Source organism: Gymnoscopelus microlampas, assembly GCF_963454915.1.
Source record: "Gymnoscopelus microlampas genome assembly, chromosome: 5".
Lineage (NCBI taxonomy): Eukaryota > Metazoa > Chordata > Actinopteri > Myctophiformes > Myctophidae > Gymnoscopelus > Gymnoscopelus microlampas.
Window position 1 is genome coordinate 24,216,159 of NC_139942.1, and position 215,941 is coordinate 24,432,099.

The window sequence follows — 215,941 nt, forward strand, 5'->3', positions numbered from 1 at the left end:
AAGGTACCAAAAGTAAAAAGTACTCAGTCTCAAACTCATTGTGCAGAAATGTCCCATTTTCAAATGTTCAAAATGTGTAATAAATCGTTTGAAAATAGCAGATCTACAAGCTCACATTGCAAAGCAACACATTGGACATTGTGAGCTTGTTGATCAGATCTTTTCAAATAGTCGAAGTATATTTAGGCCTGAAGGTGAATGTATGTTTTGTATTGATAATCAAAATCTACAAAGTAACTAGTAACTAAAGTTTTCAAATAATTGTAGAGGAGTAAAAGTATAATATTTGCCTCTGAGATTTAGTGGAGTAGAAGTAAAAGTACTGAACATTGGAAATACTCCAGTAAAGTAAAAAATACCTCAAAATTGTAAATGAGTTACTTTCTACCACCGCCAAGTTAAAAGCTTTTATGAAAAAGTGAATGTTCCACACACTGCAATTTGTGTCAATATCCAAAACTCTGCGCAATAAACTTCAGACCCAGTGTGTCATCTTGAGGCCGTACAAACAACGGTCACCAGACATGTCGACCCAAGACAGGTCGACCAGCCGCGATTTTGAGACAGCTCGACCCAGATCGACCGGGTCTGGTTGTCTGAAGTAGTAGCTCTGTGTAACCCCTAGAGGGTAGTAGAGTACAAGGTACAAGGTGACGGTGAGGGAGGTCCTGAGTATATTTATAGTATATTTAAGAGTAAATATTGTAAGCATGCTCCCCCAGTTGCATACTTTGTTTTAAGAAGTGTTATAGTATATTTAAGAGTAAATATTGTAAGCCTGTTTTGTCCTCCTCTCCTCTAAAATCATTTGAAAGTAGCAGATCTACACTAGTTGCCATCATTAAACACAACACAAGAGGTGAAATGAATTAAAGTAACTGTTCTTTTATTTGACAAAACAGGGCAGTGTGAAACAATTTCAATGATTGAAAAAAAGGTCAAAAATAGTAGTATATACAAAACAATGTGAAATAAAATGTATATTACAAAAAGGCTGAGTCTTTGTGCACTATTTCAGTCATACTATCAAAACAATTTCAATGATTGAAAAAAAGGTCAAAAATATTACAAAAAGGCTGAGTCTGATCGAATGTGCACTATTTCAGTCATACTATCAAACTATCAAAAATAGTTATATACAAAAAATGGGGGAATAAAAAAGAGAAAGGAGACCAGGCTAGACCTCGCTGTCCGCTCTTGCCAGTCCGACCCCGTGTGGCATCGTGTTCACCTCAGCAACAGCTGCCAGCAGCTGGGTGATGTCCAACTCCTTCATTGCATAGGCATCCCATAGTTTCACCAGTTTGCCCTGTGTGTCCTTAGTTTTCTTTCGCTGGTAGCGTGCCACCATATCCATTGTGACGAGACGTTGTAGGTGTGAGATTGTACCAGCTTCTTTGTACAACAACGACACAAGCAGGTACAGATTCAAGCTTGGCCGCTGTGCTGCGTTGTTGAGTCTGTAGTGCCATCCCTCCACATCGTTGTTGGTTCGGATGGCTTGTCGGTAAACGCACCACTGCTGTGGTTTCCACTGGCCATTCATCCAGGTGTCACGGATGTAGTCCACAAGAGGTTCTAGCCGTTCTGTCGACGTCGATGTGTGGCGATTGAATGCGTCTACTATCTCACCGGCCGGGATGTAGGGCAAAGCAAACAATTGCCATGTTTACACCACACTGTCCAGAGATTGTGTGGCATAGCAGCAGACATGCTGTGCTTTTAAAGACGATTTCAGGAGACATTTGCATACCATTAATTGACCATTAGGTGAGAGGTGTGAGGTGTGAATCTATGTGTGTATCAAAGGTGCTGATGAAATGGGCCATTGGGGATGGATGATGGTGCTGATGATGATGGCTGATAGCCTTAGGAATGTGATTGATGTTGTTGATGGCCAGTGTCTCTGTGTTTCTACATATTCACCTTGTAAACAAAATGTAAGTAAGATGAAATATGCAATAGAAATTAAATCCCAATTACTCCCAATTACTCAGTGTGAGTACTCAGTACGAAATGAAGTTGCTTTTTGGATATCTCACACAACACTATTTCAGAACAGGATTTACTTTGCAGGATTTATTCATTTGATTATGGATTTTTAGAACGAAAGAACCGTCCCACAAAGATTATTTTGGAGAGTGCTGGCAATGGCAGTGCTGGCATGACAACATATTTAAAGCATTTGATTTTGGAGCACCACACACTATTTAAGCATTTGTATCCACACAGAAATGTAATACTGAAGCATCACTTTATGATCCATTATCCATCTGCTATAAGGAAAATTGGCCCATTACTACATATGTGGTGTATGAGGTTTGAAGCTAAACACAAGATGTTTAAAGATTATTTTAAAAAATTCAAAAACATAACAAAATCACTGGCTAAAAAGCATCAGATGACCATTGCTCATCACTGGGAAACCTCCATTCTCAACCACAATGAGTATGGGCCAATCAAACCTTTTTCCCTCAGTTGTGAAAATGTGGTTAACAATTCTAATCTTGAAATGATCTTGTCAAAAGAGGTTTTCTCAACCACTTGGGTTAAAGTAGATGGTGTTGAGTATAAAGCTGGACTTGTTGTTTGCAGTGCAATAGAAGAAGACATGCTAGTCTTTTGTCAAATAAGTGACATACTTTTAGTAGAGGACCACATTTTGTTTTTTTCAAGCAAGCTATTTACAGAGAAGTTTGATGAGCATCATCATGCATTCAGAGTATCAAAAAGTGAGGCAAGGTGTATAATTAAACTGTCTGAACTTAAAATGTATACACCATTTGATGTTCAGAGCTCATACAGTGTTTCAGATGAAAGTTTGTATGTTATACCTTCATTCATAATGTTGGAATGAATGACAGAAAAACTGACTGGACTGGGATATTATTGCCAAAATAAATGTTTTAAACTGTTTTAAAGTGTTATTTGTCTAATCCCTTTAGTGTTTAACTCTGGTATAAAGAGTAAAACATTTAACAACACCCCACTTTTTGCTGTGTACAAATAATATAGTGTATTCAAAGCACAGCATACAATCAATAAAGGCATTACCATTATAACTATAACTTTTCTTATATATCAGACTTTTATACTTCATGTGATTATTCACAAAACCCCTAGGAGAGGTCTTACTCTGCTATGGGGATGGATGGATGATGGTGCTGATGATGATGGCTGATAGCCTTAGGAATGTGATTGATGTTGTTGATGGCCAGTGTCTCTGTGTTTCTACATATTCACCTTGTAAACAAAATGTAAGTAAGATGAAATATGCAATAGAAATTAAATCCCAATTACTCAGTGTGAGTACTCAGTACGAAATGAAGTTGCTTTTTGGATATCTCACACAACACTATTTCAGAACAGGATTTACTTTGCAGGATTTATTCATTTGATTATGGATTTTTAGAACGAAAGAACCGTCCCACAAAGATTATTTTGGAGAGTGCTGGCAATGGCATTGGTTTGAATTCTATTCAGACATTGTGTCTTGTGAAAAACATCCCACTGTTGTTTGGTGACATTACTCCTGCAGGGAACAAAAACTGGAATTTGTTACTGTTGCTACCTCAAATAATGAACATAGTGTTTTCACCTTCTCTCACTCTAGGCATGACAACATATTTAAAGCATTTGATTTTGGAGCACCACACACTATTTAAGCATTGTATCCACACAGAAATGTAATACTGAAGCATCACTTTATGATCCATTATCCATCTGCTATAAGGAAAACAAGGACACGGTCATATGCTGTGTAGCATACATATTCACCTTGTAAACAAAATGTAAGTAAGATGAAATATGCAATATAAATGAAATCCCAATTATAATATTTGCATCTCATATACGACAACACTGACATCAGTCTGCTAATGTGTAGACTGAACGTCACTTTATGATGTTCTGTAAACGGCCTCTGGGTGGCTCCCTTTAGCTTCCATTAGCCTCCATTAGCTTTGTAACGAGTGCAACAAAAACACCAACAGTCCCACACCAATACAGTCTTGAAGCTAAAGCATTCATAGAAACGTATTATAACATGGCAACTTTGCACTTTACCTGAAAAGGGGAGAATAAAGTGAGTGCAAGAATAATTGTCAGACAACACAGATTGAGGATCGCCAGGCTGAACCAATTGATAATAGACACACTGTAAGGATTTAGAGCTGAGGTAAGGAGGTGTCTAATGGCTGTGCTTGAAAGCCTTATCACATCAAGAAGACAATAGGGCTTGAGGTAAGGAGGTGTCTATCTCAATGGCTGTGCTTGCTTGAAAGCCTTGACAGACAAATAATAATTCTACATATTATTATTATTATGTCTCTTTCCCTCTCTCTCTCTCTCTCTCTCTCTCTCTCTCTCTCTCTCTCTCTCTGTCTGTCTGTCTGTCTGTGTCTGTCTGTGTCTGTCTGTCTGTGTCTGTCTGTGTCTGTCTGTCTGTGTCTGTCTATGTGTCTGTCTGTGTGTCTGTCTCTGTCTGTGTCTCTCTCTCTCTCTCTCTCTCTCTCTCTCTCTCTCTCTCTCTCTCTCGGTCCGGGTCGAATTTGGGTCGAGTTGTCGGGTCCAAGCGGGTCGACAGCGGGTCGACCGGTCCGGGTCGACCTGTCTTGGGTCGACAGGTCTGGTGACCCAAACAACAACAGGAGTTGACCTAAACTAAAGTACTTTCCAATTTGAGGATGGCCAACAGCAACATGACAGCCACAATAAACCACAATACCCAAAAGCAAGTTTAAAGCATATAAAGCACAGTAAAAGCATAACATCTTAGAACTCCATTAGTACCTGTTGTACCTCTTTTCATGTCTGTCTGGCATACATAAATAAAATAGTCGATGCATCTTCTCACCACCTCAAGCTTAATACAGACAAAACTTCTCTTCTTCTCTGGAAAGTCTTTCCCTTTGCAGAAAGGGCCTTAGAACTGTGTTGCCAGTAGGGCTACTTTGGTGTGCATCACGCCCCATTTGGACCCCTGGTGGTCCCCAGACCTGATGTTGAGAACCAGTGTCCTAATGGCCCATCCTGTATCTCTCATGTCTTCTTCCTCCTCTACCTATATTTCATCTTTCTCCTCTTCTTGGTTATTGCTCCTCAAAATGGCCTGCAGCACAGCAGCTATATAATGTAAATTGTTGCTTTGATTGTAACGTACCGACCTCACAGACACATTCCTTGTGTACAGTATGTTCAAACATACCCAATGCAGGACTGGATTTTCCTCATCTGTACCATTGTGTGGATAAGCACAGTCAACACAACTTTACAATCTATCTCCATCTCTTCCTTTGATAAACCCTCTCAACTGAATTCCTTCCATCAAAATGACAGAAGAGTGAATCTTGTTGCCTTTGGTTTCCTTCAATATTTAACATTCTTCAGTCCTTCAGGTGTCAAAGGGTGTAGTAGCTGATAGTGACATCAATCCTGACCTTCATATATTTCTGATTCAAAGTCTCGTTTGAAAACCCCACATTAGCGTGTTCATTTCATTGGTAACATGCATATAGTCTAATCCACTAGTATACTATTTCACTCCCATATCCAGGTCTGCATAAAAGCAGTACGGTTAACGGTTGTTTTGTCATCAGGCAAACCTCAAGCCTGACATTTCTAAATCTCAGACAGACATTTTTCTACACTTGTTATCGTCAATCTCTTCAGTTATTGGAATGGAGAGCTTTTCATAGCTTATATTTCACACTAAAGCCAAAGAGAAGATAATAAAGACATGAAGCTTGATATATGATTATTATTTGTATATTATATATTATTTATTACACAACCTATAACAAACTTAATGACTTACTTAACTACAACTGTTATGGTTTACTTTAAAGAAAATATACTGTACTGAATGTACACAATAAAATATTAAACCATATTCAATGTGCAAAACAAAAGATGAAAAAATACTTTATGTACAAAATAATAACAAGATTAAACACAAATATATTATTGTATAATATAAAACATAATGCACAAAATAAAACATGAAACCATAGTCAATATACAATATGACACTATTATTTACAGAACTGTTACAGTTTTCTTCAAACAAAAAGCATACCGTACTTTTTGTACAAAATAACGACTATTTACAATGGTTGAAGTTTATCTAAAACAAAAGAAAGTTGAAAGTAATACTGTAAGATAATACTACTCAAAGCTTGACAGCTTGACAGCTTGTCTAAGACAAGGACCCATCTCGCAGTGGTGTCCGATATGAACAAAAGTACTCAAGTAAATGTCGATAGTTACTGTCCATCAATGCCTAACCTCGGTCCCAGTCTCACTCATCTGCGAAAAGAAGAGCCTGGTCACGACCTAAAGCAGCGAGTGTCTAGGAAGTCCTGAGTGGACATAATTTCCGTTTCCCCCGGAAATTATATTTTTTGACCAATCAGAACACTCGTTTCATTCACGGAGAATCGTTAACAGATTTGTAAAGCATCAACGTAATTTCCTTGGGCGGTACTTCCGCCAAATTCAATCATTTCCGGTTGTGTATAAATACATTGGGCTATATTTTTTATTATTAACAAAACGTTAAATTAAATCTATCACTATGGTGAGATAGTTTAAAGTGTTTATAAACGAAATTCAATCTGATATTTTTCTTAAAGTGACACAACCTTAAATGTTATTGTATTTTGTCAGACACACAGAAGTTGTACTGTCTGTGTGTTTGCAAACTAACTAAAACGAACCAAACATAGTGAGAAAAAGTCCTTGTCAAAATCCAATATTTATTCTGAGTTTTTTGAGTCTCTCATCCCGACCCTAATAACTACCTCATATTACAAAAATAAATAAAACTAACACTAAAACTAATACAAACTGAAATAAAAGTATTCTATTAATAATAATAATGATTATTATTATTATTATTATTTATTATAAGTACTTAACTAAACAAATGAAAAATTAAAACTCCGAGGAGGAACGTGTTTATATAAAGTTATAATGAATTACGTCAACCTCCGGCGGAATGGGCGTGCCAGAGCATACTAGTTGGACGTTAAGTTTGGGGACCAATCAGAAGGCGTGTTTACATACTGTACGAATCCAGCGCTGGCCAATGGCGTTGCAGGAAGCGGCCTCATGCAGCAGGTGCATTAAGTACCAGTTCAGCGTAGATGTTAATGCTCTTCAGATACGCTGTGGGTCAGTCGCATCAGCATCAGCTCCGAGGAAACACAACACTGAGAGGAAGTTACTGTTTGTTTTCATCAACGGTTTCGTTTTCTCGTTTAACTTTCAACAGTTTCTGCAGTTTAAACTTGTGTTCAACCTTTTCTTCTGTTTTTGGAAGCCAACGTCGTCGTCAAGTTTAACTGTAAGTTCATTTTCTTCAAAATGCCACCTTAACGGAATTGTGGAACATGACATGTTGATGTTTATCGATTGCAAAATGTTTGGTTGTACCGTGAAGTGAGTTAATTTACATTTTCAGAAGCTAACTGAACTCATTGTGTAACATTTCAACGGCTCGGTTTCTTTTAGCCTCATAGATAGCTAGTGTTTACGTTTGAAAAAAATGATAGCATGTTGTCGTTATAAATCACTCAAGTCACCCTGTTGCTTGTCAAATAGAACTTTTATGGTGATGTTGGGTGAGTTTTGGTGAAAGCTAGCTTGTGTTTTCATCCTGATGACGTTGAGTTTTTGTGATTTTCAAAGCGTTCGTAACGGAGCTATAGTGGGAGTATTAGAGATATGTTGGTATGTGGTTTATGATAAAAATTTCAAACACCACATTGATGTTTTAAACTCAAATTGACTTGAGTTTTCTTGTTTCCCCACTTGCTTGTGGGCAGTTGGTGATGGTGTGTGTTTTTATATCAGCTGGATTATGGTGACAATGTTTATAGATGTTTATAGTCTATAAATTATAGATGATTGGCTCACTGTAGTGGATCATTTGAATCCCCTCTACCTAGACCTGAAACATGACTGTCATGATACCATGACAGATATGGTGCCATGTCCCCCCGGTTTATAGCGGTGTTCGATTTTTTTACACTGCCAACTCTCACAAACGTTCAGATTTCAAATATAAAGTGCTTACCCCCGAGCCACGGATGTTACAAGGCGATCCGGACCGCGATAAGTACCCGTATCTCCCGTATTGTTCAATAAAAAGCATTTTAATCCCATTGCCGGCCATTTTTTTCATTTTTTTCTTTTTTTGTAATGTATCAGAGTGCAATACACCTCCCAACCATTAGTGTCACATGGTTGAAAGTATCGGAGAAAATTTGGAGAAAATGGCCGGCGATCGGATTAAAATACTTTTTATTGAACAATACGGGAGATACGGGTACTTATCGCGGTCCAGATCGCCTTGTAACATCCATGGCTCGGTTGACGCTTGTACAAGCGTCATGTGAACCATGGCTACCTCTACCATGCTGCTCTAAGATTTAGTACAATGAGGCCAGGACCCCTCATTGTACTTTGTATGCTCTAGGTCAGGGGTCTTCAACGTTTTCAAGCCAAGGACCCCTTAGCTGAGAGAGATGAAGCAGGACCCCCACTTCATATTGTATACAATTGTGTTGCTGATTAAACTTTTTTTTATAGATGGCCAGTGGTGGAAGAAATACTCAGTCACATTTGTTACTTAAGTAAAAGACTAAAAGTATCAATACTGTAATGTTGAAACCAGAAATACTCTGTTACAAGTAAAAATCTGGTAAATAATCAAAATGTACTTACATTTAAAAGTATTGGCAAAAATATGTACTTAAAGTACCAAAAGTAAAAGCACTCATAATGCAGAATGTCCCATTTTACAAGCTTTAAAATGTATAAAAATCATTTGAAAATAGACGATCTAGAAACTCACTGTATTGAAAATTGGAAATACTCCAGTAAAGTAAAAAATACCTCAAAGTTGTATTTGAGTACATGCACTTAGTTACTTTCCAGTTTCCACCACTGTAGATGGCTTCATAGACTTGTCTGACAGCACTATTGGCTGTGTCAATTCATGTTTTGTTTGTTTGATTGATTGTGTACACATTATGTTTTCTATTGTTGGATTCCTGTGTGCATTTTCAGAAATGTAATATTTTAAACCCTCAATATTTAATCAACTTGACCGTTGGCTCTGTACTTGATCTGCTCTTTTCCCCACTACACCAACTCTCCGAAAATAGCTGATCTACAAGCTCACACCGCCCCGCAGCGCAAGGGGTTGTGAGCTTGTAGATCGGCTGTTTTTTCTGGTATTGTTCCCCACCACACAAATATTTGGTGGACCCCCTAGGGGTCCCGGACCCCCCGTTGAAGACCCCTGCTCTAGTTCTTTGGTCATCTTTAGCTTCACGTAGGGTACAGCATTGGTACATGTTCATTTACAATGCTGTATCCTTGGAAACCCCTCTCATAGCCTATTTCAGATCTTTAAGTGATGTGATGCATTGTGAGCTTGTAGATTTGCTATTTTCTATTTGAAATATCCCTTCCTAGAAATGTATCAGGGTCCAAGTACAATATATGAAATCTAGTGGAGTGAAGGTATACAAGAATATAGATAGTGAAGTAAAGTACAGATACAAAGGCCTGGTTGGGCTCTACATTGCCCATGTGTGCTTTAGTGACTCCTCCCACTAGAGTGGAGTTAGGTAGTCAGCATGGAAGTGTGTTTTATGGACTTCTGTCTGTTTGTCAGTTTTAAGCTGAAGTGTGTTTTATGGACTTCTGTCTGTTTGTCAGTTTTAAGCATGCGCCTCTTTGGCAGTGCATACTTGCTAAAGAGACTTTGTCTCAATGTATTTTTACTGGTTAAATAAATGATATATAAGGGGAACTGCATTCATTCATTCATTCATTGTATGGTGAAATTAGTTAAAAGGCTATCTACAACAATCTCATTGTGGCTCATTTAACTTGGCCATCACTTTGTTTTGTTCATTTGAATACAGTGATGGAATCCCGCTGTTTCTAAATCTGTCAAATGAATCACAAGGTTGCTTGCTAAGCTTGTAGATGTATTCTTTTTTGGCAATACAGTAGATACCGCTGTACTGCGGGGTATAAAGTATTCTTGTGCCTCAAGTGCAACCAGGGCCCTTGTCATGAAAAGGTTTGAGAACCACTGCTTTAATCTTCTACTCCTCTACAGTACATCTCAGAGGAAAATAATATTGTTGTATTGTTTACTCCACTGCAATTATTTTACAGCTTTAGTTACTAGTTGCTTTGCAGATTTAGATTATTAATACAATAATTAACTACTTAAGCCCTATTTTATACTTTGTCTATTTGTCAAAAAGGTTTGACACATTTTGAGTGATTTTCTTCTGAAACAGGCCATTCATAATTACTACCAAAGTACTTTTTACTTTGGTACTCTAAGTATATTTTGATGATTACAAATACAGAAACATAATTAAAATGAAAGGCCATGTTATCTGCTTTCAAATAAGATCCTCATTGTGTTTTTATAATTTTGTGTGAGCTATGTATTAATTTTCTCTCTCTCTCTCTCTGTCTCTGTCTCTCTCTCTCCACAGTGCAGCAGGGAGGAGGACAAGGAGAGGACACAAATAGACCAGTACTGGTAAACGCACACACACATACAGTACACACATACACACACACACACACACACAGAAGGAATAACGTGTGAGAGAGTGGAGAGGTTTCAGAGTACAGCCATGCTGTGTCGCGCAGACCGGTGGTCCGAGGTGGTGACGACTGCCACCCGGGCCAAGGACATGGACAACGCCTCCTTCTCCTCCTTCAACGTGGACGACGGCCTGACCAGCCTGCAGTGGCCGGTCAGGCCACTGCCCTGTGACTTCTCCGTCCCTGATGCCAACGGCAGAGGGTCCCAGCCAGGCCCCGGCCACCACCGCCAGCCACCTCCTGTCTTCAGCTGCCGCCAGCCGGTGAGTTCTCCTGAGGTGCCTTTGTCCCCTCTGGCCGCGGACCCCGCACCCATCAGGACCACGCCGGCGGCCTGCATCCGGACGCAGCAGAGCCTCCCTGGCATCGTTCCCCACGGCGCCCCTGGCAAGAGACCGCCGTACACGTTCCCCATGATGATCTGCATGGCTATGCAAGCCAGCGGGAAGAGCAACATCCCGGTCTCCTGCATCTACCAGTGGTTTGAGGACAACTTCTCCTACTTCCGCCACCACGCCAATCCTGACTCCTGGAAGAGCAGCATCCGGCACAACCTGTCCACCATTAAGAAGTTCATCAATGTCTCTCGGCCGGAAGACAACACAGGTAAGGGAGGCTTCTGGACGGTCGACCCGCAGTATGCCGAGTGCATCCTTGTCAAGGCTTTCAGCAAGTGGATGACCTCCGTCCAGATTGACCCGACACTGCAGAGACCACCCATGTGGAGCCCACCCCTGCAGAGCCCTCCACTGCAGAGCCCTCCGCTGCAGAGCCCACCCCTGCCCGTGTCGCAGCAGCTGAACAGGGGCCTTGATGAAGCCACCAGCGTGGAACAGAACCAGCCAGCCAAGGAGATCGGCAGGCTCAAGAGGAAGAAGCGTCCAGACTGTACAGCTAGCGTGGCCAAAGTCCCCCGTCGATCCAGCTCCCTGCGGCTTCATGCTGAAGAACGGAAAGAGTTGGACGGCCTCCTCGACTGGATCTTGAGCAGGGAGCTCAGTCCGGACACCCCACTCCCTCCTAGCCAGCAGCATCAGGGTCCAGAGCTCTGCAGTGTTGCTACCTCCGCTGTCTCCTGTGCGCCTCCTTCCCCTCCTAGCTGTGCCTCGGGTTGGCTCCCACAGAGTCCATTCGTTCACCATCAGCTCCTTGGTTCGGGCTTGAGCGGGGAGCTGAGTCTACTCCTTGGTTCGGCCTTGAGGAGTCTTGACAGCGGGGAGCCGCTGAGCAGTACCAGCCCCATAGAGGACGACCAGACGGTCAACTTCGACTGGGGTTTGGACTCGGACTTCCTCGATCCGGCCTTGAGCGGGGACCTGAGTCTGTACAGCGGCGAGCCGCTGAACAGCACCAGCCCCGTAGAGGACGACTTGGACTTCCTCGACTCGGCCTTGAGCGAGGAGGTGGTGGTGAACGTTGACTGGGGCGCCTTCTTTGAGTCAGCTTTGAGCGGGGAGCGTGGGGACAGTGTGGACAGCGCGGAGCCGCTGTGCTGAGCCCCAGGTAAGTGGATGTTGGAGAGGATTGGACCTAACCATGGAACAAAGACCATATACAAGGAAGGTATATATACAAGGTATATATGGGGCCGTCCGAGATCCCCATACAATTGAAGGACCTGAGACTAACGGTCTAGCAAGAGCGTGGTGATGTCAGGAGAGTGACAATGCACCCCTCCGAGGAGAGGAGAGAAGATGAGAGAGGAGAGGAGATGAGTGGAGACGAGAGGAGGAGAGCAGAGAGGAGAGGAGAAGAGAACAGGAGAGGAGAGAAGAGAACAGAGGAGAGGAGAGGAGGACCGAAAACGAGAGGAGGAGAGGACAGAAATTAATCTCCACAACTGAATACTTGAGCTCTCAGCTGAAGCATGAGAGCTATATTGATTTTTTATTACTTTGTATTTCTTGTTAAGTGAGGTTAGATTAACTTTATAAACCTCACCTGCACATCCAACACAATATTATGCTGCTGTTGTTTTTTTTAAATGTGCAAATACATAATAATAAACTCTGGTTGAGATGAATTGATTGCAGCAAGCACAGGAGTAAGGAGTCCCTTCTGACTGGTCACAGAGGTCCCCCCAGATGAGCTGGGTTAGTTGAGCCCTACTCCTAACCGCTCCTGGTGCGTGTGGACGTGTTTCTAGGAAGGATGGACGGACGGACGGACGGACGGACGGACGGACGGACGACTGTAGCATGAAGGCAGCTGCATTACCGTACCAGTGAGCCTGGCTCTTCAAGTGAATGCACTTTGTAATGCTGGGTCCCAGGTTTGTATCCCCCACTGGTAAGTCACTTTGTAAACCTGTTTTTGAAAAGTTTATTTACATGATAAAATGCAAAAAAAACAAAAAAAGGAGAAAAACAACAAACAAACAAAATAAATATATATATGCACTGTATCTGTATCTTGTCTGTCTGTCTCATCTATCTATGGAGCGTCTGGGTGTGGTAGAGGTAAAACAGAGGAATTGATTGCAGCAAGCACAGGAGTAAGGAGTCCCTTCTGACTGGTCACAGAGGTCCCCCCAGCTGAGCTGGGTTAGTTGAGCCCTACTCCTAACCGCTCCTGGTGCGTGTGGACGTGTTTCTAGGAAGGATGGACGGACGGACGACTGTAGCTAGCCTGGTAAACCCTCCCTCCGGAAATCTCATTTCCATTTGATTTCAGAAAGGAGTCTGGTCTGAAACGCCTTTCTCCAATAATCGCTCTGCTCGCCGAGCCGACGAGCCTATCAGCGTCGTCGCTTATTGTTCTGTGATTGACAGCGACAGTTGGCCAATCAGGTGGCGAGTTCGAGTGAGCCCGAATGAACCCGAGTGCAGCCTGAGAGCCGCCGACAAAAGACGAACGGCAGCCATTGTTGTTTGTGCGAGTGCCTTCACTTCTTACTTTCAGTTTTATAACGCTTTCAAACTTCTTTTTTGAGGCACGGAATTTACTTATAAGATATCGTTTGGATAGAATTTAGTTGTTTAACTTCATATATGTGGTCAATTAATCATGACAGAGCCTATTTAAAAATATAAATTTAGAGAACCGGCAGGGGCGGGGAGTGACACGCATGTATCCCAATAAGGCAACCTATTTTCGGCATGGCCGTCCCAAAAGTCCCGTTGCGTCACATAGTCTGGAGCTCGTCAAAATGAACTGCTCATTGGCTGAAGGGGAAAAACGATCATTGGTTGAAGGGGTTGTCAGTCAACGGTATTACTCCCGCCCAACTCCAGCCCACAGCGATTATTGCAGAAAGGCGTTTCAGACCAGACTCCTTTCTGAAATCAAATGGAAATGAGATTTCCGGAGGGAGGGTTTACCAGGCTAGACTGTAGCATGAAGGCAGCTGCTTTCATTACCTTACCAGTGAGCCTGGCTCTTCAAGTGAATGCACTTTGTAATGCTGGGTCCCAGGTTTGTATCCCCCACTGGTAAGTCACTTTGTAAACCTGTTTTTGAAACGTTTATTTACATGATAAAATGCAAAAACAAAAACTAAAAAGGAGAAAAAAACAAAAAAAATATATACTGTATCTGTATCTTGTCTGTCTGTCTGTCTGTCTGTCTGTCTGTCTGTCTAATCTATCTATCTATGGAGCGTCTGGGTGTGGTAGAGGTAAAACACTCACACCACACAGGTAGCTGGGTTCAATACCCAGCAGCAGCAGTGCCTCCAGCTTGGCTGACCGCTTGGCTGACCGCTCCAACAAACACAATTGGCTACAGTGTTTGCAGGTGGGAAGCTGGATGGATCAAGTGATCATGTTCTTTTTGCTGCACTGCAGAAGCTGCTGATGCACATCAAGGTTGTTTTAGTTCTGAATTTAGTTTTGACTTCCATGTTTTCAATTTAGTTGTTTGTAGTTTGTTTTTAAAGTGGCTTTGCTAGTTAAGTTTAGTTTTTAGTTTTGGAAAAGGCTTAGTTCTTAGTTTAGTTTTTTTTTATTAAATGTAGTGTTAGGTTTAGTTCTTTATTGTAATATGGGGTATTTGTCAGGGGTGAGATTCAGAAAGGTCATAAAAGGTATTGTGTAATAAAAACAACATTTTTAAAGATGTATTCACAGTTGAAACTGGTACAGTACTAGTCTTACAGTATGTAAGACTAAAAGTAAGGATATTTTCTTTTGTGTTTGTTTTAATTAGTCTTAGTAAGGATATACAGTTTCAATTAGTTGTATTTTATACTTTGTTTCACTTAACTAAAATGTTTTTTTCAATTACATTTTTTGCTATTTTGCTAATTTTAGTTAGCTATAATAACATTGATGCACATAGCAGTTTATAGCAGCAACAGGGACTGCAGGACACTTGGGGACAGTTGGGAATTGGCAATGACTAAATTGGGTCTCCTCCCATGATTGTCACCTTGTTGCGGTGGGGGAGCTTGTGTTATCCCAGTGACCCAGAGAGCTCTCCTGGCAGGTCCAACCATGCCAGACAGCTCAAAGGGTAGGGGTCAGACTAAGGACAATCCCTTGTCCTCCATATTGGGGGTTGGGAATGAGGTTAACAACCTCGTCCCTTAAAACAAACATGTTACAGAAATCATCACAAGAAACCAAAGCACTCCTGAGGACGTCCAAGGAGACACCAGCCACAACAACACCTGTGCAAGGTAGTAGCAGTAGTGGAATATTTTATACTAAAATGTAGTAATACCACAATATTTTTTACAAGTGAAAGGCTTGTATTTTTAACAAACAGGTTTGTAAGCTATGAGCCACTGGCATCAAAGCAGCTTGCAGAGGTGCTTGCACTGAAGGTCATGGCCAACCTTCTAAAGATCAGTTTTATTGGTCAAGTTTGTATATTTCTATATCTGACTGCATGCCTGCTTTCTTTCTTGATTTTCTCAGTATACTGTACTGCTGTTTATATAGTGCTATTCTCTGTGTCATGCAGGAGCTGGTTGCCACATTCATCTGGCTTGAAGACTATTGTCGTTGGTCCACCCCGCTCTTCCCTGATACCCTGGTCTAACTTCCATGCTGGCCACCAGGGGGTGCTCTGTTCACTGTAGTGTGCATATCATCAACATAAGGAAGGTAGGGGTGGCTGGCTGAACATAATAATTGTGTTAATCAGTATTAATCATAAATTAACATATAATCACTGGTATATTGGTCTGATTGGGCTATAATGTTGAAATATAACGGCAAGATAATTGTTTTTTCCCTTCGCCTTTCCCACAATCCCCCTGCACATACAAATTTCATTCTGTATGATATTGTTGAATGTATAAAATGTTAAGTTTTATGTAACCGTACTCAAATATGGGCCGTAAATATTGCAGTTACTAACATTTACCAAACTCTGTGAGTGTGAGTGTTCAGGTATGGCAGTATTATACTGGTTCTCCAGGATAATTACCCTGTGGGGTTCCATCTCCTTCAACCTGGCTGTGTTCACCAACCTTATCATCGCCGCCTTCTACTCATACAACTCTGGACAAGGTAACTATACTAGTAGTAGTGCTGTTACTACTGTTATTGCTGCTACTTAACAGTAATAATAACCCATTACCAATAATCACCTATTCTCTGTTTTGGACTGTTCTTTTTCATTATAGAAACTAAAGGGAATTTCCTGTTTTCAAGAGCTCTACCATGATAATATATTCTCTAGCTTTACATTTCTGTCAAACAAATATACCCTGCCAAGTTCATATTTGTTTAGTTATTTTCAGTTACGACACTATGTATAGATAGATAGCTTTATTGTCATTCAACAATACATGCGTAATTGAATGAAATTCTGTTCCACTTACAATAATCTAAAACAAGGTGGTGTTTGTGGTTAGTTTGTAGACTAAACTACATTACCCATCAAGCATCTGGGAGCAGGTAGTAACGGTAATGTAATGTGTTGTTTCCAGTGAGTTCGGTGGGGAACAATGGGAAGTTCATCCTGGGATACAAGGCCATGCTGATGAGAGTGGAGCTGCTCTACCATCTAGCCTACGTCCCGACCTCCACCCTGGGACTGTGTGTCCCTAAGCTGTTCTGAAGCATACTGGTATGCATACACACACACACACACACACACACACACACACACACACACACACACACACACACACACACACACACACACACACACACACTCACAGAAAGTGTGAAAATCAATGTCAAAACTGTTGTTCCATAACTGTTGGATCAGGGTAATCAAGTGATATCTCAATTCAAACATGTACAAGAAATGCTAAACATGGTCTCTTTCTCCCTCCCTATTTCTCTATATCTCTCTCTCTTTCTTAAGGGTTGCTCCATCCTGCTGACCGCTCTGTTAGCTCTCATCCTGGTCTATGTTCTCCATACTGGGCTTCCTGTGTCTAAACAACGACTTCATCTTGGAGGTCGATACCCTGCCTCAGATAGCACCGGGGGAACTCCTGGCCCTAAAGCCCAATACATACTCCATCCGAACAGAACTTCGTTTCGGACAGGGTAGGTTATAACTACAGATCGACGTCATTCAGGACTCGTGATGTTGTCTCTCTGATCTGCCTACCTCCATGACGGATTGCCCTCAGCATGTCGGAACCACATCCAGGTATTAAATCCATTCTGCTGGCTTGGATTCAGTCGCTGGAGATGCAAGCTGCTACAGCTGCGATTCATTGATCAGATTAGTGACTGGGCGGGGTCTGGCGTTCAGAACACAGAACAGTGAATGGACATTTGTCTCTCAGGATTTTTTTATTTATTTTTTGGACAGACCATCCGAAAAAGGTTCTGACATCGTATGGATTATTTTTAAGCATTTATTGGCATTAACCCCTAAACCTGTCTGTGTCACTCCCCTTTGACCTTTAACTCTTAAAAAGAGCAGACCAAGTAAATGAAAAAAGTTGAATCTGAAACCTGCTTCATCTCTCTCTCAGCTAGGGGGTCCTTGGCCTGAAAACGTTGAAGACCCCTGCTTTAAGTGATATTATTTTGTTAGTATATATGTTGCAAATAGCCCTATTTTCCCCCTAGTAATCATTGCTAGACCAGTGTTTGTTAAGTAACAGGGGTCTTCTTGTCTCTCCAGCTCTTTAGTAAACAGAAAATACATTTTCAGGTGAGGATATTAATTTCCTCCAATCAGGAGAGAGAACTCGTACAGGATACAGATTAAATAAATGGAAATAATGAAACAAAACAAAAGCTGACAAAATTGGAACTAGATCAAATTGAAGCTGATAAATGGGTTCTCTCTCCTGATTGGATGAAATTGGCAACCCATCTGAATTTATTTTCCTTCTGTTTACTAAAAGATGGAGGGACAGGGAGACAGAATATAGAGCTTTTTTTTTTAAAAGGCGGGGAAAGATCACTTACAGCAGCTTTGATGTAAACTTCCTTTACCATGGAGATAACTAAGTCTATTTCAAGTCTATTTTCAAGTCTATTATAAGCTGTTTTTGTTGGTTACCTTCTTTGCCTGTTTCTACCTAATGGTGGTCTATACACTATGCACACTTGATCAGCCCAGGAGTAGAAGGCCAGGTTGGATGTTGAATTATCCTTATACTGTCTTTTATATTATATTGTTACTGTTTTTGTTACTAGTGTTACTACTTTTATGTACTTGATCTCTACCCATACCTGTATCTTTGTTTCATCCTAATTACTAACTATAACCCTAACTTTAACATTTAAAGCCTCACTATGTAATTGTTTTGGCCAATCTATTTGGTAGAGTATGTTAATGACATATACAATGTAACTTATACAAATGGGGTGGTTGTATTTTGTCTCCCTGCTTTTCTATTGAGACATTGATATTGTGTCAAAGGTCATGTCTCATCTAGACACAGGACCTGACACAAATTCTGACTTGACGGTCAAGATTCAATTTATTCCCAGAGCAAGTAGACCGGCTCTATTAGATCAATGGTAGAAATTTCAGCACTTTCGCAGGAAACCGGGTTCAGATCCAGAGTAGAAGAGGAAAGTTACATGGTGCTGCTTTTAATGCAACTCTAAATGGGGTTATTATACGAGTCAGATGAATGTAGCTGATGTGTAATGTGTCAAACTGAAGGTTTGAACTATGATTCAATTATAGACATTTTCAAGTGCAAGCACCTTCGTCTCATGCTGTGTAGACTGCTGTAAACATTATTTGATTTGCTAACTTTGCTGTTGTAATCTCAATTTTGAAATGACTCAATAATTTGTGCATGACGTCATGTTTGCATTTATCTGCCTGTAATGCTGCCTACTATGCTTCTTTGAATAAAAACCATACATTGATAGTAGTTTCATATTGTATTTTATTCACATTTATTTTTCTTGTATTAAATTGGCAATAGCTATTTCAACACTGGTTTGATTAGCAATAATCTCTGTAGATAGTTTGTTGGTGTCGGGAGCCTGTTTGTTAGTGTGGAGATGACCATAGTTTCTGAGTTGGGGACGTAGTATGGCCTTGGGAGTCCCCTCCTCACTCCCACTGTTTACGCCTAAAACAATAAATAAATGTTGACCTTTTCCTTTATGACACCTACAGTGGTGTTTCAAAGTTTGTGAACCCATTAGAATGTTCTATATTTCTTCATAAATAGTTCTACAGTAGACAAAGAGAACCCAATAAACTAAAGTGTATTTGAGGGAAATTATCCAATTGTACGTGAATGTAAAATGTCAAAACAATGTGAACTTCATAGAGTTCATTTGAAGGTGTTTTCATTCACGCAAATAAACCCAGTTACGGTTGATAATTCCTCACATTACAATAGGGCTCAAAATGGAGCATAAGGACCCTCAGGGTTCCTTGAGGGGGTTCCAAATGAACCCTTGCAGGTGAGTGTACAAATGGAACCAATGCTATTTGCTTCCCTTTGTACATTCTGAGAGTAATGGGGGTTTGATATCTTTACTGATCATACACCTGGGCCCTATTCCACGAAAGGTGAATTAGAGCTAAAGCCTGGCTTTAACACCTATCCTGGCTTAATTTAGCCAGGATTAGGGATGAATCGGTTCCATGAAAGCTGAATAATCTTGAAGATTAGTTTAGCCAGTTCACCCTGGCTAAATTTAGCCATGACTCGATTCCACAAAAGAGAATTGAAGCAAGTCTACCTTAGTTACCATGGCAATTTAGCTGTGAAGTTAGCCTGGTCAGGAGCAGGCTAACAGCCAAGTTTACTTAATCCAGTGCCTTTGTTCTGACAATAAGCCCACTTGTAAAGTGCATGAGCCAAATGCCTTTAATTAATTTGGTGGAATGACCCATCACGTTCATGTAATTTCAATGTACAAAGGTCAGTGTGCTTGGTTAGCTCTGTTGGAAGAGCTCTTGACTTCAGTCCACAAGGTCATGGGATCGAATCCCAGCATAGGATTCTTGGCAATTGAGCAATCTGGCTCCTACGGGTCTATTATTTTTTCGCCTTTATCATAAAGGTTGCTGGACAATATATAGAGGATGAAATGCATAATGTATTAAATAATATAAAGGTAATATCAAATACATTGTAGAAAATGAGAGACATGACGCTTTATTCATGGGGTACCAGGAGTGCCAGGGGTGGGGGTCTGGGCCATCACCTGTACTCACCTGGCATAAAAGGGGCTCTGAGAGCAGCTTGAGCCTCTGTTCCATGAGCTGCTGCAGTGCTGCTGTTTTGGGCTCCATTATTGGTCAAGTTCAAGGATTCTGCTATCGACTTTCATGGTCTTTTACAGGAATACGTGAAGCCTGGCTTCATTATCCTGGCTCGACACAGCCTGGCTTGACAAGGTCTAACTCGACAAAGTCGCTCCTTTTCAGCCTGGCTTGGCGTTCATGGAACGGAATAAAACAGGCTATACGGACCCGACTTTGTCAAGCCTGGATTTGACTTAAGGCCAGGCTTATTTAATTCACCTTTCGTGGAATAGGGCCCTGATCCACCATAATCAAAAGGATAACGGACAAAAGCTTACAGCCTGTTTCCATTGCGGTCCTTAGTATGAGGTGTGTATGAAGTCATGTAGTGTGGTATAAAGTGCAGCATGTGTCCATTTTTTTCAAATAAATCAGTGCTATTGAACACCCTTTACGTCTTTGTGTGGGTTTTACAAATAATGAACCAATAAAAAGTATTAAAAAGCGCTTCTGACTAAACATCCTAACACTCCATTGGATCCTCAAACTGTCGTTCAAACCACCTAACTCCAATTTGTGGAGATAGTTGTTTTGTCCTTAATTGATTAGAATGACCTATCTCCACATTAATGGTCAAAAACCTCCTAACTCCACTTGAGCTGTATTTGGGTAAAATGGTGATACTATATAAGGACACATTCAAGTACTGACAATGAATAAAGTCACCATAGCAACTATGATGAGGCAGTATTGTGTTGTTCTAAAAAACGTTTTTTCCCCATTTCCTAATAAAATTAGATTTTGGACATAGCTGGTTTCTGCCCCACAGCAGAGTAATGTTTATTTTAATAATAATCTTGTTATTTAAAATTACAAAAAAATACGTAAAAGTTAAGTTAGTAGCTTAAGCCATATTATAAATCTCTGAACTTTTAAAGGAGTACAATTCTAAAACTAATAAACATTTCAAAGATTCCTTTTCAGGTAAACATGTCCACAGTAAGATGAACATTTTAAAGTATGATTGAATGAATGAATCAGGTTTATTTGTCATTGGTCACAGATTTATTTGTCATTGGTCACAGATTGAGGTTACTAGGCGTAAGTATGTAGTTGTAAGCCTGCCTTTAAATGTCCATTGCTGCATTGACAATGCATTGGGCGGCATGGGCGCTTAAAGTTAAATATCTCCAAAACTATACAAATGATTTCAAATTTCAAAGAAAAAAATCTCAAGCATGCATGTCCACGGTAAGGCAGGGCTGCCAACATTGGACTGTCAGAATCCAGGAGATTGGTTGGGGGCTTGGCTAGTGGGGGGTCTGGGGGTCCTCACTACCGAAAAAATCACTAAGTGTGGAGGCCAAAATCGTCCCCCCAAAAACCTGAGTATTTTTCAGGCAATTTAGAGTTGATTGGTAGTACTTTGTAGTGACTTTTTTGGTCCCTAACATTCATCGAGCTCTGGACTTGGTACATTTTTTTTTCACCATTGTGTCACTACCGAAACGAAAGTTTGTCACTACCGAAATGAAAGTTAAATCCGAAAAAATCACTAAGTGTGGAGGCCAAAATCGTCCCCCCAAAAACCTCTTAGGAGTATGTTTCAGGCAATTTAGAGTTGATTGGTAGTACTTTGTAGTGACTTTTTTTTGGGTCCCTAACATTCATCGAGCTCTGGACTTAGTAAAACATTTTTTCACCATTGTGTCACTACCGAAACGAAAGTTTGTCACTACCGAAACGAAAGTTAAATCCGAAAAAATCACTGAGTGTGGAGGCCAAAATCGTCCCCCCAAAAACCTGTTAGGAGTACGTTTCAGGCAATTTAGAGTTGATTGATAGTACTTTGTAGTGACTTTTTTTTTTGGTCCCTAAAATTCATCGAGCTCTGGACTTAGTAAAAAAAAATCACCATTGTGTCACTACCGAAACGAAAGTTTGTCACTACCGAAACGAAAGTTAAATCCGAAAAAATCACTAAGTGTGGAGGCCAAAACCCCCCCCCAAAAAAACACTTAGGAGTACGTTTCAGTTAATTTAGAGTTGATTGGTAGTACTTTGTAGTTACTTTTTTTTTTGGTCCTGAACATTCATCAAGCTCTGGACTTAGTACATTTTTTTTTTCACCATTGTGTCACTACCGAAACGAAAGTTTGTCACTACCGAAACGAAAGTTAAATCCGAAAAAATCACTAAGTGTGGAGGCCAAAATCGTCCCCCCAAAAACCTGTTAGGAGTACGTTTCAGGCAATTTAGAGTAGATTGGTAGTACTTTGTAGTGACTTTTTTTTTTGGTCCCTAAAATTCATCGAGCTCTGGACTTAGTAAAAAAAAATCACCATTGTGTCACTACCGAAACGAAAGTTTGTCACTACCGAAACGAAAGTTAAATCCGAAAAAATCACCAAGTGTGGAGGCCAAAATCGTCCCCCCAAAAACCTGTTAGGAGCACGTTTCAGGCAATTTAGAGTTGATTGGTAATTTTCGTTTCGGTAAAATGTATTTTACCGAAACGAAAGTTAAATCCGAAAAAATCACTAAGTGTGGAGTGTTAGTGATTTTTTCGGATTTAACTTTCGTTTCGGTAGTGACAAACTTTCGTTTCGGTAGTGTAACAATGGTGAAAAAATAAATGTATTTGTGTCGTTTGTTGTTCAAGTCAAAGCACCAGGAAGGCTGTATTTCTTCGCCAACAGTTAGCTCAATGGGTTGAGACGCAGTATTCATGATCCAGAGGCCATGAGTTCAAATCCCACTGGCGTCTTTACTGTGATGCTTCCCTTTGCAGACTAACTTCTAGAAAAACAAGTTAAAACCACCAGGAAACCTGTAACTCTCAGCCAACAGCTTAGCTCAACTGGTAGAGCGTCTGTCCAATGACTTGACTTGAGTGAGTTCGATTCCCACTCGAGTCAAGTGTCCCCGGTAACTTGGGGCAATGGATGAATTGACTGATATCCTTAGTGATGCTTCCCTTTGCAGACTAACTTCTAGAAAAACAAGTTAAAACCACCAGGAAACCTGTAACTCTCAGCCAACAGCTTAGCTCAACTGTGAATGGAGTTTCTAGGTGAAAGTGTTTTTTTGAGGTCCCAAAACCTTCCATCCGCCTCCATTATAAATCTCTGAACTTTTAAAGGAGTACAATTCTAAAACTATTAAACATTTCAAAGATTCCTTTTCAGGCAAACATGTCCATATTAGGATGAACATTTTAAAGTTTGAATGGGGTTTCCATTCTATATATGACATTTTGAAACATTACAGTCAGTTCACCTTCTTTTGGGTCTTGAGTCGAACCAATTACTCCCGCGGAGACATCAAATTTCTCTTTTGGGCCTTGAGTCCCAAGACTCAAGGCCCAAAAGAGAAATTTGATGTCTCCGCGGGAGTAATTGGTTCGACTCAAGACTCTTTTGGGTCTTGAGTCTTGGTAAAGAAAAAAAAAGTACTCCAATTGGATTTGAACCGGGAACCTTCTGGATTCAAGTCCTGTATCTGAACCACTGCACCACAGAGGTCCTTACCTGTTCTGTTGACTTAGCCTGGCAAAGTGTGTACCCTTTTCCCTTTAAATATCCATTGCCATTGACAATGCATTAGGCGCTTAAAGTTAAATATTTCAAAAACTACAAATCATTTCAAAGTAAAACATCTCAAGGATGCATGTCCACAGCAAGGGGGAATTCTTGAACTGTGAATGGAGTTTCTAGGTGAAAGTGTTTTTTTGAGGTCCCAAAACCTTCCATCCGCCTCCATTCTAAATCTCTGAACTTTTAAAGGAGTACAATTCTAAAACTATGCAACATTTCAAAGATTCCTTTTCAGGCAAACATGTCCACAGTAAGATGAACATTTTAAAGTATGAATGAGGCTACTAGGCGTAAGTATGTGGTTGTAAGCCTGCCTTTAAATATCCATTGCCGCATCGACAATGCATTAGGCGCTTAAAGTTAAATATTTCAAAAACTACACATCATTTCAAAGTAAAACATCTCAAGGATGCATGTCCACAGTAAGGGGGGATTTTTGAACTGTGAATGGAGTTTCTAGGTGAAAGTGTTTTTTTGAGGTCCCAAAACCTTCCATCCGCCTCCATTATAAATCTCTGAACTTTTAAAGGAGTACAATTCTAAAACTATGCAACATTTCAAAGATTCCCTTTCAGGCAAACATGTCCACAGTGAGATGAACCTTTTAAAGTATGAATGAGGCTACTAGGTATAAGTATGTGGTTGTAAGCCTGCCTTTAAATATCCATTGCCGCATCGACAATGCATAGGGCGCTTAAAGTTAAATATCTCCAAAACTACAAATGATTAAAAAAAAAAAAATCTCAAGCATGCATGTCCACAGTAAGGTGGATTTTTTGAACTGTGAATGGAGTTTCTAGGTGAAAGTGTTTTTTTGAGGTCCCAAAACCTTCCATCCGCCTCCATTATAAATCTCTGAACTTTTAAAGGAGTACAATTCTAAAACTATTAAACATTTCAAAGATTCCTTTTCAGGCAAACATGTCCATATTAGGATGAACATTTTAAAGTTTGAATGGGGTTTCCATTCTATATATGACATTTTGAAACATTACAGTCAGTTCACCTTCTTTTGGGTCTTGAGTCGAACCAATTACTCCCGCGGAGACATCAAATTTCTCTTTTGGGCCTTGAGTCCCAAGACTCAAGGCCCAAAAGAGAAATTTGATGTCTCCACGGGAGTAATTGGTTCGACTCGAGACTCTTTTGGGTCTTGAGTCTTGGTAAAGAAAAAAAAAGTACTGCAGTTGGATTTGAACCGGGAACCTTCTGGTTGCAAGCCCTGTATCTGAACCACTGCACCACAGAGGTCCTTACCTGTTCTGTTGACTTAGCCTGGCAAAGTTTGTACCCTTTTCCCTTTAAATATCCATTGCCATTGACAATGCATTAGGCGCTTAAAGTTAAATATTTCAAAAACTACAAATCATTTCAAAGTAAAACATCTCAAGGATGCATGTCCACAGCAAGGGGGAATTCTTGAACTGTGAATGGAGTTTCTAGGTGAAAGTGTTTTTTTGAGGTCCCAAAACCTTCCATCCGCCTCCATTCTAAATCTCTGAACTTTTAAAGGAGTACAATTCTAAAACTATGCAACATTTCAAAGATTCCTTTTCAGGCAAACATGTCCACAGTAAGATGAACATTTTAAAGTATGAATGAGGCTACTAGGCGTAAGTATGTGGTTGTAAGCCTGCCTTTAAATATCCATTGCCGCATCGACAATGCATTAGGCGCTTAAAGTTAAATATTTCAAAAACTACACATCATTTCAAAGTAAAACATCTCAAGGATGCATGTCCACAGTAAGGGGGAATTTTTGAACTGTGAATGGAGTTTCTAGGTGAAAGTGTTTTTTTGAGGTCCCAAAACCTTCCATCAGCCTCCATTATAAATCTCTGAACTTTTAAAGGAGTACAATTCTAAAACTATGCAACATTTCAAAGATTCCCTTTCAGGCAAACATGTCCACAGTGAGATGAACCTTTTAAAGTATGAATGAGGCTACTAGGCATAAGTATGTGGTTGTAAGCCTGCCTTTAAATATCCATTGCCGCATCGACAATGCATAGGGCGCTTAAAGTTAAATATCTCCAAAACTACAAATGATTTAAAAAAAAAAAATCTCAAGCATGCATGTCCACAGTAAGGTGGATTTTTTGAACTGTGAATGGAGTTTCTAGGTGAAAGTGTTTTTTTGAGGTCCCAAAACCTTCCATCTGCCTCCATTATAAATCTCTGAACTTTTAAAGGAGTACAATTCTAAAACTATTAAACATTTCAAAGATTCCTTTTCAGGCAAACATGTCCATATTAGGATGAACATTTTAAAGTTTGAATGGGGTTTCCATTCTATATATGACATTTTGAAACATTACAGTCAGTTCACCTTCTTTTGGGTCTTGAGTCGAACCAATTACTCCCGCGGAGACATCAAATTTCTCTTTTGGGCCTTGAGTCTTGGGACTCAAGGCCCAAAAGAGAAATTTGATGTCTCCGTGGGAGTAATTGGTTCGACTCAAGACTCTTTTGGGTCTTGAGTCTTGGTAAAGAAAAAAAAAGTACTCCAGTTGGATTTGAACCGGGAACCTTCTGGTTGCAAGCCCTGTATCTGAACCACTGCACCACAGAGGTCCTTACCTGTTCTGTTGACTTAGCCTGGCAAAGTTTGTACCCTTTTCCCTTTAAATATCCATTGCCATTGACAATGCATTAGGCGCTTAAAGTTAAATATTTCAAAAACTACAAATCATTTCAAAGTAAAACATCTCAAGGATGCATGTCCACAGCAAGGGGGAATTCTTGAACTGTGAATGGAGTTTCTAGGTGAAAGTGTTTTTTTGAGGTCCCAAAACCTTCCATCCGCCTCCATTCTAAATCTCTGAACTTTTAAAGGAGTACAATTCTAAAACTATGCAACATTTCAAAGATTCCTTTTCAGGCAAACATGTCCACAGTAAGATGAACATTTTAAAGTATGAATGAGGCTACTAGGCGTAAGTATGTGGTTGTAAGCCTGCCTTTAAATATCCATTGCCGCATCGACAATACATTAGGCGCTTAAAGTTAAATATTTCAAAAACTACACATCATTTCAAAGTAAAACATCTCAAGGATGCATGTCCACAGTAAGGGGGAATTTTTGAACTGTGAATGGAGTTTCTAGGTGAAAGTGTTTTTTTGAGGTCCCAAAACCTTCCATCCGCCTCCATTATAAATCTCTGAACTTTTAAAGGAGTACAATTCTAAAACTATGCAACATTTCAAAGATTCCCTTTCAGGCAAACATGTCCACAGTGAGATGAACCTTTTAAAGTATGAATGAGGCTACTAGGCATAAGTATGTGGTTGTAAGCCTGCCTTTAAATATCCATTGCCGCATCGACAATGCATAGGGCGCTTAAAGTTAAATATCTCCAAAACAACAAATGATTAAAAAAAAAAAAATCTCAAGCATGCATGTCCACAGTAAGGTGGAATTTTTGAACTGTGAATGGAGTTTCTAGGTGAAAGTGTTTTTTTGAGGTCCCAAAACTTTCCATCCGCCTCCATTAAAAATCTCTGAACTTTTAAAGGAGTACAATTCTAAAACTATTACACATTTCAAAGATTCCTTTTCAGGCAAACATGTCCATATTAGGATGAACATTTTAAAGTTTGAATGGGGTTTCCATTCTATATATGACATTTTGAAACATTACAGTCAGTTCACCTTCTTTTGGGTCTTGAGTCGAACCAATTACTCCCGCGGAGACATCAAATTTCTCTTTTGGGCCTTGAGTCTTGGAGGCCCAAAAGAGAAATTTGATGTCTCCGCGGGAGTAATTGGTTCGACTCAAGACTCTTTTGGGTCTTGAGTCTTGGGACTCAAGACTCAAATCCTGGAAATGGCAAATCAGCATGTGTGGGATTTGAAGGTGCAAGAGTCAGGTAAAAGTTGGAAAAATGTTTAAGTTGGATTTGAACTGGGAACCTTCCAGTTGTAAGCCCTGTATCTTAACCACTGCACCACAGCGATTCTTACTGACTTTGTCCACTTGCGTGTTCTTCACTAAAAGATTAGATAAAGGTGCAGGAGTCAGGTAAAAGTTTAAAAAATGTCCTTGTTGGATTTGAAGCAGCAACCTTCTGGTTATAAGCCCTGTATCTCAATAACTGCACCACTGTAATTCATCCTAATTCTGTTCACTTGCACGTTCTTAATTGAAAGGTTAGATAAAGGTGAAACAGCCACGTAAAAGTTGGAAAATATTCCTTGTTGGATTTGAACTCAGAACATTATGTGTACAAGGCCTGTATCCTATCCACTGCTCCACCATGGTTCATAGTTCCTCTGGTCTCTTGCAGGATTTTCACTGAAAGATTAGATACAGACCACAAGAGTCAGATAAAAGTTGGGAAATGTCCTGGTTGAATTTGAACCGGGAAGGCGGGAACCTTCTGGTTGCAAGCCCTGTATCTAAACCACTGCACCACAGAGGTTCTTATCATTCTGTTAACTTGCGTGGTATTCACTAAAAGATTAGATAAAGGTGAAAGCGCCAGGTAAAAGTTGAAAAGATGTCCTTGCTGGTTTTGAACTCAGGACCTTCTGTGTGGAAGGCCTGTATTTTAACCACAGCTCCACCATGGTTCATTTTTTCTCTGGTCTCTTGTACGCTCTTCACTGAAAGATTAGATACAGACCACAAGAGTCAGATAAAAGTTGGAAAGATGTCCTTGTTGGATTTGAACCAGGAACCTTCTGGGTGTAAGCCCTGTATCTAAACCACTGCACCACAGAGATTCTGATGTAATCTGTTAACTTGTGTGGTATTCACTACAATATTAGATAAAGGTAAAAGCCCCAGGTAAAAGTTTAAATGTCCATTGCCGCATTGACAATGCATTGGGCGCTTAAAGTTAAATATCTCCCGAACTACAAATGATTTAAAAGAAAAACATCTCAAACATGCATGTCCACAGTAAGGTGGAATTTTTGAACTGTGAATGGAGTTTTTGAACTGTGAATGGGGGGTTAAGTTACCCTGTGAAAACGTATTTTTTTAATGAAATTTGTATATTTTACTTCCCGCTGTCATGGCAATTAATGAAGTATTAGTTTTTTTTGCATTGAAACCTATTTTATTGAATTCCTTGACCCCAAAAATGTACACTTTGACACCAATATTATTATTATAGCTCTAACAGAAGCAAAGATATGGGGTCTGGAGTAATAGTGGTTAATTGTCGGCGGCCATTTAAAAAAAAACGCCTATTAAAAAAATAGAAGGGTGATCTAACTTGTCTCTTTGGATAATTATTTTCCTATGGCCTTAAGGTACTTCCATACCAAAGGGGACCTTTGTATCATGACTTGAAGTCAAATGTTGCTTAGCACCTCCACTACCAGGCTGGGGTTAAAAATCATAGAACTATCTATCTATCTATCTATCTATCTATCTATCTATCTATCTATCTATCTATCTATCTATCCATCTATCTATCTATCTAACAAGACCCTCAGGGTCATACTCGTGCAAATGTACCCTTACGGCTGGAGTTAAATTAACATTCAAGATTTTATTTACCGTGTAGTCTGCTAAGTTCACTGAACTCGGTTTATTTACTAATACTCTATAATATAACAACATATTCACAGTGTAATAACAATACTATACTCTATGGTATAAGAAAACAATCATAATCAATACAATATTTTCTGATGGGGGTCTTTGGCAAAATACATGTTAATTCTGAGTTTGAGAACCATTGTCACAAATAGATAAGATAAAGTTAAAAACATAGTTCTACATGATATTCCTATGCATATACTGTTTAGGCCTATTAAACCATTAATGAGTTAAATCAGTATAATTTCCCAGACCATGTGCACACTAAGCAGCAGATGTATCCACGGGGGATTCAGTTACTGACGATGAATCATACAAATTGTTGTAAAAGGAAATGCTGGATTCACTTCCATGCTGCGTACCCTGGAAGAGAACAGAACATCTTATCGTCTTATTTCAAGGCAGGCTTGAGCGCACATGTTGGTGTTTGAAATCTATATACTTACATCTATTTTACAGTCATAAAGATCAAATACAGCGTTCTGGACAACTGCCTCATCTGTCATGGATTGATGCTGGTTGCTGACAGGGAGTAGACAAAGGTTAAGTTAGCAAATCCCATATAGTACCGTACTGTATGTCACAGATCATTTCACTGTAGTATTATTACAGTATGTACATTATGTATGTGATCCTCATCATTACGATCAAATTTAATATAATAATTGTCATCGTCGGCGTCATCAAAATTACATACGTGTTGAAGCACCTCCTGTAGACAGAAAGGACAAGAATACAGCCAAGTCCAGCCAGCAGACCGAGACCAACCACTAGTCCTATGACCAAGGCATCTGCAGACACAAACACACACACAAAATACACACGAACACTCAACTACTAGGCAGTGGTACTCTGAGTCTGCCCTACATACTCCCAGGGGTCCTTGAGGGGGTTCCAGGGGGTACCCCCTCAAGGATTTGAATTAAAGGTAGGCTAAGTGATTCACTTTGGTTAAAATAAGTGTTAAATAGCTCTATATTCTGATAGTACTCATTGCTATAGAGTGTTTGTTCAGTAAAAAGAGTCTCCCATGTCTCTCCAGCTCTTTATTAAACAGAAAATGCATTTTCAGTGCTCTCTCCTGATTGGCTTAAATTTGAAAATGTACTATATTCTGTTTACTAAGAGTTGGAGAGACCCCTGTGACCGAACAAACGCTTTGTAGCAATGATTACTATCAGAATATAGTACTTTAACCTTTTTAACAAAAAAAAACCCCAAAAATATCACCCTACCTTTAATATAAACGTTTTATAACCACTGATGTAAGACATAAGTGGTTATGATATGGAGGGTATAGCGTTTACCATCATTATGTGGTGGGTCAATAGGGGGCGGTGGTGAGTAACATGAGTCAGGTAGGATAGCGATATCATCCAAAGCCACTTTCCAACCACCATCCATCCCCCTCTGATATACAAACACCAACTGTGAGAAGAAAAACAGAGTCATTCAGATTGTCATTCAGAACTGTTCAAATTATAATCAATATCACAGGAAGAAGAAATGACGATGGAAAGGAATATTATATTTAGCCTATTTTATGTCCAGACAATTAAAAGGACGAGTTTCTACAAGAATCTTCCAAAAGACACATGACTTTTAAAGGTATTGATGTAGAGCAACAGTGATGGGAAAGTAGACTTTCCTATTAAGGGTGCTCCACAGTAACAGCCTCAGTGTTAATCTATCCATTTGTACACTCTCCGAGTTAAATTAAAGCTACTAGACCATACCCGGTCGACGCATCCGTGGGGGGATATGCGCACATGATCTGGCAACCCGGGAGGCAGTTCGTCCCATAGCTGGGCAGCCCCGTAACCATGGCGACAGTGTTTTACACAAAAACGCTAATAAGAAGCTGAGATTTGATGAAATCGAAAAACGGGCTTCACAGTTAAGTTCAGATGGTAATGGTCAATGGCTGTGTGCAAAATCAGAGCAATTGCTCCAGCCAGTGAGGAGAACCGGGTAGCTTCACCACTACAGAGGTTACTAGAATTATAGTAGGACTAGACCATACCCGGTCGGCGCAGCGCATCCGTGGGGGGATATGCGCACATGATCTGGCAACCCGGGAGGCAGTTCGTCCCATAGCTGGGCAGCCCCGTAACCATGGCGACATTGTTTGACACATAAACGCTAATAAGAAGCTGAGATTTGATGAAATTGAAAAACGGGCTTCACAGTTGCGTTCAGATGGTAATAGTCAATGGCTGTGTGCAAAGAGCAATTGCTCCAGCCACTGAGGAGAACCGGGTAGCTTCACCTACTCACTCACCACTACAAACGGACGGACGGACAGAGGTTACTAGAATTATAGTAGGATAATCCTGAACTTTAATGTATAAAACAGGTAATTTAACCAATCTGTAGTGTATGGTACAGTATGTTAATACAATATAACTAGTGCATCTACAGTGAGTTGGGGGTAGTCTCCATACTAAGGGAAGAGTAGGCCACTCTTCCTTTGAGAAATTGAGACCCTGGTGTCAGGGAGGACGCCTACTGGTTGATGAGTAGTACCGCCGGAAGCTAACAAGCACAATCATCTCCCTTGACCAAGCTGGGATTGTATCTTGAATGAGAGGTACAAATGTGGTCTCTCATGCGGCAGAGCAGACTAGGGTTCAAATCCCAGGCAGGACATAAAAGTTACAGAATGCAGCTTTAACACTGAGGATTTTGCTGTGTACTGATCGTCATAATACTAAGATCATTATTACCCAGAATGGTTGGTCATGGTCAACAGACACATTGGCCCTCTGCCACCTGCTTCCCTTGTCCCCAGTTTCTGTCCATTTCAACATGGCTTTCCCATCTCCTCCCCCAGTCAGTGTTTTTCTGGGGAACAGGACATATCGTAGGTTTATATTTAACCACATGAACCCTAGCGTTCATATTCTGGCGTCATGCCATGACAGGAGAACATTCCGCGGAAATAGTCGAACATTTGGCCGATCTACAAGCTCACACGAGGTGTGAGCTTGTAGATCGGGACCAACCAGGTGCGTTTCTAGGCATAGGCAACCTAGGCATACTGAGAAGATATTCTCAGTATAGTAGAATTATATTTACATGATACTGACATAATACAGACTGAAAAAAAGGGTTGCACACTTGCTTTTGTATTGTGATTGTAATAACAACAAAAAATGTATTCTTTTCGGTTGGTGATCTCGCCTAGGGTGCCGGGATGCCGGGAAACGACACTGGGACCAAGTATAGACCCCTATGGGACCCCAGTCAATGAAGTATATACTATATAAGGTTTAAGAGGTTAAAAACATTTTTTTGTTATTGGCATACTGTAAACCTATTCATGATTGATATTAAATTTATACTTCAATATCAATCATGAATATAGGGTCTATGTTTTAGAGTCTAAAACATCACATGAAAATCACCACGCATCTCAGTAATATTTTGTTACTTAGTTCCTTAGTCCATAGTGCCATAATTCATAAGTATGTCCCATGTGCATGTATATGCGTGGGACTTGAGGGCACAATGGATGCACTTTGGACCCATATGTCAAAAAGCCTGCAGTGTGCTCCTATAAGCTTCTTCTGTGATAATAATGTCCAATGATGACCAGATGGTGGCAGCAGAGCTTGTCAATCTGTGCTAATGTATTAATGCTAAAGGCTTGGCATTACAATAATTACCTGTCAAATACATAGACTTTGAGAGTCCCCACATGAGAGCCATACATGTGGTACCAGAATGCGAGACAGTGCCCTCTTGTGGCAGGCTGGAATTGGTCACTGATCAAAAAGGACTGGTCTCCCGACTGGCCCAGTGAGTTGTCCACATGTAGATAATAGCCTATGGACAGCATGGCATAAAAAAAAGAAATAAAACTAAATGACACATACAGAACAAAAGATTGGGAAAGTACATTACATGGAGCTACTGCAATCCAGGTAAAATCAACCCTAAAGAAACAAAATGCCTGGGCCTGCTGCTAATGGGGGTTGCATTGTGGGAAAGTTAAGAGATATACGACTGAAATAAGAGGCATGAAGTACAAACAGTTAATATTAGAATTATTTTATACAACTCAGCCACATCTAATCCTCAGTGCTAATTCATTCATTTGTAACACTGAGGAGTTTACTGTGTAGACCAGTGTCATAGAGCAACTGGCTATAAATTGGGATTCATTTTGCATTGACCACAGTACACTAAAGTATCTTTAACAAAACTCTGCATCTGAGCTGGTCTTTGTCTGCCACCTTCTCTGAAATTCCCAGGACTCACTTTTGAGACCTGAAGAAAATGAGTTGAGAAATGCGGGTATAGTCACCCTGTTCTGAGTTGGTGGTATGGTCAACGGCAGGCCCCGCGTTGAGCCTTGCGTCGAGCCCCCTGCCCCTCAGCCAGTCTCCCTGGTCCACACGTCCACCCACGTTGCTCCAACCACACAGGCTGCCCTCAAAGTCACAGAACCCAGGAGAGGGGCACGGGCTGTCAGACACCCGCACGTCATCGAACGCCACGTCGCCCTCCTGGGTCATCACCAGGGTAGAACCAGCTCTCACGCCTTCCACAACAATCTAACCAGATAGGCGGGGGGATGGAAGGGTGGGCGGACAGACAGACAGACAGACAGACAGACAGACAGACAAACGGATAGATGGAAAATTAAGGTTTTGGAAATATAAGATTTTATAAGAAAATATAAGATCTTTATATACATGTTTTCTTGTCGGTTTTTCATTCCTTTAATTCATGAAAGGAATTCACAGATAAAAAAATAAATAAAGTTTTACTGTTAAGTAGAAACTACTGTAAAAAATGATTTATCCATTTTTAAAAACAGACATTATGCATAAAACCTCTTTTAACCAGACATCATTGTTTGCTCAGAAGTGGCTTTAAACTAGCCTGGTAAACCCCCCTCCCTCTGTAAATCTCATTTGTATTTGATTTGAAACAAATGTGTGTCGCAAGCTTCTTCCATTTGACGGTGTCAGGTTAGCTTTGAACTAACAAATGAACAAACCATATAGGACTTACCCTGTAAGGCTTCACATGTTGCACCAGGGAAGCCTGGGCAAACCTCCACAGCCGTCCCTGGTCTCCTGACTGGGAGAAGAGCAGGGCCTTCTGCCCGTCCTCATTCTGCTGGTACACATTCAGGGTACCCATTCCTCTGCCATACATGTGGTACCACAGCTGCACACACGTTCCTTTACCTTAAATTAAGACCGGGAAAGCATCTGTGTCGTTTTAAGATTTCTTTGGCTATTCAAAAATAACAGATATACATTTTCATGTCAAGGACCCCCAAAATGATATGTATTTTGCCACAGACCCCCATCTGGAAATATTTAGTTCCAGTGACCCCCCCCCCCCCCAGTAGCAAAGATTTTAGTTAAAGAAAAAAGAAAATATATATATAATATTTGCAAAAACCAATGAAGATTTTTTTTATTTTTGCAGATCTACAAGCGCATAGCGTGGCACTCAATGCCACGCTCAAAAGTATAAAATAATAATAATTATAGCTAAAATGTAACATGACACAGAATGCGTTCCCGGATTGAATGGGTTAAGGGACCCGGGTGGGAAATCACTGTTCAACTAAAGGGTGTTTTGAATCAACTACAAATTTAAGTCAACATTGCCATTACCTGCGGGGTACAGTGGGGATGCCATTCTGGCTGTCTGGCCAGCCAGGTCGGCGACAGAGGAAGTCACATAGTAGTAATAGCCAGTGGGTGTGTGGGTGGTGTGGTCGCTGTCTGGTCCTGTGTTAGGGTTGGGGGTGGGCCCAGAATGTCTGATCCAGTCTGAGTTATCATCAGTCTGCTGCTGCCAATTACAGCTCCCTTCCTCGAAATCACACACATCTAGAGGATAACGTTTAGTCATTTGTAAAATCTTTATGTATACATACAGAGATTTTTTTTGTTTTTCTTATTCAGTAGAATGCTGCCGTTGCCTTGAAAATATCAGTTTCTCTGACCAGAATATGTGACCATTGCCTAGGCTGTGGGATGTTCTACACTACACAGACCAGACTCAGTACCTGAAGCAGGACAAGGCCCTGTGGTGAATGTGATGTCATCTAGAGCTATGTCCCCCGCCTCTCCTCCCACCGAAGCCTCCAGAATCACTTGGTGAACTTGCTGTGAGGACACATGTCTCTGGGCCTGTCGCCACTCATCCCCCTGACTGCCTGACCGTTGCCACACCTACAGTACAGGAAGGACAGTCCACAATGAGGATGTGATACTGACAACCTAATCAACAACACACTCCTGAATGTAGGATATGATTAATGTTATTTTGCAACAACAGTTTCACAATCATGCAATTATAACGGTTTGAAATGGCTCTATATATTTCGTAATCAACTCATAGTTGTTGCTGTTATGACTACCGTTCGGGGAAGTAAGCTGTGCAATCTCCACGGGTCAGTCCAAGGTCACTATTAAAAATGTAGGCCTCATCAATCTCTATCAAAATTCCCATCTCTAACTTGAGCTTTTCTATTTGTTCATTCAGCATATTTAACAGAATGGAAGCTACTATGAGATTCATGATGCATAGCCAGCTGTACATCTGATTGCATTAACAATAAAAATGTACTATGGTCTTGCATTATACATCTGTAAACTGTAAATATCTGTAAATCAATATATAGCCAACATAAGAATTGTCTCTTGTCATTAGTAACTCATGAGTATTTTTTTATTACGTAAGAGTAAGGGTAAATGTATTGTTTCAAATAAAAAAATCACATCATAAAAACTTAAGAAGCATTTGACACTTATCTTTCATGTTTTTTTTGCTTTTACTTTGAAACTGAACAGAGTGTCTTTTACCAGTATTTTTGTCATGTTATTAGGCGTTTGTAGAACCATCTTCAGAGATCCCACTGTCGCTCCAAACATGTGGTACCAAAACGAGAAACAGTATCCCTTTTCTCCAGCAGGGGGAAGCAGTGATGACTTAATCTGGGCCACATTCCCCTTCACACTTGGGAGGGAACTCTCAATGTACAGATACTGGCCTGTCAAACAACACAAACAGAACTAGCCAATAGGAAATACTGGACTTTATGGCTAAAAACAATTGCTGAGTTATTACATAATTGAATCACTTTAAATTCCAATTTAAGCAAGACAAGACATGATAGGTACAAAAACAATAGACCGTTTTCTGTGTAGCTTAGTCAAAATTCATTAATCACCCACATAATATCCAGGGAGAATGCTAATCTAAAATATCCTAGCTCACGGTTTTCAACGTTTTTCAGGCCAAGGACCCCATATGCTGAGAGAAACACGAAGCAGGCACCCAATTGTATAAAATGATGTTGCAATTTAAAAAGTGTTTTTCCCCTTCCTGTGACCCATGGCCTTGCTTAACTGACCAGTGCCAGTGGTGTGGTCTCCTGCAGGCCCCGTATTGGGAGTCTCAGTGGGACCAGACCTTCTTTGCCAGTCAATCTCAGCCTCAGTTCCTTGGACCCAGCTACACAGATCCTCCTCAAAGGAACAGCCATAGACAGACAGAGCTGAGGACAGAAAGAGGAACTTCACAGTTAACGGTCCAACCATCATTTCTGCTTGTGTTTTACAATAGTGTAAGGTGCAGGGCATTACTGTGGCAACCCATTGTACATCGGTAAATACAGGTACGGTATGAAGTGCATGAAATAAAAATAAAGTCCGCACACTGGCAAACTAAGGTCCAGCGTTTATTGGCCGATTCTACGTTTCGATAACACACAGATCTTCATCAGGAACCTTTCTTGAAATTCCTGTATCGGGGTCAGCTGCGAGAACGCCTACTGCCTCGTTTGTGTGCAATGCACTCTTACTCTGTGAGCTACCCCGCCATTTGCAATTTTTTAAAATAAATATTTACCTGGTGGTTGGAAGGAAGTTTCACAGTCTAAGAAAGAGATGTCATCCACAGCGACAGCACGATCTCCAGCAGTGCAACCCCATGGACATGTTAGATCTTTGCTAATGAACAATATCTGAAGAAAATATAAACATTCACATTAATACACATTAGAGGTGTACTTCATGTCAAAATGTAAGTTTCTCTCTTTACTTTTACTTGTCTGTAATATTGTTCAGGCCAATTGATTATGTTTTGCAACACTTGTTCTCATCATGAGGTACATAGACAGTAAAGGAATTCTGGACCAAATGATAGACACTATTGGACCAAAATTATTAATAGCAATAAAAAAAGTTTAGATAAAAATGGGGGATCAAATGGGGGTCCGTGGCCTAATACGTATCAAACTGGTGGTCCTTGTAATTAAAAAGGTTCAGAATGAGATGATTGATAGTTTGGAACCAAATGGACCCTACAAGTCCGTAAATGAACACTGATAATTTTACAGTGTAGAGTGGGGTCCCAGAGGGAAAAGGAAAACATATCAAATAGGGGTCCGTGGCCTAATGCATATCAAACTGGAGGTCCTTGAATTGAAAAAGGTCGAGAAGCACTGCACTGCAATACACTACAACAACCCATTAAAACTGAGAAAGCCGGTCATTTTAGATGATAGCGTGTCACTTTGTGCCACGCTGCGAGCTTGTACATCTGCTTTAAAAAAAAATCTTGAAAGTGTTTGAAAAATGTTGAATAATTTTGAATTGCGAAAAGGTTTGAGAACTACCGCAGGCATTAAGAATCCGCCTCAGGTCTTCCTGGGTTAAAGTGGAGCTCACACATAAACACACACCTTGTAAGGCTGCTGCTGCTGGCCCAGAGGCAGACATGCCGCGCTCCACTGTGAGGCTGTGTTGTGACTGCGTGACCACAGCATTGCTTCACCTCCGTCCGCTTGCTGCATAATCACTCTGAATGACCTGCCGCTCTCCCCACTCATGTGGAAGTGAAACCTGGCAGGAGGAAAAAAGGGAAGGAAGGGGGGGGGAGAGAGAGAGAGAGAGAGAGAGAGAGAGAGAGAGAGAGAGAGAGAGAGAGAGAGAGAGAGAGAGAGAGAGAGAGAGAGAGAGAGAGAGAGAGAGAGAGAGAGAGAGAAAGAGTTTAGCAAAAACATTGAGCAATTTGTCCAGTAACAGCTTTGTGCTTCATATCAAAACAATATTTAGGGTTAGGGTAGTATCTCCATATTTCAAAGAATGTTAATTTGTTAATTAATGCCCTACTGTATCGTACAAGAGTGTTGCACAAAAGCAGAAGAAATAGCCGATCTACAAGCTCACAACGTGTAGCGTGTGAGCTTGTCGGTCTGCTATTTTTGCTATTATTGAAAGATTTGGAAAGTTAAAGTTAAAAGTGGTTATTAAGTCTGTCTGTGGGTTTTGTCAAATTAACCAATGAAAAGTATATTTAAAAAAAAACTAAATTGGACACAGGTTCCCTTTTTTTGGACGTGCGAGGCATCTGCCCAACAGTGACGACGGTATGATCATCATTATGGAGGCATGAAAGCGGAGCTAGCCGCAGAAATGGAAGCGGCACACGAGTGTTAATGTTGGGCATGTCACTCACACTATCTGGCAGTAGGGGGACGATGGCGGGAGGGAGGGGCTCTGGAGACGGGCCTCCTCGCTCTGCATCACTTCTCCACTGGAAGTCACCCCCATGTAGTATCCTGTGGATCAGGGAGATTAGTGTTAGTGTTAGTGTGTGTGTGTGTGTGGGAGTCCTGAGTACTGATTAACCCATTAAGACCTGAGGCCGATTCTACAAAATATCAAAACAGTTTCCTGAAAAAAACGTATGTTGCTATATCAGTGATTCTCAAACTTTCTCATGTCAAGGACCCCCAGAATGATATGTATTTGGCCGCCGATCCTCATCTCAAAACATTTTGTACCAGGGACCCCCAGAAGCAAAGATTTCAGTTAAAAATGTTTCCTTTCAAAAAATATATACATATTCAAACATTTGCAAAAATCTTCACGATTTTTCAAAAATAGCAGATCTACAAGCTCATAGTGTGGCACGAAGCTTGTATATCTGCTATTTTTGAATAGCCAAAGTATAAAATAATGGTTAAAGGTGGTTAAAATGGTTGCAATAGCCTTGCGGCCCACAGGTTGTGAATCCCTGCTCTAAGGGGTTACAGGTCACCTGTGTCCGTAGTGTGGTCAGTGGGGGGGCGGGTGTCATTAGTGGCCCTCTGTCTCTGCCACCTGCTGGCCCCCTTACTGGTGTCATTCCACTGGCACTGACCATTCTCAAATGTGCAGGGGCCTGAAAACAAACAAACAAACCCAAACAACCCCAGATACATAGCATATTAATGGAAATTCGCAAATTGATATTGTTTGGAAAATATATTTAAAGTCATATTCCAAATTCAGATATTCACTGTTTGAGAATGTGTCCATTTGTTTTTGTTTTGTTATTCTTTATCAAGATATATCACCATGCTACTTTGTCTTCAGTACATAGATTTGCCATCACAGTATATTACAACATGCAACAAGTTTACCACGGATGTCCATATCCTGTGTCAATGTGTTATAGCTGTAATAAAGTGAACACAATGCAGAAGCCAGCTCTCACCACAGGTATCCTCATCCTCCCCTAGGGGGCAGTCTATGTGATAGTCACACTGCAATGTGGCCAAGATACACACCCCTGACTGCCAGCAGAAAAACTCATTGTCCTACAAAAAGAAATAGAAAAAATAAAGACAAAGGATGACAAGTCAAAATAAATGCACTTTTTGCCTCGTTAGTTGCCACTGTAGCCGGAGTAGCCTGGCATTTATATGCCAGCTTGCAAATGATGAAATAGTATACTTGGGGCTTCAACCTGAGTGTGCATGTTTTCTCTCGTTTGGTGGATTTTGGTTTATGCACAAAGTAAAGTCTGTAGTTAACATACAATATACCTAAGTCATTGACCTTGGTCAATGATTGCACCCGTTAATAATCTCAATTGTGACTTTTGAAGCTGTTAATGTGCTTTTTAAAATGTTGATTATTTTCCCTGTGTGATAAAAAAAAATCATAAAAAGTGTTGATTTCACAAATCGTGTTAATATCATATAAGCCTTTTTTTTAATACAAAGCTTATTTTCGTTATTTATCCAAAACCCAACGCAAAAAAATCTGTTGAAAATCTGCAGAGGGAAACTGCAGATTTTGGAGAAACCTCCGGGTTGGTGTACAAAAAAGACGTCATAACCATTTCAAAAACTCACCTCGCAGGGTTTGGTGGGAGGAGTGGAGGCTGTGGGCGGTGCAGTGGAGATGGGTGGAGCAGTAGTAGTTGGCAGGGTAGGGAGCTGGCTGTTGTTGGGGTCAAGTACACATGCTTTGGAGAAAGAGATGTCATCCACAGCAACTAACCCTCTTGTGCCGTTTCCTTGCTGATAGCCGAAGACAATCTGGGGAGCAGACATACTATAAAAACATGTGGGTAATTTTCTGTCATGCAAGTGAACTGATGAATCATACTAGAAACAAGCCACGGCCATGAATGTCGTACAGTTTTATTGCTACAGTTGAGCTACACATGCAAATTGACACAGAGTACACTCACATTCACAGCAATGACCTATGTACTTTTAGGAGGGAGTAAAGATTGAACCATGTCCTTAATTTAACCCAATAGGTTTACTGGGTTCATCTGAGATCTGAAGGCTTCAGGTATTACACAACACATTGTGTTCATCACCAGTTTGGCTAGTATTCCAAAATGGCCCAAAAAATCTGTGTCACTATAGTTGATTTAATCTATTTTATGAGCCATTTCATATTACAGTAAAACTAAAACTAATTGCTTTAATTACAAACGGTATGAGTACCATATGATTTAAAAAATGGTGTCATATATTCTTAAATGTGATGATGCAATGGAAGCAAACAAGACAGGGTTACGGGTCCATTTGGTTCCATTTTGTATACTTTCAGAGTTATGGGGGGTCTTTGACCTAATTAAAAAAAAAGGTTTGAGAACCGCTGCTTTACTGAAGGAGAGGTTCACTGACCTTGCTATTGGTGGTGGATGTGAGGGTGACCTCTGCCCTCTGCCAACTGTAGTTGTGTGATTGACCTTTGAGCCACAGCACTGTGTCCTCACTGCCAGACAGATATGTCCTGGAACGCACAGCAAGCGTTCCTATCACATCATCCAGACTGTAGAAATAGAATCTAACCTACACATGGACAGACAACAGTAAGAATTATGTGCTTTTGGTTTTATTTTTTCAGCAGTGAAGGACAGGAAATGAGACCATAGAGGAGCAATCATCAGTATTAATATCAACACTGTAAGTGATGTCATTGTGTAATCTAAATGAAGATTAAAAGTGAATCTTATTCTGTTGTTATAATACAATAATACATAGACTATATATACAATAGAACATATAAAGTAAAAAGGCATAGTATATTATACTATAGGTACATCTGGTGAGGCTAAGTGGGAAAATATGCAATTCTCTCATGTATTCCCATTCAATGGAACCATATGGGGCCCATGTGGCCGAAATATTCAGTATTCAAAGTATTCAAAGCATTTGGTGCTGGCTATGTACTACTTCTCCTTGTTTGCCCTAGCCAGAGGTTGTAGAGGTCATAACTCTCCACTATCAACAAGCTGTAATACATTGTTAAGCCTGATGCTTACAAGCACAAAGAGAGAGATTTAGCAGTACTCAAAATACATAGATAATATGTCAATCTGTACTTACAGTACAGTTGGTGCTAGGTAGTAAGGTGCCAGAGAGTATCTCAGACGTCTGACCTTTCTCAGTCAGGGCAGCCCCAGGGATGATAAAATGACCTGAAAAATAACAATGCACATGTTCATGTCAAATGTAGAGTACCCTGCAAGCTTTTGAAATTTTCATTTAATTCTTTCATTTAATCAACTAAGAAGAAACTGTAGTGGACGCCACGGCAGCATGCATGCTGGGGAGTGATGTAAGATGTCAACAGACAGAGTCGACACAATACAGCAGAATTCCTTACCTGCGGCAGTGTTGAGAGTGTGATCTCTGGGAGGTCCGCGGCCAGGCGGCCAGGCGGTCTCCCCATTCTCATGTGTCCAATGCATCCCGAGGATGTCCACCTCACTCCTGTTCCAGGAACAAAGGCCCTCCTCAAAGCTACAGCGATCCCTCACACCATGTTGGTCTGTGTTATAGCACAAAAGGAAACAAATGCGGAGAGTAGTAGAGACTGTTGGCCGGCTAGAAACAGGTACAGGATAATGACTGTGGTCTCGTCGCTGCTCTCAGATGTCTCCAACTGTCTCGTCTCCAGATATAGTCGGAGTTTCAGGAATTTAGGAAAACAGGCAAACTGTTACAATGATGGTGAATGCATTGTTTGAAAGTAGCAAGAACTGGTTCCATGGGAATGGCTTTCATGAAACAATAAAATGCCACGAAAAGATGGAATAAAATGTAAAACATGAAAAGCAACACAGTGGGAGTTACAGGTTAATCTGATTATGACAAACAAAAACTGAACTTGAACTACGGTAGGCTACAATGTGTGAGACGCTATAGCCGACATTTAGCATTTCAACCATTACAGCTGTTACAACTTACCACAGCTGATCTCATCTGATTCATCGCCACAGTCATCACTGAAGTCACACACACGGCTGTGCTCCACACACACTGTGTTGTTGCAGGTAAACATGCCCTCTGGGCATCGTGGTTGGGGCTCTGGAAAGAACCACATGACAGAATGTACCGTAGAAGAGTAGCCCTGCCTGATGCCCAGAAGCCTAATATCTCTCCCGATTCCAGATGGTCACATTGGGGGTTCTTCCGGGATGGGGTTTCCCAGGGGGTGAATTTTAGTGGTCGCATTAGTATTAGAATTGTGACTATTATTAGAAGCATTAAGGGTGAAAGCTGATCTACAAGCTGAGCTTGTAAATCTGCTATTTTCTGTGTGCAGTACCTAGTATAAATCAAGTACAAACTAGGTGCTGGTATTATTGTGTGTTTTTTTGCCAACCTGGTAGGGTGCAGTTGGAGAAGTCCACGTCATCAATGGCGATGAAGGTTCGAGTGGCTTCAAATGCGATGGTGAAGTCGTCTGGCGTCCGACCCACTGAGACCTCGCCATGACGCCATGAGTCTCCCTGGTCTCCTGACAGCCACCACAGCAGAGTGTCTCTGGAGCCCTGCTTCAGAAACACCTTCAGTTCACCTTGTACGCCTGTGACGACAAACAGCTGGTTCATGAGATCACAGGCAGGAAGTAAATACATGGATTGGATGGATTGACATACAGACTTGGATGCATAGAGTGCACAAACACACCCACACCCACACCCACACAGACACACGCACACACACATGCATTTAAACACACCTCCATACATATGATAGTAGAAATGCAGTGTGCAGGTGGAGCTGGCCTGTTGCATTGTGGGACTGTTCAGGGAAGCAGCACCGCCCCCGGGTCCACTGTCTTCCACCACTGCCATGTACCAGCCTGGACCAATCAGAGAAGGACACACACATGTGAAAAAGGCACAAGGCCACAGCTACAGTGCTGCCAGCCCATTGTAGAGAGGATGTGAATTTGTATTTTTCTTTAAAAGCATTTTTAGCATTTCAAAACAGGGCATAGTGCATAAAGCCTAATGAATATCCTGATTTATACTGAAAACATCTACAAGTTCACAATGTGTCACGATGTGACAGGTTGTATGCTTGTAGATCGGTTATCAGGGGCTCAACACAATTGTACAACAAGGTATAAATGAATCATCAGTGTATATATTTGAAGCAGTGCCGTGCTGGAAAACTTCATGTTGTGATCGGCAAAATCATACAGGCTAAAGAAATATATAGTCTGTTGAAAACTCTATAAGAAATGAAAAATAGATAAAAAATAGGGCGTGGTCTTACCAAGCTCAGTGCCCAGTGTGTGATCTAGAGATGGTCCTGCATTGTCAGTAGCATTCCTGCCTCTCAGCCACTTGAACTGGCCAGCACTCATGTCTTCCCATCCACATGTGTCATTCTCAAAGGAACAGCCGGTGAATGCTCCACTTGTTTCATTAACTATCGGGTGGAAATATTGGAAGGTAGAGTTTAACCAAATGAACCCTAGTGTCCCTGCTCTGGGGGTGAACATACTGTATGGCGAAAATAGATGATCTACAAGCTCTAAAAAAACATGACTGAAAGCTGTACCTGGACAAAGGCCTGATGTAACAGCAATGTCATCAATAGCAACATATCCACTGTTTGTGGAGTCTGCCTCAATCAACACCTGGACATGTGGCAATTAATAACCCATATGAATTATATGCTTTAATAAAGTCAAGTCAGAAGCTTCGATTGTGATAAACAATATATACTATAATTGTACAGTACATATAAAAGGGATATTTTTACATAACTATCAGCACACCTGGAAGAATGGTGTCTTCACAATGGACTCAGAAAACCGGGTCCAACTTGGTCCACTCCTGTTGGTCTGGAATAGCAGCTCCTCCTCGCTTGGCCCTGATCGTACGTACACACGTAATGTTGCTGACTCACTGAAAAGAAACAAAGTTCTTATGAGATATGTGCAAAGACTGCAAAAATGATTTTCCGGTTGTTAACCGCTTATGCCCTATTTTATAATTTGGTGTACTATGGTGTCGCACTGCGAAAATAGGTGATCTGCCGTGACGCGTTGTGAAGCAAGAGGCCTTTGTGTCCTTGTGTAACTGTTTAGCTAAAAGAAAATGCAATGCACACATTCATTTTTCGTATTAGTTGAGGCCTATTGTCTTATTGTCAAACGGGTGCTATTAGAAAATGATATTCTAGCAATTGATGCACAACTATGCAAACTTTGTAAAAAATAAATTGTCATTGGTCTAAAAGAAATAAGCTTACCATAGCATACAGTAAATGACTGCCTCTGTGTGTCATAATATTCCCAGCACAATGTGATGTGCAAGTGATTCACTCGTTTGACACCATGCACTTCCAGAGGAAGTGGGGAAACTGGCTCAAAAGTGCATCCTCTGTAATTTCATGACCATTCAAGTTTGTCTTTGGAACACCAGATAATGGACTCAAAGATCACTCATTCTACACTGCACTCACAAGTAAAATGTGCAAACATGTGACTTATGTATGTGCAGTATAAATTCCAGGAATCTCTGTATGTCTGGCTCTTTGTGTTTTATCCTTTTGACAGATAATGTGCAAAAGATATGCAAATGCATTCTGAATCGGTCCAAAATCAGCACTGCGCTAGTATAAGCAATACTGTGTATTTTTTAACCAATGTATTGCCAGCTTGCACATGTAATCCTCCACCATATCTTTAATAGTAGCTCTGGCTCTGACCTGTTGTCTGTGTGGTACCACAGGATGAGGCAGGAGGATGTGTCCTTCACTTGGATCCATTCTGAGACCACCTGAGCCCCACTGCTCTGGCCCTGGACAAGGGAGGGGCTAAGCAAGAACTTACCTAAAAGAAGATATAGGGGGAAATTGTAGACATGAAAATGGCAGCCAAAGTTATGAATCATCTTAGGTAATAATTGAGGAATGATGGCTTTATAAATGACTGATCTCAACGTACTGTTTAAATCTACAGAAAAAGTAACAGTAAATAAAACAGAGTTCTACTAAAAGGTACAGTACAGTATACTGTACCTTTCAGATGAACTGAGTACACATAACTTAAACAAAAGAGATCTGGATGACATAGTAATACTTGTGGTCCTTTGCATTTGTGTTTGTACAAAGTATTTGAAAATCTCAAGCAAAAGTAAACATCATGATCAATGCACAACCTGGACAGGGTGAGTTGGCAGTTGATAGCCTAATGTCCAGTGAGGCAGAATCACAAGGAAAGTTAATTTTGAGCCCTCAACAACCCTACATACCCTCAGGAGTCTGGGTGGTATGGTCTATAGATGGACCCTGGAAGCGTCCGTCTGCCTGTACCCAGTCATGTCCGTCTTGCTGGGGTACATTGGTCCAGGTGCACTGTCCCGTCTCAAAGTCACAGCTGCCCAGGGGACTGCAGGCCCCATTCTTCATAGAGACATCGTCCAACTGCACTGTGGAATTGGAGTCCAGAGTATGCGCAGCTTTGAACACCACCTGATGAACGTAAATGACTGATTTAATAATAATAATAATGGATTTTATTTATAATGCACTTTACAATTCTCAAAGTGCTAATTTATTGTGCTTACTTCTCCTGTGAAATACCTGGTGCTACATTTTAGCTGACTGAATATACAAATTCACAAGGAAATGTGTTAGCCGAAAAAAGGAGGAAATCAGTTACTGTAGCTTACACGGAACTTGATGGGGGATGACACAGTGAGCTCTGCCACCTCCCATCCTGTAGAAGGCAGTCCAGAGCTCTGCCACAGAGCTGCTTCCTGGTCGCTACTCCTCAGCAGGTGGACAGAGAGGATATCATTGGGGCCTGCCGGCAGCCAGTACCTGCACGCACGTACGCACGCACGCACGCACGCACGCGCACACACACACACACACACACACACACACACACACACACACACACACACACACACACACACACACACACATATTTGAAATATTAGTATCTATTTATGTCCACATAAACTGAAGTACAAGAATGCCTTGTACAAAGGTACATATTTTTGAATCTTAAAACAATGTTATTAGTGTGCTTCACAATTATGTTAAATGTGTGAGTTAGCTGTGATTTTGTGCAACATGTGCTTAACATTTGGCCTATCTCCAAGATATTAGGTGCCCCCTTAAAGGGGGCCCAGACCCCAGGTTGTAAAATAGATGTAAGGTATACTGAGCGGTTCAGTGGACTCACCAGAAGCGTATACACATGGCTTCCGTTGGACCAAGTTCCGCTGTGAGTAGCTGAGCCACCAGACTCTGTGATGCAGTCAAGTAGAAACCTACAGGAAAAAAGGTTAAATTACTCATGTTTTAAATGAAACACATAATGATTATACGTTACAGAAAACACAGGTCACAATCACCATGTTCTGTTCCATAGGTGTGGTCCATGCGGTCTTTTGTTCCTCTCAGGCGATTCCAGCGACCCAAATGAGAGTGATCGCTCTCAAAGTCACACAAGTCAGACTCGAAGTCACACACCTCTAGAGGGACGGAAAAAATAAGTGGGTGTTGAAAAACATATGTAATGTATATAATTTAAATACAATAAATGAAGTGCTCTTAAATCTGAAATGATTTCATGAAATCATGTTCTAGCTCTGGGTGCGTCAGAGTGTTGCTGTCTTACTTTGATCACTGCAGACTCCCTCCGTTACTTTTACATCGTCGAGGGCTATGAATCCTCGGCTACTGATGTTCCTATGTCCTCTGAACATAATCTGTAGTTACAATAAACTTAATTTTAACACATTTTACCAAGACACGGCATGACATCATACAGAATAGGAGACATAAAGTTGAGGGCAGTTGGGACTTAGCTTAAGTGTCTTGCTCATGGACACCGACACTTACATGTGTGCGTATGCGTGTGTGCATGTGTGTGCGTGTGCATGTGTGCATCGTATTTGAAACCTTACCTCCACCATATTGCTCATGCTGATGGTCACCTGGGCATTCATCCATTCAGAATCTTGGCTCCCTTGACGATTCCACACCAGCCCTTCAGCGAATGATTTCTAAAACAAAGTATTCCATTATGGCTCTGAGCTCTCAAGTCAAGAGAATTGGATGTAATGGCAGTAGTATTTAGGTCTACATACGTTTCGAACCAGCAGATCCAGACTGGATATGGATGGTCCCAGCATGTAATACCAGAATCCAACACAGATAGTTGATGTGTGAGCTTTGATAGGGACATAAATGACTGCGCTCTCACCATCCTGAGATCCAGAGCCATTCAACAGCAAGTAGGACCCTTGTTAAAAGTAATGAACAGGAAAGAGCAGAACTAGACAATGACTGTAATCCAAAACACATAGCAACATTTTGATCACTTGACCACATTAAGACCAACACGCCCATGGGCACACAGATGGGTGCAATTGTGTGTCGAGTGTAAACTAACAATGACGCTTGCGCTGCGATTAACACCACTTTGCACCGTTTTGCGCTTGATTGACAGACATAGTCTAAACAGAAAATGTTCTGCTACAGTAGACCATCAGTCTTTGGCCTGGATCTACATCTTATTCAATCTAAGAGCCCTATTTCGAGGAATCAGGGAAACAACATGAAGCACTGTAAATGGAGAAGGGTGGAGTACCCACAAAAAAGTGGTGAGGTGGGTTTGTTTAGGCTGAATATGTGGGAGCTGCAGAGTCATGAACAACAAATCTAATTATGTAAATTATCTTGGGAGGAAATAACAAATGCATTTTATACATCTGAAACTGGTCCTCTGAAGAGTTTCTCAAACCGATTTCATAATCTTCAAATAAACATGTTTTCAACATACTCTGTGCATCACGGCACACAAATGTTTTGTTGGATATAAGCATTTTACCCATTGTCATGTGTGGGTTAGAATGCATACTGTAATAACTAGAATGCTAGAATAATATGTTGTTTTCCAGCTTGAGGGATTCATAAGAAACAGGCAAACATAACATAATAATGTACAAAGCAGGTGTGATTGTAGAGACGTTTAACTCGCCGCCTCCACCAACTAAAGTGTGCCAAAAATAGCAATGGGTGAGCTATAACCCAGTGAGTAGACCTGATCAGACGATGCAAATCCTGGTCCTACAGTACGCTGCTGATTTGCAAACAATACTCCCTCCTTTATACCTCTCGTCTGCACAGTAAGCCTCCCTAAAATACCAAACACGCACACGCACCCAAAGTGGATACTAGCAATGTCCATAGTAGTTAGTACCTTGGTCGTTTAACATAGTGTGATCATACAGAGGTCCATCCCATGGTTGGTCCACCTGAAGCCCACTAAGGAGGTCCCAGTCCATATTATCATCAGTGGTCTCCTGGACCCAGTTACACAGACCTGACTTACAAGGAAGAAAAAAGGTAAAAGGTTAAAAGAAGGAACACTCTGGAATACTGAAATGTAATTTACTATTTACGACACATATTACTTTATTTCATTTACATAACATTGTGACTGCCATGTGTACAGTGCCTACCTATTGGATTGTTATTATCTCTGCTAGGCTGGAGGCAAGGGACGTTCATTATGTTTTTGCGCCTGTGTGTGTGTGTGTGTGTGTGTGTGTGTGTGTGTGTGTGTGTGTGTGTGTGTGTGTGTGTGTGTGTGTGTGTGTGTGTGTGTGTGTGTGTGTGTGTGTGTGTGTGTGTTTGGGTGCGTGTGTGTGTGTGTGTGTGTGTGTGTGTGTGTGTGTGTGTGTGTGTGTGTGTTTGGGTGCGTGCGTGTGTGTGTGTGTGCGTGTGTGTACGCGCATCCTATTTGAAACGTTACCGTTACAAGTTTTACATACACACAGATGTCTATAATAGATGTTTATGACCTAGCAGTAAGAACCTTGCGCGCAGTACCTTCACAATAACTGTTTTTTCCTTGTTATTCTAGATAAGTTTACTATTATTATTATTATTATTATTCATGCTGCAACAATGTCTGAGGAACCCGAACAAAATAATTTGTTTATGTACCCGTAGGCTACACAAGCCGTAACAATAAAGAAGACATTGAACCTTGAACCTTAAGAAATTCTACAGTATATCCTCCTGGCGGAGGTATGTGCTCCTTGGAGTGCCCCTTTCTAGTTCTAACAGTGTTTGTTAGTGTTTGTGCTGTGCTTAAAGCTGTTATTTTATCTTAATCTCATATAATGTTAAGTCTGTGAGTTTATTTGGTTGGATTATACTGTGTGTTGTGTTTCACCTTGCTCAAAGGTACAGTCCATCAAAGAGGCAGAGGGGGTGGTGATGGTGGGGCTTGTAGGATTTGGGGTGGTAGTTGGGACAGGGTCAGTACAACCCGTGTTCTTCATGATGTAGATGTCATCTAGGGCAAGGGATCCGTCCGTCGTGCTTGTACACTTGGCTTCCAAAATGATCTGCCACAGAGTACAATGTAAAAGCTGAACTGATCTGCTCACCCTCAGCACAAGCTAAGCACATTTAGTGAGTCAAATACTGTAGCTCTTTCCGACTAGGCGACTACAAGAACCAATGTGAGCCGTGCTGTGTCGTGTTTCACGTTTCACAGGTTCTGAATTTGTTTCCACACTGTATGGCTCAGTGTCAGATAAGGTTCTCAGAACATAAATTTGGGCCTGCTGTGGTCAGATAATAAGTAAATAACCGATCTACAATTTTGTTTATGGAGGTTTCTGGGTTACCTTTTGTAGTCAAAAAGAGCCAAAAGATTCCGAAATGAAACATATATAAGTTGTCTGACCTGATGCTGCCCTGACGCGTTGTAATCCACCCTGGCTCTGTGCCATGTCCTGTTCTGGTACCCATGTGTACTCCACACAGAACGCAGTCCAGAGGTCTCATTCACAAACACTGTCAGAATAATGTCTGATGGGCCTGGAACAAAAAACACTACTATAAATCGTATACAATCACTAGCCAAATAAAAAGTCCCAAATAATTTATGGAATGGTAAAGTCTTTTCATTCATTCCTGCCAAATAGGGGCATACAGTTTGTACTCATTCTGGAAGACACTGATGATTATTTTCTTCATTCTTAAAATTACGTAGAAAAATAATTGTTTGTTTGTTGTTATTTGTATATAATGTGCATTATAAGAAGTGTACATGACATTAGTACAGAACAACCCGGATCCCTCACATTGGAGGTATCGTGTTGGTGTTATTATTATGTATCATTATTTAATACGTTTTACTATATGAACTACATTATTATGTCTGTCACTGACGTCTAGGTGAATGAAAGACAATAATTTAATATTTTTTGACTGGACATTCTGCTTTTCTGAAAAGCACTGCCGTGCGGGAAAGAACTGTGTTTGTCAGATTGGGCCATGAATTGGCTCTATGCACAGCAGCCATATTGGAAAGAAATTGGGCCTCTACCTTACTTCCTTCACAGGTGTTACCAATGATACTAATGAAGGCTCTGTTCCATTTAGTATAGCAAACTCTTTCATTTCAAGGACCCCCATAACTCTGAGGGAGTACAAATGGAACCAAATGGACCCTTACGGGTCCATTTGGTTCCATTTGTACACTCTCAGAGTTATACACCTTTTAAGGTGCCATTTGGAACCCCCTCAAGGAACCATGAGGGTCCCTGGACCACACTTTGAGAACCACTGGTGTAGCAGAGTGTTTCCAGTGAGCCAACATGCACAATATCAGCACCATGACTCTGTTTGACCAGAATGGAACAGAGCCTTCATTAGTATCATTGGTAACACCAGAATAAGAGGCCCAATTTCTCTCCAAAATGGCTGCTGTGCATAGAGCCTATTGTTATCCTACTCACCATTTAACCACCCTTCTGCACGGTGCCAGAGCTCCAGGCATGCATGGTCTACTGCTCCCATCAACTCGCTCTCCAGGTGGGCAACCTGCACTTTGTCAGAGTCAGGGGCCAAGAAGATCACAAAGTGCCCTGTAAAGAAAAAAAATACATTATTTTTTAAGTTTCACTGAGCTTACACATTCTTTACTTACTTACTTGATTTATTCCTTATTCTCTTTTTGATGTGTTTGGGATTGGTTCTGACCAGGCTGCAATCATGCTGTCTTGAAATTGAAGCCAATGAGGAAGTCGATTTAACTGGCCAAGGTTGCCAGGTCTGCTTATTATAAGCGACTTTGGGCTTGTTTCCCTGTAAAGTCGCTTGTAAATAGGGATGTTCCCAGCGTTTTTTTTTCACTGACGTGCAGTGGTGTAAAGTGACTAAGTACATTTACTCAAGTACTGTACTTAAGTACAATTTTGAGGTACTTCTACTTTACTGGAGTGTTTCCAATTGTCGATTGTCTTTTACTTCTACTCCACTACATCTCATAGGCAAATATTGTACTTTTACTCCACTACAATTATTTGAACTTTTAGTTACTAGTTACTTTGCAGATATAAATCATTACATTACAAAACCTACATTAACCACTTTAGCCCTATTTTATACCTACCTAGGCTATTTGAAAATAGCCGATCTACAAGCTCACAACGCGTCGCATCGCGACGCGTTGTGAGCTTGTAGATCAAAGCTTGTAGATCAAAAATTGTAGTACTTTTAATTTTGGTACTTTGAGTACATTTTGATACCAATACTTTAGTACTTTTACTCAAGTACATTTTGAATTCCGGACTCAGAGTACATCTACATTGCAGTATTGATGGTGTAAACCGGAATCGGGTCGCAGGGGTAACAGTTCCAGCAGAGAGCTGAGAGCCACTTCCTCCTGGGGGATCCCAAGGCGTTTCAAGGCCAGTGTGGAGATATAATCCCCCCATCTGGTCCTTGCTCTGCCAGGGGGTCTTTTTTTTACAGTTTATGGTACTGACCCCCTTCCCTAAACCCTTGGCTACATTAGCTAGAAGTAGCGACTGAATGAACTCTAGCGTCTCTATTCTGGAGCAAACATTGAAAGATTATAGGCTTAGCGACCTACCTAATGAAGAGTCGGTGGTGTGGTCCCTGTTGGGAATAAAGGTACCAGAACTGGTCGCTGACAACCAATCCCAGGCCATGCCTGACTCTTCTGAAAGACTGTTCACCCAGCCGCAGTAGTCCATCTCAAAGTCACAAAACCCTGTAAAGTATCACATACAGCACATAGGAATATACATACTAGTGCATACGCACATGCGTGTAAATACACAAACACAAATGTATCTACACTTCTACCATCCACACAAGCACAGACATCCGGTATGTGTTATGGTTTCTCATCTCCAGGTCAGTCTGTTTCCATACTAGTGACTGACCTGTGGGGGGACAGACACCATTCAGGACAGTGAGGTCATCAATGGCGATATCTCCTTTTGACCCATCACCTGCAACAGCCTCAAAAATCACCTGTCAATCAGAAAGACCTTTATAAGAATGAACGTTGTGCTACTAAATATAAAAATACATCTGTGTCTAATGACACTAGCTAGGGGGACTATATTTTCAAACCCCCAAACCGGGACCTTTAAGTGTACCGCACATTGTGCACATACCATTGGCTTTTCGTCAGTATTGGGGACACTGGATCACAATGAAAACTTTTTGTGTTATCCTTTTAGCATAACCTGTACTGGTAACAAACCTGCTAATAAAGTATTCATAAAGTACCCCAGCTAGCACCATTGACCTCTATCATTATGTATCCATACCTGGTAGGGGGCGTCAACACTGAAAACTGTCACTCTGCCATGCCTCCAGTGTTTCCCCTGATCCCCACTTCTGGTCCACAAACGTTCAGGCGTCCTGTGGAGCCGGAGGGTCTGAAGGTAGATGTTGAGTTCCCCCACCCTATTTCCCTCCATGTGGTACCAGAACATCCAGCATTCCCCACTAGCAGGGGTGGGCTCCATCGTTGCTGTCATCATACCCCCTTTGGAGCCCATTGGGTGACGCCACAACTGGGCACTCAGGTAGAAACCTATAGAGGTAGAACAGAGTAATTCTTTACGTTTTGTGTTATATCTGTGGCGTGGCCTACGGCTCCTCTCTGGGTTCTTAACATTATACGCTCTCTCTGTACAGTGCCAGATGGTGATCTTGGCTGTTTGGTTACATCAACCTCCGACGTTCTTTGACATAATTTGTCTTGTCTGACCAATCACACAAGATGTTCGCTTAGCGGCTGTTGGGCTGTTTATAAAATCATTGATGTGCAAGAACAGATGAACTGAATGTTGGCAAGGCACTGCAGAAGTCTTTATGACATCATTTGATTCTTATTGACCTGCCAAAGACAAACATTTAGGCTAAGAGAGCAACTGTGTGTGTTCCCACAGACAAAATGTACCTTCATAATTCATTGAATAAAAACAATAAAACCTCCACACCTTGCTCCGTGCCCAGAGTGTGATCTGTGGCTGGGCCCGAGGAGTTGACCATCTCGGCCCCTCTTGTGCGGTTCCAGCTGAACTCTGTGGTGGGGTGGGCCTGCAGACCACAGAGGGAGCCCTGGAAGGTGCACTCTCTCTCAGCTGGACAAGAGCCACTGAACACCACTATGTCGTCTATAGCTATGCTCCCCTGCTCACCACCTGCCACCGCTTCAAAAATGAACTGGGAAATGCAGAGATTAAGTAGTAGTAATATTATTAATAATATCAATAATAATAATAATAAGTTATTCTTTTCATTTGTAACTTTATGCCTAACCCCTTATGCCTAAACTTTTTTTGGACATTTTTCACTATTTTGAAAAACATTTTAAAATAGTCGACCAACAAGTTTACAATGTGTCTATTGGCTATTTTCACTATTTTTAGATTTTTAATTTTATTTTAAAGCTCCCTGGGGGATGGTTCAATAGTAGTTTCTGCACTCACGCTGGCCATATGATCTAACAAAGCAACATCTGAAACCTTATTAGAGTGAGGGCTGGCAAGCCTGGCATATAACATCAAGTCTAGAGACCTTTGTGATGAGTGGGACCATTAACATCTTCAATGAAGTTAAAAGAATGAGGTTAAAATCTAAGGCAGCAGACATGAATAGTATAATGATTTGATTTCTAAGGCATATAAGTCACTGCTGTTCTGAGAATACTTGAATGAGCTTGTGTTTAGTTTAGGTTTTTGCACTAGAACACATATCATTGAGACTTTACTATTCATCACAAAACTGGGTGATTTGTTCACAAATGAAAAAGTATAGCATTTAAAATACATATTTTATATCATATACTGTATACTGCTACACCAACATCACCCAATAGCCTGGGCTGGTGAAAATAAGAAACGTTAGATCAATTAGATTCAATTAGGGGAGCAAAGTCACACTAATACAGCCATGCCTCAGTAATCATTAAAAACTCTATCTCATTTGAGATAATAAAATCTCGGCAGATGATTTATTTGCCAGGAACCTGGCATTTAAAAGGCCAAAGCTAACAGAGCTTTTGGAACTATCAATATGAGTTGCAGACTGGCAGGGAATCTGAAGTTTTATGTCCAACCGGGATTCAAAACGAAGGCCACATCGGCCGAAACGTTGTTCGTTTTGACCGCTTTATTCATTAAATACTGCTGGGAGGATTAAGACGGTGTGCGGACCCTTTCCTTTTGTTCAACCGGGATTCAAACCCAGGTCCCCTGTGCGAGTGCCAAAACTTCTATTTTTGAGCTATAACAGCTTTTGACCATTCAATACCTCTTGTTAACCAGTAGTGGTCTTACACAATCACAGGATCTAAATATGTCAATAGAAGAGCAGGTAGACCAACTACAACCACTGCAATTGTGTTACTAATATTGTATTATAGACTCTATTTGTCCTTATTAAATAAGCAAACAAATGAATAAATAATGAAGTTATACTAAGCCTACTATACTGTAAATAGGGAGAAGAATACCTGTATTGGTGTGTCACTGGTGAATGTAAGATCAGCAAAACGCCATTTATTCCCCTGTGTCCCACTCCTCATCCATACAATTGTTTCTGGTTCACCCGCACGTTTTGTGATGAATTTCAAAGCACCTGGAAATGTTTAGAATGAGCTATGGTAACCATAAAGCATAAGTCATTGTTTATAAATACAAACTGTGGCTCTAATTACTTATTATCAATTGGATAAACCAAAGCCACGCGCGTGCGCACACACACACACGCACACGCACACACACACACACACACACACACACACACACACACACACACACACACACACACACACACACACACACACACACATACACACACACACACACACACACACACACACCAGCCATTTCTAAACCTGTCTAAACACCTATGGAAAAACATTTTTCATGGACCGCTTAATAGCTAATCATAGCTTTTATCCCCATGGTTTTGCAGTTTTCTTTTGTCTTTGCGTAATGATTTTGGTTATATTTTTTCATTTATGCTGTGATTGTTTTTTATTATGTTTTTGTTGTAGCACATCAGAGCTTTTGCTTTTTATGAAGTGTGTGTTCTAAAATAAAATGGCTTACTTACCAATGCTGCTGCCAAATATGTGGTACCAGAAGCTAACGCATATTTCACCAGGATACTGAGGTTGACTCATGAGTCTGGCTATTGATGAGGGATCTGGGCTTGTCTCTGCAGCTATGAACATATAGTAACCTATGGAAATAGTAGCAGAATTTTGGCACACTAACAAAAATGAATTCATGTTATATGGATTATGCATATCGTTGCATATTGAATGTGATACCTTTAACACTTTGAGTAACTCCAGTTATATACTTAAATAAATACATTACATTTCTTTTTATAGAGAAAATATCTTCTATGTTGTACTGTCTTTGAGAGCATACAGTAGATATACGGTACTACGTGTAAATATGTAGATATTTAGTTTGTTTTGATTGATCTCTCTCCCTCTCTTCCCCTTGCCCCCCTTCTTCTTCTACCCTTTCTCTTATGGAAATAACAAAAACGATGGAGCTTGTACAAAAACGTTGATTCTGAGACCTAACCTGGATGCCTCAGGGTTTTATGTTTATCCTGCTACATCTGAGAAGCTTGCATCTCACATTAAATGTTGAGACATTTTAAAAGCAAGTCTGCAAGCCCATGTCAAGTCTTTTTTATTATTATTATATTTTAACCAATCAATTCACCCAAATTGGAAAGTCACAAGTACTGTATCAATTCACGGCTCTGGAGAATACTCACCATTACCCGCCTCGGTGCTGTGGTCAGTATCTGGCCCATTAAAATCCTCTTTGCTTCTTTTCCACATAAGGCTGGCTGTGAAGTCATGGTACCATGAACAAGTGTTCTCAGTAAAGTTACAAGAGAGTTGGTCCGATCCTGCAGGGATATCCCCTTCCTCACAGTTCTCAAACCTGATGTCATCCAGCATGACGTCCTTCACTGCAAAGAATGGACGCTCAAATGAAAACTCCAGCTGTGGAGAGAGAAGTAAGTATTACACACAGTAATATCAGTTAGGTCCTTGCAGACTGCTGTAGTGTTACTACTGTATTTAACTGTGTACAGTTTCTGGAGATGGTGCTCAGAATTTAAACTTCAACTTAAATTGTACTCAGAGCAGTTGCTAGAATGTTAGAAGCTGCTAAATATGAGTCGATGAGTTGAAGCCTCCTCCAGAGTATACTTTTATCTGTGTTACTATGTACTGCAGGCAGTTCACTTCACATTATGTATCCTAAAGATTTGGTCGCTAACCTTGTAGCCTCCAGGCTGATTGCCAATGAAGGCTGTGGCATTTTCCCATCCGTTCGTTTTGATTTTGTCAATCTCCAGCAGTTCTTCACTAGAACCTCTAACCATGTTTAAAGTAAATCTTGATGGTGACAGTAAGGACTTCTCGTCATGGATATGGTACCAGAAGCTGAAAAATATCAACAATCAGACCAGAACAATGGATAACTACAAACAACTGTAGATTTCTATTCCAAAATAGTATTGATTTATATTATTTACATTGTATTATATTGCATGCATATCCATTCAGTATGTCCACAGACTCCACAATATACTCTACATTATGCTATTGTTTTATCAACCAAGAGCTTAAGTTACAATTTTTCATTTGTAAAATAGTTTAGGGTTTTATCTTCTACCTGATTTGGCATCCAAGAGCTCCTGTTTTGTTTACAAGATGAACCAAAGTGGCTTTTGAACGATCGCCTTCTCCTTTGCCATCTACATACATAACATGACCTGTGCAAACACACAAAGGCAGAATGATGAGATTAGCAAGCAGTCATCAAAAGCTATGGATCTGATAAAAGCTGGGCAATGTCAAATAAACATTCTTTACATCATTAACATCACTTATCTGTATTTATTTATTTGCCTTTGACTGACGCTCATGCATATTAAGAGCAATTTGCATATAATGCAACTGTAAATAAAGGTACCAGTTCCTACATTAAATCACAAGGAGCAAAAGTAATTTCCAGAATCCAGACAATATTCCTGAGAGCCTATAGTGATGGTCATGTGAAAGAGCAACAAATCACCAGGAGGAGTAGTAGGGAGATTTAACAGCAAAAAATAGAGCATTTTACAGTACAGGAGGAATTAATAAAACATTAAGGTAGCATTATTGACCCCATGGTGATAATGTGGTATGGTCGTGTCCTGGTGTAGTGGTGATGTTAGCCAACTCCAGTCTCCAGCGATAGTTCTTGCTGTCCTTGCTAGTGTCGTTCCAACCACAGGAGTGATGCTCAAAGTCACACGACCCTGGACCAAGTAGAACAACGACAGTACAGTAACAATATTGAGCTACCCAGTCTTTGTATCGTATTTAGAAATGCATTATACCAATATAATATTTTGCTGGTATCTAAAATAAATGCACTTGGCAAGTACTGTACACCAACAGCAGAATGTGTAATAATATTGATTATAAGGGTCTGATCCTCTATTAGTAACTAGACTGGACCAATTCAATGAACTGGGCAAAACAGAAGATGTGACTTGGTCGCAAGTTTTGTAGAACAACTGACGTACCACAAAATTCCTCATTGGAACCATCTTCACAGTCCTCCTTGAAATCACAGATGACATCATCGGAAAAACACGCCTTAGAGGAACCCTGGAGCTCTCCATGAGGGCAAGAGGTAGCAGCTAGCAAAAGTACTGTCAAGAGAGTCCATAACAACATAATGTTAAATAATGCATTGCCCATTAAATACTTAAAATGTGTTGCAACAACAATAATAATAGTAACAAAATAAATAAATAATAATAATAATGATAATTATGATAAAATAATGATAAAATATATTATTATTATTAGCTAAGCTTCTCAGGTGTTTACGATTTAAAATTTACAATTTGGCATTTAGTAGATGCTCTTAATCCAGAGCGACTTACAGTAAGCAAGGACAACACAAGATAATACATCAAATGCATAGAAATAGTAATCTAATAATAAAGTAATACATAAGTAAACAAAGCATCTAAACTATATATAAGTAAACTAAGAACCTATTGTCAGCCTACATTGAAACTATACACACTATAGGATACCAGGTCAACAAAAACCATGGCATCTGTCTACATAACATGCTAAGTTACATTTTAGCCTTTGCATAAGCCTGCAAGGTTGTCAAGGCTAGGGCAAGTGCTACTATACTGTAGATAGGTGTTGTTTACGTAAGCCTGGAGGGCAAACGTCCTTTGGTATTTATAGGCCAAAGTATACATCTCTCTGTAGGTTAAAACAAACAAACATGTGAGACTGGATATTTGAGATTTACATTAATTTGCGTTGAATCAGGAAAAATCTTCATCAGCCCCCAACTGCAAAACATCTGACATTTGAGAAACCCACAAAGGATGGTATGACATACAGCTTCTAGTTTCAGTACACCACAGACCCTACTGACATCCTAGTATTGTCATACTATACGTATATGAGAGCATTTAACACAAAATATATGTGGAATTCAGCCTCAAAGCCCACTTACCGAGCAGAAGGACAGATTGCTGCTTCATGTCTGGTACAACATGAGAACAGTACAAGAAGTGTAAGGGAAAGGCTTGCGTCCTCACGACAGATTCCTGATTAACATTTTTGTGCATGTGCCATCGCAAACACTTATCACAATGATTGAGCTGGCACAGTTCCTTATCAACAAACCTGTGCTTAAAGTTCACCTCTCCTTTTCCTCCCACATCTTTATGGTCATAGCTGCAGTCCTGTGCATTCTTCAGTCTTTGGTAAAGCCCTGTCCGGAAATACAGCACTTTAGGAGGATCATATAGATCTTACGTGCTAAATCAGAATGGTTTTCTCCTGTTATTATTGTATCCAGTTTTTGTTTTCTCCCCACATGGTCCTATGTTCTGTGGTGTGGTGGCAGGTATACTGTAATGTATGGGCGTGTGTGAAAAATAGGAATAATATAAATAAGTCATGTCCATTCACAAATCTGGTCAGATGTATTATATTGTAACAAATATGTGACCCCAACTGTCTTTCTATTTTCATTACATTTTGTAATTTATAATGTAATCAGATTTCATGTTCATTTGATACACATTTAACGGATGATGTAATTTTGACCTGATTTGACCTTGTCATTTTCACACAACACAAACAACAAAAAGATTGTACAGTAAATGGGTCCAAGTATATTTTCTTAATAGGAAATAACGTTGGACCCAAGCTGTGCCTTATAGCAATGCAATTCCTCTGATGAGGTCTATACAATCGCCACACACAACTCTCAATTGTGACTGGGCTGGCCGAGGGGTGGTCATTATTTTCAGATAACCACACGCCTTTATTGCAGCTTAATCATTGTTCTAAATTAATACGCATAATAAAGATTGAACTGTGCTAATAAGCTATCATTATATAGGCCTGCAAGCTTACATAAGACTCGACAAGCTTATTAAGAAGAGGTGTAGTGAAATGAAAAATATGTTTGAAAGTGCTTCACTGGCCGTCTCTCTCTCACTTGTAAACAAACACTAGCCGTGTTGTGCACGGCTGAAGTGATTGAGATTCCAACGTCCGATAGCCTGAAGGGATGGGACCTTCTGATTGGTTTAGAGTCGGTTGACACAACGTTTCAGACTGAACCTTCAATGATGAAGGTTCAGTCTGATGGCAGAATTAAAATACATCTGGGGGGGTCTCTCTCGATAGCTGGTGTTTATAAAGCATTTACAAGTTTGTGCTGTGCCTTGTGCAGCCGATAGTTGTATTGGCCTACAAGTCACATCACTGTTCATAGCAATTATACTGTAGTATTAAGATCAAGAGAATTGTGGCTTCAACCCAGTTCAGACCGATGTAGTGTTATTTAGAACTTCATTCATCCTCCAACAAATTGGCTGGTAATTTAGCCAATTTGACCTTTATCAGTCATATTATATACTTGTCATATGTCTTATTATATACTTCATAATTCGCAGGTGTTATCAGCAGTGACATTTAATTTAAGCCTGGAACACACTGGATGTGTCTGTGTCGCAGAACGTCTAGTTTTTCCTTTCTGTACACTAACCCTAACTAACCCTTAACGGCCGGGTCAAAGCAACCACACCGCCCATGTATGTACTCAGTGGCAATCTAGAGATTCAAGATAAGATAGACCTTTATTGATCCCTGTGTGGAAAGGCAGGTGTTGTACTAGCAACAGCAGTACAAATGAAACAGGTACAGGTAAGAGTAGAGAGAAGAATAAAACAAAAAACTAAAGATGAAATAGAATGTACATATTTTGTGGGCTTTTCTGTCTTTATTGATAGGCCACTGTGAAGAGAGACAGGAAACAGAGAGAGAGAGAGAGAGAGAGAGAGAGTTTAAGAGTGACATGCAGTAAAGGTCCACCGGGCTCAGGAATCGAACCGATTGAAATAACTTTTGAAATTCCCTTTTAAATATGTATTCATGTATTCATTATTAACCTACAATGTATATACACTTTTTTTCTCTTCATACTTGCATAACGGGGATATTTTATAATGTTGCCCTGTTATCTGTACAGTACAAATAATTATCCATTTACGTTGCTGCTGTAAATTCAGTTCATTCATAAATCCATCAGCCACTGTGTGTATTCCAAACTTAACGTTCATATCCTGCGTGGTTGAACTGCTTCTCATTTAATATCCATCCCCAAATTATTGCTTGTGTTTGGCGAGAATTATTTTTGTTCCTTATTCAGCAGCCAGGTTGCTCATTCATATTATCACTATACTATCCGAAGACTCAATTGGGAAAGGCAGGTTTCAGAATGTTCACCACTAAGCTTTCTACATGCCATATTAGGGCATTGGCTTTCCCAATTGGCCATCCCAACCAATTAGTAAAGCTTTGTGTAGTGTTTGTGCCACTGTATCTTTATAAGTGGTAGTCCACAATGGAACTACATTCTTAAGGGAATTGCTAGTAGAATCCACTTTTAGCCGCGGTGGTGCTGTTATGTGGAATGTTGCGCTGGGTGGTCCATCTGAAAGCGGGACCAAAGAGATTCCGTCATGCTGCTGTGGCAGTGGGGCACAGGGTGTACTCCTTTGGAGGGTACTGTGGCAGGGAGACCTACATGTACAACATGGGTCAGATTGATGTACACGTTTTCAACACAGTGTCTTTGCGCTGGATGGAGTTGCCCCCAGTGACAAAGGGAGAACATCCCCTTGAGGTTCCCTACATGCGCTGGGGCCACACCGCTGTGTTGCTAGAAGATATCTTCATCTGGGGTGGTTTTACATACACAAGGAAGTACTGCAGCGTTCTTTATGCATTTGATGTCGACACCCATAGATGGTTCACGCCAAAGACCTCTGGGACTGTTCCAGGGGCGAGGTGCGGCCACTCAGCCTGTGTCTTGGGGAAGGCCATGTATGTCTTTGGAGGATTCAACTGGCAGACTAGATGCACTAATGACATCCACAAGTTGGACACCACCACAATGCTCTGGTCTTTAATTAACACCAGAGGCACTCCGGCACCTGGTTCATCATGTCACTCTGCTACCATCATAGGGACAAAGATGTTTGTATTTGGGGGCCAAGGGGACCAGTTTGACTACAACAACAACATCAGTGTGTTTGACACAGAGAACAGCTCCTGGATGATCACACCTTATGTACAGGCTCTTCCAGAAGGACGCAGGGGTCATTCAGCCTTTGCCTTCAATGGAGAGCTGTACATATTTGGTGGCCACAAATTTCTCCTGGACTGGACCTTCAATGATCTGTGGAAATTCAACCCAGAGACACTCTACTGGAAGAAGGTTGAGCCCAAGGGAAAAGGCCTGTGTTCATGGATGTTTTGGATGTGCTGTTGTTGCATGATTGGAGATCGCATCATCCTCTTTGGAGAATATACTCAACCTCCAGATGTGCAGGTGTACATATTAGACCTAAGTCCTAGTCTGAAGACATTGTGCAAACTAGCAGTTATGCAGTACGGTCTGGAGCAGTCAGGACTACCACATGACATCAGGTGGGAACTGACAGCCATGACTACCTACAGCAACAGAATAAATAGCGGTCCACCAATTGATGACAGCAGAAGAGAACAAGTTCCAGGCAATGGAACAGAAGAAAGAGAAAGGAGAGGAGGAACGATATCCACCAGGAACTAAGCAGCATCATACAGGAGAAAGAGACTACCAACTGAACTGCTACAGGACAGACAGTGCAGCAAAGGAGAAGATCTCTGAGAATTGAAAGTTCTACATGCAGTTGATCTCCATCAGGAATGAAAGAGATTCTTTAGGCAAAGGAAACAGATGTTTGTAAAGGTAACTGGGAGTGGGAGAGGAAAATGACTGCAAAGGTGGAGACCTTTGTGTTTTTTTTTTCATGTGTTTTTTATTTGCTACTCATGTTTGAAATAATAAAGTGATAGAACTGCATATATGTGATCAGAATTATTCAATTCAATCTTTATTTCAGACTCAGGGTCCATAAAAATAAATAAATATATATATATATATATATATATATATATATATATTATTAATTAGGCGTTTCAGTTGTGTCTAAGCAAACATTCACAATTCACAAGCTCAACAAAAGTAGCAGCTGTATGAGGCACTGAAACACTGAAGCAGCAGCTTCAGTGTTCAGTGTTTCAGTATGAAGCACTGACACATAGTAGCAGAAGTAGCCTACTGTACTATATGCAATAGATGATTGACTGCTCAGCTGTTTCTTGGTACGGTGTGTGTCATTTTAATTCGTATGTCAGGCACCCAAGGGCTAGAAAAATGTTGAAAGTTGATTATAGGTGTGACATTGCCATTTGGAGTCTGTTGTTTTTGTCAATGAGGACCCATACTGTTAGTACCAATACCAAAGCCCAAAGTTTAGTGTATAGTGTGGTTTTAGAATGGTCTGGTATTGTGTGGTGGACTAGACAGTGTGCAGCTACAGTTGATGTCGTTGGGTTTGTGTCAGTGGGGTAATCAAATTCAGATTTGCTTCGAGTTAGGGGTTGGAGGGAGGAGTTCTAGTTAATGATGTCCACGACTGTTTCATTACTGAGAGTGTCGACTACTACTTGACTAGTTGATTATTTTGTGAAACCCTGTATGAACGCAGATATCAGAATGAGGCATTGCTGGTTTAATGCAATGTTTATTTTTTTTACCACTTAAACCCCCATCATCCGATTCCGTATTGTGGGAAAATAGCAGATCGACAAGCCCACAACACGCGTTGTGAGCTCAACGTGCCTCTATTATTTCTACAGTTATTATATTATCTTGGACAAAACATTGGTCAGGAATAAAGGAGACACATATGAGACTGTAAACTCATGCAAAGGATAAGTCTGGGGCACACTTCTACATTTTGCGGTGACTTCAGGAGCACTAATGTTTGTTTCAACAGAAGTGGTATTTTAAAAAGAGTTATTTTCAGCGAAAGCTTTCCCCACAATAACAGAAAACGGAAAAGAAACTTGCATAGAGCCCTGAAGGACTCTGCTCAACCAAACCATTAGGATTGTTGAGCAACCACGGAGGTTGTGGGTTCGAATCCACCATGGTGCAAACCGGCTTTGTCGGGCATCTACACAAACACAATTGGCCCATGTTTGGGGGAGGGTAGCCGGGCGGGGAGGGTGATATTTGTCACTGCATGTACTCCCACAGGGTGGGGCGGCACCTGTCAGCGGGGAGTGTTGGACGGGTGGGGGCTCCTCACTGGCAGGTGAGTCAGAAGGATACAACAGTGACACCACAGAAATGTGTGTGGGGAGGAATTAATTGGCATAACGATTAAATTGGGGAGAAAAAGGGGGTAAAATAATTGGCTACTCTAAATTTAGTCAAAAAGAAATGCTTGAGGGGGCAGGGCTAAACAGATTTGTGCAATGGCCACAGCTAGCACTGGTGTAAAGCCACCAAGGATGCGTGTGCTGACAGTGCTAAGAGGAGTCGGCTGACCTCAGAAGGGCAGACGTTTCAGTTTCCAGCTTGAACCTCATAACTCATTTTAAAATACCACTTCTGCTGAAACAAACAATAGTGCTTCTTGAGTGACCACAAAAATGTAGAAGTGTGCCTCACTTATGATCTATCTTTGCATGAGTTTACAGTCTGATACGTGTCTCCTTTATTCCAGACAAATGTTCTGTCCAAGATAATAGTAATAATAATAGGCTTTGTGGTATTAATACCGTTTCTCAGGGAAAAATATTGCACTAAAATGTCCTTGCATTTTCGGTCAATTGATTATTGGTTGATATGAGTATCTGTTTTCCTTTGATATTGTGTACTAGTGTCTGTGGTGTCTTGTTGTTTGTTATATGTTGGTATGTGTGTGTGTGTCTTGAAAAAATTAAATAAAAACATTTGAATAATAATAATAATAGGCTAATATAGCACCGGTCTAGTAATACTACTATTGCTACTGCTACTGCTGCCGCTGCTGCTGCTTCGGCGGCTGCTGCTACTACTACTACTACTACTAATAATAATAATAATAATAATAATAAGTATGAAGTATCAGATCATGCAAAGCAGTTATTTCTCCCGTTGCTTGAATTAAAGCCATAGTGACAATGTGCCAAACAGAACTAAAAGTAGAGGTGAGTCGGAGAGGAATAAAACACACACACACACGCACGCACACGAACGCACGCATACGCATACGCACATGCACACCAGAAGACGTCACCCGGTTGAAAGGGCATTGCAAAGGAATTCTACTAACTTGAACTTCATTAAGCATTATGTGACTGAGTGGTCTTTCATCCATACATAAACAACCAATAATTTGAGACACATTGATACAGTAGGTGACCAAGGTTGATCCGTTTGTTGGCTCTGCCTCTGGCCTCTTTTTCCTGCTGAGTCATGTTTGGGGATGTTGTGACGTGACAGGATGTGTCACATTTATTATAAGTTTCCCTCTTCCTGGAGATTGTGCTCACATCCTATACTCTGCTGGCAATGCATGGATGATATTGTTTGATGACAGACATATGAGGAACAATGCTAATTATGAGGGGAACTGTTGCAGTTGTTGTGATCTTCATCCAAGCTTTCCAGGGTTTGGCTGCAGATGGTACAGTATACCATTGACCTTTTTTGTGTGATATGCAATAGTCTACTGCAAGGGTTCTCAACCTTTTGTAACTCAAGGTGTGTCAAGATGGTCAGGGCTAAATGTAATACTGGCATATTAAAATGCAAAGGGAAATTCATCTGCATTATTTAAAAAGGCATTGTATAAACTCCCAAGATTGTATTGATTGGTTGAATACTTTATGAACAGTTTGCAAAGAGTAAAACAGTACAGCAAGTACAACAATGCAAGTAATGCTAAAATGATAACACAAAAATGCGTTGATGGCCATTGTGGTCCTATGTATTCAATTCATAATCAAGACATACAAGAAACATACTGTACAAGACATACAATACAATACAAATCATCATCAATACCAGGAGCAATAAAAGGTATATACGGAAAATGTACAATGTTTTTCAGTATAGTTAGAACTGTGTCTGTTTTTGGAATGTTTCCAGTGTGAAAATAGGAAGTGGGTCTTTACAGCACAGTTGGTGACAGGCCTGCAAATCACTATTGTGAAATTAATGATAATTATTCGCTACTATGACAGAAATTTGTCTGCAAAATCAAAATGTGTAAAAACAAAACGTGAATGTTTCAATGAAGAAATCTATCTATATATTTTAGTTAATAGTTTAAACTATTAAGGAAGCATCTCCACGGCCCACTGGGAGGTGTTCAGAGGACTACCAGTGGGCCGCGGACTACCAGTTGAAAATTAATGGTACACGCATGCAGATTATGAGAGAGCCTGCTGCTGGTGTATATAAAAATATATATATTTTTTAGTTAGCAAGGTCCAGATGTACAGCAGGGGTCTTCAACGGGGGGTCCGGGACCCCTCGGCGGTCCTCAGAGTTATTACAGGGGCCGGCCGCAAAATCTTTGTGTGAGTGTGATAACATTAGTAGAAAATAGCCGATCTACAAGCTCACAGTAGATCGGCTATTTTCGTCAAAGAGGGAAGTGTAGAGGGGGGAAAGTAGTTAAATGAAAATAAACAAAACAAAAACATACATTTACACAACGCTGATGATAGTCAATGAAGCTGTCTATTAAATCTATAAAAAGTTGAATCTGCAACACAACTTTATACAATGTGTAGTGGTGTGGGTCCCTGCTTCATCTCTCTCTCAGTTAAGGGGTCCTTGGCCTGGAGTAACGTTGAAGACCCCTGATGTACAGTATTAGATAAGGGCACGTCTCCCCACTGACTGCTTCATCTACTCTTTCCCCACAGATTCGAAATTTGTACTTGTAAACAACCTGGGTCTTTGTCTGGTGAGGAACAGTTATCGTTGTATCGAAGTGCGCTGGACAACCAACGACCGCCTTTTTGTTCCTGGCGTCAGGAAGTGTCTGGGAGTCCAGGGGAAGACTTTGGGCAGTGAAGTGAGCCTTTATGATTGTGATGAAACTAGTGACCTCCAGAAGTGGGAGTGCAAGAATGGAACACTGCTCGCCCTGCAACACCAAGGTCTTTACGTAAACCTCACAGGATATGGATCAGGAGTTCTCTCCAAAGTGGTCGGTCCCAATACCCACCTCACAATTCAAGGACAAAGCGAGGGTGCTTGCTCAAGAACAAACAGAGGTATGGTATTCAATCTGGACGAAGAGGTGTCAATTTCAGGGTTGTCCAAAGTCTGTGCTCTGGTCCTATCAGGGTTACAGTTGAATTTCTAATAAATATTGCCAAAGAAGACTGAGATTTTCAGTAGTAGTTGCAGATTTTGGGGGCTTAAATGGTTGAAGATATAGGGTAACATTGGAACAGCTGATTTGCTTGTTGTGGAGTTGTTTTCCAGGCAAAAATAATAATATTCCAAAAATGACTTTTATAAAATGTTCTCTAAAAGTACATTTCCAAATCTTCTGTGTTGAAAGTTATACAATTGAGTAGCCTAAATTATCACTCTAATAGCATTATTAGTGTATTTCCAAATATTCATTTTCATAGTTTAACCCTTTTACTGGTTTAACCATGTATTAGTACATTTTAATTGACATTTCTTAGTTTCCTGTGATTATTGCCTGAACAACACAATTAATTTGCCCGAGGAAGACCGTTTTGGGTTAATAATAGTGATTGCAAATAATGCTATTTTGATAGTGTTGCTGACAAGTGGAAGGATCACCTCTATTTCAAAACTGCTCCTGTGATATTTTTGGCTGAGAGTCAGTTTCCACAAATAAGCATTCTAGACACCAACTGTAATTGTTTTGCAGTGGTACTTGCCTTTGAATTCAACATAAAACGTGTTCATTACAAATCTTTGAGTGAATCATGATCAGTCAAAAGGATAGCATAATGGAAAACGATATCAGCTTTTTCATGTCAAGGACCCCCAAATTAACATGTATTTGGCCACAGACCCCCATTTGAAAATATGTTGTGCCAGCTAAGCCCCCAGAAGAGAATATATGTGTTAAAAAAAACGATCTAAATTATTAAAAACACTCCAAAGATTAACGCTGTGAGCATTCACGCTGAGGGTCCCCTGGTGTACTGTATGTACAGTACTGAAAATAAATGTATGAGTTAGTCGGAACTCGGAATATACTGTTTTGAAATTGTGCCCTTGATTCACCAGATCACCAGATCAATATATTTTATTCTCACTCCGTCATCTTTTCTCCCCCTTTTAGAACTTTTCACTATTGAGGGAAATGCCTTTGGCAGGCCTTGCATGTTTCCTTTCTTCTACAAAGACAAGTGGTTTGAAGACTGCACTGTGTTTGACTCCTCTGTGAAGCGCCTATGGTGTGCTGTTGAAACAAAATATGACCATGAACTCTGGGGCTACTGTCCATCCACGTGTGAGTATTATCATTGTGCAGAAACTGAATAATTTCTACAGAAATACTAAAGTCCATATAATTTATAATATAAATAATAAGGTTATTTGCAGATAAGTAATCCATCTACTTGTGAAGCAACATTCCAGTCTCTTTATTGTTAAGCAGTTTGAACTCTGTCTTGCAGCACACATACAGCACACTGTTCATGATCCAAGACATCGGGTTACAGTTCAGAATAACTAACTTGTACTCTTTTTTACTTCTTATACTTAAAGCCTTAAAGTACAGTATGGATCAATTGCAGGTAGAAGTTTATGATGATTTTTCCTATTCCTGTACTGGTGTTTCTCAGCCACAGATCACTGGAAGAAACACCCTGTAACTGGAGTGTACTACCAGATCAACAGGCAATCAGTTCTGAGCTGGTTTCAGGCTCAAACCAGCTGCAAGCAGCAGGGAGCCTCCCTCCTCAGTATCACGGACCCCCATGAGCAGGCTTATGTCACAGGTATAGTGCCACCCTGTGGTGAATGTGAAATACACTGCATTGCAGACTTATTATTTTGTTTACTTTTTAAACACAAATACATTTGCATTTATTTAACTAACACGTTATGTTGCCACGTCATGGGGGGGGGGGGGGGGATATTGTTTTATATTGTTACAAATATAAAAGTACTGCATGGAGGCTGTATGTGCACAACCAATTTGGCATGAATTGGTCTTGTGGTTTGCACTCAGACAGACAAACAAACTGACAGGCAGACCAATATGTGGAGCTGCTGATATGCCTGTAGCACAGTGGTTCTCAAACGTTTACATTTCAATGTCTCCCCTTAAAGAGGAACTCTGACAGTGTACAGAGTACAGATGGAACCATTTGGTTCCATTTTTACAATGTCAGAGTTACAAGGGTTAGGGAGTTACTTGTAAGGGTCCATTTAGACCCCCCTAAAGGAACCCAGAGAGTCCCTGGAATCCACTTTGAGAACCACTGCTGTAGCACACTCTGTTGCTACTGAGGGTTCCTCTCAGCTACATGGATGGACAGACAACTGGATGCAGGTTAAATTAACATTCATTGGCCTCCCACAGACACCCAGTTCAAAATGAACATAAATACTTTCAGTGCTAACATAAAGGCTGTGCTGGGAACATTGCCTGCCGAATCCAAACCAAACTGACTAACTAACCAACTGAACCAAATGTGGATTTGGTTCAGTTGGTTAGTTGTTGGTTAGTTGCCCAGCCACACCTGTCACTCTGTAGGTCCACACCTGTCACTCAATACACATTGGCACTGCTCCCATGAACCACTCCCCCCTTATCCACCCACAGCAGAGCTCAAATAACACACCACTACGACAATGACATGCTGGAAACATAGGTTTTAATACTTATACTCCCTCTCTCTCTCTCTCTCTCTCTCTCTCTCTCTCACACACACACACACACACACACACACACACACACACACACACACACACACACACACACACACACACACACACACACACACACACACACACACACACACACACACACACACACACACACACACACACACACACACACACACACACACACACACACACAAACATAGCATTGTTAGGGTCAGAGCATTATATTCTCTGGACTGGACTGAACCTAAACCCAGACCATGGCTGGGGATGGGCAGATGGGAAGCCATTCCGCTATCTACAGTGGGATTCTGGTAAGTGTTCCTTCCTGTATATTAACCATTATTTACCTAAGGAAAGCTGTGTCTGAACATGGATACTCAGGAGAGCTGCACCACCAAGGTTCTGATTTTGTGTTTTAGTGCACATGAGCAGGGCTTTTGCATCACTGTGGATGTGTTAATGTTACAAATCCTATCTCCTTCCTGGCAACTGTTGTAGTTACGATAGTAAGTCTCAAGTATTACAAAGTATGTCTCAAGTCAGTCCCAATATAATGAGTCGAGGTCTAGTCAAGTCATATGTTTTACAATATTTCTTTCTGAAAATGCCCACAGCACAGTTATGAATCACTCCACGCAGCTGGAGTACAAGCACATTGAAGATATCTCTTTTGCTACCGTCTGCATGGAGGCTTCTCCTTTCTCTTAGTGCTGCATTTTAAACAATTGATGATGCCACCCTCACTGACCACCTTAAATACATCTTCATACAAATAAAGAGTATTATTATTAAAGATTATCAATCAAATCTAACCATAAATGCAAGTCAATCCAAGCCTCATTAATAATCTAATGTCTAAATGATGTCAAGTCCAAAGCCAGGAAAGTTGAGGCTCAAGTTGACTTTTGTCACTCAACTCAAGTCCTCACCACTGGGATAGAGCCACAACAATGATTGAATAAGTTCCCAGTCAATCTCTAAATAGTGATTATATTTACAATGTTCAATGAAGGTACTGTACATCTTTAAACCCTGAAATAAATGATGTTTTTTGTCTTGTTTCAGATAATCCACTTCCTGATCCAGGACACACCTGTGCAATGATAGATTCCGGAGTGCAGTCCAACTGGAAAAGTGCTGTCTGCAGCAAGAAGCTGGGATACATCTGTCAAAAAGGAGGATCCTTGCCACCGCCTATTGAAGGTACGGAAAATAAGAAAAGAAAACTACACAATTCTATGCTGTTTTGCTGTAATGGCTTCTACTGTATGAAACATATGTTATATTTATTATAATTAATTTGCTTATTTGTTTTTGCTTAAGTTTATTACTACTTTATTATCAGTTGAGACAGGTCACTGTTCAAGCCCCTGGATTCCCTACAACGGTCAATGCTTCCATCTTATGCGTGAAAAGAAAACTTGGTCCGATGCTCAGACTGAGTGCCGCAAAGAAGGAGGGGACCTGGCCAGTGTTCATAACATAGAGGACCACAGCTTCGTCATCTCTCAACTTGGATATGGTACATGAAGATCTCAGGCACCAACAAGCATAGAGCGTCTATTTATTATAGTGGTTAATGTGTGTGTGTGTGTGTGTGTGTGTGTGTGTGTGTGTGTGTGTGTGTGTGTGTGTGTCTGTGTGTGTGTGTGTGTGTGTGTGTGTGTGTGTGTGTGTGTGTGTGTGTGTGTGTGTGTGTGTGTGTGTGTGTCTGTGTGTGTGTGTGTGTGTGTGTGTGTGGGGGGGGGCGGGGGGCATCCAATAAGCCTGATGCTTCACATTTTTCAGTAAAAAATATTATACTGTCCAGTATTACTCATCATAGTATAAATGAGGCTTACTCTGCAATGTATAAATGAGTCTTAAAAAGAAAGCTATTTACCCCACTGTCTCCATGTGTGCAGCCAGCAGTGACGAGCTGTGGATCGGTCTGAATGACAAGAAGACTGAGAGACTATTTGACTGGACCGACCACTCCACTGTCACATACACCAGCTGGGAGTTTGGGGAGCCGAACACCTCTGGTGACACAGAGGACTGTGTTCTAATGAGGGGAGAGGTAATGTGTCATATACATTTTAAAAACATATACATCAATACAACTGCTACAGTGATCCATTATCCTTTCTTCTAGTGCCACCATTAGGGCAAACATTTCCTCTAGCATCATCTGTAGGCCTAACTTTCCACTTGCAGAAAATATATCTCAATCTCTAATGGGTGAACTTCCCTGGAGGAAGATCTCTAACCCTAAAGATATTAGATCTAATGATAATAATAATCTAATGGTGAACCCTATTGATTGTGATGACCCCATGGCCTTTCCTAGCGCCACCCTTTGGGTGGTGACACCCCTTTAGGAGCTGCTGCTAGCGTGGGATCCTTTTGTTCGTGAGACATGAAAATCAGACATACTGTACTGTAATAGGACATACAGTATACGTGTATTGAGTAATGCAGTGGTTCTCAAACTTTTTCATGTCAAGGACCCCCAAATTAATATTCATTTGTCCGCGGACCCCATCAGAATATATGTTGTGTTATTAAAACGTTTCAGAAATAATAAAAATATGTAAAGATTTGCAGATCTGCAGATCTGCTATTTTCAAATAACCAATGATCGTTTCAAAGTGGTTAAACTGATTTTGATGATATACAAACAGATTTTGCTGGGGACCCCATGGAACTCCTTCAAGGACCCCTGGGGGGTCCCCGGACGCCACTTTGAGAACCCCTGGTATAATGTGCTCACTGTGTTCAGTTATTCTCTTAGGATGGAACAAAAACAACTGCTCGAGATCTTTTGTTGTACTGTATCATCACTATAACCTTATAACGTTTGTACTGTGCAGAAGGGGAATTGGGCAGACCGCTCATGTGAGGAGAAACATGGGTTCTTCTGTAGGAAACCAAGTGCTACCAAACCCACCCAAGATGAAGTGGAGCTGAATGTAGGCTGCAAGCCTGTGAGTGAAGTTCAAATAACTACACAAAGATTCTCTCTGTCGCACGCATGTGCGCACACACACACGTCACACACACGCGCGCACCCACACACACACACACACACACACACACAAACACACACACACACACACACACACACACACACACGTTGCTGTCGGGCAAAAAACAGCTAACTCCATTTTTGAGCTTTTTCTTCTAACTATATAAATGGCGACCGACTTCCGTACCCTCGGTGGCGACACCCCACAGCTCTGTTATCGAATAAACAACGCACCGCCAGACCACATGTCGCCAACTGACTCGCCACGGCGCCCGCACTGAATTTACGCCTCGCGTAGGGGACATCTCACTGCTCACTACACCTTTTCCACCGCGCAACATAATTAATTCTACTCACCAAATGTCTGACAAAACGGAAGGGGAGCCAGCTTCGTACCGTTTACCGTGCGCACGACCTAATCACCACAACAGCAGGCAGCCGGTGCGGGGGCTTTTTCATTTTTTTCTCAAAAAATGTTTTGGTCACCATTTTCTCCAGGAACCATTTCTGGTGTAACGCCGGCAGCATGCGCTGGGTTGCCAGGTTTGCACAGCCAGCGCCAGAAACAAGCAACCACCTTCATGAAAAAAAAAAAAACACCGAAATGGTCCGCAATGTTCCAGGGGTGTCCCCGCGCGTCCCAACACTCCACAGGGGGTCAGTGGACCAGCAGGGGGTCCGCGGACCCCCTGTGGACCCCCTGAAACATAACAAATATAATTTCTTCACATTTTTTCCTTTTTCAAAAAAACTTTTCCACAGTTTTACTCCGGCGATTTGGGTCCCCCAATCTACACACGGCCACGCTGGGCCCCGTGCGCGGCTGGGGTTGAGGGGGGCGTAGCCCCCCGAAACTCTAGTTTTTCATAAATCAGTGCTATTGAACACCCTTTATGTCTGTGTGTTGGTTAAAAAATATTTAACCAATGAAAAGTATTAAAAAGTGCTTCTGACAAAACCAGCTAACACCATTGGGTCCTCAAACTTTCTGCTAAACCAGCTAACTCCACCAAAGGGGGGTGGAGTTAGCTGGTTTTGCTGACTCCAGGCTCCACCCCGTTTTGACCTCCAACCTCATTGTGAGCTTGGAGGTCCATTCAGCTGTTCTTATCAATGATGAACAAAACCTCCTAACTCAACTTTTTGTTTAGTTTTTTTCATTTCCTAAAAAATGTACATTTTGGAGTTTCTGCCTGACAGCAGAGCTATAGTTGCCTAGTACAGTCTATAATACAGTATGTGCCTGCATTACAGGGTTGGAAAAGGCATGGTTCCTACTGCTACTTGGTGGGTTCTGTGACAAAGACCTTTGATGAAGCCAAAGCCGAATGCAAGAGCTCAGACTCATACATGGTGGATGTTTCAAATGGGTGAGAACATTTTTTCACTTTAACGTGTGATCAACCACAGGAAATCACAGGTCTTACTATGATTTACAAGCTGCTTTGAACTTTTGAGGAATTATTTAAAATGTCATCATTGTGAATGCACTTCTATTACCTTCACATGTTGAGGAAAGATGATTGAGTGAAAGCTAAAGATCCTGTTGATTTGTCTACATATTTCTAGAGTGGATAATGCATTCCTTGTCAGCTTGGTGGGGATGAGACCAGAGAAGTATTTCTGGCTGGGTCTCTCAAACCAGAAAAATATCGATTATTTTGAGTGGAGCAACAAAGCCACTGTGAGATTTACTCACTGGAATGCACTGATGCCAGGTACTGTATGGAGAAAGAATATTTCCATAACTTTTAATTGAATTCTAAAATGCTGTAAATTTGAAAATAAAATGAATGAAATATTTAATTGCTCATCATTGCCTTTTAAATGTAATTTCATTTAACTGCATTGTGTCTTTATCAGTGTAATAATATATAATAATAATAAACATAATAATAATAGTAATAAATATATTTTTTAAATTTCATTTATTTTAGGCCACCAGCAGGGTTGTGTTGCCATGCTGACTGGGATTTTTGCCGGGCTCTGGGACATCCTGCCTTGCAATAATAAAGAGAAGTACATCTGCAAACATCTGGCAGAAGGGGGGGTCTTAACCCCGCCCCCACCAACTCAGGCCGTACCCAGCTGCACTGAGGGCTGGAAACCTGTGGCCACCAGACCATTCTGCTACAAGGTATATAACTACAAGAAGTAAGGGGCCGTGTCCACCGAGGCGTTTTTTTTCCCCAGTTGAAGACACCAGGCACTCGCCTAGTGTAAAAACTCCCCAAGTTGAAAATATCTCAGCTCTCGGCAAGCAGATAAAACTGCCACACATGAATGCGAGAGCGCAGAACAACACGCTCGCTCAGTGCCTCCTCATCACACTGCTGATGTTTCCAAAAACACCGCCGCTCCCATTGTAAACAAAAACGTCTCGGTGGACACAGCTCCTAAAAGGCTACTTTCACACGTATGAACACACACTTTAATTGCTGCTAATTTGTCCAGGGCTTCCTCAAAAAAGACATATTGTAATCTCAGTTAGACTAACCTTGTTAAATTAAGGTCTAATTATAATTTAAACAATACTAATGAATAACAGTGTGGCTTCCTTGTGTCATCGAAACAGTTTTAAGTTACTAAGTGTGCAATTTGTGAAGAGAGCACCAATGTGGTGCTAATGTGCTAATGTGAGCTTAGCAGCAAGGGGATGAGCTGTGATTGGCATAACAGCGTCCGCTGATCTAAATGTCTGAGTTGTGATTGGTGTAGCAGTCAGTGTCAGCTGAGTTGTATCCACAAGTTTCCGAGGGAATTGTGGGCGTCACTTCCTGTCGATTTGATCAAATCGACAGGAAGTGATGCCCACAATGCCTTAGGAAACTTGTGGATAGCGTTAGAATGAGTTCTCCTTCTAAAGCTATGGACCAGAGCTAGTGGTTTGCTATGATTGGTTTACTTTTGTGGGGATTATGATTGGTGTATAGCTGCATCAGCTGAACTCTGTAGTTACAGTAGCTGTGATTGGGCTTTCTCACTGCAGATCCAGAGCATAGTACTGGATCCTGACAGTGCTTTCCTCTTGTGCCTACTCATCTATTCTTCACTGCCTCAGTCTAAACGGTTAAATAAAGAAGAAAATAGACAGTAGAACTCTGGAGTCATTAGGTTCCCAGTTTGATCCCAGTTCCTCTGAATATGACATAATGAGCTACATATATGCCGCCATATGAATATGGCAAATTGAGACTGATTAACTGTCATACGTCCCTTTGTTTTGTGTCCCAGTTCTTTACAGGACCACGTTCTGGTGAGAAGACCTGGTATGACGCCAAAGACTACTGTAGGGCCATCGGAGGAGATCTACTCAGCCTCCACAGTAGTTCAGACTTAGGAATGGGACGGTAAGATCGGGAACAGAGCTTCAAACAATGTTTTAAATATGGTGTATTTCAGCCCATCAGATATTTATATTGAAGTGAAGTAAGTTGACAACTTATTTTTGATTTGTCTTATTTTAATTACTACAGCCACGGGAAAGCCTGGATTGGCCTCAATGCTCCCGACGAAACCACTGGTTATGTTTGGAGTGATGGGTCCCCGGTGAGTTGTATGCAAATTCCACATTTAACTCACGTTGGAGATAATTGCAGAGCCTCGATTTAAGTCTCAAGTCATAAATCATCTTGATCATTATCCTATATTACAATTGGGATGTTTCGCGCATGCATTGGCATGTTTTGCGCATGCGTGGTGTCTGTACCGTGGTGTGTGTGTGTGTGTGTGTGTGTGTGTGTGTGTGTGTGTGTGTGTGTGTGTGTGTGTGTGTGTGTGTGTGTGTGTGTGAGAGAGAGAGAAGACACTGGAATCCTGATTGACAGCACTAGTATGCACAACAGTAATGTGCAGTAATACTTTCACATTGGAAAACTTTGCTTTGCCTCCAAAATTTTTACAAAATAGACCTTAGCAAACCATCTAACTGTGGCGTTTGTTTTTCATCACAGGTAAATTTCTTAAGTTGGGGAAGTGGAGAGCCCAACAATCTAAATAATGTGGAAACTTGTGTTGAATTCAAAAAAGCGAGTGAATGGGATGAAGAAGGATCTTGGAATGACGTGCACTGTGAGAGTTTCAATGACTGGCTGTGCCAGATACGTGCAGGTAAGGTCATGTGGGCTGAATCCATGTCAGTTCTGTCTGTCAATCACAGTTTCATAGTGTGTGTCCAGGTTGTGTGTGGAGCCAAACACTTTCCCACTAAAGCAGGGTCCAGGGTTTCATTCCTGGCAGCCTCTGGCTTAGCCAGAAGCTCCAACAAACCAAATTAACCCTTTTCACAGCGCCCATTTTGACAGTTCAGACACAACTGAAGGTATAACATGAATTGTGGGTGTGTTTAAATGTTAGTTGTTTCTGTGTATCAGCATTACATTACAGGAGCTGTCCATGCTGGCCCATGAAACACAACCACTTGTGTACAGCAGTCAAAATGTCTGCTGTGACTAGAGTATATTAGCAGATGTTTGTGGAAAGGAAGCTACGAGGGGATTTTGTCCTTGTCGCTTCACTAGCAACTCCTACTGGAGAAGATAACCTGAGCCCCTGCACATTATACACGCTCCTGGTGAAACCCCTCACTGTCAGGTGAAAAGCTGGTGACTCCATGTGTATCAGGGGCCGCACATGGTAGTCTACTACACCCTCCACAGACCAACTGTGGAGGTTGGCAGTGACAGGGAACACAGTACACAGCAGGGGAGAATTTACTAAATTGGAGAGAATAAAAAATTATGAAAGTTGTTCAGAACAAAAACTCACAGGTCAAGCGTTGTACTGTGTCATGTACTGTACAGGACACAGGGGTTAGTTTTACCCAGTTCCTAAAAGTCACGAAGCGTTCATGTTTTCATATATTCTTACATTATACTACTTTGACATTTTCTTATAATACAGTTAACCCTTTTCTAAATCTAGTATCCATTACAACTGATCCCACAGTGTCTGCTAAGACAAAACACCATTGACTCATGCTAACCATATTGGTTTGTAGCTAGAAAATAGTGAGAGCCATAGAACTCTGGCTTTTATGGATAACATCTGCAGGGTTGTGAATGTAGGTAAGTTTTGTCCTCGTAAACATGAGAGAACCAAGTGACATCACCATTGATTATATTGGCCTCTTGTCTGTGTCTTCACAGGAGTCACTCCAAAGCCACCCCCCAGTGACCCTGCCAAAGGTAAGTCTCTATTACAGATGTTGATGATCTGATAATATCCTGATAATATCCATTCATATACCATGAAAATTAGCCTAATGCAGGTGTAAGACCATTGTGTTTTTATTGTGTTATAGGTATAATACATAGTTTTCTATGCATTTTGGGTGTTTTGGGGGTTTTGACCCCCAGGATAGGTGTCCCTTATTTTAATCGCTGGGGGTTGGCAACCCTAACCTTGCCATACCTTAGCTTTTGCTGAACTGACGCCACTGGTTTTAATCATCTGCAATGCCTCTGTCTTCGCTGAGCGTCCATATGAGCATTGGCTCTGTGCATATAGTCCCAGGTTTCCAGAAGGTGGCATACTTGTTTTCTGTTCTGGTTCAGTTTCCCATAGCTTTGTTTGATTGGCTTAGCAGCAGATTTAAACGGGAAACACCTATGAAGGTGTCACATATGTTTCCTGTTCAAATCTGCTGCCGAGTCAACAGGGCCGGATTAGCACTATGTGGTGCCCCAGGGCGACCTCAAGTTGAAGTGCCCCCCCCCCCCCCCCCCCTGCTCCCTGGGGCGGAGATATGGCTTGAGGCTCGAGGTCGGCCGCTCGCAAAGCGCGTGGGCGCCGAAATCGTGCACTCGCGCGAAAACTCTTTTTTTGGGCGGATTTTGTCAGTTTCTTTTCGGTTTTTGGTTACTTTATTTCGGTTTTAGGGTTAGGGTTAGGGTATGTTAGGGTTATGTTATTTCATTCTTATTTAAAAAATGGCCTATGGGTAATCCGGCCCTGCGAGTCAATCACAAGAAGCTATGGGAAACTGAATTGGAACAGGAAACGGGCATGCCACCTTCTGGAAACCTTGGACTAGTCAGGGAGCCTGTTGGCCTATCAACAGAGCCTAATGGCCATGTTCGCGGGAGGGAAGCTGAGGGAGGGCAAACTTTGTTGCTGCACCAGCTACTCCTACGGGTTGGCATGGCGAATTTCAGCGGGGGTGTTCAGCGGTGAGGAGTAGGTTGTTTCCCCACACGCGCAGGTAGGGCTTCCTCACTGAAGCAGTGAGAAGACTAGACAGACGTCTGTGGGGAATTCAGGACTTGTCATAATGACTAAATTGGGAGAAAAGGGGAAGACATTACTGGCACACACAAAAATCTAAAAACTAAAATACACATAAAATTCATGTGTATCTTTTTTGTATTTGTATTACATTTTTTATCCCACGATTTTGTAACCCTTTTTTCACCCGGTGCCAATTTTCTAAGTGATCCTGGGCGCTACACTCCCCCCAATGCCTAGGGAGCCTGCAGGGCCAAGCTCATGCCTCCTTCAATGCATGAGAGCCAACTGACCTTCTTGTCACCCGACAGGGGGGAGTTTCCCCGGTAGGACGTAGCGCGTGGAAGGAACACTTTATTCCAACCAGTTCCCTTCCCCTCCATCAGGCGCCCTACCCTCCCAGTGAATGCCCAGAGGAACACTATATTGAACACTGGCTACAGTCTGCTTGATATTGATGTTTTAAAGTGGCATTTTATTTTTCAAACCCTTTGCAGAGTACAATGAAACTGTGGATGGCTGGCTTGTGTGGCGAGGCAATCAATATTACATTAATTTGGACTCGATGGCTAGGGAAGATGCCCGTCATTACTGTCAAAAGAACCATGGGGACTTGGTCATCATCAACAGTGAAGCTGAAAGTGTCTTTCTGTGGAAACAGGTTGGCACTAAAATTCATAGTTTATTCGACAATCGTGACATTAACATTTAGAATGCAGTCTGCAATGCAGTTCTAAAGTACTGCAGATCTCAAAGCGCGTGTGTGTGTGTGTGTGTGTGTGTGTGTGTGTGTGTGTGTGTGTGTGTGCGCGCGCGCGCGCGTGCGTTGTTTGCTGTATGTTTGTGTGTGTCTATGTTTGCTTGTCTACAGGTATCTAGGCGTTACGGACAATATTATATAGGAATGACAGCGGATCTTGATGGCTCATATGAGTAAGTATGTTACAGTATGTGTTACAGTACGTTATTATGATACATACTGCCTCCAAAGCTGCAACAGTAATCAAAACAAGACTGTTGCATTGAGTGTAAATATCAGACTAACCTACAGACGTGATGGTGTTGTTCTCTAAGGTGGCTGGATGGATCTCCAGTAGTGTTTCTCAGGTGGGGTGAAAATCAACCAGATTTTCTTAACAGTGATGAGAACTGTGTTGCCATGAACCACTATAATGGTGAGGACATTCAGCATGCCCCCTGAGGGTATACCTGCATATTATACATTTAACCACATGCATCCCTATGCTGGGCATGTCATAAAACCTTGCAGACATTGAGTGAAAATGGCAGATCTACAAGCTCATTGTGAGCTTGTAGATTGGCTATTTTTCACAAAGAGATATGGTGTACCACTGTAGAGGTAAAAAAGAATAGAGGAGGTGTATAGACCCCTGGGTAGTATAAAGGGTTTAAGTTGTTAACAATGATATGGTGACAAAAATACTGGAGATACGTACATGTGTCCAATTTGCCTATAGCTGCATATTTTACGTTGATCAATTCTTAATAATGTAATGTCCTTTACCGCACATTGTATTTAAAATGAGTTTGCTGTATAGTGTATACAAATGAAACTTTTATTTTCAATGTATTCACAGGGTTCTGGAGTGATTACAACTGCGGTGTAGAACACAAGTCCATTTGTAAACGCAGTGCCTCACCCCCTGTCAACACAACTGTAGCTCCCACTGTGGCTCCTAAAGGTGGCTGTCCATCTAAGTGGACCAAATTTGGCTCAAAGGTCAGAGGTCATTGTTAACCTTCTGACTTGTTGAAAGGTTGTATATTCAGTATGTAAAGTGCCATGTATGTGCACTCCACCACTTTTAAACGTGCAATTCTCATGTGTGTGTGATGTTTTGTTTGTTAGATTTGGAAGTCTTTAACTGCTCCTTAGAGTGTAAAGACATCTCAATGAATATCTCTTTGGGATCATGCTACTGTGTAAGGTTATTGGGTAGCCCGTTTGCCCGTTAAGTTTAAAGTTAACGTACTCTATTATTAATTATGTATTAATTATGTTTTTTATTGTTTGTATACTGGCTGCCATGTGTGCCACATTTCCATTGTATGTACAATTTAATGAATAAAGTTTTCTTTATCTTTATCTTAATTTCATACCCATAGTGTTACCAAATTGTTCAAAATCGGAAGGACACATGGGCTGAGGCAAGGACACAGTGTAAAAAGGGAGGAAATTTAGTCTCCATTTTGTCAAGGCCTGAGCAAGGTATGTCCTTTTCTTAAAAATATCCATGCACACAATACAATATAAATATAGCATGCATTAATATCTTGCAGACATGTTGCACAATGAAATCAAAGGTTTTCAAAAATAATTCAGAGATTATAGGATTTGGCTTTTATCCCTTTATTTAACCTGTCTGTAGGAAATGCACCCATTTTAAAAGAGGTTTCTGTATGTGTTATTGATGTTTGTTAAGAATACTAGCATTCTAAACATCCTCTTTACTTTAGTAGGCTACCATGACACTTAGTGGTCCGGTGATCCATACAGTATGACTGTCCATCCATAACAGAACAGTGATGAATTTCCCTTTATTTAATGTTTGTTCCCTGCAACATATTTTTTTTTGTTTTAGTTTTTTAAAATAAAGTTTTGCATAAATGTTTTAAGTGTTTTGATATTGACATAAAGCTTCTCCAAAGAACCATTGGAAAAGGACTTTAGGTTGGGTGTGTTTTTACCCACAGTATAAAACATGTTGCATGCATGTGAGTGTGAGACTATCTATCCTAAGAATTGTACACATTTTTCAGCCTTTCTGGTCATCCAAATGGCAACAGCAGCGGCTCCAGACCTTTGGATTGGTTTGAATAGTCTAAGAGGTGATGAATTTTACTGGACTGATGGGCGACCAAGGAAATATTCAAACAGGGGCTCGTCTGTAAGTAGAGTATTGAGATCTATTCTAACCACTTGAAACCTAGTGTCCCTATTCTGGGCATGTCATAATAGGCGCAAGCTCACAACACGATGCATTGTGAGCTTGTAGATCAGTTATTTTCTGCAAAGATATTTCGTGTAGGAAAAAGGATTGATTGAATACGTTATTGATGCTTTTTAAAGGCACGGGCAGTACAATGGGTTAAAAACACGCCAAATGGTCCATTAAACATTCAACAACACTCAAACAACCTGGACAAAACAACAGTGCAATAAAAACAACTACGCAACAATATAGAAAATCATCCAGATTCAAGATAAGGGGAAGGAGGATAGACCCCCTGGGGGACCCTGGCCAACAAAGTATACTGAGTTCTAGCTATTAAGACCTTTAATTGAGTGCAACTATGCTGACTACAAATACATTTCTAAAAGACTTGAAATAACATAGTAAGGTGCACATAAAATAACATAAAATCATGTTGATGTTTTTTCATTAAGCTTTCTTAATGCTGTTGCTTATTTAGGAATTTCTATGACATTCTTATTCTTGATTTTAGGTGACCAAACGACCAATACATCATTTTCTTCGTAGATTCAGTGAGGTACAGTAACATGTTCTAATATTGTTATATAATGAATTATTATCATGACCAATGGTAGTGTAATGCAATACAGTATTTAAACATAATGAATAAATCTCACAAACTCCTAAATCCTACTGACATACTGTAAAGCTAATAGTTTACTCTATGGACAAGAGGTTTGATGATGCACCTTGTAATGTACAATGGCTATTTGAACTGTCTTTGCACATTAATCCCATTTCCTTAATGTCCTGTCCAGGATCAGTGCGCTGTTTTGAACAGCAATGCTAGCCAGGGGTTTGGGAAATGGATATTAAAGTCCTGCAATGACACTAATGGATATGTCTGCATGAGAAATGTTGGTGAGCTCAATTGTTGACCCAATTTATTCTTCACCGCATGACCATTTCACAGCATTTTGCAGTTGAACATCAGTTATTTTAGTCAACAACGCTGTTATGCAATTAAGCATGAATTAAACCTTCTGTGTCATACTTGATATGGTTCAGAAATATTAATTTATTTATCTGGAATAATTGATAGTCTGCTCAAGTATATCTCACATTGAGGCATTGCCTCTATTATGTTCACCAAAAACAAAGCGCTATTTTTTGGGTGGTTGTCCTGTATTAACTGATTCTATCCATAACTGTTTGTTCTGTTATTGAATTGAGCATTTCATTTAAAAAAAAAAAGCATTACTGTAATATACAGTATGATTCTATGGTAGGCTAAAACACAAATGTGTGTATTCTATTGCATTCTATTGAAAATGTTAAACTATTTATTTTCATTCAACTCTGAAGTAGCACTTAATCTGAATGACTTTAACTCCTAGAGATGAAGGATTCTATACATCTCAGGAATAGAAATAAGAAAGTACTGTGTGAAAGTACATAACGATTTTACTTTTACGTTTATTACCCACAGACCAAGGTCTCCCAGTTGTTCCAGAACCAGAGACTAACAACTATGTCACACTGTATAATGACTCTATAAAAGTTCTGACTCAGAATGTGACCTGGGATCAGGCTAAGAAGCTTTGTGAGGCTGATGGTGCTGCTCAACTGGCTAGCATTCGGAATACCTGGTCACAAGCCTACGTGGAACTGCAAGCTCTGAATCTCAACACACCTTTATGGATTGGTCTCAATACAATGGAGGTACAGCACATGGTTTATACAAGCTGAATATAACCCAGCTGAACAACTTTAATAGTCATCCAGAATGGTACACACTGAATAATTCTGGGTAGAGTTGCGCCATTGCAACTTTTTCCAGTCATTTTGATCATTGACGTATTCATACAGTATTTGTCAGTCCATTTTGCTGTTATATGGGGGTAATTAATTAAGTGTATGCATGCGTGTGTGTGTTACGGCCACTACACTTAGCTCGAACGCCAGTGACCATAACATAATAACAGGACAAAAATCAAGTCTCAATTGCAATAACATTTATTTTACATTCAGATAAACAAGTTCAATGATGTTTATTCTTGAGTAAACAGAATGATACCAGGAGGGTAGCAATAGAAATTAACCTACACCAAAGACCTAAATAAATGTCCTAACCAAACAAAATGGGCTGGCCAAACTAAAAAGTGGGGAGTCTGGTGAGCCAGGCAATATGTGCCCGTCGTCTCACCAGACTGCCATAAACTACCAAAACATACAAAAAACTAAACTAACCAGAAACCGAAAATCATATCAAACAATACTTACAACCAGCCCGTTGGAAATGAAACAAAGAACTACAAATAAACAAATGCAAGGGATCAAATGCACAGGTGTGCTCTGCTGGGGAGATAATGGGAACTGGCAACAGCTCCTCTTATAGCCTACGCCCTAATCACACATGAAGCACAGCTGGGAAGAGGGAGGGTCAGCCAGAGCACTCCCAGGTGAGTGACAGGTGACTGGAGCGTGTCAGTCACCCTGACCGGATGCATTAAGTGGAGACCATTTTCGCCTAAGCAGGTTGTCATTCAGAAAATACCCCTTTGACATGGTTTCCACCTCCTCCTCAGTGACAGCACGCTCAACCAGCTCTGTCAACTCCACATCATGTCTCTGCTCCGCAATGAGCTTTTCTTTGGACAGGGCCACGTCTCCCGTCTCAACGGACAGGGACCTCTGTCTCACAAGGGGTACGGACCTGCATCCCTCATCCCACTCTACAAACAAGGACGAATGACATACAATAGATGTCATTTTGACTGGAGAGCTAGGACATGGCTTCTGTGTTCATGATCTGAGAAAGATCCTGGAGGAAAGACACAGAAGTAGTGCTGTCAAAGTTAGCGCATTATTGACACATTAACGCATGAGCGAATTAACCGCGAGGTGTGAATGAGCTGCACGCAAAGTTGTGTCCTCTCTCTCTCTCTCTAGTTACTCTAGTTACTATTTACTTTTCAGATATAAATTATGATATTATGAAACATACATTAGCCCTATTTTATACATAGGCTATTTGAAAATAGCCGATCTACAAGCTCACAAGGCGTCGAATCGCCTTGTGAGCTTGTAGATCTGCGACGCGTGAGCTTGTAGATCTGCTATTTTCAAACATTTTTATACTTTTGATTTTGGTTCTTTAAGCAAATTCTGATACCAATACTTTTGTACTTTTACCCAAGTACATTTTTAATTCCAAACTTTTACTTGTAACAGAGTAGCCTACTTCTGCATTGGAGTAGTGATACTTTTACTTAAGTAAAACGTTTGAGTACTTTTTCCACGTATAACTCTCGGTTAGACACCGTTGTACTGGAGAAGTATAACTCTCGGTTAGACACCGTTGTATTGGAGAAGTATCACTCGGTTAGACACCGTTGTACTGGAGAAGTATAACTCTCGGTTTGACACCATTGTACTGGAGAAGTATAACTCTCGGTTAGACACCGTTGTACTGGAGAAGTATAACTCTCGGTTAGACACCGTTGTACTGGAGAAGTATAACTCTTGGTTAGACACCGTTGTACTGGAGAAGTATAACTCTCGGTTAGACACTGTTGTATTGGAGAAGTTGTGTGGGGACTCTGACACGTTGAGACACGTTGTAGCAGCAGCACAACCCCCCCCCCCCACACACACACACACACACCCACACACACACAATTTTCAGACCAGAGAGGGGGCGTCTCCCTGCATGAATCCAAGTTGCAGCAACCAATCAGCGCGTTCCAGACCCTTTTTTAGCAAATCCACCCCCTTTTTCCCATAAACAGAGAGTTCCTTACCAAACCCAGCCCCTTTTTCACCTAAGCCGCCGCCTCTCAATAAATAGATTCAGAGGTTAACTCCCCCTTTTCGCCAGATGGCTGACATCTGCGTATAGGACTGGAGCTACTCTCCAGTCAAAAAGCTCTCACTCAGGTCAATCTCATCATTATAGCTTGCCAGCTTCTCTACAGAACGGGTGACAGGAGGCAATAACTGTTGGAACAGTCACATTTACATCATGTTCAAATTTTCTGCTCACATCAAAATCAGATTGAGGAGGAGGAGCCTGACCAAGTTCCAATTCATGCAATTGAACAGCTTTCTTAGTCTCCTCCTCAAGATCGACTATCACAAGCCTAGCATTAGCTCTAACTCTCTCAAGATCAGTATTCACTTTCATCTCTTCCAACTCAAGACACATCATTTCAATCTCTATCTCTTTTAGCCGAATGAGATCCTTCACAGACTGCTCAACCACAGACTTATGTAGATTAGCCTTAAATGTTTGCTCTTCCAACTCAAGACGCTTCATTTCAATGTCTAACTCCATTAGCTGAATGAGTGTGTGAGGATCTTGCACAAACTCCATGATTCAAACAAATGAAATGCCCAGCCTTAACAGCCCACCTACACAACTTAAGAATCCAGCAAAACAAAAATACTGCAACATACGATAACTTACGATAACCCAACTAAATTAGGTTACCACTCAACACCGAAACAGTACACTTTACTTTAAGTAGACACTTGCAAAACAAACTAATGGGACGCCACTCAAACTATAGAGCCCTACCGCCAATAGGACTCCACTAGTTATCAATTTAAGCAAATGCCCACTTACTACACAAACATAAGGTTTTTCATAAGTCCCCAAATTCAATTATGGGCTCCCAACCTTCTGTTTGTGACCGAAATACATTTTGTGACGAGCCCCCAATTATGTTACGGCCACTACACAACACCAGTGACCATAACATAATAACAGGACAAAAATCAGGTCTCAATTGCAATAACATTTATTTTACATTCAGATAAACAAGTTCAATGATGTTTATTCTTGAGTAAACAGAATACATATACCAGGAGGGTAGCAATATAAATTAACCTACACCAAAGACCTAAATAAATGTCCTAACCAAACAAAAGTAGTAATGGGCTGGCCAAACTAAAAAGTGGAGAGTCTGGTGAGCCAGGCAATATGTGCCCGTCGTCTCACCAGACTGCCATAAACTACCAAAACATACAAAAAACTAAACTAACCAGAAACCGAAAATCATATCAAACAATACTTACAACCAGCCCATTGGAAATGAAACAAAGAACTACAAATGCAAGGGATCAAATGCACAGGTGTGCTCTGCTGGGGAGATAATGGGAGCTGCAACAGCTCCTCTTATAGCCTACGCCCTAATCACACATGAAGCACAGCTGAGAAAAAGGAGGGGCAGCCAGAGCACTCCCAGGTGAGTGACAGGTGTCAGACCAGACACATAAGCAAAGGAAGACTATAGACTGAGGTGTGAATATGTGCTAGCACATAACAGTATGTATGTATGTATGCGTATGTATGTATGTACTGTATGTATGTATGTTTAGATCCTTTTTTAATGAGCCATCCCTGCTTTCAGACTGGGGGCTACTTCAGGTTCATTGATGGTTGGCACCTGATCATAACCTTCTGGGCACGAAACGAGCCAAGCAGTGGCCAACCCTGTGTGTATGTGGATGTGGATGGAAAATGGAAGACTGCTTTGTGCAATCAAACCATGAATAGTGTTTGTATGAAGACCACAGGTATTATTTAAACTCAATAACAATGCCCTTTAACACCAGAATAAAGAGATAGGTGGAAGTGTTGCATGTGTCAGGCTTGTACAGTAAATAATATAATAAAATAGTCCCCATATATCATGTACACACTGGTTCATGTGGTATAAGTTACTTTCATGTTAACATTCTAATACTGGGTCAGTGTCAAATATGTTACATTTGTAAATTGTTTTCGTTTTACACAAATCAGTGTTGCCATTCCGAACAATGAATTCTGTAACTTGAATTTGTTCATCATTATCGCTCACACCTACAGACGTGCCACCGACTGTGTCAGACGTGCAATACCCAGGTGGTTGCCCTGACCATACCATCAAAATCCAGCATAGTTACATGACTTCAGATTCAGATGAGAATGTTGCCTGGGTGCCATTTAGGGATCATTGCTACCTCTTCATGACGGCTGAAATTGAATGGCCAGATGCAGCTTCAAGCTGTGTTAGATTAGGTAAGACTGCCCTCTCTCTCTCTCTCTCTCTCTCTCTCTCTCTCTTTCTCTGTTTCTCTATCTCTCTCTCTCTCTTTCTCTCTCTCACACATACACGCACGCACGCACGCACGCACGCACGCACGCACGCACGCACACACACACACACACACACACTGTATGCATCTGCATATACTGTACATATGCATAAATGTAATATCTCTGCTGTCCGGCAGAAACCAGCTAACTCCAAAATGTTAATTTTTCAGGAAATGACTAAAACAAAACAAAAAGTTGAGTTCGGAGGTTTTGTTCATCATTGATAAGAACAGCTAAATGGACCTCCCCTTTTGTGGAGTTAGCTGGTTTAGCAGAAAGTTTGAGGATCCAATGGAGTTAGCTGGTTTTGTCAGAAGCACTTTTTAATACTTTTCATTGGTTCAATATTGTTTTTTTTACCAACACACAGAGTAAAGGGTGTTTAATAGCACTGATTTATGGAAAAAATGCAAAAGCGTCAAAATGGAGTTAGCTGGTTTCTGCCGGACAGCAACGATATATTGTATTAACAACCGTCCTTTTGTGTCACAAAGGTGGGGTTCTAGCCAGCATTGGAGATCCAGATGAGCAGAGCTTTATTAAAAACAAGGTGGAAATGCTTAAAGACAGCCACAGTGCTTTCTGGATAGGCCTGTACAAAACTCACAAAGGTACAGTTGCAGTCTTCTTTATCATAACAAAGACATTTGGCTCTATGCTTTGGCTTGGAACTTTCTGTTGCCAAGATAATGAGTTATAATGAGTTTGTGATTAGTCAAATTCCATTTTGGTTAATTTATTTAGGCTTTTGAGTAGCCATAGCCTGTTGTTTCCTTTTCTATGTTCCATTGGTCATAATGGATGAATTGATGTATAGGCTGTGTGATATTGTTTGTTTTGTGTTTACTAGACTGTCATACAGTAAGAAAGGGTAGTCTATCCAAATTCAGGACACAACACAAAAGCAAATAAAGTAAATTGCACCATAGCATTGATAAAGAATATATGTATTCATATTTATAATAATATCTATTTAGTTACATAAAGAAATGCATCAGCATAACTAACCCTCTTTATGTATATTGTTCAGCAAGTGCATTTACATTTTTCTTGCTCAGTTCATTTATTTGTTCAGGCATCATGGTAGAGAAAACCAGTATTCATGGTTGTTTTGTTGAATTATGAAACGAGAAAACATACAGTACATCCTCTTTCTATGTAGGGACGTGGTTGTGGCTGGATAAGACACCCATGGACTACGTGAACTGGGGTCATTTTGAACCAGATGATGACACTTATGGAACAATTCATTCTGAGGATGGCACGTGGAAGACTGGACGCCGCTGGCATGATAGGTCCTATATCTGCGAAACGCCCAAAGGTGAGACCAACATTCCACTATTAAGCCTGAGTTATACTTGGTTGCTTGGTTGGCTCATGTTGCCACATTGAAAATAGCTGATCTACAAGCTCACTACACATCGCAGCGCGAAGATTTGTGAGCTATCCATTTTCGGTGTGCGGCAAATGCCGGCAATGTTATGCAACTAAGTATAAATCAGGCTATACTTTGCTGGAGCAAAGACTTTGTGATTAGATTCCTTATCAATGATTGGATATATGATTATTTTCCATTCTCCTCTGCCAGAGATCACAGAACAGTTGCCAACAGTTGGTAAGATTCATTTATTTATCATAGTATATGTACTATTTCTCAGTAAAATCTTTATATTGTTGTTACATTCCTGAACATTAGTTTTGACTGATTATTTTTGTTCCTTTGATTCTGTAGCTGCTCATAAACAAGAGGGAGCTCATCAACGTCATCGTGTCCACTCAGCTTTGGTAGTGGTGCTGGTATTAACGGTGCTCTCAGTCGTAACGGTCACTGCTTTCCTCCTCTATAAGAAGTCTGGCCGTCCCTTGCCTACCTTTGACAATCCACTCTACTTCAACCGTGAGCGCTCCCAGCCTGACGTGATAGACACCAACAAGCTGATAGAGAAGGCAGAGGTGGAGAACCCAGAGCCTATTATAACTCTATGATTGGCAAACTAGTCGTGGTGTACGGCCAATCGTTTTTGCATGTGGAAGTAATTTCTGTGGCAGGTGACATTTTACAAACTCAGGGAAAAGGACATTTCACCATGTTTGATGTTTATTTACATAATTTCACCTGCAATATAAAGAAATATATTGTATGCTGTTCATTGTTTTTAAAAACAATTTGTAAATATGTTTGACACTGGTTAATGAAGAATGAACCTTGTACTTAACATGAATGTTTTCACTGAGCAATATTAACATAAAAGTGACCTGCATGTACAGTAAATGTTAATGATGGTCTTGTTAACTCATAAACTCCCAGAAATGACCTTTTTTTTTATTTTTTATTATCCCACGATTTTGTAACCCTTTTTTCACCCGGTGCCAAATTTTCCAAGTGATCCTGGGCGCTATCAGCCTAGGGAACCCAGGGCCGAGCTCATGCCTCCTTCAATGCATGAGAGCCAACTGACCTTCACCTGACGGGGGAGTTTCCCTGGTAGGACGTAGCGTGTGGAAGGAACACGTTATTCCAACCAGTTCCTTTCCAGAAATGTAATTCTGAATGTCTCCGAAACGTATTCAAGTAAATTCAAATAATCTAGAGTACTAGCACATACCCGGGGACGCAGGCATCTAAACTATTTGCAGATATGAGATTTGGAACCCGTGGCAAAAATTCGAATAAACAGCTTAAATTTGGGAAAAGTACAAAATCTGCTTTAATCCATTTCAGATCCATATATCAACCTACTGAGGAGATAAAGGCGTAAGACTGCATACTGTACTGCAATGTCCCCATCTGCCGATTTTGACATTGTAGCATGCTGAATGCTACTGTGGGTTGTGGCTGACACAGATTATGAGACCTTTGTCATCAAACATGCTTTACTGACTACCATATGAACATGTTGATGGAGGCCAGTGTTTCTCAACCTTTTTTCATATCCAATATCCATGTCCCTTACGCCCCCCCCCCCCCACTGCAGCAGCAGCTAGCACAACAATGTTCTATGTCTTATACACTTTCATCTAGAAACTTCATTTAAACTGTAATTTGTTCAGTGTTATGTATCATGTCATGTAAAATGTCAGTATCATGGTCAGTATCATGGAACAGAAGCTGTTTTGTTGTTGTTGTTTGTTCTGTTTTTGTTGTTAGTATACTAGTGTCACATAGTATTTTCTTGACATAGATTTTACAAAAAATGAATTTCTAAATATTTAAGTCCTATCCCCTAAGCAATAAGGGATAGGACTAGATACGTTTTTAAAGGGATACTAGGTAACTTCTGTAGATCAGATCTGTATTGTACACACACTCCCCCCTCCTCCCCTTTCTGGTATCAAAGTGATTGCTGTCTTTGATGCATTCTTTGATTAGAGAGAGCACTAACGAGGTTGACACATTTATGGCCCTATCAATTAACTCAATGCACAACCCTTTGAAGTTCAGAAGGATCAATTAAGAGCTCCGGCCGAGCCTCCCCCCTCTCCCCCCACAGACTTTTCAGTCCCTGCAAGGGATGAATGTCAATTTAAACAGTGGAATGTCAACATAAACAGTGGAACAAAACCTTTTTTTTTCAATTTAGGCTCAAAGTTACCTAGTCTCCCTTTAACTTCATCCTATGCCCTTTTCGAAGACCCAACATGTATTTGTTTTCATATTTTTATATTTCTTATTTTAAGTGTATTATGTTTATTTTATGTATTTCTTTTTGTCTTTTAACAGTGTTCGAAATAAACAATCAATCAATCAATCAAAAAAAAAAAGATCAGTATCATGTCCAGTATTATGGTCAGTTTCATGTCAGTATCATGTCAATATCATGTCAGTATCATGGTCAGTATCATTACAAAACAGTTTTTCTCTCAACTGAAATGGAGAAACAATGCTCTACCTGGATCCAGGGTATTTCCAAATATCATTTTTGCATTGGAAAAGACAAATATAATATAGTTAAAAATGTGAGCATATTCTGATCTATACATTTGTTGCTGCATTAATATAGATGTTTTATTCTATGCTTGTTTATTCATTCCATAGAAATGTTGAGACCCATCCTTGTGATTTATCCCAAAACCACAGGGAGGTGCTAATGATGCTAAATACAACAGACTTGCCATAGATCCTTTTAAATTACCCCATTTGACATAATCCCATTCCATTGATTCATTCAATATTTATATATATATTTTTGGTCACACATGAGAATACATATACTGTATCAATAGCCACATATCTGAACTTATGTACAGTTGGAGATATGGTGTCCAGCTTAGTAGCTATGGTCTTATTCAGAGTCAGTAAGGATGGATTTATTTTGTAGGGTTATAGATCTGGTCTAGAACAATTTAATTAGAGGCTGGACAGCCCTGCCTTGTGCCGTTTGTTATTGTAAAATATGGTGAACATCAAGTTCAGTAACATAAATACGTATATTTTTTGCCATACCCAGGTTTTTATACAAATATAAAAAAGAGGCTGTGACTGGAGACATGTTTTCGCCCCTGCCCGTTCGTCCGTTCGTGTGTGTGTCTGTGTCTGTGTGTCTGTCTGTGAGCAGCTAATCTCCGACACCGTTGGGCCAATTGGCATGAAACTTTGCACGCACCAAATTTTTCACATCGGCCTGTTACTGTATACTGTAGCACCACCAGAAGGCCGATTTTTGCACAGTTTTTGACAGTGGTGCTGTAGGCACCATCGTCAGCACCATAGTCAGCACCATAGTTAGCTAAATAGCTACATACTGTAGCTGACTATATAGCTGACTATGTAGCTGACTAAGTAGACTGACTATGGTGCTTTTCTAGTTGAAAATATTTCAACTAGGTGAGCAGATAAAAACACCAAACGTGCGACAGTGCAGAATAGACACTCACTCAGCACCTCAGCATGCTGCTGCCATTTCCAGCACAGTGTAATTATCTGGCACTCATTAAAAACAATTCAAACAACATACAGGGGAAAACGCTTTGGTAGACACATGGCCTTACTGAAGCTACAATGAATAAGCTGACGTCAGGGTTTATTGGGTAAACATAGCACGCCCGTTATGTGGTTACTTTCTGAGAACTGACTTGCTCCCACTGCCTTATCCGTCAGATATGTCTCTGCCAAAACCAAAGAAGAGGAGAGGAAGTGAAACAAGAGGATATACTGTAGAAATTAAAGCTATGATTGTCTGTTAACACACAGGATGTGACTGTCGTCTTTCATGGCTACACCCAGGATGGACAAGTGTTCTCAGAATCTCTGTATTACTCTGAACCAGTAATCAGTTACTCACACACCAAAGTGCAAATTTTGACTTGACTAGAAGGTCCTAGAAGGCCCTGGTGTGTGCAGCTGTCACCTTCTCCTGGCTCCCGTTGTGCTCTTAACCTGTCAGCTTAATTCTCTCAGTATAGCCTGTTCATAGTTATCATGAATGGTAAATGGTGCATTTATATAGTGCCTTTACACAAGGCACTTTACAATGATTCTGCATTACATTCACCCATTCACACACACATTCACACAGTAATACAGAAATACAGAATTGGGAACCCTCCGGTTCCCCACAGAATATGGATCCTGGGGTTTAAGTGGTTAAGGTCTTGTCTGGCCCTCTGAAATTGAGGAACTTTCTGAACTTGTTTGGCCATAGAAATGTGGAAGTGTCTCACGGACAATTAAAGACAAATGCTTATGTGGATTTATTCCTGAGAAAGGTTCTTTCCCAGATAATAGTAGTAGACTAGTAGTAATCATCTTTATATCACATCTTTCAAAGCAGGGTTATTTCTACAAGAATACATTTGAGTGATAGCATGCCTAACATAATTGAATTTGGACAGGAATAAAACAGCAAACATGGGATTAGATTTTCTGCATAACAAAAATAAATGTTTGAAACATCTTAATTTGTCAACACAACTCTTGCACAAAACATGTTCTACACAGAATCCCTTCTGAGATTCTGAATTTCTTTGGAAGCGATTGTAGTGTTAGACCACACAACAAATTCAGCATTGTCTTGCCGTTCTGACCACCATATTGCACAATACCTCCCCCAGTTGAGATGTCATTGAGAGAAGACATTTCAAAGAAATTCAACAAAAAAATAATAGAATTGTGATTCTTATGTGGTGCTAAACATTTACCTAAAAGAATCAGATGTGTAAAGATAATTATACATTTGTAATACATGGAGGATAGTCAATTTGCATGGTGTGACAATTGTCAGATAACTTCTTTGATACTTGATTCTTTGGCCTCAACACTGTTCACAATTAATATGCATAATAATAAAAATGGTCTTAACAATACATTCTTTAAACTGACATTAGCTACAAGCTATTCTTAAAAAAATTAAATGGATTTCAATATAACTTCCAACCTTGTAGGAACATAAAGGTTGAGTTTGTAAATACACTGAGAATCTGCTCCAATTTCAGAGTGCTCTGGTTTCAATATCATAGAGTGCTCTGATAACAGTTCATATGCAAATGGTCATAGTAGATATTTGTTAACTAAAGAAGAAAAAGAAAAGAAAGGCAAGGCCTGTATATTTGTATAGCACTTTTCAACACAAGGCAATTCAAAGTGCTTTACTCAAAACACTAAGAATCAAGACATCAAAATATAGACATACGAAAAACGGTAAAACATTATCAATTGAAGTTGAGCGTTGAAATGTTCCCAAAAACAATGACTTAAGTTTTGTCTTGGTTAAATTGAATCAAATATAGCACATCCAATCTCTGTATTTACTCAGTGTTAGAATTGGATCATAGTCTGTTGATATGTTTATGTACATTTTAATCGTCGGCATAACTAGTTTGGCTATCTTGTACCTACCTTGTACCTTGTAACTAGTGAACTAGTTTAGGCATAGTTATAGTTATATAGAAAAGAAAAAGAAAAGACAAGAAAAGGTGAGGTTTCTGTTTTTCTCTTGAAACAAAGGGAACCATATTTAATTTTCCCTGAATGCAAATGTCTCAGAATCTCAGAAGGAAGTATACACGTTTGGAAAGTAAGGTTCTGTGAATGTCTATAGTACAAAAAGGAGAACAACCAACACCCGTCTGGAACTGTTACCAGAAGGATATGTGTTTTGGTATTATGTCTGTAAGACCTATGTTCCAGTAGATCCTCTTTATATTACGTGCATTGTGCATACACATGATTCTGCAATAATTTCATGTCCATGTACACGTAGTAATGAGAGCTTGCCATCTTTCACCTTCTGTAAGGTTTACACATTGCTAACTGACTAATCAAGTCGATATGTAATTTTGTACCCCACAATCAAATACCTTTTGTAGATGTACAGTCTAACAGCAGACATTGTGTGCCAAACAAGGAGCAGTTTACTTTCTACATCTCTCATTAAGTTTATGCCTGGCATCAAATGGTTTGCAGATTAATAAGCAATAGGTCACAGGACGCAGGAGAGATAATGTGTGTGTGTGTGTGTGTGTGTGTGTGTGTGTGTGTGTGTGTGTGTGTGTGTGTGTGTGTGTGTGTGTGTGTGTGTGTGTGTGTGTGTGTGTGTGTGTGTGTGTGTGTGCGTGCGTGCGTGCGTGCGTGCGTGCGTGCGTGCGTGCGTGCGTGCGTGCGTGCGTGCGTGCGTGCGTGTGTGTGTGTGTAGCTACTAGCTTGTCCTGGGACCCCCGGAACAGTGGAACACTAACAGAAGGGACATACAGTATGCACAGTAAGCTAAATTATGAGGTTTACAAATCCAACCTTAACTAAGGATATGATATTGCTCATCTGAAGGTTTTTTCTTTTGTGTCAAGAATCAATAGAAGAGGGTTTATTTGTCAGTGTCCCTATCTGCCGTCCCCACCCTTGTAAACTGGACAACCTGTATAGGAGATCCATTGCTCAGCAAATCATTGTGGAGAGGTGCAGCAAAAGGTTTGGGTAATTCATGAATATTATGCTCAACAGTAGCCACATGTGTCGGCTGCATCAACTTTTGAGTTATGGAGAAATGGGTGGGTCTTACTCTTGAATTATGCAACAACACTTATTCATTGAATAAAAAACATAATGTGACGTGAATGTGTCACTGCTATTAAGGTTCCCCCTTTTGGCCCCTGCTCACATCCTACAAGTCCTCTGCTGGCAATGCATGGGTGATGCTGTTTCATGACAGACCTATGAGAACAATGCTAATTATGAAGGGAACTGTTGCAGCTGTTGTGATTTTTATCCAAGTTTTCCAGTGTTTGGCTTCAGATGGTACAGTATACTATTGACCTTTTTGTGTGATATGTATTTACTGTCAATAGTACTGTATGTTGTGTATTGATTCTTGATTATTGTGTTACGCCGTACCGATGCATGTAAGAATTATATGTGGAAAATTGTGTTGCCTAATGGAACACCCACTATCAGAAATATATATATATATATATATATTTTGAGACACTTGAAAAGGTTCTTGAAGTTACTTCTATGAACATGTATTATTGTTTAGGATGAAAACATTTCAATTCCTTTGAGTGGACTGTAATTAAAATGTAGTTGAATATCAAGCATTGTAGTACAGTAAGAGCCTTCATCCCTTGACAAGGTCAAGTGTACAGTATTAGATACTTGAACCACTCTTTCCCCACAGATTCATGGTTTACACCTAAGAGCAAGTTGGGTTTTTGTTTGGCGAGGAGCATATCCCGGAGTTGCTATGGAGTGCGCTGGACAACCAACAACCGCCTCTTGGTACCTACCCTTAGGAAGTGTCTTGGAGCCCAGGGGAAGACTTTGGGCAGTGAAGTGAGCCTTTATGATTGTGATGAAAATAGTGACCTCCAGAAGTGGGAGTGCAAGAATCAAACTCTACTCGCCCTCCAACACCAAGATCTTTACATAAACCTCACAGAACATGGATCAGGAGTTCTAACCAAAGTAACTGGTCCCAATAGCCACTTCACAATTGGTGGTCTAAGCACGGGTGCTTGCTCAAAAACATTCAGAGGTATAGTATTTAACATTCATTTTAGTAGTCTTTTGACTCTTTTGTGGTAACACTTCTTGTAGCTCCGTTGTCCGAAGTACCAGTCAAAAACAAATGCTGCAGTGTCCTAGCTTGAGGATATTGTATTTCAGAAATTGTATTTATTAACTGTAAAATACATAAATAAATATATTTCAGGTAAGTTTAGATTTCTATGTGATCGGGAGCAGACACTCTGTGTGTGTTTAATAGTGTTAAGAGAAGAATGGAATTGTTACTGTGAAAAACATACTAGTGAAATACCTTTTTTTGAATTGAAAAGGTTACACAGTATGACTTTAATTGGAACTGCTAATGAACTTGTTTATCACACATTTTTGAGTGAATCATGATTAGTGACAGCAAAAAAATTACGGCAAAATTGTCTCCTTTCTAGAATTTGCAATTTGCAAGTGTGGTGTGTTCTCTTACAAATATGATCAGCAAAGAAGTCAGTGGTATACAATACAGGACATAAATGTACGAGAAAGGATCTATCTTAAGATAATGTTCTGAAACACACTTTGTGCTCTCGATTGCCTCCTATTCTCTACACATTTCAGCAGATCAATACATTTTATTCTCACACAACTATCTTTTCTCCCCCATTTAGAATATTTCACAATTGAGGGAAATGCCTTTGGCAGGCCTTGCATGTTTCCCTTCTTCTACAAGGACACATGGTTTTCAGACTGCACTGTGCATGACTCCCCTTCGAAGCGCCCATGGTGTGCAGTTGAAACAAGATTTGATCATAATCTCTGGGGCTACTGTCCATCCACGTGTGAGTGTTATCATCGGTTACTATGTTATTGACAGTACTTAATTTTCGCAAATAAATAATCCATCTACTTGTGAGGAAACCTCTGATATTTACAGTCTGTGCATGGTCACTCAGTTGAACTCTTATCTATTATGTTTATGTACTGTAGCACACTGCTCCAATCCAAGACATGTCAAGAGTTTAATTTCAGAATTACAAAAACTTCTACTCTTTTTACTCCTTATACTTAAAGCCTTAAAGCACAGTATGAGCTATTTCAGGTAGAAGTTTGTGATGATTTTTCCTATTCCTGCACTGGCGTTTCTCAGCCACAGATGACTGGAAGAAGCACCCTGTAACTGGAGTATACTACCAGATCAACAAGCAATCAGCTCTGAGCTGGTTTCAGGCTCAAACCAGCTGCAAGCAGCAGGGCGCCTCCCTCCTCAGTATCACCGACCCCCATGAGCAGGCTTATGTCACAGGTATACCAGTGGTTATCAAACTTTTTCATGTCAAGGAACCCCAAAATGATGTATTTGTAATTTGAGAAGCAAAGATTTGAGTAAAAAATGTTTGCTTTAAAAAAAAATATATATATATATTTTTAATAGCAGATCTACAAGCTCATAGCATGGCACACAGTGATGCGCTCTGAGCTTGTATATCTGCTATTTTCTTTGACCAGTATAAAAAATGGTTAAAGCGGTTAAAATGATTTATATTCTGTCCTTTCTCTTCTCTCACCCCCCCCCCCCCCCCCCCCACACACACACACACACACACACACACACACACAAACGCACGCACACACGTGCACACACACACACACACACACACACACACACACACACACACACACACACACACACACACACACACACACACACACACACACACACACACACACACACACACACACACACACACACACACACACACAGCATTGTTAGGGTCAGAGCATTATATTCTCTGGACTGGACTGAACCTAAACCCAGACCATGGCTGGGGATGGGAAGATGGGAAGCCATTCCGCTATCTACAGTGGTATTCTGGTAAGTGTTCCTTCCTGTATATTAACCATTATTTACCTGAGGAAAGCTGTCTGAACATGGATACTCTTTTACACTGAGAACAGGAGGTTCAAGCTAACCACGGTTTTGATTTGAGTGTTTTAGTGCAATCGAGCTGGGCCTTTAATGCAAGTTTTTTTTTTACCCTTTTTTATTTTTTTCCCATTTTGAAATACAAGACATACAGTAACACACAAGGAACGCAGTACAGAAAACAGAAAACATAATCTACCGGCTGCACGTGCAACCGGTAGATGCACGGCATTGCACGCGCAGTAGCATTTTAAATGCAGATGTGTTACTATCCCAGATTTGACCACCAGGCGACGGCCGCTTCACTGTTCTACCGTGGTTCTGGGGGCTTGATTATTGTCTCCGCCAGGCCGAAAGGCATGGCGAGAGAGTATGTTTTACCCCCTGTCCGTCCGTCCGTCCGTCCGTCCGTCCGTGTGTCCGTCATTCTGTCTGTGTACAGCTAATCTCCGGCACAGTTGGCTTGCTCGCAGTGAAACTGTGCACACACACTCCCTGGATGCCACAGCAGAACCTCTGCCCCACATTTTTCACATGGGCGTTTTATAGCGCCATCAGGAGGCCGATTTGTGCAAAACATATTTTTTGACAGTAATCCAACAGATTTTGTCCAAAAATCCCGCAAATCGGTACATAGTATCTTTATAGTCATTAAACGAAACGGGTCTTTCACATTTTTCATATTCCATCCTGATTGGCTAAAAATGTCTTTCAAAGTTTGTAGGAGTGCTCCGTTTTGAACAAAATGCCTGAAATCATGAACACAGCATGCAATTTCCTTGAAATTTTCCACGCACAAAACTTTGTAAGCGCACTCCCTAGAGGTCAAGGAAAAACCTTTGCCCTGCATTTTTCACATCTGCCTTTTATAGCGCCACCAGGTGGCCGACTTATGTAAAACACATTTTTTTATATTACTCCTTCCGATTTTATCCAAATTTCACGCACATCGGTACACATGATCTCTATAGTCATGTGATCAAGACGGATGTGTTTGATTTTTCATATTCCATCCTGATTGGCTAAGATTGACATCTAAAGTTTGCAGTAGTGGCTTGTTTTGAACAAAATGCCGCAAATCATGAATGCAGCGTCCGATTGCGGTCAAACTTTGCACGCACATTCTCACTATGTTGAGGAGCAAATGTCACCCCTTTAACATTGGCCTGTTATAGCGCCACCAGCAGGTCTAATTTAGCAAAACACATTTGCCACAAAATGCCTCAAATCATGAATGCAGTGTCTGATTGCCGTGCAAGGCCTAAGAAGAAATGGCACCCTTTTCACAATGGCCTATTATAGCGCACCAGGAGGCCACAATAACCTACCTGACCTGGCGGAGACCTGTGCTCCGAGGAGCACTTTTTCTAGTTTCAGATAGGTTAGTGTAGAGAGACAGGAAACCAAGGCCAGAGAGAGAGGAGAGCCAAGACCAATGTTAAATCGAGTTAACTTGTATCTACTGTAAGTCACTCAGTCCTCAGTTTCAGATTCAACTTTGTTACAGGTATAAAGGGTGGGTGAAATTTTCTGTTCAAGCTTAAAGAATAGAGAAGAAAAGACAAAGTAAAACAAGTAAAATATGTCAAATATTACTAATATAATATGACAAAATAAAAATAACAAATATAGCTGCAAGCAGCGATAATATGGGGCCAGGAGAGAGAAAGAGAAATGATAATTCCTTTAACAGGTCAGTTCATGAAAGTCCTTGCGGTCTTGTTTCCAATGAGTGCCTGTGAGCAATTAGGGGTTAAGAGTCTTGCTCAGGGACAAATTTCATTTCATCGACACATTTGCTGACCTGGCCTGGAATCGTACCTGGGGCAAGCAGAGTCTCTGGCTCCCTAGGCGGGCTCACTAACCACTCAGCTATGGCCACCCCTCAGAGAGAGAGAGAGAGAGAGAGAGAGAGAGAGAGAGAGAGAGAGAGAGAGAGAGAGAGAGAGAGAGAGAGAGAGAGAGAGAGAGAGAGAGAGAGAGAGAGAGAGAGAGAGAGAGAGAGAGAGAGAGAGAGAGAGAGAGAGAGAGAGAGAGAGAGAGAGAGAGAGAGATACGGAATAGATTGAAGAGACATAGAGAGAGACAAATGGAATAGATTGAAGAGACAGAGACATGGAAACGGAATAGATTGAAGAGAAAGACATGGAAATGGAATAGATTGAAGAGAGAGAGAGAGCGCCATGGAAACGGAATAGATTGAGTCATGTTTTTTGCATTTCAACTTAAATGAGTCTGCATCAAGTGAGGCTTGAACCGGCAACCTTACGGTCATGAAGCACTCTTAGGTAGCTGCAACACTACCTATAGTGCTATATCTTTGTCCAGGCTGATATTGTCTGTTGAGGATCACAAACTCTTGCCTTCTGTCATGACCCAAGCCCCTGTTTCACTAACACTAAGATCACTCGTTCACAAACCATTTACCAATGAAGAAATTGTACATCTCCTCAGAACCAAAATTAGTGAAAGTAGCCGATCTACAAGCTCACAAACCATTAAAAGTTGTCAGATTGTACATTGGCTATTTTCACAATGAAGTATGTTATACATTGAAAAAAGATACTCTCATTGCTATCTGAAAAGTTGTGAGATTGTAGATCAGCTGTATGTAAAAAACACTCAATTAAGTATTTCATGTTATCTTTAACAATTGCAGATGTATTCATTGATAGTCATGTTGTGTGAAATGCAACTTAGATGAAGTCTGCACCAAGTGAGGCTTGAACTGGTGACCTTCAGGTTGTGGGGCACACATTTAAGCGAGAAGCCACCAACAGACAAGAACCTGTGAAAAAGGAGATCACACAGATCATACAGTTTCACGCAAATAGCTGAAAAATCCTGGGTTTAAGTGTTTTTCAAACTGCTCAAGATTGCGGACAATCTAAGGGCGGTGCTTACTGGTCAACGTGATAGATGTGTTCCTCATTAGTCAAGGCACATGTGTAAGCAGGTCTAATGGCTGTCGGCCAAACGAGGCATGACTTTTGCCTGTTTAAAGTTTCAATTTTCAAAAAATTGCTATAGCGCCCCCGTTTGACCAATTGGAGTAAGATTGGTTTCAGTGATATTTGGAATGGCCCTTTACATTTCTGCAAAGTTTCAAAGAATGGTAAGTCTGCATGTATGTGTTAGGGGCAGATGAATAATTGTCATAAAACTGCAATATTCATTGGCTCATTAAAGCTTCATTTTTTCACTTATGGAAGATATTTTGCAAACGTTTTTTGGTATAGGTCCAAAGTTCATGTGTAAAAAGTTTCGTGCAGATTACTCAAAAATCCCAGGAGGAGATAGGTTTTAACTGTTTTTCATATAATTCAAAATGGTGGGAGATCTAAAGGTCAGAGGTCAAAAGTGAGAGTGTGAAAGTTGTTCAGCATGAGGAGACGCATGTGTGCATCGAAGTTTCATGGCTGTAGGTGAAACAGGGCATGAGTTGTACCTGTTCAAAGTTGTCATTTTCAACTGAGTGCTATAGCGCCACCTTTTGACGAAAGATTGTGAGATTTATTTTTTGATCGTTTTTCATGACCATCTATCATATGGCCGAGTTTCATAAAAAGCGACTGCACGGTTCAGCCAGAACTGCCAAAAGTGGCAGAAGAAGAAGAAGAAGAAGAAGAAGAAGAAGAAGAAGAAATGGAATAATGCGAATAACAATATGGGTCCATGCTGGAAGCCTGGCCCCATAATAAAATGATAATGATATTGAATTTTTGCACGTTTCATACACTAGATTTTCAGGCCGTTATGCGGCCTGAAAATCCAGCCCAATATTGCGCCAATCAGTCACAGAGTTATTGCCAATTGAACACTGCTGTTGTGCCCCATACTGTATGTGTGCAATCTACATTAGCTTGTTTTGGTGTGACTATTTTCGTGGCAGACCCGTGAACAGCGTTTGTGCCAAGTGTGGTGAGGATTGGGCCATGTCAGGGGCCCCCGAGGGCCCCTGACATGGCCCCTGGTGTGACTATTCTCATGGCCAACCCGCTGAACAGTGTTTGTGTCAAGTTTGGTGCGAATTGGAGCAACAGTGTGCCTATTGCCCCCGGCACCCAGGGACATCTGCATGGCAGGGCCCCTGGGGGCTATTTTGATGGCAGACCCCTAAACAGTGTTTGAGGCAAGTTTGATGCAGATCGGAGCAACGGTGCACTTGTGGCACCCATGGGCCAAGTGTGGTTAAAATAGCTTTAAAAAATGGCAGAAATGCTATTAGTGCAATTGGAGAAACATTGCAGCAGGTAAAACATCAGCAGAATAGAATATAGCTCTTATGCAGGCCAGAGATCACTTACAGTAGCAGCAGATAGATATCAAACATGTCGGTATGTACACAATAGACAGTGCCAGTGTGGCGGCAGCAAAGCACAATCACAGTTTTATATACAAAAATAATAAATAACAATGATAATTACTGTACATGAGTGTGTCAGGGCAGCATAGGGCTCATTACTTGTTCAACACCCTGATGGTTGCCAGGGGGAAACTACTCCAACGTCAGGTGGAATATGGCTTTTGATACATATATGTATCACTTGCCTCGCTGTGCCCGCAGCAGTGGCGTGGACAGCTTGTGGCTGCCTGGGGCGGTGAGTGTCCCTGACACTCGGCTCAGCCTCGGTTACACACCACTTTTCATATAATCCACGAGGGAGTGAAGCATACCTCTGATGAGGCAATGTTTTTGTAAATCTGTGGAAGACAACTGTATGGGCCTTTCTGAACTGTGTGGGTGCAAAGATACAAAACGTTTGTATCGTTTTTGTTTCAGAGAATCCACTTCCTGATCCAGGACACAGCTGTGCATTGATAGACTCTGGAGTGCAGTCCAACTGGAAAAGTGCTGTCTGCAGCAAGAAGCTGGGGTACATCTGTCAAAAAGGAGGATCCTTGCCACCGCCTACTGCAGGTACAGAAGAAGATTCTACATCATTCTATTCTTCTTTGCTGTAATTGATTGTATTTGTAATTATTGTATCTATCTATTTACTACATTTCTGATCAGTTGAGACAGGTCACTGTTCAAGCCCTTGGACTCCCTACAACGGTCAATGCTTCTATCTTCTGCGTGAAAAGAAAACTTGGTCCGATGCTCAGACTGAGTGCCGCAAAGAAGGAGGGGACCTGGCTAGTGTTCATAACATAGAGGACCACAGCTTCGTCATCTCTCAACTTGGATACGGTACATGTCTTGTCTATTTTTTTTTTACAGATCGTGAATATGTGGATCTGTGTTTGTTGGGATTTTTTTTTTTTATTGTTATGGGTAACAATAATAATAATAATAATAATAATAATAATAATAATAATAATAATAATAATAATAATAATAATAATAATAATAATAATAATAATACTATTCATATAGCACCTTTACAAAAAAAAGTATAGAATTAGACAGAAGTAGTAAAACAGCATGAAAGGTATTAAAAAAGAGAACAGCATCACCGTCATTATTTAAATGTATAAATGAGTTTAACAAACACCTGGCACTCTTCCCACTGTCTCGCTATTGTTGTATTGTTTATTGGATCTTGTTTAGTCGATACACTTATTTGTTTTAGCTCATGCTCATTTGATTTTGCTATTTTGTCTCATCTGTTTAAGGAAATAGGTAGCTGATATATTGCACTTTTACCTTAGCGCTAGGTATACTCTTGGTTGCTTGTTTTTGCAGAAAATGCACTAAAGACTTCTGGTGATTAGTAGTTTTTGTTCCCTACCTATGTTGAATACACTTATTGTAAGTCGCTTTGGATAAAAGCGTCTGCTAAATGATACAGTCATGTAATGTAATGTAATGTCTCCATGTGTGCAGCCAGCAGTGACGAGCTGTGGATCGGTCTGAACGACAAGAAGACTGAGAATCTATTTGACTGGACCGACCACTCCACTGTCACATACACCAGCTGGGAGTTTGGGGAGCCGAACACCTCTGGTGACACAGAGGATTGTGTTCTAATGAGGAGAGAGGTAATGTAGCATACATTTACACATTTCTTGTATATGTATACAACAGCTATATTTTTTTACGTGGCAACTTTACTGATATTTTACACGAATCCTATTGTTCTAGTGTGAGGAGAATGTAAAAATCTGGTGTAATAGGACATGCATATATTGTATATTGCTGTTCACTTCAGTGACGTTGTTACCCTGGAAAACACCCTGCTAGAGATATTTTGTTGTACTGTAATGTTGTAACCTTTGTAACGTTTGTACTGTGCAGAAGGGGAATTGGGCAGACCGTTCATGTGAGGAGAAACATGGGTTTATCTGTAGCAAACCAAGTGCTACCAAACCCACCCAAGATGAAGTGGAGCTGAATGTAGGCTGCAAGCCTGTGAGTGTTCAAAACATTATCACGGAGGCATTTAAATGCCTTTAATTTTTTTTCTTCACATTATTGTTTTTTTGTCACAAAATAGCATTATTTTTGACAAAAGTCAATGAGAAAACAGTAGTTCATACAGGTGAAATCTACACTTTAACTATGAGCTGTGTGCGTGGCATGCCAGTGACATTGTCATGGTAAAACTTAGCTCCAATCGGAACCTCTCTTTCCGCTATACAGCGGAGGGAGAGGTTCCAAATGGGGCCACTGTAGGTAAAACTGACCTTTATTATAACATTGCCAGTGGCCATTGCAGTTACATGTAATGTGTATGTGTTCAGAGTGCTCATCTAGAGAGATATCAGCTTTCATTACACACAGCATTCATCTCACATCGTAAGGCCAGTGTGGTACAGTATAATATAAGACTTAACTGCACCTCACAGAATCTAACCACTTAACTTCTATACTTAGTTGACCATATTCCCATGGGCTCCACTAAATCTCTTCTTGGAAAATAGCCGACCTGTTATTTTCTGCTAATGTTGCCCCTGACGATGCTACGGTTCCAATAACTTTGCATCTTGCTACCATTAAGATTAGATAACTTATTGATTGCTTCCCGAAGCCTCAACCATAAAAGAATGGATAGATATAGTAAATTATATCTATGTTACGGAGGAGATTACTTCCTCTTTCCGGCTGCAGAAAGAGAAGTTTATTACGTTTTGTAGAGGCAAGGATTGAGTGACTAAAATTACTGTCTTGCTCATGTAACCTATTTTAATTAATGCTCAAAAAAAAAGAAGAAGTATTTTCCTTGTTTCTACTGTTTAAAAAAGGGTGAGTTGAGGAACATTTCTTCAGCCTCAGTCACAATTGTATATTCTCTCGTCTTTTTAATGCGTATATTATATTGTATTTGACCTTTTATGTACACACTTTTTTTTTTTTTGCAACTTATTTTTTTTTATTGTTATCATCAGATTGACACAATTTATGCATAGACAGCAAAAACAAAAGAATAAGAAAGATAAAGCAAAACAAAAGACATACAGTTAATAAAATAAAATAAAAATCAGGAGTAAAAGAGAAATATACAAACATCAAAGAACCGGAGAATGTACAATATCCTCACACCTACACTTGTAACACATTATGTAATATCCACACGCATACCGTACATTCAGGCTATCAAATACACACAATACAAATCTCTTTTAAAAAAAATATATATATATACATCTTATAACTCAATGCGTGCAAAAGGCGTCCACTTTTTGGTAAATTGCTCGTTTTGTAGCCTCAACAAATAAGTGATTCTTTCCATATCTCTAATCTCTTTGACTTTATTCAACCATTGCTCGGGGGTCGGAGGGAGCAGACTCAACCAACTGATTGTGATGCATTTTTTGGCTGCTGTTAACAGTATCTGAAGGAGGTAAATATTCTTCCTGCCTTCGAAACCCGTCGGCACAATTCCTAGAATAGCCGTCTTGAAATCTTGTGGTACTTGAGTATCAAAGACTTTATTAATATCGCTGAATACTACATTCCAAAACTGCCGTACTTTAGGACATGCCCAAAAAATATGTGCATGGTCACCGACCTGCTCACCACATCTCCTCCAGCACTCGCTTGTAGGAGTAGAGCCTGCTCTGGCAGTCAGTAACGGGGTCTTAAAAAACCTACTCATAATTTTCCACTGATATTCTCTCCAAGAATTAGAGTTTGTTACTTTGTGCGCTTCAGTGCAGGCATCAACCCACTCTTCTTGTGTAATCTCTTGTTGTATTTCAGCCTCCCACTTTGCTTTTATATAAAGAGTGTCACTGGGAGCCATTGATAATAGATTTTGATACAAATTAGAAATAATTTTTCCACTTGAAGCTCCCTTTTGGATGTCAATCAGAAAGCATTCTAGACCAGAGGGGCTTCTAATTTTGTCCCAGTCCTCGTGATTTTCTAAAAAGTGCCTAAGTTGGAGGTATCTAAAAAAGTCGGTTCTAGGAAGGTTAAACTCGTTTCTGAGTTGATCAAATGACTTTAGCTGGCTGGAGTGACATAACTGGTGAATGAACCTCAAACCTAGCCGTCTCCACCCCCCGAATCCAGCATCCAGCCTTGATGGTACAAAACCCCTAATACATCCAATTGAAGACAGGCCAGATGTTGAGAGAGGCAGTCTAAACTCTTTCTGAACATCCTTCCATATTTTCATTGTGAACCTCGACCAGGCACCAATGGCGTCTACGTTGATATTATGTCCCGAAAAAGGGAGGGCTGCTAGTTGTGCCTGTATGCATAGAGATTTTTCAATTTTTAACCATCTAGTTGATTCAACATCCTCCAGCCACATGGTCATGGACCTCAGTTGGGCCGCCCAGAAATAATACTTAAAATTGGGGAGGGCCAGTCCACCTGCGTTCTTGGCCAGTTGCAATGTTTTAAATCGAATTCTTGGACGTTTACCTTGCCAGATGAATCGCGAAATCAATTTATTTAGGGAGTTAAATGTAGAGATCGGTACTGGTATGGGGAGCATTTGGAATGGGTATAGTAGTCTAGGCAAGATGTTCATGCGTACTATCTCCACCCTCCCGATCAAAGAGAGGGGCAGGACCGTCCATCTGTCCACATCTTCTCTGATCTTACCAATGAGACTAGAATAATTTGCCTCAAATAGTTGGTTTACTGTTGGCGTTATGTAAATGCCCAAATATTTAACCCCAGTTCTTGGCCACTTAAAAGAGAAGAGAGACCTGGTTTGCTGTGGTATAAGCCCTCCAATGTCCATAGCCTCTGTCTTGTCAATATTGACCTTATACCCTGAGTAGCGTCCATATGTCTTTATTTTATTTAAAAGGCAGGGTATTGATGTCGCTGGTTCCGTGATGTACAAGAGGACATCATCGGCATACATCGAAATCTTATGTTCCTCTCTCCCTATCTTCACTCCTTTGATGTCATTCTCGTCTCTTATCAATTGGGCCAGGACTTCTATAGAAATATTAAATAGTAGAGGAGATAAGCTGCAACCTTGGCGGCAACCCCTCTCCAAGGCAAAGGAGGAGGAGCTATCTCCATTTACGCGCACCGAAGCTTTTGGGTTAGAGTAAAGTACTTTGATGCAGTTTATGAATGTTGGCCCAAATCCAAAATGCTCTAATGATTGCAGTAAAAACTCCCAAGAGACTCTATCGAAGGCCTTCTCGCCATCGAGCCCCAAAATCATTAACTCTTTATGTTCCTTCTGGGAGTACGTCATCACATTCAAGAGCCTGCGTATATTATTACCAGAGTATCTACCTGTAATGAACCCTGTTTGATCAGGATGTATGATTTCGCTTATAATCGAGTTCAATCTGCGGGCCAGAATTGTTGTCAGTATTTTCAAGTCACAGTTCAATAGGGAAATAGGCCGATATGAGCCACACATTGTGGGGTCCTTCCCCTCCTTATGAATTACTGTAATTACGGCCTCACCCCAAGTCTCAGGCAGTTTTTTTGTCCGAAATGAATGTTCATAGGCTCGTAATAGAAGTGGGGAGACAGAATCTGCAAATTTTTTATAGAATTCGTTTGTATAGCCGTCTGAGCCTGGGCTTTTATTATTTTTTAGAGTGGTAATTACCTCTTTAATCTCGGATTCTGAAACCGGGGCTTCCATTTTGTTTCTTGCTGCTTCTGAAAGTTTAGGAAGATGAATTGTTTGTAGATATGTTTTTATCTCATTAGCATCATTACAGGTGTCTGTGTTCTTATACAGTACTTTATAAAAGTCTGCAAAGGCGGACGAGATGTCTTTTGGTTTTGAAACAAATGAGTTATCTGGTAATTTAATCTTGGTTACTGTCGATAAGGCTTGTTGTTTCCTTAAGCGGTATGCTAATAATCGGCTAGATCTGTCTCCACTCTCATAGTACTTTTGCTTGAGAAACCTTAAATTACGTTCCACTTTCTCAGATGTTAAGTTATTCAGTGCTTGTCGAGCATTCTTAAGCCCTCTAAGTACTTCAGGGAGTTGTTGTTCTTTGTGTTGGCGTTCTAGCCTCTTAATTGTATTTTCTAAGTTAACTCGATCTTCTTCGTTTCTTTTCTTTTTGGCAGATGCGAAAGCAATTATTCGTCCTCTCAAATATGCCTTGGCGCATTGCCATAGTGTCACGGGTGAGATATCTGGTGTCATGTTGAATTCAAGATAGAGTTTTATTTCCTGCTCCATAAATTTTACAAACTCAGTGTCATTCAATAATCCTGTATTAAGTCGCCACCGCTTGGATGAATAGGACCCTCCCAAATCCCATGATAGGGCTACAGGTGCGTGATCTGACAATGTAATTGGTAAAATGTCACATTTGATTACTCTATAAGCTTCAGATTTGGGGGTAAATATCATATCAATGCGGCTGTAGGAATCATTTGGATTGCTGTAAAAAGTAAAGTCCTTTACTCTAGGGTGCATGTGTCTCCACACATCAACCAATCCGGCCTCACCACAGTTATTTTTAAGAGCTCTCGACATTGAGGAGAGGGGTGTCCCTGTAGCCGGCAGCCTGTCGAGCGAATGCGATAGTACTGTGTTCCAATCTCCACACATCAGCAGTATACCTCTTGATTTCTCTAATATTAATTTGAATATTTTTGCTATGAATTGGGGATTATTATCGTTTGGGGCATAAACATTTAGGAGAGACACCTCTGTACCGTCAATTGTGCCATTAACCAGAATGTATCTGCCCTCTTTATCATTAAACTGGGATTTAAGAGTGAATTGCACCATCTTGTGGATTAGTATTGCTACACCACATCTCTTACTATTTGGGTGAGAGGAAAAGAATACCTGACTAGCCCAGGATCTGTTTAGTTTCTTGTGTTCAACATCTGATAGATGACTTTCTTGTATATAGGCTATTTGGCAATGGAGTTGTTTTAATTGTGTCAGAATTTTCTTCTTCTTGATTGGATTATTGAGGCCTTTAACATTATAGCTTATGACCTTAAGTGTGGCCACCATGGTATCAAAACGTGGAAATGTGACCATCCTTCTAGATTGTGACCTAAGTGGGACGCCTTCTGCACAGAGCGAGTAAAACAATGAGAAAAAAGAGGAAAAGAGAAAACATTTAACAAAGGAAAAATTGTGCTGACTCTAACAATAACAACAAATCGCAATATGGCATAACATTGAACATATATACATACATGAGCATTCTGGACTCCAAAACGATTGACCCACAATTTAGTGAATCTCTCTCCGCGTGGCAACCCCCCCACTGCCTGACATCTTTGCTGGTTAACATGTCTCCAAAGTTGAGGGGAGCCTGCCACCCAAGAGAGGGATAGGAGTAACCAGATCGACAAAAGAGTCGTCCGGGCCTGATGAAACATAGCAACGCTAAAATAGAAAATAAAAAAGTAACTGAGAATTGACCTTGTAAGGTCTTGGCCGCGATAAATAGCCCAATAGAGTTAAACCCCCCCCCCCAGCCAAAGAATCCGCCCCCCCCCCATTATGGTAAACCTAACTTATTACAAACCAAATTATACATAACCTTCTGTAAGATATCATGAACACATGTTTAACCTTCTATTTGTCCTAAAGTGTGTTCACATTGAAACAAGCTAATGTTGTCCTTTGGCCCATGTGTTAACCTTCCATCAGACCAGCATTGTTATTTACGTGAAATTAAGTGAATTTAAATCTGGGATATAGTGAATTTAAGAAAAATTAAAATAAAAAGACACCCCCCCACACACACACACACACACACACACACACACACACACACACACACACACACACACACACACACACACACACACACACACACACACACACACACACACACACACACACAAAATACAATGTATACATAGTCAGAAAAGTAGTTTCAAAATACACATACATACAATTATACATACATACATATAGACACACACACACACACACATGCATACACACCATCCACCTGCCTAAATAGGCTAACTGAACCCAAAAAATAAATAAATTACAACATGCAGCATGCAGCTGGTATAATATGACTTGTCATCATTTCTTGTTTTTCCTTTTTTTTTTTTTTTTTTTCCTTCACAGAGAGATTTATATTAACACAAACAATACCCCAATCCTCCTAGAGAACAAAATAAGTCGAGATAAAAAACGAAAAGTAGATAGATGACAAAAAGGTCGCCATTCCAATCTTCAACAATCAATGTTGTGTCTAAACTTTACTGAACGGTCTACCATAATAATTAAGTCCCATAACGTCCCGTTTATTGATTACTCACTCTCACCGAACTGAATTGTAGTTTCCTCTGAAGAATTAGTCCCCAGTTGGCTTCAGCAGCTCCTCTGCGTCGCGAAGAACGCTGCGTATTTTCGCCGCATTCGTCGCTCCGTCCCTGCCGGCTATCTGCCATCCGATGCGCCTCTGCTCTCGGTCCAATTTCTCCCACTCAGACAGGTCGGTCTTTATGCCCAGGTCTGCCAGTCCCTCGGCCGCTTCCCACGCTGAAGAGAAGGTCTTTGTTCCGCTTGGAAGCTCCACTAGTAGCTTTGCAGGATGGCGGGACTTGAACTTTATGTTCTTAGCTTTTAGTTGACGTTTCATATCAGCATATTCTTTGCGCCTACGCTGTACTGCGGGGGAGTAGTCGTTATCGAAGCCGATTCTGCTGTCTTTGTATTTCAGATCTTTCTCCTGCCATGCCTTCGTGAGGATTTGTTCCTTCATCTGGAAGTCGAGGAATCTAGCCACAAAAGATCTCGCTGGTGCCGTTGCTCCCGGCTTCTTGACTAGAGAGCGATGCATACGTTCCAAGCGTAATTCAGTCTCAGGGGGCAAGTGTAGTAGATCTTTGATGAAGTTTTCACCCCACTTTACCGTGTCCCCCGATTCTGACCCTTCGGGGACCCCGTAGACCCTCAAATTATTTCTCCTGGAGGAATTCTCCAAAAGTTCACATCTGTCTTCTAATTCTCTCTCCCTCCTGAGCAAAAAGCCGAGGAGTCTCTGGTTGAGAGCGCAGCCATTTTCATTTTCACCAACTCGACTTTCAACCTCGTCCATTCGAACCCTCAAACCAGAGACCGACTGTTGTATCTCGGTCATGGACACAGTCAAAGTTTCCAATTGTCCATTTACCTCCTGTCGAAAGGTCCGGATCTCGGCGAGGATCGTCTCGGTGCCGGGGTCCATACTTGTTGTGTAGTTTCCAGACTCGGGTGATAATGGCGTCGCCTCGGCTGTGACCGGCGGCGTGGTTCTTGTGATCTCTCGTCGCCCGCGTTGGGGAGAGAAGTGTGATTGCCGGGCTGTTGTAGACTTGTTTCTAATTCTTTCACTTTTCCTAACTTCTTGGTTCATAGTACGGTGAGATTACATTTTAGAACTCCATAAATTATTCGGGAATATGTTGTTTTTTAAGCGGATTACATTGGCCAGGTCAGAGCAGCTCTAGAGTGCTGCCATCTTGCCGGCGTCGTGGGCGGAGTCCCCCATGTACACACTTTTTATCTCTCCCAAAACTCATGGGCAACTGAAGATATGCTAATTGAAAACCCGATTTAACATGACAATGGAATTGCCTTTTCCCAAATGAATGCCCAAAAAGATAATTACCAACAGTTTAGTTTAAGCTACCTCTAACGTGTATAATATACTGAATCAAAAATAATACATGGACCTTTCTCTACATTTGAAGACACATTCACCCAAAGGAAAACCCATTAGTCCCAAAGTCATGGTAGGTTGAAGAGGGCGTCTATTATAGACATTAATCACATTCACATCCACCACTGAAGATTGCAAAAACTAAAACGCAACATCCTGGGTTGCCCATAACAATAAATCATTGTACACTCTGCCGACAATCCTAATTAAAGGTGGTGTAAATAAAAAAAATGTGGTTAAAACAAAAGTTTTTTTGTTAGAAAGTGGAAGCAATTTTTTCTTATAGTTACCATCGGTAGTATTAAGTGTTTGCTCAATGACAGTGGTCTCCCTCTCTCTCCAGCTCTTTTAAAACAACAGAAGATAATGTGCACAATTCAGCTGGGACGCCAATTTCGTCCAATTAGGAGAGAGAACCCATTTACCAGCTTTATAGGATTTTGTCTGCTCTTTGTTTTTCTTTATTTCTTTTGTCATATCACTTCCAATTTCACTTGTTTATCTCCTGATAGGGTGAAATGTGTATCCCAACCTGAAAATGTAGCTATTTTCTGTTCACTAAAGACCTTGGAGAGATGGGGAAACCCCTGTTACTGAACAAACACTTATAGCAATGATTAATATCAGAATATAGCACCATTGTAACACTTATTTAACACCGTTTACATATTGTCTGCATTACAGGGTTGGAAAAGGCATGGTTCCTACTGCTACTTGGTGGGTTCTGCGACAAAGACGTTTGATGAAGCCAAAGCCGAATGCAAGAGCTCAGACTCATACATGGTGGATGTTTCAAATGGGTGAGAACATTTTTTCACTTTAACGTGTGATCAACCCCAGGAAATCACAGGTCTTACTATGATTTACAAGCTGCTTTGAACTTTTGAGGAATTATTTAAAATGTCATCATTGTGAATGCACTTCTATTACCTTCACATGTTGAGGAAAGATGATTGAGTGAAAGCCAAAGATCATGTTGATTTGTCTACATGTTTCTAGAGTGGATAATGCATTCCTTGTCAGCTTGGTGGGGATGAGACCAGAGAAGTATTTCTGGCTGGGTCTCTCAAACCAGAGAAATATCGATAGTTTTGAGTGGAGCAACAAAGCCACTGTGAGATTTACTCACTGGAATGCACTGATGCCAGGTACCTTATGGAGAAAGAATATTTCCATAACTTTTAATTGAATTCCTTAAATGCTGTAAACTGCTGAAGTATTTTTGTCATCCACGCAACCAAGTTAAACAGCCATTAAAGCACAATAACCTTTGATCAATAACAGATTTTTATTTTATTTTTTTCACTGATAGATTTATGTTATTCTTAATATTTATGTATTTTCTATTTTAGGACACCAGCAGGGTTGTGTTGCCATGCTGACTGGGATTTTTGCCGGGCTCTGGGACATCCTGCCCTGCACTAATACAACAAAGTACATCTGCAAACATCTGGCAGAGGGGGCTGTCATAACCCCGCCCCCACCAACTCCAACCCCGATCAACTGCACTGAGGGCTGGAAGCCTATGGCCACCAGATCCTTCTGCTACAAGGTATAACTGCAAGGAGTGAAAGGCTTCATTCACATACATAAACACTTATGTTAAATTAAGGTCTAACAAAAAACTATCTAGAACTAGAAATATCTAAGCCCACATCTTTGTCTGAGTAGTTAAGACCTGCAAATGCGGATGTACTCATAGCTATTAGCTAGCTTATTGTAGCACTGGATCTTGACTGTGACTTCTTGTTGTTTGTGTCTCAGTTCTTTACAGGACCACGTTCTGGTGAGAAGACCTGGTATGAATCCAGAGATTACTGCAGGGCCATCGGAGGAGATCTACTCAGCCTCCATAGTAGTTCAGACATAGGAAGACAACAAGGGTAAGACCTGAGACACAGCTTCAGAACCAGTTCTCAGGATGTTTAAAATATGTTGTTTTTCAGCACAGAGCACATCAGATAATCGCCAAATGTGGGAAAAGCTAACTAACTGCTTAAGTATAATTGAAGTGAAGATGCTGACAACTTATTATTTATTTATCTTATTTTAATCACTGCAGCGGGAAAGCCTGGATTGGCCTCAATGCTCCTGACCAAACCACTGGTTATGTCTGGACTGATGAATCCGCTGTGAGTTGGAAATGAATTGTAAATTCCACAATGTTTCACATGTTGGACAACTCATTGTCATGTTTTTTTTACTCCTCAGAAAACATATTTACAAATATACAGGGGTTTTGTAGAGGGTTTTTAAAATAGAGCCCCCACAGTGGAAAAAAATCGCCACTATACCCCTGTAAATAGACATAACAAAACCTCTAGATAATTGTGCCATTTGTTTTTCTTCACAGGTAAATTTCTTACACTGGATGAGTGGACAGCCAAACAACCCAAATAATTCTCAATCTTGCGTTGAATTCCACATGAGCGAATGGGTTGGAGAAGGGTCGTGGAATGACCTGCACTGTGAGAGTGTCAATGATTGGTTGTGCCAGATACGTGCAGGTAAGGCCATGCGGACTGAATCCAGGTCAGTTCTGCTCCTGTTTATCAATCACTAATCTCTCTAGAACAGATTCATAGCTGCGCTTGAATCAGTCGGGAGCCGTGTTGAGAACCCATGCACATTGGCTACAAGTGGGCACGCCTTCAGATCAGGAAGCAGGCCGCGATTTACCCAATCAAATGTACTGGGCGGGATTTACATGGGATTTACATTTGTTGTAAAAAGGTGCACCTTTTTGTTACTACAAAATTAGGAGGCATTAGGTTCATGGTGCCAAATCCTATAGAACCGAAGTCAAAGCCATACAGTACATCCTGGGTCTGTCTGCTCAGAGACGACTGGCGCCATAGACTGGCCACTTAATTCCAAGATCCACACCATTTTTAGACCCCATCTTGTTTTTAATTACTAAATTACTAAATTATTTAAAAAAAAGAAAGAAAGAAAGAAAGAAAGAAAGAAAGAAAGGACATTTGTCTGGTCAAAGAAGTATGCAAAAAAGTTAAAAGGACGTGGAAATAATCAAACATTTGTAGAAGTGTGCATGCATGAAGTTCAAATAGAGAAAGACGATACAGTGTTTAACGATCTGTAGCACCTGAACCCTGATATTGACAGCAAAACATCAACAATGAAAACAAACTCTGACAGTACAGTATATGTGTTATTGATTGTATTGGCCTCTGGTCTGTGTCTTCACAGGAGTCACTCCAAAGCCACCCCCCAGTGACCCTAACAAAGGTAAGTCTCCATTACATGACTAGACTAGATGTAGATGCTACCAGCTTTTTTGACATTAATGTTTTTAATAAATAGAACTATATTGATCCCGGGGGATTCAGTTATCATAGCAGCGCTGCAGTAGGCATAAAACATGTAAGAGTAGAAATATAAAAAATATGTTGTACGGGTAAGGTGCGTAACAATAATTAAAAATGTGATAAAAAATATGAATGAGAAAAGACTGGTCTGGCGATCTGCACTTGGACTTAATTCTACATTTTTCTCAACCCTTTGCAGACTTCAATGTAACTGAGGATGGCTGGCTTGTTTGGCAAGGGAATCAATATTTCATTATGAGGCATTCTATGGCAATGGAAGATGCCCGTCGTTACTGTCAACGGAAACATGGTGACTTGGTCATCATCAACAGTGAAGCTGAAAATGTCTTTCTGTGGAAACAGGTTGGCACTAACATTCATAGTACATTACTTTACTCAGCAATCGTGGCACTCAAACTTCATATCACGGTTCTAAAAATAAGAAGTCCTGCACTTATGACTGTGTGTGTGTGTGCGTGTGTGTGTGTGTGCGTGTGTGCGTGTGTGCGTGTGTGTGTGCGTGCGTGCGTGCGTGCGTGCGTGCGTGCTGTGTTTGTGTGTCCATTTGTGTCTACAGATATCCAGAAGTTATTCTGGAACTTATTATATAGGTTTGAAAGTGGACCTTGATGGCTCATATGAGTAAGTGTGTTATGTTATGCTATGCTACAGTATTATTACATCAAATTATTATTGTTATGTTCTTATTCAACAACAAAATCCATACAGAATATAGTATTGAGTGTAGACTAACCTACAGGTATAATGGTGTTGTTCTCTAAGGTGGATGGATGGCTCTGCAGCAGTGTTTCAGAAGTGGAGTGAAAATAAACCCGATTTCCTTAACAGTGATGAGAATTGTGTTGCCATGAGCTACTCTACCGGTGAGTACACTCAGCAGCATGCCCTTGAGGGCTTACCTGTATGTACAATATATTACAATATATTACATATTACTTCAGGCCGATCTACACGGTCACGGCTTTTTCTGTTCTGGCCCCACAGTGGTGGAATGAACTCCCCACTGATGTCATGACAGCAGAGTCATTGCCCATCTTTCGCCGCAGGCTGAAAACCCACCTCTTCAGGAAACACTACCCTTCCTCTTTGCCTTGCCTACTTGTTGTTAACTAGTTGTACGAGCGCTTGTTTTATTGTTTTAGCAAGGTATACTCTTAGTTGCTTGTTTTAGAAGAGAATGCACTTAAGACTTCTGGTGATTGGTAGTTTCGTTCCCTACCTATGTTGAATGCACTTATTGTAAGTCGCTTTGGATACACGCTTAACAATTGCCGTTCCAAGTCCAAGAAGCTAAACAAACAAACTGAATACACTGGACTATGTTTAGTTGTCAGGTAGGTTCATGTGTGGTTGAAGCGGCTGCTTCATGGCGTCTACGATGAAACCAAGAAATATGCAGAGACCAGCAGCAAGATCGACAGGCAGGGCAGAGAGTGTTGCCACCGGCAGTGAGACAGGTAGACCGACTGACTGACTGACGAACGGACGGACGGACAGACAAAAATGATATCTATGACAAGAAAGTGCACAGGGATTTGCAGGCAGGTGGCACAAACACAATTGTCACAACCCCCATCTCTACAAATCCAGCTATTGGCTCTGTTTTGGCCTGGTTCCCGTGTTTGAGATTGAGATTATGATATACAGTACAACCAGGCATCGTTTTCAACAAAATATGGATATTGTACATGTCATTTACGCTCTGCAACTCGCTTAACTATTGTATTGTGTGAATGCAGGCTTTGTGATGGCTTTCTTTTCTTTAGAAAGCTGTTGTGTGCGTGAGTGTGTGCGTGCGTGCATGTGTCAAGTTGACATCAGTGTAATGTCATTCTATGCACATTAACCAGTTGGGGGGGGGGGGGGGGGGGGGCAGGGTCAGAATTGAGCTACACCAGTGACTACATACAGTACTTACTTGTGTGCAAGTGTCTCACTTGCCCAAACCTACTCAACTGTGTGACATACTGTAGACACTTCAGCTTATTTTCCACATTTTACATTGTTCTATCCATTTAATGTCCTTTGCTGCACATTTATTGTGTATTTTGTTTAGGCTACAAATTCAGAAATGAAACAATTAACCCCTTCCTCTTCAATGTATTTGCAGGGTCCTGGGATGATTTCAACTGTGGTGTTGAGCACCGGTCCATTTGTGAACGCAGTGCCGCGCCCCCTGTCAACACAACTGTAGCCCCCACTGTGGCTCCTAAAGGTGGCTGCCCACCTGGTGACTGGACCAAATTTGGCTCAAAGGTCAGAGGTCATTGTTAAGGAATATATAGAGCAGTGGTTCTCAACCTTATCTGGATCACGGCCCACTTGAAAATCTCAAAAGTGTTCACGGCCAAGATACTGACTGACTATGATACTGACATGAATGACTAAAATACTATGTGACTACATACATAATGACTAAAATACTGTCATGATAATGACTATGATATACTATTTTAACATTTCATACCCATAGTGCTACCAGATCATTACAAACCGGAAGGACACATGGACAGCTGCAAGGGACCAATGTCTTAAAAAGAAAGGGAATTTAGTCTCCATTATATCAAGGAATGAGCAAGGTATGTCCTTTTTCCTTTTCTCAATTAAAAATGTCTTTGCACACTACACAAAGTAGGTACGGTATAACATGAACAGATATCTTGTAGAGCCACACACACACACACGCACGCACGCACGCACGCACGCACGCACGCACGCACGCACGCACGCACGCACGCACGCACGCACGCACGCACGCACACAATCATTCCGACTAGAGATATGATTTGGCTTTTATTTACTTACATTTACTGTCTGCCGTAAAATCACTCTTATAAGAGGGTTCTGTAAGTGTTCTTGATGTTAAAGAATTCTAAACAAACACTTCTTTTATAATGATAGGTTACCATGACACTTCCATACAGTATGTCCTTCCGTTGCAGAACAATGTCCCTTTGTTTAGTAGTAATGGGTCTCTGCAAAATGGAAGATTTGGTTTGGCTGTGAAGTGTAAATTAATAATGTATTAATTAAATTAATATTCAGGAAACATTTAAAGTATTTTTCATTCATTTACATAAAATCATTAATTTGGAAAAGGGCTTTAGGTTTTACCTACCCAGTATAAAACTAGTTGCATTCACGTGAGACTCTCTAAACCATTGTTACTTTTTTAAAAGTATTTCTGGCCAGCAAAATGGCAGAAGCAGCATCTGCAGATCTTTGGATTGGTTTGAACAGTTTAAGAGGTGATGGATTTTACTGGACTGATGGGCGACCAAAGAGATATGCAAACATGGCCACCTCTGTGAGTATTGAGATCTGTTTTAAATAATTGAATTGTTACGCTAACTACAAATCCATTTCTTAAAGACATAACATATCATACATAAAATGTACATTTACATAAAATACTTTCCAATTCTTCATTTTAGGCTCGATCCCCATTCACCCATCATAGATGGCTGGTAATTATGTTCCAACAGGATTTTTTTTATTGTAATGCTTCTTAAATTAGTTATTCTCATTACCAAGGGCAGTGTGACCCATTACAGTATTTACCAATATTAGTAAATCTCAGATTTTTTTTTATAAAATGTACATTCATAAATAACATACTTGTTTGTTCTTTGTATTCTGATTCTTTATTTAGCATCCCCATCGACACCACATGTTACATAGATATCATCATGACGAGGTAATAAACATGATTTTAAATTGTAACGCTTCTGAACTGAATTATACTCATGACTAAGGGCAGTGTAATCCAGTACAGTATTTAAAGGTGGTGTAAGTGTTATCATTTTGTTAAAATAAGTGTTAAATAGCTCTATTGTTTGTTCAGTAACAGGAGTCTCCCCGTCTCTCCAGCTTTTTAGTGAACAGAAAATACACTGTCAGGTCAGGATACCAATTTTATCCATCCATCAGGAGAGAGAACTCATGCAGGATACAGGATAAACAAGAGAAACTGGAAGTGATGGGGGAAGAAATGAGCAGACAAAATTGGAACTAGAACACATTGGATAGAATTAGCATCCCGACCTGAAGATGTATTTTCTGTTTATTAAAGAGCTGGAGAGATGGGGAGACCCCGGTTACTGAATGAGTATTCAATGATTACGAATATAAAGCTTTGACATTTTATGCAAATAAACATAACTTTTTAACAAAACAAATCACTTACACCCCATTTAACAATATTGAATAAATCTCACTAAAAACATACATAAAATGTACATTCATATTACTTAAAATGCACATTCTGATTCTTGATTTCAGATTTTTCTACACCATTTTCACGAGGTAATAATATGTTCCAAGTCCAACATCTATGTATAAATGCACAAAACCGCTGTCTGAGTGAGTGAGTGAGTGAGTGAGTGAGTGAGTGAGTGAGTGAGTGAGTGTCATAGAGTTGCCTCCAAGTACTGTGCCCAAGGAGCGTGTGTTACAAACAGGCATCGCATTAGTCATTTTAAATTGTAATAATCATTCCTATCTGAGTTATACTCATGGCAAATAACAGTGAACTCCAGTAAATGATTTAACAAGATTAGGTCTAATACACATCACTAACACATTGTTGCGATTTACAATAATGTGACATGCCTAACCTATACAAACTGATTCTTCTTTTTAGGACATCCACCACTTTGGTCAGGTAAAGTAACATGATGATGTGAACGCACAAATATATGAATCTTGCTAAATCATATAAACCAGCTATTGTAAATTATAACAATGTAAAGGCCAGAGTTGCTCTACAGACAAGACATTTTAAGTTGCACCTGGTATTGTACAGTACAATGGCTACCTTTCACAATAATCCATCTTCCTTATCCTTTCCAGGATCAGTGTGTTGTGTTGAGCAGCGAACTTGCAAACCAGGAATTTGGGAAATGGAAAATAAAGTCCTGCAATGACACCAATGAATATGTCTGCATGAGGAATGTTGGTGAGCTAAACGTCTGACCATATCCATATGTTCTTGTTGTGGTTCAGAACTTACTGAAGAGTGGTGGACAACCCCGACTTAACCCAAGTACTTGAGTCAAAGTATAGATAGTCCTGCTCAAATATTACTCAACTGCAAAGGGAAAGTTGCTCTGTCAAGTTTGTACTTGAGTTACATTTCTGGAGTATTTGCTTTCAAGAGTACAAATTACAAAGTATTTTATTTTTAATATCCTTGCAATATTAAATTGTGTAGATCGGCTATTTTCACTATACTATAAATACGGCTTAAGTGGTTAATTGATAATGTACTTTTTCCAAGTCCAAGTACAATATTTGTCTTTGAAAGGTAGTGGAGTCAAGTATCCACAAATACATATACTTAAGTACAGTACTCAGTACAGTACATACAGTACATAATTAACATTGTCCTCAAGTATGTCTGACATTGAAGCATTGGTTGAAGTTTTGTTCACAAAGAGCAAAGCAGTCAGTCTGGTCAGCAATGCTAATAAATATAGTAATTGTTTTGTCACTGAAGTAGAAGTATTTCCAAAACTGAAACTATGACTTTAAATACTATAGATGAATGATTCTATCTGTCCCTGGAATATAAATGAGAAAGAATTGAGTTACCATGCACTATGTATCCATGTAAATACTGTATTATGGTAAAAACTACTTTCCACTGTAATTTTCCACAGACGAACGCTTCACAGTTGTAACAGAACCAGAGACTCCTGACAACTATGTCACACTGGGTAATGACTCTATCAAAGTTCTGACTCAGAATGTGACCTGGGATCAGGCTAAGAAGCTTTGTGAGCCTGATGGTGCTCAACTGGCCAGCCTTCGGAATGACTGGTCACAAGCCTACGTGGAACTGCAAGCTCTGAATCTCAAAACACCTCTATGGATTGGTCTCAATACAATGGAGGTACATGCCTTATAGCGGTGGTTCTCAAAGTGGGGTCCAGGGACCCCTTAGGGGGTTCCAGGGGGTCCCCAGCTAAATGTGTTAATATGGCATAAAATCAATTTAACCACTTTAAGCCTATTTTGCACATCACCGCATTCCACCTGGCACTGTATCTTTGTTCATTTGTGCATAGATAGATAGATACAGTAGACAGACAGACAGACAGACAGACAGACAGGTTGATTGATTGATTGATTGATTGATTGATTGATTGATTTTTTTTTTAAATGAACCATCCATGCTTTCAGACTGGGGGTTACTTCAGGTTCATTGATGGTTGGCACCTGATCATAACCAACTGGGCACGAAACGAGCCACGCAGAGACCGACCCTGTGTGTATGTGGATGTGGATGGAAAATGGAAGACTGCTTTGTGCAATCAAACCATGAATAGTGTTTGTATGAAGACCACAGGTATGACAATTAATTACAGTAGTTGGATTATATCATTTTAAACGCAATAATAAAACAGTCATGACTTAAGCCATTTAGTACACCAGAATAAATGTAAAGATTAAAGTGTGCCTTCATAATGCTCCATACAGTAAATAATATCATATATTTCTACCCCGCATTAGGGGTTGTATCAATTACACATTTGTATTGGTTTATATGGCACAGATGTTTTAATATCGGGTCAAAGTCAAATATCTAATCGACCAGCACATTGAATCTCCAAACAAGAAATACCCTGACCCTAATCTAGTGGTTCTCAACCTTTTCTGGACCAAGATCCACTTGAAAATATAGAAAACATTTGCGCCTCACCCATCTGACCACTTACTGTAACATTAAGTGGTCAGGTGGGTGGGCCGCGTGCAGTTTCAGAGCATTATGGGAATAACGTAGTATATTTAAGTTCCTTTAAAAAAAAAAAGGTTTTAAAGAAAAAAAAAATCATTTTTTTTACAAATTATTTGGGATCCTTTTGAGAATCACTGCCCTGTGTGTCCCCAGGCATACAGTACATGTGGGGCTCAAATGTCAACAGATAGACTCATTTTTGGAACTCTGAATTTAGTTTTAGTCATTTATCTTATATGTTTTCTGTATAATTACATTGTGAGCATGTTTTGTGATTTAAAAAAAATGTTAATTTGGTCATTGCAATTTCTCACGACTGCAGATGTGCTACCACCGACTGAGTCGACTGAACAACACCCGGGTGTCTGCCCTGATGCTATTGTTACGCCATATTCAGAGAAGACACTTGCCTGGATGCCATTTAGGGATAGTTGCTACCTGTTCATGCCAAGTGAAATTGAGTGGGCAAATGCAGCTTCTAGCTGTAAAATATTTGGTAAGACTACACTCTCTTACACACACACACGCACACGCACACGCACACGCACACGCACACGCACACGCACACACACACACACACACACCCCATATAGGCCGGTTGAACAATACATCCTTTTTTGCTACAACTCCTACAGATTTTGTCTAGAACTCAAACAACTCAGTACACACTCTCTCTGGAGTCATGTGATCAAGAGGGGGGTGACAGAAATGTGCCAGAAATGCTATAAATATCACTGTTGCACCAAATTAGGCACGTACAAACTACAGTATAACACTCGTAGGGCTCACTCTACGAGTGCCACAGCCTTGGGTAGGCAACCCGGCCTGGCGGAAATCTGCGCTCTGAGGAATGCACTTTTCAAGTTTTAATGTTCAGTATTTTGTGTTGTGAAGGTGCGGAACTAGCCAGCATTGAAGATCCTGATGAACAGAGCTTCATTAAAAGCAAGGTGGAAATGCTTAAAGACAGCCACAGAAGTTTCTGGATAGGCCTGTACAAAACTCATAAAGGTACAGTTACACTGTCTTCTTTATCATAACAAAGACATTCAACAATTCACTGTGATGGTTAAAGAATTCACTTACTGTGTAAATGGTAAATCAAAGCAATAGTCTTGATGATAGAAGGCGAAAAGGGTACCACTTTCTATAAAGCCCATATCTACATTATAATGCTTTATAAACATACTTATAATGCATTATAATCTGCATATTACACTATAATTATAGTTAAGAACTCATCAATATGTATAATGCTTGTAACAATATTCATAACACATAGTTACTTATAAGTATAAGTATAATTGCGCTGCAATCTGCCTATAATCACGGTATAATTACAGTTATAAGCAAGTACTCATAATAACAATAATCAATAATAACACATTATAAAGCGTTTTACTTAAAATTTCAATATAAGGTCAGTAATAATACTTAATAATTACTGGTCACTCACAGACATTTTCTTTTGGTCATTATCATAGTATATTATAGTTCTCATAGCTCATAATAATAGTGTGATTAAGTCACTAAGTGGTCATGAAGAAGGTAGTGTACACACATCTGTGGCCCATGGTGCAAGACAAACACAAGTATCATAAATAAAAGAATAGATTTTGCACACTGTTGATGCTGAAAAATCTCTGGTGTATTTTTATTGCGTTGTCAACGTTTCGATATTTAACACATAACACATGTAACAGAGTGCGCTCATAGAGTTGACATTGCTTTTTCCAAGAGACTTTAATCTGCCAGATTCTATTATGAGTTGGTTACTTATGGAGGGATTCCAGTGTCGATCCCCCTACAATGTAGACCCTGTTGTTATTATATCTTTATTAGTTATACTTATAACAAACAAAAACAAATACATGATGTCCTACAGTATACTGTAGTTTGTCACTGTGTTCCCTTGTCGTTTGAGTACCTGATATTTATATAATATATTAGCCTTGGGATACTTTAAATTGCTATTTGGATTCTGGGATGGGTGCACACTGTTTATATTATTTTTGTCTTTATGCAAAGCCAGCTAATTGATTTGATGAGTTGAGTTGACTGTTGTGACCTCACTTGCCCTTTGGGGCTAGCCTATCAGTGACCTATATAAACGTATGTGTATTCCCATATATATATACGTCCTGATGAAGATCTGAATTGATTGAAACATTGACAACGCAAAAATACAGCAGAGCTTTTTCAGCCTCACCAGTGTGCAGACTATTCTTTTCTATAATGCATCACAGACATGGGTTTCATAGAAAGTGTTAGCCAAGAAGACATACATACATAGACTTATTCTTTCTATGCAGGGATGTGGATGTGGCTGGATGGGACACCCATGGACTACGTGAACTGGGGTCGATTTCAACCAGATGATGACAGCTATGGAGAGATTCGTTCCGAGGATGGCACGTGGAGGGCTCAGAATAGGATGTATGACAGGGCCTATATCTGTGAAGCGCCCAAAGGTGAGACCAGCAAACCACTATTACTTTGCTGCAGCAACATACTTTGTGATTGGATTCCTTATCAGCGGTTATCTGATTCATATTTTCCATTCTCCCCTACCAGAGCTGCCAGAACAGTTGCCGACAGTTGGTAAGATTAATTTATGGATCATAGTATTATGTACTATTTCACAGTGGAATCTTTATAGTCTCATTCCTGATCATTTGTTTTACTGATTATTTACTAATTATGCATTGTTTATTTTGTTCCTTTGATTATGTAGCTGCTCTTATGGATATTGAAACTCAACGCCATCGTGTCCACTCAGCTTTGGTAGTGGTGCTGGTATTAACGGTGCTCTCAGCCGTAATGGTCACTGCTTTCCTCCTCTATAAGAAGTCTGGCCGTCCCTTGCCTACCTTTGACAATCCACTCTACTTCAACCGTGATCGCTCGCAGCCTGACGTGATAGACACCAACAAGCTGATAGAGAAGGCAGAGGTGGAGAACCCAGAGCCTATTATAACTCTGTGATTGGCAAAGTAGCGGTAACCTGAAGACTCGCCCCTAAACACGTTCGCCCCCATTTCTTTGGAGGACTGCTAGCCCCCAGCGGTTCTTGTATTCTTGTATTTGTTTACTGAGGATAAGTTTAGAAACAAGTTTAGGGTTAGGCATAGATTTACTGAGGTTACGTTTAGGAATAAGGTTAGGTTTAGGCATAGATTTACTGAGGTTACGTTTAGGAATAAGGTTAGGTTTAGGCATAGATTTACTGAGGTTACGTTTAGGAATAAGGTCAAGGCATGGATTTACTGAGGTTACGTTTAGGAATAAGGTTAGGTTTAGGCATAATTTACTGAGGTTACGTTTAGGAATACCAGGTGGCGACCGTTCCGAGGTCACCGGATTTGCCCCGGGGCGAATGTGTTTTGGGGCGAGCGTTTTGGTATTCAAACTAGCAGGATGTAATGAGCAGTGTATATAAGAATTATAGCAGTGTTAATTTTGACAGCAAATTTTTATTTAGTTTAGTCGTAGTCTACAATTTATTTTAGTTTTAGTCATATTTTAGTCATCTGAAAAGTTTTTGTTTTAGTCTAGTTTTAGTCGACTAACTATCGTAAGAAATTAGTTGACTAAATGTACAGTTGATTTGCCGACAAAAATGTGTTTTGGCGGGCCTTGATGGCGTTGTAATGGCTGATTTAACACTTGGTTTCATGCTGAAAATAGCCGATCTACAAGCTCACAAGGCGTCGCAGTCTAGTTTTTATTTGTTGAAGAAATTGTCAATATATTGAGTCTTAGTTTTAGTCATCATAGCTTAGTTTTTATTTAGTTTTCGTCAGTGAAAAAAGGTAGTTGAACATTTTTCGTCATAGTTTTAGTCAACAAAATGAATGAGACACATGCATCTAGTGATGGTAATCATTGGTGTTTGCATTTGTACAGCCTAGTGATTATTGAACCCTGTCTGCTGTGCCATTATATATAATCATAATTTAATATAATCAATATAATTGACCTTGTATTGAACTGTACTTCCCTGTGCTTGTCTTTGCAAACTGTTAATAAAGTATTCAATCAATCAATCAAATTGATAGAATACATTTCCTTCCACATAAACTTCACTTGTCTGTATACATAATGTAATGCTGTGAGTATAGTTAACTCAAAAGAGGTGAGTCCCAGACATTTAATGCTGTACTGTATGTCTCAGGAATGTATACAGATGGGAAAACAAATTAAAATATAGCTGCAAGCAGCGATAATACGGGGCCAGTAAATGGAAGAGAGAGAGAGAGAGAGAGAGAGAGAGAGACATGGAAACTGGAGAGAGAGAGAGAGAGCGAGAGAGAGAGAGACATGGAAACTGGAGAGAGAGAGAGAGAGAGAGACATGGAAACTGGAGAGAGAGAGAGAGACATGGAAACGGAATAGATTGAAGAGAAAGAGAGTGACATGGAAACAATAGATTGATGAGAGAGAGAGATGGAAACAGAATGGTTTGATTGGACATCTCAACCTATTGCCATTAACGGGATTCGAACTCTCAACCTTCAGACTAATAGGCTGCTCAAAGTTGGCATTTTCAATTGAGTGCTATAGCGCCACCTTTGGACGAAAGATTGTGAGAATTATTTCTTGATCGTTTTTCATGACCATCTACCATATGGCCGAGTTTCGTAAAAAGCGACTGCACGGTTCAGCCAGAACTGCGAAAAGTGGCAGAAGAAGAAGAAGTGACAGAATAATGCCAATAATAAAACAGGTCCAGAGCTGAGCTCTGGCCCCGTAAAAATATATATTTACAAGCCCTAAAAGTATGTTTCACATTCAAAGACAAGATTAAAAATGTTGGGTGTGAATTTGCAACGAAGTGTGACACCAAGGTGTTACTTTTAATGATCGATTGAAATCTCTCTAATGCTTCTTCGGTGCATTTTCACCACTTTTTATGTGGTTAGAAACCACGATTATGAGTAATTATTGGCTTAGGAATGCGACAAAAACTAAAAAACCTTTATGAATTCAAGGCTTCATGGGGTGTGTAATTGATAGAAAATAAGACATTTTTTGGGTGAACTACTCCTTAAGGTCCTCTCATTTCTTTTAAATCTTTACATGGGCTGGCTCCTCCTTATCTTGTGGAACCTTACTCCCCAGTTAGGGCTCCGAGGTCTGCTGACAAGTTGCTTGCAAAACAGGGGTGACCGTGCCTTTGCTGCTGCTGCCCCCAGCCTCTGGAACAGCCTACAGTGTAGCTAGCCCTTCCCATTAGAAGTGCTCAGACTATTGGGGTATTTAACCACTTACAACCTCCATATGGTTAACCAGAGTCCCTCAGGGCTCAATAATAGTATCTTTTCCGTTTTCAGTTAGTGTGTGGAAAGCCGTCGCTGAAATAGCCGATCGACAAGCTTGTCGATCGGCTATTTTCAGCGAAAGCTTTCCCCACAATACGGATGCTGGGGTTTAAGTGGTTAAATCTCTCCTCAAGACTTATTTATTTTCTCTAGCTTTTAATGTTGTTTGAGTCTTTGTCTTATTTCATTATGTATTTTTTGCATGTCCTGTGACTATGTTGCACAGGCCTGTTCTGTTGATGCCTGTGCAGCACTTTGGTCAATTTCGATTGTTGTAAATGTTCTATATAAATAAAAGTTTGATTTGATTTGATGCATTCACAACTTGCATTGTTCCCCAGTAGGCCGGTGGCACCCGTCTAGTGCTTCAGATGCTGGTAATTAAGAAAAACAAGTCTGTAAAAAACAAGTAAAAGGTACAGCTTGATGCTGCTTGTCCAGCAAAAGCTCTTTAATTGTTTAAAAGACATTGAAGTAGACATTTTCAAACATGAAAACAAATCATAGCGTTATGCACTTTGTTTCATAATGTTTTTTAAATATCTGGTCGTGTGAATTTAAGGCACAAAGATAAATTAAGTTCAACAGAGAAGACAAACCGTACATGAGGACATATTTCACTCCAGACGTGATTTTTCTTTCCATTGGCTTTTGCAGTACTGGTACATTTATAAAAAATAAAAAACAAAGAATAACACAATAACAAAACAGACATTGCTACCCTGCTGAGTTAGACAGCAGGAAATATGCAAGCACTCAAACTGAGAAACAGTACTAGTGGACTGTTTAACCCTTTAAGCCCTACATACTTTGTGTGACAAACAGAATAGCAGATCTACAAGGCCACAACACGTCAGGATGCATTATGGACTTGTAGATCTATATAAATAAAGATTGAATATGTTCGGCTATAGTGACATGCCCAAAATAGGAACGGCATGTTGAAAGTGGTTAAAGCCTCTTTTCCTTATGGACGCGTTGTGAGCTTGTAGATCTGCTATTTTTGGTGTGGGATACCATCATACTACGTTTAAAATCAGGCTCTAGTCATGACCTGTGATCTTTACCACACACCAAAAGCTGTTACTGCCGTTTTGACATGGTAGGACAGAACAGAAACAACTCCTCTGCTCAATGGCACGATGTACACAATATAAAATACTTTAATGATACACTGATGTTAATCAACTCTTAAGTAAACTAGTTAATGTAGTTTTAAACTGAAGCAGCTCTCCGTTTTATACCGATATGTGCGTTTACATTACAATGTGACAAATGTGAATACATTGTGAATCCCTTTCAAATTCAAATTCTTATAGAGAGTATAGCATTGAAGAAGCAGTGATGTGTAATACGATGTGCACATGCTGACAGGTGTATATACAGGAGAGATAAGCGCGAGAGGAATTAAGACTGACTTTTAACAAACTGTCAACCGCCCGTTCATGACGAAAAGGATGGAGTTTCAATTTCACCTCGATTTCAAGATTGAAAACGTTGACGTGCCGGCTGGGATGAACGAACCGATTTGTGTCTACGAACGCACGTCCCTAAACGTTAAAACAACAACAAAGACATACTGTAGAACAAAGATGTGCAAACATTCATACATTTTTGGTTTAAAAAAAAAAAAGGGAAGCCCCGCCCCATACGAGTGATAAAATGAAATATGCGTCTCTTTGGTGGCAGACAGTTTCTCCTTTTCAAACCTGTCCACAGTCCTGCTATACTTTCAACATTGGAAATTGTATGAATCATGTTCATAAAAAGACAAAACAAGCACAAAAAAAAACATGTCTTTCTTCCATACCATCTTGCCAATGTACAAATTCATCAAGAATTATATATATAAAAAATTACAAATATCCACTTTTTTTTGTTGTTGACCAAACACCTCCCTCTTCTGGTTTCTAGAATAAACCCTCCCGCCCATCTCTTCTCATTATACATATTTACAAGGTTGTCGTTTCCTCCAGTCGGTCAAGACAGAAAACTGCACCTTAAAAACAAGAGCAAGAAAAATAGTATTCTCTACAGTTCATAATTAGAGCCTCTACAAATATTATGTATGTTGCACTTTAAATACTTTTACTTCATCTGTGTACACATATACTGCATACTCACACACATACAGTACACAATCGTCCTAATTGCATGTGCACGCTCTAGAGTAGATGTTACTGTGTATGTGTGAATATATCTAATATACTTTATATTATACTCCCTTTACTCTATCAAACTATCATTTCTTAAAGGGGAAGACTGCATTGTGACTGATGATTAGTAACAATCTGTAAGGTTATTATATCCATTGTACAGTAGTTTCAGATGCCACGTTGTGGAGAAACAGCAGTCACTAATGTAGTTTCTCTCCTGACAGGATGGGGAGAAGAATTGAAGTGATGAAGATGAGGAATTCATTCTCTGGGTTGGGTTCCTCTATAGCTGGTGAGGCTTGGCGAGGCCATCTTCACTCAGGTCATACCTGGAGGACAAAGATAGGCGTAGCGTTGTAATGCAATGCTTCTCAAGGTGGGGTCCGGGGACCCCCAGGGGTGCATCAAAATCAGTTTAACCACTTTAGCCCTATGTGGTTTGAAAATAGCAGATCTAAAAGCTCAAAACACGTCGTAAGCTTGTAGATGTGCTATGACTACAATTATAACTAGAAAAAGTGCTCCTCGGAGCACAGGTCTCCGCCAGGTAAGGTAGGCTATTGTGGCCTCCTGGTGGCGCTATAATAGGCCAATGTGAAAAGGGTGCCATTTGTTCTTAGGCCTTGCACGACAATTGGACCCTGACTGCATTCATGATTTGAGGCATTTTGTTAAAAACATTTGTTTTGCTAAATTAGACCTGCTGGTGGCGCTATAACAGGCCAATGTTTAAAGGGTGGCATTTGTTCCTCAACATAGTGTGAATGTGCGTGCAAAGTTTGAGCGCAATTGGACGGTGCGTTCATGATTTGCGGAATTTTGTTCAAAAGACGCCAATAATGCAAACTTTCGATGTCAATCTTAGCCAATCAGTATGGAATATGAAAAATCAAACACATCCGTCATGATCACATGACTATAGAGATCATGTGTACCGATTTGTGTGAAATTTTGATAAAATTGGAAGGAGTAGTATAAAATAATGTGTTTTACATAAGTCAGCCTCCTGGTGGCGCTATAAAAGGCAGATGTGAAAAATGCAGGGCAAAGGTTTTTCCTTGACCTCTAGGGAGTGTGCATACAAAGTTTTACACAGATCGGTGCAATTATAGGTAAAAACACAAATCGGCCTGTTATAGCGCCACCATGAGGCTGATTTGAAAAAAATCAAATGGTAGTTCTTCCTCGGCCTAATGGGAATGTGCGTGCAAAATTTCACGGAAATGTCATGCTGTGTTCATGATTTGAGGCATTTTGTTCAAAACGGAGCACTCCTGCAAACTTTGGAAGACATTTTTAGCCAATCAGGATGGAATATGAGAAATCTGAAAGACCTGTTTCGTTTAATGACTATAGAGATACTGTGTACCGGTTTGCGTGATTTTTGGACAAAATATGTAGGAGTACTGTCAAAAAATATGTTTTGCACAAATCGGCCTCCTGGTGGCGCTATAAAAGGCCCATCGGAAAAAATTGGGGCAAAGGTTCTGAATTGGCATCCAGGGAGTGTGTGTGCACAGTTTCGCTGCGATCAAGACAACGGTGCCGGAGATTAGCTGGTCACAGACGGACGGACACACACACACACGGACACACACACGGACACACACACGGACGGACGGGGTGGAAAACATACTCTCTCGCCATGCCTTTCGGCCTGGCGGAGACAATAAATGGAATAAAAGTGCAGAGCAAATCCAACACTTCTCGCTCTTCGCCAACCTATGAATGATGCCTTGACTGCGAGAGAACAATAGAACCGGACATGACGTCCCCCCCCCCCCCCCCCCCAAAAAAAAACCTTCCACTCCAATGTTATGAGATTTAGAAAAACACATCTAGCTCAGATTTCTTCTCCCAACTGCTAACAACAGAACGGACGATCGCGGTTACAATGTTTTTGTGTCCGGTGGAAAGAGGAGAGACTCGTCTCGCCACGGAGACATCGTTTGTTTACATCCGGGTTGAGAAAAAAAGATCGGTGGCTCACCAAAAAGACGAAAGGTAAAACCGCTGGCAGTGGCGGATGAATTAATTAATTAATACCTGGCAGTGAATGTGTTAATTGAATACAAAATGGTTGTATTGATAAATTGCAGAAAATAGAATTGTCCCATTGAATATTTCCATGACAATACCCAAGTATCCACATATATATATAAAGCACTATAAAGCACTCATGACTCCATCACGAGGCTGTGAGCTGGTTGATGACTCACCATTGAGTCCAGCCCTTGGAGATCTCCTCACTGGTCAGGTCCACCAACACCTGATGGAGAAACACAGAACAAGAAGGAAATACCAGGATAAATGTTTATCATAGATGATGCATGTATAGCAGTGGTTCTCAAAGTGTTGAAGGGCTTCCAACTGGACCCTTACAGGTCTGCAACTCTAAAACTGTACAAATGGAACCAAATAGAATCAAATGGACCCGTTCCATTTGTACGCGGTCAAGAGTTATTTTGAGAACCACTGATGTATAGGAACAGAGTGCATTGGTGAGTTGATGACGTGACAAAAGAAGGACAACAGGAGGAAAGAGATAATGGAGCAGAAAAGAACAGCTGGTCTTCTGCATACATGAATATGATTTATAAAAATAAGCAAGAGAAGAGATCAGAAACAAAGGAGAGGTTGATGAAAGGACAGAAAGAGAAGAAGTCAGGACTGTACCTTTCCCAGAAGTCCTTTGTGTTTGGAGAGCAGACCTCCTCCGTTTTTCACCGCCACATCCAGAGTTCTCCTGTGGAGCTCCACTATTGATACACTGAACTCAAATCTGATGGAGAGAATGAATGATCAATAGATGGTGGATAACAAACAAACAAACAAACAAACAAACAAACAAACAAACAGAGTGAGTGCCTGTACATGCACACTAACACACTGATTCCACCCAGATTAAAGCAATATTCTGGTTATTAACAACCCTTAAATCCTATATACTTAGTTGACCGGGTTCCACCAGGGCTGTATACGCAGATGTTTTCCCCTCAACACCAAATCTCTTTGCAGAAAATAGCCAATCTACAAGCTCAAAATACACCATGCTATGACGTGTCGTGAAGCACTGAGAGCTTGTAAAACCTTAGCGCCCCCAGAATAGGGACGCTAGGGTTTATATGACCACGTAAACACTGTTATCTGAAATTAGGGTATGGTAGGGGAAACAAAACCTGATTAACATGGTTGTTTTTCTCACCAATGTTATGATTTATTTGAGCGTGTAAAAGTTGTCGGATTTCTTCATTTCTTAATGTGCGCAAGTTTGAATACAAAGCCGTAAGAAGAGGTGAACTTCAGCTGATATATGAATATAAGTGAAACCAATATTTGAGTAGAACACGTAAACCCAGGTTATTGCCATAATCATACTAATGCCATGTAAATATGTTGATAATTTTCATACCCTGATTATAACTAGCAATTATGGTATTAGCCCGAATGTAAGCACATTCATGACAGACCAAAAAAATACTTTCAAGATAAAAGTCAACCTGAGGGTATTTATCAAACAATCTCTTCAATGTTTGTGAGACCGAAGCAGTTAACAGTAACTCACATCTGGTCGTAAACAGGGTTAAGTGTCTTCTTGTGAGTGTGAGTTTTTCTCCTTCCAGACCTCCGTTTGTCAGGCAGGAGATAGAGGCGCACGTAAGGGTCTGAGCCATGGTCTGTGAATGCTATCAGGTTCCTGTGGATGGGAAGGTTAAAGGACAGAAGGTACTTGGTTGATAAATTGTTTTAACCTCTACTGTAACAAGTGGATTATTTGTAACTGGTATACTAAAGATTACATGAGAAATGAATAGAATAAAGTAGAATATAATATTAAAGGATATAAGTAACCTAATTCAATAATATTCCTGAATCCAGTCATTCTATTGTGAGGGCATGTGAAGATCTGACCTAACATTGTACTGTAAAACTTCACATTCTGTGTGTTGAGAATCTCTAGCCTAAAACGTGTAGAACCACCTAATTTAAATTACAACTATATGATTATCATTCAGGATAAAAACCGTCTAACTTGCCCTTTACACCAAACCTTCTGTTTAGTATTTTAAGTTCTTAAGTATTTTAAGTTTAAGCAAATCATATTTTCCTACCTGCAGGCGTGCACCACTACAACCAGCTTGTTCCTCTGGGGGCTGTGTCTCACCGTCAGCTGAACCTCTCCCAGAGGGAAATAACTGGGGCCTGAACCACTGGGAGAGAAAGAGAGAGACGGAGAGAGAGACAGACAGAGAGAAATCATTGAATTGGACAGATTAAAACATCTGTCGGTTAATAGTTATTCTCTCATAGCCCTGTGTTGTGTGTGTGTGTAGATCAGTGGATGTGTAGGCGGTTAGGTGTGTATGTACAATGAATGAGTTCAGGTTGTGTTTCAAACGTGTATTTATCTTTTTGTCACCTTTTTAAATGGACTGTGGTCATGGATATGAACTAATGGGAGTGGGTTTCCTAAAGACACTAGTGAATACAATGTTCTGTTCTTTTAGTGTGGACATAACTATGTTGTTACTTCACTCATTAATGAATCCTTATTACCGGTATATAGGTTTGGTGAATACTCAATACTGAATGATGGTGACAGCTGAGTTAACTAGGTAACGTAGCAGCAGCCAGGTAATTTTTTTTCTTCTAGAGACCATGGTTGTTTTCATGAATAAATGTGTACCTAAACTCCAAACCAAGTGTGCATTCATTACTATGGCAAGTTAGCCGTGCTATAAGCGGGATGCACAACATGCACTGTAACCACACTTCAGGGTGTAAACAGCCCCCTATTGTTTGGTTATTTTCTAAATCGCTGACATGCTCCCAGTGCATTGTCCCTTACATTATGTCCAGCTCACTGTACATTATCCCATACATATGTCTTTGTTCTGGTCGTTTCAACGTTCACCCCCTCCTTACTTCTGCAGTTGTCGTAGCCTCTGCTGGAGCTCCTGTGTGGCGTAGGGGTTGGATATGTCTGAGGCGATGCTGGGCGTGGGCTCCTTAACCATCATACCTCCTCCTCCGGACAGGTACTGCTGGGAGCCTGAGATAGCCAGGTTGGACATGCTCCTCCCTCCTTCACCCAAACCTCCACTCCCCCCTCCTCCTCCTCCTCCTGCACTCGGCCCGTCGCTCAGACCTCCGAGGGAGCTGGAGACCTCCTGAGACTCCCCTGCTCCTGGAGGGTGGTGGTTGTTCAGGAGGTCCTGGGCGGAGGCCGATGAGGACCGGGGCGGATGGGAGGAGGAGGAAGAGGAGGGAGGCGGGGGATGGGGGGACTCGGAGGAGACAGAGGGGCGGGGCGCGGGGGTGGAATTAGAGCTGGCCGAGCTCGCCTTGCGCACCTGCACAGATGAGGGGGCGGCTTCTGCCGAGGAGGACGCCTCCTTGTCCTGAACACACAACACCTGTGAGGAGGCAGACAAGACGGAGGGTTAAGGGTCATTATTTAAACCTTTATTTACCTCTTTAATTCTGCATTCATCAAACCTGTACATTGTATGCTGAGCTCTCATGCCCTTTTTCAGCATTGCCCTGTTTCCCCATGTAAAGACCGGCCTCAGCCTTCTATTGTTGGACAGTGAGCCGTTCAGCAAGAGCAGAAAGCCACATTTATTATTAATTTACTATCAGTTTATACCATGCTAGGGTTAATCAAGTTTTTCATGGATTATCAAAACTACATCTAGAGTATCTGACAAAGTGAATTCTAATATGATTCAAATAAACAAGCACAGATTGTCAACCACAGTGCATATTACCTTAAGAGCCATCTTCATCTTGAGAGTACAGCTGGGTCCAGAGTTCTTGAGAGGGAAGCGCTGGTTGAGAGTCATGCCCTCTGCCTCCAGCAGACGAGTCAGAGGCAGAGTCAACTTCCCCAGAGAGCACTCATGCTTTTCATCCTTCACCTGAAATAGACGTTACAACACTTAAGGTCATGTTCCTCAACTAACAACTGACCATATTCAACTCAACTCAACTAAAGAAAGGGGACAGAAATAGAGAGATAATGTCAATATGAGCAAATTTAGCCACATTTGCTCTTATGTCACAGTCCCATGTGTGCCGTTTCCCATTGCCATCTGACATACAGTAATCACACAATGGCCATTTTGCTCTTATGGTTCACTCTGCGTTGAAACATGAGAGACGTGTGATGGACAAACACACAATAGTGGATGGATGGTGCTTTAAAAAAGACAACCATGAACCACAATGTTTAATTACTGTCCGGTGAACAATGAATCTAACTAGAGAGATTGCACCACTGCCACGATGCAAAGGTCAAGATAAGCCATTTCCACCTAATAGGACTGATCCTGTAATTTAGATTTTGACCTTTTCAACCCAAAAGAGACAGCAGATCTGATCATTCACACCAAGTTTCATGAAAATCTGCATATTCTGCCGACAAAGACAAACAAACATAACACCTCATCGACACAGTTATGCTTAATGTATACTCCGTCATAGGACAGAGTTGCACGCCGAAAACAGACGATCCACAAGCTCACAACGTGCTGGGATCCGCTATCTTTGGTGCTACAACTCCATTGTATGATATTATAAAATCAGGCTTTATAGGAGATAGAAATCAAATAAAATCAGATAGGTGTCACACCTCAACCTCCAGCTCCTGGCTTTTAGGGTTGTGGATGAGAAAGGTGAAAGCTTCTTCCCAAACCGGTTCATTGGTCTTGTATCTGGTCTGATGGAGGAACAGAGAAAGACAGCGTAGTAGCAGGTTAGTGGCAAGATACTACACAACACAACATCATATGAATAACAGTCTATATAAAGGGATAGTTCACCCCCGAAAGGACTTTTTTCTATCGATTAGTCACCCCATGGAGACTTGAATTCATGGATATTTTTTGGTTATTTTATACATGAATTTCTTTTATCCATGAATTCAAGTGACTAATCGATAGTAAAATAGGGAGTACTATCCCTTTAAGTACAGGGCACATACAGTGTGTGGATGTGGACAGTGCACAGTTTGCCCTATCATAGTCCAGCTGTGATGCGGCTTAGCGTTTTCAACATGGTCTTGATCAATTTCCACATTTATCTGTTCGTAAAAGCACCATTTTCCACAGTTTGTTGACAAAAACAATGGATTCCTTTTCAGGACACCAATCGTGTTCACACATTTAACAGCCCAACATATACCCATGGCCAAACTATTAAAGTGGGCTAGCCTGTTTTACACTCAGGGGTATAAACTGGAATAGCCCAGGATATACCACAGGGTATAAGACAGATTAGCCCACTTTAACCACTATTTATTCTGGGAAAACATTCGCAGAAAATCGACAAACTCACCACGTGTCACATTTCGAAACGTTGTGAGTTTGTCGATTGGCTATTTTCAGTGAAGATATTTAATGTTGAGTGAAAACAGAAAAGTTACTAGTATAGAGCCCTGAGAGACTCCGTTCAACAATGTATAAGTGGTTAACCCCGCACATAGTTCGCCCAGAGGTATATTTTGGGCTGTTACACCTGCATTACGCTTCCATGTTCTGAGAAAGTGGCGTGGTTCCATGCACTGTCTAGGGCAAAGTTTGACTAAATGCCATACTACCCTGCCTGCTATAATGGCAGACTTACTATCCACTGCAGCCAGGTACAAAATGTACCAGCTTTTGGTTAGCGGCCTGAACAATGTGTTTTGTAGAACGACGGTTTGGTTTGATGGTCTTACCTTGCTCTCAAAGGATTTGTGTCCAACCGTGAACTGGACAAATGGACTGGGGTCGCTGCTCACTTTTTTACCAGACTGCAGAAATGCAATAGCAAAATAAAACAAATGAGCGATAAGACTTAGTCACTATAACTTCCCTCTGTGGGATCAATAAAGGCATCTCTATCTCTAGAACGATTCACATGGGACAACGTCTATCTAAAATGGATGTTGTAATTGAAATGTAACCCTCATATTAGCTATATATGTCTTTTTGTTAAAAGTTAATGCTAACACTTAGCATTTTATTTACCTACAGTATCTTACCTACTGGTAGATCATTGAAACACTGACAACACAGAAAACTCTGAATGTACACCATTCATTGAGCATTCAAAACTCTGACATTATCTCATGCTATAATAAAATCTTTACATAACATATGCAATATACATACTTGATAATGACAACTACCACTACATCTCACATTTTAGTTCTTAATGGTAAAATGTGATTTGAGAGAAAGAAATATATAATTACAGAGAAAAAGTCATTGAAGGGGAAAACTCATTTTACACCTAATTAGGTAGAGAGCTCTAAAGAGATTTTCAAGACACCAGAAATCATTTCAGATTTGAAGAAAGGTTAAGTCTTCAACGGACTGATTCGCTTAGTGGATAATTAGCTTACTGGAAAACATTGTTATTTACAAGAGCTTGTTAAATGATTTAGTCAACAAATACAATGAACAGAGTTTGTGAGTTGATTAATGATATTAATGGTCAGTCAACTGGCAAGACATTTTGAATGCTACAGCATGGCTGCTGTGGGAAAAAGTCAAGGACAACTTCCTCAAACTATTCCTGAAACTAGTATATGAGTCCAAATACATAACCCTTGTCTGAAAGATCGTTATCTGACAATGATCAACTAATCATTGAATTTGGTCTCTCCTTGAAGATAGCTGCCTGTAGTTCTGCATGTTAGCCTTCATACATCTAGTGTATTCTCTCTCCCTGTCTATCTGTATCTTAAAGGTAAGGTGTGCTCTGTTGGCGTCATGTTACCTTGATGGCTTTACTGACTGAGGCCTTCTTCAGCCCCTCAGAGTTGAACTCTAACGGATTGCGCTTTGATTTCCCCAGTGACAAGATAGGAAGAGAAGCAAACACACACAAGCACACACACAAACACAAACGCACCACTCGGGTTATTAGGGAGAGGAGACGGGACGTGCAAGATGAAGGACAAGGAAGAAGAAGGTTATTGATGATTGACACACCTTCTCCACCACCAACAAACATAATGTGAGACAGACAGAAAAACATGGATGATCACATGGTTAATGCATTTAAACATTTAAACATGGAGCCAAGATCACAACACAAAGTCATTGGTTAGAACCAATAAGAATGGACCACATGGAGCAGAGAGGGAAGAACTGACATGATATTCATGAAATGATAAGCTGATTTGACAATAAAAAAGGTTTTATTAGTGCTGAATCCACCTCTGTATAATTCAGCCTGCTTTAAGTACCATGGCAACAAATCTTGACTTGTTATTTTTATTGTTTTTAACCACTTAAACCCTCTAGACTTAATTCGTATTTTCCATCTACACCAAATCTCTTCGCCAAAAATAGCCGATTAACGCGCTCACAACAGGTCACGTTGCGACGCGTTGTGAGCTTGAAGATTCTTCAATCTTGTGATGCTACATTATTTGAGTGTGTAGATCTGCTATTGTTTTTAAAATGAATCATACAACTAAGTATATAGGGCTTAAATGGTTAAGCCTATGTCCTCAGAATCCCCATATTGGCCATGGAGATAGGATCATATGTTTGCTGCCCCCTGGTGGTACAAGTACACTCAAAATTGTGTGGCATATGATACTTACTATTAATCATAGGTTATAACATACTTAACTGCCATTTTATGTTAACATGTTATTAACATCTTATTAAACTATAAGGTTGCTGAAAAGTCACACAAACATGTGTTATGTCACACTGCACAATATTTATTAAGAGTGTAAGGGGGCATAACCATGGAGATCCGAGGGGTAAACCCATCCACATGTGGGGGGAAAACAATTAGGATGGAGGGATGGCAATCCACTAATAATTCATCCTCCCTGGACTCCAAGATACCATCAAAATACAATCTACTGACTGTCCTCTCGTATTCTTTTATTTTCCTTCCTTTCTTTTCTTAAAACAGCAATGAAAATTGATATCAAGCGAGAATAACTGTTCTACAAGCTCACAACACGTCACAATGTGAAGCGAGTGAGCTTGTACATTTTGGATTTGCTTTTTTAAGTGAAAGTGGTTAAGTATGTTTGCACCTGTGGGCGCGTGTATATAAATATTGAACCAATTAAAAGTGAGAGAGAAAACAAAAAGTTGTGACTAAATAATAACTACATTGGATCCATTGGAATGCAGGTTCTTTTTTTTTCATTTCCTGAAAAGTAACAGTTTTGGGTTTTGGACATGCAGGTTTCCACCCGACAGCGACGATATGAGACATGAGTTAAACAGATGTTCAGAATGACTCCTGGTGTTTGTTTTAAACAGCTCGGAAATCCAGATGGGTGAGGTTCCCCGAACAACGGTTGTTGCTAGAGTGTCCGGTAAGATGACAGACAAAAACGACAAGAACTTTCAAATGAGACAGACCACGCCCCCACATGGCATTACAGAGTCAAATAAACAATAAAAATAATAAACAAACAAACAATAAAAACGTATAATGTTTCTATTATTTCAGCTTTAGACACCACTTTAGCAAAGCCGGGTCCTAAATGAAGCAGTGGGAATTCTGTAAATTCATTTCCAAACAATCAATGGTTTTAACTTAACTTCTTTTGACGGATTGTTTCATTTGTTTGAAACGACTCATTATTGGAAAGGCGTTAGCGTTGGTGTTGAGGCACCAAAAAACAATCACATTAACCTTCTCTTAGGAGGAATTTAGTGAGATAGTTTCAACAATGAGCTCTGGCCAGACTTGTTTAGTTTTATAGGGGAAATAATTCCAATCTCCCACGCAGACAATAAAGTTGAAGTAGAACTGATCTGATGCAGCTTGATCAGTGGAAGTAATACAGTGGTGGTCTGCTTTAACAAGCGTTTTCTAACCAGAAGCTCCGTTTGATAACTTTGTTGTAATTGCTGAGATTAAAGTCAAACACTTTGCACAATTAATGAAATTAGTAATTCAACCATGTGCACAAGGTTAAAGTCTTTATGCACGTCATGCTTTCAATCCCAACACAGTCAGATGCACGCACGCACTCACACTCACACACACACTCACACACACACACACACACACACACACACACACACACACACACACACACACACACACACACACACACACACACACACACACACACACACAGTGAAGATGCATCACACGATAATAAAAAAACAAAAACCTCACACTGTGACAATTCATGCTTTCGTCAAATGTCGCCCGACAAAAATAGCGTACATGAGCCATCAGACGGTCCATTTTTAAAAACACACAATAATAAAAACCTTCACATCATGGCATTAATCAGACTACTGTGGAAAGCAGACAAACAGCCAGTGGACTCACAAAGAGGCTCCTATAGAGAGAAGCAGTGTTCTCACAGAACACCAGCCCAGCCGCACGCCTCTCTTTGAGGAAACCACATCCCAAGTTCCCCTCGAACACACTCTTCACAGGAGGAAGAGGAGGAGTAAGCGGAGGGGAGAGGAGAAGCAAAGAGGAAGAAAAAGAGGCTGAAAAGAGGCAAGTCAGGCTTCTGCTATGGAACCATGTCAATGAAATATTGATTTGAATGAATTGCTTATTGACTAAATATCTGTACCCGTGTAGAATCTTCTTATGATATATAGAAATAATACAATATAATACATATTAACATGAGAAAACCTGGTAGCTTAAAAATGGCTTACAGTTAGTCATCATTTACATAACAGTAACTATTCCATTAGCAATATGGAAAGAGCAATGGAAACATAAATTGTAACATTACTGTATTTCTCTATAACATAACTTTATATTATTATTTGTTTAACTTATAATTGACTTATATTAAGGGAAACTAAAGCTAATGCTCTAAGTGGGTGTCTAAATGGGAGCATGGAAGGATATAAGCTGAAAGGTGCAGTATGAGGGGCTGTTCCCTTATGCTTCAAACACTTTTAACATTAAAAAACACAGCCAATACCAACATTTCCTCATACAGCACCTTTAAGATGAGATGGATAGAGCAGCAAAGTAAGGAAGTTAGGAAAGGGAACTGAGAGAGACCAAGGAGATGGTAGGCTAGCATACAGCGAACACCTGCAACAATATCAAATACAATGTTTTTTCCGTTTTTAAAAATAAAATTAAAAATAAAAAAATAAATAAAGGCATGAATAGGCCTATATAGTCTGATCAAATTAATATAAAATATTTAAATATTGAATCAAGGAAGATTCAATATTGGCCTGAAAAACGGCCTTTCAGAACCTCGAAATCAATCCACAAGAAATATTTGCAATTAATATTTGGCTGGGTTCTGCGTGTAACGCATAACAATCGAGTAGCCAACTTAAACAATACAATAAAGAATTACAACAATAAGACTATTAAGAGAGAGTGATTTAAACATTAGAATGATTTCAGTATGGTACTTTCCTAATGGATGTTTAGGGTATTACATAATATATAATAAATGTTATGACTTGATAACAGTGTTGATTTTGACAGCACATTTTGATTTAGTTTTAGTCTTTTGAATAAAATTCCATTTAGTTTTAGTCATATTTTAGTCATCTGAAATGTTTTAGTCTAGTTTTTGTTACAAGCCGACAACGCGTCGCGCTGAGCTGAGCTTGTAGATCTGCTATTTTCAGAGCACAACACCCGAGCGCAACCAAACATAAAACGACTTGCCTTTTAGTTCTACTGGATCTCTTCTCCACTAGTCACTCCCTAACATTTTAGTTCTATTCTAGTTTTATTTGTTGACGAAATTGTCAATATATTTCGTCTTAGTTTTAGTCATCATAGCTTAGTTTTTATTTAGTGAAAAAAGGTAGTCGACGAACATTTTCGTCATAGTTTTAGTCGACTAAATCTCAACTGCTTGATAACAATGAAAGGAACATTAAACGAGAAAACAAGTTTTAATTTCCCATCGCCTTGCTCTAAATGTAGCTCTAGAAAGAAAATGTATTCATCACCATGAAAGCAATCCCGTCATCTTTCTGCACATTACCACTAGTGCATCTCAGGAGGAGTTTCCATCAGTCTGACTTACCGGCAGGTTGCGAGCAGAGTCCAGAAACACCACCAGCAGAGCTGAGGACAGACCGTCGTTGGCGTGACCCCTCTCTGCCTTGATGCTGGTCAGAGCCTGTGGAGAGACAGCAGCTGGATGTTACTGCAACTTCACCGCTCAATTCTGTGTCACAGTTTACTAGATCAGTGGTTCTCAAAGTGGGGTCCGGGGACCGGCCACTGATCTAGTAAACTGTGACACATGCACATATGATATTCCAAAATGTCACCATGTTCTGGTGATTGTGGGTGGGTGAATACATACTAACAGGATACTATAATCCTATATTTATCACGCTGAGGAAGGCTTCGGCCGAAACGGCCGTGTAAAAGGACTTTCTGTGAGCGCTGGAGTTTTTTGTTTACTGCATTCTGTCTCAACCACCACACCACTGACAGGCAAGGGAAATGAAACAGACAGTCTTACCTGGTCTAATCTCTCTGGAGTGGACAGCAGAGACAGCCACTCCAGTTTGAGATGTAGCTTCCCTGTTGCCACTTCATCCATCACAAACCACTGGGCAAAGAAACAACATATTAGTTAACCGTAATTCATACAGCCTTTTCTAGATCAAAGGACAACACCCAGCCCATACGTTAACACACAGATTCATTATTAGATAAAGTGAGATAGAAACAGAGACAGGCAGGCAGACAAATATACTGACAGGCAGACATACTGTATAGACATACAGCATAATCACATTCAGCACCACAATAAAAAATTATACAAAACAAAAACAAGCAATAAAGCAATATAACAATGCGACAAACCTTAACATGGTATTGAAAATCCCATCGTTAAAAACTAAGGGCAAGTGAGTGAATTGTTCTTTACGGTGAATTATCCCCATCTGCATTCCATTTATAGACACATTTTAATTAGAAGAAAAAAAAATCCATCTAAAATGCAGAGTAAAAAAAGCAATTAAAAGTCAGTGGAATACCTCTTCAACCTTCTTTTCCTTCTGCAGCTCAGCCATGTCAATCACCAGACTGTAAGCAAGTCACAAACACAAAACCATTTAGAGAAAGTCACAACAGTACAGCTGAAGGCTTCTGAATCATGACGATTCAATATTGTATGTTTTTGAACGAGGTCGAAGCAAATCAACTGCTTATCAAATCACTCTTAAGTGACTATAATTCAAGAGGTGTCAGGTGGAAATGGTTTGGCAATTTAGAGAGAGAGAACAGTAAAGTGTAGTGTTGATCATATTCCTGCGAGGTGATTGTACAGATTAAAACATGCAGTACCGTCCCAGGAAGTCATCTTTATCGGTGTCTTCATCAAACAGTTCTATCTCCAGGATCTTTCCTGTGTGGTCGTACACCAGAGCCTGACAGAAAAAATCAATTACTTAAAATGGAAAAGCCATTCATAAGGATGTCAGTTTGACAAGAACAGTCATGTGATAAAGCCATGCATAACAGGGAAGGATGAGAATGGAAGAATGGGAAAACGTGATTAAAAACACACATATACTGTAGATAAATGTGTGTGGAAACATACAGTATCTGCAACATGTATTTTAGTTTTATGCATCATTTTTAAGCATCATACAGCATTTCCCCACCCGTCCTAACACATAGAGTAGTAGAGAAGGTGTGTGCTTACCTCGTACACTTCGTTCCATTTAGGATTGACTGTCTCATGGATGACTTTACTCTGGAAGAGCTGGGTTCCTAGCTGAATGACTCCATAGGGGTCTGACTTGCCTTTGATCAGCCCTCCCAGGAACTTGTCTTTACCTAGTAGGTCCTGGGCCTCCATGAAGTGGATCCGCAACACACCCTGAGAGAACCAACCGATAACAGTAAGATGGCAAGATATGGTTGGACCAATCGCTTTGGTGAAGATTTATAATGAATCTATGACACAAATATTTGGAGGTTTGAGGAGGAGGACAATTTGAAGGAAGGTGTTTATCTAAATACAGACCAAGGATACCAGATAGGCCATTTTAATACATAAAAATGCTGTGATACTTATTACCAATCAAGTAATACAAAGTAACCGCATTGCCTAATATACCTAATAGTGTTTTTAGGCTTGATGTGTAGTTTAACCTGTGCAATAGTATTGCTATATTTCTAACTGGACTGTCAAAAAGAGATTGGCAGCCAGTGCAGGGATGCTAGGATAGGGGAAATAAGTCTCCAGACTGAGTTCAGGATCCAAAGTGACATCCAGGTTTCTAGCAGTAGGTTTTAAATTAGAATTTAGTGGACCGATGACACACAGAGTCACAGACAAACTCTATTCTATAAAGTTCAAGTTATTACTGGTCTCTTCATATACATTATACACAATACACTAACATTGTTCTCACTGCTCACATCTGGACTGACTTTTATACTTATATTTATTATTTTTTTAATTATAAAGTCAAATTCCATGAACATACATAACATTGTTTCAGATTCTTTAAAGGTCTGGTGAAATGAAAAATACGTTTTTCACTTTTAGAGCATATCCGTGGTCATCGTATGGGCATACCTAACAATAGATGCCAACATTTTTTCTCTCAAGACTGATTTGTGTGTGTGACCACACATGTTTGCAAGTATAAGTGTCTCTAGACTTTGTTGTGTGGTTGTGTGGTTGTTGTGTACATGTTCAAGAATGTGTTTGCTTGTATGTGTGTATGAGTTAACAATACAGCTCAATTTAGCTCACAACATATCACAGATGCAATGTAAGCCATTATTCATCATTTACTGCCACAAAGATAAATGTCACCTAAGGTCATCTTTAGGTCAGTGAGTGTGTATGTGTGTACTGTATGTGTGTGTGTGGGCGTGTACCTTGGGCATAGGGAAGCGTAGCTGGGCCAGCTCTGCTTCTCCCACAAGAGGAATGGTGATTCTGTTTGGAAGAACTAGGTAACTGTAGATGATGTCCTGGATGATGTTGTCACACAGGCCACTGAGAGAGAGAGCGAGAGAGAGCGAGAAGTTAGAGGCAGGAGAATCAGAGGGAAGATGAGGAAAAATAGAGAGCATATTAATTTTACCCATATAAAAGAATACGCTGACCATGCACAACTTCTACAATGTGAAACGAATTTCTAGTTTGCACTTTGCAGAAACAAGCTTCTCTGAAGAAATGCCATCAGTTTCTGCCTTACAGTTCCACTCAGTATCTATACATGTTCTTGTAGCAATCATTTAAAACGGAGGGGAGTGTTTGAGAGGGAACCAACTTTTTGGCTCTGCGCTCAACATTGTCAGCCTTACGATACTGCTAGACAGCCTGGAAACCCGAGTTGGATTTTCTGTCAAAGTCCTAGATTTGGTTCAAAATGTCATTGCAACTACACAAACCATTATGGAATTCCCCAAGGTTCAGTCCTCGGAACTCTTCCAACAAATCTCCCCCACACACCCATATGTATTTTCAGCTTTTAACACAACGAACCCAGTCAAACTCTGTAATAAACTATTGGATAAGAATGTTGACAACACACAGTATATGCCACCGGCATATCCAACAAAGGGGGGAGGTGAGCAGCCTCTCATGTCGCCTCCAGGGTAGTCTCCCAAAGCCAGACATTTTGACAGCAATCTCTAAAAGTCTGGCTATGCAAGAATACCTCCAGGGTTGTGTCCTCTCAGTCTAACCCTTCTCCATCTAGTCTAAACCACAGACCACTTCACAAACCGTCACAGCTCCGTCACCACCCTCAAATACTGTATGCAGACGACACAACTTACTATAATAGGACTCAAGAAACAATAACATAGAGAAGATAGCCCAAGCTGCCACTTGAATGCCTTGACAATAACCTCCACCTCAACATATCACCAAAACTCTTTTTTGTTGTACTTGGCAATCATTATTTTAAGGTCTAGAGTAATTAATGAATTAATACATTTAGATGAATGATGTTGTTATAGCCAGTATGGCTCCTTTCTCCGTGTATATTATGTTTGGTACTACTAGGGCTGTGCGATGTAACTTCAAATCAATATCACAATACATTTTGGTTGTCAATTGTTTGGTTCTAAATATCGGTTTAAATTTATTTTCGATTAGTTGACCAGCCCTACATGCCATGCTCTTAAAATACACAGTCTGGCACTGGCACATGATATACTGCACACATTCACAGACATACTGAAGACGCAAACAGGTATCATGTTTCAGCATGTGTAAATACACAGACACGTGACCCCACTTTGAAATAAAACACTGGTCCACATGTCGCAAGGGGACTTACAAGCATATACATACAGTATACAGTATAGACAAGACCACATAATATGTAAATGTGCACTTGTAACAGAGACTCACATGAGAACATAACAAGCTTGCTTTGCACACACACACGCACATGGTGCACCTTCCACACTTGCACGAATACCAACACCTACACAGCCAGACATCAATCCCCCAACAACGCGTTTGCACACGCACACGCACACACACACACACACACACACACACACACACACACACACACACACACACACACACACACACACACACACACACACACACACAGAGTATGGCATTCCATACTTTCCAGGCAGTAGCTGTGAATACTCCAGGGTGCTACTATATCTGTTTCCTGTTGATTAGCCAGGCAGCCATGACACGTGTCTTTTAAACGATACACACAACATACATAACTTATCTACCCCTGAGCGGCAGTGGCTCAGGGGTAGAGTGGCCGGGTAGAGTGAACTGGAAAGCCGCAAGGTTCCCAGTTCGATCCCGGGCTGGGGCGCTCCCCTAGAGTTAGTGTCGAAGTGTCCTTGAGCAAGACGCTGAACCCCTAATTGCTCCCGATGAGCAGGTTGGTGCCTTGCATGGTTTCCTCCGCCATCGGTGTATGAATGTGTGTGTGAATGGGTTAATGGCACAATCAATGTAAAGCGCTTCGGATAGAAGCGCTATATAAATGCACCATTTACCATTTTAACAGAGCGCTTGGAATTAAAGACGTGGCAGTGTAAAATATGCAATTACATCTATTTGCATGTGAACGTGTGAGTGAGTGAGTGAGTGAGTGAGTGAGGACTCTGTGTGTGTGTGTGTGTGTGTGTGTGTGTGTGTGTCTGAGTGCATGTGAGTAATACATAGGTGTGAGTGCATGAGTTTGTATTAGTCACACTACATTACTGCTAATCCCCTCTAGAGGGCAGCATTTCCCCACACTGAAACCTTCCATGTGTGGGCGTTCAGTTATTCTCAATGAGATGAAGTTGCACAGGGAAAACTGATCTGAGTGCATTTCCCTACTTTCTCCTCAACTAAAGGACACCATTGCAGACTGATTGGAGACCAGCTAAGACACCAAACATATAATCATCTCCAGAACAGCATTACTTGCTGAACTCCCATTCCCAACCCTTTTCCAAACCTGCAGAGGGTTACAACATATCCCATCATGCCTATAAAAGGAGTTTGTTTTGGGGACTGGAGAAGGGAGGGGAGTGGATCTGGTCTCCAGAATAATTCTCGTCTGTAAGGAATCATATAAAATGTCATAACTGACAGAATATATGTAAGTTCTTTGTTGTTGTTAGCATGCAAGTGTGTGTGTGTGTGTGTGTGTGTGTGTGTGTGTGAGAGAGACACACACAACCACAGCGTTAGGGGTGACCTCAGGATTCTGCTGTTTGGCTGCAAAATGCAAATGTGTGAGGAAATATGAGCACTAACAACACGCACACGCACACACACACACACACACACACACACACACACACACACACACACACACACACACACACACACACACAGCAAGGGTGTGTCAGACTGGTAGAACAAGGAGAGCTACATTTCTCTTCTCTGGGTGGAGTCTCTCTCTTTCTCCCTCTCTCTCAGAACAGTGTGTGTGCGTGTATTGGAAAAACAATGTTTAACGACCTACAGTCAAGTATGGAGACAACACACACGCCACAGTTCATCTGAGGATGCGTGTAACGGTGCACTGTGAGCTGGTTTACTTTGGCTTGGTTTGGTTTAGGCTACATTAGCCTAAACCAAGTTTAACTGTGTTTAATTTTAGGTGAGTTTAATTTGCCTGTTTATATCAGCTTATTTATTTGACTTGAATAATAATCGTTTTGTTTGCATTTACATGTCAACACATTTAAGACATGTAAGAGTTAACAGGTCAGAACCATGGAACTTAAAAAGTTAAGTCTAGACAGTTGGCCCGATTCAAGCCAGCAAAATCAAGATCCTTGGCTTTGAAAAAGGGCAGAGTAGCAAGTTCATCTTTTCTATCTGAGAAACAGCTCTGGGTCGCCAGAGTGAGGAAGACCCGAAACACCCTCTGGCAACATTACTGATGAATGATGATGTGCCCTACTTTTGCACCAGAAGAGGTTTCACTTCAAAAGAAGAGTGTATTTGCATTCCGATAAGATATAAAAGAAGCGAAATACAATGATAAAATACGATCTCATAAAACAGAAAGGAAAAATATATCCAGTTGGTCCTCTGAATACAAAAACCTCACCTCAAAACAAGGAAACCAACTAAACAAAATAAAACACTAGTTCCTATGTGTTCATGCACTCAACCTCACCCAGTATCACAGTGAGACAGGGAGAACTGGGAGAACACATGCACTTTTACATTACCCATCAACATCCTATATTTATAGATGGTCAGTGAAACAAATATAGACCATCTATTTCAGCCTGCCATGATGTCAGCCCATTAACTTTTAGATGTCTACTTGTCCTTGCTGTCAGTACATACAACTGTATGTAGCAACACTGTATAAATTATAAATAACTTAATGTTAGCACACAGCAAAGTACAGTGTTAATGTAACAAGTTGGCTAAGAGTACATGACTCAGCAGCTACGCTAAGATAATTAGTATTCCTCACATAACAGCTACTGGTCACCTCCTGGACATGTCTACAGTAGGTGTAGAGAGGTGGGTTGCACAATTATGGCTGAGATGATAGTCCTAATAATGTATTCTTAATACTGCAATCACAACTATTAATTATATATTATTATGAATCATGATTATTGATCATGACGATTTTTGGTCTTTTTAAATTATTTTCTTAATGTCTTTGTTGCACATTGTGATTACAAGAGCCAGGTCTTTGGCCAAACGAACGGTCTGCGATTTAATTGTGCCTCCGTGAGCTTGATGGATGTGGAGATGAGCTGTGCAATGTTCTGGTTCTAATCCTTGTGTAAAGGTGATGAGACAAGGGCAAGGTGCAACAGCTGGTCAAATAAGGTTTTTGAATTACTTTGTGGTAAATTAAATCCCAATTTTCTATTACCGTAATTGTGCCAGCCCTACTGTCGACACATTCAAAAAACTCACTGATAGTCATAAAGACAGTCTGGGAGCATTACTCAGGATTTAGCATGAGTTCATCTGTAGTAGGAGATTAACTGAATGTTAACTGAGTACATGCATTTCAAATGCTCAAATATTTAAATATATATAAAATAAATATTAAAAGTGACATAAATGCTCATGGGAGACTAATTGAACTTGGCAGAAATGTGTTTATTCTTGTGATTCAACTCCAGTTTGCGAGTGCACAAACAAAGGAGGAGATATGTGAAAACCAAATCAAACAAATGAGACGAGAAGTCACTCGCATGAATGTGGAAGTACTATGAAGGTCTGTGTGTGTGTCATACACAGGCAAGGTAAATCCCATTGTTCTGATGTGAGGAGACCAATAATATATATAGTGTAGCAAAAATACTATATCTCCTGGAAATATTGACGTCATGAAACGATGATGTCAACTGCGTTGTTTCATATCATTCGGCGCCACATCAAACATTTTGCAGAGAGATAACACTGGATTACTTATGTCCTCACATCGGTACAATGGGATTTAGGTTGAAAATCAGCCAAAGTATCAGCTACTGAGGGAGGGATGGACGGAGGGAGGGGGGAGAGAGACGGAGAGAGAGACAGAGAGACAGAGAGACAGAGAGACAGACAGACAGACAGACAGACAGACAGACAGACAGAGAGAGAGAGAGAGAGAGAGAGAGAGACAGAGAGAGAGAGAGAGAGAGAGAGAGAGAGAGAGAGAGAGAGAGAGAGACACACAAAGATGTTTGGATGAAATAGCAGAGGGAGGGGGAGGACACAACAGACATCACTAGAGAAAGAGTGTGCAGTGCGTAGGGTGTGTGACGCAGGGTGTAGTGTGTGACTGTGTGTGAGTCCATGTACACAGAAACAAAACACATTCTCACGTCATATTCCTCACACACACACACACACACACACACACACACACACACACACACACACACACACACTCAATAGCTCAACATGTATTTCTCTGAATGCCCATTCTGCCTGAGGACCTTTAATAATAATAATAATAATAATAATAATAATAATAATAGTAATAATAATAATAATAATAATTATTATTATACCTTTGTGCTCTTCATGCTTAACAATAAGGTCTCTCACCATTATTGTGTGTGTTTGTGTCTGTGTGAGAGATGGTCTGCATGCATCCATCAGTGTGTGTGTGTGTGTGTATTGTGCAATTATCTGTGTATATTTATGTGCGTGCGTGCAAACAGCTCAGAAGGCAGAGCAGCCCCTTGGGAATCGCACGGTTCCCTGTGTTAGTGCTGAAGTGTCCTTGACCAAGACACTCAACCCCTAACTGCTCCCGATGTGCAAGTTGGTGCCTTGCATGGTTTCCTCTGCTGTTGGGTGTGTCAATATGTGTGTGAATGGGTGAATGTAAGGCACATTGTAAATTGCTAATGTATATGGATGGACAAAGGCACTATATAAATACAGAAATGTACCATTTACATGTAAGTAATATCTGTACCTAAAAGATAGATATACAGTACCGGCAAAAAGATCCCAATAAGATTTTTTTGGGGGGAGAAAGTAAGTGATATAACATTTTATTCCAACAAACATGGATAACAGGCCTAACAGGGGACTCTACGGGTTATTTCGGTGTGCGTTTGTGTGTGGATGGATGAAAAGGCACCATGGGCCAAAGAAAGAGGTACTGTATGAATCTACAATCCAGGACTACAGTACAATGAATGATATTAGTCCAACAACATAGGAGGATTCAGGGCAAGTGGTCATTACTGAGACATGTATGATGTCATCACAAAGACGTTATGAAATTGGAGGCCTGTTTGTGTTGACAAATAGAACATCGGGGGATCTACTTTAATCTACTCTTCTACCACTGTGTGTGTGTGTGTGTGTGTGTGTGTGTGTGTGTGTGTGTGTGTGTACACAGCATTGTTGTTGCAGCTCTGAACACTGACACTGTGAGAATCTGCTCAACACACCAATACTCCACCTTTACATCTATAATAGATGCGCGCAATCTCGGCGTGTGTCTGTCTGTCTGTCTGTCTGTCTGTCTGAATTACTCGAGAACTGTCTGACCGATTTCAAAGTTGGTGTGTGTATGCCAGAGGACCCAAGAGTATGCTGTGCCGAGTGGGAAGAAGGTCGGACAGGCGGTTCTCCAGAACTGAAAATACAAATCTCTCTGTATCTGTCTGCCTGTGTGTGTGTCTGTCTTGTCTCTCTGAGTCCCCTTTATGCCATAAATATAGAAAATATTTGCATAATGCATTAACAGTCTAGTCAATCCAAATGATAGGACAGACATGGACAACAGCAGATAAACAGATCTGCACTAAAAAAAGTACTAAAATATAAACAAATATTGTCGCTGTCGGGTGTAAACCTCATATGGCCAATACCATTCCTTTTTAATGACTATTTTAAAAATGATAGAAAATAGTGAAAATAGCCGTTGTAAAAGCTCACAACACGTCGCTTTTGAGCTTTTACTTCTATTTTCACTCATTTTGTGCGACACTTAATTGATAAAGTAGGGCATTATATTTACAAAAACAAAAAAAAGAAATGTAATGTGGAGAAATGAGGTTTCTGCCAGACAACGACGATATGCAAACTGATGCACAAATACACACACGCACGCACGCACACGCACACACACACACACACACACAGTTTTACGTTTATTTACTTACTTCACACCAGGGATGTCCAACATATTGGTGAGACCAGTCCAATTGATGTCCAGCAGCTAAAATGCAGAAAGAGAACATGATGTAATATAGAATGACTGACCCAGAAAAACATCAAAACTTATTTACTCAGGATGTGTTACCAACAAGAACATACACAGTGACACCATTCACACAAACCCATACACACAAAAGACTGACATGTATCACAAGGAGTTGAGTTTCTCAGGTAATTGTGCAGTTCAGAGCTCAGGTTCAAAAGACACTGTTGATTCTGTCCTGACATCACCACTCACTTACCAGCAGAGATACCAGCCCCATGGTTAAACCACTTAAGCCCTACACTTGGAAACAGCCGCATTGTGAGCTTGTAGATCTGCTGTATTCTGCGAAGGGTTTCACCACATTACGGAAGCTGGGGTTTAAATGCTTAATCACTTAAGGCCTGGACCATGTTCTTTTCGTTTCTAGTTTAGAATTTCTTTTTGAATTCTGAAATGTTTTGTCTATAATGAGATGCCCAAAATAGGGATGCTAGGGTTGAGGCAATTAAACTAGGTTTAAACAATACAACCAACCACCACTTCTATCCTAAACAAAGCCAAAGTGCAGTAAAGAATCACGCTGATATGATACAAAAAGGCTTTAAAATGTTTCAACTGGCCAGCCAAATGGGTTATAAGCACAATTCACAAAAGTGTCTGCATTGATGGTGGTAAGGTGAACAGTGCAGTGTAAACATGAACACTGTGGATGGCTGTACGCATGGTGTATCAGTATGGGTCATGGTGTGTGAGGGTCACAGTGCGGAAAGTCCATGTCACTGTTAACACTGAGAGCTGAATTAGGCCATTATCATGGACTAAGGAACCCGTTGCAGCACAGGTATGTCAAGTAACACAATATTCCCCTATTAAACGTCTGTGTTCACGACTCAATCGAAAGCATTTCACAACCCACTTCACTGGTGGAGAAACAGCAAATTAGTCTTCATGACTCAGCAGTATGATGAATCCAGCAGGTCAGGGGCTGTTTTCTCAGGGTTAATTGACTGGCCCCGACATACAAATGTAATCAATAAATGCTGATTTGATTAGCATGTTACAACACAGGAAATATAATGAGCCATTGGCTTTTGGCTTGAGTTTGAAATCACTTGATTGCAGATGTTTTATGATGTGGAATACAAAGGCTGATCAAAATGTGCCTATTTTCACCAAATGTTGACCCATTTTGTTGGCCTATTATGATACAGGGATACTAGGGTTCATGTAGTTAATTAGCTAGTCTATGCGTGGATATCTGGGCAAAAAGAACAGGTACATAAACTAGAATGGCAATGACCCGAAATGACCTCAAACGTGTACATTTAGAAGGAAAATAGGTGACAGGGGAAAAGAGACAAACAGCACAGTGAGAGACCATACAGAGAGAGAGACAGACAGCACAGAGAGGCAGACAGACAGACATACAGACAGTACTGAGAAACGGACAGTTCAGAGATATGCAGTTAAGACTAACAATGATAAGACAGGGGTTCATGGACCATGTGTAAACTAAACTGCAGCAGTTGAAACAAGACTGATCAATGCTATGTGAAATGCTAGCATTATTTTGAGTACTTGGTTTGAAAATGTCCTGAAAAGAAGTAGACTTGTATACACTAAGATATAGTGAAACAATTAATCAAATAACTGGTTTACTGATTGTATAAACATTTCTAATATCCATAATATAAAAGTTGTGTTTTGACTGCTGGTTCAATTATTAAGCGGCACGCACACACACACACACACACACACACACACACACACACACACACACACACACACACACACACACACACACACACACACACACACACACACACACACACACACACACACACACACACACACACGTTACTCTCTCTCTTTCAAGACCACAAATAGTAGTAATAGCAGTAATGGCAATAGTAAAAGTATCAATAGTAATGATAATGGAGGTGTTGATGGTAGTAATGGTACAATAACAGTAGTATAAGAATGTTGCCAAGATACAGGAGGAATATCAGCTTCCTGTTCAGTGTCACAACAAACTGTAGGCTTGTGTGATTTTCAAATTATAATAAATCTTGTGATTTTCTGCCATTCATTTGAGGCCTGTATAGGATTGTATGTTTTCTTGACATGTTGACCTTTCATTCTGTCTTGGTCTCTGCCTGCATAACTAATCACATATGAGGTTATGAATATTGAACTCACGAGAGAATCACAAGGTTCTAGTGATGAGCGGGTCGACCCGTAACCCGCGGGACCCGCGGGTCAACCCGCGGCGCGGGTGGGTCGAGTCAGAATTTCAGAGGCAATTATGCGGGCTGTGGGTGAGCGGGTCAGCCGCTCTCACACGCAAAAAAAAAATAAAATAATCACATGCTCTTGTTTTGTCTGTATTCCTAATAAGAATAAGAATAATAACAATAAAACAGTTTGAATATACTTGGGGATTCTTTTCTGACCATGATTTTACAGAATTAAAAAAAAAATCGCGGGTCGCGGGGCGGGTTGAGCCATAGATTTATGTATGGGTTCGCGGGGCGGGTTGAGGCGGGTTGGGTTCCGTCGCGGGGCGGGGCGGGTCATGAAAAAACCCGACCCGCTCATCACTACAAGGTTCCCATTGGGAAGGACGTTATCATGCCAGAATACCAGTGAGTCAACCATCAAACCATAACGAGTGCAATCTGTGTGCCAGTCGTCAAGGTTACCAGACATGGGCAGATGTGTGATGTCATCAGGTGTTAGAAGAGGTAATGGGTTACCGGATGAGAGGGTCTGTTGTATTAAGAAATATCAATGACATTTCACACATTGTGTGTGGGTGTATTAAAAAGTATCACTGACATTTCAATAAAGTAGTGTGTGTGTGTGAGAGAGAGAGAGAGAGACAGAGAGTGAGATCATACAGTGTCTCTACACATAAAAGTACAGGATTATGTTTCACACTCTTTTTTTTACAGGATCAAATGTCAATATGCTGAAGAACTGCTGTTATTACAACAGGACAGGCTGCTGGACACTGACAACCTCTAAACGTTGTACTGGGAAAGAGAGCGCAAGCGAAATACAAAAATCTAAGGTAAACTATTAAACTTAAGCAACAAAAACATCACCATAAAAGAACAGAAAAATCCTCCGTATTACTTTAATTCAGAGTGTAAAAATGTAAGCAAACATTTGTACACTCTCAGAGTTACGAAAGAGTAACAAAGTCAAGATAAATCATGATTTTACTGTGTAGGTGAATACTGTGTAGGTGAATATACACATGGTCAACAACTGGCGCTGTAAAGTACTGCTTGTGATTACAAACTCCTTCCTACAACATCTTCAAGAACATTTTTGGAACAAACATATAAACACTGACTTTATTGATATTTTACTGACATTTAGGAGTGTGTGTATGTGTGGGGGGAGGCTTTTTTAATCCTGCGGGCAAAAATTCTGTTTCAGCTTCACCCAGCCGATGGGTGCTCAGATAGTCATGATGAAGGGGGCAGCTGTTACGGGTTAAAGGAGTAGTTCACCCAAAAATAACTTATTTCTATCAATTATACACCCTATGAAGCCTTGAATTCATGGAGATTTTATAGTTTTTGCCGCATTCCTAAGCCAACAATTTGATAACCGGTGGAGTCTCCGGTAGGAGACTTTCAGAGTCTCCATTGAACTACTCCTTTAAGTGTCTTTCTTGTCCTTACATAGACATGTACAGGCCGGGAGGCAAACTGGTGACCTTCTGATTACCAGACAGCTTCTCTACCACTCAGCTCAACTGTATTGTTTTATGGGATTTATCGGAACATTTGGAATTCATGAAACCATCTAGTGCATCAAACCTGTATAAACTCATAAACAATGAAGACGTTGACATAGCATAATTCAAGACTGTGGTAAGGGAAGGTGCAAAGGTAATTGGAGAACCATGTACCGAGAACAAAACTGTAAATCCCCCTGAGATGGTACCGGTCAACAGTGAACTTGACTTGACTGACTCGCTGTTCTAAAAGCAAACCAGAGCTCACACACCCAACATAACTATGATAGGACTGGTATTACTGGCTTTATAAGCATTGCTACCTTTTGATAAGGAAATACAAATATTTCCCTGTGGTTAATGGAATTGCCACATTCCACCAGGCAGTTTGGCGGCAGTTTAATTCATGTTGAAATCACTCACAACAGCACTATAAAACAAAACAAAACAAAACACATAGTGAGTTTTGTGTTGCGTTTGTGCTTACTGCACCAACACTGTGTTCAAATAAAGCCTATTAAACGTTTATACAAGCTGCTTTCGCACTCGAGTTTGATGTTGCATAACCTCCCTGAGATGGTGAGCTCTGCCTCGCTTCGCCTTGGTCAATTGCTGCAGCTACAGATTCAGGCAGGAAAAAAAAACATTTTCCCATATATTTTCTGTTTGATTACCTCCTCTCGTTTCTCTGTTGTCGGCTGTGTTCTGTTACATTTTCTGTCCTGTACAGTACGTGGGGGTTGTGGTTAATGCTTCGAAAAGCACTACTGTAGTATATGTATAAGCTGACTCACAGGAAATTGTTGGTAAATATGCGGGGGCAGCACTACAGACACAGGAAAATAGGCAGGCATTACAGAGAGAGACGGATGAATGGATGACCAGACAGCACACAGTCAGGCAGGCAGACAAGCAGACAGAGAGACATATGTAAAGACTTAAAATTACCTAAATTCTATCATATTTTGATGCAGATACTGTGTGAAATAAAGAACTGGCCTGGTTAATTTGATTGCCCATGTAAAGTGTAGCCCTGCCATGTGTTTCTTACAACCTTCAGTCTGCAGAGTGGATATAAAGAGAAACACAAGCTGGCACACTGCATTCTGACAGGCTGATGGGTTGGGCTAGCTGCTGTTCAGGCAAGGCTGTGTAGGCGTAGTGTGTTTAAGTGTGAGAGCGACTGAGTGAAAGAGAGAAATAGAGAATGACAGTTTATATGTCTACATGTCAGAAAATGTGTGAGCGAGTGTTATGTGTGTCTGAGAGAGAAATTGATGCATGTGTGCCAACGGCATATTTTTTGCATCTGAATCTATTCCTGTGTGTGTGTGGGAGGGGAGGGGGGTTGCAGAATGGAGTGGGTGGTGTGCTTCCTCTGGAGTGCTTCATGCTTTTTAGAAAGACTGCTCTGCCAGCCCGGCACAGGATGTGATGTCATACATGAGACAGGATTCTACTCACACTCATTACACCATTATATTTGATTATTGCCATGGAAACTACTTCTACTACTAATCTGAGGCTGAAGTTGCCAACATATTTTTCCTTGTTTGTAGACAGAGGGAGTAGAGCACGGACACAATGTAGAGGATTACTGAAATTAAATATGTGTTCTCTTTAAACTTTATTAAACGAGAGGGTCCCATAAACATGAAAATCTCTCTCTTTTTGAAACGCATGCGACCAACAGAACAGATTTTAAAACCAAGGACTCCTGTTTCCCAGTGCAAAATCAACATAAAATGTATTGATCCTCCTGGAAAAATAGGTAAAATAATGATATTACTGCAACACAGGACCCAAGGCACAAGTAACCTAATGGTTACATACTGTAGGCTGCACATGACCTACGAGGGCAGTATGTATCGCATACTATTACACACACAATCTGGTCTGTACAGTGACTCCATGTATTCTCCATGCAAAGTAGTGAGATTCTTCTTGTGTCTTTCATTATCATTACCAGCCATCAACCAGAGATTACATGCAACACAAAACAATGATACTGACTGCAATGTATTACCTCAGAGAGACTGACTTGGGTCAGAGAGTATGACAATCATTTTTGGTTAAACCTATGTAGGATACCAGGTGGGTGGAGCATCTCAACAATAGAATGACCACTTGTAATGTTCAGACCAAAAGGTTAACAACACATCAGAGTCATTTCAGGTCAGTCTAATCTGTTGTGTGTTATGCTGTGACAGTCAATTTACTGTGACCATCTAATGAATGTTGCTGAAGCATTTTTGTATTGTTTGTTAATGCTGTCTGTCTAGTTGTTTTAATGTTAATGGACTGCAATGGCTATTTTTGTGATGATCCATTTGGCTTTTTTTTAATGTACTGCAGTACTTTTGAAAGTGTCAATACAAATATTCAATCAATCAAGTTTTTGTTTCAATCTGTTAGAGTTGCAGGTGGTTGTGGTTGACTTTCCACACCCACCTGCAACTCTAAGCAGATTGAAACAAAACCTGAAAGAGACAGTACAGAGTACAGAGTAGAGACCTCAGCCTGTTGCTATGACACCAAACTAAACACTACAGTGAGCCTGAGCTGAGTTGTAACCAGACAAGTTACAACAGCCAAACGCTGGCACAGTCAGACTGTCGTTGCTAGGTTTATCTATACCCCTGCAGACAATGACAGGAGGTAACCAACCACAAGTCCTCCTCTACACCGTTTTTAGTAATTACTCTGGTTGGTTCTAATACACATGACATTACAGTAAGTATGGGACATGCGGCAGGGAGCGGGTTAACTGAGCACCACAGAAGAAGATCGTCAAGCTTTACGAGCGAGATAAATCAGATCAGCTGCGCATGAGCAAAGCTCCACGGCAATGGCCGACACCAACCAATTCCGTTTGACTTGGGCAATGAACTGCATTTGATTGCATAGGTTTGAACCTGAGAGCACATAATGTCTGTCTGGGTGATTTAACCCATTCCATCCGGGAAAGCATCTACAAATGTCTTCTGAATCCTAACAGGTTTCTAAAAAACGTATGTTGCTATATCAGTGGTGCTTTTTCATGTCAGGACCCCCAAAACGATACTTTTCCGCCGACCCCCATCTCAAAATATCTAGTTCCAGGGACGCCCAGAAGCAAAGATTTGAGTTACAAATGTTTGCTTTAACAATATACATCAAGCTATAACAAGCTCGTAGAGAGACACTCTGTGCCACGCTATGAGCTTGTATATTTGCTATTTTTGAATAGCCCAAAGTATAAAATAATGGTTTTATACTTTGGGCTAGGTAGCTAAAAATCTAAAATGACACAGTGTGCGTTCCCGGATTGAATGGGTTAACCACCAGGTTTATAGAATGTATAACTAGCCAATGAGAGGACGTCGCCACTGTGAAGGATCAATAGGAGGAGAACGGTTGGTCATGCAAAGAAACAACACAAAGCATGGGTTGTTCAATGCAGTGCCATGGAGAATAAGTGGATTCATAATTTCATCACACTTTTCTACAGCTGAAGGGTTTGTTCGCAGTAAACAAATATCTTTTATTTTTATACGATCCTTTTTAAAAATTCAATACAATTTCAATAACATTTAGTCATTATAAACATGAACAATATGATCTAGCCATCTTCCTTTCCCATCTTCTTTTTGTAATTAAGATGTGCAAGTGTATCTGATGTGACTGTACTGAGTCCCTCAGAATGAATGACTGGCCCATGGCCTTGCTGTGAGGGCAAAGACTTAGTATTTGCAAAAGAAAACAGAGAGAATACATTATTATCCTGAAACACCAGGGATGCTAATTCAGAGTAATTGACTCACTGCAGTCCTGCAAAAGAAAAAAAGAAGAAAGAAAAAAACTATTCAAGAACTATTGAATAACCACAATAAAATATCGACTCCCTGTTGTCTGTCCAGGTCTGAACCAACCGCGAGTTTGGCTTTCATCCATAAACAGGACAAGAGAACCTAAATCGTGCCCACTTCTGATTAGGGAATAAAGCTAAATCTTAAGACAGGGAGGAGAGAGGCAGCGTGTTTCTCACATCTTCTGGAGATCTTTAATGTCAGTTTCTTGATGCTGAAGCTTCTTTTCCAGGGGGAGACGGTATCGAGCCATGAATCTTAAACATAAAATGTACTAAAGAAACAGGAAGGAAGACGGCATTCAGGGAGAAGGAATGGACTGATGGTGGGGATAGGCTGTGTTCTGGCATCAGAACTGACACCCACTGTAGTTTGGTGGAACGGTGAATGCTGCTGAATGTAATGGTCATGCCCTGAGCAACCCATGTCAAACTGTCACGACATCCATCCGAGTCACATTCAGGATTACCAAGAAGAAATTATATACATCTTTTTTTGCTTTTTACCCCCCTTTCTCCCCAGTTAATTCCTGACCTCCCACACATGTCTGTGTGTTGTCAACTTGTCACTGCTGTTGTATCCTACTGGCTCACCTGCCAGTGAGGAGCCCCCACCGGGAGGACGAAGTACCTCCGCCTATCTCAACACATCTGTGACATATTTGCAGTGTTGGGAACGTTACTTAAAAAAAGTAAATATAGTTACTGCTCTCAAAAAGTATCTAGTTACTTTACTAGTTACTTTAATTTAGTTACTCTTTGCGTTACTTTTACTTTTATTATTTTGCTTCAAAATGTATGTATACATTTTCATGTTGCTGAAGCACAAGGAAACTCTCAACATCTATTGTAGCTCACTATGATGAGAACTAGTCGATATACAGTAGGAATAATGTCTTCAACAACAACATTGAAATCATGTCATTTTAGTTCTGCCTGCTCTAGACTGGAGCAGATGGCTCAACGTGATCTTGAACGTGCCTCCATGTTCACGAAGAATGCAGTGCATATTAAAAATGGCAGGCTGGCTAAAAACCTGGTTTAAAAGGTTGTTTCAACCCATCGCTAACTTTTTTTCAGACGGTCAAAACTACTTAACAGGATTATACCTTTCCTTTTTTGATACAATACAGAAAAACGTAAGAATTGATTGCGCCGATCGTCCCCTCTTAAAAACAGTTTGAACACAGAATAGGTAGGGAGGGAAAAAGTAACTAGTTACGTTACTAGTTATCGCAAAAAGTAGTTGCGTTACAGTAACGCGTTAGTTTGTAACGCGTTAGTCCCAAGTCTCCCAACAGTACATATTTGTATCCAGCATGACCTCACTTGGGCGTTTTGTGTGGGCTACCAGTCAACCATGTGCCTACCAACAAACCACACATCTATCAGCCAACCAAATGTCTACCAACAAACCAAACCTCAGCCAAATCTCTACCAGTCAACCAAACTTCTATCAGTGAACCAAACTACTAACAGTCTATGTACCAGAAAGTCAAAAGACCGACCCCCTGGTCAAGATAACACAGTATTAGGCTCACAAGACATTGTTAGATGTTTAGTGGGCGTACTATGCTACATGTTGGTGAAAAGGAAGTGGTACTCACAGGCTTCTTGAGGAAAAAGACGGACAGAGCTCCGATCAGCGGCATATCTCCTAACAGCGGCTCCATCACCACTCTCAGCACACCATGGAGCTGAGAAGAGAGAGAGAGAATATGGCATTAACAGAACAATCAAAACTGTACTTTTCTTCTCAATGCCTTTGTTGCCATATCTTTATTCAATGGTGCAGAACGTTCTGCTTATTCATTCTTATGTAATGGTAAGGAATGAGGGCAAGGTGCAATAAGTGACAAAATGTTTAAATTACACAATGACATAATTGTGAAATCCAGATTTTCAATAACTTGCAATAAGTTGCACAGCCCTAGTAGATCAAAAGATATTCTTGAATATAGAAAGTACTATTTTTATAGACTGTTATAACCTGAACTACAGGTTTGTTGTGTGTTTCAGCATCTACAGACATTACAAAGATAAACTAACCTTTCACAAGGAACTTTGCTGTAATTAAAATCATTCCCTTAAGTAGGAGAATTTCCTTCCAAAGCTCTGACCTCGGTTTTATTACCAAATTCTTTCCTCCTGTGCTTTCATTAGAAGGGACAACGCTTCTCCAGCTGGCTGAAGTGACTCAGAGCTCAGACATGCAGACTGCGTGTCTGTGGGACCAAATTTGGTCGCAGGCCACTGTAATCAAACACCGACGTTTTCCCCCAATTAAAAATGACTTCAGGAAGAAATGGGAGATAGTGTCTGTTTATCTGCTCTGCGGTGGTTTATTTCTATTGGAGAGGAAGGTTTGTAAACAAATGATCCGCCTAATGTCTACAGCAGACCACACCTATTGAGTATACAGTTTGGATATAGTCTGCAGAGTAATATTACCATTATGCTAATGAATCTTTGCAGACCGTGTTTACCAATGATCAATTAAGTGAATTACGAGATGGTTGAAGCCTCTGGGTAACGCATGACTCCACTGGCATAAGACTAAACCCTTCTGTTCCACGTCTTATTTTGTGCTGTCCTAATGTCTGTCTCTCCTACACAGTCTCCCTCCAAGCTGTTCTAGTGTCATTAAGCTATCTCTAATACCAATTGTTAACGTTAACCACTTAAACCCTATATACTTCATTGACTGGGATCCCCCAGGGGTCTATTCTTGGTCCCTTTCATTTGCCGAATGTTTGCCTATTTTGAATGACTAGGGATGCTAGGGTTCAAGTGCTTAAAATGGGAACTATATTCTTCCAAAGCATGTACAGTAACCTATGTGGTGCTTTGCTAGAGAGACCCGTCACTGAGGTTGTGGCCCTTGTACATACTGACACACATTATTACCACCTATCGTTTGCTGACTTTGCTCTTATCTGCAAACCATACAACCTTTCTCCTATATGCTGCTGAGGACTCCTTGCTGTATTGTTGAATGACAATAAAGCTATCTAACACACACACACACACACACACACACACACACACACACACACACACACACACACACACACACACACACACACACACACACACACACACACACACACACACACACACACAGCTGACTGTTATGCACGCAGAACTCTCTATCCCCAATTTGTCAATCTTCCTCTATCCATCTCCCTCCCTCCATCTATTTCTCTCACACTCTCTCCATCTTTCTCACTGTGTAAGCATCCTATAAAAAGCCCTCCATTTGTCTTTTTCACACACAAATGGAACATTTAAGCAGTAGAGACAAGCAGACAAATAGTGACTGTGTTATGTACACAGAACAATCACTCTCTGTCTATCTCTCTGTCTATCTCAGATGTCATGTTTGTAGGAAGCCATACATCTTCAATATGTGAATTAAGAGCCCATAAAAGACTCGCTCTCTCCCCCCCACACACACACACACACACACACACACACACACACACACACACTTTATCTAAGATCTAAGCTGTACATATAGACAAATGTTGACTGTAGTCTGCAAAGAGGAAAGTCTTTCAGTCTCTCTCCATCTCTCTCTCCCTGTATGTCTCCTTCCTCCTCTTCATTCCCTCGCTCCCCACCTCCTCTTTATCTCACATCATCTCTTTCCATCTCTGTCTCTTGTGCTTTGGCTCTCTCCCCCTCCCTGTCTTACTATTTTTCACTCTCCTGCCCTCTTCTGCTTCAAGTCTATCTCTCCATCTCCCTCATAATGACAAAACAAGAATTAAATAGCAAATGTGAATGTTATAACAATTCTACTTGAACCCTGCTGGAGGTGAACATTCTGCGAAAATATTCAATCTACTGTACCAGCTCACACCACGGCGCAACGTGGCATGTTCGCTTACATAATTTCTTTAAGGCCATACAAAAGCCATTATTTGGTCAATGTGATCTTGAGGACAAAAAGGGAAAGTCATCCTCCCAGCTGGATAGTTATTTACAACTAGAATTTTCGCAATTCTGGGAAATTGCAAAGTGTGGTTGCGCCGACGCGGGTCGCGGTCACCAGGACGCGAGGAATACGCCGGAAGGAATACCGTCGGAGGCCGCACAACGTGTGATTCGAATTCGGTGCCGATCGGATCCCGCGTTCATGATACGTGCCGATACGTTTTGATTTTAGGAAATGAGCCCCTCCGACTAAAGAAATAGGCCCCTCCCACAAATGTAACGGCCAATTACATTGTCACATCACTCCGGAGATCACTTGCATTTCATTTTGAGAGGATTGATACCTTCAAAAATCATGTTTTTGCATCAAACGGTTACATTTTGTGCATTTGTGGCGCCCACTACAGATCAAAGTGGAAATGCTTTTGGGGATTCGTTGAGTAAACCACCCTTGACATGTGATGCAAATTTGGGATTGACTGGACGTTTCGTTCGTGATTTTTGGTATTTTTTGTAAAACGGGTCCATCCCACTAACTTTGGAAGCCAATTACGGACGAACGGTATGGACTTCCGCTTGGATATGTTTATCGCATGGGTCCATAGATCATGTGTACCGATTTTTGTGAGATTTGGACAAAATCTGTAGGAGGAGGTGCAAAAAGTGTGTTTTGAAGAAAATTCAAAATGGCGGAAAATCTATGCAGATGCAAGGACTATATGGGGAGTTGCGTCATAACCCAAGGAATCCAGGGGAACATATTTTTTGATTCTACAACCTACGGTTAAAGAGTTATAAGCCAAAACGTAAAGGGGGCTGTTATAGCGCCACCATGAGGCCGACTGGTGTGACTTTTTTTTTAAAATAATTTGTAAATAAAGTATAAACCTCCCCTCAAAGTCTTGTAACTCTAGCCCTTACGGTTGCCGAGAAGAAAATACTTGAATGGGAGTTTTTAATTTTCCCATTAACTCTTTGCCTGCCACCAACGAGATTTCTCGTCAGATTTTCTTTTTTTCTCACAGAACCAGGAGATAACGCGATCTGAAGATTTACTGCTCCATTCACTTCCTGGTTAATTTATTTGGGAAATAACCTGTATCTCGGCTCCTGTGTTTTACTATGTATGTTTGTCGAAACATGCTATTTTTAACAGCGTATAACAAGTGAAAGGGAAGTCGCGATGCTTTTTTTTCTTTTTGCAGAAGCACAGTGAAACCCTCCGTGATTAGCACCATTGTGATTGTGATGTTATGTTATGCAATCTAACCTGGCAACTTCACTTAAACACCAAACGGATTGATCCATTAATGTTCAATTTATTTAACCACTTAAACCCTAAATAGTTTGTCGACTGAAGTCCCAGAGGGGTCTATACCAAATCTTGCTGCCGAAAATAGCCGATTTACAAACTTACAAGGCGTTGCAAGAGGAAAACTTAGGGTTGGGAAAATACTTGTTTCCTGGAAGCAACAACTAATGGGAACATGGCAGTGGACTACCTTCAAATGCAGTAGAACCCCCCACCTCTGATCTCTGAACGGTCAACATCGCCTGATCCTTTGCCAACAGTGGAGCGGATAACCTTGTAACCTTTATCAGCTGTGTGTCAACTCATTACATAACTCAAGTCTTTAGTCTGTCTCTGGATGAATATGCAGAACCACTGGCAATAAAGTTCATATTTGGGTCAAAACTTTGCTGTACTTTTAACAAAAAAAGAAAGTGTGCTTGTCAAAGGCTGGACCGTAAAGTTTTGAATAAAATACATTTTCTTGACCAAAACCAATTTCTGTTAAGATTTTATTTTGCCTGAAATATATGAGGTGTGGTTGATTTTATTTTTCAAAAGGCCTATAACATTCACTTTTTCTTAGTTTTTGCAATTTTTGGGAGTTCTGTGATGTGCCTTCTACCAAAAAACAGTCAATCATTTTCTTTTGTGAGCTGGCTATTTCTTAAAATGTGTAGTGTAACGGGCTGTTTGATTTGATGTCAGTCATAGCCGGGCTGATCCCTGTAATCCCAGAACTTTTCCATACCTGTATGCTTTTAATCCCAGCTCTGCAGTAGAACTTCTTAATGTCCACGTCAATCTCTGTATTACCAACAAAACTGGAAGGACAGAAAATGACATTAAAAGAAGCTCACATCAACCAACCAGCATCATACAGTGACAATAAGGCAAAAACATGATCAACTGAATCCAGTGGCTCACACAATTTTCAAATTCTTCCGCCTAAACAATCTGTGCAACTGAAGCGCTGTAAAGGAGGAGGGAGTAAAGCGGATGGCCCACGTCCCTCCGCTTCAGTTTCATCTTTGCAGTCGCGTAAATGTGTCCTACTGTAAATTGTTTTAATCATTTTCGTTAACGGAAATGACGGACAGATGACAGCTTCCATTCTCAGCTTTCAGGAGGCCTAGTTACAGATTTTATTGTGGAATCGTTGTCTTACTTGAGAGACTAAGCGGATCAGTGTCTTGTTCACGGACATTTTGACTTGAAGCTAGGGATCAAACCATTCCGGTTTCTATACAGTGATTCTACCTCCTGAGCCACCGACGCCGTCACTTCCTTTTAACAGCAGTATGTTTGTTTATATCTTACTCTCACTGTTTGGAGATACTATGTTTATTTGCTTAGTTACTTCAATAACTGTCTGTACTACCTATGAGTATGTAAAATAACAAAAACGAATAAACAAAACGTTAAAAAAAAAAAAAAAAAAACAGCAGTATGTGAAGTAGAGAAGGTCACCTGATCTGCAGGTCCATGATGATCTGCCTCTTGTCAACATTCTCTGTGTAAACCTTCACTCCGTTCACTCTCAGCGGCTAGAGAGAGATTAAAAAAGAAAGACAGAGAATGTACATTTATGCCTGGGATGTGTCATGTTTCATCAGGGACGAGTTTAGGAGCTGTCCACAACCTAATCAGCACAGCAGCCCTCTTCAAATCACCAGATCACTCAAAATGTAACGTTAACACAATCATTCATAATGCTAGTTTGCCAACGCTAGCGTCACGCTTTACCTTGTCGCCCAAGTCGATCCTGGTGAAACAGAAGGAACTGAGGTGGGGGGTTGCTCCTCTCACCGCTGGTTCGATGGTCTCTCTGAAAAGCTTGTCCACAAACTGGCAGATGAACGGCCACATCTGTTTCACCGTCTGAGGAAAGAGAGAGGAGACGCAAATAATGAGAAAATTACATATGAAATATGCCCTATGTTCAATTTGAGCACATTTATATAATCAGATGTACAGATTTAGTTTGGATCATCACCAGTGCAAAAGGGACATGAACAAAAGGGAGATTCGACTAGAAATGAATCAACTAGTGTGTGTGTGTGTGTGTGTGTGTGTGTGTGTGTGTGTGTGTGTGTGTGTGTGTGTGTGTGTGTGTGTGTGTGTGTGTGTGTGTGTGTGTGTGCGTGTGCGTGCGTGCGTGTAGGTGTAGGAGTGGGCTGGCAGGAATGCCTGCTACACAGCTGACATAATCTATTCAAAGCATTCAGGTGTGGTTCATACTGTGTTCACAGAAGAATGTTTGAAGGCCTTAAAAACTAAAGCATGCACTGTTTAGCAACAACTAAGACCACACTCAATGTGAAATCTGCGTGTTCCTCGTATGAACACCGACTGATATTTAAACGGTGTGTGTACAGTTTTGTGATCATGTACTTTCCCTTTGCACTAGGCTTGATGTCCTTATGTCCATGTTCTGCCTAATTTATACACCATCGCATTGCAGTTTTGTTTGCAGACTATAACAGATCTAAGGAAGGTTGAAGACTTATTATAAATAATAATATCGCAAATTTATACAGCGCTTTTCTGAGTACCCAAAGTCACTTTACATGTGGGGCATGAGAAATCAAATAAAAACAACATTAGGGGAAAAAAACATCTAAGGAATAAAATCAATACAAACAGTGGAATAAAGGGGAAAAAAGGGGGGGGGGGTGAGTTCGCTGGGGAAAGCAATATTGAAGAGGTGGGTTTTGAAGGTTTGGAAAATTGAGCTTTCTATGTACCATGTCAGTATGTAGGTACTGTATTTACTGTGACAGCAATGTCAACAAGACCAACTGCTGCAGAGCTTAATGTACTCAGTGAATTACAAAATCTATTGTTGTGTTGACAAGAAGTAACTCAGACAACGTAGTATGTTTTTTTAACGGTGTGGCACTGAAGGCCGTATGTACGACCCTCATCTGTATGTACTGTACCGTCCCCTTAATTTTTTCCCCAAATATGTTGATGAGTGATGTCATGACAGTGGAGTTCCAAGCAGCTCCATATTGACCTCAAAGTACTGGTGCTGCACAGGGAAGCCTCGCCGATATTAGACCATGTCGTGTTATCCTGGTTTACGGCAAGCTTGTACATTTTGTAACCGACTGACCAAGTGGCTTACACTAGCTGGCTGCGTGGTTGCAGTTAAAAATGGCTTCAAAGTTTATCTCCTGTCCCACTTTCTGTTAGTACCAGATGCATAAGTGGATGGGAATTCACATGGAATGCTTTCAGTTGATATTGAAACTCAACCGTATTCATGATGACCTGCTGTAACCTTAACAAGCACATAATCCGTGATAAGCTGGAACCAGATCTCGGTTAGAAAGACAGGCCGATCGACCAATAGACAACTTAAAAAGCTCATAGTCTTTCACTATGATATCCTCCTTATTTGGGTCTACATAAATATCATAAAAACAAATATATATTTTAAAACAATGACTTTAGCATTTAATGAAGACATCCTTCTCACAGCATCCTCTCTGGATTCATCTCTCCGTTTCTCTTTGTCCATTCAATCTCAACTGTCTTGTCTGTCTGTCTGTCTGTCAAGCATTGTTCAATCATAACCTTTCTATAACCCCCCCAACCATCTTCTCGTTTTAAGTCACAGAATCTTCTTTTTGTTTACAATCCATTTGGCTTTACACAATGGTAAATACCACTCTATCATCCCTCTCTCACTTTCTATTCTCCATTCATTTGTACTTTATCTCTCTCTCCTCTGTTTCTCTCTCTCTCTATTCCCTATCATCTATCTCTCTCCCTCTAACCCCCATCATCTCTCTCCCTCCATCCACATCATCTCTCTCCCTCAATCCACATCACCTCTCTCCCTTTATCAAATTCTCTCTTTCTCTGTGCCCTATCATCTCTCTCTTTCTCTCTCTCTCTCTCTCTCTCTCTCTCTCTCTGGAGAGATATGTACTGGGGCAGGCTCCAGATACAGGTCCTATTTATAACCAGTCTGCCAGTGCTAGCTAACAGGCTAATGTCGGCTAATGTGGAGCAGTGCAGGGGCTCTGGGGAGACGGTAGCCTTCAGGGAGAGGAGAGGAGGAAGACGGGTGGCCAGGGGACAGAGGAGGAGAGACGAAGGGAGGGCAAAGGAGGAGAGATGAAGACGATTAGAAGAAAGAGAGCTAGGAGGTGGACTACTTTTACCTTGTTGAGCCACTCCACTCTCTCCACATCTGGGAAATGGACCTGAAATATGAGAGGTAGAGAGAGAGAGAGAAAGAAAGAGAAAGAGATAATTATGATTATGCATTTTTATTAAGCAAAACAAAGATACAAAGTGCTTCTAATAAAACTGAAAAAAAATGTAAATTAAATTTGAAAAATCACCAGGATAAAAAAAAAGAAAATGTGTATAGACAGTTAATTGAGAAATAAGACATTAAGGGAATGAAACAATACAATCTCATAAATGTAATTATGAAATGCCTTTCTAAAAGTAAAATAATACCATGACAGTTATACCATTATATATCAATACCATAGATATAACATTGTGGCTCAATGGGTTGAGCAAGGCACTGATACATCCAGGGTTAGAGGTTCCATTCCCTGTGTAGCTCAATGAGATCACTCTGGCTGACAGCCAGCCCAGGCCACACATCATTCTAAGACGGTTCTAAATTGCTTTGGAGTCAGCTATAATCTGTTCTGTTCCATTCTATAAGTATCTGTGGAACTGTTCAATTGCCAAAATAACTTTTAGACTATGAAATTGCATGTGACATATCTAAAATCACACTGCCAACCCCCTGTGTGTGTGTGTGTGTGTGTGTGTGTGTGTGTGTGTGTGTGTGTGTGTGTGTGTGTGTGTGTGTGTGTGTGTGTGTGTGTGTGTGTGTGTGTGTGTGTGTGTGTGTGTGTGTGTGTCTCTCTCTCTCTCTCTCTCACACACGCCGCACACACAGACAGAATGGGAACTATGATAAAAAATACTGAACAACATCACAAGCATAATGTAATATAATGTAATGCTGCAGTTGGGTAGCTTGCTAGCTGTAGCAGTAAAGTGCTGACCAAAAGAGGATTAAGCTGTGAGCGAGAGTTGGTAGTGTGCGACGAGGAGACAGCAGCATCCCAGCCCCTGCTGGGTGGATGACAGAGCTCCTTACATAACTGGAAGGATTCTGAATGCAGACTAATGCCTAATTTATACACCATAGTGAGAGCAGAAATTAAGCTTCAGGACCTCATGCAGACGCACACTCACATACAGACAAAGATGTGTGCATGTGCAGAAGCATGCATGCATGCACGCACATCTGTGCACATATTAACATGCATAGGCTCAGACTTTACACAGATAACACACACACAGTCCATACACTGCAAGACAGGTGTAGAGGTTCCTTTCTAAACCCCCCATCCACACACACACCCCCCCCCCCCCCCCCCCCCCCCCTCCCTCCCTCCCTCCCTCACGGCCTGACAGCTCAGCTCATATTACGGAGGCAGGTGAAGCCCCATCCTCAGCAAGCCCTCAGCACTGATTAGCATCAGCTTGTCACAACGTCAACACCCCTGTCTATCCCACAACACTTTAAATAACACAGTAATGAGGAAGAGTCACTTCAGCTGTGCTCGTCCCACCCAAACTGTAAGTAAAGTAAACCACAATGGAAGGAACTGGAGCAGCGCCAAGTACACCAACAACAACAAGAGTTCAGTCAGACACTTTCATCAGGATTAACCACTTATTGCAATGATATTGCATTCAGTGTGGCGGTGTCACTCTGCTCTTGAGATACTACAGATTAACTGGGCAAGCATGACACAGAATATGAGATCACGAACCCCCCTGAAGCAGAGCCTAAGATACAGAGTTATTGCATGAACATAACATTGAACCCTTCAAGGGCATAAGTTAAGATGCAGAGATATAACATCATAACACAGGAGTTCCACCCTTCTGCTTGGCAGAAATATGTGTGATGATATTGGGTTTTTATCAAATCAGTTATTTACAGCGGGCAAAGGGATCATATAGTAGAGTGCCAGCACTACAGAAACTGCTATTTACAAATAAGAAGACAACAAAAAGGATCTTATATGTCATCATGATGGGATGATATAGCAACTCTGACGAAAGAATACACTGCCAACAAGTAGTGTATACACACACACACACACACACACACACACACACACACACACACACACACACACACACACACACACACACACACACACACACACACACACACACACACACACACACACACACACACACACACACACACACACACACACACACACACACACACAAATTGGGCTATATTTAGAGCATGCATGTCATGTTGAAGTTTCACCAGCTGTGGTTCCAGTAAACATTTGCTACCGGTGGTTGAAGCTTTTTGTCCTCACTCTTCAGAAAAGTATCATTAAAAGTGATGGTGGGACCAGGCAGTCATGTATGACACGGAGCACTGAACAAACCAATCAGGATTCTGAGGATACAGAACAATCATCAGTGTTAACTCTGAGATTCTAAATATAAATCCAGTCCACATCGATATAAATCAAGCCCATATGCATCCATTTCTCAATAGTGCGGCGTGATATTCATCTGATAATACTTTAATGAAGAGTGTGACAGTTATGTTATAAAAGCATCAATATCGTGTTTTATCCATATTTTAACAATAGTGGGTTACATTTACAAACACTCCCTGCAAGACACAGAGGAGAATACACCAACATACAGCACATAACCATAATAATAGCCTAACAATAATTTGCAACTGGTAGGTCAGACTTTGCCAGTGGTCTGTCATGGTCATGGGAAACTGAGTCATTTGATCCAGTGACACAGTAACACATTTCTCTCCTTTTAGGGTAAAAAATAATAGGTAGCTTCTTCTAGTTTGGTCACACAGCAAGGCCTTGTATATTATTTTTAGTGGCAAGAAGAGAGGAATATGAGAGAGAGAGAAAGTTGTGGAGAGGAAAAAGCAATGGTTTTCACAGCCTGTTCCATAAATAAAACATTAAGACAGAGTCAGTGGCAGACAGGTTCAGAAGTCTCACTCCACAACACAAGAGACACCATGGTAAGTAAGAGTCACAGATGAATAGAGAAAGACTATTAGCGGCTGCATAGTGGAACAACAGCAGTGGCTTTCACCACCAGCACCACTGTGTCCTGATCACAGAGGCTGGAAGCTGTAGACTCTGACTCAGCACCAAACTATTTCCTGGCTTCGACCACTCATCCTGCTGCTGCGTGAGGTAACCCAAGGTCACATGTCCTCCAGCAGCCTTTCATCGCCACATTATTCTCTCTGCATGACAAGCTTTATTTTAAAAGTGGATACACAAAGCACTTTACAGCTAGCTATAAGAAAAAATCTGGTTTTAAGCAAATTAGTATATTCGTGGCCCCAATAGATTTTCAAAATCTTAGTAACAAGAGCACTGACGAGAAAACAAAACCGTTTAGGTTAGTTTAGTTGAACGGTGATGAAATAGTAAAATAGTAAACGTTCTAAAATAATGAAGAAACTGCCCAGTGGATGTAGAATTTACCAGTGTGCTTAAACCACTTGAACCCTAGCATCCCTATTCTGGAGGGAACATTTGCCATAAATAGCTAAAAGCTCACAACATCTCGCCAAAGAGAATTGGTGTTGAGGGGAAAAAACGGACAATTAGAGAGCAACCCTGACAACCCTGGTCAACTAAGTATTAGTATACTTAATGGAGTTCAGTGGTAAAGTCATGCCATTGTCCTGTTGTTAGTCTTGTCATACTGATACTGTATGTATTATGTTCTGTTATTCTACACAAATAACAAAGCAAATTGCTTTTATGAACATCACACCAGTCAATAAAGTGCTTATGAGAACTGTTGAGACAGTCAGAGTGACAGCACTGTGACACCGGCTGTGTCCATATCCATACAGTCAAATACTTGGCAGATAAAAGTGTGTGTGGATTGCAATCAACAGCCAAGAGGAGATGAGAATTGAACTGTGTGTCTGTGTTGAAAGATTCAACATACTTAAGCTGCCCAGACTGAGGATGGGCGGCGCGCGCGCGTGTGCATGTGTGGGTGCACGCGTGGGGTTGTCCTGGCATAGGCCACATTTGGAAACAAATGTTAGACATGAAATCAGTTGATGCGTGTGTGTGTGTGTGTGTGTGTGTGTGTGTGTGTGTGCGTGCGTGCGTGCGTGCGTGCGTGCGTGCGTGCGTGCGTGCGTGCGTGCGTGCGTGCGTGCGTGCGTGCGTGCGTGCGTGATGAGAGAATCATTGCCCAACCACGCAACAGCTGTGTGGAAATCCTAACTAAGAGTCTATCTCTACTATAGAGATGATGATATATGGGATACTTTCACTATACTAATAACATTAAACCATTTGTATAATCTTGTTCCTAGCCTTACAAAGTGCTGTGCTTACCCTTTATTCATTAGCTTCGGTTCAACTGAACAATGAATCTACATGATGAATTTTCATTGTCTCATTCTTTGCCTGTTTCCAGCACTAGAAAGGCCTTTGCTGTTATGGAAGTGCTGCTCTTATTGTGCCTGGATGAATCAGAGCTAATACATACCTTGTATGTCCAAAAGCGTTACTTTTAAAGCAACTGGAAAAAAGTGTAATGTTCCAATGGATCCAATGTAGTTATCATTAGTCTCAAGCTCTCTTAATAAATGTGTGTCATTTATGTGGGCATTTCCTCTTGACCTGTATTGCTCCCTTATTTCCAGTGTGACTAAACCTGCATATTCAGCTTTTCCTGCAACACAACTGTGCAAAATGCATGTACTGTGTGTGTGTGTGTGTGTGTGTGTGTGTGTGTGTGTGTGTGTGTGTGTGTGTGTGTGTGTGTGTGTGTGTGTGTGTGTGTGTGTGTGTGTGTGTGTGTGTGTGTGTGTGTGTGTGTGTGTGTGTGTGTGTGTGTGTGTGTGTGTGTGTGTGTGTGTCATGTGAGAGTGAATAACAGTTGGTTGATGAACGACACAGGGGAAAGACAGCCCATATCACAGGACAGTTGTTCCAAAGATCTGGGGCCTATATTTAGGATGAGAGAGAGAGAGAGAGAGAGATAAAGACTGAAGAGAGAGAAAGAGTGAATTTCTGAACGACCAGAGAGCAGCTGGGGTGCACTCCGGTTCTCTCTGCGTATTTCTAAACACAGACGGTCAGTCAGAGCGTCACACTGACCACTACAATGTACTACAACAACAACAAATGTGTCTGAATAATGGAGGAGGAAGTCATTGCAAAATGTGATGGTTGCAGATTGTTTCGTATTCTAGACAGTATTCAACACGTGCACTAACAGGTATTAACGTTCATACATGGGGATGGATTGAATGAATTTGAAAGGATGAAAATGGCAACAACAGTTAATGAGTATCTACTCTGACAGTTTGCAAATTGACTCATATCAGAGCCCTCTATGACGTCTAAACAAGAGCGCTCTGAAATCTGAGCATATGCTCACTCAAAGTATATTTCCGAACGAGCGAGAGCGAGATGCATAAACAGCTTGGGAAATATGAGTGCCCCATTGTGAAGTGAAGGTCAATTCTCACTCAGACTCTTGCAACCAAACAATGGGCTTATGCTAGCAACCTAGCTTAATATCTGAACAAACACACACACACACACACACACACACACACACACACACACACACACACACACACACACACACACACACACACACACACACACACACACACACACACACACACACACACACACACACACACACACACACACACACACACACACACACACACACATTATGAAGGTATATTACAGTATGTGTATGGGAGCGTGGGTTAAGTAAGATAAAGTATCATGAATTCAATTACCCCCCCCAGATGAAAGCAGGAAAATATTACTATATCTATACTGTTAAGCTGATGACAGATCATATCATTCAGTTGATGTTTCCAAAGGGAGGCTCAAAAAACTCAGGTTGACATGATTGGCCAGTCAAAGAAGAAAAAAAGAAGAGAGTTCATCCAAGAACAATCCAACATGGTCCACAACATGTTGACAATTGACATAGACAATCGTCAATCATAGTCAGTGGTATTTTTTGTGTTTTATTGCTTTTAATTCTTATCTTAATTGCTTATCTGTGTTTTTTCCTATTAAATTGTTAAAAGCGCTATATCATTTCCAGGTATTATTATTAGTAGCAGTGGTAGCTTTATTGTGATGCTACTACTTTACTTCAACTAATGTTTTTTCTTCTTCTTCCTTTTCTTCTAAATGAGTCCCTGTCACTGTCAGCCCCTACTGGTTGGTCTTTGGGAGGTTGTAGACAACTCTCCGATATGCATGGAGTCACCAGCCGCTTCTTTTGACGTGACAGTGTGGAGTTTCCCCGGGAGGATATAAAGCATGCAGAGGAACACACTATCCCTCCCAGTTCTGATGAACAGGCGCCCGACCCACCCGTAGAAATCGCTAGTGCAGCGATAGGGATTGCCCTCCCTCCCTGCAAGGTAGTGGAGCGATGCCAATACAAATATGACCTTTTTTGGGCATAATCTTTATGCTACTTGATTAAAGCTTCCCAGTGTTATATTCATAATGGCACTAAAGACTGCTCTGTCTTCTGTTGCTAAAGCCTCAACCGTTATTTAAGGATATGGCTTTACTTGACTGGACATGTTGTTAAACTTGTGATGGCTTGTTGTGAAATAGAGAACGAGCATTCACCCTGGTGTGTGTGTGTGTGTGTGTGTGTGTGTGTGTGTGTGTGTGTGTGTGTGTGTGTGTGTGTGTGTGTGTGTGTGTGTGTGTGTGTGTGTGTGTGTGTGTGTGTGTGTGTGTGTGTGTGTGTGTGTGGACGGATTTAACATACTTAAACTGCACACGGATATGTGTATGGTTGGCATTTAGGTGTGTGTGTTCCTGACATAGGCCACATTTGTGGGGGTGGGGGTTTGAAAGATTCCCCCCAGGCAGACTTTTACAAGGTGTGTCAGCTTTACAACCTGGGGTAAACCTTGTGGGTGGGGTTTTTTAAAAGCTCAGAATGTCAGAAGCATGAGGGAAGCTATTCAACTGAGCCTTGAGTTATAGTACTCAGTTCATTCAGTTGCCTAAAACAATTCTAATGCATCATTCTAATGCTGGAAAAAACAACAACATCCTAACACCTTGAGATTTCCAGCTTTTGAGAAAACTTTAAATTGGTTGAACTGAAGGTGAATTGACACCATATTGGACTTCAAGCATCAGAGCAGATACCTGGAAAGCAGCCATCACTGGCTGCCACTTTGTGAGAAGATACTTCGTGTGCAATTCCACACACTTAAAAGCAAACCAAACAGTCTCATACACACTCAAGGCAAATTTATACGTTTTACGTTTTTCAGCTGAGCACTTTTTTCATCTGAAAATATTTCAGCTAAAAGACATTCAGTATAAATTAACCCCAAGTCTTTGAATAATGTATTTTATCTGATACACTATTATGATACAGAAATGTATGACCCTCTCTCTTCTATGTATCAGGCTGCATATTCCATATGAACTTGCTATGTATGTAGCAGGCGGCATAGTCCATCCATTCTATGCTCCTTGTGTTTAAATGTTTAAATCAGGCAAAACTCAAATTTACAAATCGAAACAAATTTCCAACTGATTTCCCTGTCAAAGTTTCTGAGATTAGAGCACCCGCCACCTTCCCAGCCACAGCCTAGATTTACCAGCATGTTGCTGGTTATAATTCAACTCTGCTTGATCAAATCGTGCAGAAACATGAATACATAATACTCTCTCTACCCCACTGCCTCCATTTCCCAGTGTTTACCCTGCCATTGCCAAGATGTCCACCCACATTGTATTTTAGTGTCAAATCACAACATAAGTTGCCTAAAAGCAGTTTATACATATAGCAGGTCTAGACCACAGTATTTAATTAAAAAACATAATGTGTATGTGATTTTCCTCATTCATGTGCGTGCAGACCACAGAATTACCAGCCAGTGTTTGTTTTATTGTATTTAAATTAAATTGAATTTTCCCAAGACTATCAAAAACAAAGATGCACATTCTGCAAATATTCCTGCAATAACTATAAACCGCATCATTTATAACAATGGGAACAATATAATTTTTTTCCGGGCACCTATAGTCCAGGGGCCAACACTGATATTTTCACAAATTGGTACCACCTAAAGTGACCGTAAAGTTTTTGTATTTTTGTCTTCATACATGTCTCTAGTTTATATTTTGGTATGATAACCCTTCCAATCTTGTAGCTTAATGGCAGTTATCACTACCTACCGGCTAATGTATCCGGTAGGAGACACAAAGTAGAATCTTTGTGTCTCCTAACGGAAATACACCCGTGCATCAAATTATTGCGACAAAAAAACAAAATATATCCATGTATTCAAGGCTTCATAGGTGTGCAATTGATAACTTCTCAGATTTTTGGTGTTTGCAAAAAGACTGCTTTCCATAAGCTTGTAAAAGTTGACCCTCCTTCGGTCTAGGGTGGTCATAGCTGAATGGGTAGAGAGTCCCCCTGGGAAACTTAAAGGAGGAGTTCACCCAAAAAATGATTTATTTTCTATCAATTGCACACCCCATGAAGCCTTGAATACATGGATATATTTTGTTTTTTGTCGCAATAATTTGATGCCCGGGTGTATTTCCGGTAGGAGACACAAAGATTCTACTTTGTGTCTCCTACCGGATACATTAGCCGGTAGGTAGTGATAACTGCCATTAAGCTACAAGATTGGAAGGGTTATCATACCAAAATATAAACTAGAGACATGTAGGAAGACAAAAATACAAAAACTTTACGGTCACCTTAGGTGGTACCAAAATATGGCTTGGCCCCTGGACTACTAGGCTGCATGTCACTGTTTGTCATGGGTTCAAATCCCGATCCGGACGACCTTTGCTGTGTGTCACTCCCCATCTCTCTCTCCCGTCTACTGAATACTATCAAAAAAAGGCAGAAAAAGCCCCCCCAAAAAAAATCAAAAAATGTAAAACTTGAATATTAGGTTAATATTTTACGAATATGATTTAGTCATGCTGATTGCATGCTAATAAAAATGTGAAGACGGTGAAAATATTTGTTTTTAAGTATGGTGATTTGTGGACTCTCAGTTGCACTGCATGTACTTTGTTTCTTTAGAAACATTATTCAAAACGGGATGAAATGTAAAGTTCGCAGGACTATAATAAATTAAATTCAGGTCATAGAGTGCCTAACAAAGTTTGATATTCACGGTAAAATACCTCCCTTAGTCCCTTCCCGGCTCAAACCCCTTGTTCATTGAATGTACGGTATCTTACATGCTTCTGTTCTGTGTACCTTGTTGACACACTAAATTAAACATCTGGGACAATTCAACATAAGAGTCAACATAGCGGCTACATTTAACTAGCCACAGGTCTGGTGTTGTGTTACCGTTCAAATGTAGGCAGTGGAGAACAGCACAAAGCCTTTCAGTTGCACACACATTGTTTCCATTTTGTGTTCCGTTCGGCCCTGCCCCGCCCTTTGGCACATAAAAGGAATAAACTGCGCCATCCATGCCATGTCACACAAGACTGGAGATGGATGGGAGGGGGGGGGGGGGGGGGGGGGGGGGACAGAGAGCAGAGCACAACCCTTTTCTTAAGCTGTTATTGCAGCAGTGATTATAAAAAGGATCGCACAGTAAAAGTATTTGCTTTTCAAATTATCTTTAAATCACTCAATCCCTAGTATATATTTAGTTGACCGGGGTCCCCCAGGGTTCAATACTAGGTCCACTCCACTCTTTCCCTATACACCAATCTCTTAAGCCTGGAAATAGTATCACCCACTGCAGTTTCACTAATTCACACCCATGCACCCAGTATAACCAGTAATAGATTGATTGAATACTTTATTAGTCAGAAATGTAAACAGCACGTGGTACAGTCAGACACTGTTGCGAATAGGAATACACCTGGTACATTCATTGTCACAGTACAATACTTGAATGTAGCCTAGTATTGCACACAGGTCCTCTTCCATCTGTGATGCTGGCAGAAATGTGCTAAAACATTTATTCTTGCCGTGCGTAAATGTCAAAAGTGATAAAGTGGTATTTCCCCCAGAAGCGAGACTCTCCACTATATAGAGTAAAGGACAGACCCCTACATTGTGCAGCGTGTGGTGAATTTCTACAACATTTGTTTATCAGCCTGACCCCATTCCTTCTCAGCAGCACCACTGCTGCTGCTTTTGATTCACAATAGACCCAACTCTTTAGCCTGCATGCCCAGCCAACAGGGCGACCTATACTGACCTCAGCATCAGCCTCGCATTATACTTGGGCTACAGTCTACACCAGTGACTGGTGTAGACTGTAGCCCAAGTATAATGTACGCTTTCAGCCAATGTGCTTATCCAGGGAGCAGCAATAAGCACAACAGTAGAACTGGCTCAAAAATAGTAACATTACACTTACATTTGATGCATTTCAGGCACCCAGCAGGGTCTAATCCAGAGGGATTCAGAGCATTGCAACAGCAGCTCAACTTTGGGACTCGCAACAGTACATTTCTATGTTTCAGACATTCTGCCAGAGTTTATATGGAGATATTCAGTATATATAGCCTACTTGGTAACATAAACTATAATTTTCAGGACCAAGATTAGCAGCAGTAAATAATAAAGAAAAGGGTCAAATTCCAGGACCAACATTAGCAGCAGTAATTATTAAAGAGAGTAAGGGTCAGTGCCACACAGCACCTAGAATTATTGTCAGAGCACTTATTTATTTACCCATCATCACTTTCTATGGAATAAGGATCATTTATTATATCAAATATGTATAGCCCTTAATCATTGTGACATTCTCAAAGGGCTTTACAAGCCCGCATTTAACAAAAGAAACAAAACCCTTGACCCTCGATCGGCAAGGAAACTCCCTCTCAAAATACAGTATGTTGCTATATCTATTGCCAGGGCCCTGTGGTTTGATGCTTACATTCCTATCTTTAGTGTAAGGTGAGAAATGTATCTTAATCTTCAACTCAATAAAAATGTCATTTTATTTTCTCTCTAATTTAGTGATTGCCAATTCTCCCCATATGTATAGTCCCTGCCACTGCCAACCACTACCGTTTGGTCTTGGTGAGGGTGTAGACAACCATATGTCTCGTCCAATACCCATGAGTCACCAGCAGCTATTTCTTTTCACCTGACAGTAAGGAGTTTCACCAGGAGGGAGTTTCACCAGGCGTGGAGAGGAACATGCGATGCCTCCCAGTTCCACTACCTGCTGAATAGGCGCCCTGACCAAACAGAGAACACTGTCACCAACCAGCTTCCCACACACAAACACGTTGAACTGCGTTTGTTGGATCGCTTGGCCAAGCGGGAGGCACTGTGGTCGTGTAATCAAACCCCATGGTGGTGGGCAGGAACTTTTCCCCTTGTGAAGCCTGGACATCCATTTGGGTGTCCGGGTGCCGCCAACGGACATTCATTAATCGGGGTAGGAGGAGGTGAGGGACTACATTTGTTCAATGCTGTCTGCCTCGCTGGACCCATGGCAATTTGCCTATCATCAAAACAGCTCCACTGACGATGCAAGTGCCATGGCTCTTCACACAGACGTGTACGAATGCTGTTTGTGAAGCATTCAACAGTTCAATCATTCAATGGTTCCTGCCAAGCTCAGAGACCTAGGCCTGCAACCGAACAAGTGCAGATGGATTCTGGACATCCCACTGAGCCAGCGGTGACGCCAAGTGCTGAGAAAGGGCAATAGGGCAAGCCCCTCAGGGCTGTGTGCCGAGTCCTCTCCTTTACTCCCTGTACACAGATTACACACACACGCACACAGGTGTGTGTGGCCACAGTGATGGGTCAGATTGTCGATGACAACAAGTCTGCCTACAGGGACGAGATCATAGATCAGATCACTGACACCATGGTGCCAGGAGAAACTCACTCTCAACATCAAGTCAACATCACGTCCAAGGAGCTGATTGTGGACTACAGGAGGCAGAGGAGAGGGAGCACACCCATATCTGCATCACTGTCAGTGTCTGCACTGCCACTGTCAATTATGCTGACCTGTTTGATATATGCTGCTTCATTGCTACGTGATGTCTCACCTTCACAAGAGATTATACAAACAAGAGACTGTGTTCTATATCTGCTGCTATTTTTAACGGACTCGTTTTATTGTTATTTTTAACCATGCACCTATATACTTGACATTGCTCGCATTATATTAAGAATATTTGGCATAATGTGACTTGACTCGTTTCCCTTGATTATGTATCTCTATTCTTTAGCCCTTTCTACTAACTGCAAATGCTGGGAGCTTGTACTACAAAGAATTTCACCTACTTTTTTACACATGTAAACCTGTGATATGACATACAAAGTTCAGTCTGAACATGGCACTGTAAAACATGGTAGTGCAAAAGAGATTAAATGAAAGTGCAGAAACAGGGTGTGTGAATGTTGGATGGTTGTGTGTTGTTTGTAGTGTAGGAACATGTGAATACAAGTAACAATGTAGCCTCAGTGTTTCCAAGTCAGCGATGTAACGCAACAGTAGCTTACTGTAGTCCAGTGCCAGAGTTCAAGGATAATTCCGGGCTAAACTGACATTTAGTAGGAAGTATTTTCCTATTATTTCACTCCTATATCATTGAACCTTTATCATTTTGATTTGCCAGTACTTGAGTACTCTGGAAAATCAACTTTAGTTTATTTGTCACATCACAAGTGTACATTAGGTATAAAAGAGTCATGGGTGAGATTCTTTAGTGCAAGCTTCTCACAAACTGTTCTATTTAAATAATACTGTAAGCTTGAGAGTGAAATATCATGCTTTAAGGTTATTTAACCCATTAAGACCAGCCTTCTAAACCAACAGTTCTCAAAACTGTTTTGTGTCAAGGACCCCCACATTGATATGTTTGGCCGCGGACCCCCCCCCCTCCCATCTGAAAATGTTTTGTGCCTGCCAGGGACCCCTAAGAGAGAAGATTTGTGTTAAAAAAAAAGGTTTTCAAACACTTTCAAGATTTTTCAAAAATGTTAAAAAATAGCAGGTGTACAGTACAAGCTCGCAGCACGGCACAGAAGTGACGCACTGTGAGCTTGTAGATCTGCACATTTTTAATAGCCAATGCTAAAATCTAAAACGACACAGATGCTTCATCATTCAGTACACCTGGGTAAGATCAGATTTGGGTGTTAAGGAGCGTTCGGTTCTTATTCTTTTTTTAAAAACTTTATTTGGAAAATAGGAGAGTGAGCGAGGTGGTTGGCGCAAGAAATTACACCAGGAGTCGGATCTGAACCAATGTGCATGTGGATTGGTGCATGTGGTACAATAACAGGTTCAGCTGCCAGGCAGGCACCCATACTTGAGGCATTCTTAGCCTGCCAGCTGCCTGCAACACACTACAGACAACCAGGCCGCATTCCACACATATCTGCTCAGTGCTTTGAGAGAAAGAGAGCTTCAGGCTCACAACCAAACCTGGCATTTCTCTTAATGGTGATCTAATGACTAGCTTTGTGGATCAGTGCTGCTCCATTGCTAATGCTTACAGCTGATTAACACAATGTTTGACACGTGTGGTTGAAAATACTAATGCACATTGTAGAGACGGTCGTTGTGGATGGGTTGTGGATGGCAAGTAATTGTTGTGCGGAACCGCAGATACAAGACTTTCACAGAGATGTCTAGACCTGCCCGTTTTGTCTTAGATAAGTGAGGCTTGCAATTGCTTGCGAAAATGTAAATATAAGTATTATGTTTGCCAAAAAAACAGAATATATATAAATGTGACTATGTATAGTCAATAGTCTATCATTTGTCATTCAATGTCCCATTGCATGTACCCAATAAAATCTTAATGTATCCATTTGTAAATCTTAAAAAGTAATGTTTTGTACACTCTTTTGTACACTCTTAGAGTCCTGTTTTCCCGGTGTGTCTACACAGAACTGTGTCCAAGTATGACAAGATTTTATGAGATCCTTAGGACATGAGAATTACACATTGTATTAGTAAATGTGTCTGATGTTCTACTGCAGATAAAGGATTAGTCAAAGTGATAATACGTGTCAGTATGTATTTAGGTCACATCGTGTGCACTCAAATGTCTCCATACTCATGTGCATTTAACATACTTCAAAAAAGGGGAATTCCATTCCTGCCAATTGTATGCTGGATCTACGTAGCTACCTTTTCAACCATAGCAATCGTCGTCTATGACCAATATCTAATGGAATGCTTCGTTTAGAATGCAGACAACGCTCTATTGCACAATGCATTCTGGTGGAGCAAGTAAACATGCCACCAAAAATGATCTTCCAATCTCTGGCATGCTAATTCTGTAATGATGCCTGTCTGTAATTAAAATATTTCAACACATAGGCCAAGTTGTTTAATTTTGAAGACGTTTTTCAGCTTTGTCAATAAAAAGGTATACTTCAATTTCCTTTGCATTGGTTACTGACAGACACATTTGAACATGCATTAGGAGTATTTCAAATAGCCAGAATTTGAATAACAGAATCTACTGTATCAAACCGTTTACTAGGTCTGGAATCAGGCTACAGGATCATCTCTTCACATTCTGCAAAGCTCCAAATTAAATCCTTTAACTTCAGTGGGTTTCTATTGCACACATTTTCCATTTCAAAGTATTAAACTTTAATACTTTAATTACATAGTCCAAGAACTTCCTTTCTTGACTACATTTAAGTATCTGGTGTTTTGTGGTTAATCTGTTAATCTGAATGAGTTGGGGGAATATTGCTGTGAACTAAGCTATTAGTTATCTCTATAGCAGAGAGGATTATTCGTTAAAACATAATAGGCAATGCCATATGACTTTGGTCTAAAACTATACATCGCGTACAACACCCATCCATCAGTTAACACAGTGAATACAAATAGTATAATAGTATTTTTTCTCATGCTTTCCATGAAATAATACCCCAAATGTGCAACTCCTCACTCTTTCCTGGACCTCCCTGGCCTGTGTTGAGCATCACATGGTTTCCACACATCACTAATGTCTCCTTCTAGTGTTGATGATGAGACAGAATCTGGAAGCTGAGAGTGGCTGCTTGGATATCAGCCAGACTCCAATATTCTCCCACACACCCACACCCACACACACACCCACCCACACCCACACCAACACGGACATTCTGAGGGCACCCTTGAGAAAACAATGCTGGGTCATCTGTGAATGGCTATTCTTTCTCACGAGGCTGACGGTATCAATGCATGAAAATTAACATATTCAATTAAAGGGTATGGGCAGGGCCGGTGTCACGGGGGGACGCCCCCCGCAACCGGACCATCTCGCCCCCTTAGTCAAGACTGCCAGATAAAAAAAACAAACCTTCTGGTACTTTTTAATTAATAGCGTTTCAGCGTCAAGACTTCCTCAGCATGTTAAGAAAGTGGTCAGTGGTGTTGTGTGTACTGGGACTGACTGATAGACAGACAGACATGACAAGGACTTCAGCTGCTGTCGGTAAAAAGAAATAATTTCTTTAAAAACTCACACGCACGGGCATTGCGCATAGTCGCCCCCCGCATTTATGCACCCGCCACCCCCACCGTTGTCGGCTAGCGCCGGCTCTGGGTACGGGACGGGTAAAGTCCCGGTGGCTTTGCTTGTCTGCAGCTTCTTTGGTGCCATCTTGCCAGACAGCCTACCTCATTGGGGGGAAAAATATAATTATCTCTACCAGGTTAAATAAGGCTTAATTGTGCATTTATCCCTTAGACAGAAATGGTAAACATCTATTTTTGAAGTAAAAACTACAGTCATTAACTATGCTTTGTTGCATCGATTAAAAGGTGAACTGAGGATGCTCCAGAAAGAGAGAAAGGACGTAAAACAATTAGCATGGATTATCCTGGAGATAATGAGCAATCACCAGCAATCTTTGACCAGTGTAAATCAGCTGACTGTCTTGTCAGGTTGCTCCAATGACACATTATTAGCCCCATCTCTATGAATGACCTGAATGATTTGCAAACGCAAAGAGTAGATTACAGGCTTAAAACCATGACTCATCACGCTGCTGTCACAAGCTAAAGATTCTGCTCCAGTCTTTCCTTTGCATTACTTTGGCAGTGTTAGCCATGCCTCGGGTCGACTCAAGGAAAACACTATTGAGGTCTGCGATTTCCAGAATGCAACAGGCACTGTTTTCTCTAATAAATATTTTTAAACTGCCTGAAGAGGAATTTGTTGAGCAGAGGACAATTTATTGTCCATTTAATTGGTCTTTCTTTGAATACTTTGGTCTTGGTCTCATACGATTCCTGTAGTTTTGACTTGTTTTGAGCAGGTCTGGGACAGTAGCACTTGGTTTGCCAGGCAGGCTGAGGCAGCTCAACCGACAATCATGTCTGTGTCTAGCTTAAATCACAAGCATGTTCTACAGTGCATGCCGGCACATATCCAAATCCAGCAAGATGAGAACCAGCAATGTAGGCTATGACAGCTTGCGACATAAAAGACTAGGGGGCATGGGTTGTCGCCTTGTCGGAGAAAAGGCATGACAGGTATGCGAGAGGCATCCGTTAGGGACACCCCTTCATTCCAACCCAAACCAACATGCTGTGACACAGGAAACCAAAACACAGGCTAGTTGCACGAAAAGAAGAAATAGGCTATAGTCAGTACAAATTAGCTAAACAAAAAGCAAACTTGACCCCCTTTATCTAAAAGGCTGCCAATTCATTTGGGAATTTATCATTCCATCTTGCAATTGTAGATGTTAAATGATCCAACACTTTGGCTCACAACCTGGATCAACACACCTGGTCATCGACTATAAAATACTCAGTGTTCCTTTGAACTGACTCAAATGCGTCCTGGATCCTAAACCTGAATACCAAACAATTGCTGGAGTGTTTCTTCTTTGTCTCTGTAACATCTGTGTTGTACCCCCTTAAGCGTAAATAATAATAATCAGCAAACATCTGGAAACGTATAAACTTACTGCTGCAATGGATGCTTTAATGGCTTGCCTGTCTTCTTTGAGACGGTTCCAGCTAAATTATGTATAGTTCATCACAGATCTGTAACTCTGAGAGTGCATTTGTACACTCTCAGAGTTAAACTAACCCTGAGAATTCTACAGTGTAGATAGAAAAAAAAACTAATGGATATCAAACTGGGTGATACTTGAAAAGAAAAAAGAGAATCACTGTTATGCACACTGCTGAACTATGAAATGTAAAGAGATTATCTGGGCTTAATGGTCACCCAGAAGTATGTATTCAATACAAGGATGTAAATAGATCCATGTATCCATTGTTAAACTAGCAGGTGCAGAAACCGATAAGAGGGGATACAGCTGGTTGCGGAATTATTCCCCACTGTCCCTGCACGGAAATCATAGACATACACATTAACTCTAGTTCCAGCAGACCAGCACTCCTATTTAGCTTATGCAAATGAACTCCCTTCTCCCGTCTGAAATTATGCACCTAGTGCAGAAACTGTTGTCAGCGGGTACTAGGTACTATGACATCAGCACTGGCCTGGACCCATGAGCTTGAGATATGTGAAGGAAAGACGTACACAGGCACATGCAGAGATTTGCGGAATGTATAGATAGATGCACCAATCCTGGTATACAACACTGAGATGTTGCACCCTACAGCTGATTCATCATCTGATCTGGTTGATCAGCTGAACTAAATGGGAGATATTCTGTCAGCCGCTGGGGTTTTGAACCTCACTTTCCTCTGTACTGTGTGGTGGCTGACCCCTTTGGCTGACCTTTACGTAACCCGTACTCTGACAGCAATGTGACACCATGCAGACAAGAGTTCATGCTGGAATGAAATCACAGTGGACAGGGCACTGCGACAGCTACATTTTACTTTCTTGATGAGTCAGTCTGTGTGTGCGTGGGGGTGAGGGCTACACATAATGGGGGTTCTGTTTGCCTTCATGATATAGCAATGGTTCCCTATACAGTATATTCTCAACTTAGATTGGAATTCGAGAGGTATTTCATAAAAAGAAAAACAACTAGCTATTGCCTACATCATTTTATAAAAATACAAATATAATAAAGTTGGAATTTCTTATTTTTGTTTTACATATATTTGTATCTATGGCTTATTTTTTATAAATGTATGTCCACTTGTTTTTTTGCCCACCAAACCAAAGAAGGACAGAAATATGTACGTCTCAAGAATGAATCCTATGCCAGTGGAGCTACTGTAGTGTGGCCAATGCAGAGCCACTGGCCTCATGGAAAAGTTTACCACTAACGTTACACCACTCAGGGAAATCATAGGGCACTGCTACAGTACATTCCTGTGATTTGGCTGGATGCTGAGAACGAATGTAGGGGAACTGACATGTGCTTTCTTTCATACTGTAGCTCTTGGGGAATTTTGGGGACATACAGTCTGTCCGGCCTAGAAAAAAGACAATGTCAAAACAATGTGTAGCTTCAGTTTAAAGTATGACATTGCAAGAAATAAAATCTTGCAAGCTATACGCTTAATTCTATCACATCTTCATTGTTGTTAGATGTTTACATCACTATGAATGAGTGGTTTCGTTTGAATTACACCTTTTCAAAGCCTTGCATCGTAAGGCGTGCAGTAGGTGATGACACACACTAAAGCCATTGTGTCACGGACTATAACTTCCTTCCTGGCTCACAGTAGAAGGGTGGTGGTGCTATAAATCATTTGGTTGTCATGATGATATAAGTGGATAAATATCACAGTGAAAAGTCAACAAATAAAAGTCCTACAGTCAGACTAACCTGTCATGAATGGTTCCTGTCAGGAATACTGCCAATGATACTAAAGCTCAAAAAAAGCTTCGTTAGAGAGAGAAGCACTCCTATGTACAGTGTCGTCTGAGATACCCCAAAACGTTGACCTAGTAGCATCCCACTGCCCCACTGAAACTGAAACCCATTGGTTTGGTTTGTGTTTTAATTACCGGTAACCACATTAACCACGGTAACCACATTAACCATGTCGTCCCTGTGGACAAAAATAGCAGATCTACAAGCTCGTAGAGGTTGTAGATCTGCTATTTTTGAAACATTTTGAAACAGTGTGTGTTCACTGATCGCACAGCTCGTATCGGGATATTTTCGAATAGCATTGTGGCATGAGTGGTATTGACAGAACATACGGGCCGGCCCTTCAACAGACTCGACTTACCCATGGTGGCAACTCCGAGGTGGCCACACTCTGCTTCACAGCCTTCTCCTCGTGCTGCAGGAACGCCAACGCACGGTTTATCCTGTTGTCCTTGTAGCCGTGGTTCTTCCGCCAGTAGAAGAACAGCCCCAGTCCCACCAGCACCCAGCTGAAGCTGAACTCGAAGTATCCCAGCACGTAGATCGGGAAGATGATGGCGAACGTCTTAGCGAATTTAATCCACATTTGGCTGATGTCCGCGAGGGACGACTGCGGCTCGTCGTCCTCCAGGTCCAGGGGAGACAGCGGCACCGAGGACGGAGTGGGGCTGACCGGACTGACGGGCGGTGTGGTGGTGGTGGGTCCATTCCCCAGTCTGGACCCCGCCGCTCCTTGCGCTCTGCTGCTATTCATTTCCACTCTGGAAAAGAAGTTTCGGAACAGCAGTGGTGTAAAGTAAGTAGATTGACTCAAGTACTGTACTTAAGTACAATTTTGGGAATAATTTTACTTCTACTCCACTGCATCTCAGAGGCAAATATTGTACTTTAACTCCACTACAATTATTTGAAAACTTTAGTTAGCCTACTAGTTAGTTACTTTGTATATTTTATCAATACAAAAATACATTACCCACTTCAGCCCTTTATAGTCACAAGCAACTCTTAGATTCAATTTTTTATATCTGGAATCTAGAGTTGTAATACCGACCCTTGACAGCCCATACATCCAAACAGAAAAGTCCTATCTATCTGATTGTATTAAACCACGTTAAACTCACCAACATTGCAGCTGTACAGAAAGCTTGAATTATCCTCTATCTGCAAAGCTTTTGTTTCATAACAACCCTAGACATGTTATGAGCTTCTTTCTGATAAGAAATTCCGTGCAGGTGATAATTCTTCTATTCTGTGTGTTGGAGTTTGGAAGCGCTCGTTTTCAATTATTGAACGTCCTGCTGCCTCCTGCATTATGTGACGTTTAGAAACAGGTGGTACACAGGACCATCGCGTTAAGAAAAACGAGCATTTCCAACCTCAAACACTTTATCGAAACATTTCTTGAAAAATGTCTTGACTCTTGACAGAAAGTAGCTCATAGTCATAACATGTCTACAGCGAATATTGATGAAATAAAAACTTTGCAGATTGAAAGAGGATAATTCAAGCTTTCCGTACAGCAATGTTGGTGAGTTTAACGTCGAAATACAATCAGATAGTTATGACTTTTCTGTTTGGATGAATGGGCTGTCAAGGGCTGGTATTGCAACCCTAGATTCCAGATATTCAAAATAGAATCTAAGAGTTGCTTGCTGCTAAGCCCTATATACATTTCGGCCATTTGAAAATAGCCGATCTACAGGCTCCCAATGCGTCACCATGCGACGCATTGTGAGCTTGTAGATCTGCTATTTTCATAAGATGCTTTAAACATTTTAAAAATGATTAAAAAACTTGTGAAACGGGACATTCTGCACACTGGGTACTTCCTACTTTTGGTACTTTAAAGTACATTTTGATACCAATACTTTTGTACTTTTACTCAAGTACATTTTGAATTCCGGACTTTTACTTGAGACAGAGTATTTCTACATAGCAGTACATTGCAGGTGAACAGTCAGTCTGATTCAACCACTCAAAGCCCAGCGAGCCCGAAACCAAAACCACAACAAGCGCGACTTTCCGTTCATACTAGTTTCACCTTTAACGCACAAAACACAGCAACTCACCCTTCGTTATGTCCACCTGCGACATCCGCACAAGATTAAAAAATAATAAAATTAAAAAAATAAATCAGTCTAGTAGCGCTTTTCAGTCCACTTCACTTCATGGCGTCTGTTACAGCTGGTATACTCTGTAGCGTAGACTATAATCTCTTCCTTGAACACATCCTGCTCTGCCAGAGGCTCTCCCTGTCTCCCTCTCACACACACACACACACACACACGCGCGCGCACACAGCATAGAGTCGCGCACACACACACTTCCACGCAGCAGAGCCTTCAGGCTCGCGAACCCTTTTTCTACCCCTTGTTTTTCAGTAGCGGGGGGCGGGGAGCGGCCTAGTCCCTACGTCACATCCTAGACGGATAGCTCCGCCCACACTGGGCGAGCGCTGTCAGTGCAGCGGAAGTCGATGCGCAGACGGCTTTGTTGTTGAAGCCCGACTGACGCACGCTCATGAGAAACAGCAGAAATGAAATCTGGCGAAAACAGTTGCGTGCATTAAACTTTAAAGGAAACATGCAGTCTAAATATATAATAAATATCCATTTGCCTAATTCACCACTACTTTTGCGACTGTGTCTCAACGTGTTTTTACTGGTTAAATAAAGGTTAAGTAAAAAATAAAATTTGCGTTTGAAACTTAGTATTTCTCTAAATATTACACTTTCACGACAGCCTAAGTATAAACTGTTATATTAGATGAGTGAAACAGCTGTCTCACCACTACTTTTGCGACTGTGTCTCAACGTGGTTTTACTGGTTAAATTAAAAATAAAATTTGCGTTTGAAACTTAGAATTTCTCTAAATATTACACTTTCACGACAGCCTAAGTATAAACTGTTATATTAGATGAGTGAAACAGCTGTCGATACAGTCAATATAAGTAAATCATTATATGATGATAGCCTTATGAGTAACTTTTTTATAATTTCGGGACATTTTGTTATTTTGCACAACACCTTTGTACAACGAAGTATAAAATAGGGTTGATTAAAGTGTTTAATCAATGTATTTGATAGTAAAAAATCTATAAACATTCTTTTTTAAAGAATGCGGTTCTATGAATTGGTCAACAAAGCCGTCTGCGCATCGACTTCCGCTGCACTGACAGCGCTCGCCCAGTGTGGGTGGAGCTATCCGTCTAGGATGTGACGTAGGGACTAGGGCGCCCCCCGCTCCCCGCCCCCCGCCCCCCCGCTACTGAAAAACAAGGGGTAGAAAAAGGGTTCGCTTCAGGCTCGGCCCCTTCCACCGTTGCCAGATATTGCGAGAGAAATAAGCAACTACTAGGTATATGAAAACAATCCCAAAAGAAGCGACATGATCTTTTTTTTTATTTATCTTGAAAAAAAAAAGTGAAAACATTTTGAATATTTTTTTTGAAACATTTGAAACATTAATCTGGTACAGGGGTCACACAATACTTATAGATGTGGGGGGGGGGGGGGGGGGGGGGGTCCGTGCTCCGTGGACAAATACAATAATTTGGGGGTCCTTGACAAGAGAATGTTTGAAAACCAGTTTTAAACAACATTTAGGAAGCAAGCCCAAAATAAGAAACAAGCCCAAAAAACTGCAACCCGCAACTACCAATATTTACAAGCAACTTTACAGAAAAAGAAGCCCATAGTCGCTTATAATAAGCGGACATGGCAACACTAGCCCCTTCCCTCCGCCTACAGGAAATGGTCATCGCGTTCACACCAGAGAGAAAACTTTTAAAAAAAGAGATTCAATGCGTCATCTTGTGGTGGATGTGTGGTAGAACAGCTATTTTCACCATTTAATCTCAAGGACCCCCAGTTTGAGTAAATAGTGGTTCTCAAAGTGGAAACTGGAGGGGTACCTACTTACTTAACCCAGTATCCGATACTTTTGCTATTAAAACATATTATAGGTTTCTTTTTTAATAATTTCTTCATGGGTATTACAAGTTTTATATACATACTGTGAAATACAATATTACATATACGACAACAAAAAGAAACAAAAAATAAAAGTTAATTATGATCAAATTAAATAAAAAATAAAGTACAATACAATAAAATTAAAAAAAACACATTCCCTATAGGGGTCAACTAAAAACGACCATATTTTATAGTTTCAGAGAATGATACTGCACCATGGACATTTCCCCACTAGATGTCAACACTGTCCTTTTAAGTAGAAGACCATCTCACAGAGTTGGAGTGAATTTATGAATGAACTGAAAAGAATACTACTGCTACATGATCTGATTAAAGAGATGAGGGTTTATTTTATGAAGAGGTAAAATGACAAGAAATTAAAACAGATTTTTTTGTTGGATGTGCCTTTTTGCCTTTTTTTTAAGGCACAAGGAGTTGGCATGAGCAATAATTTATATACCAGTATTATTTTGTAGAATTTAGGTCTACATTTTCTTGACAGGTATAGCTGAACTAGAATGACTCAGGAGGACAGAGTGGTACACATACCATGTTTACTTAGTATATCCTGATTATGGCACGTAATTGTTTTATTGGCATTCTATTTAGGCTACTTGACAAATGTTGTTTGGTTAAAATGTGTTTTCATTAGCTAGGGTAAATTATTTATTTACTTAGATCTTATTTACTTAGAAGTTACACCTTCAGGAGGCTGCAATTGAAAGATGGCCCCTGTCCAAGTCCTAACCTACCCCCCCCCCTCTCTCTTTCTTCTTTTGTACATATGTTTCACTCTTCATACCAGTAACCTGTAAACTGATTGTATGACATTCTATAGTAGTGTGTATATCTGTCTGTCTCTTATATGTCATCATGATTTGTGTGCGTGGGGAACTCATTTGAAACAAGCTCAGTGCTTTAATGAGTCTTCCAGTTTAGTAGACCTCGTATTGTGAATTTGTACTTCCATGTACTGTTGTTCTCATGTCTTACTAAATAAAGTACATCAATCAATCAATCAATCTTGCACTTTGTAAGTCATTCTGAATAAGAGCATCTGCTAAATGTTCAGTGGCTTGTTTAAGGGCATGTTGAGAGGAAATGTTGATGGAAACATAATCTAGTTCAGTGACTGAACCTGCAACCTTTTGGTTACTGCTCAGTCTATGTAACCTCCGGGTGTCAAATAAACACATTATTAACATGTGGTTAGCTAGTGGTTAACATCAACACTGGCGGCCTCAGGTAGAGTTGCTGTCATGGAAACAGAAGGTTCCTGGTTCCATACCCGGCTCCTTCTAAATGTGTGTCAAAGTGTCCTCCTTGAGCACTTAATTCCCTAAATGTTCCAGATGTGAAGGGTTGTATGGTTACAATTGGTGTGGATGAACACAGTGCACATTGTTAAGTGCTTTCGATGCATTATTAAACATGTACATGTACGTATATTTCACAGGGCTCATTTATTATTCACCTTTTCTCCACTGATCTGCATCCCTCTTGACCTGAGCTTGCTGCCTGCCCGAAATTCTTTACACACTCACAGTTAAACAACTGACACTCAGGATTTTGCATTGTACCAACTAAATTGAAAGAGGGGAGAAGTAATACGGGAGCGTACTCAAGTTCCCTCAACCCTATGTTCCCTCAGCCCTATGTTCCCTCAGCCTTATGTTCCCTCAGCCCTATGTTCCCTCAGCCCTATGTTCCCTCATCCCAAATTAGACCCTATGTTCCCTCAACCCTATGTTCCCTCATCCCAAAACAGACCCTATGTTCCCTCAGCCCTATGTTCCCTCATCCCAAAATAGACCCTATGTTCCCTCAGCCCTATGTTCCTTCAGCCTTATGTTCCATCAGCCCATGTAATATTCTAATGTTTTGTCTTGTCTGTCTGTCTGTCAGTATCGTGTCAGTATCATGTCAGTATCGTGTCAGTATCATGTCAGTATCATGTCAGTATCATGGTCAGTATTATGTCAGTATCATGGTCAGTATCATGGTCAGTATCATGGTCAGTATCATGTCAGTATTATGTAAATATCAGGAGTGGTTATTTGCTTCAGTCATCAAAACGATTTCTATAAGTTTAGGTTGAAATGGATAAAATAAAATCATTTACCCATCATTTTCCTATGACTGATAAAAGTATCAAACTCCCTTTTTAATACAGTATCTACTGTGTTAAAAAGTTTCTGGGGGAGGACCCCCCGCCATATATGTCCAACCCGTATTCATTTGACTGTATAATGTTCATGTCTGTATATCAGAACTTTTTTTACTCATTTAAATCCCCCTTTAATTTATTTTTTTATTTTTATAATAAGCTAAGTTTTACATGGCTTATTATACCTTTAAACTCGTTTTTTTGGTAATATAGTTGTTTTGGATATCTACAAAAGCTCTATATTAGTATAGACATGTATTATTATTATTATTAATAATATTTTACTTTATTAGCTATGATAAAAGTTCAATAGTTAAAAAGTTCACTGCAATGATCAGTAATTCTTTGCAGCTGTTGTTATAGGTTTCACAGCTGTTTGAATTTGAATTGATGAGAAATTATCAATATAATAATTTGAATTGATGAGAGAAACTATACATATAGTTTGATGTGTCTTAGCTGACCAGGTCAAAGCAATTAAGTTTGGCCAATCATGTTGCCCAAGCATCATGGTCAGCATCATGGTCAGTATCATGGTCAGTAGCATGGTCAGCATCATGGTCAGTCATGGTCATGGTCATCATGGTCAAGTTTTCCTTGTGACATAATTTACACGTGTACGTACCCCCAGAACATATGCTTTCAACACGTACAATTTAAGGTTACGTGGCGCGGCTACGACGCCCCGCGGGTCCGAAAGCCGAAATCCGGGCTCAAAAAGGGTGGAAAAAGAGCAGATCCACAAGCTTGTAAAAGCCTGTAAAAGCCTGTTGTCGTGGGGCGCAATACCACCGGAGACCACAGGTGGCGCCGTCCCCGATCCATGGTCCCTCAGGGGTCCATGGACCACCTCAGTTCTCGGGACGGTGTCTCCCGGGGCGGGTAGAGCGGGCGAGTGTGAACCCGGCACTGTGCCGGGAGGCACTGGGCTCCCTGGCCCTTCCCCTGTGTGAAGGGGGAAGCCAGGGAGAAGGGCCGACTGGTGCCATCGGATAGGTAGGGACCATGCCCAGGAAGAGGCACCTTCCTGGGGGAAGCGATGGGGCTAAGTGTCCACATGGAGCCAGGGACCCCCGGGGGTCCCCGGTCCACCTCCATGCCCAGGGACGGTGGCTCCCGAGGCGGGTAAGGGCGGCCGGCGGGGACCCCCGGGGTTCCCTGGTCGTGGGTCTGGAAAAGGGACAAAGTCCTGCCGTGGAAAAAGAGCAGATCCACAAGCCTGGATAGGCCTGTGGTGGCCGCGGGGCGCAATACCGGCCGTGTCCACAAGGCGGCACCCTCCCAGGTCCATGGTCCCCCCCAGGGGTCCCCGGCCCACCTCCGCGCCCAGGGACGGTGGCTCCCGGGGCGGGTAGAGCAACCGAGTGTGAACCCGGCAGTCTGCCGGGAGGCCCAGGGCTCCTGGCCTCTCCCCTGCTGGAAGGGGGAAGCCAGGGAGAAGGGCCGACTCGTGCCATAGGATAGCTAGGGATCATGCCCAGGAAGAGGCACCTTCCTGGGGTAGCGACGGGGTGGCAAAGACCCCCAAAATCATGGTTCTTTGAAAAAAATTGATTTTTTTTCTAAGTGTCCGCATGGGCTCCAGAGGTCCCCGGGGACCCCCTGGAGGACCCCCGGCCTAAAATTAAAAAAAAATTCGGCTTGTCGATCTGGGCTTTTTCGGGCTAAAACGGCCGGTACCTCCCGGCCCCTGGGTGGCTGCCCGGGCAAATGGCGGCCGAAAAACCCGAAAAAAGCTCCGGAAGGCTCAGGAGCTTTAGGGCTCGCGGCCTCTCCCATGCGTGAAATTTCGCATGGGGGGGAAAGTGGCCACTTGTGCCATAGGGTAGCTAGGGACCATGGCCGGACATGGTGCACCATATTCGGGGGCGTCCCCGTGCCTCGCAGGGCCATGGATCCTGGAGGTTGCAGCCTGAAGTGTTGCAGCCTCAGGTCGCCCTGGGCTCCCTGGCTCTCCCCTAGTGGAGAGGGGGAAGCTACGGACAAGGGCCGACTGGTGCCATAGGATAGCTAGGGCGACGGAGCCTCGTCTGGGGCTTGCCCTGGGTCTCCGCGTCGTACCTCCCTGTCCCCTCCCCGTGGCCCAGAGGCGTCCCGCTCATCCCTGCCTCCCTCCTGTGAAAAAGTCTCCCGGTCGGGACGCCCACTCGCTCTAGAACGTACCTGTGGAGCTTGGCCGTGGCGATGCCCGACGCGAGGCTCCGTCTGGGGCGGCCCGGGTGGGCCGAGCGGCGATGGCCATGGGTCCCTTACCCCCTCCCCGACAGGGGGGAAAGAGCCATGAAATTGGAGGCCACGGTGGCCATCGGGTTTATGGGAAGACAGAGGCCTCCGCTCGGGCACGGCCGGGCGGACGGGCGCCCTGGAGGTTCTGGGGTCCACCATGGCCCCCTCTTTTGAAATTCTCTCCCGGTACAATCGGCAACTTTTCCCAGACCGGATATGTTGATCCGGCGTGCGGATGCTCGGGACGGATGGCAGGCCTGCCCGAATGCAGGGCCCGCCGTCGGCCACGGTGGCCACTCTAGTCAAAGCACTGTGTTCCGGGAACCACGGCGCCTGCAAGGGCCGTGGAACCCACAATTGATTCTAACCGATTGGCAATCGTAGCCCGCCTCTTGCAAGGGCCTCGCTGGCACCTCTAGTGCACCTCTGGTTGCTCGGCGGACGCTGCCGACCAGGCGCGGAGGGACCACGTGCAGAGAGGCCCCGGCCTCCTCCGCACTCCTCCGCGGCCCACCTCGGCCTAGCGAGACCGAGACGCCCCGTCTGCCCTAGATGTCCTGCCACGGACCGCCCGAGGTCCCCTCAAAGGCGCCCAAAGGCGCGCTCCGGAGACTCCGTTTCTCAAACCCTGCTTGCGTCGCGTACTCCGGCGACCGACCAAACAGCTGCGTACCACGGGCGCCGATCCCACGTAACATGCCGTCGACCTGGCTAGGGGGCAAAGGAAGATGTGGTGACTGTCGCAGTGCGCGCCGCCGGGAGCTCCCGCCGCCGGGAGCTCCCGCCGCCGGGAGCTCCCGCCGCCTTGGCGGTCTCCGCGGACCGGCAACCCCACGGTGCGCGCCTCACCTGGGCGCGCTGTCTCCGTGGCGGAACAGGAGGCCTACCTGGTTGATCCTGCCAGTAGCATATGCTTGTCTTAAAGGGCGCTGCAGACTCGTCTGAGTTGGGCGTGCAGTCACTGCCAAGTGACCACGCCGGGACAGTAACTGATATGGGTGTAGACAACATAGGTGGCACACGCAGGAGTTGAGTAAACCAAAGTTCACGATTGTAGACCCACAAGGCAAGTTACCTTGATGGAGTTGGGGGCGGGTGAACTTGACATGAACCTGCGAGCAGCTACATATCTATGTGGGTTGTGCCCGGCTCCGCGGTTGTCCCGCAACTCAGCAGTGGCTGCGCCCGAGTTAATCGAACGAGATTCCCACTGTCCCTACCAGCTACCTAGCGAAACCATAGCCAAGAGAAATGAAATCAGCTCAGACCATAGAGGGAAGAAGACAATCTTCAGCGAGGAAACAAGACCCTGCTAATGGGCGTGATAACTATTGCGGCACCGCTTGTACCACCAAGTACCTGCGGTCTGTAGGCCGCGGGACCCCCCCCCCGACTTATCGCCCGCCGAGGGGTGCTTAAGCGTGGGCACGCGGGACCGGCCGGTGAGCCGGGCCCGACGCGCTAAGTTCAGAATAGTCCCAGGGGCGACTATTCTGGTTTGTACCACCAGGTCCCCGCGGTGCTTGGCCCGCGGTGTGTCACTTCACTTAACGCCCGCTGAGGGGTGCTTATGAGTGGGTCCACGGGACCGCCTGGAGAGCCGGGTGTCCCCCGGAGGCAGGGGTCCCCCCCGGACTGGAGCGAGTACCCAGGTTCGGGGCTCCCTGGGCCGGGTCGAGGCCTCCCCGGGGGTCCCCGGGGGTCCCTGGCTGGAGAGGCCTGACCCGACCGACAGACCGGTCGAGTTAAGCCTCCGGAGCCAGGGACCCCCGGGGTCCCCGGTCCACCTCCGCGCCCAGGGACGGCTGTCGGACTGGTGGGCTTTCGGAGCAGCGGGCCGTCGAAGCTGCACCACGTAGCCACAATTTAATGTTGTGGTCACCATCATCATCGGTGTAAAGAAAAGTTTATGAAGTCTTATAACTTATAACTTACTAGTAATATATCTATATATAGTCTTATACCTTTGGGGGATACCTTGGGGAGCCCGGGGGAACCCAACAGGTGACCCCAACAGCACATTATGGAAGGGCCATATGTGACGCTGAAGGAACATAGGGCTGAGGGAAGATAGGGTCTAATTTGGGATGAGGGAACATAGGGCTGAGGGAACATAGGGTCTAATTTGGGATGAGGGAACATAGGGCTGAGGGAACATAGGGTCTAATTTGGGATGAGGGAACATAGGGTTGAGGGAACATAGGGCTGAGGGAACATAGGGACTAATTTGGATAAAATAAAATTGTTAGGGATTGAGGGAACATAGGGCTGAGGGAACATAGGGCTGAGGGAACATAGGCATGACCCCAGTAATACCACACACCTGGTTTGCCCTGGGTTGAAATCCAGCTGAAGATGAGTCATGCGATCCCCTCAGTTTACTTTCTTACTCCACCATATTATGTCAATTATTGAAGAGGAGGAGTGGATGACCCACTCAATGTGGTATCTACGTATGTATCTACTTATGTATGTGCATTATAATAAGACCAGAATAGGGAGGGACACTATGGTTTGACGTGGGTATAATGCTTTCATGGGATTGTGTGCACACTTGAAACGGCACGTGTGTGTACACGCGTGTGTGCATGTTTGTTTTGTTTGAGTGTCTATTCATGTGAGAGTGCATTTCTGTGTGTATTATTGAGTGCACACGTGACTATCTGTGCTATAATATCCGTTTCTGTGTATTTATATGTCTGTCTGTCTGTCTGTTTGTCTTCCTATCTTTGTGTGTGTGTGTGTGTGTGTGTGTGTGTGTGTGTGTGTGTGTGTGTGTGTGTGTGTGCGTGCGTGCGTGCGTGCGTGCGTGCGTGCGTGCATGATTGGAGGGGATGTGTGTCAAAGTGTCCTCCTTGAGCGCTTAATCCCCTAAATGCTCCAGGTGTGAAGGGTTGTTGTATGCCATTGGTGTGGATGAATACAGTGCACAAGTGCTTTGGATGCATCATTTATTAAAAATGTACATGTACGTATATTTCACAGAGCTCATGTATTATTCACCTTTTTTCCACTGATCTGCATCCCTCTTGACCTGAGCTTGCTACCTGCCCGACAATTTTTACACACTCACAGTTAAACTGACACTCAGGATTTTGCAATGTAGGCCTACTGTAAGCAATATTACACGAGAGGGTGTGCTTTACCGTCATTATTGGCACGACAGTGATGCGGTCAGGAACGAGGCGCCAGCCGAGTTCCGCCAGCATCACTGAAGTGCCAATAATGTAAGGTAAAGCACACCCTCGAGTGTAATATTGCGATTATACAACAGTTACCAACAAAACACATCCAACTGTATTCATATTGTGGGCCAATTAATAATAAAAATGTTTCGCTATTGTCCGTTTCCCTGTAAAGAGAAGAGTTTTTGACTGAGAGACATTAAATAGTCCCTGTAGCAGCGCTTTGAGTTAGAGGCACCGTCTCATCAACACAGCTGAGCAATGCTTGCGCAGTGGAATGAATTCCAGTAGGCTATATGCTCCGTCGTACGACCGTGTCACGCGGCCAAAATAACTGATCTACAAGCTGACAACGCGTCGCCATCGCGACGCGTTGTGAACTTGTAGATCGGCTATTTTGGCCGCGTGACACGGTCGTACGACGGAGCATATAGCCTACTGGACTGTTAACGAAATGGGAGTCAAATTACTTTACACAGGAGGATATTTATAACCTTCTAACCATTGATCAACCGTAAATCCACCAAATTAACAACATAGTCCATTTTGCATAGCTGTTTGTTCTCCGGTGGCGGCGGTGGGTCAGGCTACTGTCTGTTTGTTTTCCTACCGTGGGACAGAGTGACTTCACAGCACAGCTGTGCCATATAATGGTCTAATCAGGTGCGGACTGGACTGCACTGCGGAGTGATTTATTAATGTGATTAGGCCCGTGCTATGATGCTGGTTTGAAGCACGGCTAGAAAGCTATTTCAACCAATCAGATTGCTTGGTCGGAACTACCTGTTGTATAATAAATCTTTAAGAGGGGAGGGCCTCTCAAGTCACTCAGTCACTGGAAACAGCATTGGCTGAGTGAATAGTGAGTCAGCTGCATAACTGCAATGTCTCTGGTTCAATTCTGTCTGGAGATCTGTGTGTTGCATGTCCACCCCCTCTCTCTGCCCTCAGTTTCCTGTCTCTTTACTAAAGCAGACACATCCTGAAAAAAATAATATATATATATATATAAATAAGAAATACCACACACCTGGTTTGCCCTGGGTTCAAATCCAGCTGAAGATGAGTCATGCAATCCCCTCAGTTTACTTTCTTTCTCCACCATATTATGTCAATTATTGTAAAGGAGGAGTGGATGACCCACTCAATGCGGTATCTACGTATGTATCTATGAATAAACCCCCTTCACGGCATTCATTTTGACAGGTAAACACAGCTAAAAACAATGCCATTAATAGTGGGTGTGTTTCAGTGTGTCAGCATGGACATCTCCTGTGCAGCAGTTAACATGCTGGCATGCAGAAACACCCAAATGAAACACACCTACAATTAACACCCACTATTAATGTCATTATTATTCAGCTGTGTTTGCCTGTCTGTGGGGTCCATTGTCACAGAGAAGCGCTAAATAAATTCAAGCTTGTATGTTTGAAATCTGCATCAGCTGATAACTGATCATTAATGCCCACATGCCTTCCCCGATGTTCTCTTTTCAAGACATTCCTGTAGTAAGCTAATGGGATTAGCTTAGTCTAAATGCAGGTCCTCTGTGGAACACCTCCAGCCATTCAGGCACAGTTTGATGTGTGGCTACAGAATACTGGAGGCTGGCCTGGCTCATATGAGGTCTGCCTACCTTGATCATGCTGGGAACAGTATACTGTAAATTAAACATGAAATGTGTGGCGACACAAAGCCTTTCTTTGTTAGATCCTGTCATGCAAACTTTCACACAGTTTGCTTTTAATGTGCTGAAGTTTCAGCATGTCTTTAAATTGTATAACATTTTCATTTACATTACCAAACAGTTTGCAGGTTACTTGTAGATCTGCAATTTTTGCCAAATGCTTGCCTAATTTCACTGAATGTTCGCCTACTGTGTGTGTGTGTGTGTGTGTGTGTGTGTGTGTGTGTGTGTGTGTGTGTGTGTGTGTGTGTGTGTGTGTGTGTGTGTGTGTGTGTGTGTGTGTGTGTGTGTGTGTGTGTGCGTGCGTGCGTGCGTGCGTGCGTGCGATTGGGGGGTGGGGAGGAGGGTAATAACCTGCACAATGCAAATGTCACTTCACTTCTCTGGAAAACATTTCTCCAAACAAAAACGACATTGCTGTTTATGTAAAATCCACATTTTAACATCAAAGGTTTTGGCTTTATTACGACTTCTCAGCACCGAAAAAGAAGTCTGAAACACAGTGCTTCTAACCAGGTGAATGCAACTCCCTCAAGCTATCAGAGTACTTTACCACTGCGCCACCCGAGTGCCCTGTATGAATGCATAATTCTGTATTATTCTGTATATCTTCGGTCGCAAATTTATTCATTCATTGTTTTTGTAGAGTATATTTCTGTTTTTGACTGTAACATACAGTATAGTCTCTATATTTCTCTATCTAGACATGTATCCTACCTCAATAATCAAGGAATGTGCGATTCTAAACTGTATATCCTGTATTAAAATTGTCTTAAGGGCGGACTGGCTGGTGGGCTGGCGGGCGGCGGACCACGGCCACGTCACTCTGACTCAGACATAACCATAAACAAACCCGATACGCCCATAGATAGGCATGTCACTATGAATCAGACATAACCATAAACAAACCTGATATGCCCATATATAGGCATATATGGAGATCTGGTTGTCCAAAGCCACAGATCCGACCACTATGCACACATATGGTCATGTGCATATATGGGACTGACTGACTTCAAACTCAGCTCGCACATCAACAAGGACTCAAGGGAGTGCGGTGCCCGCCGAGGTGTTCGGATATGTCCAGAACCGCCAATCCGACCGATTCATAACTTTACATTCCAATGTACAGGGTATGGGCATATACTAATGACATCAGGGATCTCCATAATGGGCATAAAAGGGACACAGGTAGACAGATACAGGCACAAAAGGGACACAGACAGACAGGTACAACGGAAACTCTGACACTATGACTCAAACTATCAGTCGGATCAGCGGTGCGATGTAGGTGTGAGGGCCGCGTAACGGCAAGAACTTAGTTTTGTATATCCTCAGTCCCAGGGAAGGCGCAATACTAAATTGTAGCTATACCCTATAGTATCCTAGTCTGCAGTCACCCAACCACACATTTTACTTGCTACCTATGTACAATATGCCTACTACTGCCTAGTACTACTACTAGAAGGTCTGTAGATATAACTTTTCCTTTTTATTACCTACTTCTATTATATTTTGTAGATGTGTTGGACATTTTGTACAGTCTGGTGGAGTCTGCTGCACCAACATTGCACTGCTCATACACATGAGTATGTGATAAGACTTCAATCGAGTTTCAAGTATTAACCCTCCTGCAGTGTTCGCGGCACCCCCCCTTATTTCAGTGTTCCCGGTCAAATTTGACCAGTCTGTTTTAACTGCTCTAAATTAACAAAAAAAACATAAATAATACATTTCTTCAACCATTGGTTAACATGAGTCTCTACAGGGAATATACAAATAACAGACACTGAACATTTATTTTACACAACATTTACATTTCTGTTGCACATACAATGTTACTGAATAACTCTTCCCTAGATAAGGTCAGTGCTTGTTCCTACACGTTAATTAGAAAATTAAGGCCCGGCCCTAACTGGGCCCTAACTGGGCCGATCCGAACATGTTAGGCCTAAAAACCCGAGAAAAATAATTACCGAAAACGTCGGTCGGGTAGGGTCGGGTTCGGGCAGAATTTGAGAACTCAATGTCTAAGTGCTCTTCATACCAAAGGTTTGTCAGCAGAAACAGCTAGTATTTTTAATGATTTTACAATTAAATATTTATTAGTTATAAAAAAGAAAAAGAGAGACTGAAGCTGTTCACATCAGGGGGTTGGCACTGGCAACAACATTTACTTGACATAAAAAACACAGCATGCTAGGTCAGGCATTGAATTAAAATAATTTAATTGCAACAAAGAGAGATTAGCTTGTTCCTGCATTTGGTAACTAGTGGACAATGTGATGTGGCATGATTTCAAGGTGAACCTCCTTCACCTGCACAGCTGAAGCCTGTTCAGAGGTGCACTTTTTTCAGTGCTATCTTGAAGACAGCTCTAAGCACGATGAAAAGAAGGTTTCACAAATTAAATTATTATATCTTCACCAGGCCGGATACATGCGGCTGGCATTCAGCCGCATGTATCCGGCCTGGTGAAGAAGGCAGGACGGCCGAAGGTAGATTATGTTTCCGTGATTCCGTTTGTGAACACTTTTTGCTACTACTATTCTGTCAAAATATCATGCAAATCAGTAAAAGTTATCTCACTATAGTCATGTGATCCAGATGTATCTATCTGATTTTTCCGATACAGTGTGCCAAGGCACAGTTTTCCCTTGACGGAGATCTGCACTCCGAGGAGTGCACTTTTCTAGTTTAATCTTTACTCCCCAGTGCTTCCAGCCCAATTTGGAGGTTGAGACTGGAAGAGAAATTGTTGGACAGATGACAGGAATGGGAATTAATTTGGAGCAGATGGTTGAGCAGCTTGTTTGCCTGTTGCCACCGTACAGGAGGCTACTTTGAAAAACTTTTAATTAACCGACTGGATTCATTTTAATTGAAATGGATGTTGACGTATCAGGAGAAATCTACACAGCCCTTATCATTCAGTTGCAGTGTATGAATTGTACAGCGCTATCATCGCTATGTCTCTGTAATTAGCTGCCTGTGGGTCTCATGTCTTGGAAATAAGCTTACTTGGGTCTATCCTTCTTACAGTTCTTGTGAGCAGTTGTATTTTGTTTTGTGCATACTCATTGTAAATAAAGATGTCAACATTGACCACACCTGTGTTCTGGCATGTTAGCCCATTTGACTCATTGTCTGGCATACTTGACATTACTGTCAACCATTTTGACAGTAATGTCAAGTATTCTTTTTCTTTTTTAAGAAAGCCATTGAATTCCATTAATTTCATGAGAGTATGAAATTAACTTGCAGAGACTTGAAACTTGCCTAAGATACGTTATCTAACACAGTGAAATTGTTGTCGCTGTTAGTTTTTGTAAAAGTTATGTTGTGCATTTTAATGAGTCTTGAAGTGTGGATTGATTGGACAAGACCAGCCAAAAACTGTCTCTGTTGAAAAGGTTGATTTGCAAACATCCATGACAATATCAGAAATATCAGAGACAGAGTAAAATCTGGTAATTATTCCAAAATCTAACAAACAAAAGTTTAAAGTGTAAATCCTTCCTCTATGTTCCCCTGTGCCTCCATCCGGGGTAGAAGAGGAAAGTTACATAGTGCAGCTTTAAGTGAAAGTAGCAATACCACAATATAAAATGCAATGCAATGCCTCACAAAGACCTAATACAAATAAATTGAAGTTGTGTCATTATTATTCACGATAAAGGCCAGAGCTTTTTACCTGATCTCTGCCACAGAATACAGAATATAAGTCTCATAACTCTGTCCCAGAATGTCAGAGCTAATCCAGCGGCAGAATACAAACAGCAAAGGTTTAATAATGTCTCAGGGAAAAACCCAAACATATTAACTCTGGTGACTGAAGTTCAGCACCTACTTTATAATTCAACTTTTTCCTTCAGTCACTTTAATTTATTTATGTGGTGAGAATGTTTCGAAAGTAATTCTCCAAAGTAATCAACACGTAGGCTGGTCAAACAGGTCCCAGCGGGCAATGGATGGATGGAGCAGTAGAAACTTCAACCAGGTGTGGGCTTTTTATTTGCACAGTGTAAATCCACAGTTTTATCTGCTTCAAATATACTTTTTTTTCTGGCCTTGAGGCGCCCTAGCACATAGAACGCATAAACGCAAGTTGTGCGCAACATGCGGAAAGCTGCGCAATGCCAACAAAAGACTCCGTTCCCCTTGAAAACCATTGCAAAAAGACAGCCACATGGGCAGACACAAAGTCAGGTGTGACCGTAGCCTAAAAAATACTTTCTCATATATTCTGCAGCACTGCAGTGGTGTACATTTACTCAAGTACTGTACTTAAGTACAATTTTGAGGTACTTTTACTTTACTGGAGTATTTCCAATTGTCTATACTTTTACTTCTACTCCACACTACATCTCAGAGGCAAATATTGTACTTTTACTCCACTACAATTATTTGAAAACTTTAGTTATAGTTACTTATAATGACTACATTACAAAACATACATTAACCACTTTTAGCCTTATTTTATTCCTAGGCTATTTGAAAATAGCCGATCTACAAGCTCACAACGTGTCGCGATGCGAGCGTTGTGAGCTTGTAGATCTGCTATTTTCAAACATTTTAGTACTTTTGGTACTTTAAGTAAATTTCGATACCAATACTTTTGCACTTTTATTCAAGTACATTTTGAATTTGACCATTTTAATTGGAACAGAGTACTTCTACATTGCAGTGTTGATACTTTTACTTAAGTAAAACATTTGAGTACTTTTTCCACCACTGCTCTGCAGTGTCACTACTTTTGGCATGCAGAGCAGAATCTACAAGAAAGTGGATGGACTGACAGGCCGCTGAAATTAAGTTGAGACTCTTTAGAGCACAGTGAAGACCTCAGAAATGCCGAAGTCGAAAGTTTGAAGGTTTGGTCAGACATTCAAAGCCTTCAAATAGTTTTTCACTGACTTACCAGACTTGTCAATCGTTATTACAGGGGAGGTCTGCTGAGTGCACACTATTTAAACAGCATGGGTTTCATTTCTGCTCATGTTGTTAAACCCAAAATGTAATTGGGGTTTGAGTGCCTTTGCTTATGTGCACCTTGGTGGTCATTTTTAGGGGGGGGGGGGGGGGGCTATTTGATTGAAATAGGATTTAATAAGATCATTAAAAAGGATCCCATGTGACGGGATGGCATCAGCTCCCAAGAGACAACAACAGTGTATTGGGGGTAGCTGTCATCAAATCACATGGGATTCTTTTAATTATCTGGACTTGAGTCTTATTTTGTGATGTCTGACAGAGGAAATTGTGCAAGATTTATCCAGGGGAGACTCTGCAGTAGTTGATGACCAGGTTCATAAAATGAAGCTGAGAGCATCAGATGACGGCAAGGACTTCACAGCCAACTTCACGTTCAAAATAAACATGCTGTTATCATTTTATTTTAGTGAGCAAGCAGTGGGCTGAGTATAATCCTGGGTGTAGGTGCGGTGAGTGTAGTGTGTGTACTGTACGGTACCTGATTGTCAATCTGATCAGGGCTGATAGTGGGCATGAGATGTGTACCATTGAGCCTTTCTGGAGGAGCTGTGGGCTGGATTCAAAGGAGCATCTGTCATAGTAACATCCACGCCACTTTTCTATGTAGGAGCTTAGCCTAGTTTAAGACGACAAAGGACAAGTACTGTATGTGAGATCTCTCTCTCTCTCTCTCTCTCTCTCTCTCTCTCTCTCTCTCTCTCTCTCTCTCTCTCTCTCTCTCTCTCTCTCTCTCTCACACACACACACACACACACACACACACACACACACACACACACACAAATGAACACACGCACGCAAAGGCATGCGCGCACACACACAGTTTTTCTCTGATTCATTCTTATGCATGCACATTGGAAACACTTGGCCGTTGAGTGCAGTATCCATCTTCATGGTAGGCTACTCGGTGGCCAGTCTATGATGTCATTACTATGGTGTCATATTGATGACATCAGAGATCTCCATATGGGCAAAGGACACAGCCAGCCAGCCAGCCAGCCAGCCAGCCAGCCTGCCTGCCTGCCTGCCTGCCTGCCAAGGTCAGCAAACACTGCTAAATGGACTCCTACTCTGTAAATCCACTTTAGACCATTTCACTTTGGCGGACACAGAAATTATAAGAAAAGTGGTAACTTCTCTAAAATCTTCTACTTGCTCCCTTGACCCTGTCCCCACCACTTTTTTTGTTTTTTTTAACCTTTTAACATGTCTATATGAAGAATGATTAGATTTTTATCAAATTTAAAAACGCCATAGTTAAACACATTCCTTTAAAAAAAAAGGTACACTGGACTGTCTGGTTCCCAGCAACTATCAGCCCATATCCAACCTCCTATTTTTAAGATTTTAGAGAAATTATTTTTTAATCAGTTAATTGGATTCCTAAACAATAACGACTTGCTTGTGTTATTTCAACCCGGTTTTAGAGCAAACCACAGCTGAGACAGCAGTCAAGGTATTAAATGACCTCAGAGTTAACACTGATGACAAAAACATCTCTGTCTCTGACATAAACACTTGGATGTCAAAGAATTCCCTTCAATGAAATGAAGACAAAACTGAAATACTTGCAACATTGGGGCAAGAGCAAGACCAGAGAGTGAAATTGTCGGCTCACCTAACATCTATGGCACTTAACACCAAGGATCAACTCAAAATGGTGTGATGTCATTTTTGACTCTGATTTAAACATTGAGGCACGTATCAGACATGTCACAAAATTATCCTTTTACCACCTAAGAAATATCACCAGAGTTTTTGAGCATTCGTCTCTCAGGCTGACATTGATAAACTAATACATTGTTTTATCACTAGCAGACTTGATTATAATAATGCTGTCCTGTCTGGTCTACCGAAAAAAACTGTAGGTCAGTTACAACGTGTCCAGAATGCAGCAGTACGCCCACTGACAAAGACCAGATAGAAAGCACACATTACATCTATTTTAAAGTCCCTGCATTGGTTGACTGTTAGTTTTAGAATTGATTTTAAGTTTTGTTTTTTAAATCATTAAATGAAAAATGCACCTGCCTATTTATCTGCAATGCTTTTAAGGTATGTGCCATATTGAGACCTGATAAAGACACGTTGGGTCGAAACGTTGTACCTACTTTAATAAAATTCCTGGGAGCTGATATAGTGTGCGGACTTTCCTTCCTCTCCTAAATATGCCTGGCAGGGCCCTTATATGGCACTGGTCTCCTAACTGTTCCAGAGGCTATAGAACAGAAAAGCATTTGGAACATGCCGAGGGATCTGCATGTCTCAGAATCTGAGGACATTTTTAAGAGAAATATTAAGACACTTTCTTTTTATTTTTACCAGCTTGTAGTGATGAGCGGGTCGACGCTCATCACTGCGGGACCCGCGGGTCAACCCGCGGCGCGGGTGGGTCGAGTCAGAATTTCAGAGGCAATTATGCGGGCTGTGGGTGAGCGGGTCAGCCGCTCTCACACGCAAAAAAAATAAATAATAATCACATGCTCTTGTTTTGTCTGTATTCCTAATAAGAATAACAATAAAACAGTTTGAATATACTTTTCTGACCATGATTTTACAGAAAAAAAAAAATCGCGGGTCGTGGGGCGGGTTGAGCCATAGATTTATATATGGGTTCGCGGGCCGGGTTGAGGCGGGTTGGGTTCCGGGGCGGGGCGGGGCGGGTCATGAAAAAACCCGACCCGCTCATCACTACCAGCTTGCAAAGCACGCTGGTCTAAGAAGAGACTGAGTCTAGTCAACACGTTCTCAACGCTTTCTCGATACTTTTTCATCATTGGCTGTCCTTTAAGCCAATGGAGATACTTTCCCATACTCTGAACGGGCGGTCTCGTCCTCCCAAGCTATGGTACTAGACGCGAACAGTCTTCTACCGGGCTGTTGAAGGCAGAAGGAGGCGGCGGGTGGGGAGAGAGTCAGCGCACTGAAGTCAAGGCACAGACTAGTGTTGACTCTTACTGTGTTGTTACTTGTTGACAGACGGATGCACGCTTATGAGAAACAACAAAAATAAATCCTGGCAAAACAGTTGCGTGCATTAGCGCAAGTCGAGAATAAAGGAAACATTCAGTCTAAATGTATAGTAATTTGCAACTACTACCACTACTTTTGTATTTGAAACTTTAAATTTCTCTAAATATTATAAACTTTCAGGGCAGCGTAATATATATATCATTTATAAAAAGGCTACTATAGGCTACAGTGAAGTTGGACTGAATGACTGAAACGTTTTTTCTTTTTTTACTCTCTTGGTGATTATCTGGCACAGTAGTTGTGAATTAGCAAACAGGACATTTAGACTGAATGTTTCCTTATCCTAATCTTGCGCTAATGCACGTAACTGTTTTGCCAGATTTTATTTTTGTTGTTTCTCATAAGCGTGCATCCGTTGTCTGTCAACAGCACAGTAGTCTGTGCCTTGACTTCAGTGTGCTGACTCTCTCCCCACACGCCCCCCGCCCCCCTGCGCCTTCAACAGCCCGGTAGAAGACTGTTCGCGTACTAGACACGCCTATCGCCTCTATGGCAGTGTTGCCAGATTCTGCGAGAGAAATAAGCAACAGGTCTAAGCCAATGGGGAGCCACTAGCAGTGTTGCCAGATTCCGCAAGACAAATCAGAGAAAACAGAAAGCGGTGGCCTAGTGGTTAGAGGGGCGGCCTTGATACCGGAAGGTCCCTAGTTCGATTCCCCAATTCATCACATCAATCATGAATCACCGCTGAATAGCCCTTGAGCAAGGCTTCCATGCAGGGTCCGGCTGGAAACAAGCTTCGTGCTTAGTCCGACACCCTGGGTAAACAACAAACTTTGCTTTGCTTTAGCCGGTATACATAACTGAGTCATGTCTTGTTTATGTATTTTTAAGCATTTCGTTTTTGTATCTTCTTGTGTTTTAATTCTTTGTCTTTTACATTTTTTCTGTGAAGCACATTGAACAGCACTTGTTGTAATTGTATAATTATACTATATACATAAAGCTTGATTGATTGATTGATTGATTGATTGAAGTTTGAAGTTTGAAGTTGATCGGTCAGAGGGTTCACAACATTATGCTGGGGACAGTCACACACACACTTAGACAGAAAGACATTATAGATATAGATAGATATAATTCAGTGCAATTTAGAAATGACTTCTGTTCGATCGATCGGTCTGTCTGTCCGTCCGTCCGTCCGTCCATCATGGTGTCAGGTAAACTGGAGAAACGCTGAGAGATCCGCACATTGCTAGGCATGAAACCAGTGATCAATTAGTCACAGAGATTCAAGAGATTCAATGATTTATATATAATTTATATACTCACAACTAACAAACAAAATAAATAAAACAAGTGTCTGGTGCATAACATAAAAACTGGGGACACAGTTATGTTAGTGATGATGAGGGGTTAAGGGCCCTCACTGCCTCAGGATATGTGCTGTTAAGGAAACGAGTAGTTGTGTGCTCTTAATAGAGTAGTTTTATTTTATTGCTACAGTATTATGCTCTTTATATACGAGAAGTTTTCGTGATCTTAATACTTGAAAAAACTCTTCCATAGGGAAGGGGGACACATAGTGCATTGGCTGGATGAGGGGGGTCCCTGATTATTTTCAGACTCATCTTTAGAATGCTTGTGTTATAAATATCACAGATATTACCAATGTTTTTTGCTCCTACCTTAATAATGCGGGAATCTAGGTGATTTGGTGCACATGACCTAGTCACATGACCAGGAGGTAATCGGGAAGTGCAGTCTGGTCCCCCCATGGCAGAGTCAAAGCACACATGGCAAGGCCCTTGAGAGTGATTTGACAACCTGGACCCAAACGTAAAAAAACTATATATTTTTAATACAGATTAACTAATTCATCTTGAGAACCGTACGATCGACCGACTTAACATTCGCCACACACGTCGCAAACGACCCGAGGAAGTGCAGTGCCCGGCGTCGAGTTGATCGAATAGGCGGTTGTCCAGAACCTCCAGAAAAGGCTATGGCCATGGCCCAAATGAGCCAAATGATTGCCATGCCAAGTTTGATTTGGCAAATTCCCCACACCTGTCTAATTCCCCACACCTGCCATTTGATTACTCAGTCAGTCTGCTTTCCACAGTCAGTTTGCACTCTTCAGACATACTCCACACATTCTCCACAGATGTTTACCACTGCACAAGGACTTTCCTCAAACACCGATCCCCCCGATATGCCCATATATGGCCATATACTGATAACATCAGGGATCTCCATATGGGCAAAAAAAGGACAAGGACAGACAGGTATAGAGATCTCCATATATGGACATAAAAGGGACACAGACAGGCGACAGATATAGAGATCTCCATATATGGGCACAACATGCACAGTCTTCTTATACAATATGCAGGGAATCCCTTTATGTATGTACTGTATCTACGTACGTCTGTAATCCCCGTATCTCGAGAACCGTTGGACCGACAGACCTCAAATTCGCCACACACGTCGCAGACGACCCGAGGGAGTCCGGTCGGTCATGGTTGTCTATAACCGCCAGAAAACGTTCTGGCTATGGTCCAAATGAGCCAATTGGTTGCCATGGCAACCCCAGCCTAAAGCTTGATTTGGCAAATTCCCCACACCTGTCAAGTTCCCCACACCTGCCATTTGATTTCTTAGTCAGTCCACTTTCCAGAGTCCACTGAACAGTTTTGGATTTTTCTGTAATAAAATCAATTTCAATACAGCAATGCATTTATATTAAAAATAAAATGTACTTCGTAATTTGTGATTTTGAATGGTTGAGTATTTACTTGATTATATACTTTGCCCACCACCACTGACCACCCGGGCTACCGCTGGGAAGAATTCAAACCCACACACTCTGCCAAGGTCAACAGTGGAAAGCCACAATGTAAGGGCTGAAGCCACTGAAATTGTTAGTCACCCTCAGTTTATGCCGTGGTTATGATATGAGCCAGTGGGGGAGTGGGCGTAGTCATGCACATTTCAAGATCCAACCTGTCATCGGCTGAGCAGATTCGGTCACAGTGAACCAAACCCTTGTGGAATAATGACGTACGGCTCAACATGCTTTTATGCTCTCTATAGTTTGGTGGGCCACCAACTAACACATCCATGACTACACCACACCTCATTGTTATCAGTGTTTGGCCAAGCTAAGAAAGGAACATCTCTTTTTTATGTTGCCATTGAAGGTCTCCAATGATTGAAGCTATTGTTACCAATGTAGGTTTCTACATTGGGATTCATTGTTTTGCTGTTACATGATTTACATGATTTATGAGTTTGAATTTATAAAGGTTTAGCTGTTATATATGTAAAAAAAGAGAGAGAGAGCGTTGCAGACAATTACTTTGTTTATTGTTGATGATCTATCTATGCATATAACCTTTAGTTTGCCCCCCAGTGAATCTGTCACTTGCTCTTTTGTTCACAAAGGTGAAACATTTATGTAAAGATTGCTTTGGCTATTAACCAAAGAGCACAATGTCAGTCACTCCCACACTTGCGAAAACACTCACAAGCAGCCAGCTGCAGGTCAACATTTCAGCATATTGAAAGCACATACATTACTCACCAGAAAAGTGCGCTCTTCGGAGCACAGATCCCCGCCAAGCCAGGTTGCCTACCCAGGGCTGTGTTGCGACCTGCTAATGCGGCAGAATGAGGCCGATTTGAAACATTTACAATGTTCAATTCAGGCATTTAGCAGATGCTCTTTATCCAGAGCGACTTACAGTAAGCAAGGCAAACACATACATCAAATGCAGAGAGACAGTGTAGTGCGTCAAAGGTAATCCAAGAAACTAATAGGATGCCAGGTAAACAGATGAACGTAGCCTCTGTCTAGATAATATTAACTATCTGGCCATACCCATTTACGCCTGACAATGTAAAATATTTTTTTTTTTAAAAGAAAAGAAAGGAGTTTGGCCAAAACTCACCCAAATTGGTACACCATATGTCTTGTGATCAAGATGTATCTGTTAGGGCTTTCAGATTCCATTCCCATTGGCTATAATTGATTTTCAAAGTTTAGGGGACGGGCAAAAATTGCTACGTATCATGAACGCATTGTCCGATTGGCGTAAAACTTTGGACGTGCTATGTGACATACACACTCCCAGTACCCCAAGGAAGATATGCCATAAACCTAGCCTTGAAGACCATGCAAAGTCTTATGCAAAGGTTTAAATGTAAATACGGGAAGTTGTGTCATGATCCAATTGATTGATTACAATCTAGGGTTCAAGAGATATGGGTCGAAAGGTGAATCGGCCTATTTTAGTGCCACCATAGGCCGATTTTTTAACATAAGGGTGGCAGTCCTTCGTTGTCTAGTGGGGATGTGTGCGCAAAGTTTCACGACAGACTTAAGAGACTCTCAGGGGCCACAGGTCATGTGGCTCCTGTGTGTCCTACACGGACAAATGTGTCTGTGGCAGACTTGTCCTTGTCCGTGGGAAAGTTTAGATTTTTTTATTTTTACATAACATTATGTTGCTATTTTGATCAAGACCCAATTACTGAATGTCAGTGTCCAGGTCTTCCTCAGAATATGTATCACATGACACTGATTTGCGGCCGTTCCGTTCCGG

General features: G+C 41.1%; 5 protein-coding genes across 6 annotated transcripts; 3 read left to right on the plus strand and 2 right to left on the minus strand.

The window, feature by feature from the left end:
- Window positions 1-29,155: 29,155 nt before the first annotated feature.
- Window positions 29,156-57,680, minus strand: LOC311045001 (apical endosomal glycoprotein; the record flags this gene model as incomplete). The annotated part of the gene is made up of 43 exons (XM_084056812.1): window positions 29,156-29,207; window positions 29,300-29,740; window positions 29,824-29,899; window positions 30,075-30,168; window positions 30,685-30,805; window positions 32,104-32,221; window positions 33,046-33,205; window positions 33,687-33,936; window positions 34,400-34,578; window positions 35,017-35,235; window positions 35,415-35,580; window positions 36,214-36,401; window positions 36,765-36,908; window positions 37,262-37,376; window positions 38,097-38,256; window positions 38,873-38,975; window positions 39,458-39,580; window positions 39,896-39,998; window positions 40,539-40,724; window positions 41,328-41,495; window positions 42,033-42,124; window positions 42,313-42,477; window positions 42,897-43,016; window positions 43,315-43,518; window positions 43,675-43,797; window positions 44,217-44,372; window positions 44,505-44,583; window positions 44,725-44,854; window positions 45,660-45,783; window positions 46,205-46,381; window positions 46,615-46,721; window positions 47,146-47,233; window positions 47,318-47,437; window positions 49,171-49,297; window positions 50,671-50,804; window positions 51,728-51,856; window positions 52,867-53,007; window positions 53,183-53,273; window positions 53,576-53,844; window positions 54,254-54,457; window positions 56,376-56,504; window positions 57,060-57,294; window positions 57,576-57,680. The coding sequence occupies 42 exons, from the start codon at window positions 57,678-57,680 to the stop codon at window positions 29,642-29,644; spliced, it is 6,021 nt and encodes a 2,006-aa protein (XP_083912938.1). The 3' UTR covers window positions 29,156-29,207; window positions 29,300-29,641.
- Window positions 57,681-62,308: 4,628 nt separating this feature from the next.
- LOC311045002 (kelch domain-containing protein 3-like) lies at window positions 62,309-63,469 on the plus strand (the record flags this gene model as incomplete). The annotated part of the gene is made up of 1 exon (XM_084056813.1): window positions 62,309-63,469. The coding sequence occupies one exon, from the start codon at window positions 62,309-62,311 to the stop codon at window positions 63,467-63,469; it is 1,161 nt and encodes a 386-aa protein (XP_083912939.1).
- A 2,806-nt stretch (window positions 63,470-66,275) lies between these two features.
- Window positions 66,276-92,658, plus strand: LOC311044741 (macrophage mannose receptor 1-like). The gene is made up of 31 exons (XM_084056502.1): window positions 66,276-66,401; window positions 67,651-68,004; window positions 69,060-69,230; window positions 69,565-69,720; window positions 70,816-70,926; window positions 71,681-71,818; window positions 71,961-72,137; window positions 72,520-72,674; window positions 73,468-73,581; window positions 74,877-74,992; window positions 75,192-75,340; window positions 75,560-75,759; window positions 76,857-76,972; window positions 77,099-77,171; window positions 77,576-77,732; window positions 78,770-78,808; window positions 80,345-80,508; window positions 80,719-80,780; window positions 80,922-81,022; window positions 81,446-81,588; window positions 81,975-82,077; window positions 82,629-82,756; window positions 83,316-83,360; window positions 83,602-83,704; window positions 84,273-84,505; window positions 88,198-88,363; window positions 88,656-88,847; window positions 89,420-89,536; window positions 90,088-90,246; window positions 90,514-90,540; window positions 90,658-92,658. Exons 1-31 carry the CDS (start codon window positions 66,329-66,331, stop codon window positions 90,909-90,911), a joined length of 4,296 nt encoding a protein of 1,431 aa, XP_083912628.1. The 5' UTR covers window positions 66,276-66,328; the 3' UTR covers window positions 90,912-92,658.
- Window positions 92,659-97,033: 4,375 nt separating this feature from the next.
- LOC311044740 (macrophage mannose receptor 1-like) lies at window positions 97,034-128,094 on the plus strand. Its single transcript, XM_084056501.1, has 34 exons — window positions 97,034-97,155; window positions 97,535-97,891; window positions 98,523-98,693; window positions 99,002-99,157; window positions 99,617-99,727; window positions 104,562-104,699; window positions 104,796-104,972; window positions 105,609-105,763; window positions 106,020-106,133; window positions 114,485-114,600; window positions 114,800-114,948; window positions 115,153-115,352; window positions 115,565-115,683; window positions 115,863-115,932; window positions 116,154-116,307; window positions 117,011-117,049; window positions 117,329-117,492; window positions 117,707-117,771; window positions 117,913-118,013; window positions 119,261-119,406; window positions 119,624-119,729; window positions 120,330-120,457; window positions 120,585-120,617; window positions 120,803-120,847; window positions 121,432-121,455; window positions 121,793-121,813; window positions 122,002-122,107; window positions 122,811-123,043; window positions 123,334-123,499; window positions 124,212-124,385; window positions 124,784-124,900; window positions 126,202-126,360; window positions 126,464-126,490; window positions 126,624-128,094. The coding sequence occupies exons 1-34, from the start codon at window positions 97,053-97,055 to the stop codon at window positions 126,872-126,874; spliced, it is 4,395 nt and encodes a 1,464-aa protein (XP_083912627.1). The 5' UTR covers window positions 97,034-97,052; the 3' UTR covers window positions 126,875-128,094.
- Window positions 128,095-129,620: 1,526 nt separating this feature from the next.
- Window positions 129,621-192,394, minus strand: LOC311044729 (extended synaptotagmin-2-B-like). 2 transcript variants are annotated; one of them, XM_084056490.1, is made up of 24 exons: window positions 192,196-192,394; window positions 190,488-190,887; window positions 171,457-171,498; window positions 169,028-169,162; window positions 168,752-168,828; window positions 168,033-168,105; window positions 163,659-163,748; window positions 154,413-154,468; window positions 147,207-147,327; window positions 146,017-146,193; window positions 145,656-145,738; window positions 145,346-145,394; window positions 144,826-144,915; window positions 144,379-144,474; window positions 140,133-140,195; window positions 139,087-139,161; window positions 138,001-138,087; window positions 137,138-137,287; window positions 136,293-136,783; window positions 135,479-135,577; window positions 134,932-135,063; window positions 134,043-134,148; window positions 133,586-133,635; window positions 129,621-131,695 (listed from the first exon to the last, which is right to left on the minus strand). In XM_084056490.1, exons 2-24 carry the CDS (start codon window positions 190,878-190,880, stop codon window positions 131,650-131,652), a joined length of 2,781 nt encoding a protein of 926 aa, XP_083912616.1. In that variant the 5' UTR covers window positions 190,881-190,887; window positions 192,196-192,394; the 3' UTR covers window positions 129,621-131,649. The 2 variants fall into 2 exon arrangements, with proteins under 2 accessions (XP_083912616.1, XP_083912617.1); XM_084056491.1 differs by lacking the exon at window positions 140,133-140,195.
- Between the last annotated feature and the right edge of the window lie 23,547 nt (window positions 192,395-215,941).

Coding starts and splice junctions, on each gene's coding strand:
- LOC311044741 (XM_084056502.1), top strand. CDS start 66,329: ATGCTAATTATGAGGGGAACTGTTGCAGTTGTTGTGATCTTCATCCAA. Junction 69,231..69,564: donor GGGCTACTGTCCATCCACGT/GTGAGTATTATC, acceptor GGTGTTTCTCAG/CCACAGATCACTGGAAGAAA. Junction 75,760..76,856: donor CCAGACCATTCTGCTACAAG/GTATATAACTAC, acceptor TTTGTGTCCCAG/TTCTTTACAGGACCACGTTC.
- LOC311044740 (XM_084056501.1), top strand. CDS start 97,053: ATGCTGTTTCATGACAGACCTATGAGAACAATGCTAATTATGAAGGGA. Junction 97,156..97,534: donor CCAGTGTTTGGCTTCAGATG/GTACAGTATACT, acceptor CTTTCCCCACAG/ATTCATGGTTTACACCTAAG. Junction 116,308..117,010: donor GTTGTGCCAGATACGTGCAG/GTAAGGCCATGC, acceptor GTGTCTTCACAG/GAGTCACTCCAAAGCCACCC.
- LOC311044729 (XM_084056490.1), bottom strand. CDS start 190,880: ATGAATAGCAGCAGAGCGCAAGGAGCGGCGGGGTCCAGACTGGGGAAT. Junction 146,194..147,206: donor TACGCTTCCCTATGCCCAAG/GTACACGCCCAC, acceptor TGGTTCTCTCAG/GGTGTGTTGCGGATCCACTT. Junction 138,088..139,086: donor ACAAATCCTTTGAGAGCAAG/GTAAGACCATCA, acceptor TTCCTCCATCAG/ACCAGATACAAGACCAATGA.